The 209,924-nt window shown below is 52.8% G+C and overlaps 12 protein-coding genes, 1 long non-coding RNA gene and 1 other non-coding gene across 30 annotated transcripts; 7 read left to right on the top strand and 7 right to left on the bottom strand.

Moving 5' to 3' along the window:
• Nucleotides 1-8,326: 8,326 nt before the first annotated feature.
• RIN1 (Ras and Rab interactor 1) lies at nt 8,327-14,532 on the bottom strand. 2 transcript variants are annotated; one of them, XM_032357506.1, is made up of 10 exons: nt 14,435-14,532; nt 14,105-14,285; nt 13,860-13,974; nt 13,692-13,764; nt 13,455-13,546; nt 12,581-13,318; nt 12,098-12,403; nt 11,653-11,784; nt 11,354-11,505; nt 8,327-10,457 (listed from the first exon to the last, which is right to left on the bottom strand). In XM_032357506.1, the coding sequence occupies exons 1-10, from the start codon at nt 14,518-14,520 to the stop codon at nt 9,963-9,965; spliced, it is 2,370 nt and encodes a 789-aa protein (XP_032213397.1). In that variant the 5' UTR covers nt 14,521-14,532; the 3' UTR covers nt 8,327-9,962. The 2 variants fall into 2 exon arrangements, with proteins under 2 accessions (XP_032213397.1, XP_032213398.1); XM_032357507.1 differs by lacking the exon at nt 8,327-10,457 and adding an exon at nt 10,471-10,851.
• Nucleotides 14,533-15,531: 999 nt separating this feature from the next.
• BRMS1 (BRMS1 transcriptional repressor and anoikis regulator) lies at nt 15,532-22,670 on the bottom strand. Of its 5 annotated transcripts, none has more exons than XM_032357517.1 (10): nt 22,555-22,670; nt 19,747-19,892; nt 19,563-19,653; nt 19,278-19,405; nt 19,018-19,097; nt 18,825-18,888; nt 18,162-18,254; nt 17,006-17,070; nt 16,432-16,471; nt 15,532-16,066 (listed from the first exon to the last, which is right to left on the bottom strand). In XM_032357517.1, the coding sequence occupies exons 2-10, from the start codon at nt 19,883-19,885 to the stop codon at nt 16,059-16,061; spliced, it is 708 nt and encodes a 235-aa protein (XP_032213408.1). In that variant the 5' UTR covers nt 19,886-19,892; nt 22,555-22,670; the 3' UTR covers nt 15,532-16,058. The 5 variants fall into 5 exon arrangements, with proteins under 5 accessions (XP_032213408.1, XP_032213407.1, XP_032213404.1 ...); XM_032357516.1 differs by having other exon boundaries at nt 18,825-18,921; XM_032357513.1 differs by having other exon boundaries at nt 18,825-18,930.
• Nucleotides 22,671-23,165: 495 nt separating this feature from the next.
• On the bottom strand, nt 23,166-25,524 carry B4GAT1 (beta-1,4-glucuronyltransferase 1). The gene is made up of 2 exons (XM_032357512.1): nt 24,065-25,524; nt 23,166-23,823 (listed from the first exon to the last, which is right to left on the bottom strand). Exons 1-2 carry the CDS (start codon nt 25,118-25,120, stop codon nt 23,632-23,634), a joined length of 1,248 nt encoding a protein of 415 aa, XP_032213403.1. The 5' UTR covers nt 25,121-25,524; the 3' UTR covers nt 23,166-23,631.
• A 167-nt stretch (nt 25,525-25,691) lies between these two features.
• Nucleotides 25,692-25,773, top strand: TRNAS-GCU. Its single transcript has one exon. It is a non-coding gene; the product is annotated as a tRNA-Ser (tRNA).
• Nucleotides 25,774-34,965: 9,192 nt separating this feature from the next.
• On the bottom strand, nt 34,966-43,261 carry SLC29A2 (solute carrier family 29 member 2). 2 transcript variants are annotated; one of them, XM_032357511.1, is made up of 12 exons: nt 42,947-43,261; nt 42,620-42,701; nt 40,949-41,115; nt 40,581-40,720; nt 40,041-40,175; nt 39,269-39,366; nt 38,971-39,055; nt 38,264-38,400; nt 37,896-38,001; nt 37,691-37,776; nt 36,749-36,831; nt 34,966-36,059 (listed from the first exon to the last, which is right to left on the bottom strand). In XM_032357511.1, the coding sequence occupies exons 1-12, from the start codon at nt 42,973-42,975 to the stop codon at nt 35,948-35,950; spliced, it is 1,260 nt and encodes a 419-aa protein (XP_032213402.1). In that variant the 5' UTR covers nt 42,976-43,261; the 3' UTR covers nt 34,966-35,947. The 2 variants fall into 2 exon arrangements, with proteins under 2 accessions (XP_032213402.1, XP_032213401.1); XM_032357510.1 differs by having other exon boundaries at nt 36,749-36,948.
• Nucleotides 43,262-64,551: 21,290 nt separating this feature from the next.
• On the top strand, nt 64,552-69,823 carry LOC116599555. Of its 2 annotated transcripts, XR_004289412.1 has the most exons (4): nt 64,552-64,930; nt 66,215-66,396; nt 66,872-66,981; nt 69,320-69,823. It is a non-coding gene; the product is annotated as an uncharacterized LOC116599555 (long non-coding RNA). The 2 variants fall into 2 exon arrangements; XR_004289411.1 differs by lacking the exon at nt 69,320-69,823 and having other exon boundaries at nt 64,556-64,930; nt 66,872-68,038.
• A 3,110-nt stretch (nt 69,824-72,933) lies between these two features.
• NPAS4 (neuronal PAS domain protein 4) lies at nt 72,934-81,620 on the top strand. 2 transcript variants are annotated; one of them, XM_032359449.1, is made up of 8 exons: nt 72,934-76,337; nt 77,031-77,182; nt 77,369-77,471; nt 77,589-77,850; nt 78,032-78,141; nt 78,486-78,621; nt 78,743-80,178; nt 80,886-81,620. In XM_032359449.1, the coding sequence occupies exons 1-8, from the start codon at nt 76,163-76,165 to the stop codon at nt 80,912-80,914; spliced, it is 2,403 nt and encodes an 800-aa protein (XP_032215340.1). In that variant the 5' UTR covers nt 72,934-76,162; the 3' UTR covers nt 80,915-81,620. The 2 variants fall into 2 exon arrangements, with proteins under 2 accessions (XP_032215340.1, XP_032215341.1); XM_032359450.1 differs by lacking the exons at nt 72,934-76,337; nt 77,031-77,182; nt 77,369-77,471; nt 78,032-78,141 and having other exon boundaries at nt 77,597-77,850.
• A 9,517-nt stretch (nt 81,621-91,137) lies between these two features.
• Nucleotides 91,138-94,390, bottom strand: MRPL11 (mitochondrial ribosomal protein L11). The gene is made up of 5 exons (XM_032359218.1): nt 94,165-94,390; nt 93,715-93,810; nt 92,856-92,949; nt 92,610-92,769; nt 91,138-91,435 (listed from the first exon to the last, which is right to left on the bottom strand). Exons 1-5 carry the CDS (start codon nt 94,285-94,287, stop codon nt 91,330-91,332), a joined length of 579 nt encoding a protein of 192 aa, XP_032215109.1. The 5' UTR covers nt 94,288-94,390; the 3' UTR covers nt 91,138-91,329.
• A 10,300-nt stretch (nt 94,391-104,690) lies between these two features.
• Nucleotides 104,691-116,679, top strand: PELI3 (pellino E3 ubiquitin protein ligase family member 3). 3 transcript variants are annotated; one of them, XM_032357524.1, is made up of 8 exons: nt 104,691-104,888; nt 106,033-106,185; nt 106,718-106,789; nt 108,841-108,970; nt 109,621-109,722; nt 110,501-110,695; nt 111,006-111,194; nt 112,495-116,679. In XM_032357524.1, exons 2-8 carry the CDS (start codon nt 106,034-106,036, stop codon nt 113,062-113,064), a joined length of 1,410 nt encoding a protein of 469 aa, XP_032213415.1. In that variant the 5' UTR covers nt 104,691-104,888; nt 106,033; the 3' UTR covers nt 113,065-116,679. The 3 variants fall into 3 exon arrangements, with proteins under 3 accessions (XP_032213415.1, XP_032213416.1, XP_032213417.1); XM_032357525.1 differs by lacking the exon at nt 106,718-106,789; XM_032357526.1 differs by lacking the exons at nt 104,691-104,888; nt 106,033-106,185 and adding an exon at nt 108,225-108,270 and having other exon boundaries at nt 106,747-106,789.
• Nucleotides 116,680-116,796: 117 nt separating this feature from the next.
• DPP3 (dipeptidyl peptidase 3) lies at nt 116,797-146,181 on the top strand. 4 transcript variants are annotated; one of them, XM_032357520.1, is made up of 18 exons: nt 116,797-116,882; nt 117,939-118,213; nt 125,176-125,265; nt 125,798-125,935; nt 126,450-126,524; nt 127,114-127,207; nt 129,175-129,305; nt 129,418-129,548; nt 129,630-129,688; nt 132,746-132,940; nt 133,122-133,234; nt 133,509-133,601; nt 134,919-134,981; nt 135,080-135,204; nt 135,320-135,440; nt 136,551-136,730; nt 142,477-142,639; nt 145,631-146,181. In XM_032357520.1, exons 1-18 carry the CDS (start codon nt 116,831-116,833, stop codon nt 145,801-145,803), a joined length of 2,271 nt encoding a protein of 756 aa, XP_032213411.1. In that variant the 5' UTR covers nt 116,797-116,830; the 3' UTR covers nt 145,804-146,181. The 4 variants fall into 4 exon arrangements, with proteins under 4 accessions (XP_032213411.1, XP_032213410.1, XP_032213413.1 ...); XM_032357519.1 differs by having other exon boundaries at nt 116,799-116,882; nt 117,936-118,213; XM_032357522.1 differs by lacking the exon at nt 116,797-116,882 and adding an exon at nt 116,941-117,183.
• A 646-nt stretch (nt 146,182-146,827) lies between these two features.
• BBS1 (Bardet-Biedl syndrome 1) lies at nt 146,828-162,842 on the top strand. The gene is made up of 17 exons (XM_032357523.1): nt 146,828-146,930; nt 147,273-147,349; nt 147,449-147,483; nt 150,401-150,673; nt 150,784-150,830; nt 150,971-151,009; nt 151,128-151,200; nt 153,021-153,152; nt 153,999-154,105; nt 155,430-155,550; nt 155,703-155,861; nt 157,180-157,249; nt 157,637-157,795; nt 160,245-160,378; nt 161,414-161,548; nt 162,232-162,318; nt 162,521-162,842. Exons 1-17 carry the CDS (start codon nt 146,884-146,886, stop codon nt 162,605-162,607), a joined length of 1,782 nt encoding a protein of 593 aa, XP_032213414.1. The 5' UTR covers nt 146,828-146,883; the 3' UTR covers nt 162,608-162,842.
• An 8,818-nt stretch (nt 162,843-171,660) lies between these two features.
• On the bottom strand, nt 171,661-177,235 carry ZDHHC24 (zinc finger DHHC-type containing 24). 2 transcript variants are annotated; one of them, XM_032358975.1, is made up of 3 exons: nt 176,899-177,235; nt 175,136-175,413; nt 171,661-172,223 (listed from the first exon to the last, which is right to left on the bottom strand). In XM_032358975.1, the coding sequence occupies exons 1-3, from the start codon at nt 177,177-177,179 to the stop codon at nt 171,928-171,930; spliced, it is 855 nt and encodes a 284-aa protein (XP_032214866.1). In that variant the 5' UTR covers nt 177,180-177,235; the 3' UTR covers nt 171,661-171,927. The 2 variants fall into 2 exon arrangements, with proteins under 2 accessions (XP_032214866.1, XP_032214867.1); XM_032358976.1 differs by lacking the exon at nt 176,899-177,235 and adding an exon at nt 175,495-175,724.
• Nucleotides 177,236-178,014: 779 nt separating this feature from the next.
• Nucleotides 178,015-190,990, top strand: ACTN3 (actinin alpha 3). 2 transcript variants are annotated; one of them, XM_032359662.1, is made up of 21 exons: nt 178,082-178,228; nt 181,878-181,992; nt 182,168-182,287; nt 182,584-182,670; nt 182,756-182,843; nt 183,282-183,360; nt 183,445-183,526; nt 184,239-184,324; nt 184,632-184,724; nt 185,099-185,329; nt 185,437-185,584; nt 186,884-187,034; nt 187,634-187,742; nt 187,837-187,977; nt 188,203-188,385; nt 188,820-188,954; nt 189,050-189,229; nt 189,650-189,796; nt 189,885-189,950; nt 190,455-190,613; nt 190,695-190,853. In XM_032359662.1, exons 1-21 carry the CDS (start codon nt 178,082-178,084, stop codon nt 190,851-190,853), a joined length of 2,706 nt encoding a protein of 901 aa, XP_032215553.1. The 2 variants fall into 2 exon arrangements, with proteins under 2 accessions (XP_032215552.1, XP_032215553.1); XM_032359661.1 differs by having other exon boundaries at nt 178,015-178,228; nt 190,455-190,990.
• A 136-nt stretch (nt 190,991-191,126) lies between these two features.
• CTSF (cathepsin F) lies at nt 191,127-196,132 on the bottom strand. Of its 2 annotated transcripts, XM_032357532.1 has the most exons (14): nt 195,710-196,129; nt 195,397-195,495; nt 195,027-195,111; nt 194,873-194,934; nt 194,669-194,744; nt 193,955-194,068; nt 193,684-193,829; nt 193,499-193,595; nt 193,339-193,419; nt 192,581-192,700; nt 192,436-192,500; nt 192,247-192,337; nt 191,778-191,836; nt 191,127-191,695 (listed from the first exon to the last, which is right to left on the bottom strand). In XM_032357532.1, exons 1-14 carry the CDS (start codon nt 195,917-195,919, stop codon nt 191,621-191,623), a joined length of 1,380 nt encoding a protein of 459 aa, XP_032213423.1. In that variant the 5' UTR covers nt 195,920-196,129; the 3' UTR covers nt 191,127-191,620. The 2 variants fall into 2 exon arrangements, with proteins under 2 accessions (XP_032213423.1, XP_032213424.1); XM_032357533.1 differs by lacking the exon at nt 191,127-191,695 and having other exon boundaries at nt 191,827-191,919; nt 195,710-196,132.
• Between the last annotated feature and the right edge of the window lie 13,792 nt (nt 196,133-209,924).

The following is a 209,924-nucleotide window of genomic DNA, read 5'->3' on the forward strand; positions in this document are numbered from 1 at the left end:
TCCATGTGTATGTGACACAGGCGTCACATGTGTGGAGCCTTCCCTGCCCCCAGAGGCTGCTGCGTGGGTCTGGCCAGGGTCCCTCCGCCCGCCCCTCTTGGAGGCCTCTGGAGGCATGTGCACTGAGCCCATCATCCAGGATGGTCCCTGGGGAGCGGGCTGTCAGATTAACCCATGAACACCCTTTCCACTCTTAGCAGAAGTTTGATCCGGGGGTGGGGACATGGAAGAGATGATCTGCCCCTCAGTGCTCTGCCCCTGATGTGCTGTGTGACTGCTGGGAAGTCGCCGACCCTCTCTGGGTCTCCGTTTGTCTTATCTACAAAATGGGGTAATGGGTCAGGGCCTTTCAGCTGAGCAAGGCTGTTGTATCACAGCTCACAGTGTTTGAAAATGTGCTTTGTCAGCAGCAAGGCATGAGGCTAATGTTCCTTAGTCTTCTGAGCAAATCTTCTGGGCTGGGGGTGGGGACCAAGAGCAGTTTTGCTAATCACCTTACGGTGCTGGCCCTGCAGACTCAGCCAGTCCCCCTGAGAACCAGGGCTCTTGAAATGCTTGCTACATCCCTGGCAGTACCTTCTTTTAAGGTCTACATCTGTGAAATGTATAGAATTATCCCCCTTCTCGTGAGAGGAAGGTCAATATGGGGCAGTGCATCCTGCCCTTGGCTCAGGCCCAGAGCCTTGAGATCATCCTTGACTCCTCTTTCTCCCACACCCCACATCCAATCTCTCAGCATATCCTGTTGACTTCACCTTCGGGATAGAGCCACAATCGGACTGCTTCTTGCCACCTTTTTTGCCCCCCACCTCTGGCCCGCGCCACGGTCCCCTTCCATCCAGATTCTTGCAACAGCCTCTCCTCTGGTCTCTGTCTTGCCTTCCCCATCCTGCCAAGAGAGATCCCTTTAAAACCCAAGACAGATCTGGTTACTCCCCTGCTCAGAACCTCTGGGCCTCCATCTCACTGAGAAGACAGGCCAACATCTTGGCCATGGCCTTCAGGGTGATGTGGTCTGCCCCCCCAGATTTCTTGCCCCACTCTCATTCACCCCTCTGCTCCAACTACTCTGGCCTCGAGGCTGTATGTGAAACTCACCAGGTCCAAGCCCACCTCTTGTAGGGACTGCCTTGTGCATTGTAAGATGTTTGGCAGAAAGCCTGGTTTCCTCCTAGAGGCCAGTAGCATCCCTCCAGTTGTGACCATCGAAAGTGTCTCAAGAGCTTGCTGAATGTTAGTTATGCCCTCCGTGGAGACTCTTGCCCTAGGAGACTGTGGGCCCCATGAGGTCATCATCATTGTCCCGTTCCCTACTGTATCCCCAGAGCCTGGAAAGTTCCTGGCCCATCGATGCTGCTCAGTAGGGTTTGTCGAACGAACGAATGAGTGAATGAATGAATGAGACTCAGATAAATGAAGAACCTGGCCCAGGGCCCTGCTGGGGGAATCCAGGATGCTCTCCGGAGCCAAAGCCCACCTACTCCCCACACCTCCCCAGCCTTCCCCAGAAGTCAGACCATTTCAGAGCAGGGAGATCCCTGGAAAGCAGCAAACCTTTTTGCGGGTAGGGACACCGAGGCCCAGGGAGTCTCCAAGCTCATCTGTGGCAGGGCTGGGACTAGAACCGAGGCTATCTGACTCTCGTTCCAATTCTCTTTTGGCTGCGGTGCCCTGAGGAGCTCTCAAGTGTGGTCGGAGAGCTGGGCACGGCATCGGGAGGTGAGGACGGAGGAAGGCCTGACAGCAAGAAGGCACCGCCTAGACAGAGCGCTGCGGTGGGCAGCTCCAGATGCCTTTGGAGACTACAAAGGACCCCACTGGAGTGAGGGACTTCTGAGGGACCATCGGTAGTGAGGAGGGAATGTCAGAAAGCGGGGAGCAGCCCAGCTTGGAAGGCAATCATCTACCCCTAAAACACTTGCCTCTGTCACGGGGACCCAGGGAAGGAGGCATGATGGGAGTTCCCTGGGGCTGGTGTGTGGTGGGTGGAGGGGGGGGACTGGAGGTTGTTGCAATAGTCTGGGAGAGGGGCGGGAGCTGGCTGGAGAACCGGGCCGCAGGGCGGGCCGGGCTGGGGGAGGCAGCCTCTGGAGGCTCCTCAGGGGCTGGCCAGAGCCGGATCCAAGGGTGTGGCGGGCCCAGTCATGATTCGGGCAATGGCCGGTGCTGGGGCGTCTGAGGGGAGGCTGCGAGCCGTCTGGCTGGCGAGTAGGCAGGTCAGATCAGAGGTCAGGACTCCAGCCTCGGTTGGGGTGAGGGGTTGGGGGGCAGGCAAGAGAAGCAGGAGGAAGAGGGTCAAAGGCCAAATTCCAGATGGTTTGTCTGGGCTGACGATGGCTGAGCCAGGAGGAGGCAAGAGTGGAAATGAGCGGGGCACCTCTGACCCCAACAAAGTGAAGGGTTTCGTGGGTAGAGGCTGAGGCTTGGAGCCGCACCTGGGTGCCCGGCATCCCCCTGCTCCCCTGTCCGGATTGGGAGAGTTGGAGTGGAGCAGCCTAGGAACTTCCTACCCTAGTCGGGACGGGCAGGCAGTGGGCACAACATTGGGGATCCGGGGCTGAGCGGACAGAGAGGGGCTGGTTGCGGGGCTCTTACTCTTTCTGCCAGTAGCGTCCAGCCTGCCTCCTCCTGCTTTCCCCCCAGCACAGAGAAATGCTAACGGATGCAGTCAACCCTTGCAGGATGGGTGGTGGGTAGCGGGTGCCCGGGTGCGGGAACGCAGGAGCGCGCACGGGGACGGCCGGGCGGGGAGGTGGGGAACGGGTGGGCGCCCGGATGGGCGGACAGACGGGTAATGGCTGGGTGGGGGAAGGAGGAAGGGGCTGGCCCGACAGATGGCTAAGTGTCCGCGTGTGCGGACGAGAGAAGATGTGGAGAGGCATGGCTGGCCACAGGGATTCAGGCAGAACGGCTGATTCGCAGTGAGCCACACCACGATGGATGGCGGTCTCAGAAGGCGACTCGGGACTGTAGGATGGCAGGACCGCTGGGAATGACCACTGGCAGGGATCACGTGTGATGCTCCCTGGGTCTGTCTTCTCGGGTGGGGGCCCAAGGCCTCTGCGTCTCCCTCCCAGAGGTGGAGACAGCTCCAGACACCAAGTTTGGGTCTCAGTGTGGGTTCGGAGGCTGCAGTTCTCGGCTCTGACCGTGGCCCTTACGGCAAGAGCGCACCTCCAGACGGCCTTGAAAACAGAAGCCCACTTCCCCAGGAGGAGCCTGGTCTTCCAGCTACTGGGACAAGCCAGACAGTGGTTTTGGACGCAATGTGTGGGCCCGTGGGGGCGGGGGTGAAGGCGGCCTGCAGAGGGGTTGGCCTGAAGAGAGCCCAGTGGAGCAGCCAGGATGGGGGTGTTGATCGGATTGGGGGGCGCCCCCTGGGCGGGCGTCCTGGAGCCCTGGCACGGCCCGCTGCCGAGCCAGCACATTGCTTTGTGTACAAATCACCTCCTTTCCTCCTTTTTCTTTGGTCCCCATCCCCCCACCTCCCTCCATTTCCAAATTCTTCCCAAACCGCCCCAGCCTTCAGGCAACTGGTGGGCAGGAGGCGCCTGGTCTCCAGTGGGAGCTGCTGGACAGACGGACGGACGGGAGGTGGGCGAGGTCCCAGGGCAGAAGTGGGGAGGGAGGGCTGTCTGGGGGGAGGGCAGCGATTTTGGTCTCCTTTCCCGCCCCACGTGCTGGGGCCGCACCCTCTGTGCTTCTGGATGGGAGCGCGGGGGCGGGAAGGGGGGTGGCGCTGGGGACTGGACAGGGTGGGAAGGAGAGGCTTGGGGAAGGGGGGGCCCAGGAAGAAGTGGTGTGCCCAGGCCTGGTCCCTGGGGGTAAGGGATTCTGACAGCTGGAGGGGGCTGGAGGGTGGCGTCCCCCACAGAAAGATACTGGGTGTGCTCGTGGGTGTACCTGGGTGTCTGTACATGGCAGTGTGTCCATGAGTGTATGTGCCTGCCCGGGGCTGGCTTTGCTGAAGGCCCATGCAGCTGGGTGATGTGTGCGTGTCCCCACGGGCCCACACCTGCTCCCACAGCTGTGAGGGGAGCAACGTATGGTTCCTCTGGATCGCCCAACCTGGGCACAGCTGGGGCCCCAGTCCCTCTCCCGCCAGATGCCTCGCCTGAACATCTGGCCACATCTGCCCGCAAGGATGGGCATCTTGGAGCCCAGCGCAGAGCTAGAAGGGCCCAGCCCTGCCCTCTGTTCAGCGTCCCCCCAGCTCGGAGAGGGACAAGGCTGGCCCTGGGTCACAGGGTAGAGGCAGAGCAGGGACTGCCCGAGTCTGGGGTTCCCAGGAGGGACAGCTGCTCCCCTGGCCTCTGCTGTTTCTGTCCTTCCTCTGCTGCTCTCTGGCTGTGGGGGTGGGGACTCTGTGGTCCTTGGGCATCTGGCAGAAGCCTGCTGCCGAGGGTGACCAGCCTGCCACAGTTTGCTGGGGAGCGCTCTGGTCTCAGCACTGCAAATCCTGTCTAGTGGGGACCCCGTTCGCGCCCCAGCAAGTGAGGATGCTCCGTCACTCTGTTGCCAGGATGTTTCTTTTTCCATCGTGTCCTTCCCTCTGCTACCCCAGTGTCAGCGTCCCAGTCTGCACCCCCGCACCCTGGAAGCTTCCCTTGTCTTCCTGCCCCCTCCCTGCCCCAGGGATCTCTGGAGTCTCACTGGCCTTCGGCACTATTTCTCATCCTCCCTCTCTGCAGCCAGGCATCTCCTGCGCTCCTGTCACCCTCTGGGGTCTCTCTGTCTCCTCTCCTGTCCCCAGGATGGCCACCTTGTTGGTTTTTCGGGTCTGTCTCTCTGTTGTCTGCCTACTTCCGTGCCTTCCCTCTCTGCCTCTGGTGCCTGCCCTGTCTCCCAGTTGCTGTTCCAGCGTCTCTGGCTCGCCCCTTCCCTGGGTGGTCCAGGCCTCCCTCCCCGCCCCCCCCCGTACGCACCCCCAGGGCTGGCTGGGGTGGGAGCCAGGTCTGGGGGCTGTGACCAGGCCGGGAAGGGGAACCCAAGCAGACATGATATTTATGTTAGGACTTCAAAGCAGAGCAGAGCCTGAGGCAGGCTTGGTGGGGGGCTGGTCTGGGTAGGAGAGGGGAGGGGTGGTGAGCCAAAGCCTGATTAAGGTCAGCTCAGGCCCCTCCCTGGTGAGGGTCTCCTTGGTGACACTTATCTCTCCCCCGTGGGACACTGAGATCTAGAGTAGGGACAGAACAGGCTATTTTGGTACCAAGTTCCAAGAAAGGCACTTCCTGCAACCCCGGTCCTGCCTCCAGCCCTATCCTGTCTTCCTGTCACCCTGCAGGAGCGGGTCCTCCGAGCATCAGCCCCTCCGGGGAGGCAGGGGGCTCAGGAGGCGGCAGGAGCAGAGGACTCCATCTCAGCAGGAAAACATCCGTGGCGTGGCGCTGTGTTCTCGGCTCTCTGGCAGAAGCCTCGCCTGGCAGGGCAGCGAGGGTCTGTAACCCTGTCAGCCCCGACTGGGCCAGCCGGCTCCCGCCCTTCAGGGTCTCTGGGGTCCAGTACGGCTGCCGGTCTGAAGGCCCCAGGGGCCAAGATGGCCGTGAAGGTCACCCCACCCCTGCCCCCCACCCTTGGCCTAACCCAGGCTAAAGACACCCAGCTGCTGGGGCTGGGAAGGCTTAGGGTCAGGGGCCCAGGCCCCGGGGTGGGGAGGGAGGGAGTGGCCGATTGTCTCATCCTGCGGGCTCAGCTCCGTGTCCTGAGCCCCTCCCAGGGGCCAGACCCTGCAGACACCCCTCAGGCTGGGCCACCCTTCGGGAAGCCCCCTCCCGCACTAGAGGCTTGCTTTGGACCCAAGATGCTTTCCAGTCTGAAGCCAATCCCGGGCCCCCAAAGTCCCAGCCCCTGGGTCATTCCCCCCACCCTCGCAGATCCTTCCCGGGCGCTTCCCGTGAATCACTCAGGCTGGAATCTGATGAGCTCAGGCCGCCCCGCCCGGGACCTCCGGCCTCTGCTTCCCTCCTGGCCAGTGGGGGTGCCACACCCCCCACGGGGGTCTCCTCAGCAACTTCCAGACCCCACCAGGGTCCACCATGGCCTGGAATGGCTGAGTGTGGCAGGGATAGGCCCAGGCTGGAGTGAGATTAGTCGGGATCAGGACTTGGACCTCTTCAGCATGATCAGAAGTGTGAAAGAATGTGTGTGTGCGTGTGTGTGCACGTGTGTGCGCGCGTGGACACTTCCTATGCCCGTGCAGCGTGAGAAGCAAGCCCACGTGCCGTGACTGAGCGGAGCACTTGGCAGTGCTAGCTGGGTGGGTGTGTGTCACCTAATATGCAGCACTCACCATGTCTCTGTGTCAGCCTGTGCCCGTGGATGTGTGTCACCGAGTCACATTCTCAACCTGAGAGGCTGGGAGGGTGACAAGGGAATGTCTCTGAGCTGGCAGATCTACGGATGGCTGTCAGGGTATGGCTCAGAAGAGGAGCCCGTGTGTGTGTGTGTGTGTGTGTGTGTGTGTGTGTGTGTGTGTGTGACGGGGTCCCACCATACAGGGCAGGAGCGGCTAAGTCTCCAGGTGTTTCCAACACTCTGAGTGTTCCTGTTACAGCTGGGGGTGCCCAGGTTCTCTGTACAAGACCGTGGCCCGCAGGGTGTCACAAATTCCATGTGCAAACGTGAGTCAGGATGCTTGTGTGTGTTAAACTGCGCGCCGCGGGGGGTGGGGGGCATGGGTCACAAGACTCCAGCTGGGTACCGAATGTTCTGTGTGGACCTGAGGGAGGGTGCTTGTGTGGGTCTCAGTGACCGCCTTCTCCCCACCCCTCCCAGGGCCCCTCTTGGGCCACTCCAGAGGCCCTGGCTCCCCGCATCCCCTTCCCAACCTCTGCTGGCAGGACTCCCGTTCGCAGGACGGGCCCAGGGCCCCACTGAGGGGAGGCTTCCCCGCGCTGGCACCAGGCCGGGTGCAGGCGGTCGGAGTGCCCAGGGTCCCTGGGTGGCCTCCCGCAAGAACGGGGCCGGCCATGTGCCTGGGAACGGGCGTGCTCGCCCCCTGGCGGCCGCGATGGAGGTTGCGCCGCCCCAGCCGCACAAACTCAGAGGAACTGTTCGGGCGGGCGGCGTCTTACGAATCAATCATTCCACATCCATCTCCTAAGTGCCAGTTCCGGGCCAGGCATTGTTCTGGCCCCCCGAGATTTAGAGGCGAACAAGGCTGACTTGGCTCCGGTCTGGTGGGGAAGACAGACCATAAACTCACACAGAGAGTCGCTGCGACTCTGGGGCTGCTAAGAGCAACGTTTCTGGCGGAGGAAAGGACTTGGCGGCTGCTTGCGAGCCAAACGCCGGCCTTCGCGCCCTGCTCTGCAGCGGTGCCTGCTGGCCAGGTGCGGCTCGTCTCGCCGGACGTCCTCTTCCTGAAGGCCAAGGTGGAAAGCGGCTTGAGGGCGGGGCAGAGTTAGATACCGAGGCACCCAGGGCGCGCTCTTCCTGTCAATCACGCTGTTTTCCATCCACTGGGGAGCTGGGTGCTTGGTCCATTCGGGCGCAGTTAATTATTGCTGAGAGGATAAGTAAATGCCTGCTCCTGTCTTGGAGGAGGGCAGAATCCCGAAGCTCCAGGGAAGCTGGATCCCAGCCCTTTGCCCTGTACTAAATCACCTGCCCTGAGCAAGCCTGTTTCCTCATCTGTAAAATGGGAATGAGATCAGTCTTAGACCTGCCTATGCTTGCCTGCCCTGCTCGGAGTCACCACCTCCCGACAGTGACCCTTGACCGTACTGTTACCTGGCTTCGGCCCCTGACCAAGCACGATGTCTTGAGACGAAAACTCAAAAGGCTCAGTAGCGGGAAGGGCCCCGTAGTGCTCTGAGCAGGGGAGGGGGTTACTGAATTCCCAGAGCCTGGAAGTGGGACTGAGCACAGTAAGCGGTTAGGAGGGGGCAGCTGTTAGGAGGGGGCTCAGTGGGTTAAAGCCTCTGCCTTGGGCTCAGGTCATGGTCTCAGGGGCCTGGGATCGAGCCCTCCATAGGGCTCTCTGCTCTGCAGGGAGCCTGCTTCCTCCCCTCTTTCTCTGCCCGCCTCTCTGCCTACTTGTGATTTCTCTCTCTCTCTGTCAAATAAATAAAATCTTAAAAAAAAGGGGGGGGTTAGGAGGGGTTTGCAGAGGGCGGAAATGAAGGGGCTCAGAAGCTTCTGTCAGACCCAGTTCCCGTGAGGCCAGCTCCACATCCAGGTTTCTCTGAGCGCCCCTGGCAACCAGTTGTTCTAGGTTTTCCTCTGGAACTGAATTTGAGACATCCTGTTTGGTTCCCAGAACCCAGGCCCCCCTCTTAACCTCCCAGCTTCCCACCTAACTGCGCTTCACTCTTTTTTCTCAAACTCCAATCAGGGGACAACATTTATTGATCACCGGTGCAGTGCCCAGCGCAGGGCAAGGCACTGGGGGGTGGGGGTGAGATAGGGAGACGGACATACAAAGGGGGAGACTCCCTGCCAGCAGGAAGCTTGGAGTGGGGGGTGGCAGTGGGGAGACAAGAGCTGCTGGTGGCTCTAGTGACACATTGGAGAGCGATACGCCCAAATTTGGTGCATCTGTCTCTGGACTGTCGGAAATCCCAATGTCCAGGATTTCTACCTTCCAGTTGTCATGTCTATCGCACGTGGGGTATGATGTCCCTTTGTGGTCAGCACCTGAGGGAGTACCCCCGAGCCTGGCTGGGGTCCTCCTTCCGCCAGGGGGACAGTTCTTTCCCAGGGAGTGATTCCTCCGGAGTCTGCCTGAAACCTGGGAGCTGAAGGCTGGCAGCGCTGGGCCCTGCGCTGACCCCAGGTTGCCTGGTAGCTGCAGGAGTACAGGGTCTCTGGCCACCTAACTCGCTTCGGGCTTTGGCCCTGGAGACACACTCGCCCCTGGCAATTACCGACTGGCCACTTCCTGGGCCACGCGCACCCCCCTGTGGTCATCAGTGGCATTTCCTTTGCTCCCATTGGCTCCCTGCCCTGGGCCCCAACTTGGGGTTGTAGGGCCTTTAGGTTTAATTTATTGGTGGCTTAGAAGAAAGGGCATGTAGTTGGAGCCTGACACCCTGGTTTGGGCGGGGAGGCTGTAATGGCCGGCTATGCGATGGGTATCTTAGGAGTCACTTTCTCAAACAGTGTGTAATAAGCCATGCCCAGCCTTCCGCGGAGCTCTTGTGAGGTCCAGAAGAGTTAAGTGCAGAGAAAATGGTTTCCAAGCACCCCTTCTGTTTCGGAAGCCCATCTCCCCTGTCCAAGTCCCCTGGGATGCCAGAGTGCATGGCAGAAAATCCCTCCTTAAAGAAAGACTGGGACCTGGGTGCTCCCTGGGCCAGACCTGATCTCTTGGATCTCCCCCGAGTGGCGGGACGACAGCCTTTGGTGGATGCACACAACAGACCCTGGGAGGACTGGTCCGCTAACATCCCACCTCCTACTCTCCCCTTCCTTTTAGCCGGAGCTCTGCTTTGCAGCAAAACCATCCATTTGGCCTCTGGGGGACTTGTGGGAGAAGGCAGGGCACCCTCTCTTTCCAGGACACTGAAGTCTGGAGCTTCTGGTCCTCCAGCTGGGCTACAGCTGGCCTGAGCTCTGGGCCCGTGTTGGCTCTGGGCCCGTGACACCCAGGAACAGGTGAAGCCTTTCTCGGCCCTGAAGACAGCAGCTGGGAGGGGCACCTGTTGGGTTTGTCCCCTGTTGGACATACGGCACTGACGGCTGCCTGGCCTCCAGCTGGGAGGGAAGGGCGAGAGGCAGAGGGCCTGAGCCCTGGGTCTGGGGTCCCTCAAACCCACTCAGCTTGATTCCAGTATTCTGTAGCGGCCAGGCCAGGCGCCACCCCAGCAGGTGTGATCACGGAGGGAAGTATCGGACGGGGCGGTGGCGGACTCAGGAGTGGCTGGGGTGGGGAAGCCTGCAGGGGTGGGGCTGACGGCTCGGAGAGGCCTTCCCAGCAGGCTCAGCTTTCTGTCTCAAATGACCCTTCTGAACACTTCCGGCTACTCCTCTGCTGCCTGGCTTCCCGCAGCCTCTGGCCCCCCCGGCTGAGCAGGGGCCCCCCTGGCCTGGCCCATCCCTGCTTTGGCCCTCTCAGCACTGGTGTCAGACTCTCCCTGGCTATCCCTAGGACCGGCTTCGACCCCGATGTCCCCATCTCCCTGGCCCCCTTTCTCCAACTCCCTGCCTCCCGCCTCTGGCTCCCCGCTGCCAAACTCCAGTGTAGCCCCAGGCGAGGCCCCCTGGGTCTCAGGCCGCTCTGCCCTGCGGTAGACAAGGTAACTGGTTGCGGGGAGCCTGTGGGCCAGGGCTCCGGGGGGCAGGCGGTGGTAGCCCTGCTCCTTGTACAGGAACAGGCCAAACGTGTCGGGCTGGGTCACTCGGAACTTGGTGGCACAGAGCTGGTTCAGGGTGGCAATCGAGGCCCCTGGAGGCACAGCCAGGGTCTTGGAGGTGCAGCCACTGCTGGGGTCCTGGTGGGCTACTCGGAGGAGGCACTGTGCAGGAAGACAAGCGAAGCCAGAGCTCAGTCCTGCCTGCTCCGTCTCTGGCTATACAGCTTGAGGTCCCAGGGTAGGCTCTGCAGGGACGGGGCGCGGGGTATAAATCCGGGGGTAGAACCGAGTGACGAAAGCTTTTTGGATAAAGGGAGCTGCGGAAAGGTGAGGTCTGCCTTGGCTAGTGGGTTAGAGCTGCAGGCTGGCAGCGGCAAGGATGGCCCCAGCAGCTGTCCGGCGCCTGCCAGCCCTCCTCGGAGCCTCCCCGGGCCCACGCGCCCGTCCTGCATTCGCTCATCTCATCCACACATCGGCCCCAGGAGCCACTTCCCGTGGCCTCCGCTTATAGGTGAGGAGAGCCGGGCACACAGCGGCTATGTAAGGTGCCCCACGCCTGCAAACAGAAAGTAGCTGAGGCAGGATGTGAAGCCGGCATCTGGCTGCAGGGTCTAAAGTCCTCACCGAGGCTGGGGAGGGTCCCTGGGCTGGATGGAGAGGAGGCTTCGGGGAGCATGGGCGGGGAGCCTCACTCCGGGGGAGGGCAGAGCCCCACGGAGTGGGGGGTCGGCGCTAGAAGCCAGGATTTGGGGTGTGAGTTTGCCCCCTGCGTCCCTTTCCCCCTCCGTGTCACGTCTCTGTTTCCTCATCTGTAAAATGGGATAATAATGGTCCTAAGGCCGAGTTTCTTTGAAGCGGCAGGGCTGAGCCCCTAGAGCACACGGAACGTGCCCTCTCGAGGAAGGTGAGGCGTGGGGTCCACACAGGGGGCTGCCTCTCTCCCCTGCTGGGTCTCTCTAGGAAAAGGAGGGGACCGCGCAGGATGGCGCCAGAACCCCGCCACCCCCACTGCACCCCGGGCCGGGGCAGTTCAGGCGACTGACGGGGAGGCCCCGTACCTGGAGGCTGTGGGTGGCCGGCAGGCGGCGCTGCTCCCAGAGGCTGAGGGAGCGCTGCAGCTCCTGTGAGGGGCTCAAGGGCGCGCTGTGGGCCTGGTCCAGGCCACTCAGCAGGGCCAGGCTGGCGGAGAGGCTGGTCAGGTAGTAACCGCCTGGGACACAAGGGGAAGAATGCAGCTCCGGCTGACAGGTGATGCTTCGCCATGCCCCCGCCCCGCCACCTTCCCGGGGGCTATGCAGCCCCTAAGCCGCCCAGTCCCCCGCACCCAGGGTGGTGGCGCGCGGAGGGGCTCCCTCACCCTCTCCGGTGAGCAGGGTGGGCTCCAGCAGCTCCGACATGTACTCAGCTTCCAGCAGCAGCTCGGGAAGGTCGCACTGGGCCAGGACAAGGCTCAGCAGTGGGAGGAACTCATCTGCCCCCGCGGCCTCCCCTGTGGGGCAGTAGAGAAGGAAGCTTCAGACTCTGCTCGGGCCCCAGGGTTGGTGTCCACCCCGTGTCTCGGACAGTGACCCTCCCCTCCACCTGCCAGGCCTTGGGGGAGGCGGTCTCTACGGTGACCACAGACGGGGGCGGGGTGGGGGAGCAGAGAGCCTGGGGAGGACACTCTATACTCTCTGGGCCTCAGTTGCACCGTTTGTGGGAGGTTGGGCCCATTTCCCAGTCTGCTGCACCAGTATGGGATCTCTGGGGGGCCTGCCTCTGACCGGGCAGGGGCCGCTGGGCAGCGAAAGGAGGGGGCGTACCCGCTTCGGTCCTCAGCGCTGTGTAGAGCAGCTTGCAGGCCTGCAGGAGCCGCTTGACCTGGGCGCTGGGCGAGTAGGCCCGGAGCAGCTGCAGCAGCTTGTGGCGAACCTGCTCCACCTCAGCCGGGGAGGGCAGGCTCACGTGAGCCCCAAAGGCTCCGGAGCCCTGGGCCCGGGCCAGGCGCAGGCCTTCGGCCAGGCGGCCCAGGGAGCCATTGGCGGAGAGCCGGCGTCGCAGGCGGGCCGCCAGGATGGGCCGGAGAGGCTTGAGCACGGAGCGATGCAGCGACTTCTCCAAGGTGTGTTCTGCAAGGGAGAGGCGGGCAGAGTCAGGGGAACTGGGGCGCCCGTGGAGGGGGGCTGTAGGCAGGGAGGGATGCAAGTTGGGGGGAATCTCCGTGAGACAGGAGAAGAGCCGGAGAGAGGCGGGGAGCAGAAAGAACTAGCGCTCTGGAGAGCCCAGCGGAGAGCCCCGGGTCTCACCCAGTCTCTCAGGAGGCAGCAGCTTCTCAGGGCCCAGCTCCGCGCTCAGCATGGCCCGTGCCCGGCTTAGTGCCTCTCGGACCCCCTGCAGCTCCCGGGGCGCAGGGCCAGCCCGCACCTGGGTCAGTAGGTCCTGTACCAGCTGGCCCACAGCCGTGTGTCGGTCCTGCACCAGGGCCGCGGCGGCCCGGCCCACCTGCCGCTCGGGCGCCAGCAGGGAGCAGAAGGCCGCGCTCATGGACCGAAGCAGGGGCCGCCGGCGGCCCAGGCCAGGGGAGGTCGCTGGGCTTCCCTGGGACCCCGGCGCCCCCTCCTCTTCTGAACTGCTAGGGGAGCCGCAGTCTACCTCCTGGAGGGAGGGCAGAGGTGGGAGGCTGGGCCTGGGGCCCCCTGGCACACGGTACCCCACTGAGCTCTCCCTTTGCAGAAGCTGGTGAGGGGGGACGCTTTCTGTCTGGCTGGGGGCTGCACCTGGCAGCACGGGGACTGGGGGAGGTGGCACGGCAGGTGGTGACAGAGGGCTGGAGGTCTCGGTGGACACACGCACTTTGAAGCTCCTCTTGAATTTTTCCCGCTTGGTGGGGCCCAGGTCCCCTGGGAACAGGGGATTGAAGAAGCACAGGGCGGCTCCTGTGCCCTGGTCCAGCTCTTGTGGGGACCGGGGCTTCAGCCGGGGCAGCAGCTGGCCTTCAGACGGGCCCAGCTGGGCCTTGGTGTTGAGGGAGGAGCTCCAGAACTCTAGGGAGGAGAAACCAGTTGGGGCGTCAGGTGCCCAAAAGAAGGCACAGGCTCAGGCCATGTGCCCACGTGCCTTCACTTTGTTTCTTGCCCTCAGCTTGTCCATCGGTGCAATGGGAAGCTGAAGAGCCCTTACCAATGCCCAGATGGGAGATGGCTTCCAGTTCCTTGTGGGTGGCTGCCTGGCAGATGGCTCTGGGGAGCTGGAGCGGGAGGAGGAGGATGTCCCTGAGGCCAGAGAGGGAAACAGAAAGCCAGGGGTGAGGGGATGCTCAGGGCTCTGGGGGCTGACAGGACCTGCAGGGCTTGGGAAAACAGACTGTCCCAGGGAGCCGGGACCAGAGGACACCAGGCACCCTGCGGCCAGGCTCACCGGCTGTGGCAGTAGGCGCAGATGAGCTGGACCAGGTCTGGGAACATGAGCTCTGAGCCCTCCAAGGAGACGCCTGAGAGATGGGAAGTGTGGTTGTTCTCTGGGAAACACCCCTGCGCCCGGCCCTGACTGCTTCCAGCCCCTTCCCCCCAGGCCAGTCCAGCTCACCCTCAGGGCTCTCCTGGATGTAGTGGCTGGAGACAAAGGAGGGGCCGCTGGCTTCGGGCAGCCGCACGCACAGGGCTTGGCACCCGCGAGTGTTGGATTTCCGCACCAGAAACGTCTGCAAAGGGACAGGGGTCCGGGGCTCAGAACCTCTGCCTCTGGCCTCTCTCTCTCTTTCTCTCTCCCCCCCGCAACCGCCGCCGCCGCCGCCCCCCGCCGGCCAGTCCGGGTTCAGGGCCATGACTCACCCCGGGGGGCTCAGTCCTCAGCACGTGCAGCGCGGCCGCGGCGTTGGCCCGCAGCTGCAGCCACACCGGCCGCGTGAGCAGCAGGCGCTCCCGCAGGCTCACGCTGCGCCCCGGCCGCTGGGGCCCGCCCGCCGGCCGCCCGCCGGCTCCAGGCACGTCGTAGGGGGGGTCCTCCGCGGGCCTAGGGGTTGGCGGCAGACTTGAGGGGGTGGCGGGGGTGGCAGGCGGTGGGACCCTTGCTCCGCCCTCTCCCCCTCCTGGGCCCTAGGGCAGGCCCTGCTCTGCCACCCCTCCCCTGCCCCACCAGGCTGCCCTTCCAACTTCACGAACTTTTCTCTCTCCGGGCGCCCAGGTGCGAAGTTGGACAGGCTGGGGGCTCCGAGAGGCCCAGCTCCTGGCTCCCCGGGGCTTTCCATGGCTGAGAGCGCCTTGGGTCTCTCACGCTTTCTCCCAGGACTCAGGAAGAGAATCCAGCCCCCGAGGCAGGAGCGCTCACATTCCCGGCGGTGAGTAACACTTCCTGAGGGCGGTTCGCCCTGTCACGCCCCGCCAGTTAACTCTTGGGTGTCCACTCGGCCTGGGCCAAGCCCGGAATCCTCAGTTCTGGGCCCCGTCTCAGGGGCCAGGGATCCCATCTGTGCAAGCGCCACTCCGAGAGCCCCAGCTGCGGGGCCAGCCCCCACCCCACGGTGCGCCCAGAAGCCTTACCGGCCTCCTCAAAGCACACAAGCAAGCGGGAAGGGGTTAAGCAGGGCCCATCTGGGCCCCCACAGGCCCAAGTTTACCCCGCCCACCCCCGCACCTTTAAGTCTGCTGGTCAATTGCTCATCTGTGCGAGGCCCTGGGGTCAGCGGGGGTGGGGGGGGACACCCCCTACTAGCCCCGGATGACTCATTCCTGAGCCTACCTTGGGTGTTGGGACTTCAGGTTGCCATGGAGAGAGGATGCTGTGTCTCCATGGAAACTAACCCCCTTGCTTAACTGAGGTTCTGGGGGTGGTTCTAACACTCGGTGCTCAACGGGGGGAGCTTGGCTGTGAGGTCGTCAGCGCCCCGTGCCGCTGCCAGCTGCCTCGTACACGTGCAGGCCCCCCCAGCCTGCCTTACCGACCTGCCAAGTGACTGGGGCAGGCGCAGACATGACCCAGTCTCCAAGCACAGGCGGGGACACATGGTCTGCCTGTGCCACATGTTGCTTCAAACTTTGCTCAGGAGTCTCGTTCAGCCAGGGCTCACTCCCCGCCCCCTGGGAGGTGTGGTGGGCGAGTCCCCCCCTTCCCTCCCTCTGCCCTAACTCAAGAGTAGGTTGGCTCCTGCCTGCTAGTGAGGGGAGCTACCGGGGACTCCAGGAAGAGCCCGCCTGACTCAGGCACTCCCTGGGGGAGCCCTGATTCTCTTGCAAGGTAAATCAGACACACACAGCTCATACCGAGGTCCCAGGAAAGATTTTAATTCCAGTCCCTGAAATCTGGGAGACACCAAGAACCTCCTTGAGAAGACCTGGGGAACATGCCTTCTCACCTCCAACAGCAGCCAGAAAAGACAGGCCCCCCAAAATATGATGTCTGGCTCAGAGTTCCCACGAAATGGGGCCCAGCTCACTGGCTCAGTGACTGGTCCAAGGTCAGCAGGAAGGATGCTGCTTTGGTGTAAGAGGAGCCCCACCTTCTCTGTGGGAGGAGGAGGCTGCCCTCTGGGAGGGGGCGCCGGTGCACGCGCTGGGGAGGGAGGAGACAGTCTGGCCTGGCTAGGGCAGCTCTGGGCCACAGCTGTGCAGGCCCCCCGAGGAGGGCAGAGGAGTCCGGACCAGTGATGGCTGGAAGGGAAGATCCACCAGCAGTACCGGGGAGCTGGCTGGACAGACCCTGTCAGTCTGCCTTCTCACAGCAGGAAAATGTGGATCCTGGCTTTGCGGCCAGTTGCTCCAAGGGGCCCCCTGGCTCTGAATGGCAAGGTCACGGTCCTGAGGGAATGCCAAAAGCGGAGAGCACTGCAGGTGATAAGCTGAACCAAGAGGGGACACCACTGCCTGTCGGGGCTAAGAGGCTGGCCTCGGGGTGGCCCAGGGCAGCTCCACAGCCCTCAGCATGGGCCCAGCATTCCTGTGCCCCCTACCCAGGCCTGGTTGGGGGGGAAGCTTCATCCCGCAGCCCTACCGACCTAGAGATTCTCTATCGCCATCCCGGCTCTGGCTGCCCAAACCCCCAAACGCCAACCATTCTAACGGGGGCCACTGATCGGACATAACCCTTGTCTCTCTCTGGGCTCTCTCCGAGGATGCTGGGCTGGGGCGGGGGCAGGAGGAGGAACAACTCCTGTGGGTCTTACCATCTGCTTTTCTCTTCTGAGGGGACACAGCTGCTCTAGCCTGGGAGGGTAAGAAGAAAAGCGCCCCCTGAGAGCCTGCCTCCAGCTTGGCAAGCACCCTCTTCCACATTAGTTTCTCTGGGGTAGGGGCACTGCTGGGTTGGTGCCTCCCATCCCATCAAAACCTGCCCGGAAGGAGAAAGGGGCTGACACAGATTGAAAGGTCCCTCCTATGGGAAGTGTCAGGCCAGCACCTGGGTTAAGCCATCAGTCGGTTAAGCCTCATGGTTTCAGCTCAGTAGGGTCAAGAGCTCGAGCCCCACATCGGGCTGTTAGGCATGACGTCTGCTTGGGATTCTCTCTCTCCCTCTGCACTCCCCGCTCGCCCCACCACACCATTCGCACGTGCAAACACATTCTCTCCCTCTCTCTCTAAAAAAGGCCAATGCCAGGGAACCTGGGCTGAAGGCAGGAGGTGCTGAGGGCGAGCAGGGCTCCCAGGCCCTCAGGAAGCCCAGGTGTGGTGAGACCGCAGAGACCAAAGCTGGTGTCAGGGATGGGGACCCGTGCGGGGAAGAAGGGGCCCTGGCCGCACCTTTTTGATAGCCGTCCAGTCCTCCAGGATGTCGATCTCCTGCAGCATGTACACAATGTAAGGACCTGTGACAGAGGTCAAGGAAGCAAGAAGCCCGGTGGAGGGAACAGGTGTCACAGGGGGGAGGGGGCTGAGGACCCCGGTGGGAGCTCAGGTTCTGCCTCCCACCTCTTGGCTCCCAGGTCCCTAAGGCTGGGCCTATTGTGGCCTCTTCACAAGTCTGTGGGGGCTACTAAGCCTCACCCCACCTCCCCTCTGCTCCCGCTTCATCGTCTCTCCAGTGTAAAGGTCAGGAGGTGAAAACCCAGCCCAGCCACGCAGGGAGCTTGCTCCTTCGATTCCCTGTCCCTTCCTGTCCCTTCTACACGCACAAACCTCAGTCCCTTCCATCCGGGAATCCACCCTCCGGTGCTCTCCACTCCCCCGACGCCCACTCCCCCCGGGCTCTGTACCTGATGTCCCCACGCCCTTGCCCCCCATTCACCCCTCAAGTCCTTGCAGCCTGGATGCTTCCCTCCCTGCCTGATGCGACAGCCATCACCAGGCGGCCGGGTCCCGAGCGTCTGATGGCCGGAGTACCCGGGCGTGGGGGTGGAGGGCGTGCAGATTCTGTTCTGCATGTGCCGGACGCTGCCAGGAGGGATGAGGGCTCAGCAGGCCCCGGGCTGCAGCGGCGGGCAGGGGGCAACTGTGTATGGGATGAGGGTGTCCCGGGTTAGGACGCAGGGGTGCAGAAGACAGAGAAGCTATCGCCATTGCGAGGAAACCAGGAGAGGCTTCCCAGAGGAGGTGAGGCAAGCCGTGACCAGGCACAGACAGGCAGCACGACTTTCTGAGAAGCGGGTGGAAAGTGAGAGCAGGCGGGGGAGGCACGTGGCAATGGGAAAGTCTGCGACCTGCCCGGGCTGTTGTGGGAAAGCCAGAAGAGCCTCAAAGGAGACTTCGCTCAGGAAGCTAAGGGACTCCGTGAGGGGGCACTGCTCTTTCTCTATGGTCCGCACAGCCTGGCAGAGACCCAGGGCCTTAGAAAATTCCCGACAGCGGGAGTCAGCTCGTGTGTCGGGCGTGACTCCGCCTTCCCCGAGCCTCCACCCCCTCCCGGGGCTGGAGCTAACCCCAGTGATGTCAGACTCAGGCCCCGTCGGGGGAAGGATACCAGACACGAGAGGAGCCTTCTTCCTCTTGCTGGCCGGCAGGGAGTCCCAGGTCTTTGCGCTGCTTCGGGCGTGCAGTCTGTCGTCCCACCACTCTGGGCCCCCAAAGCCAGAGTCAGGATCAAGGTCCGCCCAGGACACTCTGCCCTTGGAGCCAGCCCCTCCCCTTCCTCTCCCTCCCAGGTTGGTGGAGAGAGCCAGGGACCGGGGCGGGGCCTTAGAAGCGGAGGTCAGGGCCCGAGGACAGCATGGCTGTGTGAGCCTGGGGGGCCAGGGGGCACTGTACGTCTGTCCGACCAGTTTCTTCATCTGTTCAGTGGGCGCTGCCCAATGACCACTGCGGCCTCCCTAGGACCCCCCCATGAACACAGGCGCTGCGGACATAGGGGGACCCTGTGGCTGTTGTAGGTGTGGGGGTGTCAGAACGACACCTCCTGTTCTAGAAAGAGAGCAGGGGCCAGGGCGGGCGGGGGGCGGCCCACTCTTGCTGAGCCTCCCTGGTGCACCAGGCACTGGGCAGGGTCCTTTCTGTGCCTGGTTCCGTTCGGGCCACACGGTGAGCCCATGAAGCAAGCTCTCTGGCATGCTCCCCGCTCCCTGGGCAGGCAGAGCAGGGGTGCGGTGGGGAGACGGCACAGAGAGCGCGGCGTGGAGGGCAGCCTCACCGGAGCTGAGGTCCAGGCTCTGGCGGTCCTCCTCCAGCCTCTGGATCCGCTCCTGCAGCTCCCCCTGCAGCGTGTCGTACAGCAGCAGCTTCTCACTCTGGAAGGGCTGGGGCCGCTCAGGCTCATGGGGCGGTGGGGACAAGCCACTTCCGCTGTCCCCCAACCCCCCCACCCTCCACCCGGGCACATTCACCTCCAGGTGCTGTCTGGCTCCCTGCAGCTCACACTCGTACTTGTTCCGGATCACGTCCAGACAGAAGCCCTTGTAGATCCCTACAGCGGGGAAGGGAGACGGGAAGTCCGGCTTGGCCAGGGACCTGGGTGTCCCAGATGGGGAGCCAGGAGCTGGGCCTGGCAGGGAAGGGAAGAGCGGGGAGCAGAGAGCCCTGGGCTCCGGCCGAGGCAGAGAGGGGAGGCCCGGGACCGCCCCAGCGCACAGGACGGCCCACAGACCTGCCACCTGAATGCGGATCTTGAGGCTCCGCTGCAGGCCCCCCAGAGGCTCTGTGTACTCAGGAGCCCGCTCAGCCCCGACTTCCTCCAGCCGCGCCCTCAGCTGACTCAGCCGCTCCCTGAACAACCTGGGAGAGAAGAGCCAGAGCATGTGTGTCCCTCAAGCACGTGGCCGGTCCCGCTCGGCAGGTCCTCAGACACCCCTGCCCCGCACTGGCCGGCTGCCTCCGCGCCCCCGCGCCCAGGGTGCCCCGGGAGACACAGGCCCAGACACCCCACGCTCACTTTTCCTTTAGCTCCGAGAACTGCTTCTCCAGGTCCAGCATCTCGTTGACGCACTCGCTGCGACGCCGCTCGTAGTCCTCATCGTCCATCTCTGGGACAAGAGGCCGGTCAGCGCTGGCTGCTGAGGAGCGGGCGGGCCCGCGGGGGCGCGCGGGGGCGCGCGGGGGCGCGCGGGGGACCTCACCTGAGCTCTCCTCGTCGGACCCCGTCTGGCTGCCGCTGCGCTCCTCGCCGCTCTCTTCCTCCTCCCCGTTCATCTCGGCGGCCGAGTCAGCCTCTGCTTCCATCTCTTCCGTGTCTTTGCTCGGAGGCTGGACGGGCATCTGGGCTCTGGGAGAAGGAGGGGAGCCATCGCCTATCATGAGCAGGAAGTGGCCATGCGGGGAGTCAAGCCAAGCCCCCTGCGCACATCTCCCTGAGGCCTGGGAACCATGGAAATGCTCACGTCCCAGTTATTGCTGATCCCAGGGTGGGGAATGCTCGCCAAGGCCATGGTCTTTACGATGGGAAACACCCAGGGTGGGGTCCCCACTGCCTCGGGGACTGGACACACACTTGTGATTGGGGCGTTTAAGGCCCCACACAGATTTGAGGACTGGGGCAGCTCCTTGACTCCACCATCTCATAGTCAATCCTCAAGCACACCCTTCCAACCTCCTCTCCGCCCCTTCCTGTTGGTCGTCCCCCGGGAAGGCCTTCCACTTCTCTTCCCGAGAACATTCTGCCATTCCCTTCCCGTCTCCCGGTGCTCTGGGTCACCCCCCATGTCCTTCTCTTTTCTCTGGAGCCTCAGGCTACCAGCACCCCCACCTCCACTGTTTCTCCAACGCTCCCTTTTGACAGCTCCTGCCCACGAAACTTTAGAGGTATTTAGAAATAGCAGAAACGCAAAACCTTGCCCCATTCCATTTAACTACTCCCCATTTCCCACCTCCCAGCTACGCTTTTCAAGGCTCTGGCTGTTCCCACCCTTTCATCTCCCAGATGTTCCGTTCCATTTCTCTATAGTCACCCTCGGCTGATGGGAGTCCTGTGGCAGCAGATAACCTTCTGGTGCCCAATACCAGTATTTTTTCCTGCTTCCCTTAGTTGAACACTATTAGTCATTCTTTCTTTCTTTCTTTCTTTTTTTATAATTTTATTTATTTACTTGACAGAGAGATCACAAGCAGGCAAAGAGGCAGGCAGAGAGAGAGAGAGGAGAAGCAGGCTCCCTGCTGAGCAGAGAGCCCGATTCGGGGCTCTATCCCAGGACCCTGGGATCATGACCTGAGCCGAAGGCAGAGGCTTTAACCCACGGAGTCACCCAGGCACCTCTATTAGTCATTCGTTCTTTTATATACTCATCTAAGATTTATTAAAGACCTAACACATGCCAGGTTCCTTCAGACAGTACAGGAGATGCTGGGCACGACGGGGCCTGACAGGGCAGAGCCAGTCTCTGACTTCAAGGAATTTACAGCTTCCTGGGAGAGGCAGAGCAGCGGACAGTACTGTGGTGTGAGAAGGGCTAAGACGGGGGCGGGGGGTCTATGGGAGAGGCATCTAACTGGAACCCGGAGCTTGCTCCAACAGTGAAGGTTTGCAGAGGGAGATCCTTGCCGCAGCATCAGCATGGAGAGCTCAGACAGAGGACTGGAGATGGCTGGGGAGGGAACATTCCAAGCAGAGTGAACAGTGTGTGCACAGACTGAGAGAAGGGGCACATGAGTCTAAGCCTCAGAGAGAAATGTGGGCTGCAGATATCTGTCACCGGCATATAGAGAGTTCTTCAGGCCATGGGAGAGGCCAGTGGAACCAGCAGGGCAGAATGTGTGGAGTGAGAAGAGGTCCAGGATGGACTCCCAGGGCCAACAAAGGGGCAGGTGATGAAAGCCCAGCAAAGGAGAAGGAAATTAGCAAGAGGCGGAAGAAGAGAAACTCAGTCGTGGGGAGAAATAACTTCAGACGGAAGGACCGTGACTGTGCCAAATGCTGCCAAGAGATCATTTAAGAGGAAGACTAAATGGTCCTGCCAATAATCTCTCCACCTACTGGAGGCTTGATTTCACTGCGATGCTCTTCCAACCTCTCTGGGTCCAGTTCTGTAGACCTTTAGATCAGTGTAAATGCCGCTCCCTCCAGGAAGCCCTAGGTGTTTACATTTCCTCTCTAATTGCCCATTTTCCATTTGTCTGCCTAACCAGGCTGTAGGCCTCTCCTGCCGATGCAGATGCCATAAATACAAACGAAACAAAGCACTTTTTCAGGCAGGCTTTGTACTTCTTGGTTGCCCCAGGACCCTGCAGTGGTTGCAAACCTGAAGTATTCTGTTAACTTTTCTTAACACAAGAGTTATGTAAAATAACTGGCTCAAGGCGCGGCTTAGTCGCATTCCTCAAGGGTTTCACAGCTGATCTGAATCTGACCTGAAAACCTCAGTTCTCCAAACCAGCTTCATTTTTCCCCGTTCTCAAGGCTGAGTTCCTGCAGTTTGGCCAATTTGCAATTCCTCTTCATTGTTAAATACATATTTACTTTTGTCTCCAGATGTCTCTAACTCTACTGAGTGAGCAAAATTAAATCACAACCTCCCCTCCTTACCCCGGGCGCAAAAGGAGGATAAACACCGCTACTCTGAGTGTTGTAAAGATCGCAAGGGGTAAAGGATGGAAAAGGAAATTGTAAGGCGCGGAACATAGGCAATTTATGCTTTTAGAAAGTGAGCATTTCCAGGGCAGACCTCCACGGAAGGCCGCTTCTTCTCCCTAGAGAAAGCCAATCCAGACCCCTACGCGCCGCGGGGCCGCGCGGCAGGACCCTCCCGCCCCGTTCCATTCCCGTCCGCGCCGGCGCCGCGGGCGGGGGAGTCACTGGCTCTTCGGCGGCCAGCAGCGGGCCCGCGGCGCCGCACGCGTCCGGCCGGTTAAGTCTCCGCTTCGGCCCTCCCTGGGCCAGCTCCGACCGACTGGCCAGAGACGCCGAACTAGGTGCCCTGAGGAGCATTACGCACCGCGGGGAAGGGGCCTCCGGGCTGACGTCGGAAACTCCCTCAGAGGTGCCCGCGGCTGCCGGGCTCCCGGAAACGTCGCGCCCTTCTCTCTACCCCCGGGGGGCGGGGCCCGCCGCACTTCCGCATACGTTATCAGGAGGCGCCAGTCGCCGAGCTCACAATTGGACAGCTGGGGCGAGGCATGCTGGGATACCGCGGGGTCGGTCTCCATAGCAACCGGCCGACATTCAAGCCGGCCTTCAGCAGCCGCACAAGACCCTTGTGGTTTCCTTGCTTTGCGGTCGGCGCCCCTTGGGCCGCAGCTCCTCCCCCCCTTCCCCCACTCTGGTCCCCCATCCCTCGCGTGGAAGGGAAGAAGCCACGACCCCACGCCCTGCCCGCCGGGTTCAGGAGAGTCATGGAGCCAGCCGTAGGTGTGAACACTCGTTTATTTACACATGGTCGGTGGTAGGCAGATAACCCAGCCCAGCCTATTCGAGGGCACAGATCGGGCAGAGAACCTGCAGACCCTTTCTCCAGAGCTCCCGAGGGCGGAGGCGGCTGGAAGAATCAGGAAGTTTAGGATTCTGCCCAAAAGCTAAGAACTAAATTCAGTGCCTTCACCTGATTTCTTCCCCAAAAAGTCCATTTTGTTAAGTACTCAGACTTCTCAGTTCTGCCCCATTCATACTTTTCACTCTCCTACTGCCCACCCACCCCAGATTGTTAATAATAATAATAACAATAATACTGTAATAATATTAATAATACTTCACATTTGTACGAAGCTTACAGAATGGTTCACATATATAGCATCTCATCTGAGCCTCCCGACAGTTCTGTGAGGTAGGTGTGCTCACCTCCCTTTTTACAGACGGGATAACTGAGGCTCAGAGAGGAAGTGGGATTTGCTCAAGGCCACACAGCTAGTTAGTGGTAAAGCCAGGACTTGATCCCAGCACCCCGTATTCAAGTCCAGTGTTCCAACATCACAGCTACCACTGTAAAGTGGAGTGACATTTCTTCCTCCTGTCAGGCCTGAGGGACGGCCTAAGGAGGGAAGAGGCTGAGACTTCTCTGACTAGGGGAGAGAAAGGCTCAGCAGTGACGAGGGGAGTCGGGGTACTTGGCCTTCAACTCCTGTTTGAACTGGCGGTAAAGGATCTTATTGTGCTGATTTTCGGCCTCCTTTTGGGGATGGAACTTCAAAGCTTCCTTGAAGCCCTTATGAACCAGGAAACCTTCGTTGAGCACCTCGAAATCAAATCCTGCCACGTGCAGCTCACAGGCCTGTTGGGGGAGAGACAGGTCAGTGAAGCTGGAGACTGCTGGGGCCGCCACTGACCTCCCTAAAGCCCCTCTCCAGCATTCCCACTCCTCCGGAGACATCCTGGGTCCTCCACACCATCCAACCACTTCGTGAACTACGACTGTCCCGCCTCATTGCCTCCTTTCGAACCAGGACCACTCATAGCTCCCAGAGCCCACCACTCCTCCTGCCCCATGTCCCCTGCCCTCTCCCTTTGGGCACCTGGCTGATCCGATTGAAGCCATACTGGCGAAAGCGCTCGTCGAAAGTGGGCACCTTGCCTCCGGCCACGTAGAATGGTTCCCAGGGGTCCTGCCAGGGCACCACATAGGCAGGCCTCAGCAAGCTCTCTTCTGGCAGGTTGACCCAGCGGGAGTAGTTGGTGGGCGCCTGGCAGGGCGTGCACAGCCCATAATAGAAGGGCCGCACCTCGCCCACTTGGTAGAGCTGCAACAGCTCGTTCTTGTTCGTGGGCATGCGGCGGGCTCGGCGGATCTCGAAGGCGGGCACCACCAGTGCTGTGCCCGCCCACTGCTTGCTCTGATCCAGCATTTCCCGAAGGCCCCTCCACAGCCCCTCACTGGGCACCATGTCCACATCGATTACCAGGGCATAGTTGGCCCCTTCCCGAGCCAGATTCCTCAGCAGGTTATTGGGATAGGAGACATTGGTGCCCAGCGCATAGTTGATCCCGGGCTGGGCCACCCTGGCTAGCTTGTCAAAGACCTCCTGGCAGGACCGCAGCAGGGCAAACTCCCCCGGCTCCCGGGGATCAGGCACAGCGGCCTCATAGCGCGAGGGGCACACAAGGTGCATGGCGACCCGGGCGCGCATATCGGGGCAGTGGCTGCTCAGCGCGTAGGTCAGCACCGTGGCTAGCTGCGCCTCCTCCTTGGTGGCCGCGAACACCGACACGGAGAGCGGGCCCTCCCAGCGCTCCAACAGGCCCGACAGGTGCAGCAGGTTGTCCACGCTGGCGTGCGTGGCCAGGATCACATCATTGGGGTCCATGGTGGTCTTCAGTAGGCCCCTGTAGACGCGGTAGTCGCCACTGGCGTCCAGGACGCCCCCAGAGGCCAGAGCGGTGCGGAGCTGCGCCTTGACCTGGTCCACGGACCGCGGGGACGGGGGAAAGAACTCGAAATACTGGTCTTGCTCCTCCTGCCCATGTAGCCCGGACAACAGCGACAGGTAGAGCAGCTGCAGCATCGCCACCAGCATCAGCGCGGCCAGAAGCAGCTGGTAGAAGGCGCACCGGATGGCGTAGGACATCTGCATGGCTCTCGGGGCTCCAGGGCGCGCAGCGGGGACCACCGGGCCGCAGCCTTTGCCAGCCGCCGCAAGCCCGGATTTACCGCAGCCTGCCGAGCGCAGCCGAAGCGAGCCGAGGCGAGCCGAGCCCCGCGCAGGTTCCCCGCCGGAGAGGGCCTTGGGGCGCGCCAGCTCGCCCCCTGCGCGCGAGGAGGAGCTACTGCATCCCCCGCACGCCGCGGTCTGCAAACCCTGAACGTGCCCGCGGCCGCGCCTGCCGGGTTCCCAGGGATACTCCCCCCTCCCTCCCGATCAGTGCGCGACCCCCCGGACCAGGCGCTTTCTGTAACACTCGTGCACTCGCCCACGCCTTAAGGCCGGGAAACCGTGGCAGAACTCTCGGTCGCGGCTTGGTGAACGATGGCTCGGGTTCGCGGCTGCGGCCGGCGGGAAGGAACACAAAAAGTCGTTTTCCTTCCGCAGTCTTTCCCTCCGCCAGGTCCTAGGAAATCCACACCGAAGATGGGGGCTGGGGGTGGGGCGGAAACTGCGGAGAAGATGAGAGATAAGAGTATATGGAAAAGCATGCTTCATGTGGGACGAGGTGGCCGAGTGGTTAAGGCGATGGACTGCTAATCCATTGTGCTTTGCACGCGTGGGTTCGAATCCCATCCTCGTCGGCAGGTCGCGTTTTACAGGAGATGAGGGGGTGTACTTTTCTGACTCCCTGGGAAGAGGGCCCGGGGCTCAGATGCACGTAGAAGACCCGGATTGGAATTCTGGTTGATGCCAAATTGCGAGCCAATGTATTATCTGCGGTAATTAGAGAAGCCCCTTACAAGGTTCCACCGTTCTGTGTAAATTGGTGGAATTTGGAATTTGGTAGTGGCAGGGTTGCTGGCCACGCAGCCGCCATCACTACGAGCTTGTTGAATGGGTGAGCCAGAAGCTTCTGAAGTGTCCCGAGTGGCCGGAGCTTGAGGAGAGACTGAAAAGTAGTGACCCTCTCACTGAAGTGTCAAGGTCAAGGAAAGCTACATGGAAGGTCCAGCCTGCTATCTGGATAGGAGGACCTGGATAGCGACCCTGGCTCCCCAGTGTGATGGAGTGAAGCATGAGAGATTCAAAGACCAGCGTTGGGGGCATTAAGCATCGGCCTTTGGGTCATGATCGAGGGATCCTCGGATCAAGCCCCGCATCAGCTCCCTGCTCAGCTCAGCGGAGAGCCTGCTTCTCCCGCTCTCTGCCTGCTGCTCCCTGTGCTTGTGCTCTATCTCTCTCAAATAAATAAATAAATAAAATCTTAAAAAAAAAAAAAAAAAGACCAGAGTGGAAAACCATTAATCAGGGGTCTGCTTTCCACATACCTTTCCCTATGTATCTCTTCTATCTGGCCATTCCTGATTCATACCCTTTTGTGTTAAATCTGTAACCCAGCCAGTAAAACAGTTTCCTGAGTGCTATGATTTGCGGAGGCAAATCAATCAAATCCAGTGAGGGGGTGGCGGCTGGAACCTCTGAGGTATTGCCAGTCCATCAGGAGCACAGGTGACAACCAGAACTTGTGATGGGCATCTGAAGGGGGGGGGCGGGGTGTGCCGTCTTGTGGGACTGCGCCAGCAAGCCGTGGGACCTGCTGCTGTCTCCAGGTAGATGGTGTCAGAATTGAGTTGCGTTGAAGGGCGCTCGGGTGGTGTCGGGAGTTGCTTGGTGTGAGGGGGAAGCCCACGCATCAGAATTAGTGTCAGAATTGTGTGTATAGAAATACAATGGGTGGCTCAGTGGGTTAAAGCCTCTGCTTTTGGCTCAGATCATGATCCCAGGGTCGTGGGATCGAGCCCCATATCAGGCTCCCTGCTGAGCAGAGAGCCGCTTCCCTTCCTCTCTCTCTACCTGCCTCTCTGCCTACTTGTGATCTGTCAAATAAATAAAATCTTAAAAAAAAAAAAAGAAAGAAATACAACGGAATTTTGTGTGTTGATCTTGAACCTCTAATTTTGCTGAATTTGGTTATTAGCTCTAAGTGTGTGTGTATGTGTATTCTTTAGGATTTTTTTTTTCCTGTATGTGTATTTTATCATTTGTGAACATGGATGGTTTCACTTCCTCCTTTCCATTGTTGTATTTAGGACTTCCAGTGCAGAATTAAGCAGATGAAATGGTAAAAGTGGGCCTTTTCCTATCTTAGGGAGAGGCTGTGAGTCTTTTATCATCGAATAGGACATTAGTTGTGGATTTTTCATAAATGTGTGTCATCAGGTTGAGGAAGTTCCCATCTATTCCTGGTTCATTGAGTGTTTTGTTTTTTTTAAGATTTTATTTATTTGACAGAGATCACAAGTAGGCAGAGAGGCAGGCAGAGAGAGAGGAGGAAGCAGGCTCCCTGCTGAGCAGAGAGCCCGGTGTGGGGCTCGATCCCAGGAACCCGCGATCATGACCTGAGCCAAAGGCAGAGGTTTTAACCCACTGAGAAACCCAGGCACCCCCGCTTTTTTTTTTTTTAAATGATTATATTTATTTGACAGAGAGACAATGAGAGAAGGAATACAAACAGGGGGAGTGGGAGAGGGAGAAGCAGGCTTTCTGCTGAGCAGGGAGCTTGATGCAGGGTTCAATCCCAGGACCTTAGGATCAGGACCTGAGCCGAAGGCAGATGCTTAGTGACTGAGCCACCCAGGCGTCCCGAGTGTTTTTATCTTGAAATGGTGTTGGGTTTTGTCAAATGTTTTCTTCTGCATTAGTGGAGATGACCTTGTAGCTTTTTCCCTTCGTTCTATTAATGTGGTGTGTTACATTAATTGTTTTTTTATGTTGAACCCCCTTGCATTCTGGAGTAGATCAAGCTTGGTCGTGGTATATAGTCCCTTTAATGAGCTGCTGGGTTCTGTTTGCTAGCATTTTATTGAGATTTTTACATCTGTATTCATAAGGGATATTCGTTATTAAGTTTTCCTGTGATGTCTTTATCTGGCTTTGGCATCAGGGTAGTGTTGGTCTCATAGAGTGAGTTAGGGTATGTTCTGCCCTCTTGTATTTTTTTGGAGGAGTTTGAGAGTTTTGGTGTTCATTCTTTTTTTTTTTTTTTTAAGATTTTATTGATTTGAGAGAGAGAATCAGTAGGAAGAGGGACAGAGGGTGAAGCAGACTCCCTACTGAGCAGGGAGCCTGAGGATTGACTTGACCCATGGTCCCTGGGATCATGATTTGAGCCAAAGGCAGATGCTCAACCAACTGAACCACCAGGGCCCCCTGGTGCTCATTCTTTGAATGACTGGTAGAATTAGCCTGTGAAGTCACCAGCTCCTGAAATTTTCTTTGTTGGGACTTCTCTGATTATCGATCCTATCTTGTTATTCCTTTTGTTCTCTTTTTTAAAAGATTTTATTCATTTATTTATTTGTCAGAGAGAGAGAGAGAGCGCGCGCGCACAAGCAGGCAGAGTGGCAGGCAGAGGTGGAGAGAGAAGCAGGCTCCCCGCCGAGCAAGGAGCCCCACAGGGGACCCCAATCACAGGACCCCGGGATCTCGACCCAAGCTGAAGGCAGCGGCTCAACCGACTGAACCCCCCAGGTGCCCCACATCTTGTTATTTCTTGTATGTTCAGACGTCTTATTTCTTCTTGAATCAGTTTTGGTAGTTTGTGTATTTCTAGGATTTATTAATTTCATCTAGGTTTCTCATTTGTTGGCATACAACTGTCCATAGTATTCTCTTATAATCCTTTTTATTTCTGTATAAACAGTAGTAATGACCCCACCTTTGTTTCTGATTTTAATAACGTTAAGTTCCTCTTTTTTTCTTAGTCTAGTCAAAAATTTGTCAATTTTGTTGACAAATAACTTTTAGTTTCATTGATTTTCTGTTTTCTATCCCGCACTGTGTTTCTCTTCACCCTAGTATTTATTTTCTCTTTCTTCTGCTAGTTATTTGCTCTTCCTTTGCTAATTGCTTGAGGTATAAAGTCAGATTACTGACTTGAGAGCTTTCTTTCCTTCCTTCTTTCTTTCTTCCTTCCTTTCTTTCTATCTTTTTTTTTTTAAAGTAATCTCTACCCAGTGGGGCTCGAACTCAGGACCCTGAGATCAAGCATTTCAGGCTCAATCGACTGAGGCAGCCAGGTGACTCCTTCTTCCTCTTTCATGTAGACATTCACACCGACAGACTTCCTCTCAGCACTGTTCGGGCTGCATCCCATAACTTTCAGTGTGTGGTGTTTTCATCTTCTTTTGTCTCAAGGCATTTTCCAATTTCTCTTTTGATTTTCTTTCTTTCGAGGGGAGATTTTTTTTTTAAGATTATTTATTTATTTATTTAACAGAGTGAGAGAGAGAGAGAGAGAGAGAGATATCACAAGTAGCAGAGAGGCAGGCAGAGAGATAGGAGGAAGCAAGCCTGATGCGGGGCTCGATCCCAGGACCCTGGGATCATAACCTGAGCCAAAGGCAGAGGCTTTAACCCACCGAGCCACCCAGGTGCCCTGTTATACAACGTTCTTAACTGTACTCCCTATGCCATACTTTTCGTCTCCATGACTTACTTGTCTGCAGGTGGAAGTTTGCACCGCTTCATTCCTTCTGCTGAAAGACCCACGGATCCCCTTACCCAAGAATCCAACACTGCCACTGGATGCAAACAGCAAGAGGTTTATTGGGACGCAGGTACCGGCGGGTGGTCGGCAGCTCCAGCTAACCGAGCACACCGACCGAGGGGAAAGCGGGGTTTTTATAGACAGGTACAAACAAGTTTTGGGTGGGGACGGCGCTGATTGATTGATCCTTTGAACAGGCATACTTGGCGTCAGTGGATTGGGTCAGGGGACCCCGCGAGAAAAGCAGACAAAGCAATCTTACAGAAGCAGAACTGGCCGGTTAGCCCACGCATGCGAAAAAAAGCACTACCAGGATATTGAAGGCCTGGTTACTTATCAAGTAAAGACAATTGGGAGTCTCCTGGTGGAATGTTACATTCCTGCTATCAAGCATCCTTGTTAATGAGATTTAGGTTTAGAAGAAACTTAACTTTATTTACTTTTCCTTCCACTTCCATCTCCTTCGGTTTTTATGGAGGGGAGGGTGACATTAGGGCTATTGATAAGGTAACTTCTTTGTTGTAATCTTAAGGAAATTTGCAAACCAAGGGAGACTCCTGTCTTGCAGGATTGCGATCTCAGCAAGTTAACTATTTATCATTTTATGGCAGTCAGGGGTGCCTGAGGAATGCTACACATATGGAGGGGAGCGGATGAAAGGGGGGGGTGCAAGGCGCCAGCTTTTGCTTTGTCCTCAGCCAGCCTCCTGCTCCCTCATCATTCCCCCCTGAACAATTTTGACCCTTAAATCTTTAAGGTGTTTGAAGGTGGAAGGTCTCATCTTCTGTAACTTCTTCGTGCTGAATAGGGGCGTAGAGCTGTCCCTACCTACTGGGGTCGATATTGATCAGGGTAGGAATGTATAAGGGAGTTACGAAAGGTGGAGGCAGCTGAATCCAGTGCTGACAGTGAAGAGGCATTCTCGCACGCGACAAGGATCGTCTGTCGTGGTGAAGTCATTGTAGCAATGGAGTCTCGGCACCAAGTAGAGAAACATGGAACAAAGCAACGTATTAAGGTTAATAAGGCGATAAGAATAAGAAGCCCGAAAAGGAGATTTGGCCATAGTCCTCCTTCAAACCAGGAACTTAACCATTCGCTAAAAGAGAGAGAGGGACCTTGTAGAGCCTTAATCTGGGCATTCATATCCTTTATTAGTCCTGTGATAGTCTGGGATGTACACACAACATTCTGTCTTGATAATTGCACATGTGCCACCCTGGGCTGCTGTCAGGACATCTAAAGCCATCCTATTTATCTCTTAAGGGAGGGGACTCTCCAGGGCAGGGGTCTTTCACTGCCTATTTCATTCATCCTCTCGTCCCCTTCTTCTTTGTTCTCCGTATTTATGGGTCTGCTTTTTGGGTTTTTTTGCTTGTTTTGGTTTTCAGATTCCACAAAAGAGTGAAATCATACGGTGTTTGTCTTTCTCTGACTTATTTCACTTAGCATAATACGCTCTAGGTTCTTTCATGAGAGGGAAAAAAAAATTCTTCTTTATGTCTGAGTAATGTTCCTCTGTGTGTGTGTGTGTGTGTGTGTGTGTGTGTGTGTGTATCACATCTTCTTTATCTGTTCATCCATCAATGGACTCTTGGGCTGTTTCCATATCTTTTGACTTCTTTTTTAACCCATTAGTTCCAAATATGTTAATTGGTACATATTTGGGAATTGTCCTCTTGCTGTTATTGGTTTCTAGTTTTATTCTATCGTGATTAGAAAAGATACTTTGTAAGATTTCAATTTTTTAAAATGTAGCGCAGTTTTGCTTGGTGTCCTACTTGGTGATCTATTCTGGGAGATGTTTCTTGGGCGCTCGAGAAGGAGGTACCTATGTTCTGCTGTTGTAGGTGAGTGCTCTGTGTGTGTTTGCTTGGCCTGATGGTGTGCTCAGGTCCTCTGCATCCTTGATCTTCTGTCCGGTTGTTGTGTCCCTCATTGAAGGTGGGGCATTGATGTGTCCAACTATTCTTATAGAAATGTGTATTTTTCCTTCAAATTCATCCATTTTTGTTTCGTATGCTTTTTGGGATTTTGTTGTTAGGTGTGCATGTGTTTATAATTATTTTACCCTTTTATGAATATATAACATCCTCCTTTGTCTCTTAAATAATTCTTTTTTTAAAAGATTTTATTTATTTGACAGGCAGAGATCACAAGTAGGCAGAGAGGCAGGCAAAGGGGGGGTGGGAAGCAAGCTCCCTGCTGAGCAGAGAGTCCGATGTGGGGCTCGATCCGAGGACGCTGGGATCATGACTTGAGCCGAAGGCAAAGGCTCAACCCACTGAGCCACCCAGGTGCCCCATCTTAAATAATTCTTGACATGAACTCTCCTTTGTCTGATATTAGTATATTCATTCTGGCTGTCTTTTGATGACTATTGGCATGGAATACCTTTTCTCATTCTTTCATTTTTCAATTCGTTTGTGTTTTTTGCTCTAAGGTGAGTTTCTGGTAAACAGCATACGGTTGCATCATTTTTTTTTTAAGATTTTATTTATTTATTTGACAGAGACCACAAGTAAATAGAGAGGCAGGCAGAGAGAAAGAGAGAGAGAGAGGAGGAAGCAGGCTCCCTGCTGAGCAGAGAGCCCGATGCAGGGCTCGATCCCAGGACCCTGAGATCATGACCCGAGCCCAAGGCAGAGGCTTAACCCACTGAGCCACCCAGGTGTCCCGATGCATCATTTTTTAATCTATCTGACAACCCTTTGCCTTTCCATTGGAAAGTTGAATCAATTCACAAACCAGTCCTCCTCCTCATAAAAGGGTGAGAATCTAGAGGGCAAGGATTGGCCTTCCAATGTTTGTGTCCCTATCTCAGGGCTTGCCACATAGCGCCCTCTACAGGTGTTTGCTGATGGCAGCCGGCTGCTTCTGAGGGCGTGCGGGCAGGACTGTCAGGCTGCGGATGTGGCAGGGACTGGGCACCAGGAGAGGAACGGACAGACGCTGCGCATCGGCCTCTGTATGTTTCTGGCACCGAAAGCCGGCTGCATCCTGACTGAATGGGCAGGTTGGGCTGAGTCTACCAGGAAGGAGGATGGGAAGAAGGAATTGCAATGTGACATCAAAAGGACATCCGAGGGGGCACCTGGGTGGCTCAGTGGGTTAAAGCCTCTGCCTTTGGCTCAGGTCATGATCTCAGGGTCCTGGGATCGAGCCCCACATCAGGCTCTCTGCTTGGCAGGGAGCCTGCTTCCCTTCCTCTCTCTCTGCCTGCCTCTCTGCCTGCTTGTGATCTGTCTGCCAAATAAATAAATAAAATCTTTAAAAAAAAAAAAAAAAGGACATCTGAGGGATGAGTGTCCTCTTTCTGGGCCCATCCTCCCTCCACCACTCAGCCCAGCGTGGGCTTGCTCTCGAAGACTGTAGACCAGCACCGATGGGTTCCCTGGGACTGTTGCCTGGCCTGCAAGGGTGGGTCTGGCAGGTCTGGGGACCTTTGAGTTCAAAAGGCAACAGTCTGGGGGCGCCTGCCTGGCTCAGTGGGTTGGGCCTCTGCCTTCGGCTCGGGTCATGATCCCAGGGTCCTGGAATCGAGCCCCGCGTTGGGATCTCTGCTCGGTGGGGAGCCTGCTTCCTCCTCTCTCTCTGCCTGCTCTCTGCCTACCGGTGATCTCTGTCTGTCCAAAAAAAAAAAAAAAAGCAACAGTCTGTGAAGGTGGAGAAGGAGAAGGGGCCCAGGGCGGGAGTGGTCCTGTTCTCACCGTTCCCAGCCAGGCGGTCCGGCGCGGCCTCGTGGTCTGCACAAGATTCCGTTAGGACTACAAGCCCCGTTTGGTAGACGTCTGTCTGTACCTCATCCCCACCCTCTCCCAGGACTCCACGCACTGACGGGCAAGTCCCCATTCCCAATGCTTGTCAGTGAAAGGACCTGGCTTTGAACCTAGAATGCTGGATCAGGGGCGCCTGGGGGCTCAGTGGTTTAAGCCTCTGCCTTCAGTTCAGGTCATGATCCCAGCGTCCTGGGATCGAGTCCCGCATCAGGCTCTCTGCTCAGCGGGGAGCGGAGCCTGCATCCTCCTCTCTCTGCCTGCCTCTCTGCCTAGTTGTGATGTCTGTCTGTTGAATAAATAAATAAATAATCTAAAAAAAAATCCCCGAAATACTTTCTATTAAAAAAAAAAAAGAAAGAAAGAAAGAAAGAAAAGAATGCTGGACCAGCTCACCCGCACGTAACCACTAGGTTAAGCGGCCTCTGAAGAGGCAACCACCCTTTTCTCTCCTGGATCTCTCCTCTGTCTAATCCCCAATTTACGCCTCATCGCTAAGGTCCTTCATCATTGGTCCCCAACCCACTGCTCCAGCCTCATCCTCTCCCCTCTGGCTCTCTCACATCTTAGGGGCTCCCCAATCCCCCCAACCAGAAGTCCCCACTGTTCCCTGAGTTTCCTGAATATGCTGTGTCCATGCCACTGCCCTGTGTCTCTGCCTGGACGCCCCTCCCCCACCTGGGCTTTGTGTGTGTTTGCGGGGGTAGGGGAGGGACACAACAAAGACTAAGACTCATTTTTCCTTCCTTTGAGGCCCCGCAGAGGGGACACTTCCTCAGAGCTGCCGCCTTGACTTTCCAGAGCATCGTTTTTTGGACTCTTACACTCCATACTTCTGAAGGGCCCTCACAGACCCCCTCCCGCGTTATATGTCACATTCTACGTCCCATGGCCTTGGGGCGGGGACCTGTCTCCTTTGTGTCAGGCTCACCAGAGTCTGGCACAGTGAACAGTAGTCAAAGGAATGAACCCTCCCTTGGGGGTTCTGCCCTGTGGCTTCAGTTCAGCCCCCAAGGTCCTATCTCACCTCTGAGCAGGGAACCCGTGCTGGCTCAGGGCCGGGTATTTAATAGCTGCTCAGTGAACGTTCCTGGCAGGCGGGAGGGCACGTGGGCAGAAAGGCTGGTGCCTCTGATGGCTTCGCTTTTCTCTGGGCTGGGCAGGATGGTACAGGCATGTGATGAGGCAGGACTCTTGTCCATCCCTCCGGGAAATTCACCGACTACCTCCCGAGGCTCCATTTTTGAGAAGGGGCAGGGCTGGGGAGGCAGAGGACCCCAGTGGAGGGAGAGAGTGACAGCAGTTCACGCAGCCGGGTGCTCTGCCCGGGAGCGCAGGCCACTAGGTGCTCAAGAGGGCCCAGCACAGGGATGCCTGGGGATCTCCACCCTCTCAGGGCCTCAGTTATCCCATCTGTCAAATGGGTACAATCAGCCCTACCCCACCCGGCTCATCAAAGCCAATAGAGCTGAAAGCGCTTTGGAAATAAAGACTCAGTGAACCAATTATACAAATGAAGAAGGTTGTTATTAGACCCAGGAGCAGGATTGGAGGGAGGAACAGCCAAAACGTGGAGTAAGCGCTTAGGACTCCTGCCTTGAGCCTCTTGAAGGAAAGAGAAGCAGGTAGTGGGCAGGAAGAACAGCACCTCCAGGGAGGAGGGGGTGGGGGCTGGGTCCCGGCTCTGCCACGGACCAGTCGTTTCCCCCCGAGACTTGGTTTCCTCACCTGCACGCGGGGAGCGCACGATCCCTACCTGGCTCCCCCCAAAGGTCTCAGTGTGACTCGGGGACAGAAGAGCTTTGCACACTGTAAAGAGACGCGCACCCGTGAAAGCCCACTGCAGCTCCGAGACCGAGGCCCAGCCAGGCTCTGGGGAGTGGAGACAGTTAGGTGTTGGCAATGAAAACACTGTTTAAGCCCCACAGGGTCCCGTGAGTACCCTCAGATCCCTAATGTCTGCTCCTTCTCCCCGCTGCCCTCAGCTTCCCTGGCATCCTCTGCCCTGGGGTCTGAGAGATTTGATCCTGGGGTTACTGCAGCCTGGGGAGACGAGCAACTCCCCACTCCCACTCTCAGCCAGAGGCTGGGCCCCACCAGCCACACCCTTGGCAAGACCCCACTGGTGGCCTCCGACCCCCACAGATCAGCAAGCGCATTTCTTGAAATTAACAGATAGACTCCTGGCCGTCTTTTCCCTGATCGGCGCCCTTGGGATGAGGTCTTGCGCATCTCTAAATAGTCCGTCTCTGTGTGTCGGCTCCATTCCTGGGTGAGGGTCAGAATGACCGCTGGTGAATTTTTCCTTGCAGCTCCCAAGTGGACACCAGCCCGGGAAGGAGAGCACCCCGCCTCCTCCTGGCACCTCCAGACCAAGGGGCCCCCGCCCAGCAGAGGCTTGAACCTGGCTCGCCATTCCCCCTGCGTTGGGGTCTCAGCTCCCAAGGGGCAGCGAGGAGAGAGCTGTGGGCGAGCCCTGGACGGAACACTTCAGAGCAGAGCCTTGAAGAGGAAGGAAAAGGCGGCTCCACAGGAGAGCCCCAGGGCCAAGAAGAAGGTCATGAGCGTGCCAGCCACCTCCCTCTCGTGTGGTAGCACCTGCCTAGGACACACAAGAGGAGGAACTCTTAGGGGACACCAGGCCAAGTCTCGACCCCAACGCCAGTGCCCTCTGCTCCCCTTACAACAGGGCACCTGAACTCTAGTCTGGGCTGACCCCACCTCCGGGTCACTGTAACTAGGCCCTTCTCTCTGGACTTTAGTTTCCCAATCTATCAAGCCAGGCCCCTGTCAAGGACATTTCTCGGGCTCCTGCAGGCCCAGTTTTAGAGGATTCTAGATTCCACTGCCTTCGAGCGCCACAAAATGTCCCAGCCTTGTCCTCCCTGTCACCTTTACTCTCTCTGGATTCTCAACTCTATTGTCCCTAAAGTAAAGAGCCCATGATCTCCCACTGGATCAAGACATTAGCTCCACGTTCAACTGAGAATTTGGAGAGGCTTTGGGGCCTAGGCCCAGAGGGGAGTCTCTGGAAGTTGTCCGCGGGCTATTTCATTGGCAGGAATGTGTCTCCCCATAACCCAACGCCCTCAGCCGCCCCACCTGCTCAGGCTCCATCTCCCCAGCTCCTGCCCCGAGGCAGGCTCAGTGTGGCTCAGAGTGGCGGGGGGAAGGGGGGGGCCCACAAGCGAGGCCTAGAGACAGCTAGGGCCGGGCTGGCTAGAAGCCGAGTGGGCCCCCTCTCCGCCAGCCCACCTCCCCAGCCCCAGGCCCTCCCTCCTGCCCCCAGACCTGGGCGCCAGGCACATGGTGAGGGACATCAGATAGCCGTTGGAGACAGCGAAGAGCAGCATGAAAGTGACGAAGTAGGCATCCTGTGGGAAGAGGACGGGCAGCCGGGACCTCTCGGGCACGTGGCACAGCATGAAGAGTGGCACGAACAGGATTCGCAGGCCGACAAGCAGAGGCAGCAGCCGGCTGTCCTCGTCCGGCTGTGGCAGAAGCTGGGCTGAGGGCCGTCCCCGGGAGCCCGCCCCGGCTGGACTCTGTCACTTGCCCTGACCTCCTACTCTGCGTGTGCCGGGGAGGGCCCGGCACGGAGGCCTCTGGAGGGGGAGGGGCTGGGCCGAGGCCACCCAGCAATCAGGGACCGGCCGGGGGCGAACCCCTCCTTCCCTCCTGAGCTCCTCTCTGTGCGGCAGAACTGGGGGACCTGACACAGCATCTCTGGTTTCCCAGCTAGGCTCCTCCAAGGACGTCGGGGGGTTCCACGGACCCCTCTGGGGCAGGTGCGGTTGCTGAATGAGATTGGAGGCTGGGGATCCAGACCCCAGCCCAGCCGGGATCAGAGCAGCTCCTCTTTGGTCTGCCTCACTCTATCTCCTTGGAAGACTTCATTTAGAGAAGTAGCACCTTGGCTAAAAGCAATCCGGACACTCGGAATCTTGTCCAACCTCTCACATGGGACAGGAACCTCCAGGTAAGGGTCTCTGGGCTGGATGCTGGCGACACAGGTCAACTAGACATGACTTCTGCTTTCAAGGAGCTCATTGTCCAAGCCCTGCCTTGCATACCTCCAGGGGCCAGGAGCTCACTACCGTTTGGCCAGCTGTTCTGTTGCCAGACCTAGATTGGTCCGACTTTGGGGAGGTCATCCTTCTGGGCTCTTTCACACCCTCTGATCCCCAGCTGCTTCCTGGAAGGGTCAGGTACCCCCAGCCCAGGTATGCTCACCCACAGGAAGTAGGAGGTCAGGCTCCGTCCTACCCAGTCCATGATGTTGAAGAGAAGGAAGCAGCAGATGGGGTTGAAGAACCGACCTGGGAGAGAAACAGGGCTCATCCTGGTCCCTCCTCCCTCCCCCTCCTCCTCCCTTAATTCCTCTGCCCTCCTCCCGCCCTCTCCCCTGCCCCGCCCTCTTCTGCTTCCCAGCACTCACTCCACTTCCCAGGACTGGTGGAGCTGGTCACCATGGCGGTGATTGCAGGGAACACAGACAGAGTGACAGTGAAGACAAGCACAAGGCACACCGCCGTCAACCAGATCTGAGAGCCAGAGGCAGGGGTGTAAGTAGGCGGCACCAACTAGGGCCCCAAACGCAGCCCCAGCCTCCAAGCCCTGGCCCTGGAGGCAAGACACCCGAGGCCTGGCCTCGCTGTGCTCCTGACCCACTATGACTCTGGCACCTTGAAGTGGACCAGGGGAGCATGAAGGTCCCACTCCATTTTAAGGGTCTTTAGAGAGGCCTGGAGAGAGTAGCTCTCTCTTCCCCAGGGCTGGTGGTTGGAGGCCACATCCAAGCCGAACCTTTTGGAAGACAATGAAAACTGAAGGTTTTCCTGGCTTCTGGGGCTCCTCAGGCTCCAGTTCTGGCTCCTTCTCAGCGTCCAGATCCAGAGTCAGGGCTACCTTCTGGGGACTGTTGGGAATACCGTTCTTCTCATCTGGGGCAAGAGGGGAGGTCAGGGTCATGCCTGTGGCAGCCAGGCTCCATGGAGAGTGATTTCCAGCAGTTAAAACAAGTGGCTCTCCTCCAGCCCGGGATGTAGGCAAAGAGAATTAACCAGGGAAATATGCTAAGCTACTTCTTATGAAGCACATACGTGTGTCGGGCAGAGTTAAGCACCTTAAACAGATTATCTGCCTGCTACTCCTTTCCAGATAAAGAAATGGAGGCTCAGGGGGGTTAAGGGACTTGCCTAAGGTCACCCAGCTTGGATGCCGGAGGCCGGGATCCGAATAAATGCATTTGGACCCAGAACTAGCGTGTTGGCGCTCCACTGTCTCCCCATTTTACAGAGGGGGAAACCGGCGCTCGAAACCCACAGGGATGGCTCTGCTCCCACTGGATTTCTTCTGGGTCTGCTCACACGAGTCTACTAGGGTTGAGGACTCCAGCTGGGAGGTGTCCCAGAGGGGAAATGCTTCCCTGTGGAGGTAGCTTTGGCCTCCCTTGGTGCCCCCCCCCCCCCCCCCCCCCCGCCGTGCAGTGCCACGCAGGGTCCTGAACTCACCAGACTGGAGGAGCTCAGCTTTGGTCTCCAGCTCCTGCCCTGGCGCCTGTGACGGTTTCTTGGCTAGGTAGTAGCGGGCAAACTCCTGCAGAAGGAAAGCGTTGGCTCTGCCTGGCGTGGCGGAGGCGTCTGGCTCCCTCTCCACCCTGTGGACTGCGAGGCTGGCGTCCCCCAGTGGCTGACTCCTCTGGGGATCAGGTCCCTTCCTCCTCCTCCCCTGGCCTCTCGCAGGGCCTCAGACTCAGAGCTGTATCTGAGATGCTCTGAAGTGGGGCCTCGAGCCCAGTACCAGGCTCACCAGGTGGGGCAGGCTCAGGTAACACACGATGGACATGAAGATGCCCACGCAGGGTGTGATGAAGTACCCCAGGGCGGAGGTCTGGGCATCCACGCCACCTGTGCAGAAACTTCAGCTGCAGAGTGGAGGGGGCTGGTCCCCCTGGCTCCCATGGGCGGGGGTAGGGGCGGGGCTAATGACTCGTCCCACTTCCCATCATGCACTTCTCAGCTTCACCTCCTGGCCTCTTCCGCTCTGCTGGCTGACAAAACTCAGGAGCCCATGCAGGACCCCAGCCCAGCCCTTTGCTTCTTTCATTCCTTCCTGTCACTTTTGTTGAGCACCTATTATGTGCTCATTTTTACTGCACGCTCCCTACAGTCTGAGGAACTCTTAAGAAGCATTTCGGTGGGAAAACTGACACAGGTGTCCAGTGCCCTTGGCTGGGGAGCAGTGGGATTAGGATTCCAACCAAATTTACCTGAATCTTAACCCTGTCCCCCCTTCCCTGAACCCCAGGCTGCTGCCACTTACCAGCATCAGCCTCAGGAATCCTGCCCCAGGCCCCAAGTTAACCCAGCCCTCACCTGATCATTCTCTCACTATAGAGCCCAAGAGCCCCACTCCCTACCCCCAAACCCAACCCCAGCTTCCCATCACCTCCATCTCTACCCAGAACCCAAGACATCTCACTCCTAGCACACTCTGTCTGCTCCCCAGAATCCCAGAGGCCGCTTCCGCCTCCCCCTCCCACCCCCCCCCCCCCGCGCCGCAACCACCCAAGTCCACTCACTGGCCATGGACATGAGCATGGCCAGGGCAGCGAAGATCCCAGCCAGGCCCTGGCCACTGAGGAAGAGGGTGCTGTAGGTGGAAGGCATGGTGCCCAGCTGCCCGAAGAGGCTGCCCTGCAGAACTGCACAGAAGGCTGAGGAGGGAGAAGAGTGGGGGCTGTCGCTCAGTGAGGCAGGCCTTAGAGGCTCCCTGGAAGAGGCGGTGGCAGGGTACACAGGAGACCCTGGACTAGGTCGGGCAGGCATCAGACTCTGGGCATCCTGGTGTAACACTGTCCCATTCATTCTTCTCATGTGCAGCCATAGGTCTGAGGGACTAGGGGCCAGGAGACCTGATCTTAGGTCACTGTGGGTTTGGGACAAGTGACTTTTCTCTTCCCTCTGGGGCTCAGTTTCTCCTCAGGGATAGGAGTGCAGCCGCTGCTGTCTTTCCTTCTAGGATATGCTGGGCCTTTTCAGTTACAAAGAAGAGGCTCGGCTGAAGCCCGGGGTGCAGGGGGTGGGGAGGTGGTGAGGTGGGGAGGGGAGGCGGTGCTCACAGTTGATGAACCAAACAGACGCCATGGTGATGGAGAAGAAGGGCCCAGGGCTCATGTCCACCTTGACCAACGCCGCCGTCAGGGCGAAGAGCAGCAGGATGGCCAGCAGGCTGCCCAGAATCCGCACCGTCTCAGGGACGCTGCTCATAGGTAGGGGTGGAGTGGGCATTGGCTGGACCCCCGGCCCGGGGGGGGGCGCGGAGGCAGGCAAGAGATGGAGCTCAGGGCTGGACAGCGGGAGCTGGAGGGGGCATGCAGAGGCAGTGGAGGAAGGATGGGAGGTCTTCCCTGGGCCCAGGGATGGATGGCGCTTCCTTAGCACCACAGAGGGGCGGCCTGCGGGGAGCCCGAGGGGCGGGGCCTCTCACCACTGGTACAGGAAGGAGTTGAGGAGAGTGAAGAGCAGCAGGGGCAGCTGGGACAGCAGCGTCACCCAGTTGTTGAAGTTGAAGGCGTCTGCGGGGACGGTGTGGTTGCTGTCCAGGGTGCCGGTGGTGGTGGTGGTGTTGGCCCCTGCCAGCCGGCCCTGGAAGTACTGCCAGGATGCCAGGGGAGGGGGTACAGGTCACCCTCCGACCTACCCTGAGGAACCCGCCAGCTTTTCCTCTCTGTCTGCTCCCCTGCTTGCCATTGCTCAGTTAACGTCTGCGGGAGCTGTCTGTCCTGTACTGATCCTAGCACCTGGCACACAGTCAGAGCTTGATCAATGTTCCCTGAATTGAACAGCTGATGTCTGGGACAGAGCCCAAGCCCTAAGAACCCCCAGCTTGGGCCTTACTCCATCTTTGAATCACCCCTCCTCTGCAGAGCTCTGGTTCCAGCCTCTACCCCCATTCCTGCAGCAGCTTCCAGACTCCTGAAGATTTACTGAGTGCCTACTGTAAGCCAGGCCCAGCCTAAGTGCTGACCAACCGTATTCCCTCTGGAACACACATTCATTAAGCTTCTGTTTAACTTCCACCTCCCCACCCCCATGGTTCGCCCCTGTTGCCTTCAGGGCAAAGCCCCAAGATATTGAAACAGCAGCGGGAGCCCTTCTGAACCAGATCCTGGCCTCCCTGTTGGGTTGCATCTCCTGCTCCATGCTGCTAAGCTCTAGTACCCCAGGCTCTGGCCCTTTCTCCGAACAGGTTGGCATTCCCCTGCCTGAGTGCCTTTACGAGGCTGTCTTCTCCACCTGGAATGCCTTCTCCCTTTCCTCCCGCTACCTCCTAACCCCCAAACACCCATGCTTTACCTACCCTTCTCCCAAGTTACAAATCACCTCTTCTATGAAGCAGAAGGAATTACTCCCTCCTCCACCCCCGCCGGGGACTCAAAGGACTTTGCTCCAAGCCTGGAGTGGCAGGTGCCCTATTAAATTATTAATAGCTCTTTGGCACCCAAGTCTTTCTCAAGACCAGGAGCTGATTTAACTTTGGGTCTCCAGGGCCCAGCAGAGAGCCAGACGCTGAAAAGGCATCTGGAAAGTTGCTGCACTGAATATGTATGAATAACTCAGTCCTAAAGAGAATACAAACCCCACGTTTCTGCCTTCCCTTGAGAGAATGCGGGCTCCGAAAGGGCGGAGGTTTCCTCTGTTGTGTTTCCCCCTATAGCCCCAGTGCCAAGAACAGGGCCTGGTTCACAGTAGATGCACATTATTAACTGTTTGTTGGATGAATGAATATAATTTGTTTTTATTCAATGAAAACCAAAGGCTTGGATAACCCACTTTGGGAGTGGATTAGCCCAGGAAGGACTCGCCAGGGAATAATGACAAACGGGGGTGGTGGGTGGGTAGTTCTTGGCTAGTCCCACAGCTCCCGCCCCCGCTGGTGGCCTTGCCCCTTAGGATCTGGGCGTCCCTGAAACCTTGACGTTTCCTATCTGTGAGCGGGGCACCTCCCCTCTCTGAGGCTCTTTGCTTCGGCGGACAAACGCGCAAACAGGCATAATGAGGAGTCAAAGGCGGCGCGGTGGGAAAGCGCCTGGTACTCCTCGAGTCCCAGGCGATGGTGGTTGTGGCCATGAGGCTGGGCACTCTAGCCGAGTCTCACCGGGATGGCCGTAATGAAGAAGTTCCAGGGAAGGAGCGTGCCCAGGCCCAAGATGAAGAAGCTGATCCCGACCAGGTGGTAGCTGTGAGGATCAGTCAGAAGGTCACCCTGAGGACGCGTCGCCTCCCCGCCCCCCGCCAGGCCGCCCCCTCCGCAGAGCGGACTACAACCCCCATCACCCTGGCTCAGGTAGCTGAGGGAGGAGACTGATGGGAATTGTAGTTCCATCTCGTCTGCTTTGAGCCTCGGAGCGCCCGAAGGCAGCGGGTCTGCGCTGGCCACGGCCACCCGGATCCCCGTCCGCACCCCACCGGGTCCCCAACTCGCCTGTCTTGTGGGGCGTCTCCTCGCGCCATGGCCGCCCAGAGGGATGCGCCGGGGTGGGAGGGAGGTGGCGCGCTGCACCTGCACAGACGCCGGGGCCCGAGGGCCGGGGGATCGGGAATACTGGGTCTTGTGGGCGGCGGACAGAAGGAGGGGGTCGGGTCTCCCCGAAAGGGGCGGGGGCGGGGGAGAGGCGGGAGCAGGGGAGGAAGGCCGGGACCGATTTCCAGCGGTGTCAGGCTCCTCAGGCTCGGACCTCGCTCCGCCTCCGGGGCGGGGACAGAGGGTCGCACCACCCCTCCCCACCTCCTCCTAGCCGGGACTCTGGACTCCCGCTTTGGACCCGCTGGAGCTCGAGGACCCAGGACTGCCCTCGTGGTCCCGGGCGGCTGAGAGGCAGCTGACCTGAGAAGGTCCCCGGGGCCTCCCCGCCTCGCGGTCGCGGGTCACGGACCTCGGCGGGAGGGGTGGGGGAGGCGGTAGGGGAGGTACCCCGCCCCTCCCCCGCCCCGGGCTGGCGAGCGGTCCCGGTCCCTCCGGCAGTTCGAGGTGGTGTCGGACCCGCGCAGCGCCGGGTAACTCGGGAGCCCGCGGCGGGGCTGGCTTGTCCAGGGGTAACCTGAGCGTCTGTCACCAGCGGTCCTGGGGGGCTGCGCCGAGCTGGGTGCTTCGGGAGGCCAAGGAGAGGGCCATGTGCGGTGCTGTCTGAGCCCGCAGGCGGGTCTGGAAGAGAGACGGACCGACGCCTTCTTCTCCTCCAAGCGGTGACTGGGGAAGCATCGGGCCTTTGGGGCGCCCTGCGGAGGCGTGGGCCCAGCTGGGGAGTCCAGGCGGGCTTGGCGACAGTGAGGCTGAGCTGCGTTCCGGGCAGCAAGGGGTTAAGCAAAGGCTCAGGAGGAATGGGTGACCCGGAGACGTGCTCCCAGCGCTGCCGCCGAGCGAGCAAACAAACAAACAAACAAACAACTTTCTCGGGCGGCCCCAGGTCACGTCACATCAAACCTATTAAGACGCACCCACCTCCTACTTTTTTTTTTTTTTCCTGTGAAAAACTTCTAAAAGATTATAAACCGCTGCAATTTTGGAATTAATTTGCTCTAGCTCAAGTAATTTACAAATGGATCTGTTTGCTTTGCAGTTCCCGTGCATACAGGGGATGCTGGAGAAGTGAGAGGCTCCAGACCACAAATTACTTTCATAAGCAATGAAATTTCACGACCACTTCCAGATTACATGAGTGTTTCTCCATTCGACTGTGAGTCTATGGGACGACTGTGCTGGTCTGGGCCAGTGCTTTATTACTGCAAACACCTCGTGGTCCTGCCAGGTTGGTAGCAGGTCCTGGATAAATGGGTTGTAATAAATACAGCGATTGAGGGAGAAAAGGGACAGCATTAAATTACACTGAAAGAGAAAGTTATTTTCTTTTCAGTTTGCTTTCAAGCCTTCAAAATATGTCAAGGGGAAAGTCTCAACTTGGTGCTAACATGTTTCTAGCACATGTTGGTCTCTCTCCCTCTTTCTCTGACAAAGAGATGGCTTCAGGGCCGCTGCTGACAACTTTGTTTAAATAAAAATTAATAGGGACGCCTGGGTGGCTCAGTTGGTTGGACGACTGCCTTCGGCTCAGGTCATGATCCCGGAGACCCGGGATCGAGTCCCGCATCAGGCTCCCAGCTCCACGGGGAGTCTGCTTCTCTCTCTGACCTTCTCCTCGCTCATGTTCTCTCTCACTGTCTCTCTCTCAAATAAATAAATAAAATCTTTTAAAAAAAAGAAATTAATAACATCTATGTTCCTTCTTTATTTTTTAAAAGATTTTCTTTTAAAGATTTTATTTATTTATTTGACAGAGATCACAAGTAGGCAGAGAGGCAGGCAGAGGGAGAGGGGGAAGCGGACTCCCCGCTGAGCAGAGAGCCTGATGTGGGGCTCGATTCTAGGACCCTGGGATCATGACCAGAGCCGAAGGCAGAGGCTTAACCCACTGAGCCACTCAGGTGCCCCTCCTTCTCTATTTTTATTGTTGCCTTATTTTTAGGGCTATTGAGGCTTCTTTGTATTTATGATAATGATATGCACTTTTCTTTGAAAAATAACATGTATAATATAAATGTAGATTTATTAGAATTAAATAAACATTAAACATTAATAAATTAAAATACAAGTTTGTTAAAATAAGGGAAGATTGAATATAAGTTTGTTAAAATAAGGGAAGATTTAATTTTTATAATTTTTTATTTTATTTTTTATAATTTATTCAATTAAAAAATGTGTTTATTGTACACCTGAAACTAATGTAACACTGTGTGTCAACTATACTTTAAAAAAATATTATAGGACGGGGCACCTGGGTGGCTGAGTGGGTTAAAGCCTCTGCCTTCGGCTGGGGTCGTGATCCCAGGGTCCTGGGATTGAGTTGGCATCGGGGCTCTCTGCTCAGCAGGGAGCCTGCTTCCCCCTCCCCCTCTGCCTGCCTCTCTGCCTACTTGTGATCTCTCTCTCTGTGTCAAATAAATAAATAAAATCTTTAAAAAAAAAAAAAGTATCCGAATGCCTGGGTGGCTCAGCTGGTTGGGCGACTGCCTTTGGCTCAGGTCATGATCCCAGGGTTCTGGGATTGAGCCCCGGCCTGCTTCTCCCTCTGCCGCTCCCCCTGCTTGTGCTCTCACTCTCTCTGTCAAATAAACAAACAAAAGCTTTAAAAAGAATAAATTAATAAATAGTATAAAAGATAAATTTGTTTGTAATTTAATATAAATTCAAAATTAATTTCTGGAACAGTGAATCATTGAAAGACAATTAGGTAAGGGCGCCTGGCTGGCTCAGCTGGAGCAGCATGTGCGTCTTGATCTCCGGCTTGTGAGTTCGAGACCCACGTTGTGTGTAGAGCTTACTTCAAAATAAAATCTTAAAAAAGCAATAAGGAAAATTAACTAAAAGGGACTGCAGGGAGGCCACAGCTATGGCTCAGGTTTTTCAAAGAAAGGCCAGGAGGAACTGAGCTGGGGACACAGCATTTGTTGAAACAGTGAGTGAAGGAAGCTGAAGGTGAAGGCATTTTAGGGAGAAGACAGTCTATACCAAGACCAGGCAATCCGGAATGCTGGCGCCTTCTGAGACACACAAACAGATCCCTTTGGCAGGCCTTGAGGGAGCAGGAGGCTGGCTGAGATTGCTGGTGAGGACAGGAGGAAAGAGTCTGGATTTCCATTTAAAGGAGAGTTTCTCAGGGGCACCTGGGTGGCTCAGTGGGTTAAGCCTCTGCCTTTAGCTCAGGTCATGGTCTCAGGGTCCTGGGATCGAGCCCCACATCAGGCTCCCTGCTTGGCGGGGAGTCTGCTTCCCCTCTTCTCTCTGCCTACTGTGATCTCTCTCTCTGTCAAATAAATAAATAAAATCTTTAAAAAAAAAAAAAACAAGGGAGAGGTCCTCAACTCTCAGACTTAGTTAATCACAAATATAGCAAACGCTCTGTTGCTCTCCTCAGTGAATTAATATGTAATAAAACATATTTGTACAGACGCACACACACACACACACACACAGTATAATGTATGTATAATGTCCTAATTGTACTACACAGGGTAAGTAAAAGGATTTAGTAACAAAATAGTGTGTGTTTGAATACATAAATGGTCAGACCCAGTTGGGCAGTGGGATGGGGGCCCCCCTCTTTGTAAAACCACAGTGAGGGGCGCCTGGGTGGCTCAGCGGGTTAAAGCCTCTGCCTTCGGCTCAGGTCATGATCCCAGGGTCCTGGGATCAAGCCCCACGTCAGACTCTCTGCTCAGCAGGAAGCCTTCTTCCTCCACTCCCTCTCTCTGCTTGTCTCTCTGCCTACTTGTGATCTCTGTCAAATAAATAAATAAATTCTTTGAAAAAAAAAATAAAACCACAGTGAATCTAACCATGTGCGCACAGTGCGGACGGGTGGTCAGCCCACCACTCAAGGACCACTAGCTTGCTATTGGTGATGAGACTTTCTGAAATGGTAACCAAGTCTCGGCAAGGTTCCAAACAAACCAAGTGCCACTGTCTCTCCACCTAGACAGTGGCTGTGTTACAGAAAGATGCTGGGTATTCTCAAACCTTACAAATAATACACTGTGTCCGTGCAGAGAATGGGGGTTAGAGGTCAAGCTCAGAAAATCATCCACTTGGTTTTCAAAATAAAGAAGAGATTTTATTTTTACTACTGTTTTAGGTCTATAGAACAGTTGAATAAATAGTACATAGAGTTCCATATATTCCCTCCCCCACCCCATTCCGCAGTTGCCCTTTATTATGAATGTCTTGCTTTATTGTGGTACATTTGTTACAATTGATGAGCCCGTGTTGATACATTAAGTTAGCCCATAATTCACATTAAGATTCACTCTTCCTGTTTATATGGATCTTGTCTGATGCATCATGTCACGTATCCACGATTATGGTGTCATACAGGATAGTTTCACTGCCCTAGAAGTCCCTCATGCACCACCTCTGCCTCCCTCGCCTCTGTTCCCTGAATCCCTGGCAACTACTGATCTTTTTACTGTCAAAATATTTTGCCTTTTCTGAAACGCCATGTTGTAGGAATCAGACGGAATGCAGCCTTTTCAGACTGGATTCTTTTGCTCAGCAATATGCCTTTATGGTTTCTCCATCTTTTTGGCTCAATAGCTCTCTCTCTCTTTTTGTGCTGAATAGTATTCCATTATACGGATTATGACCGTTTGTCTATCCACTTTCCAATTGCAGGACATCTTGGTTGCTTCCAGTTTTGGGTGATCATGAATTAAGCTGCTGTACACATTCGCATGCATGTTTTTGCTTGGACGTACATTTCCAATTCAATGGGATAAATACCCAGGAGTATTATCGATGCATCGTGTGGTCAAACGATGTTTAGTTTTCTAAGTATCTCCCAAACTTTCAAGTGTGTCTACCATTTTGCATTCTCACCAGCAGTGAACGAGCGTTCTGGTTGCTCCACATCCTTGTCAACATTTGATATTGTCAGTGTTTTAGATTTTGGTCATTCCAATGGGTAGGTAGTTGTTTTCCTTCACAATTCCCTAATGATGTATTATGACAAGCATCTTTTCACATGCTTATTTACCATTTGTGGATCTTCTTTGGCAAGGTGTCTGTTCAGATCTTTTGCCCACTTTTGAATTGTGTTGTTTTCTTATCGCTGAGTTTTAAGAATTCTTTTTATATTTTGAATATAAGTCTTTGATAAGATATGTGTTTTGCAGGGCGCCTGGGTGGCTCAGTCCATTAAGCATCAGACTCTTGATTTCAGCTCAGATCATGATCTCAGGGTTGTGAAATCAAGCCCTGTCTTGGCATTTGCTGTCCCTCTCCCTCTGCTTCCCTACCTCTCTGCCCCTACTGCCACTCATGCATGCTCTCTTGAGCACTCTGTCTCTCTCTCTCAAATAAATAAATTTTCTTTAAAAAGTTTCTAATGTTTTTTTTTTAAGGTTTTATTTATTTGTCAGAGAGAGAGAAAGAGAGAAAGAGAGCACGAGCAGGGGAAACGGCAGAGGCAGAGGGAGATGCAGGCTCTTCATTGAGAAGGGAGCCCAATGTGGGACTTTATGTGGGACTTGATCCCAGGACCCTGGGATCATGACCTGAGCCAAAGGCAGATGCTTAACGGACTGAACCACTCAGGCATCCCCTAAGGTGTTTGTTGTTGTTGTTGTTGTTTTAAACACATATATGTTTTTGCCAATATTTCCCCCAGTGTGTACCTTGTCTCTTCATTTTCTCAACAAATCCTTTCACGGAGCAGGAGGTTTTAATTTTAATGAAGTCCATCTTACCACTTTTTTCTCTTTCATGGATCATTCTTTAGGTGTTGTATCTAAACACTTGTCACCAAACCCAAGTTCATCTAGATTTTTTCCCCTATGTAATCTTGTAGAAGTCTTATTGCTTTGTGTTTTACATTTTGGTCTAAGATTCCTCTTGAGTTAATTTTTGTGAAAGATTTAAAAAAATATTTTAAATCTATATGAATGCTCAAGGAGTCAGTTCAATGTTGTTCAGGATGCAGGACCTGTTTTCCTTGTGCAGGACTCTCGTGCATTTAGGGATAATTATTATCTCTGGCCTCAGCCACTAATTGCAATTAGTGCCCTCTCCTCCCATGACTGTGATTACTAGGACAAAATTCTCCAAGATCCTGGGAGGCAATATTGTCCTCCTAAGCATCATTCCCCCTTCCATCCTCCAAGAGATGGGGGAGGGGAAGCTCAAACAACATGGTGAAAGGTCACGGCAGTTGCTGTGAGTTTTACCACGGCACTTTGGATGCATCCATCCCAAACTGATTTTTGTCTAGCTCACTTGGTTTTGAAATTCATACAAATACAACTTACTTTTTAAAAATTCAACACATTTTTTGTGATTCATTCATGATGTATATGGTTGTTGTTCATTCACTATTCATGGATGTGTAGTATTCCACTGCCACACAGTGTTTATCTTATTGGATAAATGTTGCAAGTGTCCAGCTTGTTTCCACTTGTGTTCCGGTCTAAGCAATGCTGCTCTGAGCGGCATTGTACCCACTGCATGCCTCCTGTGGGCATCTGTGCAGGAGTTTCTATGGATCCGGGTTTCTCAACCTCAGCCCTATAGACATTTTGGATCTACTGATTTTTTAAAAGATTTAATTAATTAATTAATTAAGATATATATATATGTAAATGATATAAATGAGAGTTATAAATGAGAGAGACAGAGAGAGAGAGAGCGTGCAAGCAGGGGGAGGAGCAGAGGGGAAGGGAGAGGGAGAGATTCTCAAGCAGACCCCGCTCTGAGCGGGGGACCCGATGTGGGACTTGATCCCTGTACACTGAGAGCACAAACTGAGATGAAACTAAGAACTGGTTGCTTAACTGACTTTACCACTCGGGCGCCCCCAACATGCATTATGATTAACTAAACTCCTCAGCCCCCTCTAGCCTGTGCCTTTTTCTCAGTCTTTCCTTGTTTTTCATGACTTGGACAGTTTTGAGAAGTACTGGCACGGAATTCTATAGACTATTCCCCAACTTGGGTTTTTCTGTTTTTACTATGATTAGACTGGTATTGAGGGCAGGGAATACCCCAACGGTGACACACCTTTCCATGAACAGTATCTAATATCAACAGGACATCACTCGTGATAGTAACTTTGGTCGCTGGTCACATTGCTAAGTTTATCCACTGCAAAGCCTCTATTTTCTTTCCATACTGTATCCTTTAAAAGCCAGTTGCCACATCTGCTCACAGTCAAAGGTGGGCAGGGCTTGGGCTTCCCCCTGCCTCCTCGAGCGGGGAGGAGCTACATATACGATCTAGAATTCTTTGTAAGGAAGCTTTGTCTCTTCTCTTCCATTTACTTATGTCACTGTGGACTCATGTATGTATATTTTACGCTTTGAGGTATAATCTAGTACTATGTATTTACTTTGCTGCTCAGATTTTCCTAGCCCTGGCCACTGGGAGTTCTTTTAAGTTGGCTGCTGTGTCCTTTTGACATGGCCCCATCCTTTTGTTGTTTTAAGTACTGCCTTGCTTTCTGCTACTACAAAATGTTTCAGGTTCATCTTGAGTTTTCCCTGCCGTAGCCCTGAATCAGCCTTTCCCCCAAGGAGTCCTGCTGCTTTTATTGGAGAATGGTATTTAGAAACAAAAATCTGGGGACTGGGAGTCAAAGTGACCTTTTAAAAATGAAAATGAGGGGGGGCGGGGGCGCCTGGGTGACTCAGCCGCTTGAGTGGCTGACTCTTGGTTTCAGTTCAGGTCATGATCTCAGGGTCCTGAGACTGAGTCGTGTCCGGGGCTCGCCGCTCAGGGCGAAATCTGCTTGTACCTCTCCCTCCCCATTCACCCCTTCTCCTGCTCTAACACACCCTCTTCTCCCCTCCCCCTCAGATAAATAAATAAATAAATCTTTTAAAAAATTGCATTATATCAGCTCCCTGCATACACTGGATAGATTCCCACTGCTCTCAGAGTTAGAGCTGGGTCTGTGCAAGGCTTTTAAGATCTAGCTTGGGTGGGCTCCCGACACCCCCTGGTCCCAGCTGGCTCCGCTCCCCTCAGCCCACCAGCCATGCCACCCCTTTGTTTCCCAGGATACTGCAATTTTTCTATTTTTGAAGGCATGTGAGCATTTCATCCTCCAAGTAACTCTGACCCCTCCTGAAATATTCCTTCCCGAGAGAGAGAGAGGTCCTGGCTACTGACCTCCTCCTGTCCAATCTCCAGATCTAATTAGAGTCTCTGTTGCAGGACCCAGTGTTTTCTCTTCCGTGGCAGAGACTGCCTGATATCTACAAAAATCCTTTCTCTCTTCTTTGGTGGCAAGAGACTCCTCAAGGGGCGTGTGACACCATCCAGGCGTCACTTCCCAGGTTCCTTCGGAGTTGGGCTTGGCCATGTGCTGAATTTCTCTAGATTTCTCTAGGAGAATTTGACTGGAGTGATATGTGCCACTTTCTAGACTGGCGCATAGAAACTTCTATATGTGCCTCCATGCCTTTTCCCATCCTAAGGGCGGGAATGGGACAATCAGGAATTCATGGAAGCTTTGTGCAGAGGATGGCAGCTCTGATGTCAGCCCAGAGCTTGAGTCATGACGTCATGCCCAGTGCTTGGGCAGAGCTCCTCCCAACCCCTAGCTTGCCCATGCCACGTTAAACTGTTCCATAAGAGAGAATCAAACACTTCTGGGGCCTGTTTGTTTCAGCAGCTTATCCTACCCCGTTGCAAATATCTTCCAATTCAGGTCAGATGCTTTCACTGATGGATGGCAGAAAGGCTGGAGAAAGGCTTCTGGTCTGAATGGAAGATCAGGCTAGTGCTGAATGTTTTCAGCTCTAACCCTTAGAGATGTGGAATGAAATCTCTGATTCCACAAATGTAGTGCAAGGGCAAACTTGTAAGGAGGAAAGGGAAATCGGGCATCCTTGAGTACTAGAAACACAGAGGAACCTGAGTGTCAGAGAAGCAGCCTGTGAGCTGAGAAGTTGGCAGTTGTGGGGCGGGAAGGGGGTGGCTGGGAAGGGTTAGAGGCTTGTCATTGTCTTTGTTGCGTGTTTGCCTTTCTTTTATAGACTTAAAAATAGCGTATTTTGAGGACTTACTATATGCCAGCCACTAGTCTAAGCTCTTCACATGAGTCCACTCATTCAATCATCACAACCTTACGAGGGAGGTGTTGTGAATGCCCCCATTTTACCGATGAGGAAGCTGAACCACAGAGACCTTAAGTCACTTTTCTGATCTCCCCAGTATAAAGGGGCAGAGCCAGGGCTTGGAGCCAGGCTGTGTCCTTCTGAGCCTGTGTTCTCAAGAAGCACATGCATACAATATGCCAGTGCAAGAAGGAGAAATATGAATAAAAGCTTAGCGTAAGACTCAGTTTTACTTTGGGAGTAATGGTCCTGGCGTGGCCTCCCTCAGAGCCCAGGCGTCACACGGTTCCCAGAATCTAGGGAGGATGCATTGAGGCAGGAGACAGACCTCTGCTGCCATTGTTTTCCAGGCTGTCGGCAGCCCTCCCAGACAAGCCTCTTTAAGGGTTGGGGCAAGGAGTCCAATTCCTTTTTATTCTCTACACACATTCCTTTTGAAGAACCAGATGCCATGAGATTGACTAACACAAGGCTTTGTCTAAGGAGATAGCAGTGCAGTCCCCGTGTCCCGCGGATCCTGGGAAGCCCTTCTGTGAACCAGCAGGGTGGTGGCTGTCTTGGGGAGCAGCTATCTGAACTATCTGAACTGCTGTTAGCAGTATGTCCGGGTCTCCCCTTCTGTAGCTATAGTTAAGACCTAAGCAGAAAGGGACAGGAATCAGGAACGTTGCATTTTTCGCATCTTAGGGGTCCTCCAGACCTGACTCACTTTGTTCATTGAATATAACGTATTCTCTCTTAAGCATAGGAAGGAGCTCTTTCAGATAATTACAGAGAACTCAATGGTGGGGAGGAGATGTTAACCATTCTAATGGGTCCTATCTGCAGGGACCCAAAAAGCCCATCTCAACCTTGCCTGGGGTTTCCACAAGGGGGCAACCTAACACTTGCTTATGGATTCTCCAAGGGAGAAAGCTTGGTTTTTAACCTCACTTAAGAACAAAAGATGAAACCTTAGCCTTTGAGATGGGATGAGTTTGAAATGGGACCTTTGCACAAAGCTGGGACTTGTAAAGGCTGCAATCGCTTTATTAGGAAGTCCAACAAGCTTCCCCCTGGGTCACGGTGGCAGTGAGAAAGCTTGCCTCAGCTGTGGACCCAGCTGGGAAAAAGAAATGTTTTTTCATCTTCAGGCAGATGTGGAGCTTGAATTAGCCCATTGGGTGGTAAACTCAAGCTGAGAAATTATTTAAAAAATAACCCCAAGCTATTTCTGTGTCTTGGATGCCTAGCAGTAGCAACTAGGGGACCATTTTGGTGGCATAGAAACCCTTCTTAAAGAAATCACAGCCAAACGAAGAAATAATTTCCCATGAGCAAGGATAAGGAGATGCAAAAATTGAGAGCATTACTTATCTCAGGAGCTAACTCATGCTTCTGGAAAGAAAGAATTATTCTTATCACAAAGACCCCCATTCTCAACAATTTAACATGTTATTTCCATATTATCCTAATTAAAATCTTAAGGATTGTTTCATAGCATTTGAAAACTGATTTTGAAAAAAAACCAAACAAACCACCCTGAGTTTTGAAATTCATCGTGAAGAAAAAATGAGAGAGAATAACTAATGACAGTTTGAAAAGCAACCAGGAAGTCAGACTTGCCCTAAAGACTATCAAGGGATGTTGTAACATTATTGTATGAGTTAGAGTCCAGCCAGAGGACATGATCCACATAGTAATTTGAATAGGGGGAATTTAATATAAAGAATTATTTCCAGGGGATTGGATAATGGGGGATTTGCTAGTAGGAACTACAGAGAATTCTAAACAACAAGGAGATAGTGGATCCAAGGAGCCGTCCCCACGAGTAGGGCTGAGATAGAGTGCCCAAGGAAGAGCACATGCACACATAGGCTGGGGGCCAGATCTGGCCGCAGAGGGCAGAAGTCACCGTAGAGCTGCCCAGAAGATGTGCGGGGGGTGGGGTGGGGGCGGGAATGGAGCTGGCCACCACCTGCTCAGGAACTGGGAGGTGGGAAAGCTGACATCAGCAGAAGCTGGTCACTGGAAAATCCGGTCTTCCTGAGGCCAGTGCTCAGGGAAGCTGTGCCCATGAGGAACCTATTGTGGGAAAACTGCCTGCCTGAGAGCTGAGCGTTCAAGGGGCAGAAGACACGAGCAGATGTTTCTCCAAAGAAGACATCCAGATGGCTAACAGACACATGAAAAGATGCTCGACATCATTCATCAGCAGGGAAATGCAAATTGAAACCACAGTGAGCTCCATCTCACATCTGCCAGAATGGCTAAAATAAAAAAACTCAAGAAACAACAAGTGTGGGCGCCTGGGTGGCTCAATTGAAGCCTCTGCCTTCAGCTCAGGTCACGACCTCCGGGTCCTGGGACTGAGTCTTGCATGGGGCGCCCTGCTCAGGGCAGGGAGGGGGGAGTCTGCTTCTCCCTCTACCCTTCCCCCCTGCTCATGATCTCTCTCTCACTTTATCTCTCAAATAAATAAATAAAATCTTTTTTTTTTAAAGATTTTTTTTATTTATATGTCAGAGAGAGAGCGTTCACAAACACAGGCAGACAGAATGGCAGGCAGAGGCAGAGGGAGAAGCAGGCTCCCTGCCGAGCAAGGAGCCCGACGTGGGACTCGATCCCAGGATGCTGGGATCATGACCTGAGCCGAAGGCAGCTGCCCAACCAACCGAGCCACCCAGGCGTCCCTAAATAAATAAAATCTTAAAAAAAAAAAAAAAAGAAAAAGAAGTGTTGGTAAGGATGTGGGAAAAAAAGGAACCCTCGTGCGGGAACACAAAGTGGTGCGGTCACTGTGGAAGGCAATATGGAGTTTCCTCAAAAAATTAAAAATAGGGACACCTCAGTGACTCAGTTGTTAAGGGTCTGCCTTCGGGTCAGGTCCTGATCCCAGGGTCCTAGGATTGAGCCCAGCATCGGGCTGCCTGCTTCTCTCTCTCCTGCTTCCCCTGCTGTGTTCCCTCTCTTGCTGTCTCTCTCTGTCAAATAAATAAATAAAATCTTTAAAAAATTATAAATAGAACTACCCAACGACCCAGGAATTGCACTATTGGGTATTTACTCAAAGCATATGAAAACCCTAATTTGAAGAGAAATATGCACTCCTCTGTTTACTGCAGCATTATCTACAATAGCCAAACTAAGGAAGCCGTCCATGTCCATCGATAGATGAATGGATAAAAAAGATGTGGTGTATATGCACAATCGAATATTCACAACAGAATATTATATATATATATAATATAAAAAAAAGTGAGGGGCGCGTGTGTGGCTCAGTGGGTTAAAGCCTCTGCCTTTGGCTCGGGTCATGATCCCAGGGTCCTGGGATCAAGCCCCACATTGGGCTATTTGCTCAGCAGGGAGCCTGCTTCCTCCTCTCTCGCTGCCTGACTCTGCCTACTTGTGATCTCTGTCTGATAAATAAATAAAGTCTTAAAAAAAAAAAAAAAGAATGAAATCTTGCCATTTGCAACAGCATGGATGGACCCAGAGAGTACGGAGCTAAGTGAAATAAGCCAGTCAGAGAAAGACAAACACCAAACGATTTCACTCATGTGTGGAATTTAAGAAACAAAACAAATGGACAAAAGGAAAATAGAGTCAAACCGAAAAACAAGGGGCGAAATAGGTGAAGGGGATTAAGAGTAAATTTGTAAAAAAAAAAAAAAAAAAGAGTAAATTTGTCTTGGTGAACACTGAGTGATACATGGAGCTGTTGAATCACGATATTGTACACCTGAAACTAATATAATGCTGTATGTTAACTACCCTGCAATTTATTTTATTTAATTTTTAAAATTTTTATTTTTACGTAAGGCTCTGTGCCCAGTGTGGAGCTCAACACGGTGCTTACACTCATGACCCTGAGATCAAAACTGGAGCTGAGATCAAGAGTCGGATGCTTAACTGCTGAACCACCCAGGTGCCCTCACACTGGAATTAAGAGAGAGAGAGAGATGAGCACTAGAGAAAGGAGTTTGACTAGAGACTGTCCCGGGAGATACGGGAACCAGGAAAACCCTTTCTTCCTTCCGTGGCTCTTCAGCGCCCTCTGTTGATAGGACAGGATTTCCAGCAACAGGGGGCTAATAGACCCATGGAGAGTTGTTCTGGGACTGTGTACTACCAATCAGATCCTGCAGCCGAAGAAGGAAGACCTACTCAGTGGACTGGAATCCTCAAGCAAGCTGCTGCTTAGTTTTGCAACTCTAGACTTCGAAGATGGTAGAAGAAATAAAGTCATATTTGAAACTTACATTTTTAAAGCACAGCTCTCTCAATGCAGAATAATTCGGCATTTGATGACTTAAAATCTACTGAAATGCCACCGATCTTTTTGCCTTTGGAGATAAAACTGCGGAAATTTGTGAGGACACCAGAGACACAGTCAGAAAATAATGGGTGGTTGGCTGGACCTGCTTATAGGTGGAGATCATGCCAGGATGATTGTTCAGCTGAAGCACATGAGAAATACCACATTGGTCTTCAGATGAAGTCGAGGCGGGTGACTCACTGGGAGCTGTTAGCGTCTCTGTTCTGGATTTTATGTCAAAAACATCATATGTGTCTTTCTCGCTATTTCCATGTTCAGTCAATTGGGGGAGAGTGAAGAAGAAGCTGGATCATGAAAATGATCATTTGAAATTAGATTTTAAAACTCTCAGCTAGGGGTGCCTGGGTGGCTTAGTGGGTTAAGCCTCTGCCTTTGGCTCGGGTCACGATCTCAGGGTCATGGGATCAAGCCCTGTGTCTAGCTCTCTGCTCAGCAGGGAGCCTGCACCCCCCCCAACCTTTCTCTACCTGCCTCTGCCTACATGTGATCTCTCTCTCTGTCAAATAAATAAATAAAATCTTTAAAAAGACCCCACACAGCTAAACTCTTACTACATCTTCAGAAAGCAGTCATAATGAGGAAGCCCCTGAGTTGTCTTGCAACTTCAGTTTTCTTTTTAACACATCTGAAAGGCATCAGCCCCACTGGAAAGCCTTCTCATTTTAGTCTTGGGGAACGACAAGATATGGTTCTTTTGCCTCCAGAACCTGGATCCTCTGAGTTACCCTCTGCATGTACAAAGTCTATGTCGTGATACAAAGATTTTTATTTTACTGTCTTTGGAATAAGAGAATGCAGCTATGGGAAAATGGTGAAGTTATTGCCACAACATGTCACCAGCATACCGCATACAGCACTGTTGTATGTAGACTAATGAATCTTGAATTGTGGAAGTAACGTGTGAATGGGCAGCTAACCCAGATTTCTTGAATGAATGAATAACAATGTGTGTAAGAGTGACTTTTACTTTCTATACTATGTATTTTTGCTCTTTTGGGACAGTTTATATTCCTGTGTCATTTGTGTAACTAAAACTAAATAAAAATTGGGGTGCCTGGGTGGCTTAGTAAGTTAAGCATCAGACTCTTGATTTCCGCTCAGGTCATGATATCAGGATTTTGAGATCGAGCATCAGGCGCTACACTGAATGTGGAGCCTGCTTGAGATTCTCTCTCTGCCCCTCACGCTTGCTTGCGCGCTCACTCTTAAATAAATAAATAAATATCAGGATGCCTGCCTGGCTCATTTGGAAGGGCATGTGACTTGATCTCAGGGTCCCGAGTTTGAGCTGCATGTTGAGTGTAGATGCCACTAAAAAGGCAAATAAATGGGGGCACCTGGGTGGCTCAGTGGGTTAAAGCCTCTGCCTTTGGCTCAGGTCATGATCTCAGGGTCCTGGGATTGAGCCCCACATCGGGCTCTCTGCTCGGTGGGGAGCCTGTTCCCTCCTCTCTCACTGCCTGCCTTTCTGCCTACTTGTGATCTCTGTCTGTTAAATAAATAAATAAAAATGTTAAGAAAATAAAAAGGTAAATAAGTGAACTTAAAAAAATCAAATCAAGAACATTTTCTTTTTTAAAATCATAAAAATAACATTTTTACATTTCGAATGAAAACCCTGTGCGTGTTTCTGATAACAAAAACCTAATCTAGACTGCAGACATGCTGTCATCAAAATCGTGGAGTATGCTAGCCTAAGTGTAAGGGCTTTACACTATGAAAATTATAAAATGAAAACAGGAAATAATTTTGATCTTAGGTTAGGGAAGATTTTCTTTTTGTAAATTATTATTGAAGTATAATTGACATATTATGTGACGTTAGCTTCAGATTGGGAAACTTTTCTTAGCTAGGACATCAAAAGCATGATCTATAAAAGAAAAAGTGATAAATTGGATTGCGTAAAAATTTAAATGTAAAAGGTGCACAATCTTTGATCCAGAAATGCTGGGAGCCTAGAATATCTTGTCTCCCCACATAGTAAAAAGGTACCAAAGACTGCTAGAGTCATGCTCAAAAGATCTCAGATGCCACTGTGAAGAGGCCAAAGATGGGGCATTGAGTTTTTTTTTAAGATGTTATTTTCTTATTTGACAGAGAGAGAGACCACAAGTAGGCAGAGAGGCAAGCAGAGACAGAGAGGGGGAAGCAGGCTCCCTGCCGAGCAGGGACCCCGATGCGGGGCTCGATCCCAGGACCCTGAGACCATGACCTTAGCCTAAGGCAGAGGCTTAACCCACTGAGCCACCCAGGCGCCCCAGGCATTGAGTTTTAATAAGAATAACAATTGCGTGGGGCATCTGAGTGGCTCAGTCAGTGAAGCATCTCCCTTTGGCTCAGGCCTTTGGGCTCCCTGCTTACTGGGGCGTCTGCTTCTCCCTCTGCCCTTCTACCGACCATACACTCACACACACACTCTGTCTCTCTCTCTCTCTGAAATAAAGGGCCTTACATGCTTCAGCTGGCATCGGATTTGGGGGTTTAGGATCCTTGGCATTCTCTGATTTCTTCTAAATATTGTCATTTGAATTCTTGAGGTTCCCAAACTTTCTCAATCAATGCCCTACATCTCATGGAAAAGATCTAGAAACAGTTGAATTCAATTTTTTTTTTATTTTAAAGGCAACATATGTAATATGAATGTGATCCTGGGAACTATTTACCGAGTGCTGTAGGCAAAATCCAAGTTGTCTCCATCCTCATCCCCAGAGCCTGTGAATATGTCATGTTACAGGGCAAAAAGGATTTTGCGGCTGTGGTTAACCTAAGAGTCTTTAGATGGGGAGACTATTCTGGATTGTCTGGGCAGGCCAAGGAGGCAGTAGCATGAGTCAGAGAGAGGTTTGGAGATGTCACCCTGTTAACTTTGAAGACGGGGGAAGAGGCCACAAAACAAACCTCCATCACCCCCTCCCCCGTCCTCAGTCTCAGCTAATGAGTCTTCCCTACTTCCTTGACAAAACTGAAGCAATCCGATTTCCCACACATGCCCCTCCAGGGCCTGCTCTTCTTGCTCTCTGAACCATCCAAGTTTCTGTCCAAAGCCAATTCCCCCCTCGTCCTCCATGTTCAATCTGCTCTCACGTTCTCAAGGCCTCTGCTCTAGCAAGTCTCTCCTCTCTCCCCTCTAGTGACGTTTGCTCTGGCCTGGATCTTCTCTACCAGTATTTAGACATGTAGTCAATTCCTCCCATCTTAAGAAACACATAAACACTCTCTTGGTCTCACTTCCCTTGCCAACTACCACTCCTACTTTGGCTCCTTTTTTGCAAGAAAAAAAGCCCCGCTGATACTCCTTATCTCCAATTTCTCCCCACCAATCCCCTCCTAAGCCCACCCCAACCTGACTTTCAGCTTGGCGTCAGCCATGGCAAGAATCATCCACGACATCCAAGTCCTAAATTCTCCATCTATTGACTTCAGCTATTCTCACTTCGAAATTGACCTGACAGACTGCTCTGTCCTCGTGGAAGTCCTTCCTGCACTTGCCTTCCTCTTCCTCCTGCCTCAGTGGTCCCTCTTTCTCAATCTCCCTCTCCTCCCTGATATGTTCGGGTTTCTGGCTTTGAACCTCTCTCATTTCTGTCATACCTACTCCAGATTTGCGACTCTAAATACCACTTATATTCCCCTCTCCCCAAAAATTTATATCCAATTCAGATCTCCATGTTGAACTCAATATCAAGTTCCCAAGGAGCCAAGTAACACTTCCAAGTAACACCTCCCTTTGTTGTAAACAGGGAAGAACTGAGTCTGTTTGTTGCCACAGTATAATATGGCTTCCCATGGGAGCTCCTAACTTGTCAACAAGTCCTCCCTGCTACTCTATTTAAAATTCCAACCCCCGGATTTCCCAATCCCACAACCTTGCTCTACATTTTCTTTTTCCATAAACATAACATCTTGGAATGTTCTTATTCATTATATCTGTTGCTTGGTCTCTGTCCCCACTAGATGGCAAATGCCGCAAAGGGAGAGACCATTAGTTTGTACATGACAGTATCCCACATGTCTCCAGCAGGATCTAGCATAAATATCTGTTGAGTGAATGAATGATGTTTTCCTACTTATCTATATATGACAAGATTTTTCCCCCCTGTAAATGCCAATAGGAAGCTGTCTATGTCCCTGAAATCTAGTACCTTCAGGTTGAGGTTTTGTTCTATCTTTTCATGCGATTCGTCCCCTCCTCCAGGACGTGCATGCTTTTCAACCTATGAGCTTTTGTATATAAACAAAGGCCAATCCTTATTTCAGAAAGTGTGACACTATATCTTTTAATATTTTTCCTATTGCATTTTTTTCTAATCTCATCACTGGGTATGCCAGTTATCTTATGTTAAATTTCATTTATGAATCTTCTATTAACTTCTTTTTTTTTTTTTTAAATACTTTACTTATTTAGTTGACAGAGAGAGATACAGTGAGAGAGGGAACACAGGCAGGGGGAGTGGAGAAGCAGGCTTCCTGCTGAGCAGGGAGCCCCATGCCAGGACCTATCCCGGGACCCTGGGATCATGACCTGAGCCAAAGGTAGTTGCTTAATGACTGAGCCACCCAGGCGCCCCTTCTATTACCTTCTTATAATCATTTTACATTGCTGTTCCTTCCTTTTATGTTTTGGTTCAGAAGTAGGCAATTTAATTCAAGCCAATGAGTCACTGGGGAAGATGCGTGGGGGGGGGCTATCTCTCAGGCTCTTGAGATACAAGCAGATGGCACACTCAACCTGGAGAAACAAAGGTCTCTAGCTATAGAGAAACAAGAGTCAGACTAGTGGTAACAGAGGGTCACACGTCAGCCTGAACCTAGAGAGGGGGGCTGCAGAGACAGAGTGCCTGACGGGGTTTCAGTCTTTTTTTTTTTTTTTTTTTGAGAGAGAGAGAAAGGGAGAGTGGGTGCACAAGCATGAGTGGGGGGAGGGGCAGAGGGAGAGGGAGAAGCAGGCTCCCCACTGAGCAGGGATCCTGACTCAGAACTCGATCCGAGGACCCTGAGATTATGACTTGAGCTGAAGGCAGACCCTTCCATGGAGCCAATCCACGGAGCCACCCAGACACCCCAGGGCTTCAGTCTTTGATGAAGAAATGCCACCAGTCCATGGTCACCCAGCAGTGATGAAGCTAGGAAGTTTAAATACCTCTGCCTCACTCTTGTCCATCCTTCTATTTTCTTGCCAATGATTCTTGTTGGTCACATCACCTGGCAACAAATGGGCAAAGGAACCCACTGGTTCCATCACAGATATCCCCTCCCTCCACTCGAAGCAAGCTCAGGAAGACGGCAAGTGGGTCTGCAGGTGCAAATGGAAAATATCCAGTACCAGAGTTGGTGTTTTTTTTTTTTTTTTTTTTTTTTGGTGAAAAAGTTCCCAAGTGTGCTTGGTTTATGAGAATTTACTAGATATGGCTCCAATTGAAAGTGATCATGGTTCTTGGCTCTGCCTGATAGAAGCCAGAACTGAACAGTTATGGAAAACCAAATGAGAGGACACGTCCCTGCACCCGTCCCCACCGCCACCACTATGACGCTAAAACCCTGGGCTTGGAGCACACCCCTGGGAGCCACTGGGGGGCGGATAAGGGATGGGTAAGAAATTACACACGGTTGGTTATAATCTAGTGCTGGAACTGTGAGTGTGTAGGGAATTTGCCAGCTGGTCCCAAATTGTCCCAATCCTGTAGATTTCCTGGAGTTACTGGCTGTTCCAGAGAAAATTCATGTCAAGAGGCAGAGTGGATCTATGTAGGCAACTATAAATGTACCTTAGGAGAAAAACTTTGGGGTCAAAAAGAGGGAACACCCCAATACCCTCCAGCATTTCCTACTGGAGGAAACAGTAGGAAAGCATTTAGGAGAAGCTATTTGGGGACACATCTGGGAAAATCTAAGTAAAGATCACATCTGGATGGATTTTTCCAGCAGCCCTTTCAGGATTGCCACAATGACAGAAAATCCTGTTAACCTCATGGGAAAACAACAGAACCATCCAGAGTGAAGGAAAGATGTTGACTGAGTTGGTGCCCTTTGAATGGGGACAAGAAAGCCGTTAATAGACCTTGGAAGTCCAGGATCTTGGTAAGTGGAGTTACTGTCACGCATATGGGGACAACATGCCCATTCATGACAGTTCACCGCAAATTCCTGAAAGATCTAAGCCACACCGGTCGCAGTGACTTTAAACTAGAGCTTTAGAAATTGTGACTTGGGTTCCCTTTAGCGGTTTACACTCAAACCCTTGACATTCCCAAGTGGGCTAGCTAAGAATAGCAGCGAGGCAGCCACAGTGGAGGCACAGATTCCGAATCTCCATTTAAAACAGAGCAACTATATAATAAAATAAAATCACGTGGTCAAAGTTTTGCAACAAATCTAGATAACGAGGTATACCCATGAGCTCCAAAATGCAAGGCAGTAAGGAGAAACTAACAACAGCCCCCAGAGCCTGGCACGAGAGTCAGCATCTCAAGAAGGCAATAGACCTGAGAACAGTTATTCACTGGAAAACAGGTCAGGTCAATTTAAGAGCAGCAAGTTGAAACCAGCGAGCGTTCTCTCAGGCCAATGTTAGATAAGTGCAAATGGCCCGGCATAAGTGGGAAGACTATCTTAGAAAAAAACACTAAAATTTGATGCACAGGATAGGTTTTTTAAAACAATTAAAAAAAAGATTTTTTAATTTTATTTATTTGTCAGAGAGACAGAGAGAGAGAGAGAGAGAGAGAGAGAGAGCACAAGCAGGCAGAGACAGAGAGAGAAGCAGGCTCCCTGCTGAGCAAGGAGCCCGATGTGGGACTTGATCCCAGCACTCTGGGATCATGACCTGAGCCAAAGGCAGTGGCTTCGCCGACTGAGCCACCCAGGCGTCCCCACAGGATAGATTTTTATGTGTGTGGAAATAAACAAGCATCTAACACCTATGAAGCTTCAAAATTCTGAGAGGTGGAAGAGTGTCCCTGCTCCTTTCTTGTCCTTGGGCATTTGTTAAAGGAGGAGTAGCCCAGGATAAGCTATCTCCTTAGCCTCCCTTGCTAAGGAGTAAGGTCTCACAGAGGTGTGCTGCATTCCCCATTATACAACTCCTAAAAATCCCTAGATCAGGGGCCTAGAGATCTGGACTCTATCCCTAGTTGCTGAAACTTGGGGCAAAACATTTTACTTCTCAGAGTCTCAGTCTGTTTACCTGTAAAATGGGAATAATTTTAGTAAGTGTTGTCTTGCTTATCCCAAGAGACTATGGGGTGTATCGACAAAGACCATGCATTTGGAAGTGAGGGAGTCACAACTGCTTTTCACAGTCACGAGTTCAGGGGGCTGTTCTGCCCCTTACAGTTGTGGGATCTTAAGCAAGTCTCGACCTCTCAGCCTGTTATTCTCAGCTGTAAAATCATAATAGTAATAATCATCATCATCATCGTCTGAATTGCAGAGCTGCTGTGGGAATGAAATGAAGCGCTTAGCAGCTTAGACACACCTAGAGCACTCACTCAACCTTACCTACTAATGTCTCCGTGATGCCCTGTTAATTAGGGTCCTTATGGGAAGACTGTTGAGATCTTTTATGCTCTTCCCACTAGTAAACGCCAGAGGGCGACATAGACGGCGGGACCCCAGCCACAAGCCGGCCTGACGCCGCGCCACCACTGGCCACGCGGTGGCGCTAAGCCACAGGATGTCTGATTCTTCTGCAGAGTTTGAGGCGCAGGGAGAGCTGTCGGAATGGGAGGGGAGATGGGGGCAAAGGGGAACCCTGAGACTTGAGAAACCCTAAACCAAAGGATCAGGGGTCGCTGGACCATGTAGCTTCCGGATTTTAGGGCCATAAAGGATCATTTGGGAAAGAATGGGTTTTGGAGTCTTTTTGCTTATGAGGGCGCCCCCTTCCTCGCAGCGCCAGATCTGCATCGCCTTCCCCGGGGCAGCCTGGGCGCTGACGGCGCGAGCGTTCGTCTCTGCGTGCTCCTCCTCTCCTCGCTCTAGCTCATTCATCTGCGGCCGCGGTACGCCGTTGCCACGGAGACGTGATGCAGGCGGGGGTGGTGGGGGGGAGGGAGGGAGGCCCCGGGTGACGTCTGAGCTGCTAGCGGCTTGTCTCCCGCGGCCTCCCAATTCTTGCCTATTTTGGAAGAGAGCCGCAGCCCTTCTGCTGATGCGCGCGCGCTGGCGCCTTTTAAAGGCAACCGGCGGAGTGGCGGCTCCGCTAGAGCCCGGGAGCTGCCCCCGCCCCCGAGCCGCGGGCCCCGCGCGGAGCCTGGGCCCGGGAAGCCCCCCGCGCCATACACCCCACCCCCATTCTAGCGCCCTTCACTCACTTTAGGGGAATTCCAACCGTGGAGAAAGGGGGTCCTGCCCTTGCCCCTCGTCCCCCTCTTCCTCCCTCCGACAGGGCAGACTCTTCTTCGATAGGAGACTTGGAAGGAAACGAGATGCCAGGCCTAGCGCGTTTGGGGATCCTCTCTGGACAAGGCCACAGAGTGAAAACACCAGGTGAGAACGTCACTAACCGCGGGGCTACCCCGGGTCTCTGGAGATCCACGTCCCCTCCAGCTTCCTGCCTTAGCCTTTTTCTCCTCGGGCTCAGCCTGGGGCCGATTAGGATCTAACTGGAAGGCCCTTGACCATTTTCTCCAGCCCACTCATTAAACTGAAAGGGAAACTGAGGCCCAGAGAAGGGTAGTGACTTGACCAGGGTCACATGGTGTGTTCCTGGAGAGCGGTGAGCCAGAGCCCAGCGAAGCGGACTTCCTAGCCGGAGGTCAGTCTCGTGTTTCTTCACCTTGAGAATAGCTGACACAGTGTGCCTGCCTCTGGCCCTTGCCCCGCACCCGGCTGCAGAGCCAGACGGCTCCCCCTCCAGCTTGGCCTCCGCTGCTGCTTCTTCCCCAGGACAGTCCAGATCTAGGTGGGCTTTCTGGATTGTTGATCACTCTAGATAAGCTTCAGGATCCCAAGGACGCTATGGCCAACCAACCAGGTTGCTACTTGCAAACGTCTGCTTCCATCGAAGGCTTCCTACAGCTCACCAGCTCTCTGGAACTTTCTGGGGCCAAACCTCTTCCAGACTGCTGACAAGCACTTGTTAGTTTCTGGATGGATGTATGGCCTGGGGGCTCTGGCCAGGCTCCCCAGAGCCATGTGGACCCAGCTCTTCGGACTCCCGTGCCCAGTCCTGATGCCCGCACTCTCCCTGTAGCACCCACAAGGGTGTTTGACCAGAACTCCCTGAAGACAGCTGTGAAGAGCTCTACATGCCCAGGGTACTGTATACATTCCAGACATCCCTGGGCCCCGACTCTGGACCAGGGCTGGGGACCCAGGGGTGCATCCGACCCAGCCTGGATGTGAACACCACGTCTGGCAAAGGAGAGAGGTTCCTGCTCTGGAGCAGTGAGCCCCGGAATCCTGAATGGCTCTTCCAAGGGGTATCCATTGCCAGAGCCAAGCCTTTGATGCACAGAAGGGGAAACTGAGGCATCCCTCCGAGAGACACTATTTGCCAAGGTCCCACAGCAAGTCAACGCATTGTGGAGACTAGTTTCCAGAACACCGCCTCTTGGCCTGGGCAGGGAAATCTGCATCCTGATCCCAGCAGCTAGACTTTGAGAGGTGCACAAAGCCAGGCACCCGGTTGAGGGTCCACCTTTACTAAATGACGGCTGCGCCACCTGGACCATTCTCTGTACTAGAGCCTCAGTCACCCAAGGGGGATGACTAAGGGGTTCCCACTGCAACTGTGAGCCTGGGAGTCTATGAAATGTGGTGTTTTTCCAGGCTGTGGCAACCCTCTCTGGCGGTCTGTGGGACACTGCTGGCGTGTTTTCCTCCCGTCAGCTTGATGCTAAGGAGTGCCATGAGGAGATCGTAGTTGCTTCAGCCATGGTCTATGCAGACCACACTGGGATGACCTGGGAATCTGTTTTACACACTTTGAAGCCCTTTGGATCCCTCCAATGGTAAGTCCCCTTGGTGCACTTGGCACAGACCTGTAAATAGCCTCTGACGGGATGGGTTTGAAGGAGGAAAACCAGAGGGTCAGTGCCAGTACCTGCTACCACCCATGTCCACACAGGCCAGGCCTCCAAGGCCCAAGGTGGCACTACTTGTCCAGGGCTGAGGGCTTAGTCCTCTGGGAGACTTCAGGCCCACCTAGACCCTAGCACTAGGTACATGGGCTCTTCCCACCTGAAACCGGGTCTCGGGGAGCAGCATTCAACCTCCAAACCTGAGACGCACTAGCCAGCTGAGCCCTGGGCCCAGAGATGCTCACAATGCCAGATATGGGAGGTTCCTTCCAGGCCAAGTGGTCCAACCCACTGCCACTGCCAGTTTGCAAACAGGGAAACTGAGCCCAGAGAGGGGAAGGAGCTTGCATAACACCCAAGCTGGCTGGCAGCAGGGCTACAACCAGAATCTTGGTCTCCTCTCCAGGACTCTCCCCTGCATCAAACACAATCCACTGAAATCTAGGCTGAGCCCACCTCCGATTCTGGAGAACCTTGACAATCCTTGACAGAAGGCTCTTCCAGCTCACCCCCTGGGTATGCTAGGTGATTCACGAGCTTTCCCTTCAGCCGGATGGTCTTTTCTCCGAAAGCTTCCTGGTGTTCCCTCCCCATATGCCCAGGCTTCATCTTCTCCTGCTTCCAGGATCTGCTCCATCAACCCGCCATAACTGCAGCTACCCCTTTCCTGCCATGGTTCAACCAGCTCCCTGCAGCTCCAGCATTTCCAGGGATGGGGACCATCACTCCCCCTGCTCTCGGGAGTCTCTTCTTGGTTGCTCCTCCGGCTTCCCCTCTGTCACTGGCTAGTCCCAGGCCTGCTGCTTTCCTGTGGTCACCCCAGCCTTGAGCCCCATCAGTCACTCCTGAGCTCCTGTGGGCCAGGCCTTGGAGACTTCCTCTTTGTATAGGGCCAGTGGGAATAAAAAGAACCCATATGTGGCAGGTTGCCATGACGTTTGAGTGACATAAGGCACGCATTAGGTATATAAGGTGCAGGTAAGTGCTGCATCAGTGAACTCTTGTGTGGCAAGGTGTGTTCAGGTGATAAGCAGATCCTTGGAGCCGGGGCCTGTGGTGGCCTAAACACCACAGAAGAGGGAGGGGGCCCGGAGGAATTTGGGGTAACTGGGAGTGATAGGAACCAGAAGTGTTTTAAGTTGGGGGAAGAAGTTGGTTAGGTTGGCTTCTAGAAAAATCCAAGGGGAGCTCAGTCGCTGAGCACTGGAAGAGCTCACTGGGCCTCCATCCTGGACGTGCTGAGGACTGTGGGATCCAGTGGCGCCTGGGGAAGGGTCATGTTGGGACCCAGGCCAGAGCCCACACAGATTTTGTGTGCATCTCTCAACTTTTCCAGGACCCCAGCTGTCATCTTTGTCTTTTTCTTTGGAACTGCTGCAGCTCTTAGCCTGACCCAGCCCATCTGCTACTCTCAGACCAGGCTGGGCCAAGGCTACAAAAAGCTAGTGGGTGTCCAGGCGCTGGTTCCACACTTACAGTGACAGAGCCTGTACTATGTCCTCAAGCAGCACATGCCATGTCTTCAAGACTTGCTCAAAATTCCATTTTTCATGAAGGTGAAATAATGATGACTGGCATTCCTTCATTCAGCATTTATTATGTTCCTTTTGTGGGGCAGGCATCATTCCAATTGCTTTAATGATTTAACTCATTAAAATTTTGAGGGAATCCTTGGATGCAGGAGCTGTTCTCCTCACGTCCCTGTTTAACAGATGGGTAAACAGAGTCATGAAATGTTGTCACCTGCCCAATGTGAAGGAGCCAGGACTCCACATGGGCATTGACTCCAGAGCCCCTAACTGGACCCCCATCCTCTATTTCCTCTCTGACCCTCAGGCTCCCTCCGACTTACCTGCCCACAGCCCCCTTGCAGTCCTGCCCTTAGCACAGGAGCCAAGCCTCCTGGTCAAGGTGGGGGCCCTGCTGCCCTCAGCAGAGGCTTCCCCCTCTTCATCTTCACTCCCCACACCTGTTAACACAGCCTCTGGCTCTGATGGCTCCTTCTGTGGCTACCTGTCCCCATCTGGGCTCTCCTTTATGATTGCATTCCTCTGTGTACCCTGCTCCACACAAGAAGGCACAGTTTGGCCTCATCCAGCAACTCAGCTCAATCACACCTCCACAGGGGGGCCACCCCAAACTCCATGGGCTCAGTCAGTCCTCCTCTGGCTTCTCCCGACACATGCTGCCTGTCTTCTTCACGGCAGTCATTTCAATGGCTTCATGGAGTTCCCACTTTCCCACCAGCCTGGACGCTCCATGAACTTAAGACCAGGCCCGTGTTTCCACACTCGGTGCCAGGGCCTAGCACAGAGCCTGGCACAAACCCAGCGCTCAGGTGTGTGCGCATGAATGAAATACATACATGGGCCCTGCTCTGGGCCGGGTCCTATGCCAGATGCTGTGACTATAGGGAGGAGACGGAGGTGCTGGTGGGGAGACAGAGAAGTAAACAAGCAATGATGGTACAGGATGAGAAATGCACTGATGCAGAAATAGGAGAGGCTGGGGTAGCACTGGGGAAGGGCCCCGGACCCAACAAGAGGAAGAGCCGAGCAAGGAGGAATTCACCATTTTGTGGGGGGGAGGGCGGTGGCGGGAGACCGTGGTGCAGAAGACTCTGAAACTGGGCTGAACTAATAAATGAATGGTGGAGAGTCTGTCTCCTCCTCCAGACCCCCAGCTCCTCAAAGGCGAGGCCAGTGTCCTGAACTCCTGTCTACCCCTTGGGCCCCTGCTGTGCACTTAAAGAACCCTTTCAGTGATAGATTTTCCTCCCCTCCTTGGAATACGGCTGTTCTGACATGCTCTTCGTTGTATGACTTGTGGCCCCTTTTCTCTGCCCTGCCTCCAGGTCCTCGCCCAGAGCAGTTTCATCTCTTCCCACCTGGCTACACTCTCCCACCCACTGCACGGTTCCCTGCCCCTCACCTTCTCGGCTCAGCCCACTCACCCGGCTCTGACCGTCTCAATGTGTGGGTGCCAGCATGTACCCTCTTCACATGAGCTTTGTTGATTTCATAACCATAAATAGATAAAATGTTCTGAATATCTCCCTGTGCATGTAGATTGGGGGAGTGATCACATAATGAAAAGGCCTTGGGAGAAAGAAAACAGGCTTCGAAGATGCAGCTGAACAAAAGACAGCCGCTGCTCAGACCAGGTCTACATAAGGATTATGCTTCCACTCCACAGATGGGCAAACTCTAGACCTGAGCCTGGGGAGATGCTTCAGAATCTGTTAGAAAACTTTGGTGTGGTTTCAAACCCAAGAACAGTCTGGTAAAAATGCAAGGAAGTAGGGATGCTTGGGTGGTTCAGGCAGTTAAGCATCTGCCTTTGGCTCGGGTCATGATCCCAGGGTCCTGGGATCGAGTCCTGCATTGAGCAAGGAGCTTCTTCTCCCTCCCCCTGCTTGTGCACTCTCTCTCTCTCTCTCTCTCTCTCTCAGATAAATAAATAAAATCTTTTTAAAAATGGAAAGAAGTGGAAATCAAGAAACCTGGTTTCTAATTTTAGAATCATTTCATTCTAGCTGTGTGACACTGGGAAAGTTAACTAAATCTCTCTGAGAAGAGAAATCTCTCTGAGGTTTAACTAAACCTTTCTTCCCCTTGGTCAGATTGAAGACTCAAGGAGGCCCAAGATCCCATAATATCATAATTTTCTTCCCACCAGGGCTTTCTGTCCTCCTGAAAATACCTTCATCACCAACTATGGGATGTCCTTCTTCCCAAAATGTAGTCCTGAGACTGAGGTTGGAGTAAGGATGGAGTGGAGTATCCTGACTCTTTATTGCCAAATCCAACCCTTGTTGCCATGGCAACAGGAAGTGGACCATCACTCCTGCATGGAGATGCTCCATGGGGGCTAGAAGCCAGTAAGAAGCCTAGCCCATGGAGCCTCCCAGTCTCTCTTCTCTTGAGGAGTGTAGGAACATTACTGCTTTCTGGCATTTGGAATAGTGAAGGCAGATAAAATGATAGCTTGGTATGCCCTGGGCCCAGAGAGCTTCTGGCTGAGAAAGAGAGAGTTGGAGATAGTCCTAGTGTGAACTCATTCTCCTCTAAAAGATGGAAAACTTTCTCTGCAAAGGGTCAGTTTGTAAATACTTTAGGCTTTCCAAGGCACATTTTCTCTGTTGTGACTGCTCAACCCTGCCCCTGTAGGGTGAAAACAGCCATAGACAATACATAAATAAATGCATGTGGCTGTGGGCCAGTAACTTTATTTACACAAACACTCAGTGGGCAAGACTCAGCATGCTAGCCAGAGTCTGCAGACCCCTAGTGTTCGCTACAGTGCAAGAGAAAGAGCGGGGAGCAGGAACTAGGCTTAAGGCTCAGAATCACCAATGACTTGTTGTGTGACTTTGGGTAAGTCACTGTCTGTCCCTGATCCTTAGTTTCACCATCTATCAAATGACTATAACAATATCGGTCAGATTTGCCATGAAAATTGGCCTAACAAGTCAGAGCAAATCTCAAATCTTTCCATCTCTCTGCTCCATCACTTCAAGTAGAGCTAACTCCCTTCCCAAGGCCATGTCCTTGTCTGCTAAGGGTGGCAGCAGTCCACTGGAAGGAAGAGGTGTTTCTCTCTAGAGTCAGATTCTCAGTCTGGCTTCCCAACTTCCAGCCTCAAGTGACCCCATTTCTGCAGCAAGCCAGGCACAGGAGGAAACAAGGAATCCCTTCTTTTCCACCATCCAGTCATTTGGCAGGAAGCTACAGTTCACTTGAGAAAGTGATGTGGCTGCAGTGGCTGGTGGCCAGGCCTTACAGGAGGCCTTTGAGACTCAAAGTTAGGAAAGGTGAGCTTCAGTGCTCCCTAGAGCATTTACCTATGGCCCCAGCTTCCCTGAGGTACATGTCAAGTAGCCACAGCTCTAATCTGGTGGTGATGGCAGGTCCATCTACTGCATTAATGGACCATTCTTGAGCCATCTTCTCCACCTGTCTGGTTTGACCACCAGGAGATCCTGCATCCTTAAGCATCTTGTCTTCTGCTCTGAAGACCCATTAAGTGATTCTCTACCCCCCAGTCCCTCCTTCCTTTCCTTTCTCTTTCTCTTTCTCATCACAAACACATTTGTTCAGGGTAAGACAGGATACACTTCAACAACCCTCTGCCAGGAAAGATACTTGCCCCAAGTATCCAGAAAAGCAGCTCTAACCAGGAGTCTCCATGCTGTTCTAAAGAAGCAGACCCCCCATTACCAGTCATCCTCCATCTCCTTCTCAGGGGGCCACCATCCCCAAAATCTCTAGAAAAGATACACTTCTCTTTGAGAATGGTTGAGGGTTGATGTCTTTCTAGGTCCCCAATAAAGCTATGCAAGACAGGGCCAGGGGATCTCACAGCCTGTTCTTGCTATAAAAAGACCTTTTTCAGAAAAAAATAATAAAGAAAGAAATCAGCCAATCCGTCCTCAATGCCATCACCTCTTCTTGGTGATTTTTCGGGGAAGGAGTGGGCGGGTTGCCATGGCAACAGATGCAAAGAGCTTGTCTCAGTAAAGAAGGGACCTTGATATTTTTTTCTCTCTCTCATTCTCTCTCAGTTGTGTGTGTATGTGTGTGTGTGCGCGCTGCGCATGCCTGTGCCCACACCAGGAATTTTTTTTTAGAACTAAAGAAAGCCCTTCTCTTCCCTCAGCTCCCCAAATATGGAGCGATGGAAAACCACTTACTCCTGCAGGCCGGGGAAGATTCAGGATAATTCAAGAAAAAAGGGAGAGGTCATATGGGGCTCCCTTCCTCCATCTTTTTTACTAGAGATCACATGCAATACAGACTTTCACCAATGGTTGGGGGTCAAGTGTTGGAAAGAAAGGAAGATGCCAGGTGGAGAAATGTAAGAGATAAGTTGTGCAAAAGCCCAATGAGTGCTATCAGAGAGGGCAACAGAAGGTGCACTGAGGTTGGGGATGCATGCAAATTCACATTCTCCCTTGAATGCTGAGAAAGAAAGGCACAGAGCAGGCTCACATATAGATGCAAACACACAGACAGGGAGGCACACAGAAAACTGCAAACATATGAACACATACACAAACATAGAACTACACACAGCACAGGAAGTGGAGGACATTTTTTACAAAGACAGATACAGATGCAGGCATAGGCGAGTGCATAGGTATACAGGGATACAGACACACAGCTACAAAGACACATGCAGACAGACACAGACGTACAAATACAGTCACAGTCAAATGGACAGATGGACACATGCACACCCTCAGTCTGGCTCCCCCTCTTCAACTGCCCAAGAATTGCTAAACAGCAGTGCATAGCTGAGAATACTGCAGGCTCAAACCATGGGGTTCAGCGGGGTGGCTCCTGTTCTCCCCATTCCTTCTGCACGTTCACCCCTAAGCCCCTATTTTTTTAAGTAGGCTCCACACCCAGCATGGAGTACAATGCAGGCCTCAAACTCAGGACCCTGAGATCAAGGCCTGAGCTGAGATGAAGAGTTAGATGCTCAACTGACTGAGCCACCCAGACACCCCAGCCAAAGCCCCTCTTTCAATTCACTTCTTGCCCATTTTCCCATAGCCAATGGGCTCTGATTCCTCCCCCATCTCAAGCTTCCAATTCTTAGCCTGTTCTGTTCTGCTGCTGCTGCTGCCTGCCGATTCAAGGAGGGGGAGAGTGGGGTGACTCAGCCTGGCCGGGATGACTCACACTGCCAGTATTTTTAGCAGCGGCCAGGAGCTCTCTAGCGTGCCAGCCGCCCCCCTCCTCCTGCTTGCTATTTTGGAACCGTCACTGGTGATATAAATAGCTCCTCTCCCACGGCCTGAAGCTGCTGCCAAGCTATTTTTGGTTCTGCTCAGTTAAAAATAGCTTCACGGAGGTGGGAGGCAAGGGGAGTGGGAGCTGGCCTAGGGAGAGGAGACATTGGGGCACACAGAGCTTCTCAACTTGAATTAGAATGGGTGAAATAGGATGAGCCCTTCTCGTCCCCCTCCCTTATCCTTTTCTAGACCCTTCTTTCCTTCCAGAGGGACTTCCCCCCAGCCCATTCTGGAAAAATGCAAGGATTCTTCCCTTGAGCTAGTTCTTCTCTCATGCTAATTTTACTCTTCCAGCTCAGAAACCTTGGGACCCTAAACCCTAACCCCCCCCCACATTCATCCTCCAAGGAGATTAACTAACTGGGGCCTCATTCTGAGGCTTGTGTGAACTCAAGCTCTTCTTTAATGTCCAGGCAAATCATGGCCAAATTATTTTTCCGGGTGATTTTTTCAGAACCATGGACAGCGGTCAGTGCCCCATTCTCTGTTCAGCTCCGTGGAGACTGGATGGACAAGACCAACGTTCTTATCCTAGAAGGGGGTGCTAAGATTGTCTCCCAGCCAAGGCTAAAGCATCACTAGGTGAAGAAATCAGGAACACTGCCCCCGATTTTCATACAAGAATGGTCCAAAGATCATTGGACCAAAGGGCTTGTCCAAACAGAAGCTTGAGGGAGGGGTGGGTGGGTGCACCAGAGGTCAGATACAGATGGAAGTGGAACAGAGGTGTACTTCCTGAGGGAATGATTTCTCTGTAATCCAGATAAATAGGGTTAGAGATAGTGGCAGACAGACAGGCACACACACCTCTTTCCTTCCTCCCAGTCGCGCCACTGAACACAGGATGGATGATGGAGATGGCCCCAACCTCTGCCAAAATGGCACAAAAGGTCACGACTGGGTGCCCAGATGCCTTCTTCTGAGACACACTTCTCCTCAGCTGTCTTCTGCCCCCACTCTGCCTCTCTTGCCACCACATTTCCCCAAAGGGATGAGGAGTTTCTTGACCCCAAATTTTGCTTTGACCCCAAAGTTTATCCCCACCCTTCCTATGTGACTTTCTACCATCAGGCCAGACCCTCTCCCCCAATTTTTAAGTGGTCTTATTTTCAGCCTCTTCATACTTTCACACAGATCCTTAGTCTACCATAAGATTTCACATAAAATGTCCCCTAGACCACATCCTTCTCCTTTTATGGAAGTCTGGGGAAAGAAAGGCTCCCCTCAGCCCCTGTGGACAGCAACTAACTGTGCTGAAAAGAGAAAAAAAGAAAGAAGGAGATAGAGGGCAAAGGTGACAGGATGTGGAGACAAAACTGATGAAGAGAGGCGGGGAATCTGGAGAGAGTAGAAGGGGAAATTTTTCTTGGGGAGGGGTACAAAGCTGAAACAGAACACCAGGCAGGCAATGAGATTCATAAACTAGTCGGGGCCGAGGGAGGACGATGTGGAGAGTTGAAGGTTAAGAGACAGAACAAGGAGTCCTAGTGCGGAAGATGGGGAGGGGGTTGGAGAGGGGTACGGAGGACAGCCCGACGGAACTACGGGGTCCCTGGCAGGTGCAGGGATCTCGGAGGGTGCAGCACAGCCCCCTCGTTTCTTTGCTGCTTCCCAATCTTCCCCGCCAGAGACGGGGGGAGCCCTCCGGAGCGGTGCGGAGGCAGCCAGGCCCCGCCCGCCGCCGCCGCCGCGGCAGCCGCCGGAGGATTCCTGTCCTAATATGGAGCTGGGATTCCCCCGGCCCCGCCCCCGCCCCCGGCCCGCCGGGAGACCGAGGCTTGCAGTCGGGCGGGGGGAACCGCTCGCTCTGGGGGCTGGCAACGGGGTGGGGGAAGGGATACCTAGGTGCAGACCGAGATCCTCACGGTGCCCTGGGACCCTGCCTCAGTTTCCCTTGTTAGTGACTGCAGTTAATGAGTTGACAGGGAAACCGAGAATCACTGCAGACTACAGCGTTGGTGTTGGCGTTGCTATTCTTGGTTGTGGGAAACTAGAACCAAGGCCAAATTCAGCCAGTCCCTCTCCCTCAGGACCCCCTTTTCACCCCACCCTAGAGACTTAGACTCCCATGTAATGCCCCCCGCTAAATGCCAAGACCTGTGTTTCGAAAGGGTTGGGGGAGGAGATTTGTTCTTTGAAAGTGACTAAGGGAATCCCAGATTGAGTAATCCCTAGAGAGAAACCTCAGCTGCGACCCATCCCACAGAGGCCAAGGAGGGTCCTACTTCTCCACGTGTGAACGTGACCTTTGTCTGGCCAATAGCAGGGAAGAATTTGTAGACGACCCCGCGCCTCCCCCATTTCCTTATCACCTTAGAAAAATTGATGTCGGAAATAGTCCCTCCCTCCCCTCTACAGACTCTCCTGCCAGGGACTTCAGACTGCCCTAACCCTTGCCCTTGTCCCTTCCCTCAGCTGAATACATTTGGACCCCTGGCGCCCTGCACCCCCTTTCAGGGTTTCCTAGCGCAGCGCCTGCTTCTCAGCTCAGCTGCTGCCAGCCGCGGCCCCCTCCGCAGCCTCCGTTCTCCCCCTCCTCCCGTCCCCCCTCCCGCTCTCATTCTACGTCATGGGATGACGTTGGGAGCCAGGGAGGGAGGAGGAGCGCTCCCCCCTCCCCAGGCAGCGGCTCCCGCTGCAGCTTGCTTAGCCCAGCCTCCTGCTTTCCCGCCCCCCCTTTCTCTAAAGCGAGCCCCCCACGCCTAGCAGGAGCTATATAAGGCGGAACGAAGCAGGCGACGGGGGCAGCGCAGCCGAGCGGAGCCCAGGAGAGGAGAGAGAAGGAGAGAGAGAGCCTGAGCGAGAGACGGGGAAGCAAGAAGGAAGAAGCCACCGGTGCGTCTGGACCGGAGCGCAGGTGTTCGGAGCACCGGAGCTGGAGCTCTGCAGCCGCTAGTCATGTACCGCTCCACCAAGGGCGCCTCCAAGGCGCGCCGCGACCAGATCAACGCTGAGATCCGGAACCTCAAGGAGCTGCTGCCTCTGGCCGAAGCGGACAAGGTCCGGCTGTCCTACCTGCACATTATGAGCCTTGCTTGCATCTACACCCGCAAGGGCGTCTTCTTCGCTGGAGGTGAGCAAACCGGGGCTGCTGGAAACTGGGGGCAATGGAGCTAAGGGAACCCACGGAGACTGCTGCATGTCCAGGGCAGTGTGGCGGAGAGCTGGGGAGAGAAGGGAGACTTGGGGAACTCAGGACTTCCTACTTTTCCTTATGAGCTCTGTTCAGACCTCGCCTTAGTTCTAGATGTGGGTAAGAGCCTGGATAAGGTCCCCGGTGCCAGATTTACGGAAGGAGGAGAGCCAGGAAAGAATGGCTCTAGTTCCCACAAGCGCAGAGGCGCTCCAGGAGCCCGGGAAGTTGCAGGGATGGTTACCAAACCCGGGCAAGTGTTTCCACGGTTCTCTACGAGGAAAGTGGGCTGTTGCCTTTGCAGCGCTGTCCGCGGTGCTGATAGCGCGACCGTGCAGCAAGGCGCTGCCCGCGGTGCTGAGCACCCAGTCGGTTTTTGAGCGCTGTCCGTGGGTCTGAAATTCGGGGCTAAGAAAGATCCAGCCCCGACTTAGGAGTCAAAGGACTCTCTGGCTAGGGAGATCCAGCAACAGGTTCCCTGGAAAGAGCTGCAGGCAGCGGGTCAACAGGTTCATGCAGAGACAGGTTCATGAAAAATTCCTCCGGATTTTCTGAAATTCAGTCCATGCTTTCCTCACTTACACTTTGCCTCCCAGTTTTACTCCTGACCCACCGTGTCTTCTTACCCTGCAGGCACTCCTCTGGCGGGCCCCACAGGACTTCTCTCATCTCAAGAGCTTGAAGACATAGTGGCAGCACTACCTGGATTTCTACTTGTGTTCACAGCAGAGGGAAAGCTACTTTATCTGTCTGAGAGTGTGAGCGAACATCTGGGCCACTCCATGGTGAGTGGTTAGAGTCCTCTCAATTTGGGCTGGGGTGCATATGGGACACAATGAGTTTTCCACTTTTGAGAATCTGAGAATTACTGAGGAGAGGGGGGGTTATACCTTGACAGATGCTATGTATCAAGGATTGGCCCTTGCTCCCTTCACTAAATATCATCTCATCTCTTCTTCACCTTTTTTCAGGTGGACCTGGTTGCCCAGGGTGACAGTATCTATGACATCATTGACCCAGCTGACCACCTAACTGTGCGCCAGCAGCTCACTCTGCCCTCTGCCCTGGACACTGGTAAGAATCCCTTCTCCCTCCCTCAATTAAACCTCCTTCCTGCTTCCCTGCTCCTCCCCGCCTGCTATGTCTTGCAACGATCCACCTTCTTATCAGTTTTTCTCTTCATGTACCTAGATCGCCTCTTCCGCTGTCGCTTCAACACCTCCAAGTCTCTCAGGCGCCAGAGTGCAGGCAACAAACTGGTGCTTATTCGAGGCCGATTCCATGCTCATCCGCCTGGAGCCTACTGGGCAGGAAACCCCGTTTTTACAGCTTTCTGTGCCCCACTGGAACCAAGACCTCGTCCTGGTCCTGGCCCTGGCCCTGCTTCACTCTTCCTGGCCATGTTCCAGAGCCGTCATGCTAAGGACCTGGCCCTACTGGACATCTCTGAGAGGTAAGCCAAGAACATTCAGACTCCAGAAGGAAGGCAAGCCAGAGATGAGGGGACCCTAGATTCTGGAGTCAGGGGCAGGGAGGATGGGGTATAAGGGGGCAGAGGACCTGGGAGGGAGTGAGATGCCTGGGTATAAAGCAGGGAAAACAGAAAGCTGACCTCACCCTTTCCACCTTCCCAGTGTCCTAATCTACCTGGGCTTTGAGCGCAGTGAACTGCTCTGTAAATCATGGTATGGACTTCTGCACCCTGAGGACCTGGCCCACGCTTCTGCTCAACACTACCGCCTGTGTGAGTGTCCAGAGAGGCTGGGGACAAGACAGGGAGCTGGGAAAGGTGATGGGAGACCCAACCAAGAAGGGCTGTGTTCAAGACTTAGCTGGGGAGATGCCAGAGGCCAACAATTTTGGATACTATAGATGAACTTTAGGGTAAGGAGTCAAAGTGAGAATAGAATCAGAACTGGGGGACTCCAAGTGGTGAGGTCAAGGTGGGGAGCTGAGTGGTGCAGGTCAGGGTAGTCAGAAATAGAGATGTCATTGATATCACAATTCAGTGGAGAGGCCAGCAAAGGGGGAGTTCAGGTGTTGTTGCCTGATGGACGTCCTAATTCTTCATATCTTCTTTCCCTTCAGTGGCTGAGAGTGGAGATATTCAGGCAGAGATGGTCGTGAGACTGCAGGCCAAGCCTGGAGGCTGGGCATGGATTTATTGCCTGTTATACTCAGAAGGTCCAGAGGGCCCCATTACTGCTAATAACTACCCAATCAGGTGAGCTGCACTGCAGGGGCTTGGAGGACAGCTGAGATGGACATAGAGGAGATACAAATCGGGGAACTTCTCTGGGAAAGACCACCAAGCCCTTACCATCTGCCTCTTCTCTCCTCTCCAGTGACACGGAAGCCTGGAGCCTCCGCCAGCAGCTGAATTCTGAAAATACCCAGGCAGCCTATGTCCTGGGCACCCCAACAATGCTGCCCTCATTCCCTGAGAACATCCTCTCCCAAGAGCAGTGTTCCAGCCCCAACCCACTCTTCACCCCAGCCCTGGGGGTTCCCAGAAGCACCAATTTCCCTAGTGCTCCAGAACTGGGTGCTGCTTCAACATCAGAAGAGCTTCCCCAATCCCAAAAAGAGCTGGGTTTTAGTTACCTGGCATTCCCGTCTGGCTCTCAGCCTTCTCTTCAAGCAGACCTGAGCAAGGATCTTGTGTGCACCCCACCCTACACTCCTCACCAGCCAGGAGGCTGTGCCTTCCTCTTCAGCCTCCACGAGCCCTTCCAGACCCACCTGTCCACTCCTTCCAGCTCTCTCCAAGAACAGCTGACTCCAAGCACCGCAACATTTTCTGATCAACTGACGCCCAGCAGTGCAACCTTCCCAGATCCACTGACCAGCCCACTTCAGGGCCAGCTGACCGAAACCTCAGCCAGAAGCTATGAAGATCAATTGACTCCCTGCACCTCTGCCTTCCCAGACCAGCTCCTTCCCAGCACTGCTACCTTCCCAGAGTCTCTGGGCAGCCCTGCCCATGAGCAGCTGACTCCTCCCAGCACAGCATTCCAAGCACACCTCAACAGCCCCAGCCAAACTTTCCCAGAGCAACTGAGCCCCAATCCCACCAAGACTTACTTCACCCAGGAGGGATGCAGTTTTCTCTATGAGAAGTTGCCCCCAAGTCCTAGCAGCCCTGGTAATGGGGACTGCACGCTCCTGGCCTTAGCCCAGCTGCGGGGACCCCTCTCTGTGGACGTCCCTCTGGTGCCCGAAGGCCTGCTTACACCTGAGGCCTCTCCAGTCAAGCAGAGTTTCTTCCACTACTCTGAGAAGGAGCAGAATGAGATAGACCGCCTCATCCAGCAGATCAGCCAGTTGGCTCAGGGCATGGACAGGCCCTTCTCAGCTGAGGCTGGCACGGGTGGCCTGGAGCCACTTGGAGGTCTGGAACCCCTGGACTCCAACCTGTCCCTTCCGGGGGCTGGTCCCCCTGTGCTCAGCCTGGACCTGAAACCCTGGAAATGCCAGGAGCTGGATTTCCTGGCTGACCCTGATAACATATTCCTGGAAGAGACGCCCGTGGAAGACATCTTCATGGATCTCTCTACCCCAGACCCCAATGGGGAATGGAGTTCAGGGGATCCTGAGGCAGCGGTCCCAGGAGGGGCCTCACCGCCTTGCAACAACCTGTCCCCAGAAGACCACAGCTTCCTGGAGGACCTGGCCACATACGAAACCGCCTTTGAGACAGGTGTCTCAGCGTTCCCCTACGATGGGTTTACTGATGAGTTGCATCAACTCCAGAGCCAAGTTCAAGACAGCTTCCACGAAGGTGAGTCCGGCCAAAGTGTTTGGGAACCTAAGTCCCTGCCCCATCAATGAGATGCTGGTAGAATTAGACGAGTAAAAATTCCCCTTTCTGTACCTTAATTTTATTAAAGGCATAACAACCTTTACTGCCCAGGGTAGTAGAAGAGAAGAAGAGAAGAACTAGAAAAAAATTTAGCATAGACGTTCTGGACAAGTAGGCCTAGAGGGCAGGGGTCAGGGATGAGGCATAAAGTGCAAGAGAATCCTTAGTTAATGGCTTGTTCTTCTTCATTCTGTGAGGGACCTAGATCAGCCATCACCACCCATTTCACAGGTGAAGAAAACGAAAGTCCCAGAGTTAAAGGAACTTGCTTAAGGTCATACAACCAACTGAGGGAAGAGGGATTAGAGTTCTATCTCAGTATTCCTGCCCCCTAAAGTGAATACAGAAGCAAGAGTTTGCAAGAGTTTGGGAAAGTGAAACTCAGCCCCTGGCCCATTGGAAGCTCCTTGCCCGTGGCTCCCTCCTTTCCTAAACAATAGTCATAGTTTCACTCCCTCACCCAGATTGGTCCCTTCTCTTGCTGAGCCTCTGGTGGTCACTCAGTCATTGAACCAACATACCTGAGGCCTGTGCTATGTGCCGACAGTGTGCCGCATCCTCAACCTGTCTTCCCCAGTGATCTTACTGACTGTCATCTCTCTCTCTCTCTCTCTCTCTCTCTCCAGATGGAAGTGGAGGGGAACCAACGTTTTGAATAAGTCTGTGACTTAACGTCGTCAAGTATGGCATATTGTCATCAAGACGTGGAGCCGCTCTCCACCCCCCCGGGACTGTTGGGGGGATTCTGGGGGCCAGAGGGGGATATATCTGATTCCCCAGGCCCTGCAGGATGTTGGGGGGGGGGAGGTGGGAGGGCAAGGGAGGGGAGCTTCTTTTTAAAACTTAGAGACTTCAAGCAATCCCAATTTCCATTTCAATCTGTATTCACTCGTAGTGAGTTTCCTTGAATGGGATTTCAAGCGGAGAATGGGGGAGTCTCACTTCCCCACCCCCCGCACTACCCCATGGGCCTGGGCCAGTTCTCCACTCCTGGGGGGCCAAGCCACCCCTGGGCCTTGGTGGGGGAAAGGCAGCGCCCACCTGGGCCAGCCTGTGCCCTCAGGGGCTCTTGACACCCACGTAGAATTCTCTACACACCAGTAACGGGATTTCAATTCCGATGGACTCTGCCGCCCTGGCGGCCCTTCTTGTGACTTTTGCGCCCCGCGCCTGGGGTGGGGGGCGCGAAGAGACGCTACGTTCCTTTCCGATGGAGGAAGGCAGACCTGCCGCTGTCACACGTGTGCTTGCACGAGTGCGTGTACCCGGTGCGGGACTCACCCGGCTGCCAGACTGCCTGGGCCTGCCCAGGTGGCCACTGCGTGGTGCTGCGGTGACTTTGTAGCCAACTTTATAATAAAGTCCAGTTTGCCTTTTTGGTACCATGGTGTCATGCACTGCTCTGAAAAAGGAAGGGTGGGGCTCGGAGAAGGTTGGGAGGCCCAGGTGGGAGTCTGCAGCTCAGGAGGCAAAGTCTGGACCCACTGAGAGCCCCGGGGTTTCCTCCTCCACTCACGCACTCATTCATTCCTTCACTCAACACGAGCGTGCAGGGTGTGGCCCACTCTGTGCTAGAAGCTGGAGAGTTTGGAGCCCAAACAGATGCAGCCTCTTGCCTTCAAGATGCTTTGGCATAAAATATTAGAGGGTATTGGAGCCTCCTTCCTGCTCCAGGCTCACAGCGCTCACAGTGTGGGAGGGAGCAGGAGGGCTTGGGGATGGGCAGGGGATTCAACTTGACATTTTCCGGGACATGGGTTTGAAGTTCCAGAACATGAGTCTGTCTTCAGCCTGGTCCTGCAGGGAAGCAACTTCCCTTTGGGGCTCTGCATCTTCTCGCTGGAAATGATAACCACCTGCGTTATCTCTGATAGGACTTTGCGTGGATAAACACTTTCACATCCCTTGTTCACTACAATAAAGCCTCTAGACAGGCATATTAGCACCATTTCACCAATGGAGAAACTGCGGATCTCAGGTCACAAGTGATTTGCCCCACACGGGTGGGCAACATACCCACATCAATGCGTCTGAGTTCTGGGGGGTCCTCTCTGTTCCCAAAGCTGCTGAATCCCCATCTCATATTGTCCCATTCCAGAGCACCTGAGAAGGTCAGACTTGGGCTGGGGCAGGATCCTCTTCCCCTCCAGGTCTACAAGCTAGAGAAGACCCCCAGCTTGGGTGTGGAATATAAAATATACCTAACTGGGTCAAGAGAAAAACTTTTCAAAAATGCTATTTTCCTCCAAACTTGAGTGCCCAATGGCCACAGGGTGTGGTGGCAGGCGGGAGAATGAAAAAAGAGACAGACCTGGATTCAAATCCCACCTCCAACAATTTTTTGCTGAGTGAGACCTGAGCCTCGGTTTCTTCACAGGTAAAATGGGACTGAAGGAAAAGGTGTGAACTTCTCAAAGATGTTGCTAGAACTCGACTGGGTCTTTATAAGCTGAGGAGTACAGAACAGACTTAGCTTATTAAAGTGAGTTAGAAAGCACTGGTGACCACCGAGTCCCAGAGAAGTTTCTTTCTCAAGGAGAGGAAGGACACTCCAGTCGTCCTCCAGAGAAATACTGGGCTGGACTCTAGGAGCTGAGGTCATGACACTGAGAATCCCCTAAATTTCCTCTCATTCCAAATCCTCCAGCCCCAGGATCATGCCCTTGAGAGGGTCCCACAGGAAGGAAGACATTCCAGGGACCTGTCATCCCTTTTGCACCTTGGATTTATCCTTGGGAGAAACAGGAAAGGCGAAGTCTTGCCCTCTGCCTTCCTGTGCCTCTGTCCTCCCACTCGGGCAGAAGAACTGAACTGTAAGCCCCAGGACCTGGTCTTAGCTTCCCTCCCCTGAGGCACCATGCAGACAGGGCTGAGTTCATAGCAGGCACACGAGAAATATTTGACTGAGAGGACCATTTCTGAAGAGCAGTCCAAGGCTTTGAGTAGAAAGTCACCAATTTCTACCCCAAAAACTTGTTCCTGAGTTCCCCAGAAGGCAAAAGGTTGTAACTCTCAGCTTCAAATTTTAAGTGAACATAAGCTCAAGACACACACTAGAGTCCCATCTAAAAACCTCCCTGGTGGTCATCAAAAAGGAAAGAAAAATCCAAGAAGCTGTAAACAGTCGAGAGGAGCCTAAAAAAATTACAGTGAGATACGCAGTGTTATTCTGGATGGGATCCCGGGACAGAAAAAGACAGAGGTTAAAAAGAGAGAGAGAGGGAGGAATCCTAATAAATTATGGACTCTAGTTAATAATAATGTATCAGTATTGGCTCATTAATTGTGACAAGTGTACCAATAAGTGTAAGATGTTAATAATGGCAGAAATAATAGGCATGGAGTATATTTAACTTTCCTATGACTCTGTATCTATGCTGAAATTAAAAGTTTTTTAAAAAGTAAAAATCAAATAAACGAAAATTTTAAAATTTAAATATATGAGAAAAAAGAATCACCTTACTGGTGGTTTTCATGGTGGCAGGTGATAGCGTTTTAATGAGGAGGCACCGGGGAACATCCCGAACCAGAGGTCCCCGGGAGGCGCCAGCGCTGTCCAGCACAGAGAAAAAAAAATAGGAAAGCCAACTCCTCCCCCTGCTGGACAGAGAGGGATCTGTTTCTGTTCTCCCCAGCAAGGTCCCTGTGGCTCAGAGAATCACAACTAGAAACAAATGGATGTACTGAGTCTGGGAGAGAGGAAAGGACTTGCACGATGGCTCTCCCGGAGTCACTGCAGAAGCCAGCGCTACTCTCAGCCAAGTCTCTTCCCACCAGTCCCAACTCTGGCCTGAGAGCAGAAGGTAGGAGAAAGGGCTCAAGTTTTGGGGTCAGAGACTGAGTTCAAGTGTTGACTCCGCAGCTTCGTTTTTCCATGTGATAAAAACTTGCAATACCTGTATGTGCCAGAAAATGTGCTGCGTGCTGGGGACACAGTGGTGCACAGGACAGACAAGGTCGCTGGGCCCACAGGGCTCATGTTCTAGTTGTGGGGAGACATAACAAAAAGTAAACAAGCAGTCTAAAAAGAGTGTACAGAATGTACAATAAGGGAAAGCACCAGGGTCCCGTGATAGAGAACCACAGCTCTAGTCTGGACACTCACCTAACTTAGAGTGGTGTCAGAAAAAAATTTTGTAGGGAGTTAACATTGGGGTGCCTGGTTGGCTCAGTCAGTGGTGTCTGCCTTCAGCTCAGGTTATGATCCCAGGGTCCTGGGATCAAGCCCCAGGTCAGGCTCCCTGCTCAGTGGGGAGTCTGTTTCTCCTTCTGCCCGCTGCTCCCCGCGCTTGTGCTCTCTTCCTCTCTCTCTCTCTCTCTAATAAATAAATAAAATCTCTCTAAAAAAAAAAAAAGGAAAATAAAACTTTTGTAAGGAGGTAACATTGGGGCACCCGTCTGGCTCAATCAGTAGAGCATGTGACTTTTGATCTCAGGGTTGTGAGTTCAAACTCTCCATTGAGTGTAGAGATTACTTTTGAAAACTTTAAAAATATTTTAAAAAAATAAGGAGTTAACATCGGGCTATGACCTAAAAGGTGAGAAACAGAAATAAGAATGTTCCAGACCAAAGGAAGGCAAGAGAAGAGGTGTTTAAAAGAAAAGATGTGAACTGTTTAAGGAATAGCGAGGACATCAGTGTGGCTGGGTCAAGGTCAGCAAAGGGAAAAGATTACCAAGGGTGTCGACTGGTGAATGACATGATATGATTACACGTTTACGCATCCCTCTGGCTGTTGTGTGCGGAATGTAGAAACAACAACTAGAATTACTAAAATCCCAGAGAGGAGAGAGCCTTTTCATGTGTGAGCTGACAGTCCCATCATCTTCTTCCCTGGAGAAATGTTCCTATTCTGGGTGCAGGCTGATTGGTTTAGTCCTCACAGAGGGAATCCACTGGTAGTGAGTTTTGGGGTGGCCAGCAGGGGCTGGTGTAATGGATTGGAAATTAGAGGATCCCCCAAATGCATGGTCTGTTTTCCCCCATGGAATAGTTGCTATATTCCAGACTGGGGTGTGGAAAGACTGGGTGACTGAGAGGAAAGCTAAAAGAAAAAAAATCCCCCCTAGTCTCATGGTGCTAAAGACAAAAGACGCTTAAGAGGCAGAGAGCCTGTCTGAACACATGGTCAGTCTCCCCATCAAGACAATTGCCAGATTCCAAACCTGCATGGGAAGGAATGCTAAGCTCAAATTCCCTGAGGGGCAGAATAGAATTCCCCCTAGTCTTTCAGAGCTGAAGAAAAATGGCCCTTTCACACTGCAAAAGCACTTTAATGGCAGAAGAATAGTTTTTTCAACAAATGGTACAAGTTAGATATCCTTGGGGTGGGGGTGGATGAGGGAGGGAAGAATATTAATCTAAGCCTGACATCTTTTACAAAAATTAATTCAACAAAACAAAAACAAAAATTAACTCAAAATGGGTCACAGATTTAAATGTAAAACATAATTATACTGTGGGTATGGTTTAAGAGGACATGGCCATTAAAAAAAAGTTTTTATGGTGCAGACAGAGAGTTAAACAAAACAAAACAACATAACAACTATAAAATATAAAACTTGTAGAAGAAGGGACACCTGGGTGGCTCAGTGGGTTAAGCCTCTGCCTTTGGCTCAGGTCCTGATCCCAGGGTCCTGGGATCAAGCCCCGAGAATCAGGCTCTCTGCTCAGCAGGGAACCTGCTTCCCTCCCCACTCTCTGCCCACCTCTCTGCCTACTTGTGATCTCCGTCTGTCAAATATATAAATGAAATCTTTAAAATAATGTTTTTTAAAAAAAGTTGTAGAAGAAAACACAAAAGAAAATCCTAGGTACTTAGGTACTAGGGGCTGGGTGAAGAGTTCTTAGTTGTGACACAAACAGCATGATCCATCAAAGAAAAAATTTTTGAAAAATCGGCTTCATTGAAATTCAAAAGTTTTCTCTGTGAAAGATCTTGTTCAGAGGATAAAATGACAAGCTACTCAGTGGGAGAGAATATTTTCAAACCACATAACTGACAAAAGACTCCTACCTAAAACTCTTGAGACACACAGTAAAAAACAACAACAACAACAACAACAAAAACAATCTATGAGAAAACAGACAAAAGACATGAAGACACATCTCACCAAAGAACATATATGTATAATATATATATGCATAAGCCCATGAAAAGATACTCAACAATACTAACCACTAGGAAAACATAAATTAAGAGCACAATGAGATACACTAAGCGCCTATCAGAAGGACTAAAGACGAACGATTACGATGGTAACATGAGGTACTGGTGAGAATGTGCAGAAACTGGATCTCTCCCGTGCTGCTGCTTGGCATGTGACACGATACAGTTACTCTGAAAAGAAATTTTGCCATTTCTTAAAACACTAAACATACACTTACTATACAACTCAACAATTGTGCTCTTTGACATTTGTCTGGAGGAATGAAAATTCTGGTCTTTCAGGCATGATCCTAAGAGCTTTATTTGTGATAATAAAAAAGTGGAAACAACAAAATGCCTTCAACAGATGGATGATGGACAGGCTGGTACATCCATGCGTGGGGATTCTACTTAGCGATAAAAAGGAATGAGCTACTGATACACGACGACTTAGATGGATCTTAAAGACATTATGCCAAGGAGCGCCTGGCTGGCTCAGTCGGTGGAGCATGTGACTCGATCTTGGGGTTGTGAGTTCAAGCCCTACATTAGGTGTAGAGATTACTTAAAATCTTCTTTGGAAAAAAAAAAAAAGGCATTCCATTTACTATAGCACCAAGAAACATAAGATACCTGGGAATAAACCTAACCAAAGAGGTAAGGAATTTGTACTCGAGGAACTACAGAACATTCATGAAAGAAATTGAAGAATAAGACACAAAAAGATGGAAGACCATTCCATGCTCTTAGATCAGAAGAATAAACACTGTTAAAATGTCTATATTGCCTAGAGCAATCTATACTTTTAATGCCATTCCAATGAAAATTCCACCAGTATTTTTCAAAGAGCTGGAGCAAATAATCCTAAAATTTGTATGGAATCAGAAGAGACCCCGAATTGCTAAGGAAATGTTGAAAAAGAAAAACAAAACTGGCAGCATCACACTACCTGATTTCAAGCTTTACTACAAAGTTGTGATCACCAAGACAGCATGGTACTGGCATAAAAACAGACACATAGGCCAGTGGAACACAGTAGAGAGCCCAGATATGGACCCTCAACTCTATGGTCAAATAATCTTCGACAAAGCAGGAAAAAATATACAGTGGAAAAAAGACAGTCTCTTCAATAAATGGTGCTTGGAAAATTGGACAGCTATATGCAGAAGAATGAACCTCGACCATTCTCTTACACCATACACAAAGATAAACTCAAAATGGATAAAAGACCTCAACGTGAGACAGGAATCCATCAGAATCCTAGAGGAGAACATAGGCAGTAACCTCTTTGATATCAGCCACAGCAACTTCTTTCAAGATATGTCTCCAAAGGCAAAGGAAACAAAAGCAAAAATGAACTTTTGGGACTTCATCAAGATCAAAAGCTTCTGCACAGCAAAGGAAACAGTCAACAAAACAAAGAGGCAACCCACGGAATGGGAGAAGATATTTGCAAATGACAGTACAGACAAAAGGCTGATATCCAGGATCTATAAATAACTTCTCAAACTCAACACACACAAAACAGATAACCATGTCAAAAAATGGGCAGAAGACATGAACAGACACTTCTCCAATGAAGACATACAAATGGCTAAAGACACATGAAAAAATGTTCATCATAACTAGCCATCAGGGAGATTCAAATTAAAACCACATTGAGATACCACCTTACACCAGTTAGAACGGCCAAAATTAGCAAGACAGGAAACAACGTATGTTGGAGAGGATGTGGAGAAAGGGGAGCCCTCTTACACTGTTGGTGGGAATGCAAGTTGGTGCAGCCACTTTGGAGAACAGTGTGGAGTTTCCTTAAGAATTTAAAAGTAGAGCTTCCCTATGACCCTGCAATTGCACTACTGGGTATTTACCCCAAAGATACAGATGTAGTGAAAAGAAGGGCCATCTGTACCCCAATGTTCATAGCAGCAATGACCACGGTCGCCAAACTGTGGAAAGAACCAAGATGTCCTTCAACAGATGAATGGATAAAGATGTGGACTATATACACTATGAAGTATTATGCCTCCATCAGAAAGGATGAATACCCAACTTTTGTAGCAACATGGATGGGACTGGAGGAGATTATGCTGAGTGAAATAAGTCAAGCCGAGAGAGTCAATTATCATATGGTTTCACTTATTTGTGGAGCATAACACATAACATGGAGGACATGGGGAGATGGAGAGGAGAAGGGAGTTGAGGGAAATTGGAGGGGGAGATGAACCATGAGAGACTATGGACTCTGAAAAACAATCTGAGGGTTTTGAAGGGGCGGGGGGTGGGAGGTTGGGGGAGCCCGGTGGTAGGTATTGTGGAGGGCACGGATTGCATGGAGCACTGGGTGTGGTGCATAAACAATGAATTCTGTTACACTGAAAAGAAATTAAATTTTAAAAAGGCATTATGTTGAGTGAGAAGAAAGATAATCTCAAAAGGACACATACTGTATGAATCCGCTTACATACGTTCTAGAAATGAGAACAAAGACCTCTCTCACACAGAGGTGGGAGGTGGAGAACAGATTGGTGGCTGCAAGGACCAGGGCTAGCAGGGGAGCGGGTGGGTCTGACAACAAAGACGAGAAAGCAACCAAGATGGGAACTATGGGGTCTTTTATAACCGAATCTTGGAAGTGACATAACATTACTTCTGCCGTAGTCTACTGGTGACATAGGCCAACCCTGGAGCAATGTGGATGGGCGTTAATGACCAAAAGGTGAGATCTTTGGGGACAGTTTTGGAGGGTGGCTTACCACACCGGGGTCCTGGGATTGAGCCCCGCATCAGGCTCCCTGCTCAGCAGGAAGCCTGCTTCTCCCTCTCCCACTCCCTCCGCTTGTGTCCCCTCTCTGTTTCTGTCAAAGAAATAAATAAAATCTTTAAAAAAAAATAGACATAAAAAATAAAATAAAAGATAGGCATAGAAAAAATTTGAGATGCCTGGGTGGCTCTGTCAGTTAAGTATCTGCCTTCGGCTCAGGTCATGAGCCCAATGCAGGGCTTGATCCCAGGACTCTGGGATCACATCCTCAGCCAGAGGCAGACGCTCGACCAACTGAGCCAGTCAGGTCCCCCTAAATAGTTGCCAACTTAAAAGCAAAAAGAGACTGAGGGGACCTGGCTGGCTCAGCCAGTAGAGCAACTGTGGATCTTAGGGTTCTGAGTTTGAGCCCCAGGAGTTTACTTAATAAAAAAATAAATAATTTTAAAAAACAAGTAAAAGTAGAACAAAACAGTATCCACAGTATGAGCCCAATTTTTTTTTCTTAAAAAATCATACATACTAAAAAAAAAAAAAAAAAAAGAATCTTATATATAGGGGTACTTGGGGGGCTCTGTCGGCTAAGCATCCAACTCTAGATTTCGGCTTAGATCACAATCTCAGGGTTTGAGGCTGAGTCCTGCAACAGGCTGCACATTGAACGTGAAGTCTGCTTAAGATTCTCTCTTAGGGTGCCTGGGTGGCTCAGTCAGTTAAGCCTCTGCCTTGGGCTCAGGCCATGATTCCAGCGTCCTGGGATTGAGCCCCGTGTCTGGCTCTCTGCTCAGTGGGGAGCCTGCTTCTCCCTCTCCTCCTGCTTGGGCTCTCTCTGTCACATGAATAAAATCTTTAAAAAAATAAAACAAAGATTCTCTCTCTCTCCCTCTGCCCTCTCCCCCACCCTCCACTCTCTCAAAAGAAAAAAAGTTTTATATATTTATACATAATAAGTCTTACATACTTATATATTTATATACGCACACGAAGAAACACAGTCAAGATATACAGGAGCGCCTGGGTGGCTCAGTGGGTTAAGCTGCTGCCTTCGGCCCAGGTTATGATCCCAGGGTCCTGGGATCGAGCCCCACATCAGGCTCTCTGCTCAGCAGGGAGCCTGCTTCCTCCTCTCTCTCTGCCTGCCTCTCAGCCTACTTGTGATCTCCGTCTGTCAAATAAATAAATAAAATCTTTAAAAAAAAAAAAAAAAAGATATACACCGAAATACTGGCAGGAGTCTCACTGGGCGGTGGGATTACAGGAGGTTAGTTGTTGTGTTTTTCTATGCTTTCCAATCTTGGTGTGAAACAAAGTTCGTAGCACCAGACAGATGTCCAGTAAACGTGAACCCCATTTCTACCCCATCTCCTCCTCTCTTTGAGAAGACAGGAATCCTTGATGTTCTGGATAATGAGGAAAACGAAAGGCCAGGGGCTTCCCAAAGGCCTCCCCCTGCTTGGGCAGGTGCACTGAAGCTTTGCTTCTGTGGGCCCACAGTCATGAACTCCACAATAGTTCACGTTCAGCTAGCACCTCTCCCAGGACAAGAGTCACCTTAGTAGATGGGCCGAAAGTAGCCCCTGGGACCCGAGGTGCTCTGCACAGGAACTCTGCTTGGGGCTGTGACTTAGTCCCCAGGGCAGTCTGTTTCTGGGGAGGTGCTGAGTTCCAAAGAGATGAGCTATTTTTGATGGAGGCATAAGCAACCTGTGCTGCTTCTGTACATCTAAGCCTCTGCATCCCCGGCCTCCACCCGTTCTCTCTGATTTTCAGTCAGGAGGCTGGAGCTCTGCTACCTCTGCCCGCGATTCAGAACCTGGGCACGGCGCTCTGCTTGGCTGAGGATCGGATTACACAGCATGAGAACAGCATGAAGACCCTGCTTCCTTACGGCAGCTAGTGTCTGTCCATGTTGGCTACCATGGCCATTGGTCCTTTTCCCCTCGGGTCCCAAGGCAAAAGTCAAGAGTGGGTGACAAAAGGGTGTTTATTTAAGCTTGATCTCTTGATAATGTCATACACGTAAAAATATATAATTTAAAGTCACGGAAACAATAATCAGCTTGGTGTTGCCTCCCTTCCGCCCGTTTGGCACAGCTTTTCCAACTGGCCTCCATGCCAGCTGCTCCCTTCAAAATCCTGGAGCGTGGGGGACAGGGGTCACTTCTTGGCAGCTTCCGCCTGTGCTGCCAAATCTGCCTCTTTCTGGGCAGCCAGGAATTCGGCTCGCTCCTTCTGGAAAGCTGCCAGCTCTTCTGAACTGAGGCTGAAAAACAGGTGCAGAAAAACAGAGTGAGTGACCAGTCACTCCTGGGGAGCTCACAGGGCCCACGCCCCTGTCTCAGAGCCCCTTCTCCCTCCCTGAACTCCCCACCCTCCACAGCTTCGCCATCCTACCCCCACCCCTACCTTATATTCCCTTCGTAAAGTCCCACCAGTCCTTTGAGGCCCCTGCCATACTCCAGTCCAGATTAACTGCCCCCCTTCCTCTGGCCCCCAAACACTCTGTACAAAGAAGTCATCAGGCTGTGCACCGGTGCCCACCAAAAGCGGGGGTCAAACTGACTCACCTCTGCACTCCTAGTAAAAGCAAAGATTTGCAAAAAGTCAAGTCTATCCCTATACCGTGCTTAACCCCCACTTCCCTCGGGGAAACAACCGTAGGCCTCAGCATGGGATGTGACGTCAGCAGCAAGAGGCCCATGAAGGACCAAGTGCTGCCCCTGCTGTTGTCTGAGTCAGATGCCCTCCTAGCCAACTCACTTCAAAGAAATAATCCCTGAGGTCATCCCAAGAGGGGGCCCCCTGTTGGCCTTGGGATCAGTTTTGAACTTGAGACAATTAGAAACAGCTTCCGGCCTTCCCAACTGGTCCTTCTGCCTCACCTCTCTTCCCATTCCCCACTCTGCTTCCAGCACCACACGCCAGAGCAGACGGCACTTCTTTGCTTACTTTGTCACCTTCTGTCCTTCACAGGGAACCTTCCACGGCCTGGAATGCTTACCCCAGTCCTTGACCTCCTTTTCCAAGTCTCTGCTTAGATGTCACCTCCTCTCTGCAGTCCTCACTGACACGCCAGGCCAAATCAGGAACTCTATTCTCTGTTCTCCAGACACCTGCATTTCCTTTTGTCAACACGGACTATTCAGCAGCCTAATGCTCCACTTAGCATCTGCCTCCAGCCTTGAACTCGGAGCTCCGTAGGAGTGGGGCCGAGCATGGCTACCTCGTTCCTAGCTGTACCCAATGTCCAGAACAACGTCTAACCCATAACAAGTATTTAATATTCTTATTCCAAACGAATGAATAAGGCTCCCCATTCGCAAGAATCCAAGGTCCTTGACTCAGAAGCTGACCCTCCCACTGTAATAGGAGCTTTGCCTCAGAGTCAAGAACTTTCCAAGCCCTCCCCTCACCCTGCACCTTCCCGAGACACTCACTCCTTGACCACACGAATGCCCAGGGAACGGGCAGAGCCAATGATGGAGCGAACCACAGAAGACAGGGGCACATCCTGCAGGGCGAAGGCCTCGTCCTGAGCTTTAACTCGGGCGATCTCGTACACATGCTTCAAGGTCACCAGGCCTGCCACTTCCTTCCCTGGGAGGAAGAAACAAGTCGGCCTTCAGTGTCCCTGCTTCCTCCTAGAGCCCCCCAGAACCCCAGGTGCCCACCCTGACCCTTACCTGTCTGCCGGGCCCCCTTCTCAATCCCAGCAGCTGCTTTCAGGAAGTAGGAAACAGTGGGTTGTCCAATTTTGATTTCAAATGTCCTGTCAGGCTTAATAGGAAAGAAAATACATGAGAATATCTCCTGTCTCCCTTAACCCCTGCTGCCTCAGCCCAGAGAACCTCTAACTTCTGTCCCCTCTTCCCTTGACTCATCTTCCAAAGGTGTCCATCTAAGAGACCATGAAACCACAGCGAAAATAAATCTGTAGCTAACAGCTTAGTCACCTCTAGTCCAGGCCCAACTCTGCTCTAGAAGCCCCAGTGAAATGGAGAGGCAAAGGGAGGAACTGCAATATGGCAAGATGGGTTCAGAGAAGATACCGCCTCGGGGCGCCTGGGTGGCTCAGTAGGCTAAAGCCTCTGCCTTCGGCTCAGGTCATGATCCCAGGGTGCTGGGATCGCTTCCCTTCCTCTCTCTCTCTACCTGCCTCTCTGCCTACTTGTGATCTCTGTCTGTCAAATAAATTAAAATCTTAAAAAAAAAAAAAGAAAAGATACCGCCTCGTCTCCACCCTGTAAATGGGGAAAGTGGGAGTCCCTAATGGGAAGAGCCTCTCCCAAAGTTAGAAGCAGAGCAGCAACCCCAGGGGACCAGTTCCTCAGGAACTAAGAAGACTAAAGGCAAAGAAAAAGAAACAGGAGCACTAGGCGATGGGGATTGAGGAGTGCACTCGTGGCAACGAGCACGGGGCAGGTGATGCAGGGAACTGATGAATCCCTACACTGGACACCCAGAACGAAGATAACACTGCATACTGACTGGGACTAAACTAAAAACTTAAAGCCAAACAGGATCAGAGTCCCGACCGCGCACCTTCACAAAAATCTTGGTAGGCAAAGGAATGCCTTCTCTGATGTCCTTTGTCTTCTCGTTGAACTCCTTGCAGAACTGGTTGATGGAAACACCTCTCTGGGTGGGAAGCACGGGCGTTAGTGCGGCGAGGACATCCAGGAGAGTGTTCCGTCCGCTTCCCCCTTCGTCTTGACCCCCGGACGTCCCCGCACGCCTTCCGCTACCCAGACTCAACTGACCCTCCACGCGCGATGATCTGCACGCATCAGCCCCTCTCCTCCCAACAGCCCGCTGAGGAAGGACCGAGGAAGCTCGAAGAGGTTACGGAACGAACGCCAAGGCAAAAAGCGTGTGGGCAGCAGAGCCGAGCTTTAAGCCGAAGCCTCCCTGCCGTCAGAGTCCGCACCGTCCACCGCGTACTAGCTCCCACCCCACGGCGCCTCCCGCTCCCAGTTCCAGCCGCGGGTGCACCTGACCCAGGATGGGGCCTAGTGGGGGCCCGGGCATGGCCTGGCCTGCCCGCACGATGGTCCGGATTACGCCGCCGGCCTCGGGCTTCCTGAGGGCCCGAGTGGCCCGACTCAGCTTCGACATGACGCGAGGATCCTGGCCCTTAGATCACCTCAGGGAGACAGCAAGAGCGACGGCTTCGGGCGCCGCCATCCTGGGTCAGAGGTCAAGGGTCCTCGAATTAGGTTTGGGCAGGTAAGGCCAATAAAAAGGAGCGTTATTTCAGCCCTTCTCTACTCCAACCGGTAAGACAAGGAGAGCAATATGAAGGGGAAAAACCTTTTAACTCGCGAAACGGAGATAGGGGAAGGCGCAATGGTTCAGATACACACATTCCTCCTGCAGCACACATAGGCAATACCTCGGGCGGCTAAACTGGAGGCGGAGGAGGACCTAATGCTCGCACAGCATTGTGGGCATGGTAGTTTTGACCGCTTCTGCGACTCTTGCACGTTGCTACGCTCTGGCGCGCCATCTGCTGGATGTGATTATAATCCTTGGATTTGAAAGGAACACAGATCACCTTCTCCCGCGTGAGAAGATCTTTTTTCTTTCCTCGCCTGTTTCCTCGCTGGTTGTTGAAAGGCACGATGGTTAAGAGTACACACCCAGGAAGCAACTACCTTGCTGGCTGTGAACTTGTTCAAGTTACTTAAGTTCAGTTTCCTCCCCGTGTTCAGTGAGGATTATAATATGTAGACATAGCTTTAGGGATTGTAGTGAGGTTTGAGTTACCAAAGTGTTACAGCAATGCCTGGCACCTAGTAAGCATGTGCTATGAACTCTACGATGAGGACAAAACCTTCACAGGGCTGTTGTGAGTGAGTGAGTGATGTCTGATACACCATGCCTGGTAAAATAAGATAATAAAATAAAAATAAGGGAGCGTTTTACTATGTCATTTGATTTTTTATTTTTTTAGCAGTTGCTACATTCCAGGCACAATGCTGAGCACTTTAAGGGCATTATTATCTCATTTAAAGGTAAATTCTTTTATTTTACCCCTTAAAAAATGAGAATGTTGAAGCACAAAAAAGTAAAAAACACTTATCATGTGTGTGAAAGGCTGGGAAATAAATATTGGTATTATCTGATTCTAGACCTTGTGCCATATACCATGACTCTGTATTGCCTCATCTAGTAAAAGGAGATAATCTGTGTTAAACCACACTGTAAACTGTGAGATTTTTTTTATTGTGGATTTTTTCTGGACTCCCGCTAATTAAATGTGATTGTTCCTGCTTCTGAAGTTTATCAAGGTCTTTCTATAATGCTCTACCTCCTTAGCCTCAGCAAGAATCTGCAATCAAGCTGGCTCCTTGATCTTAGTAGTTGTAAAACTCTGGGCAAAATAATTAACTTCCCTGTGCTTTGGTTTACTGACTAGTAACACGGGGCTAATAATAGCACCAACCTCCCAGGAAATTAGTGAATTTAGTTGAAGTGCTTAGAAGAGAGTCCGGTCCAGAACAAGCCCAGCTAGATATGATTTATCTCTGGGCACCCCACACCGCCCAGCCTTTATTTACAAATTTATTTACAAATAAAGACATAAATCCTTCCTAAATGGAGGAATCAGGAAGCAGATGGGCATGGCAGGTGCTCAGGGAGCCAAGAAAGCTGCTTGGGACAAAGTGGGTTCTGTTGCCAATTTCCACTTTTTGTCGATGGAAAGATAGTTTTGATTATTCCAGCTCTTACAGATTTTAAGGAAGGAACGCCCTATTCTAGCTTTGGGAACGTGTGAGGTCAGAGTGTTCAGAGGTGAAAATGGCAGTGCGACAGGCGAGTGTGGGTCGGATCATACAAGTCTTGTCAGTCCTGCTAAGGCTGTGGCTTGCAGCAGAAATCACTGGAGAGAGTTAAGTAGTTGCATTTTGAAAGGTGACCTTAGCTTGGGTAGGTAGAGGGATTGGAGGAGGGCAAGGCTGGATGTAGGAAGACCCATCAGGCCAGGGCAGGAAGACAGTGGAAAGATGTTAGTGGCTTGGGACCAATTCAAGAGATACTTAGAAGGTAGAAATATACTTTAGTCAAGAAATGCTTGTGCAATAGGTACTGTGTCAGTCTTTATGAATAGTAACTCATGTATACTTCATTATAATACTATGAAGTATAAGTGCTATTATTATTCTCCACTTTAAAACTAGAAAACTGAAGCCCAGAGAGGTCAAGTCACTTGTCCAAATTTATGCTACTAGAAAGTGGCAGAGTCAGAATTTGAACCCAGACCTCTGGTTCTAGTGCACTGGACCACTCTCTAGGCTGCCTTGTCAATCAACAGAACTTAGTGCTTGGTGGGTGATTTGTTGGGGAGAGGGAGAGAGGAATCCAGGATGATACTCCAGATTCTGGCATGGAGAGTTTGGGCAAATGAATGATAAGGTCTTTCACTCTCAGTGTTGGAACACGGGAGCTGTAGGTGTGGGTGGAAGATGGTGAGGTGCGTTAGGAAGTATAATATAAGCCTAGACAGCTGGTTTCTCTTTTTTGTAATGTCAGTGCCTGGCTTAAGCTTTCGTTATGGAGGCATCCTCTTGAAGGAGACATTCATGTCAGAGATGGCTATCTAAACACATTGCCAGCCACAAGTCTAGATATAAAGACTCAGGTCAAGTCCCCTCTCTCCCTGAGGCTCCTTTGTTTTAGAGATCTTGGTAACTGAGCATTCGAACTGCTTGATTTTAGTCTTTGCGTGCTTTGAATTCCAGCTCTTCTGTTTTAAACTCGCCAGTAAATAGTGTGTCTGTGAAATTTTAGGCTCCCACCCTGGACCCCAATAAAAGCAGAACTCAAGATGGTCCCCTTTCTCTCTCTCCTTCTGAGAACTGGTTGTGTGGCCCCAGGTGTGCCATGCAATTTCCAGGACCTGTGAGTAATAACCTTTTTTATTTTTTTAAATTTTTTTGTAATAACCCGCCCCCACCCCCGCCAAGTTCCCTGATGGTATTCCTGAAGGCATCGTCCATTCAAAATACAAACCATATGGTGGGAGGCAGCTGGGGGGGCTCAGTCGGTTAAATGCCCAACTCTTGATTTCAGTTCAGGTCATGATTTCAGTGTCCTGAGATTGAGCCCCACTTTGGGCTCCACACTGGACATGGAGCCTGCTTAGAATTTTCTCTCTCGGGGCACCTGGGTGGCTCAGTCATTAAGCATCTGCCTCCAGCTCAGGTCATGATCCCAGGGTCCGGGGATGAACCCCACGTCATGCTCCCTGCTCTGTGTGAAGCCTGCTTCTCCCTCTCCCACTCCCCCTGCTTGTGTTCTCACTGTCTGTCTCTCTCTCTCTCTGTGTCAACTAAATAACCAGATAAAATCTTTTTTAAAAAGTTTTTGTGAGAAAAAAAAAGAATTCTCTCTCCCTCTCCCTCTGCTCCTCCCCCCCACCCCGCCACTCTCTCTAAACAACAACAATGACCAAACAAACAAACAGAAAACACCAGGTCTGTCCAGCCGCAACACTGGTTGTCAGGAGCTGGGACTGGCACACAACAGGGTTGCGTGTGTGGCATGTGGGCCCCTCAGCCACAGGGCCTGGTCTGGGAGAGATGCCTGAGCTGCACACAGAAATGCTGGCATCTGTAGCATAGGGACTGATAGTCCCTGGGGCCAGGGCCAGGACTGAGCTCACCCAAGGAGGAAAGAAGAGAAGCCAGCATTTAAAAAGGGGAAAGAAGAGAAGAGAGAGCAAGCAAAGGAAACCAAGAAGGAGCAGCCACAGAGTCAGAAGGCCAGGAGATGGGGTATCGGAAGCTGCAGGAGAGCAGTCTGAGAAAAAGAAGTGAAGAAATAGAAATCAAGCTAACACTGAGCCTGCGCCCAGCAGAAAATGAAAACGCCGGGACAATACATTATAAGTCGGGGTTTTATACTGTGACTCCACCGTACCTGGCATAGAAGGATTCGCTGGGCTGTGAGGAAGAAGAGAAAAGAGGGGTGTGGTGTGACAGGGAGACTTAGGAGGTCCCAGCTGCAAAGCTTGAAGCCAGCTCTCCAGGTGGGTAGTGGACCCCAGAAAAGCGGTTTAGGCCAGGAGTCAGTGGGTGGCTAATCCCCTTCTGCAAGGAGGCACAAGACTTTAGAGAGGGAACAGCTGTGTAGTCACAAAGGCATGCTTGGCAGGAATGCCTGTGCCCCGGCGCAGCAGAAAGGCTCCTGTGCTTTGAGGTGTAATGGGGAGAGAGCAGAGAAGCCACCAGCCATGGAGACTAAGGTTGCCTGGACAGAGGCCTTCTTAGGGTGGAGGTCCTGTCCAGCCATCTCATCAGGGACCCATGTGTACAGACAGCATTGGGTGCCAGTTGTGTCCTCCTGGGCTAAAGGGAAGGAACTCCAAATTTCCACCAAGAGAAACAGATGAGGTTGAGTCAGAAAAAAGCAAATTCTGTGTCTTATGTGCAGGAAGTATGACCTAAGATCTGTACCTGCCATGCAAACAATATTCAGCCCTGTTCTTGGTACCCTGGGAGCCCCCTGGAGCAGCACAGAAGTGCAGGCAGAGAAGGGGGAGGCAGAGGGAGAAGGAGTAAGCTGAGCCGCCTTCCACTTTCGATTGCAGATATGGAGAGTTAAGGACCCAGAACTGCCCACATGCAGTTCACCCCTCTCCCTTAGCCCCCATGTTCAATCTGTCCTGAATCCCACCCACTTATGTCAGCACTGATCCCACCAATTCTGCCATCTCCTCTGTGACTGCCAGAGATTAGGGCTGGCATCCCAAACACACACTTCTCCCTAGCTCCGTGACTTGAGGCGAATCCTTGCAGCTGTCTGGGCTTCAGTTTTCTTAACTGCGAAATAAGAATTTAAAAGCACCTACCATACAGGACTGTTGAGAGAATTTAACATGATTCCATAGACAGGGTACTTAGCTCAGGGATGGCTCAAGGCATCGGGTAAGTACTCTATGAAAGCTAACTACTAGTATTGTCATTTGGGTACTCAGGGCAGCCCCTACTATGGCCTCTCTGCCTCCACTCTTGCCCCCCGCCCCAAGTCTATCCTTTCCAAGTCAGCCAGTGTCAGGCCCCATCTAAAACTTGTCAGTGACACCTACAGCTTCTTTCCCCAGGTGTGGGTCTTGATCCATTTGAAAGGCTTGTTAAGTTCAGCTTTCTGGGATCTCCCTCCAGGGTCCCAGGGGATCCTGCTGGGACTCAACACTCTTCAAACTAAAGTCTACACTTCATAGCCCCTGCCACCTTCTCCAACCTCATACTCTGTACTTCACCGACCAATCAACCAGAGTGTACACTCCCTTGTTGCCCTATACCCCCCATTTGTAGATGTATAGACCTGGAAATTCTTTCTTCCTTTTTCTCCTGACTCCCTCTGCCTCCCTACCCCTCAGGAAGGTGTTTCTTATGGGCCAAATTCTCTCCTTTCCAAAGTAATATCTTGAAGCTTTAACCCCCAGTACCTAAGAATGTGACTGTGTTTGGAGATGGGTCTTTAAGAGGTAGGAGTCACCCAGGTGGCTCAGTTGGTTAAGTGTGTCTGCCTTTGGCTCAGGTCCTGATCCCGGGGATCCTGGGATAGAGCCCTCGTCCCTGCTCAGCAGGGAGTCTCCTTCTACCCCTCCTCTGCCCCTCCCCAAGCTTGTGCTCCCTCTCTTGCCCACTCTCTCTGTCTCAGATTAATAAATAAAATCTTTAAAATAAAATAAAACAGAACAAAAAAGTAGGTGAGTTAAAATGAGGCAGTTAGGTTGGGTCCTAACAATCTGACTGATGTCCTTATAAGAGGAGATCAAGACACAGACATGCACAGAGGAAAGACCACGTGAGGACACAGCAGGAGGGTGGTCATCTGTAAACCAAGAAGAGAAGCCTCAAAAGAAACCAGACCTGCTGACACCTTGATCTCAGACAAGACTTTTTATTTATTTAATTATTTAATTATTTAATTATTTTAAATATTTTGTTTATTTATTTGACACAGAGAGAGAGATCACAAGTAGGCAGAAAGGCAGGCAGAGAGAGAAGTGGAAGCAGGCTCCCTGCTGAGCAGAGAGCCCCATGTGGGACTCGATCCCAGGACCCTGGGATCATGACCTGAGCCAAAGGCAGAGGCCATCCAGGCACCCACAGATAAGACTTTTTAAAAAACTAGCATTGTGGACTATCAGTGGACTATCAAATTGATTTCAAATAACATTTTTAACAACATAGAATGGAACAGAATAGAACACAACCAAGTACATCACATGGAGAGAAGATACGTATTGTCTCGTCACACCAGTATTTGGTGTGCCTGTGTGTCTATGGGACCATAATAAAAATGTCTTTCTTACTAATGCTCATGGGCAAAAAAAAAAAAAAAAAGAAAAGAAAAAGAAAGCCCCTGTAGTTTCAGCTGGAACAAGTCCCTGCCTGTTCAAATTGCAGAGTGTGAGAGTTTGGTTGAACCAAATCTTCTTACTTTAAACACTTCTATTTTAAAATATCATAAACAAACAAATAGCCTACACAACATAAATGTACAGCTTGATTATTACAAAACAAGTACCCAGGTGAGTACCACTCAGTCAAGAAACTGAACAGCACCAGGGACAGCTCCCTGAAGCCGTGCGGCCCCCACCCCCACCCCTCTTGCGGAAGCTCCTTCCCAATTGTGACCACCTTCCTGATTTTTACACTATTGACTTCCTTGACTTTATTTCTTTTTTTTATTTTTTAATTTTTTAAAAAGATTTTATTTATTCATTTGCCAGGCAGAGATCACAAGTAGGCAGAGAGGCAGGCAGAGAGAGAAGGGGAAGCAGGCTCCCTGCTGAGCAGAGAGCCGGATTCGCTGGATCCCAGGACCCTGGGATCATGGCCTGAGCCTGAGCCAAAGGCAGAACCTTTAACCCGCTGAGCCACCCAGGCGCCCCAAATTTCTTGATTTCTAACGTTCTATTTCTCTTGGTATTCACCTAGGAGTGGAATTGCTGGCTCATGTGGTAACTCTATGTTTAACTGCTTGAGGCACTGCTGGTCTGTTTTCCTAACCAGCTGCATCATTTTACACTCCTGTGAGCAGTGTGTGAGGTACCAAATTCCCCACATCCGGACAACGTCTGCCTGCTTTTGTCCCAGTCCATGGGTCATCCTTTCCTGTTTTTTTGCATGAATTTTATTTTTTGTTGTTGTTGGAAACTGAAGATTTTAATTCCTATATTGTAGCAACTCAGTGCTGGTCTACCCTCTCCGAGGCTTGTTATGGTTATTTGTCTGTTTAGTGTCTGACTGGGTTATTTTATTTTATTTTATTTCTTAAGATTTTATTTATTTATTTGACACAGAGAGAGAGAGAGATCACAAGTAAGCAGAGAGGCAGGCGGGGTGGGCGGGGGGAAGCAGGCCCCCTGCTGAGCAGAGAGCCTAATGCTGGGCTTGATCCCAGGACCCTGAGACCATGACCTGAGCTGAAGGCAGAGGCTTAACCCACTGAGCCACCGAGGCGCCCCTGGCTGGGTTATTTTACAATTTTTTTTTTTTTAATTTGACAGAGAGACCACAAGTAGGCAGAGAGGCAGGCAGAGGCGGGGGTGGGGGGTATGCAGTCTCCCTGCAGAGCAGAGATCCTGATGTGGGGCTCGATCCCAGGACCCCAGGATCATGACCTGAGCGGAAGGCAGAGCCTTTAACCCACTGAGCCATCCAAGCGCCCCTGGCTGGGTCATTTTAGTGAAGTCTCTCTCCCCCTAACTCCCCCACTTCCCAGTCTAAATATAAAGCCTGCCTTGATCCTGAGGAAGTGCAGCCTTGGGTGTGCCCACAGTCACCCTGGGATGACCGTGGTCTGGGCAGCGCTCTCCTTGACTGACTCTTTCCCTGGCCACACCCAGCGGTTAAACTCCACTCAATGCTAGCCAAGTCTTCTATTGTTTTCAACAATGTCCTGGGACATAAATTTCTCCATAAACTGATCCAATCAAATTTGGTCTCTTTAAAGGGATAGGATTTGGATCCCCGAATCGACCCGAGGGTTCATTCTTTTCCCCAGCCCCCATTCTCACGTACAAGGGTCTCAGAGGTACAGCCCACCATCTTAGCCCTTCCTTCTCTCCAGATCTCTTAGCCCAGAGAGTTCCTTGTTGTTGGTTTTTCTCCAACATCTTTTCTGAAGTATATACACAAATTTTCTTCCAAACTTAATGCCAGCCCCTTGTCTTCAGACACTTGGACCCAAGAATTAAAGAAATAGAGAACAATAGTGCAAATTTGTATCCCATGATAGGCAGGCACTACTATTATTCCCATTTTATAAATAAGGAACATGAGGTCTGGAGAGATTAAGAAGCTGGAGTTCTTTTTGTTTAAATATTTTTAAAATTTATTTGACAGACTGAGATCACAAGCAGGCAGAGGGGCAGGCAGAGAGAGAGAGGAGGAAGCAGGCTCCCCACGGAGCAGAGAGCCCGATATGGGCCTCGATCCCAGGACCCTGGGATCATGACCTGAGCTGAAGGCAGAGGCTTTAACCCACTGAGCTGCCCAGGTGCCCCAGAAGCTGGAGTTCTTAAGACAGAGCCAGAAGTCAAAGCTGGAACTTGGGCACTTGTGTCTGTTGGTGTCTCCCTTCCTCTCTCCCACCTGGACAATGCTGGGACCAGGCTCACTCCAGGCTTCAGGAGGCCTTTTGTGGTCTGGCCGTGCTCACCACACGGCTCTGTTCCCGGTGCACTGTACCACCAGAGAAATCTCTGCCTCCTGCAGTGCCCTGGAATCTCTCTCTGTCCTTCCTGCCTACAGTCTGCTGTCAGATGGTAGCCCTGGGGCTCAGCTGTGTGCTTGCAGGAGTGTGTGACCTGGGGCAAGTATCTCTTCCCCGGTTCCCCGAGCCTCAGTTTCCTCATCTGTAAACTGGAGATTCTGATAGTTATTGAGCACATGTTTACTGAGGGCCTGTTCTGGCAGGCAATGTGCTGGAAGCTGGGAATGCGAAGAGGAGTGAGACTGTCCCACTGTCCCCGTGTCCCATGGTGGCTGTACGTACGTGGCATGGAGGTGGGCACAGAGCAGGCATTCAGGGATGGCAGCTCTCCTGTGATGCAGGATTTGTAAGATCTGCTGCTGACAGCCCAGCAGTCTGGCCTCCTCAGTGGTGGCCTCTCAGGGAGCCTCTCTTTGATTAATGAGTGTCTTTGTCCCTAAAGGACGTGCTGCTAGCTGCCTTCTTGTTTCATCTGGCTGCTGGGCCCCCCAAACAGTTGGCAAAGCAGTTGGCATCATGGACTATTTTTAGGTGGGGGAGTTAGTGGGGTGTGTGGATGTGGTGGGGCCCAGGGGGGTCCAGGAGACAGTTGCTTCACAAGCAACAAGATGGGGGGAGACGAGGAAGAATGCTCTCTTTCAGGAATGTATGGACAAACTTTCACTTCTCCTTCATGACTGGAGCCAAAGGACACCTCCTCTGTACAGCCTTCCTTGATTTCCTCAATAAATACTCCAGAGAGTATTTAAGGGTCTACCCTGTGGGCTTCCCCCAGCTCTTGGTTATAATGTGAGAAATAATGTGCTGTAGGTATCTTATCTGATGCATTTCTGGGTCTCTCCTGCTCAGTACCTCTGAACCCCATCCTGCCATTCCTCATCATAACAAGGTATGGAAGTTAAGAGGCCAGATTTTGGAGTCACACAGCTGAGATCTACTCCTGTTCCTTTTCTAGCAAGATAACCACGTTCCAAGTTAAGTTTGTACAATTCTGTTTCCTCATCTGTAAAATGGGGGATTATCATGCCTGCCTCCCAGAAATTAAGTCTTACTGCGCTAAAATCACAGAACATGGCACCTGGCATAGACTGAGAGATCTCTTGCAGGACCGGAAGGAGCTGCGTGCTCCCCAAGGTCTCCATCCTCTTTTTGGCTTCTCCGGTAGTGTGTGTGTGCTATAGGGAAGGAGGGAGGTGTTCCCGGACACCCCGGGTCCAGAGGTCACCCCGCGAGAAAGTGACTGAGCTAGGCTGAAGACAGGTCTTCAAGTGAGTCAATAGCAGCATTCTTCCTCGTCCTTCCTGCTAACGGACAACCCCCTCCTCCGATTCCTCTAGTATTTTCCTCCTCTCCTTCAGCCCTCGCTTCTCTCCTCTAATTCCACGGGTTCCCATTGGGGAGGCGGGGTCTTGGGCAGGAGGTGGAGAGTCCCGCAGCCAAAGGTGGGAAGAGGGGCCTCGCGCCCAGGGCGAAGTCTCCGGCTTGAGGGGTGTGTGTGGGGGGGTGCCCGTGTCTCTGGGAGAACCCGTAAGTCCCCAGAAATGAGGGCGGGGTCTGGGGAGCCAGAACCCGGGGATGGATCTCAAAGATACCGGGGAGTCCCCGAACCAGTGAAGACTGGCTAGGGAGTTCCTGACTCAGAGTGGTGGGCCGGGCTTCCCAGAGCCTGGGGCGGGGTGAGGGAGGGGGCGTGGTCTCCCTAGAGGGGCGGGGCTCTGTAGACCAGCGTTAAGCTTCGCCGCAGGGGGCGGGGTCTCGGGTGGGGCGGGGCTTCTGGGGGCGGGCCCAACGGGGCGGGGCATCGGGACAGGGGGCGGAGTGTGGCGGTTCGCATTCGCCCCCTCCCCCGGCCCCGGGTGTCCCCGTGACGAGGCAGCGCGGAGCCGCCGCGGGCCGGGCCCATCCCGCAGCAGCGGCCCCGGGGCCAAGCAGGGGCGAGGCGCGAAGGGAGAGGCGCCGAGCGGGACCGGGAGCGCGGCCAGGTGAGACCGCCGGGGCGGAGGGGGCGGGGGCTGCGCCGGGCGGGCTTCGGCGGGCGCGGGGGGCGTGTTTGCGTGTCTGGGGGCGGCAGGGGGAGTGGGTCCGAGGGCCGCCGCCTGGGTGCTGTTTGCGCGCTCTCGGGTCCCAGGTGGGCTCGGCCCCCGTCCGGGCACTGCCTGCGGGGCTCGGGGTGTGCGGGACTGTGTGCGTGCGCGCGCGTGTTTGTGGCGAGGGGCCGCCGGGTGTGTATCTGCGTATGCGCTGGGCCGTCATTGTGCCTGCCCCCAGCGCGGGGCGCGGGCCTGCCCCGGCGCAGTCCCTCCTGCGCGGGGATGTTTTCCAAACAGGCTTCCTGCGGAGACGGGCTCTGCTGCAGCCCCAGCCGGAGGGGGGAGCGCCGCCCCCACAGGCCTCCAGAGACCCGGGCGGCCCTGGGACTGCAGACAGACACCTGAGGGAGGGAGGGGGCGCGCACCCGGGAGCGGTCCAGAGGCCTGCCCGCCCCGGTGAGGCCAAGGTGGGGAGACTGAGGCAGATGGATGGGGAGAGGAAGGTGGCCAGACAGACGGAGATGGGGAGGAGGGTGAGGAGAGAGACGGCGGAAAAAGGACAGCCCAGGAGGGCAGAGAGTCATTGAGAAAAAAGATAGACAGACAAGAGGCCTAGACCTGCAAAGGATCTGAATGATTAAGATGGATAAATAGATTCCAAAGACCCCACAGAAGGGTTACTCGGAGGCCACTGGGCCAAGAGCCAACCCAGCAACTAAGTCTAAGATGAGGAATAAGGGTCCTCCAACTCCTGAGGTGTCCCTCTTCCAAGCAGATCCCAGACTGGTTGGTGTCCTGGCCAAAAAGAAGCCTCTTGCCACCCCGTGTTGGTCCACCCCTATGGCCCCACCAAAGATCCTGACTCTCTGAATGGGGGGCCCTCTCCCCTTGGTTCCATCCCACTCGGTTCCCTTCCCCGGTATCCTGGCAACCCCGGGACAGTTTAAAGGAGGCAGAGGTGGAGCAGTTGCCATAGCAACAGAGGTGGTGAAAGGTCACTTAGCCTAGGTGGCCCTGCAGCAGGCCTGAGCTGGCATTGAGGGGGGTTGGGATGGGAGGTTGCAAAATTCTTTTTCTCCTCTCCCACTCTGCCCAGAATGGTGCTAGAAGGAAACCCTGAAGTGGGGTCTCCCCGAACCTCAGACCTCCGGCGTCCAGGGACCCAGGGCTCTTGTGTCCTGTCTTCTCCTGGTGAAGATGCACAGCCAGGCGAGGAGCCCATCAAGTATGGCGAACTCATCGTCCTGGGGTGAGCGGCCCTGGTCCAGGTGGGGCAGGGCACCAGGCACCCCCAGGGCAACAGACCAAGGGCCCCAGCTCTCCCCACGTATGACCTTCTGCTGTTTGTCCCTCTTCACCTTCCCAACTGAGAGACAGAGTTGATCAAACCCACCTCTATTCTTGTTAATTTATCTTCCCATTTTTTATAAATTACTGAGAAATCTCTTACTGCCCACCTAAGTTTCTGATCAGAAAAAAAGCAGCACCATCTGCCTTTCAAAAGCACCTAGCAGATGTAGGCTGGCGTGAAGAACTCTGGTTCTCCAGCAGAAATGCTTGGTTCAAATCCTGCCTCTGCAAGTTGCTTAACTTCCCTGTACCTCCATTTCCCCATCTTACAAGTAGGGACCATAACGATACCTCAGAGGGTTGTCAGAGGAATGACGGAGGAGATTTCTGTAAAGCACGTAGGACAGTGCCTGGCACATATCAGGTGTTCTGGGAGGCAGGCTTGTGCCAAGCCCTTTCATGGACATTATTTCATTTCAATCTTCACAAAGATGCTGTGAGGAAGGAGGTGAGGAAACCGAGGCTCAGAGAGGGGAAGTGACTGGTCCAAGGGCACACAGCTGGTAAGTGGCAGGGCTGGGATTCGGACCTAGGTCTTTCTCACTCCAGGTCGAGTGCACTTTGACTAAGCCACAGCTGACCCTCATGCTACAGATGAGAAAACCGAGGCCAGGAGGAGGGAAGCGATGTGAGCTGGTGGCCGGGGAGACCTCATTCCCTTCCTGGTCTCCCCCTGACCAGGAGCCTTGCACCACCCACTTAGCGCTGCCCCCAGGCGCAGATCCCTCTTCTTCCTCCCCCATCCACACTTCCTTTTGGCCTCTCTCTCTGCCATCTGCCTGGAAGAAGATATTTGATGAGCTATGCTATCATTATGATTATTTAGAAATAATAGTGGCTACCGTGTGCTGACATGTACACGTCATGTGCTTTTTCCTAATAAGTTAACATTTATCAAGGGCTTGCAATCTGTATATGTCAGACGCTGTGCCAAGCATTTTCAAATGCTTTATCTCATTTAGTTCTCACAATGAACCTGCGAGGTAGGTCCCGATTAATTAGCACCATTTTACAGAGGTTATGTGATAAGTGGAAGAGCCAGGATTGAAGCCAGGCCCATCTGTGAGTCCCGAGCCTGTGTCCAGAACTGGCCCACACCACCTAAGTGGGAAGAGTTTAGGAGGGCAAAAGTGATTTTGCCCCTGTCAGGGCTGCTTGCATGAGAAAAACTGCTGCTGGGTGTCCCAAAGGAAGGGCAGACTTTCAGCTGAGGGCCAGGCCACTGATGAGGGAGAGTGCAGACCTCAGGGTAGAGGCCCTCTTCGCTGCGGTTTATGCTTGCTAGAGCAATGAAGCCCCATGCTGGACAGAGCCACCTGGAGAGCACACTGAAAAGATCCCCTGACAGTCCCATCCCAAACCTACAGAATCAGAGTCTCCATGGGTGGAGCCAGGGAATCTACATTCTTACAAGCCCACAAGAAAACTCTGAATCAAGTGGTCTTTGTCTGTATTTGGCACCTCTTCATCCTGGCACTCCTAGCTCCAAAACCTTCTGTAGCTCCCTAGTTTCACAGAATAAAGTCCAGACTCCTAAGCTTGGTGTTCAAAGCCCTTCCCCCAGCTTCACCTGCCTCGACTTCAGCTCAGCACCCAAGTCACCACTCCCTGATCTCACCAAACCCTGCCAGTCTCAGGCCCTTCGCTTGGGGCAAGCCTTCCCTCTGGAAGGGCTTCTGCAAGAGGGGCCGGAGTCAGACAGACCCGAGTTCAAATCTCTGACTTTTTCACTTACTAGCCTGGGACCTCAGGCAGGTCAGTTTACCTCCATGAGCCTCAATTTTCCTTATCTGTAAAATGGGAAGAAAGATACTTGCCTGGCAGGACATTGCACAGATTCCATTAGGTAATTAATAACGTGAAACTCCAGGAACACAGGAGGCTCCAGTCCATGGCAGTGATCAAGGCTGTGACTCACCCCATCTTTGCCTTCCACAGTCACTCCCTCTGGATAAAAGCTGGAAGGAAGGTAGAAGTTTGACATGTATGGATATATGGAGCTGGTGGCATTGTGGGTCTGTCTGTTTCTTTCATTCTGGTTTCCATTCGTACTTGTGGTGTCGTAAACGAAAGTTTGCAGTAAAGGTGAATTCTTTCCAGTTCTTCAAGGCCTAGTAAAGATGTTCCCCCTCTCCGAAACCTGATCTGAGAATTCCCTTCTCCTGCCTCTGGGCCTGTGGTATACAGTTCGTGCCCAGCTTCCTTGAAAAGCTCAGGACACCCCTTCCCTGCCACCAAGGAGACAGAACTGACCTGCGGTGTGCCCCCTGTGGCACCCCAGCACCCAGCAGCTGACCAGTCAGGTGTCCAGGAAACACTGGATAATTGAATAAAAGACCTTTAGAATAAAAGATATTCTGCCCCTCTTCCTTCTCCCCAAACGCAGACTGGTAGGGTATGGTCTCCTAGTTTCCGCTGGTTCTAGAGCTTGTTTATGAAGGTAGACTGCCCAGAAGTTGGCAGTTCCTCCAAATCGCTCAGGTGCTCACTTTCTCTCTCTCTCTCTCTTTCTTTCTCCCGGCAACCCCTTCTTTTTAACCCCCTACACCCACAGCTACAACGGGTGTCTGGCAAGTGGGGACAAGGGCCGCCGGAGAAGCCGCCTGGCGCTGAGCCGCCGGCCCCATGCCAATGGCGTGAAGCCCGATGTTATGCACCACATCTCCACACCGCTCGTCTCCAAGGCAAGCAGCTTATCCCAGTGGACCTGGACAAAGGTCCTGTGCTCTCTGCCCAAGTCCCAGGTCTTCGGCCTTCTGGGTCCTACCCCCACGCGACGGCACTGGAGCAGGGGAGCCACCTTGTGTCTTCACTCACTCATGGCCTTGGGCTGCCAGAGAAATGGTGCGGGGGAGGGATCCCTTGTAGTGCACCGTAGTAACAATTCACAAAATATTTCTTGGATGACCAGACCCCAGCCATTGAATGGAAACGGTCAGCATCATTTTGAGGCAGCCATGGCTCAGAGGAGGGACATGACAGTCACACAGCAATGGCAAAGGAAAAGCCTTTGGCTTCAGAGCACTGGGGTTAAGATACAAGCTCTCCTGTGTCTAGCTGTGTGTCTTTAGGCCAGCTTCTTCTCCTCTCTGAGCTGTGGTTCCCTCTGCTATAAAATGGGAATGATAACGATGCCTCCTTCTTGGGGTGGCTGTAGGGGTCAAGTAAGGTAACCTGCGTATAGTGCCAGCCACGCAGCACTTCCTTGGTGAAGGTAGAGCAGGCCCCTCGCTGGGATTGGTCAGCAGGCCTTGGGTTCTAGCCTCTGGCTCCAAGGCCCACACTTCTTCTGGCCACATGCCCTGGGAAATGACTTCTCCTTTCTCCCCACCAGGCACTGAGTAACCGCGGCCAGCACAGCATCTCGTACACGCTGTCCCGGAGCCACTCGGTCATCGTTGAGTACACACATGACAGTGATACGGACATGTTCCAGGTATGCTCAGGCCCTTCTGCATGCCTCTTGGTCACTGGGCCACCAGGCCTCGAGGTCCAGCTCTGCGGGTGTTCCAGGGTGAACTTGGAAGACCAGGGCCGTGGTGAAGTTGCTCTGGGGGCCCCCAGTACAGTCGACTACGCTCCAGATGAAGAAGCAGGATGTCCAGGGAAGGCTGTTGACTTCCTGGAGTCACACAGCAAATCGGTGGCCACATCAAAATTTAAAAAACCCAAGACCAGACACCCAGGCCACAGGCAGCTTAGGGGTTCAGAGTGTGACATGAGAGTCACACTGCCTGGGGCAGATCCCAGCTCCATCACTTACCAGCTGGGTGACTTTGGGCAAGAGTCACTCACTCGCTCTGGGCCTCAGTTTCCTCCTCTCTACAGTGGGCCCATAACATACCACTCCATGGACTATCAGGCAGATCAGCTGAGATACTGCACGTGAAGCGTGGGGCTTGGTATCTAGTACCTACAAAAAATTCACTTCCAGACTGGGTGTCACCTTTCCACTGATCATTCAAAAAAAGAAAAAAAATCAACTCGTGTTTATTAAGTAGGGGAGACAGAGAAGCCCCAGGACTGGATTTGGAGACGCCAGCTGAGGGCCCAGAGGGCCTGGGGAGCTGGGATGTTACTGCTCCCTCTTCGTTGTTTGGTGACCCTGCTTACAGAGCAGCTGCCGGGAACCCGGGCTGGCGGAGGTTGGGGGAAACCCTTGGGACTGACCTGCACACATAGCATATCTGGGCTTGCTCCCCTCTTCGTCCCAGATCGGCCGCTCCACAGAGAACATGATCGACTTTGTGGTAACAGACACATCCCCCGGGGGAGGGGCTGCCGAGGGCCCCTCAGCCCAGAGCACCATCTCCCGCTACGCCTGCCGCATCCTGTGTGACCGCCGGCCGCCCTATACTGCCCGCATCTATGCCGCTGGCTTTGATGCCTCCAGCAACATCTTCCTTGGAGTGAGTGAGCCCCCCAGGCAGGGACTGGGATGTCATCTGAGAGTGAGCAGAAGGGTCGGGTAGGGAGGGGCAGCACCCTGGGTGACGGACCAGCCGGCAGCCATCCTAACCAGGACCTGTGCTGGGACCGGCGATGCCACTTAACAAATGAGCACTGAGAGGCTCCGAGAGTTCCGGCTGTGCAGTGTCCATTCCAGTCCTCTCTGGGTCGCCTCTGACTGTGAGGGTAGAAGGGCAGCATCCCTGGCTCACAGCTGGCTGGTGGGGGGGGCCACTCGGAAATAGGATCTGATCCCACGTGTGGTCTCAGGAGCGGGCGGCCAAGTGGCGGACCCCCGACGGCCTGATGGACGGCTTAACCACCAATGGGGTCCTGGTGATGCACCCAGCAGGCGGCTTCTCGGAGGACTCAGCCCCGGGTGTCTGGAGGGAGATATCCGTCTGTGGGAACGTGTACACTCTGAGGGACAGCCGCTCTGCACAGCAGCGAGGGAAGCTGGTAGGCGGCCTGCTCCCTGCCCACCCTCTCCCCTCATCCCTGCCGGGCCCTTCCCCCTGGTCTCCTCCCCTCCTATCCAAAGGAGCCCCAACAGGCTCCATCTAGGGGCCGTGCACCACTTGCCCCACAGAAAGGGCCAGACCGTAATCTCCAGAACGTAGCGGAGGCCCCTGGGGTGGCGTGTGTTAGAGCAGACGTGAATGCTGCAGTACCTGGTGGCTTTAGGAAGGAATCACAGCCTCTCACAAGGCTGACACTTGGCCCATGTGTGAGCGGATTATAGCCTAAAGTGTTGGCAGTCTGTAAGGTGTCTCTCACGTTCAGACGGATTTAGCCTTATTATCCTCGCCTCGTCGGAAGGGCCCGTAGAGGAGTTCTGACTGAGGGGACAGTGAAGGCTCCACGTGGCACAGATGAGAGAACCCAGGTTCAGAGCTGCGAGAGAGTCCTAGAGAGAGGTAGGGGCCAGCCCAAGGTCACGGGGCCAAGCTCGTCAAATGGGCCATGAGGCAGAGCTCTTCAGCGTGTAAGCACATGGGGCCCATGGAGGCAAAATCGCAGGGAAGAGCAGGGCTTCTCTTTCCAGAGCATCAGTTCTACCTGGAGATCTGGGAAAACGTTACTTTTAAAAACACTGTGCATGTAAATTTCACTAGTACCCGGACGTTCCAGGTTCCGTTCCAAGCATTTATAGTGATTGCTTCGTGAGAACCACTTGAGATAATGGGAAGTATGGGAAGTAGCATCCAGCCTGAGGATAAGGAAATGAAGACGCAGAGAGGTTGAGTAACTCGACCACAGATGCCGAGTTATAGACAGTGAAGCCAGAATTCACACCCAGACAGGCTAGCTCTAGAGTCCTTGTTTTTAGCCACAGCCAAGAGGACGGCTGCCTTGGGCCGAGTCCCCAAGTTTCAGATAGAAGAGTTTCCCACTTGTGCCCTTAGGGGAGAGCCTGGGGGGAAACTTTATTTTGGTCCAGATCTCCTGATTTGACCGCTGACATGACTAAGTCCCCGCCCCACTGTGAGGGACAATGCATGCCTGGAGACTTTGACTTGCCCTCCTGTGTGGCTTCTCAGCTCTCCTGGCTGCTCTGCCTCCATCCTCGCTGCTCATCTGCCTCAGCCTTGCCCCCGCCCCGCTGTCTCCTCTGGCCTAGCTGGCCCCCCTGTGCAGGGTGTGTTCTCCAGGGAGGTTTGGTGGGATGGACAGGTGGCTTGGCTGAGGGGATGGCCGCCCAACGGCCAGGGTTTGAGCGGCCTCTTGAGCAGTAAGTCCCTTTTGCTGTCTCTGGCAGGTGGAAAATGAGTCCAACGTGCTGCAGGATGGCTCCCTCATTGACCTGTGTGGGGCCACTCTGCTGTGGCGCACGCCGGCGGGGCTGCTGAGGGCCCCCACGCTGAAGCAGCTGGAGGCCCAGCGGCAGGAGGCGAATGCGGCACGGCCCCAGTGCCCCGTGGGCCTCAGCACCCTGGCCTTCCCGAGTCCGGCCCGGGGCCGCACAGCACCCGACAAGCAGCAGCCCTGGGTCTACGTCCGGTGTGGCCACGTCCACGGCTACCACGGCTGGGGCTGCAGGAGAGAGCGGGGCCCCCAGGAGCGCGAGTGTCCTCTCTGTCGCCTCGTGGGGCCCTACGTCCCCCTGTGGCTTGGCCAGGAGGCAGGCCTCTGTCTGGACCCTGGGCCGCCGAGCCATGCCTTTGCACCTTGTGGCCATGTGTGTTCGGAGAAGACTGCCCGCTACTGGGCCCAGACGCCGCTGCCCCACGGCACCCACGCTTTCCATGCTGCCTGCCCCTTTTGTGGGGCCTGGCTCACCGGCGAGCATGGCTGCGTCCGGCTCATTTTCCAGGGGCCGCTGGACTAGGCTCCCCCGGCGCCCCGGCTGCCACGCCCGCCTGCCCACCTAGATCCCCCACCTCCTGCAGCCCAGAGGGAGCTCTGCATGTGGGACTCTACCCGCTGGCACATAGCCACACCAGATGGACATGTTGGATGGATGGGCTGTGCTCCTCCCCTCTTAACTCTGGTCCCTGAAACCCCTACCCCGGTCGGAATGACGGGGCCCTCAGCACCAGCTCTGTCCCGGGCTGATGGAGGGAAGCCCATCCCTGTGCCCTGGCCCTTCCTGGGGTGTCCCACATCATGCCGCCTACACTGTGTCCCTGGGGGCGTGAAGGGGCCGTGGGTTCCTGACCCCCAGCTTAGGCTGGCCGTGCCCTGAGCCTGCCGACCCAGCTCCAGATACCCCGCTGCTGCCCTGGGTTCCTCTATAAATCTCGCTGCTCAGCCTGCCCTCACAGATCCCACGTGTCCGGCATGCGTGCAGTGCCGCCAGCCCCTGCATGAGTGAGGGGTGGGCAGCAGGCCGGGGCCGGCATCTGCTGGTACCCACTCCAGGCTGGACTCCACGCCACGTGAGCTCTGGGGACACAGAGACGATCGGACTTGGTTCCCTGCCCGGTGGAAGGCACAGTCTAGTGGACGACAGGCCTGATTACCGAATGACAACACGGTTTCCTGGGCACCAGGATCAGAGAATCATCAAGGGCTGCAGAGCTGGTCTCCCAAGCAGGCGCGAGAGTGAGGGAGGCTCGCGTGGGAACTCCCTACAGGAAGGGGAGGGTGCTCTGGGCAGGGGGGAGGCTGAGCACAGGCGAGGGTGTCAGGAAGCAGGGACCTGAGTGAGGGGCTGGAGAAGGGGTTGCAGAGGGGGCAGAAAGAGGGCTGGAGCAAGAGGTTGGGGCTTCCCTGACGGGGAAGATGCTGGATGGAGGCTTTGGAACCTCGTTTGTGGATAGTCAGGAGCCGGGGACGGGAAGGGGACTCAGGGTCCCGGAGTGCTGGCTGTGACAGAAGGGCCACTATTACCAAGTGCCCACTGTGCCCTTCACTGTGCTGCTGCTGCTAATAACTATCTATTAACTAACCAGAAGCTTTTGCTATTTAATGCTCACAGTAACGGGGTGGGGGCGGGGAGGGATTACCGTTTCTGTTTACAGAGAGATTAAGGCACAGGTGCCAAGTCCCACAGCTAGAAAGTGGCCAAGCCAGGACCCAGATCCATGACTGCCTGCCTGGCCTCAGCCTGGCCTCTTCCATCACCCTGGGCTGCTTTCCTTGGATGGGGGCGGGAGGGGAGGGGCAGGCAGCCCAGGTCACCGGCACAGCGTGTGCGAATGTGTGGCAGGGAATATGCTTGACCCACAAAGGAGTCGGGTCTGGAGGGGCAGAAAGGAGAAATGAGGGGTGAGGACATTGGGCTGGGGTCTGGTGGCCCTTGGTTGCCATGGAGACCAAGACGGAACCGGACCCTGACTCATCTTGGCTAAGCGGCACCTCTCCCTGAGAACCAAGGCAGGCTCAGTGTGCTGCTGGGGTTGCTTTTAGACCATTCCTGGGGGGAGCAAGCTAGGGAGACTGGTAGATGGAGATTCTGGAAATATAAAAAAATCTGGAAAAGAGTCTGCTAAGTATAGGCCTCCTGGGCATCATCCCCAGTTGAAGACAGCCGCCAGAGCCTTACGGAGTATAGATTCCAAGGGGAGGGCCTGCTGCAGGCCGCACAGCTCGTGGGGGCCACAGAGACCAGACTGGGGGCTCTCGAGAGGACAGAGGGCTCCTGAGGGTGGTGAAAAGGGGATCTGGTGAGATTCCTGCTCCCGGGCCCCCACATACCACAGTGGGGGAGCCCAGATGGGGAGGCTCAAGCAACTGTGGGAATATTGCGAGCCCTACATGCACACACAAAACACTGATAATCCAGTTCTCTCTTCTGGCCCTGTTGGGAACCAGGTAAGGGATGTTCCGATCCTGTTTCCAGTAAGGAGAGGAGAAAGTAGAGGCAAGCACAGAGCATGGTGCCGCCCCAGGGAGAACTTGGAGGTGGTGGTGGCAGTAAGACAGCCCTGATCTTGGCCCACCTCTGCCCCTTTCCAGCTCTTGGAGCGTCTGTCTCCTCACCTTTTAAATGGAATAGCAATTCCTATATGACCAGATGGCAGTGAATGTTCTGAGAGCACCTGTAGCAAGCAGGTATTTAATGTTCATTCCTCACCTGCCCTTCCTGCATGTCCATGGGGAAGAACCAAGGCTAGGGATGGCCGAGGCTCCAGTGACTGGATTTCTCCATGTGATTATGCATGTGTGCATACTGGGGCCAGTGGAGGAGACAGCGTGGTGGAAGTTCTTAGGAAGGCTAGACCCCAGTTCAGGGACTGGGTGGCCTCAAGGAAGTCAATGAAACTAATAGTCCCAGTTTCTCCATCTCCTACAATGGGTAAAATGGTGATATCCTATCAGGGTTTTTACAAGAATGAAATAGCCTCCATGTTAAGCTGGTGGCATAGGACCTTGTGTGTTAACCATGAACATAAAAACGTGGCGGCTTTGAGGATCCCAGGAGTCCTGAGATCTTTTGCGAGCCTGAGCTGCCTGTTGATGGCTAGAGAGCGCCACCTCCTTTACTGGTGCCCCGCTCAAATTCACCCAAGTCAGGGGAGTATACCCATTTTAAAGACCATAAAAATTGAGACACAGGGAAGAAGAGGGGTGACCTTCCTAAGGACATAGAGAATTTATTGAGCTTTTCTCCATGATGATAGTCATCATCGGAGTCAGCCCCTCCAGGCACAACACTAGGCAGCAGACTGCCCAGTCATCAGTTTACTCCCAACTATAGCATCCTTGGGAGTGGAGGCAGTTGTTAGCTGGGTTTTCTGGCTGAGGAAGCTAAGACTCAGAGAGGTAAAGGGTCCTGCCCAAGGTCACACAGCCAGTAGATGATGGTGGCCAGATTTGACCTTAGATGACCTGGCTCCGCCCACGCTGACCCAGGCCCCTCACAATATTCTCCACTGAGCCCAGGCCTGGCACCAACGCTTGGACATGTCATGCCTGACCCAGGCTGTCCTCTTGTGAGTCAATGCAGAGGTGCAAAGCTGGACCTCAGGCCCAGCTCGGTCCTGGTCCTCCTTTTGGGGTCCCAGGCAGCTCTCCCAACAGGCATCGGGCGAACACCAACAAGTTCCAGGCCCCTCGCGTCTTTGTGCTGAGGAAACTGAGGCTCAGAGACGTTTAGTGGCTGCCTTCCAACCCCTGGCGAATGGATGGCGGTGCAGTGAAGCACTTGTCCCACCACGGGTGTGATCGCCTCGGCTCATCGGCAGCTGACCTTGTAGGTTCCCAGTGTCCTAAAAGTCTCCAGCTCCTGACCCTCGAATCCACTGAGGGAGGGAGAGTCACATCACTTCCCGAGCGCAGGTTCCCACCTGCAAAACTGAGGTCCCGGGACCCAAAGGAGGGCGGCGCTGGGGCTCTGTGGGGAAGTCCCCGCTGCTCCGTACATGACATCCATGCCGCCCCGCCCGGACTCGAAGCGTCAGCCCGGTCTGCCGGGACTAGGCCGCGGCCCGGCCGGCCACTCCGTTTCCCAGCCGCCGAGCCCGCACCCTCGCGAACAAAGGCCAAGGCCGCAGGGGCCATGCCGCGCGCGACCCAGTAGGGCCCGGGAGCGGAGAGCGGCGGGCGGGCGAAGCGCGCCGAGGGACGCCTATTGGCCGGAGCTGACGTCCATCCGGGCCCCGAAGCCCGACGATTGGCCGCGGGGGGCGGAGTTCGCGGAGCCCCAATGAATGGGGGAGCCGGAAGCAGGAAGTGAGTTTGCGATGAGAGCAGCTGCTGCAGGTGAGGAGCGGCGCCCGGGTTTCGGGGTCACAGTGCGTCATCCTCGGGGAACAGGGCGAGTCTGGACCGAAGGCAGGATTATTCCTTTTCTGCCTTCCATCCAGTACCCCTTCCACATTCCCCGCGGCCCCGAGCCAAGGAACCCTCCGGGCAGCAAAGAGTTAACCCCGAGGGTTGTGCTGTTGGGGCGGGGCATCCGGAGCGGTGGGGGAGGCTGGACTCTCAGTCCCGGGAGGGGAGGCGGTGTGGAGAATGTCCTAGGTTGGGAGATCCCGTATCCCAACGGGATTGTGAGACTTCGGTAAGTCGCGTGGTCTGTCTAAGCCTCAGTCTCACTGTCTGTAAAATGAGTTTTCTTCCAGCTCCGAACTAACGTGGCTCTGTAGTTCCCCTGGCCAAGCACAGGGAGAGGGTTGGAGGATGGAAGGCCAAAGAAAAGGTGTTTAGAAGGATGAGAGTGAGACAGATTGCACACCCTTCTGGTGAGGTCGGCCTTATCATCGCCCCCATTTTATAGAGGTGGAAACTGAGGCACAGAAAAGTGAAACAACTGACTTGGTTTTAGGAGCTAAGAGCTGAATCAGGTTTAGAACCTGGATTTTCCAGCTGGTGGCCTGAAACTCTACCCTTGCCACCACAGTGCTGGGTGAAATTGAAGAACTTATAGGAGAATTCTGAAGAGGAGGCTAAGAAGTCAGGGCAGGAGTAGGGGTGCCTGAGGGCCCTGGACTGGGAGGCTAGAGATTCAGGTCTCTGCTTCTGACCTCTCCCTTTGTGTTAGTAGGCAAAGCTCCTAGCCTCTCTGGGCCTCAGTTTCCCCATCGGTAATACTAGGTAGTTTAATTCAGTGTTTAAGGTTGAGGGCCCCAGGCCAAATATGACCTACCGGTGTATTTTGTAATATCTTTGCGTGTGTTGCCTAACCTCTGAGCCTCAGTTAACATATCTGCGAATGGGTTTGGGGGAGCATTAAGTGAGACCATGAGAGTGCTTAGCTAGGTGTGTAGTCAGTATGTGGTAAATGATGACTGTGATGATGGTGCTGGTTCTCAGCAGGGCCCATGGCGGACGCCCAGTACATCCTGCCCAATGACATCGGTGTGTTTAGCCTGGACTGCCGGGAGGCCTTCCGCCTGCTGTCGCCCACAGAACGCCTCTATGCCCACCATCTGTCACGGGCTGCCTGGTATGGAGGCCTGGCAGTACTGTTGCAGACCTCTCCTGAGGCCCCCTACATCTATGCCCTGCTCAGCCGCCTCTTCCGTGCCCAGGACCCCGACCAGCTGCGCCAGCTTGCCCTGGCTGAGGGCCTTACCGAGGAGGAGTATCAGGTCAGTTCTTTTAGGTCATTTGGCATTTCCTGGATGGCTTCTGGGTATGAGGGACCACAAGCAGGAGTACAAAGGTCCTTCTCTGTAGAGTAGACCAAGGGCTACAAATATAGGAACGTCTCCTGGAGCCTCAGTCTTCCCATCTAGAAAATGCACATGAGGGTAGTCTGTACCTCCTGGGGTTGCAGTGACCTGATTCCAAGATAAATAGTGGCCGCTGTGAGTAAAGGAAACAGCTATGGACACTCAGAGATGGTAGAGGAGGGAGTCCAGGGTAGGAATCAGGAGGTCTGAGTTCGGACCAGATCTTCCTCTACCATGTTGTGGGTCCCTGCCTGTGCCCTGGCTTTTGTTCATTTGTGGGTTCATTGGCCAAGGATTACTTAGACGCATTCGTAGTGCATTTCTGCGGTGCAGAAAGACCCAAAACGAAACGTGAACATTGCCTATTGGATGGTGGCGTGTTCAGCCTTTCAAGTCCTCTGTCTGTGTATTGCATTCCTCTACGTGTACATGCACATGTGCACCGGTTCCTTCCTTTGTCCTTTACATAAATGGGATCATACTCTCCGTGTTCTTTGGAGTCCTACTTTTTTTTTTTTTTTAATTGAACACCATGTCTTGGAGAACTTCCGTGGGGTACATAGAAAGGCACCTCATCCTTTTTGTTGACCGTGAAGCACTTCACTGCAGTGTACACCAGAGTCAGTTTATATTGTTGGACATTTGGATTGTTCCTGATTCTTCTTAGAACTAGTGCCACAGTGAGCATACTTGTGCGCATGTATGAGGAGGCTCTATTTCTAAAAGTAGCATTGCTGGGTCAAAAGCTCTGTACATTTACAAGTGATCGATGTTGTTAGGTCATCTTTTATAAAAGTTTCACCAACAATGTATGAGAAAGTGGCCTGTGTTTCTACATGTAAAATAAAGGGATTGAATTGCTTATCTCTGAGCTGAGGCCCAGGCTGTTTCTTCTCCTTTTCTTTAACTTTTAGTGATCACATCCCATCTCTAGACCTTGACTTATTAAAAGAGCTAATGGCTGGGGAAGTGCGACCTGAGTGTTGCTATTCTCCGTGGGACACTTTTGCTTGCAAATAGCAGAAACCCGCCTCAAACTGGCTTGAGTGGAAATGAAAATCATGACTTCCAGTTTCCAGTCCGGCATATAAGGAGCTCATAAGTCACCAGTCTGTCCTAGCAAGTAAAAGGTGGAATATGCTGGAAAAATCAATAACATTTCATCTGTCCTTAAGTTAAGTGAGGCCACAGGGCTAACTGCTGCCCCCACATGGGAGAGACAGACAGGTGGGTACAGAGAATCACAACTCACCAGTGCAAAAATTCATGAGCAGAAACCTCCCCCAGAACCAGTGCTGGAGTCAGAAAACCTGATTGACAGATTGCTGGAGGCTCAGTGTGGGCAGCTCTGAGAGTTTAAAAACTCCAGGAGAATCCAGTCAGAGGAGGGGTCTCCACACTTTCAAGAATTTGGGGAATTTTACCTCTAGGATCTTGGTCCTCACAATGGATTGGATTTCAGAGAAAAAGCCCCTTGTGCTTCTGGCCAGGGGAGGGGCAAGGGAACCATTTTTGAAAAATTTCAGAACATTCTATTCTTCCCACTTAGCTCTCGGGAGAAACTGTATCAGCAGAGCCTAGAGCCTAACTGACCTGGGTGGAGGAGAATATCCCATTTCAGACAGTTCAAGAACTGTCCTGTCCCACCTAAGGAGGAGGGCGGGGACATGGGACACAGAGGCGCATGTGAAGTTCTTTGAGGTAAAGGTTCACTGAGAAACTGCCAAGACCTAATCGGGGACTGGAGAATGCTTCACCTGCTCCCACATCTTACCATCGTACGATTAAAGGGCCCATTTACAGCAGTTCCTTTTACCAGTGCATCATGTCTGACTGTCAAGAAAAAAATGACAAAACATACTAAAGGCAAAAAAACACAGTTTGAAGAGACAGAGAAAGCATGAGAAGCAGATTCCGACGTGGCAAGGATGTTGGACTTACCAGACCAGGAGTTAAAACAACTATGGCTGATACGCTGAAGGGCTCTCATGGAGAGAGCAGACAACATGCAGGAACAGGTAGGCAGAGACTCGGAAATCCTAAGAAAGAACCCAAACTGCTAGAAGTCAGGAAGCATAGAAAAGTCCTAGAAGAAGCTGGAGAAAAAATGGATCTTACCTTTAGAGGAGCAAAGATAAGAATTTCATCCAGCTCCTCAGAAACCACACAAGCAAGAAGAGAGTGGATTGAAGTATTTGAAGTATTGCAAGAAAAAGCTACCAGCCAGGGGCACCTGGGTGGCTCAGTGGGTTGAGCCTCTGCCTTTGGCTTGGGTCGTGGTCTTGGGGTCCTGGGGTCGGGCCCCACATTGGGCTCTCTGCTCAGCGGGGAGTCTGCTTCCCCCTTTCTCTCTGTTTGCCTCTCTGTCTGCTTGTGATCTCTTTCTCTGTCAAATAAATAAATAAAATCTTAAAAAAAAGAGAGAGGAACAGAGGAAATCCTTCCTAACTAATTCTATGAGGCCAACATTATCCTAATACCAAAACCAGACAAAGGCAATACAAGAAAACTACAGACCATTCTCTCATTTACATAGATTAAAAAAAAAATCCTCAAAAATATTAGCAAATCAAATCCAAGAATGTATAAAAAACCATACACCATTACATAGTAGGATTTATCCTGGGCATGCAAATCTGTCTCAACATTTGAAAAAAATAATTCATCACCTCAACAAGCTAAAGAAGAAAACCACATGATCATATCAGTAGATGAAGAAAAAGCATTTGACAAAATCCGTCACCTATTCACGATCAAACCAAGCAAATTAGAAATAGAGGAGAGCTTCCTCAAATTGATAAAGATAAAACCTATCTACAAAAGCCCTACACCTAATATCATACCTAATGGTGAAAAACTCAACGCTTTCCCACTTAGATCAGGAACAAGGCAGAGAAGTCCCCTCACTGGTTTTCAGCATTTTACCAGAAGTCCTAGCTAATGCAATAAGGCAAGAACAGGAAATAAAGCGTATGCAGATTAAGGAAGACACAGAACTGTCTTGGTTCACAGAAAATATGATTGACTATCTATGTACAAAATCCAAAAGAATTGACCAAAAAACCCCTAAAACTCATAAGTGATTATAGCAAGGTTGCAGGGTGCAAAGTTAATATGCAAAAGTCAGGGGCACCTGAGTGGCTCAGCCATCAAGTGTCTGCCTTCAGCTCAGGTCATGATCCCAGGGTCCTGGGATTGAGTCCCACCTTGGGCTCCTTGCTCAACAGGGAGCCTGCTTCTCCTTCTGCCTGCCTCTCTCCCTGCTTGTGTTCTCTCCCTGCCTCTCTGACAAATAAATAAATGAAATCTTTAAATATGTAGATAGATAGATAGATAGCTATAACCAGTTGCTTTTTTTTTTTTAAATTGATTTGACAGAGACAGGGAGAAAGGGAACACAAGCAGAGGGAGTGGGAGAGGGAGCCAAGCAGGGAGCCCGACGTGGGGCTTGATCCCAGGATCCTGAGATTATGACCTGAGCCAAAGGCAGCCACTCAACAACTAAGCCACCCAGGCACCCTAGTCAGTTGCTTTTATTTTATTTTCTTTTAAGATCTATTTGTTTGTTTATTTATTTATTTGACAGACAGAGATAACAAGTAGGCAGAGAGAGGGGGAAGCAGGCTCCCCGCTGAGCAGAGAGCCTGATGCAGGGCTCAATCCCAGGACCCTGGGAATCATGACCTGAGTCGGAGGCAGAAGCTTTAACCCACTGAACCACCCAGGCACCCCAGTCAGTTGCTTTTAATATACCAGAAAGGAACAATAAAAATTCAAAATGAAAACCATAATACTATTTCTAAGTAGCACACAAGGAAGTGAAATACATAGTTCGAAAATACAACAAAATGTGTTTAAAACTTGGGAAAATTACAAACTGATGAAAGATATCAAAGAACTTAATAAGTGGAGAGATAGTCCATGTTCATGAATAGGAATATTCAGATTTATAAGGATGTCAGTTCTTGGGGCACCTGGGTGGCTCAGTCAGTTAAGTGTCTGCTCAGGTCATGATCCTGGGGTCCTGGAATCAACCCCACGTTGGGCTCCCTGCTGAGCAGGGAGTCTGCTTCTCCCTCTTCCCCTCACCCTGCTTATGCTCTCACTCTCTCAAGTAAATAAATAAAATCTTTAAAAAAAAAAAAAAGATGTCAGTTCTTCCCAACTTTATAGATTCAATGCAATGTGATTAAAAATCCCAGTTATTTTATTTTCAACACAATATTGGAGAAAGAGGGAAGAAGAAGAACAGAGCTGGAGGATCACTACTCACCTTCAAGACTTACTCTAAAGCTGCAGTAATCAACACAGTGTGGTGTTGGCAAAAGGGCAGACAAATAGATCAATGCAACAGAATAAAGAGCCTGGAAATAGACCCCCATAAATACAGTCAGCTGATCTTTGACAAAGGAACAAAGCAGTATCGTGGAGTAAAAATAGTCTTTTTTTTTTTTTCTAAAGATTTTATTTATTTGACAGAGAGAGAGATCTCAAGTAGGCAGAGAGGCAGGCAGAGAGAGATGGGGTCGCAGGCTCCCTGATGAACAGAGAGCCCAATGTGGGGCTCTATCCCAGGACCCTGAGATCATGACCTGAGCCAAAGACAGAGGCTTAACCCACTGAGCCACCCAAGTGCCCCTAAAAATAGTCTTTTCACCAAATGGTTCTGGAGCAACTGGACATCTACTTGATAAAAAGAAAGAAAAAAAGAAGAGAAAAAAAGAATCTAGACCAGACATGGACATTACATCTTTCACAAAAATTAATTCAAAGTGGATCAGAGATTTAAATGTTAAATGCAAAAGTGTAAAACTCCCAGAAGATAACATAGAAAATCTAGATGACTTTGGGTATGGAGATGACTTTTTAGGTACGACACCAAGTATGATCCATAAAGAAATAGTTGATAAAGTGGGCTTCAGTATAATTAAAAAGTTCTGCTTTGTGAAAGAAATTGTCAAGAGAATGAAAAATCAAGCCACAGACTGGGATAAAAATATTTGCAAAAGGTAATATTTGATAAAGGACTCTTAGCCAGAATACATAAAGAACTCTTAAAACTCAACAATAAGAAAACAAGCAACCCAATTAAATGGGCCAAAGACTGTAACAGATACTTCACCAATGAAGAATGCAGATGGCAAATAAGCCTGTGAGAAGATGTTCTACATCGTATGTCATTAGGAAATTGCAAATAAATAAAGTAATGAGAGAACCACTACACACCCATTAGCTTTGCCGAAATCCACAACACGGACGACACCAGATGCTGTTGCAGGGGTAGCAACACCAGGAATTCTTGTTCATTGCTGGTGGGAATGCAGAATCATATAGCTGCTGTGGGAGGTCATTCGACAGCTTCTTGCAAAAGAAATGTACTCTTCCTGTGGGATCCAACAGTGATGCTTCTTGGTTATTGACGGAAGTGAAATCTTGAAAGGAGGTAAAAACGTAGGTCCACACAAAAGCCTGCAGATGAATGTTTGTAGCAGCTTTATTCACAATTGCCAACGATGGGAGCAACCAAGATGTCCTTCAGTAGCTGAGCTGACAAATTGTGATCCATCCAGACAATGGAATATTAGTCAGTGCTGGAAAGAAAGAAAGAAATGAGGTATCAAGCCATGAAGAGTCATGGGAAGGTCAAATGCGTATTACTAAATGCAAGAAGCCAATCTGAAAGCCTACGTACATGTGATTCCATCTATACGATATTCTGGAAAAGATAAAACCATGGAGATAGGAGAGGGGATCAGTGGTTGCCAGGCATTGAGGGGAGGGATCGTAGGGTGCTAAAACTACTACTCTGTAGTACAGAGTAACGTGCCTTACGTAATAGTGGACATATGCCATCCATTTGTCCAAACCCACAGAGCGTGCACCAAGAGTGAACCCTTACGTAGACTGGTCTTGGGCAGTGATGTGTCCAGGTAGGTTCACCTGTTGTAACAAATGTGCCACTCCAGTGGGAGACGTTGATGATGGGGAGGGCTGTTCATGTCGGGGGGTCAGTGGGTACGTGGGGGAATCTGTATACTTTCTGCCCAGTTTTGCTGTGGCTCTAGAATGCTCTAAAAAATAAAGTCTATTTCGACAAAGAGAACGTTACTGGCTCATATAATTGAAAAGTCCAGGGCTAGAGCAGGCTTCAGGCATGGCTGGATTCAGGGGCTCAGGGATACCATATTGATGCAGTCTTCATCTCTCAGCTGGGCTTTCTTTCTTCACTGCAGCAGGGGAGGTCCAGGGGCTCCAGGTTCTATGATCCCTTGTATAAAAACAGAGGCTCTTTGGCACTAGGAAATTGCCTAGGTAGGGCTCTTACCGTCTAGCGTGAGCCTGAGCCTACCCCCGGAGTCAGGGAAGGAAGATCCCCCCACCTTCACAAGAGGATGATTGAGGTCTTGTTGCCGGAGGAAGGGAGACTGAGTTTTGGGCCTACGATGATGTCCGGATGACCAAGGGCCCTCTAGCTCTAACATCTGGTGCTTCCGATGCCAGCTGCCTGCAGGCTGGGAGCAGAAGACAGGCTTTCTGCACAAGGAGGCAGAGGCACAGTGTTTCAGAGGTCATATGGAATGGCCGTGGGTGGCTGAGAGGGTGCTGGGCGTAGCGCGAACAAAGGTTGGGTATGTTTGGGGGCTGCTGAGAAGACCAGTTTGGCTGGACAATGGGCGTGTGAAGTTGGTCTGTGAAAGTATGTTGGGGCCAGACGGGGGGCCTCCTGGGATCTGGGTCCTGCCCCCAGCTTTCCCAGCCTCGCCTGTACTGGTTCCTCTGGGTGTTAACATCTCAGGCAGGAACCTCCCTGGGGTGGGGTCTGGTGGGGGGTGGGGAGACACTGTGCTTCTGGGTCTCTGATGCCCACCTCCCTCCAGGCGTTCCTGGTCTATGCGGCGGGTATCTACTCCAACATGGGCAACTACAAGTCCTTTGGCGACACCAAGTTTGTTCCCAACCTGCCCAAGGTGAGTTGAGAGCAGGCCGGGGGAGGTGAGGAATTTGGGGCCGGTGGGATGGCAGTGGGGGCCTGGTCCCTGCCATGCTCCTCACCTAGCGAGGGAAAGCAGTGCGTCTTCCTGACGGTGCTGACCTGAGGGCAGACAAGGGAAGGGCGTGTGAACTTCAGTGCTTACAAAAAGGGAGCCTGGTCATCTCATCCCTGGGGATGGTGGAGAGGCGGGGCGCTGTGAGTCCCTTGCGGGCGGGGACTGTGGAGCTCGGGCCCGTCCTGGGCATCAGCAGTTCTTACTCCCCGGCTCTCAGCACTCGCTGTCCACACAAGTCGCCTGGCCGGCTTGTTGAAACGCAGCTTCTGACTAACAGGTCTGCGGGGGGCCTGAGCTCCAGCATCCCTTCAACAGCACTGACGCTGCCCGTCGCTCAGCAGCACTTTGAGCCTGGCCTTAGGCTTCGGGAGAAGAGCTGGGGGGTGGATGCGGAGGGTGCAGAAGACAGGCTTGGGCGCTGTGGCCCAGCCAGTGGCCTCCTCCCCTGCAGGAGAAGCTGGAACGTGTGATCCTGGGGAGTAAGGCGGCCGGGCAGCACCCGGAAGAAGTCAGCAGCCTCTGGCAGAGCTGCGGGGAGCTCATGTTCTCTCTGGAGCCGCGGCTTCGACACCTTGGGCTGGGGAAGGAGGTGAGGACCCCCCATCATGCAGGAAAGTGGAGGGCATCCTTTGGAAGTCACCTGGCACGGAGGGAAGGGCACCGGGCAGGGAGGCAGTGGGCTTCCGTTCTGGCAGTTGTAAGCTAGGAAGCGGTTTGGATGCCATGCTTTCTGCGTGTCCTTCCCGTCCGACAGCCCGGGGTGGTGTGTGCAGGAAGGAGGAAGAGAGGAGCTGGGAGAGGGAGCTGCCGAGGGGCCCATGGGAAAGGGAGGAGCCCGGGCTTCCCGCCTCCGGAGGCCGCTTGGCCACCACGTGGTGCAAGGGACATGGCAAGCCTCCGGGGCGGGCCAGCCTGCGAAAGGCTGGAGCAGAGCTGCAGGAGGGCTGGAGATGGGCCTCTGTGTGCGATTTGTGTTACGGTTTTGTCCCCTGGAAAGAGATGAGGGCGCAGGGGAGAGGCGGTTGGGAGGAGGGGTGGGAGCCGGAAGGAGCGGGTCCCAACCACGGCAGTTCCTCCTTCCCACCTGTCCCTTGCCCCGACAGGGAATCACCACCTACTTCTCTGGGGACTGTACCATGGAAGACGCCAAGCTGGCCCAGGACTTTCTGGACTCACAGGTTTGAGGGTTAGGGAATGTGCGACGGGGGTTCACAGGGTCCCCTTGCCACTGGCACCCACTCTGGGGTCTCAGCTTGGGTCCAGAGACACAGCATCCTGGGCGTTTGAAGTAGGAAAGACTTGGGAATCCATGTCTAAGAGTTGGCCTGGCTCCAGTGAGGCAGATGTTCCCAGATGTGCCAGGGACGGAGCACCCCGCCGCCGCCCGGAGGCCTTGGTGACAGAATGCGGGCAGGACAGCGGAGACCTCAGAGCCACTTCGGTTGGGCTCCGGAGTCCACTTGTGGCGTTTACCCCCCCAGCAGCTGTGTAAGCAGTTTCCGGGTCTGCTGCATCGCCTCGCCCTGGGTCAGCACTTAGTAAACGTTGGCGCTCAGCGCCCAGAGCAGAGCGTCTCCGAGAGCCCGGCCGGGGCTGCCCACCCACTCGCTCCCCTCGCTGGGGACTCAGTCAGGCTCCCCCGCACGCCCCAGCCTGCTCTGCCTGCGGACCTCCTCTTCCTGGTGTGAACCCCTTTCCCTCCTCCCGCCTTGTAGCCCGCTCTGGACTTACTCTTCTTCCCCCAACCCCTGCCCTGGTCTTTTCCAGAACCTCAGTGCCTACAACACGCGACTCTTCAAGGGCGTCCTCGAGGACGGGAAGCCGTGCTACGAGGTGCGGCTGGCTTCGGTGCTTGGCGCAGGTAAGCCGCTTCCCACGGCCCTTCTGCTCCCTCCTCAGCACCTCTGCCCCGGGGCAGGGACCGGGCCGGACTCAGGGCAGGGCTTAGTGGGTCCTGCCGGGAGTGACAGGCACGGTAGTCACTGCAGACGCTGACGGTGGACTTCCTGCCGCTGTGGTCACTGCTGTGCAGGATTTCTCTCTCGGCCTCCCGCCTCCTCTCTCTCACTTCATCTACGGCGCGTTCCTCCCACACGGGGCCTGATAGTCACCAGCCTGGCCACTCCAGCAGAAAGAGGGCCCTGAAAACCCCGTGTTTGTTGTCACATCTGCTGTCCAGAACTTCGCACGGTCTGTCCCTTTTCCCACCTCAAAGCCCTGCCTCGCATCTACACGTGACGAACACCTCACTAGCTACTCCAGGACCCTGCCCAGTCTTTCCATGACTTTCTTCCCCTTTCCATCATCATACCCAGTAGCTGTGTGGGCATTTTGTTGTCACTGTTGACGCGGGCTTCTCAGGAGGACGAATTGTGTGTTTCACTGACCACGGTCCCCCCAGTGGCTAGCACATGGCAGAAACTCAGATCTTTGGTGTAGGACTAGATGAAGATGGCACCCGAACCTTTGGTGGGGGGCACAGAGCATGGCGGAGGGAAAGTTTAGCAATTGGCACGTTGTTGGGTTTGACTAAGGAAAAGGACGCCGGGTCCATGGGACTAGGAATCGATCACGCTGGAATGTAAGCTGAGCCCATACTTCCGTATGCTCTGCTGTGTGCAAGACAGGGTGCGAGAGGGAGGCTCTGGGGCCCGAGTACCGGCTGTGTTACCTCCTGCTGTGTGCAGGTGCCCCCCACATTTAGGGACCTAAACTCACCTCTTCACGCTCACAGACTCTGTGGGTCAGGAATCAGGATGGGGCACGATCAGAACAGCTTGTGCCTGGTGACAATGACTGGGGCCTCAGCCTGGGAGACTCGGAGGCCAGGGTACCATCAGCAGCCAGAGGCTGGAATCCCCCGCAGGCGCACTCATCACACGCCTGGCGGAAGATGCTGGCCGTCAGCTGGGACCTCCGCAGGGGCTATGGGCCGGGACGGCCCACGTGGCTTCCTGACGTTGCTCTTGTTGGCTGGCCTCCCTGAGGGAGCCTGCAGAGAGAGCCAGCCAGAAGCTGGACCCCCTTCGGCAGTCCCTGGTGTCACTTCTGCTAGAGTCACAAGCCTGCCCAGCTTCCAGAGGAGGGCAAAGAGCCCCCGCATCCCGGGGCACGTCACCTTGGGAGGTGGGAGACACTGTGCATATCTTTTCTTTTTTACGGCATAACCTAGAAGTGTATGCTACTGGTCAGGGATAACAAGCAAAATGCAAGAAATCACCACAAATGTAGTGGCACGAAACAACGTAAATTTATTCTGTTGCTGTTCTGGAGGTCCACAGTCAGAAACAAGACTCTAGTTCCTTCTGGAGCCTCCAGGGGGCAGTCTGTTTCCTTGGCTCTTCGCTTCAGGAGGCTGCTTGCTTTCCTTGGCTCCTGTCCCGTCCACCTCCTGCCCTCTCTCCAGCATCTTCTTTCATCCCGTCTCCTACTTCCTGTTCACCCTCTCATTTCCTTATAAGGCTCCTTACATTTCGGGTTGACTGTCTTTCTAAATACATTTGCCACCCTAGATTTGAATCCTGCTCTTGGCAACCTTTAGAAATTTACTTTACCTCTCTGTGCCTTAGTTTCCCCATCTGTAAAATGGAGATAACCCCCCAGAGTAGAAGTGAGGCTTAAATGAGTTAACTATATACATAGTTAATATATATATATATATATATATATATACACACACGTATATATATATACATTTTTTTAAAATGAAAGTTTACACTATTTCTGTAGGCAGTGGGGAGTCATTGAAGATTTTAGAGTAAGAGCGTCATGGTGAGAAGCTTGCTGGAGTGTCTTAGCCTTTTCCCTAAGCGATCCTTCTTGCCTCAGAGCCTGCTCTGCATTCTGAAATGACTTCCAAGCTGAAGAGCTACGAATTCCGGGGGAGCCATTTCCAGGTGACTCGGGGGGACTATGCCCCTATCCTCCAGAAGGTGGTGGAGCACCTGGAGAAGGCCAAGGTAGGGCTGGCTAGGGGCTGAGGGTCGCAAGCTCCAGATCCCTCTGGGCAGCTAAGACATGTGTCGCGACCAGTGGGTGGCCTGAGGCTGACCGGCCCCTGCTCACCCCCAGGCGTATGCAGCCAACAGCCGGCAGGAACAGATGCTGGCCCAGTACATAGAGAGTTTCACCCAGGGCTCCATCGAGGCCCATAAGAGGGGCTCCCGCTTCTGGATACAGGACAAAGGCCCCATCGTGGAGAGGTGAGGCATCTCCTGGCTCTGCACCCTGGCTGCCCCCCTCCTGCCTGCCCCTCTTCCATCTCTGCCCTTTGCTCCCCCCAGTTACATCGGGTTCATCGAGAGCTACCGAGACCCCTTTGGTTCCCGTGGAGAGTTTGAAGGTAACTTCTGGGAGGAGGGGGGTCAGCTTGCAAATGCTTATCCGCAGTGTCCCCTGAGGGCTCTTCCCTCCGCCCTTGGCAATAGTAATACAAATAACCAGAACCAGTGTGGACGATTGATCAGACACTGGGCACTTAGCTACAGGAGCTCATCTGGACACTGTCCTCCCGTGACAATTGCTATCCTCACTTTATAAAGTGGCTACGGAGGTATAGTTGGTAAGTGGCCAAGCATGGCACCTTGGCTCCGAGCCACTTTGCTGTGCTGCCTCTGCTGTCTGATCCCGGCACAGGCTACGGCCATTCCAAGCCCAACTTTGCCGCTCACCCGCTGTGTGACCTCCCCAACTGGGTAAACCCCATATCTGAGCATTGGTCACTCCCTTCTGGGTGTCATGGGAAGAGACATTGCTCAACAGATTTCCAGGCACATAAAAGGTCCTGGGTGAACGGGAGCATAATTGCCATCATGATAGTGAACTTGACTTGGCTGCTGTCATCCCAGGGCAGGTGGGAGGCGGCCCTGGCCCCGCCCCATGCCTATAGCCATACCCCAACTGGACCCACTTGTGGGAGGCAGGCATCTAGCCTGAGGATTTAGATTTCTGTACAAAGCCTTATTTTCCCCAGCCTCTGGGGATAGAATCTAGAGCATCCAGTTTCTAGAAGCCAGAGAGATTGGCTTGGGAGGAGAGAGGACAGGCCCCAGCAGCCAGTGGGGAGCTTAAATCTAAGCCCAGAGATGCAGGCCCAGGGTGCATGTGGTTCAGGGACCAGAAGGGAGGACAGATGTGCACACCTGCAGCTTCTCTGCCTGGGTCCTGATTGTCCAGGCCTCTCTGACGGCCAACACCCCAGAACCTCTTGAGCAGCCTTGATTTCAGAGGCTCCCCTCTTTACCTAACTCACTGTGGTTATTAGAAAAGTAGTCCAGGGGCGCCTGGCCGGCTCAGTCAGTAGAGTGTGTGACTCTTGATCTCGGGGTTGTGAGTTCGAGCCCCACATTGGGTGTAGAGATTACTTAAAAATAAAATCTTAAAAAAAAAAAAAAAGGGAAAGTCCCATGTTCAGGGTCACAAATTTTGGAAAATATACTAAAAATATCATCCGTGATTGTTCCCACTTTAAGGTTAGAATTGGGAGTGTACATTGTCGGGGTTTTTTCCCCCTATTTATTTATTTATTTTAGATAGAGTGGAGGGGGGCAGAGGGAGAGAGAGAATCCACAAGCACACTCCCTGGCTGAGCCTAGAGCCCCATGTGGGGCTCGATCCCAGGACCCTGAGATCATGACCTGAGCTGAAACCAGGAGTTGGCCACTCAGCCAACTGAGCCACCCAGGCACCCCCGTTTTTTGTTTTTAGATAGAGCTAATAATGCTTTAAAATGTGTGTTTGTGTGTGTGATTTAAAAATCCATGCTTGTTTTAAGTAATTGGAATAATATAAAAGTATGTAGGATGAAATGTGAAATCGGCCCCCTGTGCCCCTCCTCTCCAGAGCTTTGTTTAAGCACACATGTGAAACTTAACTTATCCAAGTAGATGCAAGTATGTTCTATGGATTGTACTGCCACCTGCTTTTTTTCACCAAATAGTTTAGGTATCTTTTCATATCAGTACATATAGACCTACCATGTTCCTTTTACTTATTTTTTTTTTTTTTTTTAAGTAGGCTCCACGCCCAGTATGGAGCTTGAACTCATGACTCTGAGATCAAGGGTCACGTGCTTTACCGACTGAGCCAGCCGGACTCCCTCCACCCTGTTCTTTTCATTTTCTATTTTTTTATTTTTAAATTTTTAAAATTTTTTATAATTTTTTTTTTTTAATTTGACAGAGACAGAGAGATCACAAGTAGGCAGAGAGGGAAGAAGCAGGCTCCCTGCCAAGCAGAGAGCCCGATGTGGGGCTCAATCCCAGGACCCTGAGATCATGACCTGAGCCGAAGGAAGAGGCTTAACCCACTGAGCCACCCAGGCACCCCTATTTTTCTTTTTTAAAAAATTTTTCTTTTTTTATTTATTAGAGAGAGAGAGCGTAGGCAAGTGGGCGGAGGAGGGGGCAGTGAGAGAGGGAGAAGCAGACTCCTTGCTAAGCCGGGAACCCAACATGGGGCTTAATCCCAAGACCCTAGAATCATGACCTGAGCTGAAGGCAGACGTTTAACCCACTGAGCCACCCAGGCGCCCCCTCTTCTTTGCTATTTTAATCATCCTGTCTTCCTGACCTGGTATGTCAATTTTACCTGACACAGTGGCTCCAGACAGGGAGGCTTTGCCAGGTCTAACCCCTTGGCCAAGTTAATCCATTCTGTGCAGGATCCTGACCATGCAGTAGTCTAGGCCGGGCTTTTCCACAATAGAGTTCCTGTAGGGGTCCCAGGAATTACACCAAGAAGGGTTCAGTGCAGAGAGGCAAAGGGTCTTGCCTGTAGGACTCTTCAGTATCTCTAATATGCAAAAGTACATTAGGAATCTCTAAGAATTTAGAGATAGAGCATATAGAATTATCCAAACTTATTTGACCAGGAAGCTCTTTCTTTAGGAAGGCTCTCATAGAAACTGCATTTTATGGAGTGCAGCTTTGGTAACAGAAATGGAAGTGAGGCTCTCTAACAACATTAAACCTAAAAAGATCAATCCCAGGCCTCCTGTGCACAGCCTCAGTCACCCCCTCATAAGCCAAATACCGAAGCCTTACAGGAGAGTTCAGTTGCCCCCAAAAGAAGGACATATTTTTTGCTCAAGGAGTCCCTTCCACTGGGAATCTGCTCTTTACCCACCACCCTCTATGGGCTCCCTGCCCTCTCCTTTAAGATCCATGGCAGAGGTTATCCAGTGAAGCCTTCTTTCTGCATCCTACCCCCTCCAGTAATCTCCATGAAGGCAGGGCCAGGCCTGGGTCCCTGCTCTCCCCACCGGCCCGCAAAGGGTACTGCAGACAGTAGACATTTTGAAACATGCATGATGGCTGGAGGGGTCCAGGGTGCAGGGTGGAGTGGGGCACAGGACCCCTCCCAAACCCTGCCAGCCCACAGCCCACCTCCCTCCCTACAGGCTTTGTGGCCATGGTGAACAAGGCCATGAGTGCCAAGTTCGAGTGCCTGGTGGCAAGTGCAGAACAGCTGCTGAAGGAGCTGCCCTGGCCTCCAGCCTTCGAGAAGGACAAGTTCCTCACCCCCGACTTCACCTCCCTGGACGTTCTCACCTTCTCTGGCTCTGGCATCCCTGCTGGCATCAACATCCCCAACTGTGAGCTTCCTTAAGCCGCAGCCGTGTCCCCTGAGAGGTCCCCCCCTCCCCCCGCACACAGTTGTCCCGGCCACATGCCCCACTCAGTTCTCCATCCCAGCCTGGTCCTCCTGTCTAGACTTCTTATCCGTGGCCCTTGACTTTTGCCCCTTCTCCCTGGTTCCCTCCCCACCCTCTGCAGATGACGACCTGAGGCAGACGGACGGCTTCAAGAATGTGTCGCTGGGGAACGTGCTGGCTGTGGCCTACGCCACACAGCGGGAGAAGCTGACCTTCCTGGAGGAGGAGGACAAGGTGGGCACCGGCAGCCCAAGGGTTGGGGGTGGGCCTGGACTAACGGCCGACACAGGAAGACGGGGCCCTGTGACTTGGCTTGTTTGCTCACCTGTCAAACGGTGGAGGTGGTCCCTTCCAGGTTGTTGCAAAGAGGTGATGGGCGAAGCGAGGGGCCCCCCATGGAGCCTGGTGGGAAGGAAGCCACTGGCCCTCAGCTTGGCAGCAGGGGCGGCAGGAGGCCGTGTGGCTGCGGTGGGGCGGCAGACACATGGGCCTCCACTTGTCTCGGCAGGACCTGTACATCCGCTGGAAGGGGCCCTCCTTTGACGTGCAGGTGGGACTACACGAGCTGCTGGGCCATGGCAGCGGCAAGCTCTTTGTGCAGGTGAGAACGCGCCCGCAGCTTCCCTCCTCCATGATCAACCCTACCCAGGGTGAAGCCGCACCATCTTTGCCCTCACCAGCTTCGGATTAGGTGGGGGAAATGGCCCCTAAAGGAGGGAAGTTCCTATCTCATCCTCCCCCAAGATGTCCCAAGAGCCCCATGGGCATGGGGCCTGCAGGACAGTCCAGCTGAGGTCCCCTGCGCCGGAGGGGTGGCTTGGCTCAGGCCGGGGAAGCCTGCAGTCCTGAGGCTGCAGCATGGTCTGTCTTGGGACTACTATGCCCTGGAACCCGTACCTTTCCAGATATTAACAAGGAGTGAGTCACTTCTCGCGAGAGCAGCGCCTTCCCTGCCAGCCAATCAGAGTGGCTGGAGCCCCTGTGATGCCCCCCACTCAGGGGATACAAAGACGACAGGCAGCCTTTGTGCCAGATGGGATGACCAGAGGCGGGCACAGCCCGGGCATCAGAGAGAGCGGGGTTCTGTTTGGGTCTGCTCCCTGTGAGGTGGGGCTCCTCACTGAGTCCGGAGGGGCTGGAGGTCAGGACCATTCAGAGAGCAGCTCATGGGGGCGGTGGCTTGGCCCTGAGCCTTGTCCAAGCTTTGAAGTCACAGGGAAGTGGGGACAAATGTGGCCACTCTGTGTCCTTCCGCAAGTCAGTCCTCCTTACTGAGCCTCAGTTGGCCCATCTGCAAAACAGGGTCCCTGGCTCCTACCATATGGGCCATCCTGAGGAATAAAAGCAAAGCCCATCTGCAAAACAGGGTCCCTGGCTCCTACCATATGGGCCATCCTGAGGAATAAAAGCAAAGCCCTAGGGTTGCCGACACAGTAGACCCTTTGGAAGTGGGTTTACTCTCAGGAGATAGTGTGCGTGCTCGGTTCCATGCTGGGGCTCATAGTCTCAGCCTCGTTTCCTCCTCTGTGAAGTGGGGTAATAGAACCTTCCGGGGGTTGGGGGTGTGAGGAATAAGTGGGTGGTGCGTAAGACACTTGGCACATGGAGTGGATAGTGAGGCCGATGCTTATTGGAGGTAGAGAGTCGCAGGCTGTGGCCTCTGCCCGCATGGGGAGAGGGCGTGGGAAGCGCGTAGGGGAGCAGCGGCCAAGCTTTCTAGCCCATCCACTGGCACATATCTGGGGTCCCGGGTCTGGGTTTTGATGTGGCTTGAGGGTGGGAGGAGGGCAGCCAGGGACACAGGACTCTGGTTTGGAGGCGGCAGCACGTGGATGGCGCTGGAATCCCCAGGCTGAGGTGCTGGGGTCGGGCAGAGACACCTTTCCCTCACTTGCCCCGTGTCCTGATGCTTCTGCAGGACGAGAAAGGAGCATTTAACTTTGACCAGGAGACCGTGATCAATCCAGAGACAGGAGAGCAGGTGAGGGCAGCCTCGGCAGAACCCCCATGGTGCTGGGGGCTGGGCTTGGCTGGGGTGGCAGCTGTTCCTAAGCCTACTTCCTGGGCCTCCCCTCCCAGATTCAGAGCTGGTACCGGAGCGGGGAGACCTGGGACAGCAAGTTCAGCACCATCGCCTCTAGCTACGAAGAATGCCGGGCTGAAAGTGTGGGCCTCTACCTTTGCCTCAACCCCCAAGTGCTGGAGTATGGGCAACAGGCTTGGGGGGCGGGCCTCCCTTGGGGACAGAGGGTATACTGGCGGGGGTCCGCACCCACGCAGCCTCTGACTGCCCCTGCCTCCTCCCTGTCCCTCCGCCAGGATCTTCGGCTTCGAGGGGGCTGACGCAGAAGACGTGATCTACGTAAACTGGCTCAACATGGTTCGGGCTGGGCTGCTTGCTCTGGAGTTCTATACCCCAGAGACCTCCAGCTGGAGACAGGTGGGGGCCAGCAGGGAGCTGGGGGTTGAGGGGAGGCCTGCAGTGGGGTCTGAGGTCAGGATTCTGGGTATGGGGGTGGGACAACCGTATCTACCAAAGAGGCACATGAACTGGGTTTAATCCCAGACTCCACTCCTTATGGGGGTAAGTCACACCGTTGTGAGCCTCAGTGTCCTTGTCTGTGCAATGGGGGTAATAATCTCCCTGCCCACCTCTGAGGGCGAAACCAGACCAGCTGATTTTACCTCGACCGCTCATAGCTGGCTTGCGACAGACTTCCTCTGTGCCACACACAGTTCTAATACGTTACCTGAATTAACTCTTTGTTAACCCATGTCAGCCCTAGGACATGGTGCTATTATTACTCTCATTTTAGAGATAAGGAAATTGAGGCACAGAGACATTAAGTAACTTGCTGGTAAGTAGCAGAGCCAGGATTCAAATCCAAGTAGTCTGCCTCCAGAGTGGTTAGGTGAGGCTGCTCACTTATGAGATGGGAAATAGGGTTAACAATAGGAGTGTTCTTCAAAGTCACACAAGTACGTTTTGATAAACTTACATCATCAGTCTTATGTCAGTCTTGTGTTTTAGAGTCAGGAAACTTAGGTCTGAGTCCTTGATCTCTCTTAACAGCTGTGTGACCCTGAGCAAGTCACTTTACCTCTCTGGGGCTATGGTTTGCCATCTGTACTGGGGTTCATGATGCCCGTTTGGTCCCACTGTTGAGTGCAAACAAGATTGTAGAGGAGAGAGTGCTTGGGGACCTGGACTGTGGGGGACCCCTGTGGGTATCTGGTATTATCTGGGGGGTGTTCGGGAGCAGCAAAGGGCACGGTGGTTGGCAAGGGGGAGCACAGGGCTCTGGGACCTGCCTGGAAATGGCCTTCCTGTTTTCCAGGGCAGCCTGCCTTCCCTCATGAGCAGAGAGGGGAGGAAATATGTAAGGGAAGATGAGTAGAGCAGAAGAAGACCCACAGGGTGAGGGAGAATGAAGTAGTAAGAATAACCGACAATTAATTAATGAGCACATACTGTACATGAGGCTTTGGAGCAGACTTTTGATAGGCCTTATCAGCATGTAAATGACTCCTTTCTTCTTGGTTCCGGCAGGCCCACATGCAGGCCCGGTTTGTGATCCTGAGAGTCCTGCTGGAGGCTGGCGAGGGACTCGTTACTGTCACTCCCACCACAGGGGCTGATGGGCGCCCAGATGCCCGGGTCCGCCTGGACCGTGACAAGATCCGGCCTGTGGGCAAGCCCGCCCTGGAGCGGTTCCTGAGGAAACTTCAGGTAAGCGGAGCCTTTTGCCCTCCAGCCTCACCCTGTCTCCCCACCCTCTAGCACTGCCGGGGAGCCTTCTGATCATCAGCTCATTCATTCATTCATTCATTCTTTCATCGGACAAGCGTGTATAAAGAGTGTTATCGTGCGGGGCACTGAGCATAAGCCGTGAGCAATTTCTTATGTTGTAGTGAACATACATACAATAAGTGAATGAGGTGATTTCAAATCATGACAAGAGCTGTGAAGACAATAAAACTTGGTGATACGATAACAAGTGTAATTGGAGGGGAAAAGAATGCAGAGCCTCCTTAGCCTGGGTGGTCAGGGAAGGCTTCTTGGAGGAGATGGCGTTTAAGCTGCAATTTGAGTGCCAGGCAGGAACCAGCTATGAGAAGGTCCGAGAGCAGAAGAAACAAAAGCTCAAAGTCTGGAATGAGCTTTGTGGGTTGAGGGACAGAAGGAGGCCTGGAGCTTAGTAGGTGAAGGACAGTGGTCGCATGGCCCTGGCTTCCCTCCCATTAGGAACCTTTGGGGGTTCTGATGTCAGTATTAGCCAGCCATGTAATTAGGGCAACCTGCTCTGCCTTGCTGGGCCCCACTTATCTGTTAAATGGGATACATCCCCTGCTTCACCTGGCAGGAAGCAAATGACACAACATACTGAGCAAGGAGAACGTTCTGGATCCAAGTCAGTAGGACATTAGATGTGGTCCGTGGGCTAGCAGCATCCACATCACCCAGAAGCAGCCTACAAATGCAGATTCCTGCAACCACCCCAGACCTGATTCAGAAATTGTGAGAGCAGGACTCAGGAGTCTGCACGTGTAGCTGCCTGCCAAGTGAGTCTGACATTCAGCAAAGTTTGAGAACCACTCAAGACCCACTCTTTACTGTGCAGGACCTTCCTTTGGAGCTGGGTCCTGCCGGCTTTTCTTTTCCCTTTTTTAAAAAGATTTTATTTATTTATTTGATAGAAAGAGACAAACCAAGACCATGAACACAAGCAGGGGGAGTGGGAGAGGGAGAAGCAGGCTTCCCGCTAAGCGGGGAACAGGATGTGGGGCTCGATCCCATGACCCTGGAATCATGACCTGAGCCACAGGCAGACGCTTAATGACTGAGCCAATCAGGTACTCCCTGCTGGCTTTTTCAACTGATAGAAGGCCTAATCTTCAATTCTGCAAGGAGTTCCATGATTATACTCACATCTGTTTCCAGGAAGGATTTAAGGCATTTTTTGAAAAAAGATTTTATTTATTTATTTGACAGAGATCACAAGTAGGCAGAGAGCAGGCAGAGGCAGAGGGGAAGTAGACTCCCTGCTGAGGAGAGAGCCTGATGTGGGGCTCGATCCCAGGACCCTGGGATCATGACCTAAGCTGAGGGCAGAGGCCTTAACCCATTGAGCCACCCAGGTGCTCCAGATTTGAGGCATTTTTTAATGAAAGATATATGTTTGGCCATTAAAGTAAAAGAAAATTAGAAATTAAAAATTAGGGGTGCCTGGGTGGCTCAGTTAGTTAAGCATCTATCTTTGGCCCAAGTCATGATCCAGGGTCCTGGGATCGAGCCCTCCATTGGGGTCCCTGCTTGGCAGGGAGCCTGCTTCTCCCTTTCCCGCTCCCCCTGCTTGTGCTTGCTCGTGCTCTCTCTCTCTCTCTGTCAAATAAATAAATAAAATCTTTAATAAAAGAAAATCAGTCACCTGGTACCTCAGTCGGTTAAGTGTCTGTCTTTGGCATGGGTCATGGTCCCAGGGTCCTGGGATCGAATCCTGTATCGGGCTCCCTGCTCAGTAGGTAGTCTGCTTCTCCATCACTCTCTGCCCTTCTCCCCAACTCATGTGCTCTCTCTTTGGCTCTGCTCTCTCTTAGATAAATAAAATCTTAAAAAAAAAAAAAATCAGTAGCTGCAGGGGTGCCTGGGTGGCTCAGTCAGTTAAGTATCCAACTCTTGATTTCAGCTCAAGGTGTGAATTCATGGTCCTGGGCTCGAGCCCCACACTGGGCTCTGCAATGAGCATGGAGTGGGCTGGGGATTCTCTCCCTCTCCCTTTCCCTTTGCTCCTCCCCCTGCTCGCACTCTATCTCTCAAATAAATAAATAAAATCTTAAACAAAGTCAGTAGACACAAAATGCAATATGGGTCTTAGATCTGGAATAGAAAAAGGTCATTAATGGGACAACTAATGAAATCTAAAAAAGCCTAGAGTTTAGTTGATAGTGATGCACCAGTTTTACACAGTGTTAACAACAGGAGAAGCTAGCCGAGGGGCATATACAAACTCTCTGTCCTGCCTCCTGTTGGCATCAAGGTTACCAGCTCTCCGGTTTAAGCTGGTGGGATCCGATCTATCAGCTTCATGAGTGTGTCTCCACTACCTTCTGTGTGCTCCATCCTCTTGGGAAGAGAGGAAGGCAAGATGTTCTCTTTAACTGTCCCCCTGGAGGATCCCCCCACAACCCTCTGGAGAATCCTTGTAACCCTGGGTCTGAGCTGGGAGGCTTAGCTGGAGGAAGCCCTAGGGGGAGTCCTACTTCGCCACCTGCCAAGCAGCCCAAGTAAGGATCAGACCCACAAAATGTCAGATATTTGGAAGAGAACCAAATGGAACTCCCAGAAATAAACTGCAACACCACTGAAACTAAAAATAGGTTAGACAGGTTTGAGATCCAGCTAAAAATAAAAGAAAGTATATGGCATGTAGCACAGAGACCAAGTTAAAAAATTTAAGAGAGGTTAAGGGTCGTGGGGACCAGTGCAGAAAAGTCTAGGGTGTGTAAACGGATCCCCAAGAGGAAAGGAGAGAGGAGGCATTAAATAAATACAAATTAAAAATACAATGAAATAAACAAATCTTAAAAAAAAAAAAAAAAGTAAAGCGGGAAGGGGAAAACAGAATTCCCACTGAGTACAGAGCCTTGAGGCTCAATTCTGTGACCCCCGAGATCATGACCTGAGTGAAAACCAAAAATCAGAGGCTCAACTGACTTGAGCCACCCAGGTGCCCCAATAAGAATTTTCTTAACTGAGTGACTGGGTCTTCTAGAATGATTCTGAATAGAAAAGTTGGTGTAGACAATCTTGTTGCTGATATTAAAGAGATGTTTCAAATATTCCATTATCGAGGAAAAAAAAAAAAAAGAATTTTCTTAACTGATAAAGAATGTCTCAGAAAATGAAAATACAGTAACTGTCCTCTGTCCAAACACTGGAATATTCCCTTTAAAATCAGAAAAAGACAGGGGCGCCTGGGAGGCTCAGTGGGTTAAAGCCTCTGCTTTTGGCTCAGGTCATGATCTCACGGTCCTGGGATCAGGTCCCGCATCAGGCTCTCTGCTCAGTGGGGAGCCTGCTTCCCCCTTTCTCTGCCTGCCTCTCTGCCTACTTGTGATCTCTGTCTGTCAAATCAATAAATAAAATCTTAAAAAAAAAAATTTAATTAATTAAATAAAATCAGAAAAAGATACCAAAGTGTTCCCTAGTTCCACTTCTGATCAACAGCTTGCCGAAGGGCTTAGCTTTTGGAAGGAAACAAGACCGAATTGTGAAGTTTAGGCATTAGAAAGGAAGAACTAAAACTCTACGTTGCAGATTATGTGGCTAAGCGAGTCAAAAGAATATACAAACAAATCAATGAAATCAGCGAGTTTCACAAGGTTGAATAAAGTCCTAAAGCGGGAGTGTCTGGGTGGCTCAGTGGGTTAAGCATCTGCCTTCAGCTCAGGTCATGATCCCAGGGTCCTGGCATGGAGCCCCACTGAACACCACTGCTTCTCCCTCTCCTTTTGCCCCTCCCCCCGCTCAAATGCTCTCTCTCACTCACTCTGTTCTGTCTCTCAAATAAATAAAATCTTTAAAAAAAGAAAAGAAGCTGAAAAAAAAATAAAAAAAGAAAAAGAAACCCAAGTCCCAAGAGGGCTTTTCTGGAACTTGACAAGCTAATGTAAAATTTAGACAGAAGCATAAAGGATCACCAGTAAGAGCCAAGACACTTCTGAAGCAAAATAGATTGAGAGACTCGTTCTACCAGATACCAAAATTTATCCTAAGATAATTAAGTTCCGTGTGGCCCTGGGGCAGAAATAGACAAATTGACCAGTGGAACAGAGCCAAGAAGCAGCAGTGACTTGGGTATATAATGGAAGGGACGTTGTAGACCAGTAGAGAAGGGAGGGACCGTTCGCAAGTTGTGCTCAGACAACCCGTTATCCTCATGGAGAGACAGACTGGATTTCTACCTTCTACCATACACAAAGACAATCCTAGGAGCTTAACAGTTTATATAGAAAAGGCAAAGTTTTTGAGAAGAGTATCTTTAGGACCTCAGAGTACAGGAAAATTTCTCAAAGCACAAGAAACACTAGCCATCAAAGAAAAGATCAGACCCTTTAACTACATGAAAAATAGCTTTTTGGGGGGTGCCTAGCTGGCTCAGTCCGTGGAGCATGTGGCTCGATCTCAGGGTTGTAAGTTTGAGCCCCATGTTGGGTGTAGGCTTTAAAAATAAAGCCTTTTAAAAATAAGTAAATGTATAAATAAAATTAAAAATACAAACGATGGTAGCTTTTATTCATCAAAAGTTACCATAAAGAATGTGAGAAGACAAGTCTTAAACGCGGATAGGATATTTACCACATAATGTGTGAACAAAAGGTTAGTATTTAAATATATAAAGAACTTTAAAATAAAAAGGTCAGGAAGAAAAGACAACCGTGCAGAAAAGTAAACAAAACTCATGACCCAAAGAGGAAAATGAAAAAAGCATCAACTTCTGGGAAGATGTTCAACCTCTTGAATGACCAGGAAAGCACAGCTGAAACCACGTGAGCCTGATTCCCACCAGCTTGGCAAACACGGAAAGTGCCAGCACTAGCCTGGCATCCAGAGCAGTGAGGACCGCCAGCCGCTGCCTCCGGGAGCATCAGCTTGTGCAGCACCTCGGGAGAGCGACGTGGGCGCGTGGGCTTGTCTAAGGTGGAGCGTCCACCTGTCCTGTAGACCACGGCTTCTCCCGGAGAAACCCGCATCTGTCCCTTCCATCCGTCAGGAGGCGCCCGGGGTGTCCGTGGCACAACTGAGTGGCGCATAGCAGAAGCGGCCCCTGTCCTGGGAAGGGGTTCGCCTTTGGGGTGTTTGCAAGTACAACTCGATCTTGGGCCTCAGGGATCATGACCTGAGCCGAAGGCAGAGACTCAACCGACTGAGCCCTCCAGGCGTCCCAAGCTTGCAACTCTTGATGTCAGGGTTGTGAGTTCAAGCCCCACATTGGGCATGGAGCCTACTTAATTAAAAAAATAAATAAATAAATAAATAAAAATTTAAAAAGATTTTTTTAATTTACAAAAAGGAGAGAACTAATTCTTAAGCTGGGTGCTAGTTATATGGGTGTCTTTTTTTTTTTTTTCAATAACCTAAGTATTCTTTACAACCTACATATTATAACCTACTATATATATACTACATATTTTGTACGTGTGAAAAAAAAATTTTTTTTAAAGAGCATGATGGTAATGCTTTCTCTGTCTCCAGTTCAAATGAGAAATTCAAATGAGAAACACTAGCTTCACTTTCCTAGGTCCTTACCAGGAGCTAAGCCCTTGATCTGTATTTCTCCCATAATAAGCACAATTATATGGAGAGAGCAGATACTGTCCGAGGTGGACCCAAGCGGCTGGGGCCCCTGGCAAAGGCCCCTGGATGCGGGGAGGGTTGCCCTTCGTAGGCACTAATTCCTTCTGCCTTCCCGCAGGTGTTGAAGTCCACAGGAGATGTGGCTGGAGGCCGGGCCCTGTATGAAGGGTATGCAGCGGTCACTGACGCACCCCCTGAGTGCTTCCTCACCCTCAGGGACACAGTCCTGCTCCGTAAGGAATCTCGGAAGCTCATCGTGCAGCCCAACACTCGCCTTGAAGGTAATAGGACCCCCGAGCTCCCTTTGATGGGCAAAGGAGGCTTGGAACCCATCCCGGGGCTCAGGAAAGGCTACCTGGGGTGACTTCTGCCTCTCTCCCTCCCTGCCCAAGGCCTCCCCATGCCCAAACCTAGGGCCCAAACCTTAGCATCTGTTACCACCAGCCCCCCAACACAGGGCCGTGCTGTTTATAAGACAGCAACCGGAGTTTTGCAGGCCAAGTGGAAGAGACCGACCCCAGGCGCATGGGGAGGCCAGGCATAGTCCTGGAGGATGAGGCCTGTCGGTGTGTGGAGTCGAGGTGAGGGGCAGGCAGGAGGTGGAGCCCAGCAGGCTGGTGGAACTCAGGGGACAGTGTGACTCTCTAGAGCCCAAGAGAGAGATGAGCAGCCCCATGCGCCCCCTTCTCAAGTGATGACTCTGTTTCCAAAGCCTTGACCCTGGCCAGGCTGCACTTGGGCCTGTTGTCTTAGAAGCCCCCTGCTGCGTTCACTTTCCTCTCTCCTGATCCGTCTTCCTGACGCCTGTCACTGAGGCACCTCAGCCGAGGTGGTATAGGTAGCGTTAGAGCTGTGCTGTGACCTTGTCTTTGTCCATAAAGCCTGTGTGCTGATGTGCGGGTGTGAGGCTGCAGCCAACCCGAATGAGGTCCTTCCTTCAAGCTCTTACTGCTCTCCGTGGCTTCACTCTCTGAATCCTCACCATGGGGGCACCTGGCTGGCTCAGTCAGTAGAGCATGTGACGCTTGATCTTGGGGTCCTGCGTTCAAACCCTACTTTTTTTTTTTTTTTTGACAGAGACCACAAGTAGGCAGAGAGGCATGCAGAGAGAGGGGGAAGCAGACTCCCTGCTGAGCAGAGATCCTGATGTGGGACTCGATCCTAGGACCCTGAGACCATGAGCTGAGCTGAAGGCAGAGGCTTAACCCACTGAGCCACCCAGGCGCCCCTCGAGCCCTACATTGACATAAAGCTCACTTACAAAAATAAAATAAAACAAATCCTCACCATAACCCAATGAGATAGTTACAGTTTACATTTTACAGTTAAGAAAACTGAGGCCCAGAGACAAAAGTCTCTCGAGGCTTATGGCTCTTTACTGGAGGAACCTAGAGTTAAATTAAGAATGCTTCTCGCAGGGCGCCTGGGTGGCTCAGTGGGTTGAAGCCTCTGCCTTCAGCTCGGGTCATGGTCCCAGGGTCCTGGGATCGAGCCACTCAGGGGAGCCTGCTTCCACCCTCTCTCTGTGCCTGCCTTTCTGCCTACTTGTGATCTCTGTCAAATTAAAAAAAAAAACAAAAAACAAAAAAACCTTAAAAAAAAAGAATGCTTCTCACTCCCATAGTCACGGGCAGTTGTGAAGGTTAAGAGAAATAGTTACCTCCTACTAGCAAGGAAAACACATTTGCGAGGCTTATTTCCGACCCTTTGTGCTACACTCCAGAGGTCCCGGGGGATTTGGTCCTGACCCCTGGCAGGACTCAGGGACCCCTCTTCCTGGCTCACTTCCTCCAGGTTCATGTCTTTCCATTTTCCAAGCCCCTGAGCTTGGCCCGCTCCCACAGCCTTTGCACTCACTGTCTCCTCCGCTGGGCACAGTCCTCCCCCAGTCTTGGTTTTGTCCTTCCTGTCATTTTGGCCTCTGTTAAATGACACCTCCCGGGAGAGGCTGTCCCTGACCCCTCCTCCTAAAGCAATCCCTTGATGCTCCATCACTCTGCTGTTTTCCGTCTGCTTTGCTTCCACATTAGCGGGAACAGCACATCCCCAGCAAGTAGCTAGCATAGGGCCTGGCACACACAAGCTGCTCAGTGCATGTCAAATGAGGAAATGGACAAATCATGCTGGGCACATAGTAAGTGCTCATTAAAACATCATCACTTTGATTGTCCCGGCCCTGTTGTGGGCCCTTGGGGATGGACACGTGAATCAGACCCAGGCCCTTGCCTCAAGTAGTCCATAGTCCATTAGGAATAAGACCTGGAGAGAAATGATTAAACCCAGGGAGTGTTGGTAAGCATCCAAGAGGCCCAAACAGTGGTCTGAACACTTAGAGAAGAGAAGAGCCCATTCACCTTTGAGGGAATCAGGGAAGGTTCTGGTGAGGAAGTGGTTAAACTAAGCCTGTAGAGCCGGTGGGGTTTTCAGAGGTATGAGGATGATGATGGTGATGATGACAAGGAATTTTGAGGACGTCTGTGTGCTTGTCACTGGGTAAAACTTTGGATGGATGAACTCATCGACCCCAGGAGGAAGTTACTGCCCCCATATTTCAGTTGGAAACTGAGACACTGAGCGGCCATGCATTTGCCAGGATTTGAACGTGTGCTGTCTGAACCCAAAAGCTGTGCTCTTAGCCACGTATACCCCACAGGGCCACGGAGCACAGCAGGGCCTGTGAGTGGGTGGAGTAGTGGAACCATGTTGGAGGGAAATGCTTCCTATGAGCGTTCAGGCGACCTTTGGAACAGCCCATGAGTTCAGTGGGTACCCTTTTGGCTCTGCTGGGTGCTCAAGAGAATGGTGCTACTGGTAGCTAGTGCTCGAGCGTTCATCAAGGCATTACTGTGCCCCATCACGGTAGCTTCTTGAGAGGACATATTGTGTTCACCCCTACTTTACAGATGAGGAAAGGGAGGCTTAGTGAGGTTGTGAAACTTGCCCAAGGTCCCACAGTAGATAGAGAGAAAACAATTGTTGGACTGTAAACTCCCTGAGGCCAAGGACCGTCTGTCTAACCTAACATGACACCAGAGTATATACTTATTAAGTGAATGAATGAGCGAATGAATATAACAATTCATTGCATACTCCCTCTTTAATGCTTCCTTCTTCATAGGGTTATTGCAGGGATTAAATAAGATAATAAAACACTGAGCACATTTTGGCACAGGGTAAGAGGTCAGGAAAAACCACCTGCTCCTATGGTTATAATTGTGATTATCTGCTTCCTATTAAGACCTTTTCCTGCTGCTTTTTCTCCGTCTCCGCAGGTTCAGAAGTGCAGCTTCTCGAGTACGAGGCCTCGGCTGCTGGCCTCATCCGATCCTTCTCTGAGCGATTCCCAGAGGATGGGCCCGAGTTGGAGGAGGTCCTCATCCAGCTGGCCACAGCCGATGCCCGCTTCTGGAGGTTCCCCAGTGAGAACCCATCTGGCCAGGCTTGAGACAGATTTATGCAGCAACTGCCCCAACTCCATCAAATCAGGGCCACAAGTAGCCCCCCCTTTCCTGGGTGTGCTGGGGAGGAGCTGGAGATTGGACCTTGGTGCTACCTCAGCCGAGGGTGGTGACACTAGCCCCTTCCGTTTGTCGGCACTTTCCAGTGTCCCGAGCGCTTCTCCTGCGTTACTTCATTTGATCTGCACTGCCCTTGGTAGAGTAGGCAAGGCCCACCCAGCTCCTTGCCCTGCTTCCCAGATGAGGGAATGGAAGTTCTGAGAAGCGACCTGTCTAGATGCTACAGGACTCAAAATGCCTCCCAATCCAGTGCTCTTCATGTGTTGCTTTTATAACCAGAAAATAAACACAAGAAACAACCACCATCTTTGCGATTTGTGTGAATCCTTGCCTCACTTCTCTTTTGCTCCCAGCAGGGTAGAGGGATCAAAGCCTGGGGAAGGTCAGTTTTAGGGTCCCTCTACAACAGGATTTTGATATCACCTCTAAAGGATGAGACACAGGCACAAGAAGGAACGTGGCACTATTTTTACAGTCCTCCTTTGTGGCATATCCTGTATTTAAAAATATTCCAGGAACCCTGACACCGGAAACTCTCAATTTCAGTCCATCCTAGGATTTAATCTCTCAACCCTGTGCTTTGTTTCTCTGAACCCAGACCTGTAGAATAAGATGGGAAGAAAGATCATACCCCCTTTACAGCCGGGTTAACCGTGAGGATAAAGGGGTGTGGGATTAGTTTCACTTCTCAGGGACACTAGAAGGGCTGCTCTCCAGGCGAGAGGGTCCTGCCAATAATCCAGAGATCGCAGGGCCCAGCGGTTCCAGCTGGGAAGGAGCAAAGAGAAACCATACGATCTGGGATGACGGATTGCGCCTCAGCCGGCTCAACCAGCTAAGTGGCCGGCATTCCCCGCCTGCCTGGTGGCCCCTCAGACCTGGGCAGGAAAGCCGAGCGCCCGGAACCTTTGAACGTGCTCTTCTCAGCGCACTTCCCAGAGCCCGGGCGCTTTTGGGCGTTGCGCGGCGGCTGGCCGGAGCCCGTTACCAAGGCGACGCCTGCAAAGATGGCTGCTGCGTCTTCGTCGGATTCCGACAGCGGCCGAGCTGAGAGGTGAAGGCCGGGGTGCTCGAGGCCGCCTTTCCTACAGATGTAAAGAGGGGAGCTTGGACCCCGGGATCTGGGCTCCTTCGCTTCTCGAAAAGCGCTGGCAGCCCTTGAAGGGATCTTAGGGAACCAATAGGGAAACTGAGCCGCGAGGAGTGAATGAATGTGCTTGTGTGAGTGACTCGAGGTCACTCAGTGAGTCTCTGGAGGAGCCTGGACTTGGCCCCAGGCGGCTGTACCCCCATTTCAGAGCCCCCTGCACACCTCACGCTCAGAGACTAGATCCCGCAAAGTGTTTTTTCCCCTCCCTTGGGACTCAGCCGCCACCTCTTTCCCCTCCTGTCGCAGCAACGAGGCAAGTTCGAAATGGCTGGACGCACACTACGACCCCATGGCCGACATCCATACCTTTTCCGCCTGCTTGGGTGAGTCTCTGCGACCAGGAGATGGAGCGGAATAACGGCTCTGTAGCGAAGTCTCAGGGATTGGGAAACTTTGGCTTATGGCCCTTTTGTGTTTTCCAGCGCTGGCAGATTTGCACGGGGATGGGGAGTACAAGGTAAGCACCTGACCCCGGCAGAAAGAGAAGGGGGGCGTGGGGGGGCGTGGGAACTGACATTTCCTGATGGCTCCGGAAGAGTTCAGCATAATCTGGAACCCAAGTGTACACTGAAAAAGTACATTTAGTGTGCAATGTTATTTTTATGTGGATAGTCAAGAGAACCTGTTGATTTCATAGTGGACTGCACAAAGGAAAGCAGAACAAAATGCTGTTGGGGATTCTACTAAGACAAAGCCTCTTAATCTCGTTGACTTGTAATTCTTTGCTGGAAGGGCACATCCCTTGGTTGGGGGTGTGGCATTGGAATCTGGAGAGAAAGGAGAAGAGAGGAAAGTGGGAGTTTTATGTTTATTGAAAGGGCATAGATTTTAGGATTAGCCATGAGCTGATAATTGTTGAAGCTGAAAGCTGGGTATTTGGAGGTTCACTACATGAGTCTCTCTGCTTTTGTATATGTTTGAATCCTTCCATAATAAAAAGGTCGAATTTTAAGTTTAATTTAAAACATAAAGATAAGGGCGCCTGGGTGGCTCAGTGGGTTAAGCCTCTGCCTTCAGCTCAGGTCATGATCCCGGGGTCCTGGGATTGAGTCCCGCATCGGGCTCTCTGCTCAGCAGGGAGCCTGCGTCCCCCTCTCTCTCTGCCTACCTCTCTGCCTACTTGTGATCTCTGTCAAATAAATAAATGAAATCTTTAAATATAAAAAAAAAGATAAATGAAATGTTAATTACTTTAAAAATTAAAGGTACAGGTGTTTTTTGTTTGTTTGTTTGTTTGTTTTTAAGATTGTGAAATATTTGGGGCATAAAGAAAGGAAGTTAACCTATTTTAGTATCCCTTCCCGGGCTAGACCCTCTTTGAGCATTTTCCCATACATAGATATTATTTGTTCCCAATTTGTTAATGGGAAAATGGATTCAGAGAGGATAAGTAAACTTAGTGAATTTGTCAAAAGTGGCAGACCTGGGCCTGTCACATTCCCGGTCATGTGTTTATTCCACTGTTGCTCAGTGGTGGGCAGTGAACCCACAGTGGGCATGCTGTTTGGGCTGTAAGAAGATAGCTATGGAATCACATCCTTCATAGCGAGTACAGTAGAATTCGGTGGACTTTTGCCTCCAAATTCCAGTCCATAAAGCATTCTGCAATTTGGCAAGCGTCCAGCTTACCCCAATTTTGTGTCACACGTTGTACAGACACTAAACTAAGAAATGAGGAGTTATGACACTGGCTTCAGTTTACCCATGATATTGACTGATTGGTCAATATCAAGATAATAATAATGACTGATTGCTTGGCACTGGGTGTATAGAGAAATCGCAGCCTCAATAACTAGCATGAAACATAAGCTGCTTTTGTGTAATCACTTTTTTAATGGTTAGTTTGTTGATTCCCAGCATCTGCCCTAGTGCCTGGCACACATTAGGTCCTCAGTAAATATTTGTGGAGTAAACGAGCGGGCGCTGACATCAAAAATACGGAAAGGATGGGAGCAGCAGGGAGAGAATGGTGAGATCCGTGTGGAGGTGACGGGGCAGTGATAAGTGAACTGGGTATTGAAGAAGGAGTGAAATGGATGAAGGTATGGAGGGAAGGAGGGGAAAGCATTTCAGTCAGAGGAACAGAACAAGTGGAGGCACAGAGGCTTAGAAGTTTGTAGCATGTTTGGAAAGAGTAAATTTGGAATTAGAAAGTGAAAACCAATATAAAATAGTAGTTAAGACCACTGGTTGGGACAAACCTAGAGTCTGGTCCCAGCTCTACCACTTACGTGAGTGACTTTTACCTACCATCTCTGAGCCACAGCTTCCCCATCTGTGAAATGGGGCTAATTACAGCATCTGTCTCATAAATCGTTGAAAGGATTAAATGAAGGATGCATGGGGTTCCTGGCGTGGCTCCTGGCACACTGAGCATTGTCAGAATCGAGCCATTCTGTGGCAGCCCGCATTCTGGCTGGAGCTTAGCATGGATGGCAAGGTGATGGAAAAGCAGCTGGAAACCAGATCGAAGAGGCCTTGAAAGCCTCACTCGAGAGAATGGGCTTGCGTGGCAGCCACAGTGGCTTGGACGGTGGATTAAAGGGTGGAAAAGAGAGGCCGAGGAGCTGGAGTCTCCTGTGTGTCCACACAGCACATCGTACTCTGCGTGCGCTCTTGTGTTTCCTTGGCTCGGTTCCCATCTGGAAACCAGGCCTCAGAGGCCCAGAGTTTCCAGCACCCCACTGACTTCAGCCACCCTCCACTGTCCAGAATAGTGCCTGGCGTGGAGCAGACTCTGAAGAAATGTTTGCTGAATGAATAGTGAAAACATTGTCTGCCACCCCCTCCTCACTAGCACTCACCAGGCTCCGTAATTCATTACCTCATTTGATTTTCACTGCAAGCGTTATGAGGTAGATAGTCCCCTCCTGTGGGTGGGAAGACTGAGGCTCAGTGAATTTAATCAGCTTTCCCAAGGTCACACGTCTTGCAAGCCTTATTACAAAATCTCCTTGCCCCTGACTTGGTGCACTGGCGTGTGAGTGAATGAATATGCACCAGTAAAAAGGCTAAGCCCGAAAACATTTTTAAAATCTAATAAATATTGGGACGCCTGGGTGGCTCAGTTGGTTAAGCAGCTGCCTTCGGCTCAGGTCATGATCCCAGCGTCCTGGGATCGAGTCCCACATCAGGCTCCTTGCTCGGCAGGGAGCCTGCTTCTCCCTCTGCCTCTGCCTGCCATTCTGTCTGCCTGTGCTCACTCTCTCTCCCTCTCTCTCTCTGATAAATAAATAAAATCTTTAAAATAAAATAAAATAAAATAAAATCTAATAAATAAATAAAATAAAATAAAACAAGTCTAAGCCTGAGAAGGGAGTCAGTGGAGGGGTCTTTAGATCTTGAGCCTGGAATAAGCCAGCCTCTTTCTACAGCTGGTGGTGGGGGACCTTGGCCCCGGTGGGCAGCATCCCCGCCTGAAGGTGCTCAAGGGACCCGCAGTGCTGACTGAAAGTCCTTTACCTGCACTGCCAGCTGCGGCCGCCACCTTCCTCATGGAGCAGCACGAGCCCCGGACGCCCGCTCTAGCACTCGCCTCAGGCCCTTGTGTGTATGTATATAAGAATCTTAGGCCCTACTTCAAGTTCAGCCTGCCCCAGCTGCCTCCAAACCCCCTGGAGCAAGATCTATGGAACCAGGCCAAGGAGGTAAGTGATGTCAGGGGTGGGAAGAAGAAGGCAAAAAGGCAGCCACTGAGTCCTCATGCCCTGCCTGACTCTGGAGCTCACAGGCTTACCTTTCTTCCTTGCTGTCGTAGGACCGGATTGACCCCTTGACCCTGAAGGAGATGCTGGAAGGCATCCGGTGAGAGCCCGCTCACCCCTTCATATGCCTCCCACCCCTCCCGCAGCCCCCAGCCCCTCTCCTTCATCCCCGTGCTCTCCGTCTGACCCCCAGGGTCCTGTTCCTCCGCTAAATCTGCCATGGTTGCCCCCTCCTTTCAGGGAGAAGGCAGAGGTGCCTTTGTCCGTACAGTCCCTCAGGTAAGGGCCCTGTGGGGGGTCAGGGCTCCCGAGGCTCCGGGGGGGAGGGGTGGCTAAGGAGTGGCCTGTGGAGGAAAGTAGCCCAGGCCATGCACCTGCCAGTTCTCTTTGCGTACAGGTTTTTACAGCTGGAGCTGAGTGAAATGGAGGCATTCGTGAGCCAGCACAAGTCCAAGTCCATTAAGCGGCAGGTAACGTCCCTTCTCTCTTGATTTCCCTCTTTTTAAAAGACAATGTAACATCAGTGGTAGATTCTGCAACCAAACCCGACTCAGATCGCTCTGCAGTTTCCTTTCTGGCCTGTGGCACACGTATAGGGTCACAAAGCTGCAGAGCCCCTCCGTGTCCGGTTGACAGTGGCAGCTTTGAATTGATATATAGTTGCATAACTTTACGTCACTTCTCTTGTCTTAAGAGTAAAGGTAATATGTTTTCATTAGCGAATAAAGAGAAGTATAAAGGAGAAGTATAAATGACTATAATCTCACCACCCAGAGGTCCTTGTTCTTACTATTTGGGTACATTTTCTTCATAAATATGCTTTATAATTTGCTTCCCTTGAGTACATAACAGTGTATCTTGAGTATTTAAATATTCTTTAAGAACTCTATTCTTAATGGCCCCTTAATTATTTCATTGATTATTAATTATTCCATTCCTAGTTTATGGAACTATTCATGTATACTGGATAAGAAATGTATCCCTTTTATTCACTTCATGTTTTTCTTAGTTATGATTTTAATGGTTTTATTAGTGAACGTGTTCATGAAAGTCTGGTGGTTACTGACCTAGGGGCTGACCCTCAGTCCAGTTCCAGAGCTGCTCTCTGTGGTTTAGAAAGCCTCATGAGAACCCTTCCCTTCTGTAGAAGCCACTCGAACCAAACGCATGGACCAATGCATGCGTTAATTTTTGGCAAGCCTTAGACCAACGCTGTTCTCTCCTGCCGACCAGCAGCTTGGATCCTCAGTTACCAATATCTTTGAGCACTTACAAAATCATGAAGTAAATTAATTATTGCTTAAAAGATGCAGTTTGGGGGAGGGAAGAAACCTTTCCAAGATATATATATATATATATGTCATGATTATATAATTGGGCGCCAGTACTATCCACATTTCTATAACCTTTCTCTTTCCACCAGGCATTAGAATGATTCCTCTTTTTTAATCTTAAAGATAATCACACAATAAGCAGTTTTATCTTACAAAAGAGGTATTTTGGTCCCGCTAGATTATTTTCATAGGAGAAATTCCTAAAAAAGGGACCGTCCTCTTCTCCTTTGTTTTTCTCTAATCACAGTCACAAAAGGAACATGTGCACACTGTAGAAATTCTAGAAGGGCACAGTGAAGAATTAAACATCACCTGTGATTTCATTGTACAGAGATAACCAGTTTTTGTATTTATGAGTTTAGCCTTCCGGCATGGTTTTTTATTCAGATATTTTCTAAACTAGGATTATACTGACATAACACTTTACCTATTTTTCTCTCTTAGTACATTAGAAATGTTCTGGTTGTCATTGGATCTTCCTTTAATATGTGATTTTTACTTTTATTTTTTATTTATTTTTAAAAAAGATTTTATTTATTTATTTGACAGACAGAGATCACAGGTAGGCAGAGAGGCAGGCAGAGAGAGAGGAGGAAGCAGGCTCCCCGAGGAGCAGAGAGCCCGACTCGGGGCTCAATCCCAGGACCCTGGGATCATGACCTGAGCCGAAGGCAGAGGCTTTAACCCACTGAGCCACCCAGGCACCCCTAAAATGTGATTTTTAAAGTCACTACATGGTTTTTGATCAAATGGAAATTTGTAATTGACTTAAACAAGCCTCTTTTTTAGAAAATTAGATTTGTTGCAATTAACGCTTTTGCGCATGAAACATCCATCCCATCTCTGGGGCTCTTCCTCCTCCTTTGCCCTCTTTCTTCCCTCCTTTGGTATTCTGGGGGTGTCTGTGGGGATGGCGTTTGGGGATCCCCTGGGTGACTCCTGAAGGCCTCCTGCAGACAGTCATCACCACCATGACCACCTTAAAGAAGAACCTGGCCGACGAAGATGCTGTGTCCTGCCTGGTGCTCGGCACCGAGAACAAGGAGCTCCTGGTACTGGACCCGGAGGCCTTCACCATTTTGACCAAGGTCAGTGTGGGGCCTGGCCCTGGGCACAGCTGAGGCCCAGGCTGCGTTCCCTCCCTCTGTTCCCCCACATCTCCTGCCCATAGTTCTTGGTAATACATGTTGTAGAAAACATAAAATATAGATAAGCATTAAGAAAAAAATACACGTCCAAGAAAATACCACCACCCACAGAATCTACTATTAAAGTATTGGTATGTCTTTCCAGAAATTTCATATTGCGACACAGATATATAACCTATAAATACATTTTTTTACAAAAATGACTTAGTGGTAGAGGATCGTGTAACCTGCTCTTTTCACATAATGGTAGCCCATCAATGTCTGTCCATATGTATATATAAAACCAAACCAGCCATTTTTTAAAGATTTTTAAAAGAATTTATTTATTTATTTGATAGATAGAGGGTGAGCGAGTGAGAGAGAGAGAACAAGCTGGAGGAGGGGCAGAGGGAGAGGGAGAAGCAGGCTCCCTGCTGAGCAGGTAGTGACATGGGGCTCCATCCCAGAGTCCTGGGATCATGACTTGAGCCGAAGGCAGACGCTTAATGACTGAGCCACCTGGGCACCCCCTCCTTTTTTTCTAAAGATTTCTGTGCATCCTCATCTAAATATTTCTTTAGGATACATTCCTAGAAGTGGCAGTGTTTCATCAAAGGGGATAGACTTGAAAGCTTTTGCTGCATGTTGCCGAGTTTCCCTCCAGAAAAACTGAATAAGCTTAAACTGACCCACAGTGACTGAGGAGTTTGGGAATTTGGACAAGGAACCAACTCAGAGAAGCTATTTCAAGGTGAGAAAGGACAGGGGCGCCAGGAAAACTGGAGTGTTTGAGCCTCTCCTTTGCAGATGAGCCTACCCAGCGTGCCCGTCTTCCTGGAGGTTTCTGGCCAATTTGATGTGGAGTTCCGGCTCGCCGCCGCCTGCCGCAACGGGAACATCTACATCCTGAGAAGGTAGCTGCATCATGGTCTCTGGGGCCAGGAGGAGCATCTCAGAACCCCGGTGGTTTTAGGGGCTTTGGAGCTGGTATTCGGGAGTGGAAAAGCTCCTTCCACTGCAGCTCCCCAGCTGGGAACTTGACAGAGAAGCCTGAGCTCATGTGCGTAGGGGGCCATCTGGAGGCTGGTGTGATGGGGACTGGCAAAGTGAGAGACTGGGCAGAGCAGCTATAACACATGAGACGTACCGCCAGAGATGGGAAGAAGTAAAAATAGCCTCCTGTTGCCGTCTGGCTTTATAGGTATGGAACGTGTCTTTACGCATTAGGTTGATATTCCTTACAACATTCGTCTTCCAATTCCAGAAATATCTTTGAGCACCCACTCTGTATTAAGCATTATGTAAGGCATCAGGGATGTATTGATGTATTGTTAAACGGTATAAATGTAGTCCCTGCGTGCTTTGGAGGAAAAATACAAGCTCAGTGGGAAGAAATAGCGGGGCCAGGGTGATCGGTGAGCACCCGTCTGCGGAGATAACGTGGAAGGTTAAGAAGGAGCCACGTGTTCGAAACGTGGGGAAGAAGTGTTGTAGGCAGAGAAAACTTGAGCAAATGCAGGATGGGAAAGATACTGGTGTGCGCTCCTGAAGCTTGATGGGCAAGGAGGAGGGTGGGAAGAGGTGCGTGGGGACCAGGTCTGACTCGTGCATGGCCCTGCTAGGACATGGTACGGATTTAGAATTTGAAAACTATTATGGGGTTTTAATCAGAAGAATGACGTGAGCCATTTATATTTTTAAGAGATTGCTCTGCTGGCTGGAGAGTAGATTGGAAGGAGGCCCAGGGACCAGAGGGAGGCTCTCAGATGGGATATGATCATCAGACTTGGTGATGAAGAAAGGGGAGCCATAGCCTGTGATTGGTTGGCTGGAATTACCCCTTCTTTCTGGATAAGAGAGACTAAGATTCAGAAGCCAGGAAACCGAAAACAGGGCATTTACACAGAGCAGACTTCGCATGCATTTCTGATGAGTGGGTGAACTGCCTCCTCTAGCACCTCATCTAGCCTAAGGTCCACTCACGGTAAACTGTTCAAGGCCAGGTTCTCACACAGATCACTGCAATGAAGGCAGCAGGGAGACGGGGAAAGAAAACACACTTTATGTGATCTAGGGTCACACAGGAGCTAAGTGGTAAAGGTGGAAATAATACTACGGTCATCTACTTTGGGGCCAAGGTTCCTTCTGGGATAGTTTGTGAGGCTTAGAAAGAGGAGGGCTGCCAGGGAAGGAGAGAAGGTTTCTCTGGGGCTTGGAGAGTGTGTCTTTATCCCACAGAGACTCCACACGCCCCAAGTACTGCATCGAGCTGAGTGCCCAGCCTGTGGGGCTCGTCCGGGTACACAAGGTCCTGGTGGTCGGCAGCACCCAAGAGAGCCTGCATGGCTTCACCCACAAGGTGTGGCTTTCCCCACCCCGTCCACGTCTGTCTCCCTGGTTCCCCTTCAGCAAGGGATTCCTTCTGGCGTCCCTTTCCCTGCAACTCCAGCCACCCCTTCTTTCCACGCCGTGCCCTGAACCCTCCCAAGTTAAGAAGCTCTTCCCTCCCAGGGTAAGAAGCTGTGGACAGTGCAGATGCCAGCAGCCATCCTGACCATGAACCTCCTAGAGCAGCGCTCACGGGGCCTGCAGGCCGTCATGGCTGGGCTGGCCAATGGAGAAGTCCGCATTTACCATGATAAGGCCCTGCTGAATGTCATCCGCACCCCGGTGAGCTGCTCACTCCTCTTGGCCCTCCCTTCCCACCTCTCGGGCTTCTTGGCTGCCTCTCCTGATCCTTCTCCACCTGATGACCTTGGCTTTTGATGCATTTTTTTTTTAAGGATTTTATTTATTTATTGGAGAGAAAAAAAGCATGAGCATGAGCAGAGGCAGGGGTCAGAGGGAGGCAGACAGAGGGAGAGGGAGAAGCAGATGCCCCGCTGAGCAGGGAGACTGATATGGAGCTCGATCTCAGGACCCCAAGATGATGGCCTGAGCCAAAGGCAGATGCTTAACCAACGGAGCCACCCAGGTGTCCCTTGATGTATTTCAGAAACATTTGTTGAGCATCTCATAAGCATAATTCACTGTATTCTGGGGATAAAATGATGTCTAAGTCCTGCCTTCGGGGAATTTATAATCTGAGGTGACAGCCAACCAGAGACACAGCTAATTCAAATATAAGCAAGACTAAAGCCAAGCAGAGGACTGACAGAGCTCAGGGGGCCTGGTGACTGGGGTGGTGGGGGAGCATGGGGTGGAACTTGCAAGTCATTTCCCAGAGCAAGTGACAGTTCTTCTGGGCCTCAAAATGGTTTGGCAAGTGGGTACGTGGAGGAAGAAACTTCTAGACCAGAAACAGCATGAGCAAATGCTGAGAGGTGGAAGTATTTTTGATCAGGAATCCGGGTGGTTTGATGAGTTTGGACCAGAGTTTTTCAAACACTGAGTTGTGACTTATTCGACTCATTTAATGGGTCACAACCAGCAGCAGAAGAAAGAAAGCTCAGAGTATATCACATGGGAACGTGCACATAGGTATATATAAAGTGTCCTACGTCACAGTGTCAAGTTTGAAAGCAGCTGGTTTGGACCGCAGGCTGTTGGGAGACGGGGGGGTGGGGTTTGGGGGAATGGTAGAGGAGAACAGAAAAGGCAGGTTGGAGTCAGATGTGGAAAGCCTTGGATTGTTCTAACGGGAAGCATAAAAGCCACTGGAAGTTTTCTGGCAGAAAATAGACACGATCACATTTTTGAAAGGCAGCAGTGTGAAGGACAGCCTGGGGAGAAACACTAGGCTGGGGGCCTATTAGAAAGCTGACCCCAGAAGCGCAGTGACGTTTATTCTGGAACCGTGGCTGCGGCAGTGAGGTTGAAAGGCAGTGAGAAATACAAGGCTTATTTGGGAGGCCGCATTGCCCCAGGCCTTACCGGACATCTCTTTATTATCTCATATCTGGGGTCTCCCGGCCTTATCACCCCACTCCAGTCTTGCTCTCCTCTCCAAGCTATCTTCCCCACCAAACGCTGGTGTCTCCGTCCTTAGGATGCAGTGACCAGCCTTTGCTTCGGCCGCTACGGGCGGGAAGACAACACCCTCATCATGACTACACGGGGTGAGCGGACTCAGGCCGGGCGGGGGTTTTAGAGTTAGGCACCAAGGTGATGGGCCAGATCCTGGGAAGGAAGAGGTGGCTGTGACGCCCAGCCAGGCCTGGGTTTGGAAGCAAGGCCTGCAGACACAGTGTCTCCAGCTCCCCCCAGTCTCCCCAGAGCCTACACAATGCCAGGAACATCACAGTCCATAAGTAACTGCTGAATGAATGAATGAAAAGACACTGTTAAGACACACTGTATTCCTTCTAGAAACCCAGAATCTCAGCAGGAAAACAGACGTGGACAGAAATGGCTCTATCTGAGGCAGATTGCTTGGGGAGGACAGGCCGGGAAGGTTGGGTAGAACTAGGAAGGATAGACCTGTTCCTGTGTGTCCACTTCCCCAGGCGGTGGCCTGATCATCAAGATCCTGAAGCGCACGGCGGTGTTTGTGGAAGCAGGAGGTGAGGTGGGCCCCCCACCAGCCCAGGCGATGAAACTCAGTGTGCCCCGGAAGACCCGGCTTTATGTGGATCAGACACTGCGAGAGCGGGAGGCTGGCACCGGTGAGACTCAGACTAGGTCTTTTCTCGTCCTTCTTCGTGGCTCTGAAGCAGCAAGAAACAGGTGAACCCACCTGGGTGCCCTAAGCCCTGGGAGACGTGGGCAGCCAGGCAGGTCTCTGGAAGCACAGAGAGAGCCTAGGAGGTGCAGCCTGTCTGCAGTACCTCCCTCCAGGTGGAAGATGTCGGGGGTGAGGGCTTGCGCCTTATCAATGCGGAGGAGAAAACAGTTGCTTCCAGATGCAGGAATTCTTACAAGGGAGGTAGAACTGGACCAGGGTTCTTCCTTTTCCTGTTCGGTTTTTCCCTGCTCTAGCATCATTCTTCCATTCATCCAGTACCTGGGATTATGCCCGGCGTTCTGCCGGTGCCTTGAGATAGGCTAGGCCCGACCGGAGGAGCTCTGTCCGCCTTGCTAATTTCATGCTGCATGGGAGGCATAGAAGAGGTCTCTGGTGCGGCTCACAGGAGTGAGGGAGTTGGCCTGGGAGCCTGGGAGAGGCTTCAGAGAGAGCTGACGTTGGACTTCACCCTGAAATGATTACAAGTCCACCCACCAGAAAGGGGTGGGTAAGGGCGATTCAGGCACAGGACGCTACCTGGATCCAAGGAGTGTCTGCATGTAGTCCCAGGCGCCGTGCAGGAAGGCGACCCAAGCAGAAGGTGACCAGAGGAGAGGCTGGCAAGGCAGGTCAGAGCAGACTCCGAGGGGCCTGGAGTGCAGAGCTAAGATATTTGGACGATTCTAGGTAGTGGGGGCTGGGAAGGATGTCAAACAGAAAAATACAGTAACTCAGCCAGTTCTGTTTCATAAAGGGACCTTGCTTATACTTTTAAGGGAGAAATTAGAGGATAAAAGAGCTAGCAGGCTATTACAGCCTAGAGAATCCAAGAGAAGCAGTTGAAACATTTGAGAAATAATTAGGAAGTTCTCTAAGGTAACCAAGTGTAAAATATACCAAAAAATCAGTAATTTGGTCTATACCAACAGTAACCATTCAGAAAATATAATGCAGAGTTTCCATTCACAATAGCAACAAAACCCATAGAAATAAACTTAACAAGAAAATGGCAGTCTAAGAAAGAAAGTTACAAAACTCTCCAGGACATAAAAGACTACCAGAATATTTCAATGATGAGACTTCGCAAGGCTCAGGGTAGCAGGACCTGATGCCTAAAGCTGTTGATTAATAGCTTCTAAAATTAATCTAGGAACATAGCGATGTTACAGGGCAAATCCCAATAGGGTTTACTCTGAGGACTTGACCAGTTAATTTTTTTTTTAATTTTATTTTTATTATTTATTTGACAGAAAGAGATCACAAGTAGGCAGAGAGGCAGGCATAGAGAGAGACAGGGAAGTAGGCTCCTTGCCGAGCAGAGAGTCCGATGCGGGGCTCGATCCTGTGATCATGACCTGAGCTGAAGGCTGAGGCTTAACCTCTGAGCCACCCAGGCACCCCTGACCAGTTGATTTTAAGAGTAAATCTAAGAATTGGCAGGGGGAGAGGGGAGTTAAAGAATGAGGGGACCTGGCCGTCAGGAGAATGATCTGTGAGGCTGTAGGAATCGGCAGCAGTGGTGGGACTACGGGAACTGTCGCCGATCCGGGCCACATCTAGAAAGTCCAAAAACGGACCCTCCTCCAAGTGGAAGGTCCATATATGTTAAAGGTGTTGTTTTAGAGTAGTGGGGAGAGGATAGACTGTCCAAAAAGCATGATTAGGACAATTTGGTTCTAGAAAAACCAAACAGAACTCTACTTCAAACCAAACACATTGATTCTGGGTAAACTAAAATAAATTATAAAAGCACCAGAGGAGAAAGGAAAGATTAATGGTGGGCTACCGTAAAGACAGAGAACTTCTGAGCGGCAGAAGGCCCTGCACACAAGGAAAGGAGCAGAATCAGCCTGGGAAACGAGCAGGCGAAGTCTGGAAGATTCCCAGCGGGCACAGAGGGAGCGCGGACTCCGGGGCCGGCTTTGAGGGAGAGGCCTCCAGCCTTGGCAAATGACGAGCCTCGAGGGCAGGACCTGGGTGACTTGGTGGGTGGGGGGAGACGAGGTGGGTTTGCACAGTGCTGAGGGTGAGGTGTTGGTGGGACGTCAGGGTTGCTCAGAGGAGGCGGATGGAGGGCAAGACTCGAGAGGACACCAGCCCTTCGGGCAGAATCGCAGGCGCGGTCCGGGAGACCGGGATTGTGCGTGAGGGCAGCGCGGTGGTCGGAAGTCAGGAAGGAGGGAGCCGCGTGTGGCCCACAGCGCCCTGTGTCACCGGGAGCCCAGGCCATGTCACCTCCGTCCTCCCTTTCCCCCGTTCCCTGGCGCGCAGAGCCGGCCTTCCCTTCGCGTGTCTGAGCGGCCGCCCACGCGGGAGACCCCTCTCCCCCACCCCTGCCCCCTCCTACCCTCCTGACCTCTGGCACCAGCCCTTTGTGTCCCTGTCCTCAGCCATGCACCGGGCCTTCCAGACCGACCTCTACCTGCTGCGCCTCCGGGCCGCCCGTGCCTACGTGCAGGCCCTCGAGTCCAGCCTGAACCCGGTGTCCGTGACGGCCCGGGAGCCCCTCAAGCTGCACGCTGTGGTGAGTGAACACCCCGGTGGGGGGGGTGGTCAGGCCACCTCAGGGCTGGAGGGACAGAGGTCAAGGGTGAGTAGGAACCCTTCAGCCCCAGAGCCAATTCAGAGCCCACGAGGCCTTGTGCCTGCGTCTCAGCCCCGAAGGCCCAGAGACCAAGTCTCGATCTTTCTTCAAGCGGGCGCCCTCTCTCCCCTCTTCCGTGCTGCCTCTTCCTCAGTGGGCTGCAGAGTGGGCCAGACTCCCCAGTTCCTTTGGCCCATGCTGTGCCTCACACAAGCCCCTAGATTTGGGCCAGGCTTCGCAAGTAGTGGCTTGCTAAGGGACATTAATGGCAGCTAAGGGACATTTCTTCCCGGCACTGGAGGGACTCTGGCAGCCAGGCGATGAGGAACAAAGCGGTTTATTCGAGTACCCGCGGGCAGCCTGAGGTGTCGGGACTGACTGGTGCCGGAAGGGGAAGTCCTGAGACTGGCCCAGGCACAGGAGGAGGAGCCCTGCACTCGGACACAAGTGACCGCGAGGTCATCTGGGCTCTGGCCAGGGCTCAGTGGGTCCCGGAGGTGTGCTGCCTGACCCAACCGGGTTTCCGATTTCTCTCTCCCTAAAGGAAGTGGGGGGGAGGGGGAAAACAGGCTGCAGAGCAACTGAGGCTAAGAGGGAGGAAAAAGAAGTCATTGTGGCCACCATAGGACGAGAGCAGGCAGTGGGGACAGCCTGGGAAGACGGGCAGGGACGGTGGTGAGGCCACAGGTGGGAGCTGGGGCTTCCGTCCCCAGGCCAGCTCTGCCTCTGACAACTGAGTGGCCTGCACCAAGCCCTTTCCCCTCCCCGGGCCTTTGCTGGTCCCCGTACAAAGAGGAGCTGGCCTCCTGGGCTTCCGAGGGGCCCCGGATGAAGGGCAGGACCGTGCGTCAGAGCAGGTGGGAAAAGGTGACTCGAGGACACTGGTGAGAAAGCCGGAGCGCAGGGCACGTGGGATCCAGCGCCCAGGGCTGCCGGTTCTAAGGGCTTTCTCCGCCCACTCCACCTTCTCCACAGGTTCAGGGCCTGGGCCCCACCTTCAAGCTCACACTTCACCTGCAGAACACGTCAGCAGCCCGGCCCATCCTGGGGCTGCTGGTCTGCTTCCTGTACAACGAGGTGCTCTATGCTCTGCCCCGGGCCTTCTTCAAGGTACCGGGCCTCACTGAGACACGGAGTGAGAAAGACCGGGCTGGGGCCTGGGGAGGTGCCGCAGACCCAAACAGATCGGTGGTGAGGGAGCTGCCCGGGCGCTGCAGCCGCAGACCAGGCTGGGGCAAGGCAGGGGCCTCTGGGGGGAATGCCCAAGACATGCCCTGCTGCTTTTCTTCCCACCTGAGAGAGGTTTCGGGGAGCCACACAGAAGGTTCTGAGAGAACAGCTAGACTCGGGCTCCCAGCTGTGCTTCTCTCGGAAACCTGTTGGTGCTGGGATCCCTGAGCCCGTCCTGCCCTGCAGCCACACCTGCAGTGGGAATGGGAGCTTCTTTCTGCCCCAAGGAGACCTTTTTCCACAGTGAGGGGCCTGCTTTCCCGCCGGGTCCAGATTGGACCCTAAGTTGGGAGGACCAGAACCCAAGAAAGACTGTGGGACTTGGTTGAGAGTCAAGAGGTCTGGGTTTAATCCTGGACATCCATGTGGTCCTGGAGCATCTCCTCCCCTCCCTGAACCCCATGCCCCGTGAATGGGGCTTGCCCTGCCCTGCCCGTGCTGCCCCCCAGATTCAGGCTACAGCGAACGCAGCTTCTGTAGCAGGCGTGAGAGCGCCCTGGAATCTGGCAAACACTGTCCACGCACGAGGGCTGATCTCCTTCCCTCTGTGTCGCCAAACTCAGGTCCCCTTGCTGGTGCCAGGACTCAGCTACCCGCTGGAGACCTTTGTGGAGAGTCTCAGTGACAAGGGCATCTCAGACATCATCAAGGTAAGTGGCCAGTGAGACCGAGGTGGACAAGGCCCCCGGGTGGCGGCCGGGTCAGGGTGGCTATCTGCAGCCTCCCAGTCCCCTTCGACAGAGCCCTAGTCGCCTGTGACAGGGGCCAGTGCAGACCAGGCCAGGCTTGGGTTTGCAGGGAGCAGGGAGGACAAGGGGCCTGCCCCTCCTGCCACGGGCACTTGCTCTGTAGGTGCTGGTGCTTCGAGAAGGCCAGAGCGCTCCCCTGCTGAGTGCCCATATCAACATGCCCGTGAGCGAGGGGCTGGCAGCCGCCTGACCCCCGGACTGGTGTTGAGAGAGCCCTGTGGAATCAGGACCAGGAAGATACAGCTCCTTGCACCGAGCTGGGCGGAGCGAGGGGCCCCAGGCCCATTCCCCAATGTTGGGGCTACAGTTTCCTACTCCCATGTGTCTCGTTTCTCCCCACCCTGGCTGCTGGGTGACCTGTAGAAGCAGGTCGGTGAGTCCCCAGGAGGCTCAGCTCCTTCCCCTCAGGAAATCCCAGGCATTTGCCCCCTGGACACCTGCCGCTCCTCCATCTCCCCGCTTTGCTCCAGAATCACACCCGGGGCTGAAGGAAGATCTCGGAAGCGGTAAAGGCGAGAGGAGGGGCATAGGCCCAGCCTTCTCCTTCGCTGCTTTCCTTAGACACATTGACTCGTGTGTGGCTGCAGGTCGAGGCCAGAATTGGGTACGGCCTGACCTGGGATAATCAGAAGCTTTTTCTTGAGCAAGACTGAGCCCCCTGTTGCTGCCTGGGCTTCTAGAGGCTTGACTGACGCCTAGCTCAGCTTACAGGCAAATCACGTGCTCTGATCTCCCCTTGTGAGCTGAACAAGGGCCCTCCTCTTTCTATTCAGGGGGCCCAGGGAGTGGCTGGCTCCCCGCAGGGGGATTTCCAGAAATTTGGGCTCAATGAAGGTCTCAGGCCTGTGATGCTCCGTGACAATACCCACGGGAGGAACTGGGGCAGGAGGGCATAGAGGGCCCGAGCAGGGAGCTAGCGACCCCCGCCACCCCCACCAGGCTTCTGGAGCCCACCCAGCAGCTATCCTGATTCAGATGTTTGTGCCCAGAAAGGGCATCCCAGGAGAAGAAGTCTCAGTTAGAGCAGAGGTGGGGCTAGGGTGCACGGGTGTTTCTGGGGTCCTGGGGAGGTGCATGGGAGGCAGAAGCCCAGAAGAGCACGGGAGGCTCTTCTGTGCCCTGGAGCCCAGATCAGTCATGTAGGTGGGAAGTTCACTGGGCAGTGGGGTAGGGCGAGAGAATGAGCCAGGGAGGCATGGACCGGAGGCGCGGAGTGCGGCTTAACCTTGAGGAAAGGCAGATGTTTAGACCACAAGGACCAGAGACCCACAGTCCTGGCCCTCGGGGCCTCCTGGAGCCCTGGCCGGTCTGCCTGGCCCACCTCTCAGCCCTCTGCAAGGCTGGTGCTACAGGGCCACCCCGAGCCACTTGTGGGCCAGGACCCTGCCCCTTGAGGACCTGGATCTTCCTCTCTCTGACCAGGAGCAGCCTCGCATGTGGTAGACATCTCAGGTGTGTGGGAAGGAACCGATCCCTTCCGGGGTGCTTTCCCCACATGTAGAAGGAGGCAGTTTGAGCAGATTTAGCTCTGGCATCCTGGGAGTTGGGCAGCCCCTCTAGAGGAAATAAGTCAACTGCAGAAAGGAGGTATTTGACAGGATAACTATAGAGCTCTGGCCCTTGATACCAAGGGCCCCAACCTAACTGCTGTGCCCAGGCAGTGGCCTCTGTGTCCAGGACACCAGTGAGAGATTGGCGTCCACAGCTCACAGCCCACCCCTAACCCTTCCAAGGAATGCATTCTGGGGCCGGGTTAAGAGAAGCAAGTTGGGTTGGGGGGGCAGTGCGTGGGTGGCTCAGTCGGTTGAGCATCTTACTCTTGATCTCAGGGTGGGGAGTTCAGTCCCCGCGTTGGGATCCGTGCTGGGTGTGGAGCCTACTTGAAAAAGAGAAAGCATGAGGTCAGGACCAAAGAGAGAGCCCATCCCCCTCCTCTGTGCACAGTCTGGCCGCCCGCATAGATCAGTTGGATCGGAACGGTGAGGGCTCTCTAGATGGAGCCAAGCCCAGCGCGGTTGGAGCAAGCGGGCGGTTTACCCGGAAATGGAGAGAGAAACAGGGAGTGTCACGGTCAGTCGGAGGGATTTCAGCTTAACCTGAAGAACTTCCTGAGGGAGCTTAGCAGAGTTGGAAAGACCTGCCCTAGAAGGAAATGAGCCCCTCGTCTCTGGGGCGGGGCTAGCTCTTCGCAGGGTTTGTGAGCCGGGCCACGTGACCGTAGACTCTTCTGCCCCAATCAAGGGATGACTATGTGAACTTGGAACAGAAAGTCTGATCTGGATTCTGTTCGTAGCTCTTTCATGATGAGGAAAGTGGGTAAACTTCCAAAGCCCAGGGCCTCTTGAGAGTCTATGTGATGCGATACGACATACCTGTGCGAACTATGGCCCTGTGGACGGGTGGAGCAGCAGGAAACCAGGGCGGTGGTGCCACCCAGGGCCCTCACTAGTCAGAGCTTCTGGAGGCTGTCGACATTGGGGATGAGGGGGTTGGTATCTTTGTAAAAAGTATTTTTCTAAAAACGTACCTACTTAGAACTATGGAGTTAGTTTACAAGAAAATAGCCTCTGCCCATTACCCACGACTGCTCCCTTGCTACAGTCATTTTTCAGTTCTCTTAGCTATTATTATTATTTTTTTCAGTAATTTCTCTTAGTTCAACGTTAGGCTTGAATTCACGACCCCAAGATCAAGAGTCATGTGCTCCACTGACTGAGCCAGTCAGGCACCCCATTAGCTATTTATTTTTAAAAACTATGCTTCAGCAGGGCACCTGGGTGGCTCAGTGGGTTAAAGCCTCTGCCTTCGGCTCAGGTCATGATCCCGGGGTCCTCGGATCGAGCCCCCCATCGTGCTCTCTGCTCAGCAGGGAGCCTGCTTCCCCCTCTCTCTGTCTCTGCCTGCCTCTCTGCCCACTTGTGATCTCTGTCAAATAAATAAATAAAATCTTCTAAAAATATGCTTCAGGGCACCTGGGTGGCACAGTTGGTTAAGCATCCAGCTCTTGATTTTTGACTCAGGCCACGATCTTAGGGTCAGGACAGCGAGCCCTGCCTGTGTCGCACTCCACACTGAGCAAGGAGTCTGCTTAGGATTCTTTCTCTCCCAGGCGCCTGGGGGGATCAGTCGGTTAAGCATCTGCCTTCAGCTTGGGTCATGATGCCAGAGTCCTGGGATCGAGCCCCACATGGGGCTGCCTGCTCAGCAGGGAGTCTGCTTCTCCCGCTCCCTTTGTTCCTCCCCCTGCTTGAGCTCTTTCACTCACTCTCTCTCTCTGATAAAATCCTTTAAAAAAAAAAAAAGAAAAAGCTCTCTCTCTCCCTCTATTCCTACTCTGCCCCCTGCTCTTATTCTAAGAAAAAAATGAAAAAATACATATATATATATTTGCTTATACTACTCTTGCTTGATTTCTCATTCTAGACACTGTCTGTTGGCTCTCTTGTAACAGATGAGCCTTCAGCTCCCTGGTGACAGGATCTTGCTCCCTTCTTGCCCCAATCTTTAGGTAAATTAATACGTACTGTTTAAATTGCTATTTATATTACTATGTGAAAGTTATTCACTGCAGAGTCAAAAATTGGGAGACAATTAGATTACTTTTGAATTTTTCATGGAGTTAACAATAGCCTTTTTTTTTTTTCCTTTCCTTTGCTTCGTTTTCTGTATATACCAATTGTTCATTCTTCCCGCATCCAGTCTAACAGTTCTTTTTTTCTGGACACTTTCCTTCATCCCCTGCCTCAGTAAGAACTGTTTGCTCCCTAAAACTGCGGCAGAGCGTTTCTCCTGACTAGATCCTCTGGTTCCCGGGCCCCGTGTCTTCATCTTTCATAGTTCTTTTACCCCTCGTTTGGTGAAGCATATCCACAAGTACCTTCTCTAAAAAGTCACTAGACTTAAAATTTTTAAACATGGTCTAAAAAAATCTTTATTCCATTCGTCCACATGTGATAGCAGGTCATAAAATTAGAAGTTGAAAATAATTTCACACAAAATCATTTTTGGGGCACCTGGGTGGCTCAGTGGGTTAAAGCCTCTGCCTTCGGCTCAGGTCATGATCACAGGGTCCTGGGATCGAGCCCCACATCGGGCTCTCTGCTCAGCGGGGAGCCTGCTTCCTCCTCTCTCTCTGTCTGCATCTCTGCCTACTTGTGATCTCTGTCTGTCAAATAAATAAACAAATAAAAATCTTTTTTAAAAAATCATTTTTAAGGCAGCTATTCCCTTGTGTTCAGATTTCTGGTAATGCTGTTGAGAAGTTCCATACCATTTTTGCTCCCGACCTTTTCTTTCTCTGAGGTTCTGAAATGTCAGGATGTGCCTTACTGTGTGTCATTATTTGTTGTGCTGTGGGGTGGAGATGTTTATCCTTCATTTCTACACACTTGTTTTATTTCTTCCCATTGTCTCTGTTCACTCTGGAATTCTCATTAAACCCAGCACCTGATAAATGGTTAATTCCAGAGAGAACAGGATTGGTCGTCTATTTTAATTCTCTCTGTTCTTACACTGTCTGTCTGAGGGATTTTTATCTTTCTGCTCCTCTGGAACTCTTTTTAAAATTCTATTATTTTAATTCTCAACTCTTTCTGTTCTTTGTTCAATCTTTATCTATAGTATCTCTTCAAAGACATAGTTGAGTCCAGCAAACCATCAGTCAACAACTGACTTCTAGGGAGTTACTTCAATCATAACAGAATACACATTTTTTTATCTCAAGCTCACATGGAACAATAACCAGAACAGACCACATTCTGGTCCATAAAATATGCCTTAACCAATTTAAATTAATCAAAAGAATACATTGCTCTCTGGTCAAGATGTAATTAAACCAGAAATCACTAACAGAAGGAAAGCTGGAAAATCCCCCAAATACTTGGAAATGAAACAACAAACTTCTACATAACACATAAGTCAAAGAAGAAAGCTCAAGAAAAATTTTAAAATCTTTTGAACTGAATGAAGATGAAAACATAACTTACCAAACTTGTGGGATGCAGCAAAAGCAGTGCTTAAAGGGAAATGTACAGCACTGAACACGTGTTTTAAAAAAGAAGAAAGATCTAAGATCAATAACTTAACTTTCCACCTTAGGAAATAAGAAAAGAGCAAAATAAATCCAAAGTAAGCAGGAGTAAAGAAAAGAAAAAAGAGTTAGAGCAGAAATCAACAAAATTTAAAACAGGAAATTAGTAGAGAAAATCAACAAAACTAAAAGCTGGTTCTTGGAAATCTCATCAAAACCAGCAGGGCAACTGCTTATCTCCAGTCTAATGTGAGGTAGAAGCAGGAGGAAAACCTCTCCTGAGAATTTTTGCCCATAAGCCTGCCTGACTAGGTTTACAACCTAAACTGACCATACCTGGGTGGTCCGAAAGACCCACAGCTGAAAAGTTAGTATAAAGTGGTGCAGGGGCACCTCGGTGGCTCAGTTGTTAAGTGTCTGCCTTCGGCTCAGGTCGTGATCCTGAGGTCCTGGATTGGGCCCCGCATTGGGCTCCCTGCTCAGCGTGAAGCCTGCTTTTCTCTCTCCCACTCCCCCTGCTTGTATTTTCTTTCTTGCTGTCTCTCTCCCAAGTAAATAAACAAAATCTTTTTAAAAAATAAAGTGGTGCAGGATTTGTCATCAGGTGACTGAGAAACACATTTTCCTCTCTGGAGGAATTTACTATTGACCCATTCTCAAAAACAATCCCCCTTGATAAAATGCCAAGAAATATGAACTCCTAGTCAAACCCACAAATTGCAAGAAAATAAGACATTGTGAAGAGGAGCAACCGTAAACAATAGCCCGTGTACTTGGGCCTCAGAGGCTTAAAATATTGGCATTACCAAACAATGTAAAATGTGTGTCTTCAATATATTTAAAGAAAAAAAAAACCTAAAATACAAGTAGAGAGCAAGAGAAGATATAAAATGAACAAGGAAATCTGAAAAAGAAGTAAACAAAACTAGAAATGAGAATAAAATATTTGATGTGTAAAACTCATGGAGGAATGGGCACAACCATTAAAAAAAAGAAAGTCAATAGATGGGTTTCACAGCTGAACAAAGACCTAACTGGAAGTTAGATCTGTAGAAATTATCCAGAATTCCAAATATAGAAAATATGAGGATGGAGTAGAAAGGTCTCATCAGAGCTTCAGTCGGGACAGAGAAAATATGTGAAGGTGTGACTAAGAATCTTCTAGAACTGATGAAAGACATCAATTCACAGAATTAGGAAACCCAAGGAATTTAATGAGGGTAAATACAGAGAAAACCAAACTCACGCAGTGAGTTTACTTAACAGTAAACTGCAGAATACTGAAGACAAAAAATCCTAAAAGCATTGGAGACAAAAGTATCTTCAAAGGAAAAACAAAAGATGACAGTTGATGTAACAGCAACAATGGAAACCAAAAGAAAAGTATTTTTAACATATTGAGAGGAAATAACTATTAACCTAGAATTCTGCACCCAGCAAAAAGGAACTTTTTTTTTTTTTTTTTTTTTTAAGATTTTGTCAGAAAGCACAGCAGAGGGAGCAGCAGGTAGAGGGAGAAGCAGGCTCCCTGCTGAGAAAGGAGCACGATGCAGGACTCCATCCCATAGAACTTTTTTTTTTAAGATTTTATTTATTTGAGAGTGTGTGAGGAAGCAAAGGTGGATATGGGTCAGAGCCAGAAGCAGACTCCCTCTGAGCAGGGAGGCTGATTCAGGATTTGATCCTGGGACTCCAGGATCATGACCTGAGCCAAAGGCAGTGGTTTAACCGACCCACCCAGGCACCCTGGAACTTTAAATAAAAAGGGTAAAAAACTAAGAACTACAAAAGGTGAGACAAATAGAAAGCACAAACTCAAGTGATAGAAATAATGTACCCAAGTACATTAATTGCAATAAATTTAAGTGACCAAATGTTTTAACTGGAAGAAAGTCTTGTCTAGATTTTTAAAAATCCATCTGTGGGGCGCCTGGGTGGCTCAGTCAGTTAAGCGTCTGCCTTTGGCTCAGGTCATGATCTCAGGGTCCTGGGATCAAGCCCCGCATCAGGCTCCCTGCTCGGAGGGAAGCCTGGTTCTCTCTCTCTCTCTGCCCCTCAGTCCCCACACTCACGCTCTCTCTCTCTCAAAATAATAATAAATCTAACCAAAAAAAGGCATGATCTTAATGAGAAAAAGTATATAACTTTATTGAAAACATTTAATGGACATACCATGTTCATGAACTAAAAAATGCAATTTCAATTTCATATGGATGTTGATCTTTCCCAAACTGATCTACAGATTCAGTTGGGTTTCATTCACAATCTCAAAGGGATTTTTTATTGCTGGAACTTGACAAGTGCATTCTAAAATTTATATGGAAGAGCAAGGACCAAGACTTAGGGAGTCATACAACAGAGGTGGACAAAGTAGAAAAATTAATTGTGGTATAGTCAGTGGCTCACTATACACCAAGGAGAAGGAATGCCCTACAGCTGTACACCTTCATCTGAATAAATCTCAGAAACGTAATATTGAGTGAAAAGGCAAGTCACAGAAGAATAAACACGGTATGGTTCCATTTACATGAAATTCAAATACATGCAAAACCAATACAAACCTAGGTAATACAACTACAAGGCAAAGCAAGGGAATGATTCAGACAGCGTAGTGTGTTCTCCACCCGGGAAGGGCACAGCGGAGGGCTTCAAAGGATGTGGTCTCTATTTCTTAAATGGGGGGAGGGAGGGAGTTTATTTTACAAATATTTTCTTGCATCTCCTTACTACTTAATAAAAACAATACAAAGCAGAGGAAGAAACAAGAAGTCGGCCAGTGCTTCTGTGCAGCACCAAGTGCCAGGCGCGCCACATTCCTAACTGTTAAGAACTAGCAATTGAACATGCCATTTGGGGAAACCAACAAGTCCTAGCAGCTCAAAGCTCTGTGGGTATGGACAGGGCCTGTCAGAAGGTTGGGCCTCTGTGAGGGTTCCTGGGCGACAAGCCTGCTGTCACTGGATGACATCTCCCCCACCCCAGGCAGCAACTGTAGACTTTCTCACTTAACCCCATTTTTGGTCCAGCCCCTCACCCCCCACCCTCCCCTGAGACCCCAAGCTTCTTCAGGTGACCCCCACCTGTACCTCAGAGGGGTAGTTGCCTGGCTGCAAGGGGGCCCTGGGTGGGGAGGGGTGACCTAGCTGCTTCTCATACAGACTTTGGGTCAGTCCCTACTGTCAGTCCCAAGCCCTGCCTTCTTGGTGCCAGGAGTTTCTGAGCCTCTCCAGGGCTCTGGGGCGCAGTTTGGCTGCCTCTCGGCCCCTCCCTCTAGGAATTAACTTCTAATTCTCTGATAAGAGAGGAAATGAGCCTCCTCTTCCCATCTTTCAGAATGTCATCAGGCTCTCTGGTCTACTCGTGTTTCCCTTCGGAAACGAGTTATCCTTATGGACATATATGTTTTATGTCTTTACTGTCATTTTAGATTTTAAAAGGAAACAGAGGTAACCCCACATGTTTAAACCTGCCACATTTAACTGGAAGTCTGTTCACTATATTTATTTATTTATTTTTAAAGATTTTATTTATTTGACAGAGAGAGATCAGAAGTAGGCAGAGAGGCAGACAGAGAGAGAGGGGGAAGCAGGCTTCCTGCTGAGCAGAGAGCCCAATGCAGGGCTCGATCCCAGGGCCCTGAGATCATGACCTGAGCTGAAGATAGAGGCTTAACCCACTGAGCCACCCAGGCACCCCTGTTCACTATATTTAAATAAAAACATTTAACAGGGAGTTCCCAAAGGGCCCAGAGAGGAAGAGCTTCGCCTTCTGAGCAGGATCCCGCTGATGCCTGAACATCCCACCTGATTTCTCTGCCTCAATTTTGCTACTCACTTACCTCAGCCCGGCAAGGGTGAAGGAGAAAGCACAAAGATCTGGGTTCAAATCCTGACTCCTCCATTCACTGCCCCATGACCTTACCACATCAACTCTCGTAACTGCTGCCCCCAGAACCAGTTCAGCCCGAGAGGCACAGCCCGGTGGAGATGCTTCTCACCATAAAGCACTGAACCTGAGGATGTTGGATTCTCATTCCCTGGTCACCATGCGCCGCCCTGGTCTGCTGCTGCCCCAGACCCACTACACCAAAGCCACAGGAGGCAGAGTCCCAGCCCCTTAAGCCGTCAGGCATTCTGTGGCTCCCATGCGTGGCAATCAGAGGAAACCAGAAAGAGCAGCCCGGGCAATAGAGAAGGACCAGAAACCCAGAAAGATGGAGGGAGTCCAAGAACCAAGTGGGCACTTTATTAACCCAGCAAAGGGGTGACTAGGCTGGCCAAGCAGCCCCTTACCAAACCATCCACTCTACTCGGGGGGCCAACAGAGGCAGAGCTGCGGGACCCAAGCCCTGGATACCGGAGTCCAAGCTGGGCAGGGGCAAGGCCAAGGTTGGGACTGGAGGCCGGAGTTGGGCCCCAAAGGAGTTAGAAGCCCCCGTCTCCTGCTACCTTCTCCCTGAACACCTCTGGCTCTTCCTGGAATCAGGAAGCCACGAGGCCCATATCTGCTGCTGTCTGGAAGGTGACCCCATCCCCAGGCAGTGGGGAAGCCAAGAAGGGCCAGAGCCAGACGAGGACCCAGCGGGGCCCCAGAGCCGCCTGCAAGTTGTGGCAAGGGCCCAGGTCGTAAGAGTGCTGGCCCCGAGCCCACTCCCACGTGGTCTGGCCCCGCAGCAGCAGCATCCCATGGAAGAGCAGCCCAGCCCCACACAACAGTGCACCTGCCACACACGTGTCGGTCACAAAGGCCAGGGCAAACTGCGCCAGAGACACTCTGCCTGTAAGGAGAAAGCAAGAGTGTCAGGGGGCAGCTGCGGGCCCAGCCCTCCCAAAGCCCAGCTCCTGCCCTTCTTCGACTCCCTACCCTCCGCCACAAAGCAGGGCTCATTCCTCTGCTCAGCGAACACCAAGGGGCTACTCCCTGGCCAGCCCACGCCGGCGACCTGGGTAGACACAGCCCCTGCCCAACACCCGACTTGCATTCGTCACAAACCTGTGAGCACCTCCCACATGCTAGACGTGGTGGCAGACACCAGGAGGAACGCGGACACCAGCTCTGACCCCAGTGTCTTGCTCACAGACAGATGACTTCTCACTTAATTACGGATGGGATGTGTGTTACGGGGGAAAGAGCACCTTCCGGCCCGCAGTGGGCACTACGAGGCTGCTGAAATAATGATCTACAGGCTGCTGTCATTCTGCTCAGTGAAAGAAGCCAGGCACAAAGGGCACATAAACGATGTCACATCTGTAAAATGTCCCGAAAAGGCAAATCCACAGAGACACACAGGGGCTGGGGGACTCAGGGGGAGTGGGGAGTGACTACTGATGAAAATGTTCTGGAATTAGACAGTGGTGATGGCTGCATCACATGGGGAATGTACTAAATTCCACTGAATAATATACTAGGAAGGGGTTAAAATGACGTATTTCATGTTATATGAATTCCGCTTCATTAAAAAACAGAGGCTATGTGGGGAAATGCCAAGCGGACTTCAGAGGCTAAAGGAAGTAGATTTCATCTGTTTTAATTAAGTGACATCTTGGGTGGTGTCTGAAGGATGTATTTGCTAGGCAAGGAGGGGAGAAAACATTCTGTTTGACGGTTGTAAGGCAGGATGGGGAGGGGCCTGTGAGACGAGTATGTGGATGGTTCTGGAAGCTCCGGAGAGAAGCCCAACCCCATCATGCAGACCTGCAGGTGGCTGGCATAGGTGGTTCCAAGACCCGCCAGAGTGAGGAGAGGGTGGGAGCAGCACCACGACCTCAGCATCAGGAGACCCGGTCCTTTGGGACCCGATCAACAGAAGAGAGGCAAACCAAAACTTTAGGGAGAAAACCCCGCAGTATGAGCTTCTGGAGATGCCCGGGGTACAGCCTTTCCAGGAAGTGGGAGGCCAGCAGTTTTATGCGGCAGAAAGGTCTCGCGAAGCAAAGAGACCTCAAAAGGGTCCTCTGGGCTTTGTGGGGACCGAGGCATTCTCAGGAGGGGGAGGGGGGCAAAAGCCAGTTTGGAGCAGGTACAGGAGTCAGTGGGAGGTGAGGAAAAGCAGCCTATGAGCCCGGGGAAGTCCTTCGAGAAGCATGGCTGCTAAGAGAGGAGCCAGAGGCAAGAGCTAGGGAGGAGGAGGATGTGTGGGGACGAGAGGGTCTGCACAGGTGGGAAAAGCCAGTGGAGGGGGACTGGTTCAGCAGGAGAAAAAGCAGGCCATGGTGAGGCTTCCAAGCAGGGACAAAGGGCCAGACACCAGGAGAAGCTGGGGTCAGTCAGCCTCGCTTCGGATCTGAGGATGGGACAGCGGACATACCCGCTGACATTTTCTCCGTGACAGATTTCAAGAGAGATGGGGCCTGGGAGAACAGGAAGTGGGAAGGTTGGAGCCGCAGTCATTAGGGGGAGCGAGCTTATGAGGAACCAGCATGGCCAGGCACGAGTGAGGGCCAGCTGGGGTCAGCGGCCATGAATGTGACATGGGACCCATGGCCCCAAAGTACCAGCTCGCAGCACCCAGCGGCAGCAGACAGAAGACAAAAAGGCACCATGGAAGACAGAGCCAAGAGGGTGAGACGTTGGCGGGAGAATGGTGGAAATGAGGGGTCTAGGCTGGACACGGAGGCGGTGAAGGAAGGTGTTGGCGGACAGAAAGGCGAGGGCCGGGAGCTCACGGGGCAGGCGTCCTGGAGTGTAAGAGTAAGAGCCGGCTGGGAGAGGGGGCGGGGAGCAGAGAGGGGGTGACCGGCTCACCGCGTGACACACTTTGGCCTCTGAGGCGTAGGGGGGTTGTGGGAGTGGGTGGGGGAGGTCAAATGGAGAGAAGGTCCAGAAGCTGAGCAGCTGGGGCACTGAGTGGGCCATCCGCCCGGATTCCAGCCACCTGCGACTTCTACACGGCCCAGGGCTTGAGGAGGCAATGGCTACAGAGAGGTGGGCTGCAGGGAAGTATGGCCCGAGGGCCTGCGTCTCCGTAGAAGCAGCGGGTCATCGAGGAGGCAGAGGAGGGCTGCTCAGAGAGCCAGCGTGGTCACAGCAAGACACTGACAGCCCCACGGGGCCTCCCAAGGCCTTCCCCCAACCCCTCCGGGCTGCAGGGAGGGGCCAGAGCCGGGCTTGGAGAGGATGAGGAGACACGGCCACTGTTCAGAGTGATCAGGGAGGAGTAACTGCGGCATGCAGAACATGGCCTGTCAGTCAGCCTCCGGATCCGTATCTTCACCTCCCAACTTCCAAAGACTGGAGCTTCCCTCTGCCTGTAACTTTCACCGGCTCCCCAGTGTCCAGGCAAGTCAGGGCTCTCTCCCCTCGACCAGCATGCAGGGATGGTCTCCACCATCCAGTCTGAAGCTACCCCCTGCCCAACCTCCATGCCTTTGTTCGGGCGGCTCCCCTCACTGAGAATGCTCCCTCCCCACCCCAACACCACCCCCAACTCCCACCAGTCCTTCCTTCTCTGCCAACACCTAGAATCCTTGCCTGATTCTCCTAGCTAGAACTCTGTACCTGTGTCAAGGCCCTGTATTTTACGGTACCGCATAACCAGTCAAATCCCAAGGCTGCCCTCACCCCCCATAAATGACACTGGAACTGGGTCCCCAAGATGTAACCAGGAGAACCAGCCAGAAATCCCCTCCCCCACCAGAATGGCCCACTGCAAGGGCCTCCGCCTCTGTGGGCGCCTCCCAAGCTCCCCACCTGTGAGCAGCATGAGCCAGGGCAGCAGGAGGAGGGCGGCGGTGTGCAGGGGCGCGTGGGCTCGCAGGAGGGCAGACAGGGCCGGGCCCAGCAGCACAGAGACGTGGAGCAGGACGCCTGCTGCGTGAAGCAACAGGCACAGGAAGGGCCGGTAGTTGCGGAATCCCACGCAGCGGCCCAGCAGGCGGCAGTGGTGATCCCGACGAAGGACGCAGACGCGGCAGGCGGAGCAATGCCCACTGCGCGGTGGCACCTGGCTCTGGCACTGGTAGCAGTAACTGCAGGGAAGGAACCACAGCGTCAGTTCCGCCAGCAGCTCGGAATGCACCCCATCATGCCCGCTCAGCCTCGGAGCCCACCCTGGAGAAACAGGCACAGCCACTGCCCTAACAGCCTCGACCCCATCGTCCATCAACGCAGGCGGGACACCCCTTCCTGGGCCCTTCCAGCTCGAGCACTGAAGGTGCCAGGACTCTTGCAGCTCGGACAGCCCAGTCTTAAGGCTCTTCTCTGCCTCCAACATCCGGGAGCCAACTTCTCACTTCCTCCGTGGTCACCACATTCGAAGAAGTCACCATGAACTCTCCCCTGATTACCGCATCAGATTCTTAACTTCTCTCCCTAATTGATCCCAGCTCCGGTTCCTCCTGGTATCGTCTGATCCTTAAAAATCTGTCGTGGGAGCGCCTCAGTGGCTCAGTGGGTTAAGGCTCAGCTTTCGGCTCAGGTCATGATCTCCGGGTCCTGGGATCGAGCCCCGCATTGGGCTCCCTGCTCAGCTGGGAGCCTGCTTCCTTTCCTCGCTCTCTGCCTGCCTCTCTGCCTACCTGTGATCTCTGTCTGTCAAATAAAACCTTAAAAAAAAAAAAAAATCTAAGTCGTGTCCTCCTCCTCATCTCAAAATCCTACAATGGCTGTCCATCTCACTGGCAGTGAAACACAAAACCTTCTGTGTCCTACAGGGTCTTTCTATCTCTACCCTTCCACCCCTCCCTTTCACTCCACACCAGCCATACTGGTCGTCTTCTTGCTGTTCCTGGAACATGCAAGGCACATAACTGCTTCGCTCTTTGCATTGTTTGTTCCCTCTACCTGGAATGCTCTCCCCCAGATTCCCACATGGCTAACTCCCCCAGGTCCTTAAAGTATGACTACCCTATTTAAAACTGCAACCCTGGGGCGCCTGGGTGGCTCAGCGGGTTAAGCCGCTGCCTTCGGCTCAGGTCATGATCTCAGGGTCCTGGGATCGAGTCCCATATCGGGCTCTCTGCTCAGCAGGGAGCCTGCTTCCCTCTCTCTCTCTCTCTCTGCCTGCCTCTCTCTCTGTCAAATAAATAAATAAAATCTTTAAAAAAATAAATAAAAAAAAAATAAAACTGCAACCCGGACACACTCTACCCTGCCCTACGTTTTGTTTCCATACCATCTTCTGACATTCTACGTAATTCCCTTATTTATATACCTATAGCTTATCACCTGCCCCCCCTCAACTGGAATCACCTCCAGGAGGTCAGTAATCTATGCTATTGGACCTCCAGTGGCCGGAACAGTACCTTGCACGTAGTAGGTGCTCATTAAATATTTGTAAGTGAATGAATGCTATTTCTTCTGGAACTACCATCCCAGACTGTAAGGGTGTTCTGGCGCTAACGAGCGGATCCTATTGTAATCTCGTTCTAACAGCTTCTGGTCCTAGGGCACCTCCCCGTGTCCAAAGCTCCTGCTTCCCCCACCCCAACCCCCAGCTCCCGCGCCCCACTCACGCCCAGCCCTGGCCCAGACCGCGGCCGGCCAGCATCACGCCCCGAATGCTAGGGTCCGAGCGCAGGAAGAGCCCCACGTTGCCCAGCAGGTTGAGCAGCTGGAAGGCGGCCAGCACTAGCTGCAAGGCCCGAGCCAGGGGTCCCAGCGGGGGCGGCCCGGGACCCAGAATCAGGACATAGGCCAGCTCCAGGCCCACAGCCGCGGCCCACAGCGCGGTAAGCACAAGAGGCAGCCGCGCGGGCGCCCCCTCCGCGGTCCCCACCGCCCAGGGCTGCCCCATGGCTTGGACCCACCGGCACTCGGTTCCCGAGTACCCCGCCGCTTCCGTATTGGGGCGGAGATAGTGGCAGACGGACACCTGCTACACCAATAGAAGCTCCGAACGGAGTTTAGCGTCACGGGGCGCGCCGGCAGATGCAGACATGTGATTGGACGGCCGCAGGAGCCTCGGGGAAGCTTATCCGCCAGGCGCTAGAGCCGGCGGGGTTTGCTCGTTGTGGCCACGCCCGCCCACGGAGCCCCGCCCCTCCCACAGAAGCCCCGCCTTCTGGCCTGGCTGGCTGGTTTGGAAGATTGAGTTGCAGCCTCGGTGCCGTCGGGGTTTCCCGGCTCAGCACATTCCCCCTCAGCCCCCAGCCGCCCCGATATTAATAGCCCTGCACCGGCTCATCCAGCTGGCCTGGAACCCCTCCCCGTGCTCGAGTGTCTCCATCACCCCAGAAAACATTCGAACAGGTCGGCGCCTCGGTGTTTCGGACTGTGAAATGGGGATAGGGTTCTCTGTTTCCCGCCTGCGCGGCGCAGAGAGACGGTCAGGAGGACTAAGGCGCAGCTTCTAGAGCGGCCTACAGTCGCTACTATTATCGATATCTCCGTTGTCCACGCGAGGAAACGGAGGAGCGGGGCTTTCTCACGGTCACACAGCGCCCAAGAGGCGGCGCCGGAACGGGAACTTTGAATCTCCGCCACAGGATCCACCCCAACGCCCCCAAATCCTGCAGTCCCTGGTCCCAGGGCAACCACTTGCCTCGTCCAGACCCGAGCACCCTCGCCCCCATCCGGCCCCTCCCTCCTCCCCCATATTTAGCGCGAATACGATCCGGGGCTGGGCCGGGCGCTACTTAACGCGGCCCCGGTGTTCCGGAGAGCGCCGAGCGGTGCGGAGCCAGGAGCCCTAGCAAGATGATGATGGTTATGCAGCCCGAGGGTCTGGGGGTCGGGGAGGGGCCCTTCGTGGGCGGCAGCGGGGGCGGCGAGTACATGGAACAGGAGGAGGACTGGGACCGCGACCTACTGCTCGACCCGGCCTGGGAGAAGCAGCAGCGGAAAGTGAGTGCTCACCCATTTTCAGATGGCAAAACTGAGGCCTGAGAAGGTGGGCGATTTGTCCCTGGCATCTCGGCAAGTTGGGGGGCAGAGCCCATCTAGACCCAGAGTGCCACTCCCTAGCCTGGGCTCTGCCCATCAGTCCTCCACTGTCTCCCAGAGCTGGAAGAGAGGGCTGGGAGCCCTCAGGAGGGGTTTAGGATAACAAGGAGAGTTTCTTGGGTCCCCACCTCCCAGGAGTTCATTACCCTGGAGGTACTGTCCCACTTCTGCTGGTGAAAAGGGCTTGGGTGAAGCCCAGGAGATCCAAGTTTGGGGAGTGTGGGGAAAATAATCTTTCTTCCCGGACCCCCAACTCTCTAGTTGAATATCTTATGACCCCACCCTGAGGACTTGCAGCGGCAGCTAGTGGACCTGGAGTGGGGGAGGAGAGAACCATCCCAGAACCGTGGGACTCTCTCATATCTATCCTTTCCACCCTGGGGTTCATTGCCACCCATCCCAATTGTCAAATGAGGAAACTGAGGCCCAGAAAAGGGCAGAGATAGGACCCAAATCATATACTCTCAGAAAACAGGGCTTCCATCCCCAACTTAAGGGTCTTTGCGCCTTGCTTGCCCCACCCCCCTCCTTCCCAAGATACCCCTCCCCACCGAAGGGGCCCTAAGTCTGCTGAAAAGGCCACAAGGTCAAGGAAGAGGGGAACCTGGGTCCCCTTACACAGTAACCTGACTCTCCGGCCAGATGGACTCTTTGTGCTGAGGCAGCGGCTTGGGGGAGCTAGAGTGGGGCACATGGGCAGCTGCTGCCCAGGCCCAGCCTTGTAGGGCACTCGGGCCCCCTTCCTGATCTATTTTCACTCCCAGACTTTCCCAAGTGGAGGGGGCAGGACACCTGGGTTCCCAAAAGAGAAAATGATCCGGGCTGGAGTGAGCAGGCTTTGGGGAGTGGCAGACCAGGGGGAGGGAGGACTCCGTGAAGTCATTAGACCCTACTGAGCCTTTGCCAACAATGTGTGACTCCAGGAAAGAGCAGGGAACAGGAGCGCTCAGTGGAATTTGCAGGATCTGAGAATCCTAGGATTTAGAATCAGAGCACCTCTGCTGGGTTGGATGACAGGAGATGACCCCAGAGTCCCAGAGGCTCAGTTGACTAAGCTGGGGTGCCCCCAGTGACATGCTTCCCCTTTGGCTTCTCCTGCACCTGTCTCCAAGCAGGGCTGCGGTCCCTGGGCCTGGCAGTCACCCAGTGATGTCATCGCTGCCCCTGGCTCCCACCACCATCTGCTCTGCAACAGCTCCTACCCCCACCCCACCCACCAGGTTTCCCTCAGATCCAGCTCCGCATACCCTTCATGAGACACATGCTAGTCTGTAATTTGCCTGCATCGTTTAACAAAATACCAGGAATACCCTTCCAACCCAGCCTACAGCCACCCACTTCGTCCATTCATTCAAGGGCGGCACAACCTCGATGTTCGGTAAATTCATCAGCATCCCTGGAAGGTAGCCATTCCGGAGTTTCCTTCTCCTCCAGCCTGAGTATGTCTTACTCAGCTTAGCCCCGCTCTAGCCCTGCCCTTGCACCCGTGACTCGGAGCGCTCCCTCCTGCTCCTGCCTGATGCCGGAGTCCTCTTGGTTCAACCTCATTCCAAAACATTCATTCAGTATCTCTTAGGGAGCTCCTCCTCCGGGCCAGGCACTGTGTCAGGTGTCAGGACTTCAGCGGGAAACAAAATAAACAAAATAAAGCCTCTGCCTCAGGAAGCTTACACCGCAGCAAGGAAGAGTGTTTCTGTCCCTTCCCTCTGACCCTGCCCCATTCCCCTCCCTAAAACCCCTTCTCACCCCTCCCTGCCGCCCCCCCACCACCTTCTCAAGTCTCCCTCCTGTTCTCCAAAGCCGTTTGCCTCCACTCTGCCACCAGAAAGAGCTTTCTGCAACTCAGCTCTGCCCACCTCCCTCTGCCCAAAATCTTCCCTGATGCCCTGTTGCCGTCAGATCAAGTTGAAACTCCCTGGCTTAGCACCCCAGACCGTGCATGACCTGGCCCCTGCTGCCCCTCCGGCCCGCCTCTCGCCTCTTATACCCCAACACCCCCAGCTTCATTCCAGCGACACCCAGATAGCTGTCACCCCACAAACCTAGCAACTGTTTCTCAGCGCCGAGCACTTGCCTTGTGTGGCTGCCCCTGCCTGAAATGCCCTTGCCTGCCCTTCTCTGAATAATTCCTGATCTTTCTTTGCAGCTCAGATCAAATATGAGCCTTCCCCCAAGAGGTCCCCTGCCCGTTTGGAAGAACCCTTCCCTCTTCTCCCTGACGCTAGTCTCTCCCAGCATTTCTCAGACCAACGTGACCCTTTGATTGACTGTGAGCTCCTTTAGGGCAGGGACCCGATCTCAGTAAGTCATGTTGGTCACATGAAAGAATGCGCTTTCGGCCACCGTGGAAGCCCCACCCAGTCCCGCCTTTCCCCCTGCTTTATCTAGACCCAGAGCGTCTCAGACTCCGGGTTGGAGGGAACTACAGAGAATCCAACGACCTTCTCCCATGCTTGGGGCCCCATCGAGTAGTGCTCAGCACTTGCTTGTACACCTCCAGTGATGGGAAACTCACTCCCTTTCCTTAGCAATGACAGTTCTTCAAGAATTTAAAGCATTATCTTTCATGTTCAGCTTCTAGGGCAGCAAAAAAGCTGGTCTCAGGGAAGGAAACTGGCTGAGCGAAATAATCCCAAAGGACTTCCAGGGCCATCTCCCAGGATTAATTGCTTTGTGGTGGGGGAATGCTCTGAATTCTAGAATCCTACCCGACTAGAGGAAGAAGTACCTTGGGACATCATGAAGTCTGGCCAGTTAATTGTACAAATGAGCCCAAGAAAGGGCAAAGTGTATATTCCAGGTCACAGTGAGTGAGCATCTCAGCTGGGTTTGGAGCCCAAGGAGAGACTCTACCAAGCACCTTACAGCTGATGGCAGAATGCAGGGTTTAAGGGTTCGGTAGGTTGGTGGAGCTGCTGTATCAGGCTGCAGGCCACCCTGATCCCCAATATACACAGAGCTGCACAGCAGCCCTCCCATCCCGGATGGAGGCTGGGGCTGACTCTGGGGAGAGGGGAAGGGCAGTCACCTCCGGGAACTGGGTCAGGCTGGTCCTGGTGTCCTCCATGATTTGGAAAGATCTTGTACCCTCACATTCTACTTGGAGGCCGATTCACAACAGCTCCGGGAGGTCCGTGGGGCTGAGAGCACAATAATGCAGGTGCACAGTCCTTCAGGCAAAACCCTCAGAACTGGGTGTGCTTCAGTCCAGGATAGTTCAGCTGTTAGAAGGGCAGTGTTACCCCCCCTCAGCCCACAGAGGGTCTCACACTTTGGAGTACATGCTTTACAGGCTTCTAAAACCCCCTGCAGGGCTTAAGGCTGGCCATAGCTGGCATGCCCCAAGTCCAGACTCGGACCTGTGTGGGGCCTCGAGCCCATTTCTCCTTTTCCAGGAGAACAAAGACTCAGAGAGGAAAAGGGACCAGTCCTAGGCGCACAGCACGTCGGTGGCTGAGCCAGGACTTGACTCTGGGGCCAGCCCTCTCAGCTTGTCCCCAATGTCCTCCAGACCCAGGACTAGGGTCTGAGTGCTGTCCTTTGCCCCCAGACCTTCACTGCCTGGTGCAACTCACACCTGCGCAAGGCTGGCACCCAGATTGAAAACATCGAGGAGGATTTCCGCAATGGCCTCAAACTCATGCTGCTCTTGGAGGTCATTTCAGGTAAGGATGCAAATCAAGGCACAGGGACTCTAGGACCTACGGGAATCCAGGGAACAGGGGGAACACGACAGCCCCGTGCATGAGGGGACCTTGAGGGGGAGGTGGAAGTTTGAGGACAGTGTCTTCAGCTCCTTCTTGTGACTTTTGGCCCCTGACCTCTCCCCTTGACCCCCAGGAGAGAGGCTGCCCAGGCCAGACAAAGGCAAGATGCGCTTCCATAAAATCGCCAATGTCAACAAGGCCCTGGACTTCATTGCCAGCAAGGGGGTTAAGCTGGTGTCCATCGGCGCTGAAGGTGAGGAGGGGGCAGGAGGAGGCCCGGGAGGGGAGCAGAGGGCCGTCCTGACGTCAGCACGTCACTTCCGAGAGCCTGTCTTCTCAACTGTGGGGGTAACCGCCAGAGCCTCCTAGGAGGGACTGTTAACTGTGCCCGGGGCCAGCAGGTGTTCCATGATTGAACACTGACTAGGTGCCAGCTCTGGCCTGGGGGCCGAGGGCCAAGGCATGGAGCGCAGTGTGGCGGGGGGTGCAGCTGAGGCAGTACAGGCCTTGAATGCCAGATGGAAGTCATGCACGTCCCCCGCCCTGCAGAGATTGTGGACGGGAACCTGAAGATGACCCTGGGCATGATCTGGACCATCATCCTCCGCTTCGCCATCCAGGACATCTCTGTGGAGGGTGAGTGGCGGGGAAGCCCGGAGGGTGAGAGGGCTGGCCCCAGACCCCTCCTCCCCAGCTGACCCTTGTCTCCGTCCCTGTCCAGAAACCTCCGCCAAGGAAGGCCTGCTCCTGTGGTGCCAGCGGAAGACGGCGCCCTACCGCAACGTCAACGTGCAGAATTTCCATACCAGGTCTGTCTGCGGTCGGCACACGCACACGGGCCTCTGCCAGGCTCTACGGCACACGCCCCGGGGGAGGGGCCCTCGCAGCCAAGGTCCTGGAATGGTGTCTGGGTGTAGGAGGACTCGGTTGATGTTGAACTGAGGGAGGGCTCCTTGGAGACATCCCGAGAAGGGCGTTTCATTCACAAGGAACCATGTGACCAAAAACCTGGAGGCCCACAACATCCAGCTAGTGGTGGGACCCAGGCACAGGGTATGGGAAGGAATCATGATGAGCTTGGAGGAGATGGTCCAAGTCTGGTAATGAAGGGCCTCTGGTGCCAAGCCGACGAGCTGAGACTCTGCTCCGTCTTACTGATGAGGCTGTCCTGATGGGGACCTTCCTGGAGTAAGGGGAGGACGGGCATCAGCTTGACTCCAGGCCTGATCCCCCTTCTCTCGGTGCAGCTGGAAGGATGGCCTGGCCCTCTGTGCTCTCATCCACCGACACCGCCCCGACCTCATTGACTACGCCAAACTGCGCAAGGTGGGCCTTGGCCACCCCTAGCCCCGACTCCCCAGCCTCTGCCCTCGGCCGACATTTCACCTGTCCCTGCTCCAACCCACCTAGGATGACCCCATTGGCAACCTTAACACTGCCTTCGAGGTAGCTGAGAAATACTTGGACATCCCCAGGATGCTGGATGCAGAAGGTGAGACGAAGCCCCGCCCAGGCAAGGACTCCAGTTACGGACCAGAGGCACAGTCCAGCCTCCACCGCCCACGGCCCCCGCCCCTGCTCTTCCCTCCTCAGTCTGCCCTCTAGTAAAAAATCCTTCCTGTCCCAGGCTGCCCTCCCAAGGAGCCCTCTCTCCTGCCCCCGCCCCTCTCCAGCCGGTGGAAGCAGCCCCTCCTTCCCCTTCCCTGGGGCACCATCCTTTGGTTCATATCTCCGTCACCTGGCTCACCTGGGAGCATGGGAGCTCCTTGGGGCAGGTCCTGCCTCTTGTCCTGCCCAAGCAAGGCTCTAGTCGACTGAGGCAGCAAATATTTTCTGAACACCGACTGTGTCTGGTGCCCTAGATGTGTGGGCACCAATGGCTGAGAACTTGGGGAAAAGACAGATGGATGGACCCACAGAGCGATGGGATGGTTGGAGACACCAGGCAGCGTGGGCTGTTGCTTCTCGAGGCCTGTCGCATCTGCTCACTCACCCCATAGAGGACAAGATTCCTGGGCCCTGGGGCAATCAGAGAGGGCTTTGGGGAAGAGGTAGACATTGGGTTTGGGGTAGCTGGCAGCTGGTGGCTGTGACTAGATGTCTGCACTCCTCCTGTGTCCAGGGAGCTCTCTGCCTGGTTAGGGGTGTGAGCCCATTCCCCAAGCCTGGCTTTGGCCAATACATACCCCACTGCCATCCCCTAGACATCGTGAACACCCCAAAGCCTGATGAGAAGGCCATCATGACCTATGTTTCCTGCTTCTACCATGCCTTCGCCGGGGCTGAGCAGGTAAGGGGGCCCTGGCTGCTGCTGCCTGGGCTGAGCGTGTGGACCGAGGGGCCCAACCCTGGTGGCATCCCAACATTTGGAGGTGCTGGGCCCCACATGGGCAGGAGTGCCACTATCCCAGCTGCCTAGACAGTCTCTGGGGAACCCAGGAGCAGAAGCATCTGGCCTGGAAGCTCCCTCCTCATCTAAAAAGACGTGCTGCCCTATTTGCACAGACCCAGGTTTTAAGGGCTTTACAGTGGAAGGCTGGGTTAGGGTGCCTGCGGCAGCTTATTCTAGTGCCCACCTTTTCCGACTCCCACGACAGGCAGAAACGGCCGCCAATAGGATCTGCAAGGTACTGGCCGTGAACCAGGAGAATGAGAAGCTGATGGAAGAGTATGAGAAGCTTGCCAGTGAGGTGAGATGAGGCCAGAGAAGGCCCTTCCCCTTCCCACACCAGTGGTCCCCCAACGCGGGCTGTCCTTCCCCCGCTTCTGGCTGTCCAAGCTCCTGGTCATTCACGGAGTCACTCCCCATTCATTAGTTCACTCTATCCTTTACCCACTCACCCATATTTAGGCATTCTCCTGGCCCTATGCTCTGTGCTGGCCTATATTGGTCCCTGACTAGGCTCAGAGGTTGACATTTGGCTCCTTCCCTGATTAGTGGGGACCCCCGTTCTGCTCGGGGCCTGGCCTTCTGGCCACAGCCCGGGCGTGAGTGGGTGAGAGCCAGGCGGGGCGAGCCGGCCAGCTCTGCTCTCTCTGCGCCGCACCTGCCTGGCCTTGGCAGCTGCTGGAGTGGATCCGCCGCACCGTACCATGGCTGGAGAACCGTGTGGGCGAGCCCAGCATGAGCGCCATGCAGCGCAAGCTGGAGGACTTCCGCGACTACCGGCGCCTGCACAAGCCGCCCCGGGTGCAGGAGAAGTGCCAGCTGGAGATCAACTTCAATACGCTACAGACCAAGCTGCGGCTGAGCCACCGGCCTGCCTTCATGCCCTCCGAGGGCAAGCTCGTCTCGGTGAGCCACCCCCACTCTGCCCACATCCTCCGGGTGACATGGGGCTCTGGGTCCCCATCTGTACAATGGGCGAACCATGCTGCAAGGCGCCTCTGCCTGCCCCACAGGACATCGCCAACGCATGGCGCGGGCTGGAGCAAGCGGAGAAGGGCTACGAGGACTGGCTGCTCTCGGAGATCAGACGCCTGCAGCGGCTCCAGCACCTGGCGGAGAAATTCCAACAGAAGGCCTCCTTGCATGAAGCCTGGACCCGAGGTAGGTACACCTTATGGGGCTTGAGTCTGTCCCGGGGTGGAGACCAGTATGGGAGGAGAGAGGGGACCCTGACAAAATGCACAGGTCAGGAACAGGTGTCCTGGCAGGAAGGTGGGGACCTGTTTTCTAGAAACACCCTGACTTGCTGTGCAGCCGAGTCACGGCTCCTCTTTGGATCCCAGTTTCTCCATCTGTAAACTTGGGCCCCTGTCGCCGGGCTCCGGCCTCCTGTAGGTCTGCTCTGATTCACTGGTCATGTAGCATTTTGTTTGTACCGGTGGCAGGTGAGTCCCCAACACTAACAGCACTTATGTTGGACTCAGCATATCCATGGCAGGATACTGCGGGGGTCAAATACATCACTCCGTATGAAAGCGTTCATTCTGTCTTTTATCAGGGATTAATCCTACAGATAAGTGAGCCCTGCCTAAAAATAACGAACAAACATTAGTAATGGATTATGGACGTGAAGAATAACAATGGTCTGATATAAACAAGAACTCCTTAAGTATACACCTGTTTATGGGACTCCGAGGAGGTTTCTGAATCTTTTTTTTTTTTAAGATTTTATTTATTTATTTGACAGACAGAGATCACAAGTAGGCAGAGAGTCAGGCAGAGAGGGAGGAAGGGAAGCAGGCTCCCTGCCAAACAGAGAGCCCAATGCGGGGCTTGATCCCAGGACCCCGAGATCATGACCAGTTCTGAAGGCAGAGGCTTTAACTCACTGAACCACCCAGGCGCCCTGGTTTCTGAATCTTTAAGCCTCGTAGGATCTCTGCAAAATACAGGTGCATTCCATAAATAGTAGGGGCTGCGATTATTATTATTATTATTATTATTATTATTATGGTTTTATTTGTGTAATGTAATTCATTCTCATAGCATTTTCACATTTATCATTCATTCATCCAACAGGTATTCCTAGAAGGTCTGCCAAGTGGCAGGCACTGTGCCAGGCTCTGGAGAACCTGGTGAGCCCAGGAAACCAGGCCAGGGGCTCCCTGGGCTCAGAGTCGTTGGGAGGTAGTTCACGATCCTGGAAGGCCCAAACTGTACCAAGGGCCACCGTGAGATGTGTGGGATCAGGGACACTGACGTCATTTACAGGTCATGCCCAGGACCTTCACTTTATCACTCTGGCATGGCAGAACAGACCCCTAGGATGAGCTGGGCAGGTGTAACCACCGGCATTTCGCAGATGAGGGAGGACTCTGCACGGTCACCCAGACTGCTCCAAAACCCAGCTCCCGCCTTGGCTGCTGCTGGGTGACCTGAGCCCAGCCTCTCTCCGAGTAGGGAAGGAGGATATGCTGAGCCAGCGCGACTATGAGTCGGCCTCCCTGCAGGAGGTTCGGGCGCTGCTGCGGCGCCACGAGGCCTTTGAGAGCGACCTGGCGGCGCACCAGGACCGAGTGGAGCACATCGCGGCACTGGCCCAGGAGCTCAAGTAGGCGTGGCCTGCCTCTGGGCCTGCCCCCTGTGGGGACAACTACCTTACCTGGCTTTGCCCCTTGCTGCCCTGCTCCCCACTGCCCTACACAAGACTTCATTTTTCACAGTTCAGGAACCCTGCCTGGGTGCCATGTCTTTCCCCATGACCTCTTGCTCTGCTCCTCCTCCTCAACCCTGTCCCCGATGTGGCACCTACACTCTTCCCTCCCCATTCCTGCCCCACCCCCACGGCCCTAACCTGGTGGCCCCCTTCAGCTGCGGTCCCTGGCCTGCTAGCTCAAATCTCCCCACCTGCCCTGGCTTCCCCACCTCCTCCTCTAAACCCATCCCTTCTCGAATCATCGCACCCCCCACCCCCCACTGACACTCCGAAAGGGACTGGAGCTCAGGACCCACGCGCACCCCCTACCCAACGAAGGCACTGGAACCCCCACCTCCACCCCCCCAGGAATGAATGCCCTGTTTCACCCACACCTGCCTGCCTGGCTCCCTTGCACCTTCACCATCTGGTGCACAGTTTCCAGCCCCAGGACGGTAGTCCGGGAAATCTAGGCTGTGGTCTGACCCCCTCCTCATCCCCTTTCTGGCCCGCAGTGAGCTGGACTACCACGAGGCGGCCTCCGTGAATAGCCGCTGCCAGGCCATCTGCGACCAGTGGGACACCCTGGGCACACTGACCCAGAAGAGGAGGGACGCACTGGAGGTGGGTTTGGGGGCCAGGGAGCTGGGGGCTGGAGACTGGAGGCTGGTGCGGGCTGGCTGGGCGGGCTGCTGACTTGCTACCCCGTGGCCCCTAGCGGATGGAGAAGCTCCTAGAGACCATCGACCAGCTGCAGCTGGAGTTTGCCCGGCGGGCAGCGCCCTTCAACAACTGGCTGGACGGGGCTGTGGAGGACCTGCAGGACGTGTGGCTGGTGCACTCGGTGGAGGAGACCCAGGTGGATGCAGGGTTCCAGGTTGGGGGGTGCTGGATGGGGTGACAGGGAAGCGGGCCTCAACTCCCGTCAGCCCTTTCTTTGGCATGGAGATGAGAGGGAAGCCCCAGTCCCCAGATGCCGGGCTGGGAGACCGGAGGCCCGCTGCGGACCCACGGGGGCGCCTGCAGCACGTGGGCTGCGGGAACGGGAGGGCGCTGGCTCACGCCTCCCGCCCGCCCTGCCCAGAGCCTGATGACTGCACATGAGCAATTCAAAGCTACGTTGCCGGAGGCTGACCGAGAGCGAGGAGCCATCCTGGGGATCCAGGGGGAGATCCAGAAGATCTGCCAAACATACGGATTGCGGCCCAGCACCACCAACCCCTACATCAGCCTCACACCACAGGACATCAACACCAAATGGGACATGGTGAGTGCTGCCCGTGACCCACCCACCCTGTGTGTTCTAACCACCTCGGAACCTCAGGCATCGCGAGCTATGCAGACTCTAGTCCACCTTTGGATCTGCAGTCTGTCACAGCCTCTGTGGGGCTTTGGATATATCGCCCTGCCTCTCATGGTCTCCTCTGCAAAATGGCCCTAACAGCAGCGTTTTCCTGTAGGGCCTGATATGAAGTAGAATTAAGCCTGGGGTATGGACATCTCGTTGTATCACTGGCCCCATTTTACAGATGAGGAAACAAACCTGGATGTCATGTGACTTGCCCAAGAGCTTGTCCTTATGAGCCCAGACATGTTGGCTCCGAGTAGCAGGGGCTCTTCTAGGGGTTGGAGCCCATCTCCCCTCAAAGCAATCGTCTGGCTCCCAGAGCTGCCCCAGGCACATAGCACCCTTCTTCCTAGGTCCGAAAGCTGGTGCCCAGCCGGGACCAGACGCTGCAGGAAGAGCTCGCCCGGCAGCAGCTGAACGAGAGGCTCCGGCGACAGTTTGCTGCTCAAGCCAATGCCATTGGGCCCTGGATCCAGGCGAAGGTGGAGGTAAGGTTTGGAGGGTGGGGCCGTCTCGGGGAGTGAGGCTGGGGCCGGGGCCACAGGGGCCTGGGAGTGCTCATCCTGCCTGTGTCCCCCAACAGGAGGTGGGGCGCCTGGCCACAGGGATGGTCGGCTCTCTGGAGGACCAGATGGCTGCGCTGCGGCAACAGGAGCAGAATATCATCAACTACAAGAGCAACATTGACCGGCTGGAGGGGGACCACCAGCTGCTGCAGGAGAGCCTGGTGTTCGACAACAAGCACACGGTCTACAGCATGGAGGTGAGAGGCACCGGCTTAGAGGGGGCGGGGAGACGGCGCTGGCTGGGGAAGCCCAGGGCAACCATGGGGGGACCCAGCACGTGTGCCCCAGGGGGGACCCCAGGTCAGCCTGGCTGGGTTCCCCAGGGCGCCCGCAGGGATACTGAGATCTAGCGAGGGAAACTGACCTGTCCGGAGTCACAGGGCCATCTGAAGCCAGGCCAGGACTGGGTGATCAACACTTAGTGCATAGTAAGTTCTCAAACTTCAAGGCAGGAAGGGCTGCGGACAGTCACTCAGCACCTAGGGAACCTCCAGATAGGGACAAAGGCCCAACAGAGTGGAAGACTTGCCCAGGTCACACAGCGGACTGGGAGTGAAGCTCGAACTGGTGGCCAGGCACCGGCCGCCTGCTGACTTGGATCATCACATGTTTCTCAGCACATCCGCGTAGGCTGGGAGCAGCTGCTCACCTCCATCGCCCGCACTATCAATGAGGTGGAGAACCAGGTACTGACCCGAGATGCCAAGGGCCTGAGCCAGGAGCAGCTCAACGAGTTCCGGGCATCCTTCAACCACTTTGACCGGGTCAGCAGGGGCCCGCCGCTGTGGAGTGGTGGACTTGGGGGCTGGTGGGGTTGGACAACCAAGTCTGATAATCACTCACGTGCCACAGAAGCGGAACGGAATGATGGAGCCGGATGACTTCCGGGCTTGCCTCATCTCCATGGGGTATGACCTGGTGAGTGCCCCCAGCCTTTGTCGTGGGAGTCCCATCAGAGCCTCTCTCCTACAGCGTGATCACCTACTGTATCCCTCCTAGCTTCACATGCATTTCATTCTCAGCATGCCCACTGGGGCTGGGCAGAATGACCCCATTTCTCATAGGGGCTGTCAAAGGCTCAGGTAAATGAACTTTCTCAAGGACGCAGCTAGGATTTGGACTTGGTTATAGAGCTTACAACATTTTTACCCAGAGAAACAGCACTACAGAGAGCTCCAGAAAAAAGATCAGGACTCAAGGGCAACAGGGGGCATTGCCAGGGGCAAGAAGCAGGTTTCCGCTGAGTAGAGAGGATTCCCTGTACACCCAGAGCCAAGGCCGTGGCACAGTCCATGGAGGCAAGAGAGCACTTTGTAACCCGGGCTGTCAAGCCAGAGCTAGACAGTGCCCGGAGGGGACATGAGGAGCCTTCTGGCTTTAGCACCCACAATAGACAACGGTGTCTGGCTTCTGTCCCTACAGGGAGAGGTGGAGTTTGCTCGCATCATGACCATGGTGGACCCCAACGCAACTGGCGTCGTGACCTTCCAGGCCTTCATCGACTTCATGACCCGAGAGACAGCTGAAACCGACACAGCTGAACAAGTTGTGGCCTCCTTCAAGATCCTGGCAGGAGATAAGGTGAGTCCCGGTGGCGGAGGGGGCTGGGAGGCTGTGACAAGGACCAGGTCTGTGGGTCCTCAACAACCCTTTCTCCCCCAGAACTACATCACTCCCGAAGAGCTGCGGCGGGAGCTCCCCACTGAGCAGGCCGAGTACTGCATCCGTCGTATGACGCCCTACAAGGGCTCCGGGGCTCCAGCTGGAGCCCTGGACTACGTGGCCTTCTCCAGTGCCCTCTACGGGGAGAGTGACCTCTGACTGCAACCTCTAAGGGTCTCTGCAGGAGTCAGAGGGAGAGGGAGCTCCCTCTGGCCGATCCCATCCATGTCTCGGAGCAAGGGCCTCAGAGAACGGCCAGCCATGTCCTTCTGAATAAAGACCCACCCGTGAGCCTCTCTTTCTTCCTCTTTCGGTTCCCGAAGCAGAAGCTGGGCCCTTAGGCTCCTGGGCAGGACCAGCTGCCCAACCTCGACCCTCCAGGAGTCCCATCTACCCCTCTTTTCCCTTAGGTACCAAGCACTCACACCACACTGGGGCTTAGGACACCTCTTTATTGCTGTTAGAAAAAGGCAGTTACAATAGTTTCTCTAGATGTATAAGGAAACAATGTCCCCAAATCCAGGGGGAACCAGAAAATGTATAGCATCAGACAGAGGAAAGGCAGGGCAGGAAGCCAGAGCCTGCTGAGGACAAAGCTGGGTTTAAAACCAGAGTATCTTCTTCCCACCTGCTCCGTACCCAAGCCCAAGGTTCTTGGCCCAGCCTCAGCTGCGAGGACACCCTCCTTCGGCCCAAGGGCCTCCTAGCTACCACAGGTCAACAAAGGTGCTGCTGGGGAACTTCAGGGTAGGGTGGGGGGGAGAAGGGGGTAGGGGTGTTGCCCTAGCCCAGTGCCTTTTGCTCACCCTGAGCTACCCGGTGCCTGTCCCTCAGCCAGCTGTGCCTCCTGGGAAGGGGCCTGGACACGCAGGCCAGGCTGAGGAAGGGGCTGCTCTGGTCAGCACCAGGTCCCGCGCTGGTGCTCCTCAGTTCACCACTGCCGAGCTGGCCATGGTGTTCACACCGCAGGCCCCGGACCCACGATGCAAGTAGTAGTAACCCTGGCGGGAAGGCAAGGGGGCTGGTGAGGGCGCTCAGGCGGGACCGGGCTGGGCGGGCCGGGGCCGGGAAGCCCAGACTCACCTCCTCGCCCCAGTCTGAGCCCCAGCTGTTCTTGATGGCCCAGAAGGGAGTGCCAGAGCCTGGGGAGCAGTGCGGGACGCAGGTCAGGGCTCCCAGCCCTCTGCACTCTCCCAGTATCTGCTGTGGTCTACTGGGACAGGTACTAGGAAAAGAGCAGAAAGCCAGACACGCCCACCTACCACCCTCCCGGAGACCTGGTGTGGCTCTGGGGTCAGCGGAGGACACCCAGCTCTCTCCCCACCGCCAGGTTACTTATCTGAAACAGCTCTACCTCCCACTGCCTCAGCATTCCCATCCGAGAGGGGACAGCGGACTCCTGCCTGGCCCAAGACCCACAGCGGGGTAAGGACAGGGTTCCCAGGCACTCCCTCCCTTCCCCCATCCAGGGGTCCTGAGAGGCTGTGGCCCAACTCCTGCCCGTGACCCAAAGCGGCAGGGCAGAGGATGGGGGGCGGTCAGTGGAACTCACGGTTGCCGTAGCCCACGAGCAACACCGCGTGGTCGATGAGCCAAGGGCTGCAGAGGGGCCGCAGTGGGTGCGAGATCCCATGGCGGTAGAACTGGGGTGGGGAGAATAAAGAGTAGGGGGCCGCCTCCAAGGAGAGGTGGGAAGGCAGCCGGCCAGGGATGGGCGGGGGTAGCAGAGCCGGGGCCTTACCTGCATGCCAAAGGCATTGATGGCGACGGAGATGGGGCCCTTCTCGGCCAGCCAGGCCGCCAGCGCTGAGACACGTGAGGGACCGCGTCAGGGACAGCCAGGCCGCAGCCGGCCTGCCCCCACCCTCGCCCTGGCCCGTACTCACTCTCCTCATTCTGGCTCAGCTCCACCGAGTCATTGATGTAGACCCTGGCCTTCTTTGGAGAGAAACCGCAGGTCTGCATGCGGCCGCGGTAACTGTAGTCGTCCTCAGTCTCCAGCCCCCCTGGGCAGTGGCGGGGTCGGATGGCGCACGGAGAGAAAATAGGGACCCCTGAGTGCCACACACTCGTCTTCTCCAGGCCAGGGGCCACACTCAGCCCCTTCTGCGAGGTCTCAAGGTCCTCGCCCACCCCAGACCAAGGCCCTGGCCTCTTAGCAACAGCCTCCCTCTAGAGATGACGAAACAGAGACTGAGGGAGCTGAGGGAGGAACCAGGGAGAAACATGGCGGATCCTTACTCGTCCCAGAACTCCTAGGGCTCTTCGCCTTGGCTGCCTTGCCCTGCTCAGTCTGCTCCCAGTGTGGCCCAGACCCCTGCTGGGCTCCCAGTCTCTGCACAGCCACTGCAGTCCCTCAGACTTTCATCCCTGGGCCGCTGAAGCCCACCACGGAACTGAACTGCCAGTTTAAGTCAATACCTCCTCAAGGATGAGGTACCTCCAAGCAGCAAAAACACCAAGACCCCTGCTGTGCACCAAGGACTTTAAGTATCATCTCCTCACTTGATACTCAGAGCAGCCACGTGAAGTGGTCAAGACGAGCCCCATTTCACAGATGAAATCAAAGAGTTGACTTGCTGAAGGTTTTCATTAAGGCTTGACATCGACCCCCACTGCCCCTCCTGACCCCGTGAATGCATACCCAGAGTCTTTATGGCCGAGTAGGCGTTGGAGGGCAAGCCACCCAGGCAGGCCTTGTCCACCTTGTCACAGTCCAAGAGCTCTAGGAGATAGAAGCCTGGTCCTGAGGAGCCCTCTGGAGGGGCTGGGCAGGGGGCAGGGGCGTTGAGTAGGACGCTCACCCTGCTCGGAGAGGGAGAGCAGGGCCCCCTGTTTCAGGAACCACTGGCCCTCCACGTTACCAGTGACTGAGAAAGCCCAGCAGGAGCCACACATGCCCTGCAAGAGAGGGGCAGAGTCAGACCAGAGCCCCCTCCCCACCCCAGTGCAGTCCTCGTGTCCCGCCATTGCCTCTTAGAGGTCCGACCTGGTTCTTGACTTTGGTGACAGCCCCCTTTCTCCTCCAGTCCCACTCGGATGGGGCAGAGTTGCCAGTGGACTTGTCTAGGCGCATGTTCTTGCCACGGTACTCTCTTAGGAGGGGATTCAGGTAGATGGTATGGAACTCCTCCTCTGTGGGAAAAGGTGGGCAGGGGATGGGGGGGATGGGGAAAAGTATAAGGCAGCCCTGATCGGGGGCCTTGGGAGGAGACCGTGACTCTTCCAGGCTCCATGAGGGCTCTGGCCATCACTGCTACCTGTAAGGTCACTGAACTTGGTGACCCCATACTGAGCAGTGCCACGGTCCAGTGCCTGGATCTTCTGTGCTCGCATCATGTTGTTGGAAAAGACAGACATGCGCCACTGGGTTTCTGAGAACCAAGGAGCAGGAGAGGAAAGGTTTGGACCCCAGGCAGATGATGAAAGGCACTTGGGACTAACAAGCACAAGGTTTCCCTGGGGAGTAGGTGGGCTCTGGATCAGGCCTCAAGCTCTTTTCAAGGACAGAACTCTGGGAAGGTCTGGAGATGAGGAGAGGTCCAGACCTGTGAGTGATAAGGGGGAAGTGGGAACAATTTTTTGGGTCACACTGAATTGATGATAGCCCAGGAGTGAAGGCAGAAGCAAAATGGGCTCCAAAGGGTATTCTCAGACAGGGGGTCATGGGAAAAGACCACCATGCTGGAGAGATGGGGGTACCAGCAGAGAAAATCTGGCCTTTGCCCCTTCCCATTCTACCCAGAATGATGAAGACCCATGCTTTCTGATCAAGAAAAAAATATGGGAGAAGGGGACATGTCCCTGAGGCAGCTGTCCAGTCCTATGAGGCTGGGCAAGAACTTGGGGATTTAAGGAGTCCCTGAATGGATGCACTGCCTCTTGTGTCCTTCCCCTCCCCCAACACCAAGGTACCAAAGGGGGGTAAGGTCCTCATTTGATTGGGACAGGTACAGCCAAGGCAGAGTCCTCACCCTCCTTCGACTCATACGTCCGATTATAGGTGGTAACGAACTCCTTGAAGATTGAGGCCATTTTCACAGAAAAATCCTGTAAGAGGCACAGGGGTCTTTACAAGGAATCTTTCATAGATTCACCAGGGAGCCCAGGCTAGGGGGAGGGAAAGAGAAGAGGAAATGCAGCAGCAGCAGGCCGCCAGATGGAGCTGGGGGGCTCACCTGGGGCAGGGGTTCCTTGTTCAACAGTGGAAGGACTGAACTCAAAGTCTCGTTTTTGTCATCTGGATAGGGTTAGAACAGAGAAGAAATCAAGGCTGAACCCTGAGTGAAGCCTGGTCTGAACTACGCCAGCATCCTCGGGCTATCCCAGCACCTGTGACCTTGGTATCCACTGGGCCGCAGTCCCGTCTCAGTAGCATGTGTTTTCCTAGCTCGTCCAAGACTTCGAAGCTGCAGAGCTAGAGAGAGAGGAGGAAGCCAGTCTGGGGGCTGGGAATGGAGCAAGGCCTTGGCAAGATGGAGCTGGAAGGGCCTCATGTGAAGACCCCCTCCAAGGCAATCCCCCCCACACAGCGCACAGTGAGGCAAAGTGCACACCCTGCCATGCCCCCTCTTAAGTGCATTTTGGTTTCTGGCCTGCAGAACCTTGGGAAATGACTCAGGGTGGGGTAGTTGCTGCCTCTTCATCACTTGACCCAAACTCATCACGAGGACTGAGGAGTCCCAGGAGCCCTACCACTCACCAGGGTCTTCTTGGACACCGGGAGCTGGCACACCGTGGGGTCGTTGCAGGGAGGCTCCTCTAGGGTCGCCCTCAGGGAGTACAGCGACCCCTGGCCCGCCTGGATGGAGGAACGGGTGAGGCGGGCACGTCCCTCGCTCCTCAGCCCGTCCCTCCCACAGCCCCGCCCCACCCCCTTCCTTCCCCGATCACCAGAACTCGTCCCTCCGGCATCCCGCGGCCCCCACCCCGGGTCCAGGCCAAACTTCCCAACCCTCCGACTAGGGCCCCCGCGCACCAGGACCAGGAAGCCCGCACCCCAGGCGCATCCTCACCCGGCGGACGCGACCGCGCACGGCCCCCAGCGTCGCCCGCGTCCCGGCTGCCCGGCCGCGGTTGTACATCTCCAGGGCGAAGCGGGCGGGCCCCAGCAGCTCCGGGTACGCCGCCTCCCTGGCCTGAGCGTCGGCTGCTCGGCGGGGCGGGGCGGGAGCGGCGCCCAGGAGCAGCCCCAGCAGCGACAGCAGCGGCAGCCAGGATGCCATGGCGAGGGCGAAGCCGGCGACCCGGACGCACCGACCGACGGACGCGCGGACCAACTGACAGGGCGGCGCAGCCCGCGGCCAGAGGGGCCGACGTCCCTCCCCCTGCTCCCGGGGCGGCGGGGCGCGGGCCAATGGACGCGGGCCCGGTGCGCCTGCGCACTCGCTTATTTACGCGAGGCACGTGGGCCGTGCCTGCGGTGCAGGCGAGTCTTTGCCCAAGCGCGAGGAGGAGGAGGGGGAGGGGAAAGAGGGGAAGGAGGAGGGGGAGGGGAAAGAGGGGGAGGAGAAAGACGGAGGGGGGTGGTTGCCTTGCAGCCTCACAGCAGATGGGTCAGTCTGTGGACACGTGGCCCGCCCAGCTGCAGCCTTGGAATAATCCTCTTAGGTCTCTGAGACGTTTAGGGAGGGGAAGGGATGCTGGCCTGGAAGTGACAATAGTTAATTAACAGTTGGTTTCAGAGCCTGGGTTCACAGCTCAGTTGCCTCTTTGAGGCTCCTCCGCTCCTCAGCAAGATGGCAGGTAATATCCCCCGGACTGGCAGTGCCTACCGCTGTCGTGGGGATCTAACACAGATCCGCACGCATTCGGTAACCACTAAAGCGAGGTGCCGCGTGCAGGACTGTTCTGGGGTTCATTCAAGCTTTCACAGCTGTGTTCCAGGGCCTTCTAGCAAGAAGATGCATGAATAGATGTATTAGGCACGGGGCTGCCTGCTTGCAGCTCTGGTGGAGAGACATGAGAACGAGATTGTCCTGCAGGGTGTTCCCAGCTAGGGAGAGAAACAGGGAGGAGAGAGTTTAAGGGAATGGAGGAAATCCCAGAAGGGGATGGAGATAGTTTGGGCTTAGAGAGCGTGGAGGACTAACACTAAATGTCACCCGGTCCAAACCTGACTTGCTGCAGCAGCAGAGGTCTAAAAAGGTGAAGTGACTTTCCAGCTACTCAGAAATAAGTGCTGGAGCCAGACCAGAGCTGGCTTTGAGCTCCATCCTGGCTGAGATCTGAGATGCCTGAAGGTTTCCAGCAGGTGTTTACCTCTCCCTGCTGTGCAGTTTAAGCTCTTTGGGGCTCCCTCTGTGTCTCTTACAGGAGACAATCCCAGGTCTTTAATGCAGCGTCTAGAGCCCCTCCAGTGCCGACCAGTCAGTCCTCACCCTGTGCTGTGCACTTGAAACGTCAGCCTCCGTCCGTCTGTGTCTCACAAGTTCAAGCTCTTGCACACATCAGGAACTTCCCACTGCTCTTCCCTCCAGCAGACACCCAGACACCCTTCATTTCGCAGTGTAGGGGACACTTCCCCAGGAAGCCATCCTTGAGCCACCCCCACTGCCCCTGGCTGGGCCAGCTGCCACTGCTACTGTACTCCTAGATGCCTAGCCCCTGAACTTCCTCTCACACTGGGCTGCAATTTCTGTGTCACTTGTGGCTGTCCTCCAGAAGGCAAGGATCGGGTCAAGGAAGGGACCTTGTCCTGCTCGCTGCCGCTTCCTCAGTACCTCGCAGAGTACCAACACACTAAATACCTGCTTAACAGATGTTTGTTGAATGAATGCATGACTCCTTTGGCGTGCCCTGGATTGGGCGTGATGTCACCCAACTGTTATTTAATGCACAGCTGCCTTTTCTAGAAGGATAAGTGATGTGAGGAATTTTGGAAATGCCTGCCTGCATCTATGGCAGATCCCATACCCACGCTCACACGCACTTCATCTCCTGACAGGTCTGAAGCTGAAAGAATTAAAAATAGAGATTGCTAAGTCCCCAGCAGAGGCAGTGGACTTTTCTTAGATCCAGGTTTCTGGAGATCCACGTCGGCCTTTGCGGGAAACGGTCATCTTTCTCAGACTTTGGTCCCTGAATGCTGGAACCACCGGAAAAGTGGCTCGTTTTCACAGCAGAGTAAGGCAGGAGAGCATAATGATAATTTATGGATCGGTAGGGGAGCGGGGTATTTTTTTAAGGTGCATGTATGTTACCTTGGGCAATTCTCGCAACAGCCTGGAAGAGAAATATTCTAAGTGAGAAAACTGAAACCGAGACAGGGAAACTGAGCAGACCCCATGAGAGAAAAATCTGAGTCTTTTTTCCTTGCTCATTTTCCTGCCCCTATTCATGAACCCCTGCCTTACACAGGCCTTCATGTATGTCCTCTGGGTGAAGGTCAAGGAGTCAGTGATTTTTCTTTTCTTTTCTTTTCTTTTTTAAGATTCTATTTATTGGGGCGCCTGGGTGGCTCAGTGTGTTGGTCCTCTGCCTGCGGCTCAAGTCATGATCCCAGAGTCCTGGGATGGAGTCCTGCATCCGGCTTCCTGCTCAGTGGGGAGCCTGCTTCCCCCTCTCTGCCTGCCGCTCTGCCTACCTGTGATCTGTCTCTCTCTCTGTCAAATAAATAAATAAAATCTCTTAAGAAAGATTTTATTTATTTTGTGAGAGAGAGCGAGAGCGAGAGCACAAGCGGGCTCAAGCAGGTGGGGGTGGGTGGGAGAGGCAGAGGGAGAACCAGACTCCCCGCTGAGCAGGAAGCCGGATGCAGGACTCCATCCCAGGACTCTGGGATCATGACCCAAGCCAAAGACAGCCACTTAACTGAGCCACCCAGGTGCCCAAGGAGTCAGTGATTTTTTGGAGTCTTCCAGCAAACAAGATAACATTTAAGGAGTGACTGGGTGGGGTCATAAACTTCTCCAAGACCCCTGACTGCAAACACCTTGACCCCAAGACCCCTGGCTTCAGGGCACACGTGACTTCCGAGGACACCTGAGTGCTCATCTTTATTCCACCAGTTCCCGGATGCCTGAGAGGACTTGTACGCCAGACCACCATCCTCGATAAAGATTCCAGACCCTCCCCCACCAAAGACTCATGCTTCTTTGCTTTCCGAGGCTCACAGACACTCCACATGTATCTGCTTTCTCTGTATCGTCAATGAACTCTACTTTCCCCTACAATTGGCTCGCGTTTGGTTTCCATCCTATGTGAAGCCAAGGACCCCTCCTTGCTGGTCCTGCGGGACCCCTCTGGATCCTTGGACCTGGCCTGTCTGCATCAAAACCAGGGGCATGCTGACATTCAGAAGCTGAGTAGGAAAGAGGGAGTGACAGAGGAGACTGGGAAGATGTGGACACTGAGTGGGGAGGAAGACTGAGAAGGTCATGTTCATAAGTGGGAGAGAAGAGGGTGTATTTCAGGGAAGAGGAAGTGACGGTCTGGGTCAAATGCCATAGGGAAGGAAGCCAAGTAAGATGAGAGAGACGTGACCTTTGGATTGGGTGACATGTAGGTCACTAGAGACCTCACTAAGAGTGGTGGGTTGAGGGGAGAATTTGAGAAATGTGGACAACGGCCGGAGATAAGGATCTCAAGAAGCTTTGCCATGTAGGAGATTAGAGAAACAAGGTGATAACTAGCCAGGTAAGAGGCATTGGAAGAGTATTTTTGAAGACCGCAGACTCTAAGGTTACGTGTCTGACTTTGGCTCCCGTCATGCATCTGGCTCCCTGGTCAGCCGGGAACCTGCTTCTCCCTCTGCCTGCTGCTCCCCCGGCTGGGCTTTCTGTCTCTCTGTTTCTCTCTCTCTCTGACAAAATCTTTCAGGGCTCAATTGGTTAAACATCTGCCCCGGGCTCTAGTCATGATCCCAGGGTCCTCACATGGAGCCCCACATCTGGCTCCCTGGTCAGCAGGGGAGTCTGCTTCTCCCCCTCCCCCCTGCTTCTGCTCTCACTCTCTCTCTTTCAAATGAATGAATAAAATCTTAAAAAAAAAAAAAGCAATGGCAGAATCTAGAGCACTTTTATGGGTCGGTGTGAGTGACCAAATGGAAAGTGAGATACTGATGATTCAGGAGAAAGGCAGGAGCAAAGAGATTGGAAGGTAAGGGGTGATGTCTTAGTTACCTGTTACTGTGGGAACATCACCGCAATGAACCACGAGGCTGCAGTGTCCTGGGAGACTGGCCTGGGGAAAGCTCTGATTGGAAGCTCAGTGGTTACTGGCAGCGTTCAGGTCCTTGAGGGCTGCTGGACTGAAGCCTCAGTTCTTTGCAATCTGACTGGCAATCAGTTGCCCTCAGTTTTTTGCCCCATGGGCCTTCCAACATGGACTTTCGTCCTCAAAGCTGATGTGATTTTGGAATATAGGTGAGGTTCGGTGGGGTGAGGTCTGGAGCCAACAACCAAGAAGGAGTTCCTGAGATGTCTTTGGTGCAGAATGGCGGTTTATTAAAGCACGGGGACAGGACCCATGGGCAGAAAGAGAGAAAGAGCCGCTGCTCAGGGATCTTGAGAAATGGTGATTACATACTCTGGAGTTGGGAAAGTAAGGCAAAGGGAGGTTTCAAAAGACTTTCAGGAGACCTGCAAGATACCAGAGGCCATGCCATTGTCAAGTTAAGGTTGTTTTCCTCTCTAGCAAGGCATTAACAATAAGAGAGTTGGGAGGTTCCCAGAAGAATGTCACCTGTGCCCCACCCAGGAGTGGGAGGCAGGTGTCAGCTTGTCCTTGGTCTTCCGCCAGGCTTCTGCTCACTCATCAATGCCAGTAAGGGGAAGTGAGGATATTACAACCTTGTCGGAAATAATCACTTACACATTATCATGTATCTTTCACCTGTGCCCTGCTGTGCTGTGCGTTACTGGTTTTAGAAGACTGCCACAGATCCTTCTCACACCCAACGGAGGGGGGAATGTCGTGTCTCTCCCTATCAGATAGGGGCCTCCAAATGGGGGGCTACTGATCGGTGGAAGCCGGGGTATGAGCCATGAAAGGATTCACCCCAGGCAGAACAAAGGAGATAGAAGGTATCGAATACAGCAAGGGAGCAGAGGACAGGACAGAGAAGCTGTGGGTGGGGTGGTATTTAGAGGGGGAAGGTGAAGGGCCCCTGGGTGGCTCAGTCTGCCTTTGGCTTGGGTCATGATCCCAGAGTCCTGGCATCGAGCCCTGCACTGGGCTCCTGCTCAGCGGGAAGCCTGCTTCTCCCTTTCCCACCACCCCCCTACTTGTGTTCCCTCTCTTGCTGTCTCTGTCAAATAAATAAATAAATAAAATATTTAAAAATAAATAAGAAAAAAATAAGAAAAATAAGGTGAGGGCTTATGGGGACTTTTCCCTATTTTGGTAACCTTGCCTGGTTGTAAGTAGCCCGTGGGTCACTTAGGGTTTGTGGAAGTTTTGAGGTGGGTGTGTTCAGCTCAGTGGTCGGTGGTGATCGCTGTGGGCCCTTTCTATATTCCTTTGCTCAAGCCTGTTGCCTGAAAGCAGCTTCTACAGGGGAGACTGCACAGAGATCTGAATCTCAGGAGGCTGGGATCGTGGGGGTCACCTTAGTGTCTGCCCGCCACAGGCGTTCCCCAGGAGAGTGCTCGGCACACCAAACCATGAACCACAGTAAAAATAATGCCTAACATTTTGTGAGCACTAAGTACATGCTGGGCCCTCAGGGTCCTCACCACGTTCGTGCATTAGCCCATGTAACCTCCACAACCGCCCCCTTGAGACAGGAAGCAGGGACAACAGGAGAAGCAGAACTTCCCCAAGTTGCAGAAATGGTAAATAAGGGAAGCCGGGTTTGAATCCAATTCTTTTTTTTTTTTCTTTAAGATTTTATTTATTTATTTGACCGAGACACAGAGAGAGAGGGAACTCAAGCAGGGGCAGTAGGAGAGGGAGAAGCAGGCTTCCTGCTGAGCAAGGAGCCCGATGCAGCGCTCACCCCAGGACCCCAGGATCATGACCTGACCTGAACCGAAGGTAGGCGCCTAACCAACTAGCCACCCCAGGATCTGAGACACTTTGGGTTTTTTAAGCTTTGGTTCCCCTCGATGACAGAAATCTTCTGGGACTAGGAGATGGAAGACAGTGGTGAGGGATTAGAAAAGATGCCAAAATCCCGGGCTTTACAGTCAGATTGACGGACCTGGATTCTAATTCTGCTTCCCCCACTTCAAATTGGCTCCGAGACCATGAGGAATTTACTTCACCCCAGAGTCTTTTTTGTAGAAATCAGAAATTAGAAATGTACCTCATTTACGACGAGGGAGCAGAAGGCAAGCTGAGCGCGAAGCACAAGGTGACACCTCGCCATCAGGAGATTGTGACTCTGGAGCCACTCGGTTCACCACAATCGCTTGCTTCAGTTACATCTTCTCACATGATCCTGACTGACATGTACAAGTGGAAATGCAGATTTCTATAGCACAAATGACTTCCATTTTACTTTCCCTTGATTTCTAAAATTACGTGGGTAAGTAGTGGGTAAATGAAATCTATAAATTTCATTTCGTTCATTTGACAAACATAGGCCAAGCGCATGTTATGCATGAGACACTGTCTAGATGATGGGGGGAGGGGCCGGGCATTGCAAAGTATCTGTCGTTCAATGGCCTGTTGGATCTAACACCGCGGAGATCCACTGGTAGGCTAAGCTGATGACTACGTGACTTGAGACACATCTTTCCACCTTTCTGAGCCTCAGCGTCCTTGCAGACTGAATGAGATCACGCAGCCTCTCTTAAGTGCTCCTTGACCGGTAGCCGTCAAATTCATTTACTATAAATGCATTTCTCTATGGCACAGGTGTACTAAAACCCTTGCATCTTTCTTAAATAATTCCACAAACTCCATTGCCTAACTATGGCTGTATTTTGAGGCTCCTCCTCTCCCTCCCAGCTCTAGGTCGTCCAGAATCCTCACTGATTAATTCGGTCCGAAAGAGCGAGTGGTGGGGCCGGGTACATGAGGCCCTGGCTGTGGGCGGACCTCTCCCCGCACGGTTCAGGGGCCTGGAGTCTCGGACTGCCGTTGTGACTCATCGCCGCCACACGGTGGCGCTGTTGAGGCGCGGTCCTGGATTTGGCGCGTGTCGCGATCCTTCCGAGGAGTTTCGGGACACTATCCCTGGGCCCGCTCACTTCCTACGCAGCCGCTGTCTTCCAAAGCCCAATCCCTGAGCCAGGGAGGCAGGGCCAGAGAAGTGTGGCATCACTGGATGAAAATTAGCCCCAGGGGCGCTTTGGTGGCTCAGTCAGTGAAGCGGCTGCCCTCAGCTCAGGTCATCCTCTCCACGTCTTGGGATGCTGCGGGGAGTCGGCTTCCTTCTCCCTCTCTGTCCTTCTGCTCTCTCCTCCCTGCTCGTTCTTTTTTTTTTTTTTTTTTTTTTAAGATTTATTTACTTATTTGACAGAGACACTGGGAGAGAAGGAGCACAAGCAGGGCAAGTGGGAGAGGGCAAAGCAGGCTTCCCGGAAGCCCAGCAGGAAACCCAATGTGTGGCTCTATCCTAGGACGGCAGATGCTCAAAGACTGCGCCACCAAGTGTCCCTCTCCCTGCTCGTTCTCTCTCTCTCTCAAATAAATAAATAAAATCTTTAAAAATAAATAGTCCAAATCCACATCCCCTACACGCATCTAAAAATTAAAGCAGCGCTTCTGGCTTCACAGTAACCTTCTTGACGTCAACTCTTGAATCTCAAACTTAGCCCAAACTGCATCTGATTTTAATCCCCACTACACTCTGGAATTTGCTATCTTAGCATAGGACATCAGTATTCACCCAGTGGTTCAGTCCACAGATTGGGAGTGTCCTTGATTCTTCCCTTTCCTTCATGTCCCACATCTAACCCGTTTTCAAGTGCTCTGGATTCACCTCCCGATATCTCCCAATTCATGACCAAACCACGATCATTGCTTGCCAGACTGGACCTACTCCTGCCTGCAGTAATTTACTCTCCATGCAGCAGCCAGAGGGACCTCCTTGAACATAAATGGGACCAAGTGTGGGCTATGATGTGCAGACCAGATTCCCCCTTTGTGAACGAACTTGGTGTCCAGCTACTGTGGGAGTGCTGCCCCCACGTGTCAGCTCCCTGGGGATTGTCATGCTCCCCTCCTCCAAGCAACTGCCATCTAATAACAAATCTAAAGGGTCACCCTAGCTTCAGAACCCCCTGCAGGATCAGGAACAGTATCCATTGAGATGGCATAGCAGCTCAACCTCTCTCTCTCTCTCTGTTGTCTTGCCTCTTTTCCCTCTCTTTCCTTGGCGTTGATCCTGAGAGCTCCTGCTAAGAGACATCCTGCCTGCCAATATCCATCTCAGAATCTGCTCACCGGGGACCCCAGCCCAAGTGACATCCCGCACCTAGAATTAAATCCAACCTCCATCCCACGACCTGATAGGTTGGGCGTGATCTGGTCCCTTGCTCCTGCCTGAATTCATCTCATGCCTCTCTTGCCACCCCTCGCCATGCCGCTGCCACAGTCACCCCTTCATGTCTACAAGCTAAGTGCTTCCCTGTTTCAAGACCTGTGCACTGTCTGTTCCCTCTGTGTAGAGAAACTTCTGCTCTGTAGATGTCACATTCGTTCCCAACTGTCCTGTCTTTGCCTAAACACTATTTCTTGAGAGTAGGACCACCATATCTAAAGAAGCCCCACTCCGTCTCTCTCAGAAACTTTTACTGAACCCGAAGTATTTTTAAAAGTAAAAATTTCTTTCTATTTAACTGAATGCCCATAGAAAAAAGTCATTTCATGAACTTTATTGTTGAACCTGATATTCATAAATACTTTGATATAACTGAGAAGGATATTTGAGTTATAATCTCGCAACCCAAGACAATCTAGAGTATATAGGATACTGCTTAAAAACATAACCACATGGGCCGCCTGGGTGGCTCAGTGGGTTAAGCCTCTGCCTTCGGCTCAGGTCATGATCTCAAGGTCCTGGGATCGAGCCTTGCATCGGGCTCTCTCCTCAGCTGGGAGCCTGCTTCCTCCTCTCTCTCTGCCTGCCTCTCTACCTACTTGTGGTCTCTGTCTGTCAAATAAATAAATAATATCTTTTTAAAAAACAACAACAACAAAAAAAAACAAGATATGAGACGAAGAACTAAGACCAAAAAAGGTCAGAATATGTTGCTACCTTGACCCTTAGTGCATTTGCTCTAGTCTTTGTTGAATGACCAGATGGCTGGCTGACTAGCTGGAGATTCTGGGTCCCAGCTCTTTTCCTGGAGGCAGATTCATCTCAGGGGCCATCTCTCAGCCTTGAGTGAGCAGCTATGGTCCACTTCCGGGAATCACTATGGTCCACTTGGCTGAATCATGAGGCTAAGGGTCAGGGTACTGACCTTCCACGCCTCTACCCCCCAAGGGCTCCAGATCCTCGTGCATACATTGATTCATATTCTCCCTGCTTTGTGGCCAAAACCTCAGGCTACAGCAGCTTTGGAGAGCCTCAAAGGATTCCTGCTGCACCCTAACCCCAGAATGACCTTGACTCACTCTTGTATAAGTAAGTAGGAAGAGTCATCCAATCACAGGGATAATAACACTGCGTAGCTAGTGCTTACTCTGTGCTGTGTGCAACACCTTCTCAGGAATTACCTTTTCATTTAAAAAGGTCATCTCCGGGACGCCTGGGTGGCTCAGTTGGTTGGGCAGCTGCCTTTGGCTCAGGTCATGATCCCAGCGTCCTGGGATCGAGCCCCACATCGGGATCTTTGCTCCGCAGGGAGCCTGCTTCACCCTCTGACTCTGCCTTCCACTCTGCCTGTGCTCACTCTCGCTCGCTCTCTCTCTGACAAATAAATAAATATAAATAAATAAATAAATAAAAAGGTCATCTCCAGGTGATCTGAGACCTTCAGGCACAGAAAGAGAAGCTGACATCTTAAGGACTTCCTCAACGGAAACCACTTAAATCTCTGCTTTAACCAAGTTGTTATTTTGGAGGATTTGGTCAAATGAAGTATAGCAATTTAAAATCCGAAACTAGGGTGTCTGGCTGGCTCAGCCAGTTAAATGTCTGCCTTTGGCTCAGGTCATGATCTTGGGGTCTCGGGATGGAGCCCTGCATCGGGCTCCCTGCTCAGTGGGGAGTCTGCTGCTACCCCCAACCCCAGCCCAAGCTCATGCTCTCTCTCTCTCTCTTTCTCTCAAACAAATAAAATCTTAAAAAAATAAATAAATAAAGTGTTAAAAAAAAAATAAAATCTGAAACCAGACCCGAGTCTAGGCCAGTACCACCGTTTGTGGGGCAGGGTTTGGGAGAACAAGTGTGGGAGTCTGTGTGCAAGGATGGCGGGAAACCAGTTTGTCCGAGGAAAGCCAGCGTCTGACAGGATGGTGGGACTGGTCATAAACCGTCCACAGCTGGTGTGGGGTTGGCTGGCAGAGAGACTCTCCTGGGGTGGCGGGGGAGGGAACACACAGACCCGTGCGAAATGTCAGTCACTTGGCGCCCATCTGCTGGGGAGAAACACAGAGCACAGCCATCCCCAAGCCCTGGTCCAGAGACTCAGGGGCCGGGTTCCCTTGCGTGCCCACAGGGTACCTCACTGCCAGCCTCCTCCCCGCCCCGGGAAAGCCCCTGGCCATGCTCCTCCCTGTCCCAGTCCTCAGGCGGGCTCCAAACTCCAGGCAGCAGTCTCCTTCCCCAGGGGTCAAATCCTGGTCTTCCGCGGGTGTCTCTCTTTTTTCTTGTTTTTTAATTTTAATTATTACTTTTTAAATTTTGTTTATTTATTTGACAGACAGAGATACAAGGAGGCAGCGAGAGGCAGGCAGAGAGAGAGGGGGAAGCAGGCTCCCCGCCGAGCAGGGAGCCCTATGCGGGGCTCGATCCCAGGACCCTGAGATCATGACCTGAGCCCAAAGCAGAGGCTTAACCCACTGAGCCATCCAGGTGCCCTATTTTTAATTTTGTTTCACGGGTTTCTTTCTATAAACAGATTTCCAAATAACACTTGAGACAGTCCTGGGCTTCAGGGAGAGTGCTTCTGTCACCAGAGCCTAGCTCCTCTAAGCTCCTGTCCTATGAGGCTGAGAGATTAAGCCGGCTGAGGTCTACAGCAGAGGCCCCCTAGACCCTGTGTTCCCGCCCTGAATCATGCTGTGTACACTGGAACCCAACTCTGGGTACCTCTCCTCCTCGCCTCTAAAGCAGGAGTGACTCAGCTTAGAAAGAGTTCACACCTGAAACACTGTTAAGGCCTGGCGCGGAGTAAACCCTTCAACACCCTAGCTGTGGTTTTAGGAATCCTTCACACTTTGGTGAGTGGCTTTTGCTGACTTGTTTACAGAGACTGAGCAGGTCAGAGCTGGGCCAGACCTCGGTGATGGTCCACAGCCACCATTTCAGCTGACAGCTGAAAAGCAAGAGAGACGATCTGCCCACGTTTCTACATGGCAGACCTAGAAATGAGGTTCAGACCTAGAAATGAGGTCCAGGGCACGGCCTTTAAGGCAGCTTGGCTCTGTAAAAAGAACACGAGCCCTGAGCTATCGGGGATCCTGGCGAGCATCACGTGAGAGCATTGTGGGAAACTCCCTACCTGACCCAGTGACTTGTCCAGCACATAGCTGGGGCTCCCTAAGGTTGTTTTCCTTCTTCCTTCATACACCAGAGCTCTAGTCTCTTCGCTGAGTTCCGAGGTAAGAGTTGACAGAAATTACGAGACTGGTGGACAGTCTTGGGGAAGGGGGACCGCAGTGGATAGTGGGGACCTCTAGACAGCCAACAAATCCCAGGCCCTGGCAGAGGGAGGTGGGCACCAATGTCAAAAAGGACCTTCTGGGGGTGCCTGGGTGGCTCAGTCATTAAGCGTCTGCCTTTTGCTCAAGTCATGATCTCAGGGTCCTGGGACCGAGCCCCGCATCCGTCTCTCTGCTCAGTGGGAAGCCTGCTTCTCCCTCTCCAGCTCCCCTTGCCTGTGTTCTCTCTCTCGCTGTGTCTCTCTCTGTCAAATGAATAAATAAAATCTTAAAAAAAAAAAAAAAGACCTTCTGGTGTCTCGTTCTCTCCCCATGTAGTGACAGAAGGACACAGGCTCTGGAGTTGCCCAATCTCTCCCACTTTATTTATTTTTTTTTATGTGACAGCTTTCTTGTGATATAATTCACATACTATCTGAGTCACCCACTTAAAGTATATAACTCAGTGGTTTTTAGGATATTCTCAGAGTTGTGTCACCATCACCACAATAATTTTAGAATATTTCCATCAGGGGCAACTAGGTGGCTCAGTGGGTTAAAGCCTCTGCCTTCGGCTCGGGTCATGATCCCAGGATCCTGGGATCAAGCCCCTCATCGGGCTCTCTGCTCAGCGGGGAGCCTGCTTCCCCCTCTCTCTCTGTCTGCCTCTCTGCCTACTTGTGGTCTCTGTTTGTCAAATAAATAAATTTAAAAAATAAATTTAAAAAAGATTTAAAAAATATATATATATATATTTCCATCATTCCGGAATTAGCCCCATAGCCATTAGCAGTCATTCCCCACTTCCCCCATATTTCCCCAGCCCTTGACAACTACTAATCTACCTTTCCCCTCCCCCTATAAATTTGCTGATTCTGGATATTTCATATGAATGGAATTATACAAGATGTGTATAATTAATAATTATACAAGATGTGAGAGAGAGAGAGATTGAATGCACAAGCAGGGGGAACAGCAGGCAGAGGGAGAAGTAGGTTCCCCACTGAGCAAGGAGCCCCATGAGGGACTCGATCCCAAGATCCTGGGATCATGACGGAGTCGAAGGCAGACACTTAGCGGATTGAGCCACCCAAGCATCCCATGCCTGGCTCTTTTCACTGAACATCATGTCTTCAAGATTCATCCGTAATATAGTGTCAATGCGTCATGACTTTTTTGCTAAATAGCATTTGATTGTATGGAGACACCCTATTATAATATATTCTTATTCAAATTCAATTAATTAACATATGTATAATTAGTTTCAGAGATAGAGGTCAGTGATTCATCCGTCTTATAGGACACCCAGTGCTCATTTCATCACGTTCCCTCCTTAATGTCCGTTACCCCGTGACCCCATCCTGCCACCAACCCTCCAGCAGTTTGTTTCCTATGATTAAGAGTCTCTTACGGTGTTCCTCCCTCTCTGATTTCACCTTGTTTTATTTTGTCCTCTTCCCTTCTCTGAAGGATTTATTTTGCTTAGCATAAGACCCTCTAGTTCCATCCATATCAATCTAAATGGTATTTGCTTTTCTGATGGCTGAGTAATAGTCCCTTGTATAGATCCATATTTTCTTTATCATTCATTTGTCAATGGACATCTGGACTTTTTCCGCGGTTTGGCTCTTGTGGACATTGCTGCTGTAAACATTGGGGTGCCAGTGCCCCTTGGGATCACTACGTGGAAATGCCCCATTATAGATAATGCTGCCATGAACATTCATGTGCAAATTTCTTTTTTTTTTTTTAAGATTTTATTTATTTATTTGACAGAGAGATCACAAGCAGACAGACAGGCAAGCGGGGTGGGGGGTGGGGAAGCAGGCTCCCCGCCAAGCAGAGAGCCCGATACAGGGCTCGATCCCAGGACCCTGAGATCATGACCTGAGCTGAAGGCAGAGGCTTAACCCAATGAGCCACCCAGGTGCCCCTCATGTGCAAATTTCCGTGCAGACACATGTTTTATTTATCTTGGGTGTATCCCCACGAGTTGGAACTACCCAGTCACACCGTAACCCCGTGTTTAACACTTTGGCGGAACTGCCAGACCGTTTTCCACAGCAGCTGCCCTGCTTCGCCTTCCCACCGGCAGGGCTCGAGGGTCCCAGTTTCTCCATATCTCTGTCAACACTTGTTGCTGTCGCTTTATTATTGTAGCTATCCTCCTGTTTGTGAAATGGTCTTTCACTGTGATTTTGATTTGCATTTCTCAAATGAATAATGATATCGAGCATTGTTTCATGTGTTTATTGGACACTTCTAGCTCTTTTTTGGAGAAATGTTTCTCAAATGCTTTGCCTATTTAAAAATTGGGTTTTTGGGCCACTGTGCGGCTCAGTCAGATAAGTGTCTGCCTTCAGCTCAGGTCATGGTCCCAGGGTCCTAGGATCGAGTCCTGCATTGGGGGTCTCCCTCTCCCTCTGCCTACTGCTCCCCCTGCTGTGCTCTCTCTCTCGCTCTCTCTCTCTCTCCTTGTCTCAAATAAATAAATAAAATCTTTTTAAAAAATAAAAACTGCAGGGCGCC

Source organism: Mustela erminea, chromosome 9 (genome assembly GCF_009829155.1).
Source record: "Mustela erminea isolate mMusErm1 chromosome 9, mMusErm1.Pri, whole genome shotgun sequence".
Classification (NCBI taxonomy): Eukaryota; Metazoa; Chordata; class Mammalia; order Carnivora; family Mustelidae; genus Mustela; species Mustela erminea.

What these genes read in the sequence shown, in the direction of transcription:
- RIN1 (XM_032357506.1), bottom strand. Translation starts at nt 14,520, where the DNA reads ATGGAAAGCCCCGGGGAGCCAGGAGCTGGGCCTCTCGGAGCCCCCAGC. An exon ending in TGAGGACTGAGCCCCCCGGG is followed by an intron (nt 13,975 to 14,104) that starts GTGAGTCATGGC and finishes GTCCCTTTGCAG; the next exon opens with ACGTTTCTGGTGCGGAAATC. An exon ending in CACCCTGCTCACCGGAGAGG is followed by an intron (nt 11,506 to 11,652) that starts GTGAGGGAGCCC and finishes CTTGTGTCCCAG; the next exon opens with GCGGTTACTACCTGACCAGC.
- BRMS1 (XM_032357513.1), bottom strand. Translation starts at nt 19,885, where the DNA reads ATGCCCGTCCAGCCTCCGAGCAAAGACACGGAAGAGATGGAAGCAGAG. An exon ending in GAGCCAGACAGCACCTGGAG is followed by an intron (nt 18,931 to 19,017) that starts GTGAATGTGCCC and finishes GAGCGGCCCCAG; the next exon opens with CCCTTCCAGAGTGAGAAGCT. An exon ending in GAGCCTGGACCTCAGCTCCG is followed by an intron (nt 18,255 to 18,824) that starts GTGAGGCTGCCC and finishes TTGGGGGCCCAG; the next exon opens with AGTGGTGGGACGACAGACTG.
- B4GAT1 (XM_032357512.1), bottom strand. Translation starts at nt 25,120, where the DNA reads ATGCAGATGTCCTACGCCATCCGGTGCGCCTTCTACCAGCTGCTTCTG. An exon ending in GCTTCAATCGGATCAGCCAG is followed by an intron (nt 23,824 to 24,064) that starts GTGCCCAAAGGG and finishes CTCCCCCAACAG; the next exon opens with GCCTGTGAGCTGCACGTGGC.
- SLC29A2 (XM_032357510.1), bottom strand. Translation starts at nt 42,975, where the DNA reads ATGGCGCGAGGAGACGCCCCACAAGACAG. An exon ending in CATGCTCATGTCCATGGCCA is followed by an intron (nt 39,367 to 40,040) that starts GTGAGTGGACTT and finishes GTTTCTGCACAG; the next exon opens with GTGGCGTGGATGCCCAGACC. An exon ending in ACCTGAGCCTGCCCCACCTG is followed by an intron (nt 39,056 to 39,268) that starts GTGAGCCTGGTA and finishes TTCCTTCTGCAG; the next exon opens with GAGTTTGCCCGCTACTACCT.
- NPAS4 (XM_032359449.1), top strand. Translation starts at nt 76,163, where the DNA reads ATGTACCGCTCCACCAAGGGCGCCTCCAAGGCGCGCCGCGACCAGATC. An exon ending in GCCCTCTGCCCTGGACACTG is followed by an intron (nt 77,472 to 77,588) that starts GTAAGAATCCCT and finishes TCATGTACCTAG; the next exon opens with ATCGCCTCTTCCGCTGTCGC. An exon ending in TGCTCAACACTACCGCCTGT is followed by an intron (nt 78,142 to 78,485) that starts GTGAGTGTCCAG and finishes CTTTCCCTTCAG; the next exon opens with TGGCTGAGAGTGGAGATATT.
- MRPL11 (XM_032359218.1), bottom strand. Translation starts at nt 94,287, where the DNA reads ATGTCGAAGCTGAGTCGGGCCACTCGGGCCCTCAGGAAGCCCGAGGCC. An exon ending in TAGGCCCCATCCTGGGTCAG is followed by an intron (nt 93,811 to 94,164) that starts GTGCACCCGCGG and finishes CTTCCCACCCAG; the next exon opens with AGAGGTGTTTCCATCAACCA. An exon ending in GGCATTCGTGTGGTCAAGGA is followed by an intron (nt 91,436 to 92,609) that starts GTGAGTGTCTCG and finishes CCTGTTTTTCAG; the next exon opens with CCTCAGTTCAGAAGAGCTGG.
- PELI3 (XM_032357524.1), top strand. Translation starts at nt 106,034, where the DNA reads ATGGTGCTAGAAGGAAACCCTGAAGTGGGGTCTCCCCGAACCTCAGAC. An exon ending in GGTCCAAGGGCACACAGCTG is followed by an intron (nt 106,790 to 108,840) that starts GTAAGTGGCAGG and finishes CTACACCCACAG; the next exon opens with CTACAACGGGTGTCTGGCAA. An exon ending in CACAGCAGCGAGGGAAGCTG is followed by an intron (nt 111,195 to 112,494) that starts GTAGGCGGCCTG and finishes TGTCTCTGGCAG; the next exon opens with GTGGAAAATGAGTCCAACGT.
- DPP3 (XM_032357519.1), top strand. Translation starts at nt 116,831, where the DNA reads ATGGGGGAGCCGGAAGCAGGAAGTGAGTTTGCGATGAGAGCAGCTGCT. An exon ending in GGCTTCGGTGCTTGGCGCAG is followed by an intron (nt 127,208 to 129,174) that starts GTAAGCCGCTTC and finishes TTCTTGCCTCAG; the next exon opens with AGCCTGCTCTGCATTCTGAA. An exon ending in GCGGCAAGCTCTTTGTGCAG is followed by an intron (nt 133,602 to 134,918) that starts GTGAGAACGCGC and finishes ATGCTTCTGCAG; the next exon opens with GACGAGAAAGGAGCATTTAA.
- BBS1 (XM_032357523.1), top strand. Translation starts at nt 146,884, where the DNA reads ATGGCTGCTGCGTCTTCGTCGGATTCCGACAGCGGCCGAGCTGAGAG. An exon ending in TTGTCCGTACAGTCCCTCAG is followed by an intron (nt 151,010 to 151,127) that starts GTAAGGGCCCTG and finishes CTTTGCGTACAG; the next exon opens with GTTTTTACAGCTGGAGCTGA. An exon ending in CCCTCAAGCTGCACGCTGTG is followed by an intron (nt 160,379 to 161,413) that starts GTGAGTGAACAC and finishes CCTTCTCCACAG; the next exon opens with GTTCAGGGCCTGGGCCCCAC.
- ZDHHC24 (XM_032358975.1), bottom strand. Translation starts at nt 177,179, where the DNA reads ATGGGGCAGCCCTGGGCGGTGGGGACCGCGGAGGGGGCGCCCGCGCGG. An exon ending in GGTCTGGGCCAGGGCTGGGC is followed by an intron (nt 175,414 to 176,898) that starts GTGAGTGGGGCG and finishes CCTTCCCTGCAG; the next exon opens with TTACTGCTACCAGTGCCAGA. An exon ending in CTGGCTCATGCTGCTCACAG is followed by an intron (nt 172,224 to 175,135) that starts GTGGGGAGCTTG and finishes TTCTCCTTACAG; the next exon opens with GCAGAGTGTCTCTGGCGCAG.
- ACTN3 (XM_032359661.1), top strand. Translation starts at nt 178,082, where the DNA reads ATGATGATGGTTATGCAGCCCGAGGGTCTGGGGGTCGGGGAGGGGCCC. An exon ending in AGAGGAGGGACGCACTGGAG is followed by an intron (nt 187,743 to 187,836) that starts GTGGGTTTGGGG and finishes CGTGGCCCCTAG; the next exon opens with CGGATGGAGAAGCTCCTAGA. An exon ending in TCTCCATGGGGTATGACCTG is followed by an intron (nt 189,951 to 190,454) that starts GTGAGTGCCCCC and finishes CTGTCCCTACAG; the next exon opens with GGAGAGGTGGAGTTTGCTCG.
- CTSF (XM_032357532.1), bottom strand. Translation starts at nt 195,919, where the DNA reads ATGGCATCCTGGCTGCCGCTGCTGTCGCTGCTGGGGCTGCTCCTGGGC. An exon ending in CGGTGTCCAAGAAGACCCTG is followed by an intron (nt 195,112 to 195,396) that starts GTGAGTGGTAGG and finishes CTCTCTCTCTAG; the next exon opens with CTCTGCAGCTTCGAAGTCTT. An exon ending in CAAGTTCAGTGACCTTACAG is followed by an intron (nt 193,830 to 193,954) that starts GTAGCAGTGATG and finishes CTTTTCCCACAG; the next exon opens with AGGAGGAGTTCCATACCATC.